Raw genomic sequence first — 288,358 nt, forward strand, 5'->3', positions numbered from 1 at the left:
TTTTGGATTCTCTTGAACATTAACTGTTTCAAAAGAGCGTGGCTGGGAAGAGTGGCTGGAGCAAGGGGAGATTTCCCATTAAGGACAGCAGGACCAGATGTCTTTTTGATGAGCTTCTCTTGGCTTCCTATTCTCTGACATTTCCTTTGCAGTTGTTGAGTCCAAACTGCTTCCAGAACAAATCACAGAGAGCATGGATGACTTGCTCTCCCTTGACAGACACAGTACCTAACTTCTAGCCCAAGTGCGAGACATGCTGAGTGGACAGTGTACTCAACAGCCTGGGCATTTGTCCATCCCAGAGCCATTCCCTCCTTATACTTATTTTCCATTGCAGATCCTTGTTTGTCTCTAGGGAAGCCCTCAGCTTTCCTTTTGCAGTGTTAAATACCAGTAAAAGAAGTAAAAAACACTGTTTTCCCCTCCAAACTCCATATGGGGATGCTCCCACCAGTTGGCTTTGCTGGGGATCAATACAATGCATTTCAGCACATAATGCTCACAGTGGAACATGTCTGTAACTTCCCAAAAGTTTCTGATACAGATTCTTGATACATAATTAGCCACTATCTTAGTTTTTGAGGGGATGAGATATCATGGCTTTCAAATATTAGAAACTTCAACTACATGTGTGGATTTTACTGGTAAACCGATGTGGAGCAGCCTCTCCCAAGTACACAAATAATGTGTGGACTCTCAAGCTGTCAGTGAAGGACTCACTTTGACAGGGCTGACCTTTTAGCATCGTTTGGCCCCACCAAAACTTACTTGGTTTTCTCAAAATATGGGAAAACACTAATTTCTACATCTTGCTACATTTTTGCTGGGGTTTTTCTTAAGCCTCCCCCATCATCACCACAGTTCGTGGTCTGATGTCAACTGTAGGCTCACAGAAGGCGGTTTATTCTGGCATTTTCCCCAAATGAGGTTTTCTTCAGTCCGTCTCCTTAGCCTGAGGCACTTTCACCCAGCCAAAGTCAACAAGCAGGGCACACTTTGGAGGTCAGCGCTGCTGAAGTGGAGAAGGAAGAAGCCTAGAACTTGCATTCCCTGCAGGAGAACACCAACATGCTGCATGTTGTTCCAGGGCTGATCAGGCACTATGGAGGAGTCCAATACCCAGACACCAGGTCAGCTGTTAACATTACTTCATGTCTGTCGCACTACCTGGCAAAGTGGAAGCAACCACCAGGTAGCAGATCTCACCTGTGCCAGTGCAATCTTACTTTTTTTTCTTTTTTTTCCTGTGAAAAGAGACTTTAATTGAGAATCAAGAAGCCAGCCCCAGAAAATACCAAAAGCACAGTTTCCCTTTTCCCACACAGACCAGTGGAATTGAATTTCTGCTGCCTTCCCGACTATCATTAAGCATTCTGTTTAAATAGGCTAGCTTCATGCCATCCATAATGAAGTTATAGTGCATTGCTCTGTTATGAAGGATGAAGCTGTTGTGTCCTACGGGGAGAAAAATCGCTGTAATCCAACTTTCCTTTTGAAAAGGCCTAATGTATCCACATGAGATCTTCTGGCAGAGACAACTGAGAGAATATAAATAGAAGCTTAAAAGAAGAAGGAGGGGAAGGGGAAAATAACTCCGACAGGGCTGAAGAGCTGAAATTCGCAAGTTTAATAGGAAGATGGATGACTGAAGAGCCTGTTCTGTGGCACAATTAGGACTTTATGCAGGCCTTTTTCAATTATTTGTAGCTGACAAAATATCGCACAAAGGCTGTTTCACACTGCAGGCCAGGTGCCCAGAAATGGATTTTTTGGAAGGGGGTGAGGGGATGACACTGAGAATGGCTCAGGGGCACAGGCCACAGGGGTGGCCACAGGCTGCCCCACAGGCGATGGTGCACATCACCCCATATACAAGTGGTAGGAGCAGTGTCCCACGATGTCCCACTTTTCCAGGCCCTCACTGCCCTTCCCCAAGGAGCACAGGGCTGCAGCCATCCTTGTAGGTCACAGCAGCGTGCAGTAGAAGATGACATGGTGAGGAGATGTGTAGGTTCTGCTACAGGATGAGGTTTCTGCTAATGGGCAATTCTCAGGTAAGGAAAGTACAGCAAGAGATTTTTTCTCAGTGCCTCTTTGCAGCTTGCCTTTCACTGCATTTCTCACTGGCTACCCACCAAACACTGTGGTTGTTACTGCACTGCTTCGTATCACAGCTCAACCAGCAAGGAAGGTTGCTTGAAATACCTGCACACATCAGCATGCAGCACCTCCAGCACTGAGCAGTGGTGATAAGCAGTAAGCAGACAACTGCAGACCATGTTCATGAGGTGGCATTTGTTGGCTCCAATGAAGTTGACAACTACTTCATTTTTTCTTCTTTTCAAAAACCTGGCCAGCAAGGAGATTCAATTATTTTTTTTTTCCCCCAGGGTGTGGTGATGTAGGAAAAACAGCAAAAGCCACAACGTAAAAATAAAATGCAGTTTTAGATGATTCTGAATATCTGGCTTCCCTCTTCCCCCAGTATCTGCACTCTTAAATGCATCACTGATAGGAGAATTATTCATGTAGTAACATCAATAAATCTTATTTAAAAGTCTTTTATAGTGCAATCCTCATTCATCTAGCTGGGACTTCTCTGTAAACGGTAATTAGGGTAAGAGCTAACTGAGATACCGCAGAGTTTGCTCCTGGCAGTCATTTAACATCAGCATGGCATCAAGGCTGTAAAGTAGGCATTTCTCAGCAGCAGTTCATTCATTGTAAAACCTGTTTTTATTATTGGCTTGTCTCCTGTTTCACAGCAATCCCTTCGGTTCATATAAAGACCTCAAAGCATCAGTGTCAATGAATTCCTTGAATGGAGTCAGCTGCATTTTATTTCTTCTGCAGTACATATCCTACATCCAGAAGAGCCAGCCAAGGTAAAGCACTGCTTCTGGCAGCTTGAGTGGCCTCATGCAGAAAATTGGTTCTACAACCAATGGTCCTCTCTAGAACCTGGTGCCACGGGGGCTGGGATATCCCAAATAATGGGATAATGAGTAATGGATCTATTCCCAAGTATGGTATGCCAACCTCCAACAGACAGCCTCCGAGTCAGTCTGCTCCTGCCAGACCTGATTTGCCCTTTGGTGTTTCCTCACTATTTTGCCCCAGGATGCAGTGTTCATTTGCATTCAGCCCCTCACAATTATGGGAAGCAGGATTTTCAGTAAGAAGAGTTCTACTCTGCAGAGACCACCTTGCCCGAGGTGTCTCAGCAGCACTGTCCAGTTTAGGCAAAGACAGTGTAACACCCATCAAGGCAACCATGCTGAGCAGAGGCCCTGCCTCATCTTCTGGCCTGAATGCTAATCCAGCATAGACTGTATGGGGCTCAGAGCTCAACCCTTTCTCCTTCCACCCCTGCACCCTTCTTAAGGTTGTCATAACCCAGCATGACAGGATGGAGACTCTACTTCAGCAAAGCCCCTTGCAGAGACAGTAATGCAAAGACAATGCACAACATTCAGAGCTTTCTACATTAACATATAGGATGTGAGCCTCAGCCTGCTGTCCCACAGACCCTGCTTCCATTGTCCCCACATTGACTGGAGCCTAACAAGGTAAATGGAAGAAGTAGGCAACAGCTTCTGGCCACACTTGCTGATGCACCGTTCACTCAAAAGCCCTGGCTGGGGTTAACCTGCCTTGCAGACTGGATTGAGTCTGGGCCTGCATCGTGGCTCTCTTTGGCAAAAACAGATTACAGAGATTATAAGGGAAACCTGAAGCCTAGAAAATGTCAGTGACTTGTCCAAGTTCAGAAAGCTACAAGCACTGAACTTATGTCTCCTGACTTGATGTCCAGTCACAAGATGGGGAGGCATATCAAAATGGAAAAAATAGACAAGGGAACTAAATCCCTTTGCACTGGAACATGGTCCTGGTCTCCAGCAGCAGCCAGAAAACAGGATAACCCATTAGAACCATGGTTCTCCAAACAGTGCCAGTTTGCCCTGGCTTACTCTTGTGATGATACAGCCATCTCCTCCAGAGGATTCAAGACAGTGTTACAGTGTTGTTTTTAGTCTGTTTAGCTTTGCTTCCCTTGCTCAGCCTGGGTCAGCAGGTGAAATGCTCTTGGCTTTGCAAATACATCCAAGTCTGGTAGAGTGAACCTCAAAGATCTTGGAAACGATGGTACCTTTCTTAATGACTGCTTAGTAGTAGAAAGTGTGACTGTGCCAATGGGCTGCAGAGCTCAGGGAGGGCCCTCACCTGCCCTCTGACACTGAGCTCAGGATAGGGCGCACACATTATCCCTGTGCTCTAACACTCTCATACCCCACCACCCACTTGTGCCTAACCCTATTCTTTGTGCCAGCACAACTGTTTTGTGAGGCGACTGTGTTTGTCAAAGCAGGGAACCGACTCCATTTAAAAAAAAAACCAAAAAAGCACAGAACAAAATAAAAAATAAATATTTTTCTAAGCAGGATCAGTTCCCTCATGTCATGGAAAGCGACCCACAAACAGTCCTGCTGACATATCTGATGGCAGGAAGGAGCTGCGAGGGCGTGGGAACACCTTGGGCTGGCTGAGCAGCCCAATCCTAAGCTTGTGAAACCACAGCCAGAGGAGGGGCTGCCCTGCACTGCCTCGCTCCTCCTTTCCCCCCCAGCCCACGGGCCTCCGTCACTACCATGGCTACATCCAGCCTGGGACGTACATTTCAATTTGCAGTGTGTATATAAAGGAGAACTGGAAACCATGGCTGTCTGAGACCCACCTGACCTTTGGACGTACAGTGAGCTTCCTGTTCCAGTGCTGCTGGCTCTTTAATCTCTAAGTCCTTAGAAAATAAAAGTAAGCTTATGTGAAAAAATGCTTTGTAATGGGAACAACTTTCCTCTCTCGCCCTCTGACTGAGCCATAGAAAACAGTAAATATCTTTCCCAAGAGTCCTTTCTTACAATAGAAAAATGGCAGGCGAGATTGAAGTTTCATTTCCCAGCCTCAAGACTCAGCAGCGGACAGCAAAAAAAGTACAGAAAAACAGCGAGGGAAAAAACCCAACTGCTCTTGTTCATTTTGAGATGGGGAGAGAGCTTCTGTGACAGCAGAGCAAGCCACACTCAGGAACTGGGTTTCTTTTTGTGCGTGAGGAAGTGGTCTTGGACTATACACTTGACAGCAAATTAGCACTGACATTTGACTTGTTTTGATCTGAGCTATTTACAGTGCTATTATCTGTGTGTTTTTGACATGCTGTGAAGATTCCCATTGCCAGATGCCTTGGGATGCTGTAGGATGCAGTGCATTCCTCAGCCATTACTCAGGGGTCATAAACCTCACATTATTTGTGGGGAGGAGGGGAGCAGGGAAAAATGGGTCTAACAAAATAAAAAAGAGAAAGAAAGGAAAAGAGAAACCTGGGGGCTGCTGGTGGGGACCTCCATGGTCTGGCTGGCCAGAGATGTCCTAGGGCTGGCACCAGATGGTAACTGCTCCTACAAGGAAGGAGCTGAGAGCTGGGAAGTGGATTTTTCATGAGTGAATTTGAAAAGGAGACTTGATTTTTTTTTTTCTGTCTCTGTGGTTGTGAGTGGACAGATCCTAGAAGTACAGGTTGCCCAGAGAAGCTGTGGATGCCCCATCCCTGGAAGTGCTCAAGGTCAGGCTGGCTGGGGCCCAGGGCAGCCTGATCTGGTGGGAGGTATTCCTCCCCATGGCATGGATGTTCTTCGCAGTCCCTTCCAATCCAAACCACCCAGTGATCCTCCTCCTCAACTGAGGGCTGCACTCAGATGATCAATGGCCTGGAGCACGATTCTTTCCCACTCAGTTTTTTAGGATTGATTCCCAATGGCTTCACTTCAAACAGTAACATCACCGCACACCCCATCCCCTTTAACAAACAAGCCCAAAGGCCAGTCCTAATGAAGCTCCAGCTCTGGTTGCTCCAGGTCCCATAACTGCAGGAGGCTCATGCTAATTCAGTGGGGATGTACAGCAGGTCATCTACCAGAGCTGTGTATGCGTGGCTCCTTTCCCAGGGCATATCTGTGTGCACTAATGAACAAAGTCCCTTAACATTTCCTTATTCTTAGGCCATGGGTGTGCCCAACCCTGCTGTTGCTGCCAGGGTCTGCTGGACACATGGCCATTCAGTGCACCCAGACATGTTTTATGGCCCCAGGTCTTGTAATGGCAACTCCCCCTGTCTTCTATACCCAGCACAAGGCTAGGCAGATGTAAACAGCAGTTAGGCAAACACCTAATTTAAAATGCTAATACATGGAAACATCATATCAGGGACTAAAATTCTAGCTGAACTCACAGAGGCAGAGAAAGGAAGCTATTCAGGCTGTGAAGATAACGCAACAGTATCACCTACCTGACCATGCTGCCACTTCTGCTCTTTGTAAACCACCAGCTGACCACACAGCATTAACACTCCTATGTGGTTTGCAGAATAGATATTTTAGTAATATAGTTACCAGAAGCTTTTGTCCATTCTAGAATGTTTGGTCAACTATTTACTGAAGCCATGCAATTTTGTTCATCTGCTTTGGTCTGGACATTTATGTCTCACCTGTATCCTTCCTGAGAGCACAACCTGTTTTCTAAGGAGACTATGATACAGCTCTGCAAGATGAAAGAAAAAAAAACACAAATAAATGAGACTACATGAACCCAGCAATTAAGAATAAAGCTTCAAACTTTATTCATTGACTTGAGTACAACAGTGATGCAGATTACAGTGGCACAGGAGTGCAGTATGTGCTGTTTGCAGTATGACAGTTGAAACAGTAATTGTACAGAACAGCAACCCAGCTCAACTGTTCATTATGCATACAAGCAGACTTACAAGACATCGACTCATTTTTACAGGGAGACTCACAGAGAGCTGTCTCACAGATGAGTGGGAAACACAGGGACACCTCCCTGGAACGCTGGTTTGTTTGACATGCAGAGGGAGGAGAAAAGAAAAAATTAAAAACAAAATCCTATCACCAAAATCTACTCTTTTAAAAATAAAATATACCTCTGAAAAAAATTAGTTTCAGTTTCCAAAGCTTAAAAAAAAGTCCCAGATGTAAGGCCCTCTTACAGGAAGAGTTATCAGCAATGACCTAGTCGCACTGCCTGGACAAGACAGACCCAATGGTGATACTCTGAGACTCTTCTGGTCTCGACAGATGAAAAGAGCCTGCCTGCTCCCAAATGTGCAGACATCAGTGAGAGAATCCACTGACCGCAGTGGGTTTGCACTGGGGGACCTGTCAGAGCGCCCACGGGAGCCAGGCACAGCCCGGTAAGGCACCGCTGGGATTTGCTTCTGCTTCTTCAAGACTTTCTACACTTCATTTCCTAATGCCTAGGAGCAAGGTCCTGTGGGCTTCAGCCTTACAAGTCCTGGGAGAAGCACTCATATTAACTACAGTCATTTCTGGCATACCAGGTTACGGCTTGCCTTCAGTCATTTCTTTTTACCTCTAAAGAAGGATCACGGTGCACGTGGAAGGAGCACCTCTTCACGTGGACAAGCATTTTTGAGGAAATCATTGGCAGAAATCTATTTCCCTGCTAGAAGCCCTTTGGGCAACAAATAATTTATTTTGCATACAGGCAAACAACATTAATGGCCAATTAGATTCCCACTTCCTGCACTGATGCTCACATTAAAATTAATAACACTTATTCCCTCTATGCAACTGCCAGCATCACATAGCTCCTGCCAGCAGAGTTGCCTCACTAAAATCTCAGCATCTTTGCATTGTAACAGATTTTTTGTTTTCTACTTTATCAAGCACAAAATAGTTGTGTGGGAGAAGTCAGAAGAAAAACTCACCAGCAAGAACGGTCCTGCGACCCACAGCGATAAGAGTGTTTCTACACTAAGAGAAAGGCTCTTCATTCCATAGCAGTGGTGTAAAATCATACCATGTGTTGGCAAGATCACTCCTTCCACATCTACACATTATGACTATGCTGGACTCCAGCAGATATGCTGGCAAAGAACTGGACCATGACCTGGGCCTAAGCAAATGTGAAAGGGGGTTGTGGGACCAAGCCTCAAGAGTCTGCTGGGAAATGACTGGTATTTCAGCACAGATCAGCAGATTTTTTCGCTTCCTGCATGTTTTATGCATTGTTATTATCACTGACTTGAGCAAAGATGCTCATAATCTACAGGTGCTCCAAACTTGACTTCTCCACAGTCTGAAATAGGCAATACAAACTGGCATGCATTTCTTCTAAGTCTGCTAAACACCACTCCAGCAAACTCTGGAGCAATCAAGCTTGGACCAGATGATCATACAGTCAGAGTTGTTTGAGTTGGAAGGGATCTTTAAAGGTCACCTGGTCCAACTTCTCTGCAATGAACCGGGGCATCTACAGCTCCATCAGGTGCTCAGTGCCTGGTCCAGCCTCACCTGAAATGTCTCCAGGGATGAGGATCCATCACCTCCCTGGGCAACCTGTTCCAGTGCTTCACCACCCTTACTGTAAAAAACTTCCTTAAACCCAATCTAAACCTCCCCTCTCTTACTTTGAAACTCTGGTCCTATTACAACAGACCCTGATAAAGATTCTGTCCCCTCCTTTAGGTACTGAAAGGCTGCTCCCAGGCCTCCCCAGAGATAGTTCCAGCTCTCTCAGCCTGTCCTTGCAGGGGAGGTGTTTGCCTTGGATCACTTTATGGCCCTCCTCTGGATGTGCTCCAACAGGTCCATGTCTCTGCTGTACTGAGGACCCCACATCTGGACACAGTGTTCCAGGTGACGTCTCACCAGTGCAGAGTGCAGGGGAAGGACCACCACCCTTGACCTGCTGCTTATCCTTGTGAATCCCTTCCTATTTGAGATATTCTATGATTCTATAGTTATTCTACCTGTCCTCCTCCAGAACTTCATACATCTCCATGCACTGATATTACCTGACATGGCAGTGACACTCCAGGAGCAGCAATGGCTTACAGAAAGGGATTTCATTTCAAAACATGTCTAGTTTCAGACTAATTGCAGCAAGGGAGAGCTTGGGCACTTCAGTGCTAGGCGCAGACAGACTTGGGGCCAGACAAGTTGGTAAGGCGAGTTGACATCTGTCTTGACAGGACTAATAGCATTACTGGAACCACAGAGCTCTCTTGCCTCCACATGCAGCTATTAAGAAACTTCCTGTTTTCCTAGTCTAACCTTTCACAGCACACTGCAGCTATGTGCACGATGCATCACAAACTATGTTTAATGAAAGGCTACTAACCAAACTGAGAACAAAAATAAGTTTCTGAGAGTTATGCCACTAAAATGTCTCCTAAATGACACCAGCGTGAAATGGTAACAAAAAGAAAATCACGAAGTTCTGTGAGTGAGCTTCACGAGAAATTACTCTTCCAGTTGTACAGAAAGTTTAGGATCCCAGTTTAGGATCCCAAAGAAACTTGGGATGGGACACTGTCAAAGTTGAGATGCTAAAATTCAGCTCCCTAAACAGAGGCCACAATAGATCACGTAATTTCATTGAGAAACAATGGACAGTTTAGTAATTTCTAAATCTGCTTTCTCAAGTGGGAAAGTGACCTTGCCTCCTGCACACTCCATACGTCACAGAACAAGGCATCTGTAAGTGACAGCCTTCATTTCAGACTTACGGCTGCCTATTTAACACAACTAGTTGGAAATTCCAGGTTAACTTCTTGCACAGCATCTCAACTGCATCTGTATATAATTCAGTTTTGCACACGTGTGGTTATTTTGTAATTCCATCCTGCACACCTATTTTTACAGGTCTTTGCTCATCATTCTTAAAGCAGAAGGGGAAAAAACAAGAGATAACCAGTTTTCGGTCCTCTCAGCAGAGACTGTTGACAGCACTGTTTGATAGGACTTCATCAGAAGCTCAGATGCTTTGCAGGAGACAGAAGTACTTGAGTGTGTACTTAAGGCATATTCTTACACACTTAAGTATTTACTGAATTATTTAAAGTCTAGTTACAAAGCTCTATGTTAGATTACAGTATTCAAATTTATCAGCCACAAGGGAACATTGAGAGGGGAATTACAAAGAATCATCTAACAGTGCAGAGCTGCCCAACAAACAATACACTACTGGATTGATACTAGGAAAATGATTCACTGATTACAAAGACAATTCTCCCCAGGGCTGCATTTCCTTTTTATTAGGTGGGAAGAGCAGATTAAAGTTGGGAAAGTGCTGCAGTGACAACTGCTAAGAGCCCACTGCAAAACACATGCTGGCTGGCTGCAGTGTATTCAGGGTGTGAGATCTTTGGGGTGCGTCTGCTTATAGGTGGCTGGGATGGTTAACAGGAACTAAGCATAGGCATGATACGAATGCTCAGAAAACCCTCATGGTCTCAATCAGAAGTAAAGCACTGACTATGCTCCACACCAGCAAGATATGAACCAGCACCAGCCCAAAAATCCACTTAGGAGATTAATTGTATCTGCAGCATCTAAGCTGGCTTCTCTTCATTCCTACCCATGCTGCAACTGCAACTTTAAATTCTCAGCTGATAAGGCAGACACAGATTATCTTGTCATTTTTCAAAGGCTGGAGGAATGGGTTCTTTTCTTTTTTTCTCTTTTGGTTTTTTTTTGAGGGGAGAGAGAAGACAACCTGCCTTAGTCATCTCTGAAATGACTGGGTAGGATATTCACATACACTGTTCAACAACCTAAAGCTGAGGGCTGGCAGCTCACATCTGTGACAGCAGTCTTCGTATCAGAAAGGTCTGTTGTCAAGGTGACCTGAGATACCTACAAAGCCCACTGTGTTTGGGTGGCAGCAGCGCAGCATCACCTATAGGATACGGATTGGTAAAGTTTAGAGAATTTTAATACTTTAAATGATCAAATCCAAGTGTTCTCAACATAAGGCCACAATTTGCAGGTAACATACACTGAATTTTGGAGACTAGTGCTCACAAAGCTTATGACTGTAAAATGGATGAGGTTTCAGCTATCACTCAAAAATGCATCTCTAACTGCCAGTGCTCCTCGCTCCCATTTGTTTCTCAGTGTTCCTCTAAAGCCATTTCAGATGCTGGTTCTGAAAAACGAAGTAAAAAATGTTGAACCAATCCTTGCTGTAATCTCAGTGAAGTCCAGATAGCCAAGCCACACTCAGCTGCGTGGTACAGTGTTCAGTGGGGACCTGTGTTCAGTGGGGACAATGCTGCCAGGTCTGCATGTGAGAACATTCTCAATCACACCCCTTGGACCCACCATTCACTTAGCTCCAGAGCATGGAGCACATGAACCACAGTGACCTGCTCCAGCAGGACCACCTATACCAGCAAAGATGGGGCAGGATTGGGCAGTCCTGCACATTTCATGGTGAAATGCCATTTGGTGACATACAGAACTCAACACAGTGGTAGTGAACCTCACAACTACGTGGGACTGTTTCCTCTTCCTGACTTCCAGATTTTAACTCTAATGTCTAATGTAACAGAAAATACAAAGGTTCTGATGTCTCCAGTGCCAAAAGTTTCTGCATTAAGAATGAAACCTTGATATTCTTTGACAGACACAGAACCTAAATGACTTCCTCCAATACTAGGAGATGGTCATTAGTGCAGTTTGCATTGGCAGTTAAGCATCAAGAAGAGAAAAAGCTGATGCTGCAGCCACAATGCATTCATTCAGTTACTTTGGTGCTCATGTCCTTCTCTGTATAGGACCTGCCCAGAAGCAGTTAAGATATATATATATATATATATAGGCAGTTATTTTTCAAGCTGCAATATAGTGGAAGAAGACTGAAAGCAATAAAAAGTTCAACGCAGCTCAGAAACCACCTTGCATGATTTCTCTGTCTTCATAAACCAAGTCAGGCACAAAGGGAAATAAAAATAACCAAGGCTGGAGCTTTGAAGCTTCAAGAGAGGAAAAAAAAAAAGATGCTGCACCTTCTTTCCCAAGCAGAAGTGAAAAACTACTTTAACTAAAAAGGGATGCTTGGCCCCATGCACTGTGCCATACTGACAACAGCAACTGCAATTTAATCAGATAGCCTCTATTGGCAGAGCATGGCACCTTGGTGGTACCTTTCAATTCATAAACATTCCTCCTAAAGAGGGATGATAATTTATGTTGACTTGCAGAGAACCACCTTCCCTGCTGATGTAAAATCCACTGCAGTCTAAGGAGCTGTACTTAGTAATTAATTACTAGAAAGGAGTCTGTCCAAAATCTCTGGGTGTGAACCAGGGCACACTTAAAAAAGCATTTTCTCACTCTATCATTCCCACCTTCAGCTACCCATCTGTTGGACTAAATTACAAGAAAACTGACTCTTCTCCATCATTCCCATTACTCAGGTGATCTTACATTATTTGACTGGTTAAGCTCCAGCCTTATTAATTCAAGCAGAAAGTGTGGAAGAGGGAAGACCGACAACAGACACAGCAATTCACTTCCTACATCCTAGCAAATATATACAAGTACAAGGAGTCTGCTTTCTGAGAATTCAACTGGTATGCATGTAGGTGAGCAAAGTGCCCACCTCTGCAGATAGTATCACACAAAGATGCAGTTTCAAAAGACTGCCGGTGAAGAAACAGTTGTGTGAAAGACTGGACGTGACCATATGGATGTGTTACAAAGGGCTTCTCCTTCACTATGGAGTATCTGTCTTTCTCTCCATATATACACATATATACACATACATACACAGATGAGTAGATATAAATACATGTGCGCACACACACAAACACACATACATATATATATATTATATATATATATATATATATATTTCTTTTCCAGTTCTTGGAGTGGTTACAACTACTTTAGTCTACAAGGCATCCTAAGGGCACTTCCTGGCTCTAGCAATAAAGTTCCATCTTGTTATGGAGAGAAGTAAAGGGAATATCACTGAGGGAGAAGAAAAGTTTCCTATCTTGTATATTTATCATGTAAAAGGCCGACACCTCTGAAAATTATCACTGTTGTTTCTGAGCCCAGATATTTTCTCCCTGTGTTGCAGGAGGGCAAAGGTTCATCTTGTTCAATTGCTGTGTGTAGAGGTGCCACTATGCGGTTTTCCCTTTTTGATGGGTAAGTGGATGCTTCCAAATAGTTTGGATTGCAGGATACAACATCCTACACGTCATTTTTAGTTGTTTGCTTAAAGGGAGATTAAAAGAGTTTTGCTTTTTTCTTCATGTCGTTGCGTCTCCAGAGAGGTAACTTGTCAAACTCCTGTATCGTCATGCCAAATATCTCTTGGAAAACTTCAGGTGCTAAGTGACGCTTTAAAAAAAGAAAAAAAAAAGAGGGGGGGAAGAAAAGGCAATGGTCAGTCAAAGCTGAAAAAGATGCAATGGGAGACAGGAGTGCCTTAAGGGATTTCATGTCACTCTAGATGCCACTGCAAGATCTAGCGATAGAAGCTTGATGAAATACCAAAACACGTATCCAAGTCGTAATGAACCTGGATTCTCAGTGCACCAATAACATTTTGCTGTTTGTAACCTCGTCTGAAAGGTTACAAAGGGGATCAGAAGAACTATTTCAGTTGATGAATGAGCAAGACAGAATAAACAAGTTGTCTGAAGTTACCCAACATGCAGTGATAGATAACAGAAAAGAAATAGCACTTGCATGCCCCTCTCCAGGCTTTAACTAGTCATCTCTGTTCACACAGAGAAGTGCAGGCTCTGGGTTTAGGTGAGCTTTGTTGAAGGGCTGCAGGTTGAACGTGCCACGTTGCAAACTTTAAGAAAGACATCTGGCCAGACTAACTGCCCAGCACATTTCTCTACCACAACTGAAACATGTCTTGTGTGAGTTATCTCTGTTATTCCTCTGCCCTAGAGTGCACTGGACAGATAAAGTCCCTCCTCCTGGTGTTAACATAATACCACCTTGAATTTCCATTAGCTAGATACATGATTGCTATCTAAAAATGTAAATCAGTGGGTACTCACCCGAGTTTTCATGCCTTCTTTCATGCATCTCCACAAGATTAATTAACTAGAAGTAACCTAAACATCCCCCAGCTAGAAATTTCATTGGGCTGCTTACGTGTAACCCACAGATTGGTGGACAACTTTTATTTGTTAGTAGAGATTTAAATCCTCATGTTTTTGCATAATGAGTCACTCTGACACTTACCAACGAATCAGAGAAAGTTAGACTTTGGATTCTCAAAGGTGGTTGGTACTGACACTTCACTGAGAAAGGATGCAGGCCCAGACAAAGCTTTGCCCCACTCTGACATGGGTCCTATGACTGTGAAACGCTTGACCAACTTCAGTCTTTTTTACCAATTTGCAAGTATGAAAATAATTGCTTGAAAAATAAGGGGGCTGTGAACAGCTCTGCCCAGGAGCAGGGGGACAGAGGCATTCCTGCTCAGAGATGTGTGACTCCTGGCCTAGCACCACTTGCTGAGAAGCTGCTGCTTCCTCCCCGTCTGATTCCTTCTTCACCATTTACTGCTGAGAAATCTTGTTAGTCTAACAAGGACCCACACGTTAGTGTTTGAGCTTTCAAGTGTCCAACAACAAACAACTTCAGCAGGAAAAAGCATTTAGGAACTTGCTTCTCTTACCTCCAGCCTGGTTCTGTCTACATCTTTTAGTATTTTATTTCGCCCTCTGTTGGTCACCATGAGTATTTCATATGGAAAAATCTGTTAACAATGTATAAAAAGGGGAAAAAAGAGAGGTATTTACATTTCAAAACAAAAAGAACACAACGTGTCTTATTTTCATAGCCACGCAAACATTCTTTTTCCTTTTCAACGAAAATTACAGCATTTCTTTTTTGAAAGATGCATGAAAGACAGGCCAATCTGGACAAAGCAAGAACTTGTTCAGTATCAAAGTCAAACTGCCTCACACATTTGAGGTTCTGCATACACTGATTTTTATAGTGCATATAACATATTAGCTGGCTTTGTTAAGACAGAGTTCTCTCTATTCAATATACTTTCTCATCTAGCAATGTACAAATTTTAGGGATTATTAAGATACGTAGATTTGGCACTCATTGGTCTGGCTGATGGTTGCCAAAACGGACAGCTCTAAGAAAACAAATTCAGAGGACTCTTAAAAATACATGAACATACATCTGACAGTCCATCTGAAGGAACAGTAACTCTGAAAAAGCAAGATATTCATTAGTGGGGGCTACTGCATTCAACAAAATTCATCAAAGGATTTTCTTTGCTTGTTTGGACAGTTAAAGAACATACATACGTGGACTAAAGAGATGTTTTTGTATTCATATTCATCTTACACATCTTCATCTGCTTCAGAAGAGTATCTGTCCCGTACATCTCCCATTACATTTCCCTTGATTTCCCTCTACATTTCAAATAACATCCAGAGCTTATACAAATCAGCTACTGCCAACAATTAATTCCTGGATGCATAAATGATTTACTTTTTCTTCTACTCGTACAGGTTCTGAGTTTGAAGTAAAGTGTTTAAAGTCAGTGGGTCTCAGATCAGTTTAATGCAACAGAAACAACGATGCTTAGAAAGGATTTCAGAAAACCATATGGATTAAAACCATTCCTGGCAAACAAAACTGTTTTAGCCAGATACTTGCCCACTGAATGAAATCACCAAAACTCTCCTGGACAAGTAGCTTATTTATAATAAAATTCTATTAATTATTTTAACAACAGAAGAAATTCCACCAAATCAGGTTCTGGGTAGTACTAAGCAATTAAGTTAATTCCATTGTAAACGATTACCCCAATGAAATGCAATAAATAAGATTCAGGCACCAATGAACACACCACGGAGTTTATTGTAAGTAATAATAATTTAAGTAATGTGTGCTTACATACCAGCTTTAAGATAGGATTCTTAGGAGACTCTGACATTGTCACAATGGTACAATTAAGTCTATACTTTGAATTACATTGTTTATGTTCAATAGTGGAAATGGCTACCATATACAGCATTAAAGGAAACTGAAATGCAACTCTTCAAAATACTTAAACAGGCAGAGTTTAAGTCAAGGTCTATGGTCATAAGTACATTTTATATTCAGGTATTCACAGTAAGGTATGTTTCAGTCTGGGGTGTTAGGATGCACAAATTCTGTCCCTTCTGGTGAACCGCTTGGTAAGATTTGGGCTTCCTGAAATTTACTAATTTTCACTTCCCAGGTGTTTCAGGCTGACACTGAGTTGGCTTTTTTCACTTCATAGAATCACAGAATGGCTTGGTTTAGAAGAGACCTTAAAGGTCACCTAGTAGCCACTTGATCAGGTTTAAATTACTGTTGGATCATTGACATGAACAGAACTGCCACTTAGCATAACCTCAGGGACTGGCATAACCTTTTTAAACATCAACAGAAAGCGACCTGTACTCTCATGAACATTCCCACAAATTTTATCATTAGTAGTATGACAGAATTTGTAACCCACCACAAAATTCCAAATAACAGGATGCATTAATGGCAGTGAGGGCTGTAAGAAATGCTATTGCACTGAAAAAAGAAATCATTTGGAATAAAAAGCATAATCTCAGAAGTCAGGGATGTTCTCAAGGTCTATACTTACATAGTATATAAAAACATTTGTTCACGTACACTGCACTAGGGTCTCAGCTCATAAAGCTAAGGTTATTGCCTTCTACAATTTGTCTGGGGGTCACCTGGAAGCACAAGCAGTAATCTGGTTTGCATATAAAGCTCCTCACTTAACTGCAGCAATGCTGATCCTTGCAACTCTGGGAAAGCCATGATTTCTCAGAAGGTTCACCAGCCACAGAGAAAGTTGCAAGATTTAGAGCACAGCACTGGCTGAAGCCTTTCTGTAGATTATGTTCATTTTTGACTCAGCCACCTCTAGACACAGCAGCAAAAGCATTTTTATTTATACCTTAACTCATATTCAGCTGATATTACCTCTTTTTCCCAACAAATCTCGTAACAAAGTTCTTATATAGGGAACTAAGCATTATAAAAGATTTCAGGCACCATTAGCCTCAAACCAGAGATCTGTGTTGAGCCTCAGCCATGTGTTGTGAACCATAATATCCTGTGTCACTTTTCAAACATAACAGATCCAAGACTTTGCAATCAAGTGTGGTCTGCTATTTTGGCTACTGAAAGCTTGACAGAGAACTAGCTATTTACTGAGCCCTTCAGTATCTTCATTGTGTCTCTGAGAAAGCCTGCTCCACCCAAAAGGAGCACACTGACTGCCTTCAGCCAGAGTATGAATACCCAGGATAGGCAAATTCCAGAACAAAGGGAAAGGTTTGGCACAAAGGGAGAAGGGATTGAGATGAGGTAAAGAAGAACAAGGGAACCAAGACATCTCCTGTATTTTATCTGCATTTCACAGTCAAATCTTCATTATCTTGAACGAAATTGAATAACATCTGCACTTGCCTTTGGCTCCAACATGTTAGGCATAGATACTCCTCTGTCCATTCTCATTCCAGGGACATGACCATCCGGAAGGGACTGCATCAGATACAGGTATACATCAGACACATAGGTTACACACACAGAGGGTAAAGGCACTCAAGAAGTGATGAAAACAAAGGTGAATTTGCACTGAGACTCCCTTCAAGCCTTATTGCTTACTCTGACCACACAGGACATTGCCATGGTTACTGGCAATCAATTCTCAGAAGCATGTTTTCCTGAGGCATCCTTCCACCCTCTCTACCACCACATTTTCTGACATTACTGGGGCTGGATGGACCTGGGGACCCTGAGAGAATGGCAGGCCCTTCCCAACCCCAATCATCAAGTAAGGCTCTTATCTGGAACAAATACAGAGAAGCATAAATTCAGATTTTGCTCAACAGTACACATAAGCAGCCTGTCTGCCCTTCATGTCACTTAGTGCATCAGCCAAGGTGTTGGGTTGGTTTGCTTTTTTTTGTGTGTGTGTGTGTGTGTGTGTGTGTGTGTGTGTGTGTGTGTGTGTACAGTGGAAAATATTGACTATGAACAAGAACAAGGATAGGGCTGTTGTCAAAAGGTACTGTTTTGACACAGGTTCAATTACATCTTGAATATAATACATGAAGAACTCCTCTCTTCTCCCATAATCTTATTTTCTTTCCATTCATCACAGTTTTGATATATCGTTAACAAATACATCCACATCATTAAAACCTTTCTTAAATTGTCACTTCATAATGTGATTGTGTTGAGGGGCCAGCCAGGCTCAAACTATTCTGGAAAAAATCACTTAGACAGGTTTTGGGATAAAAGGGTTAATTTTTGCAAGCATGTGTCTTAATAGCTCATCTGTGATGGTAGCACTGTAGAAAGATATTGATTAGTCATCTTGTCTGAAGAATAAATTCCAGGGCAAAAAGGCTCCTGGTATGGAAGAAAATTGCCTCCAGAAAATTATTTCAAAGCATCTCTGGGGCTGGTACTAGACAGGCTGGAGATAAATCCACCCTCAGCTGTCCAGAAAGAACTATTGCAGGCAACTCGTATTTGAACAGACAGTGGATTTTATCTCAGACTGGTCTGAGCCTTCTCAACCCAGTTCTGGGGAGGTACAAGGAAGGAGGAATCTGAGACTGTGCCTGTTTTTTATCAATTAAGAGTCTACATTGGTGATTATGCTTAAACATGCAGGTAAATCAAAGTTAATGTCTTAAGAAACCCTTCCCTGTAGCAGAAATTCAGACTTAAAAAGAAAGTGGATGCTTTTAAATCCGTTGTCAGTTGATTGATGAAAACCCGTACTCTACCTGGAAATCTGAAAAACAAAAGAGAAATCTCATCAGCTGCAGAGTGTTGAAGAGGAGATAGACACAGTCTGCCAGATAATCCTTGTGTTTTGTGATCCACTTCATCTACTCAAAATCCCACCTGATTCTATACAGTCAGCAAACCTCCCTACTTTAGGGCTTAGTTTGTGAAGAGCAAAGCACTCCCTACATTGCAGACCACTTCAAGTGTGCTTCTCACTCTGGAAAACTAAGTCACACTAGAAACATCAGAGGCAGAGAACCATAATAGTTGGCAAATAAATAGCCTACTAATATTCAACTTTTTAGAGCATGATTCACCTGACAACAGGTAGCTCTGTAGGATTCCTTCACAGTCTATAAAGAGACACAAGCAGAAGCTTATGATCTTTACCATAAAGTATCTAAGACAGAAGGGATCAGTCTCACTCAGAAGGCAAATCTGTCTCTCTCCCTCTCTCTCCCCCCACCACTAAGCTCAAACATTTTCAAAATATTAATTCAGAACATATTTCAATTACCTACAGACTATCACCTGCTTCCAATGTGAACAATGCTAAAGCGTGCTCTTGGCAAAAACAGGGATGATAGAAGATTTAGCAAAATAAACCCAAACTTTTAAACATGTACTTGCAGAGTTTGAGTTAACTATCAAGTTTGCCCAGAGAAGTTAAAACCACTTAACAAATACAAAGCAAATCCACAGTCTTAATATGAAGCAGCAGAAATGAGCACTCATCGCAATACATTCTCCATATACAATACATAAAAAAGTGGCATGTGAAAATCCTTACCTCTAACCCCACCACTCACGTCCCCATAACTGTTGTACTGACCAAAGTCTGTAGACACCGGCTGTAACAGGAAAAGAGGGACATGCACATAAATGCACAGTTCATGGCTTCACCAGTGGGTTGATAGAAGAGAAGTAACAAATTGTTTAAAGCTCTTCTTTCCTCAACCTCCATAAGCTCTCTTGCATTGCTTTCTTGTATTTTTAACACTAAGTTTGTGGGGAGGGAAACAAGGTTTTGCCTGACTTCAGATGGTCTTATGGAAAAGCTCAATAAAACTTAAAATCCAAAACAGTTAATAGGGAAATAAATACATAAATACCACAGATGATTAAAGTTACTTTCTGAATCTCAAAACATCCATCTCCTTACCCTGTGAAGTCCATTTTTTCCATAGCCAGGAAGAGAAGAGGTTTTGGAGGCTGAAGCGTGGGCTGTTGAAAAAGAAAGGGAAAAATTGTTTATTGAAACAATCTCATGGAAAAGCAAAAGTAAGAACATTTGAGAAATCAACTTGCAGAAAAAAATACAGATGAAGAACTAAGGGGAAGCTTAACCAACTGAGATACGCTGATTTCAAGAAGCTACCATCTCAGTTCCAAACTATCACAACTTTCCATATGCTCTGTAAGTTACATGCAACACAATCATGTCATAGTGCCAGGCTCAGAATCAAAGTGACCTCTACTAAGCTGAAAGTAATGAGAGCAAAATAACTTTCCAGCCTTCAGATAGATAAGAGTATTGCTATATATCTTACAATAATACCAAGAAGGGGATCAAAAGAATCCAAGAAGATTAGCACTGTTTGACTGGATAGGTTTCCTGTTAAGAGTCCTATTGTATTTCACTCTCCTGAAGTGGCACACCTGAGTTACATGTAACCACACCTTCTAAACCTTTAACAAATTTTTTTTCCACTCATCCTACCTTAACTATTATTACATTCATATGCTCAGCTTCTGCTGGTGCACAAGCCAATATACATGAATAGCACACACTGCTCTGTGTTCCTAATTTTTTTTGCTATAAGGGAGAAAAGGCTCTTTAAGTCATGTAATACTGCTACTGACAAAGGTTTTGGCCCTGACTTGGCCAGGACAAGGATCAGAACAGATAGTAATGGCTGAATTCAAACAAATCTTAGAACGTGGCAGCCTGATCTGATGTTATAGTCATCTTATACATAACACAACACTTCCTAGAACATGACAGGGTTCAACTCCATGAAATGGGAGTAAAACAAGGCATTAGCCCATCCTTTTCACGGAAGAACAACAGAATACCACTTATACATATCAATCTCCCAGTGGTGCCTCTGATGGAAAAACACTGAGTATGCATCCATGTGGCATTCATTACTCACAGTTCATTATTAGCTTCATTGCCTAGATGAATTACCTGGAGAATCGTAACGACTGGCAGAAAAGGCTGACCTCTCCTTTTCCATCTCTTCCTTCAGTATCAATTGTCCAAGACCAGAATTAAGCTACAGACAGCAATTAAAAATATATGAATAAAATAAAACTGGCAGAGGAATTATAAGTTGCTTATGTAAATAGAAGGGGCAATTTTTGGATGGTGTTTAGAAGCAGTATGAAGATAAGGTTATAATAACCTTCATGAGCTGCTCCTCCTGCAGTTGCCGACGTCTCTGTAGCTCCTCATCGTCTTCCTCTCTTCCACTTGACCTGCGTCTCATGTCTGCTCCTGCTCCCATAAAACCACAGTACAGACAGCTTTGTGTATCAGTTCTTTCTCAGTTTGATTTACTGAATAAACAAAGAAGTATTTTCTTGCAGATTCAAAAGACTTATTCAAAACTTGCCCTCCATAAAACTCATTCAGACAGCCTGTCCTATGGCTATCAGGCTTCTTATGAAATTAACAAGAAGCTGAACTGCCCATAGGTTTCCAATCGAGCAACAGTGTTTTTGGTGTCAGGCTTTTGCAAGACTTCAGTAAAACAGAACTCCTATTTTGACAGTGGTGCTCAGTTTAGCTCTGCAGCAAAATATCACACTCAAAAAAAAACAAAAAACAACAACAACAAAAAACCCAAGCTGAAAAATCTGAGGGTTGAAGATTTTTCAGTGCTTAATCCTATACAATGTCTTTATTTCTGAATAAAATATGACCATGAAGACATATCTATAGTTTCCAAGAAGTTTGGTTTAGTTTCTCAGGTGTAACTAAATCACCTGAGAGCCAATGTGCAAAGCAGTTTTACTCAAAACAAAACAAAACAAAAAAACAAAAACAAAAAAAAAAAAACAAACCAAAATTGTCATCCACTGCCAGGAATATGAGTTAAGAGCCAACATTTCCAGGAAAGCCTCCACCTCTGACACATGGCATAACAACGCTGTGGTTACAACAAGCACTGTCAGGAGAGTTTCAGGTATGCAGATGTTATCACTACACTGTCACACAATTGCCACTGCATACACAGCTCCTTTGACTGATCATTGAGCAATCCCATCCTGCCACCTTTCCCTGCACATCACAAAAATCCTGTTCCTTTCACATCCCTTCACAGAAACCTGAAGCAGGCAAGGTCTTCAGCATATCTGACATGACTTCATAAACCAACCAGGCTATATATCTTATTCTGTACTACATTTTACAAGGGGGGGAGGAGGGGGGCCAACAAAATAAACAGAAATAAAATAATATTAAATAAAAGTTTTAAAATGAACATGAGCATGACTTAAAATAAGATATTTGCTGAGCAAAAGAAAAATACAGTCTGTAGAAACAGTAACTTTGACAAAATGGGACTTTTTTAGTCCATTTTAGTCCATTATATGCAGTCCTTGGTTCTTGTCATGAAAACAGCCATGTGGTTGGAAGCAGTGACACTTTCTGTGAATATTTACTATTAGCTTAGGACTAAAAGATCACATAGACAGTAACTGAGAGAAGTCATGCATGTGTGATACAACATACTGTTTTTAAATCACAATACGGGAGTTTAGATAAATTTTCTATGGATTAGTATTTGTGTGATTACTTCCAACATCCTTTTTCAGAATCTCCTCTGCTCACTAGCAGTTATAAAGACAGAGAAGTGCAGAGTCTCACCAGAATAACTGCACTCTGGGGCAATCACTTGGAGCAGGCACAACACTCACAACCTCTTCTGGCAGCTACTTCACTGATCAGAACCTTTTAATCCACATCACTTGTAGAATTCTTTTTGCATACCTATGGCTGCAAGGGAGGGAGGACCTGGCCAGTGGTCCGTCTCAATCTTTGGTATCTCGTTGGGTGCTGGTGCATGAGCTGCTGGGAACTTGGAGGACTTGATGATATCCTCGGAGGACTTGCTCTGTGCTGCCAAAGCAGCTGCATCTAGATGGCAATCAGGGAACTTAGCCATGTAATAAGCTATATCAATATAAGAGGTTTCCATATTTTGGCAAGATTTACTGATTTACAAGAAGGACATTTTCAAATCCAAACATTTTCATGTTTTGCATTTCTAATTGCAATTGGAAACAAAGTAATGCTTTCCTCTTGCCTACAGATTAGAATCAAACCTTCTCATCCCACAGACCCACCCCCAAAATAACCCTAAATCAGCTTTGGGTTTTACTAAGGTTTCAGAGTGTTAAAATGATCAGACAAGAGTGAGAAAATTCAGTCTAACAGTATTTGATGGTATCTCTTAAAGACCACCAATGAAACCAGATTTATGCACTGGTTTGTCTTCTCTCTAGAGTAAGAAAGCAAGCAGATCAGAGGGACAGCATTATTTTTAACTCTACTGATGCTGATTATTTTCTATGCTTCTGTGAAAAGCTGCAGAACAAACAAATAAAGGAACCATATCTTTCCTGCTGCATGTACTTGATTATGAGCATGCAGTAGCAGTAAAAGGAGATGCCAATTTATTTATTAACTACTAAACTTCATTGAGATCAACTTCGCAGGGACAGCACTTCCAATGAAATGTACCTCATCAATAACATGTATCAGTAGTGGGACATTCATTTAAGATAGCAATCAAAGCCAAAGTCCCTTAAAAGGACATGTGAGGATGTGCATTATGGCTTTCACATCTTTACATTAAAAATAATAAAATCCTACAGGATTTAGTTTGCACTAAAAGCAGCCTTAACCATCTCCCCTCTGCAAACTGTTAGTCCAAATCACCTTTCTCTTATATGAAGCCATCATATAAGACAAAAGGATTCTGAATGTACTTCTTGCTTTTGTTTTACGCAGAAAGACATCTGTTAAAGCAATGAAGTACTTTGTTACTCATCCAACACATTCAGGGTACTTCAGGAGAATCAATATTAGAAATCACGGGGAATTTTGAGAATTTTATGATTGAGAAACTACATGTAATTATAGGTATGGAGGAAGCTGGTGAGGGTTTACAAAAGCATGACTTCAAAGAGGACTTACGTACTTACTTATTAGAATTGGTGATGTCAGTGGTTAAACATTCACGTGTTAATGGGAGATGAGAAGGACATTAAAACCATAAAAATAAACAAAAGTAACGTTAAGACTTCTAAAATAAGCATAAGATTTGAGAACTTAAAAAAGAACAAGGAAAGAAACCTGATGTAAAACTACAGAGGTGTTCTTAGCAATATTCACTCCTGTCTACAGAATGGACACCCTGGGCCTTCTTAACCATCTCAGCAAACTGTTCACCCAAGCTCTGTAGTACTGCTAATTTGCTGTTTCACTGGATAAAGAGTCTGCAAAGGGATGAAAGGTCTTTAAGTGGAAGTCACTTTTCTTTCACCACATTACATGCAATTTCCTAATTAAAGTTTTCTATTGACAGCTGAAGGAAATAGCAAACACTTAAAGGTTCCTTGCTCTGCAGGGTTACAGACCAGCAAAGCAGTTGGCTTCTGCCATCACTGTTATTCCAGACTTGCTAAAACAACATCTGCTCTGAAAAGATTAGAGCTGATTTGGATACTGTTGTACAAGTCAGAATCTAAACACTGGAACAGCAGATAAGCCACACTCACTACCTGATCTACTTCACAGGGCTTGAGAATCAAACCAGCCCTGTCAGTCACCTACATCATTTTCAATATAAAGATTTGCTAGAAGCCAGAGTACATTTGGAATTCCAGTCTGGCAGTAACATCCCCATCATTACTGTCGTTGACATCAGTAATTGTACTTTGTCTGCTTAAAATAAGCATAATCCACAAATTTCCTGACAAAGAATGGACTGCTGTTAATCCGTTTTTTCCATGATCAAAATCTGTATTCTGAAAACATAAACTGAAAGAAGTAAAATACAGGAAGGCATTACAACTCTAAAAAGGTAGCAAAATCCTAGTTAATGGCAATTTTTGCTGTTAATAGCAATGTGGCCAAGACTTAAGCCATAACATTCAAATAAAACAACATGCTTTAAAACATAACCACCCAGCAGGATGTGCAACAAGAACTCTTTAAAGCTTGGATTACTGATTTTTGATGCTTTCAAAGTAAACACTGAATGCTTTTCAGTAGTCTGTGTGTATTTTAGTTGACGCTCCAGTTTCGATACAAAAAAAGAAAGATAATTTACCATGTTGCTTGTAGATTGGTGGCTTTCTGTAAATGTTGACACCTTGGTCTGTGAAATGGAGAAACAGAAAAGTGTTAACAGGAGAACTACTTCAGTTATTGGTAAAGGTAACACCAACACTAAAACAGTAAACAGACCAAATTAAGGATGTAGCCCAAGAAAAAGCCAGTGTTACACAGAATCAGATTGCCTGAAGAAAAGAAAACATAAGAACGAGTGACAAGTAGAAGACACGTGGTATGAAGTCCGTTGGAGCTGATTCTGTAGCATGTGGATGCATTCAAATAATGAATAATTCATTTTAAATATTATCAGTGTGACAGACATTGGGAAATGCAAACAAGCAAGACATTTCAGGGGTGAAAAAACAAGCTATTTGGGGAAAAGTACCCCAAGTAACTTTTGTGGAAAATTGTGCTCCAGTCACAACAGCTCAATTTTCTTTCCAGCTGAATGGTTGGATTGAGGAGAATGCAGTGAGCCTACCATTCACTTCAAAAGCCAGAGAACAAAACAGCTGCTCCATACATAGTTTTGAACAGCCAACAGCACCTTGACTTCACAGAGTTGGTGTTAAGGGACATACTGTTCCTCCTCAAACACAAAGACTTAGATACATTTTCATGTAAGGATGACCACACTGCATACTATCAATGTAAGTCAGGAAAAAGTCACTTCTCAGAGCCCTAAAGTAAGAAATCTAAAGCATATTCAAAAGATAAAATATTTTTACAATAATGAACTAAGATGGGAGCTACATTGTTCTAAACTACCCACCCACCCCAAACCAGCTCTTCAAGTATTCCACGCAGCCACAAATGCAGAAGTTAATTCAAAATCAGTGCTACAGTGCAAAATTTAAGTCGGTCTTACTGCAAGACCACAGTGAGCTACTGGGAACTAAGACATTTGAGTCAAAACCCCATTTTGCTACTATATCATACTGCCTGAAAAAAATAAACTTTTCAGTCATATTAGCATGAAGGAAGAAGAAAATGTTTTAAAAGTACATTTTGTTTATCACAGATCTCATCGAAGTGATACAGGAGACAACTTTTGGCATTAAGGAAAACAATATGTGGGAAAAAAAAAAAAAAAAAGTAAAACTATTTTACAGAACCCTATTTCCTGGACTAAATGACAGGGAAATTCCTTGCACACAAATGCACTGAAGTATTTTGTGCTAGTGATCTTCTCACGGCTACTTGAACAGCAAATAGGCACAAAGGCTAAAGGGGAACCAGGCAGCAAGACTTTAGTGCACACGTGTACCAGACAGCCTTATGGGGTACGTGCACACAGCTCCTGGGCTGCACTGCTCTAGCTGAAGATGACAGCTCTCCCACCACACCGTGCACTGTGTACCCAGCTGGGCTCTCCACACAAGTGCACTTCAACTTACTTACATCCGAGCAGCCAGGTTAGCTTAGGCACTTCACACAGCCTACCTTGGCCAAGCCAGGTCACCCTGCCTAAAAGCGAACATCCACAGTTTGTCTGCCAGGTCTGAGGGCAGGAGGAAGAGCAGCAGCCTCTGGCAGTTTAAAGGGATACCAGACTGATGGGGAGCTGATGAATAACTGGACACAAGGCTTTCAGCTAGCACTGATGCAATCAGATGATGTGTGTCAGCAATCCTAGGGACAGGACACAAACCCTCATCCTATCAAATCACGAGAGAGGTACTCTCACTTCAGAAGAGAACCCCCTTTATAGAGAGGGTATCCTCATGCATGCTAACTATTGCAGGTCTGTGTGCTTCTGCAAGGACTCCAAGGCACTGCATGAAACAGGTGAAGAAACATCCTCGCTTGGTTAAAAAAAAAAACAACACCAACACAACAAAAACTAAAACCAGACCAAAACAAAAAAAAACAATACAAAAAGGAGGGAATATTAAAGTAGAACTGTTTGGTTCAAGACTGAAACTAGTCCTATCAGTGGTTACACGTGTAATGGCTCACTGGTCAACTCCTCTGCATGCTACTGTGAATCACAACCAATTCCTCCGAAGTTAGCAGAGTTATGCTCGTGCAACTGGGAGAAAAATTAAGCCCTCCGTAGCTTGTATTCAGCTCATGGGCCATTAGCAGACCCTGAAAAACATGGCATTCTGACAGCAAAATACCTGAGCAACACAAGTCAAAATCACTGTGAGCCCCCATTTCTGAAGGCACCACTCCTCCCACAAAGCTCAGGAGCAGGCAGACCCAAACCCTGCGTGCGCATCCCATGGCAGACAGCGTGAAACGATGGAGACAAGACAGAAGGTACAAAGGCTACATTCTACACTGTGACAGGACACCGAGACACACACAGTGCCAGCTCCTACCTGGAACATGGAAATGTTTAGGGGCCTGAGCGTAAGTTGGAGTGAGAGGGCGGCTGTCTGGCCGATAGGGGACAGGGGAGTTCCGACCGCTGGACGGCTCATTGCCTCCAATGAAAGAATGGAGAAAACAAAATGAGAAGAGGGAGAGCAATTAAAGAAAAATCAAATAAAAAAGCAAGCCCAATCAAACCCAAACAAAACTGGTGGAATCAAAACGTCGAGGGAGAAAAGGAAGTTTAAACAAAAAATACAAACACAAACAATAACAAAATCTGGTAGCCCTGGTGACCTTTTTTTCCCCCTCATTTTCCTGCAGAGACAAAGATCTGTGTTCAGGCTGGAGTTGAGGCTTTAGCAGCTCGCACTCATTCTGACGGCATGCAGGCAGGAGCTGTGTGCTGGCAGCTGGTGATTAGATGGGCAATGTGGGAAAGAAGAATGGAAGGTTACTCAGCAATGACTTATTACAGAGATCGACATTGGAGTTAAAAGTCACAGGCACAGAGCACAGTAGTTGATATGCGAACTCAAAACAAAACCAACTCCAAGCAGAGTGAAGCATACGCTGGCAGCTACTTGTTCCCTAACCAAAGCGCACAAAAGCTACAGATGGAAAATAGCTGTTAGGCCGCTTGGCCTGTATCAAAAGGCATACCTGCTCCTTACACATTCTTTCATTGGGTTAAGCCCTCTGATGGGAAGTTTATGATATGAAAAATCATGTGTAAAGCAATGCAACCCATCTGGTGGCTGCACTCAGATCACAGGTGCCACCCCACGTCTATCAGTGCCACTCTTGGCTCCAGTGACAAATACTTCATGACTGCTGACTTAGCAAATATGAATCTAATGTTTAAAAATGTAATTTCCATTTGTGTGATTGTTCTTACTAAAATTATTTCTTTGCCTTCTAACAATCCATGCCAATTCAATAGTCCTGAAGGCTCCCATGACTGTCAGGGTGAGAGGGTTCTGCATGGCAGAAACAGGCAGCTTGACTTAACAGCTGGATTTCCAAGCACATGACTGTGTGCACCGTAAAAGAATGCTGCTGCCTTTTATTTTGTGCCATTCTTTACCATAGTGCAAACCCACAAAAGCAAAACTTTCCCACTTGAGTGCTTCAGTTTGTATGGGTGCAGCTGACCACAAAGGCATAAGACGTGAGCAAAAAACCCCTTCATTTTTTCAGGTACACACCAGGGACTGAAAAACCCAGCAAAGCAAAATAGCTGACAGCTCCATGAGGACTGTAAAACACAACAGAAAAACCCCTGCAGGTCTGTTTCATTAGAGGACCAAAAATCTCAGACTCCACAAACTTCTTTTTTGTATATATTATAGGAGGGAAGGAAAACAGAAGTTTTCTTTAAACTGTTCCTCTTTTAGCTGAGTGGTCATCTGCCAATCTTAAAAGTTACCAGAAAGGGGGTGGAAAGAATGCTCTTAGCACACCTCGCTGAGAGAGATGTGCCAGCATACAAGACAATTCATCTGTACACGTGTGTTTTAAAAATGAATGTGTGTGCAGTTTAGGGGGCTTAGCTGCATAAAATTTGTTCTGAAGAATCCATCTGCAATGTTCTGTGTTTACCAGTCTGATGTTTTACCTCTGAATGACTTGTTGCATATGACAACCTCCAGACAAGATTTTCTTTCAGCCACGTGAGCGGACAGCAGCTTTCCTATTTCGGGGGCAGTGGTGATGAGCTCCTTGATAGATTGTAGTAAGTGCTAGATTTATCTGCTCTGAAAAGTAGCATGACTGATTACTTAAGGTAATACTGCCACACCTCAGTCTCTTGTCCTTTACTTGGCAATTCCAATATTGAGTTCTACTTGTCCCAGTCTCTGAAATACTACAATGGTGAAAGGCTCAGCTTGCCTAGTCTCATTTTACTTGTCTTCTGTTTCTATTTAGAAATCACGAGCTACTTTTTGGCAAAATAATTGTTCTATAGGGAATAAGACACTAGCACTGAGATGGTCACAAGATAAAGTTAATTCCAAAATGCCATTTTGCCTTTTTGTTTCCATCAGCAGTATGTTCAATGAAAGAGATGAATCAGAAAGAATTTATTGAACTGTGGACTGTGACAACAGAGGAGTCACAAACCATTTTATCTGCTGGGAAGTGGTAGTCAAGATGATTTGTATATAAATATTTTAAGAGTGTGGGAATGTTCCATTTACAGTTCTTCTATTACTAACACTAGAAGTACCGGAAAGAAACCCTTCTTATACCCCTCTCTTTATCTAAACCAGACACAGCTAAGTATGATCACACCCATAAATGTATGCTGGCTAATCTCATATGTGGTACATGGAAAATCTCTTTAGAGAGAGCTGGTAATGTACAAAGCATGCAATACAAGGCACACAATTAGTGTGGTATCATCCTGCACATGTTGCTTTACAGACATCTCTGTTGCCTTGTATTTCCTGGGGTGCCTGTGCAGCCTGTCTCTTTCTAATGATTGCTACTATATTGACAAATGACTCTTCTTTATAGTTTCTAGGATTGTAGTCTCATTAACCACAACTGCTGCAGGAGGGAATGGTGCATCTGTTTAGATTCTCATTAGATCATCTCTGAGGAGTCCACTCTCATAACAAGGCGTAAGTGCTTCAGAATCAGCAATAAAATCACTCAATTTATGAAAGCAGCTCGTGCCTAGGAACCTGCTTCTGCATATAACCAAGAATATAATTATTTCAGTTTGCTTGTTATTCACAAAAAATAATTACCAGTTAAACACAGCATTTTCTTCCGTGTCTTCTCAGAAATGAAGAAAATATCAAAATCTGAAATGTTTTATTTCTAAAAGATTTCTTTTTTTCTTTTTTCTTTTTTTTTCTTTCTTTTTTTTTTTTTACTAGAGCAAATCTGCACAAATGACATGGAACTACTGTAAGATTTAAGTGCAAACAAACAGCCATTTTTCAGAAAATAAATTATTTTCAACTTTGTTAAGAGGAATTGCATAGACGTCTATTTACAACAGCTTTAAGGTTTCAGCTACAATGGGCCTTAGGAACAGAAAACTGCAGGAACTTCATAGCAGTCTTAGTTGGAAAATGTTATGATTTGGTATGAAAATGGCACTGTTTGAGACAACATTGATTACTAGAAATATAACACAGTTTCAGCACTTGCTGAACTCTAGATAGTGCTGGAGAAGCTAGGAAAAGCTGAAACTTCTAAGCCCTCGACCTTGGCACTAACTTTAACCTGTGCAGCAGATCACAGAAGATGAATAAAAGGATTTTGAAGTGAACAAAAATGACTGGTCATGTTTTCAGTGTAATGGCACTGTTCTTTTGACTCTGAGCACATGGGGTGTCCTGTTAGGTTTGGTGCTGAGGAGAATAATTGCTTCCAAGTTCAAAGGAAACTGGTGTTCAACTGAAAATGATGCAGCACAGAAACGTGTCTATGATAATATGGAAAAAAAAATCAGTAGTACAATTTGTTAAGCAGGTTCCCCTAGCAATAAGATTTACAATTGCTTCCCTATACAGAGTACAACATAACGCAGATTCCTGCTGCCTTCTCAAGTGTTTGCCACTGGGCCTGCTGTGCATTTCACAAGCTAAGCTCACAGAATCAGGCCAAAAAAACCTGTGTGCAGCCAACACTCAGCCTTCCGTCCGTTTGCAATTTAACTGCTCTGCTTCTAAACAAAGAAAAAAACCCAAACTCAGCACACCTGAAGGCCAAAGACCTTTGCAGGTTTTCTCAAGCTGCCATTCATCAGCTTATCCAGATGCACAGCTTCTATTTCCCAAACAATTGGAAAGTTGAGGAACAGCCAACCTGTTGTCCAGGTGGATTTTTTTCCTGCATCCATAGACCACTGGAAATAGTTATCACACACACACACTATTTGACTTCAGAGACCTCTCTCAAGGCAGGAAACCTGTGAAAACCAAGGCCCAAATTCACTATGGAGGTCGGGAGATTCCTTATGGGAAGGTCTGTGAGCAGAGAAACACAGAAACAGCCCTCCAACTCAGAGCTGCTTCAACACAGAAATCTTTGCAATAGTCTTGAATGCCTCTGAAAAATTCTAAGCATGTAAGACGAAATCCTGGGTCTCAATGAGAGTTTTGTCTCTGATTTCAGTAGAGTCGGGGTTTCTTTCATTCATGGACTTGTTTTGATTCTTTCATAGCAAAGACAGTACTTTATTGAGAGAAGTCCAAATTCAATGGAGAATCCAAATGAGTTTAAATGAAGTCTGGGCTGATAAATATTACACTCCCTTCCAGCCTGCTCAACATGTATGTTAAATCAACAAACTCTCGCTAAGACCTTCTTGGGCACTTTCAGCCCCTTCACTCCTCAAAGTTCTTCAAATATGGCATTGCCTGCAGGCAATGAGCATTACACTGCCTTAAATATTATGCTATGTGTAAATGTACAAACTGGTCTAAATGTCTACTAAATTTTCTGGCCTGTAGGTACAAAATAATATAGGTGTAACGTGACAAATACACCTTTATGATCATCATGCTGTTTGAAATCATGCTGCTTTACTACAGCAGTTTTGGCATCATTCATAGCCTTCAAATCCCAAATAAATAAATAAATAAATAAATAATCCCACAAAGCAAACAACAACAAAAAAATTCCTAGAGCTTCATTAAATATTTCTTACAAACTTACACCAATTTTACTTTCTGCTCAAAGTACAAAGCGGCTTTGAGAAAGGCCGACTGTGTGCAGAGAAGATCGTATGACATTTCTTCATTAAATCATTGTAAACCTATCACATCTGATTAACTCTTGATAGGGCAACGGTTCTCATCTCAGATGCATTCACAAGGATCTATTATTCTGTCTATTAGACAGAAATGCCAAACTCAATGGTAAAATGAGGCAGTTCTTTAAGCTTCAAAAATTGACATCTACAATATCCAAGGCAAACCCCTCTGAGTAAGAGGGCAGAGTTGCATCAGGTGCAGTCAGTACCAGACCAATCTTTATTTTCTGCTACACAGATGTAAAAAAGGGGTACTTGGACATGTGGTTTATAAGGGTTGCAAATAAAGAACCACATGGGAAACCCAGATTAATCCCATCAGTGGATAGCCAAATAGCTGTTTGTGAACACAAAGCAGTGCATGTTCATGTGCAACTGGGCTCCCCTCAACACTAGATAAATTAAAAAAAAAAATAAAAAGATCTTCAACAAAATTTTCTAATCATGAGCACTTCATTGAACACTTAAGATGCTGGAAAAATTACGAAAGTCTTCAGGCCTTCTGACTTTTTATACCTTTTAGCATTTTTTAGCAACGGGAATACAAACACCTTTCAAGAGTTACTTATCTTCACCTTATACAAGTGAGACAAATGGCAATTGTTATCTAACTTCAGTGGGCCTTACTGTATCTTTGATACATATGTGAACATCCTGTTGCCACCAATCTCTACTCCACAAGTATGGAGATAGTGAACAAATCACTACCAAATCCCCATCTGACAGTGCTAATAAATTAACAGCCGTAACTCTTTCACTGTGAGATTGCAGTCATTTGATGGTCCTTCTCCAAAGCTTCTGCAGCACTCCTTATATCACCCATTCTGGAGGGAGTGTGTACCTACCAGTTCCCTTTAAATCCCATGCGAGTACCTAACATACACATTAACCTATGAACCAAACCAAAATGCCCCAGGTTACTTTCATAAAGTGCTTCTTTTTCTCAACCAACAATAAGAGATTACTCTCCCAATTGAGACATGTGAATTACAAGACATGACTACCTGCTGCTTGCCCCACAGGCAACACAACATCCTCATCTGTTGTGCACCGTCACAGTGATGTGAACCTCAGCTTTTGGGAGTTCTGCTTAGTTATCACACACGAATCCTGTACAGGTCTAAGACCTGAATGTAAAACTTTGAAACACAAAGAATTCTTACAGTGTTTGTGCCCATGGCATCACTCACCATGTCTATCTCCTAAGAGCCATACCCACTCCTTTGTCCACAGCACTTGTAATTCCAATTGGCCTTTTAAACCAACCAGCAAGAGATACAAGCCTAATCTCCATGTATGTATTTGAAATATGAACATAATAGGCATGGATTTTCAATAGTTCTGATTTATCTGTTCAAGAACAGATCTTTTTCAGTTCTCAACAGAAAAAGAATGAAAATGCCATCTGAAAGAATGTGGATATTATTTTGGATTGTCAGCAAAGAAATGTTGAAATTGCAAGGGTTATGGATTAACTGCATGCTGAAATGAGCTGTGTATCTATTTTTAAGGGTCCCAATTTTTAAAGTTCAAAGCGAGGTTTATTTTTCTGCAGTGAAATAAAAGGGAAGTTGAAAGTGTATATTAATGAAAATCATCTAAGAAAACGCAAACCTAAAATTAGTAATGGTGATCTGATTGTTTGAAGAGAGACAACATTGAGATCTATTAGCATTTCCTGAAGTGCATGGAATAACCTCCTTGCAACTATCTTTGATTAACTTCAATTTCTGATTATCTGCATTAATCAAAGGTGCCAGAATAGAATCCATGCTCAACATACTCAATTGCCTCTTTTTGAGCTTTTCCAAGTGATATAAGCTACGACTGTCTTCCCCAACAGGAGGAACAGCACAGCCAGAGCACTCCAATAGATGTAAAACCATATTCACAGAAAGCAAGAACTAAAAACTTATTGAGCTGGATGAGCTTTTCGAAGGGACAAAAAGAAAAAACAACTCCCATCCTGCAAGTCAAATATCATAAAAGAACAGATTAAAAAGTAAGAAGCGACCAAATCCTCAGATAGTGTAAATCCCTGCAGATCTACTGCCTTCAGCAGAGTTTGCTGATTCTCACTAGCTGAGGAGAGGCCTAAGATTTTATTTGTTGGGCACTTGTTACTGCCAACAAAACTGAGAATGATTGATTTCCTCATTGCTACTGATCTTTATGAAACACGATTTTTCTTCATATTTTTTGATCACCTTGATTTCATATAGGTAGTATCTGTAGTGCATTTTTAAACGCACGTTTTAAGAGTGTGGAAATAATAGTTAATTTGATATGCTTTCTGCATTAGACATCGCATATACCAATTAAAAAGAGGCTAAATTAGGATCTAAACTGACGGTGATAATGCTTCCCTCTGCATTTCTAATCAGGAATTTGCTTGAAGTCTCTTCAGCTAGGGCCCTTAGAAATGACATACATCCTTCATGAAAGGACATTATGTCTATTCTAACAATTCTAAGTGTAACGGCACATTTCGAGGCATGCTCAGCTCTACAGCCAATGATAACCTTACGGAGATGCACCTTACTAGCTCTGACAGAATGCTAATAAATCTCCAGCCTGGAGGGTACTCCCTGGAGAGGCCTGGCTCCTTACCTTTGACATGGGGGATGAAGTGGTGTCGGAAGGGGGAGTTGGGGCGGGAGTCATGGTGAGCGGAGCTGAGACTGCTAGTGCGCAGGTATGACAACCGCTGCACACCAGTAGAGAGCAGCTCTGCAGCAGCAGGGAATCGGGGGGCAGAACAAAATGAAAACAAAGAAAAACAATAAGAGAAAGGCAGGGAAGGAGGCTTCAAAGGAAGAAAAAAAAAAGGCATTACACAATTAGGGTTCTGAAAAGGAGGAAGGAGGAAAAAAAATAAAGGTTAAAAGACGTACCGGAGGGTTCATAAATCTTAGACAAAATTACAGCAAGTGGTTGAAAAGATGCTCAGATTTGAACTGCATTGCTGATTCAGCAAACTATTTACTAGCTTAATGAGCTTATGATCTATGCCTTGTTACCAGAAAGTAGCCTGCTACCATCATGCAAACATCACAAACATTGATGCTCAGTTAGCTGAGAAAGCAGCTGTCTTGCAAAGTGCCTAACCAAAAAAACACCAGTCAAAAGGCATGCAAGCTGCCTTCTATTGTTTTAAAACATTCCAAAAATGCTGCCAACGTCAGATATGACATCAGGGTATGAAAAGGCTGCAAACTTTTTCAAGACGTGAAGCATTCCAATTTTGAAGAATGTGATGCTGACAACGTCAACACAGTGCTTCACTTCTCTCTCAAGAGCAGCTGGAAGCCAGGAGTTCTCTGAGGCCACTGAGCTTATTCCGAGAGAAATTACTCTTGCAAATAACCAAAGGTACCATTAGGAGAAACATATACACACGTTATTATTCAACACAAATGACACTGTAGGAAAACTATAAATTAATATTAATAATTACCCCAAAGCGGGGCTGCAAAGATCAAAACAACCAATTCTACAGATGTTGTCTGTATCATAGGAGAAACAGAAGCAGGTGACCCACAGATGAGATCACCTGAGCAGAGATCAGCTTGAACAAAAATATTTTCAGAACATCCCCCAGACTGAAATTTTGAAGATTTTACATTTGGACCCTTCTGATTGAACAGATAGTGAAATTCAATCACAGTAAAGTCTGGAATGAGGCCTGGATTCTTAACTGTCTCTGATACGACAGAGATGGAAAAATCCCCTTGGAAGTGCCAGAATCAAGAGACAGAAGTTTGCAGCTTTTTCACGCTTTATAAACGTCTTTCAGTTTTAGCTGTAATGTCATTTTAAAACACAATCATGTTGTCAGCACATAGTATCAGACACAATTTGCTTCTGTCCCACCTCCCTTGAGTGCTTTAAATAAGGCATTCACTGACAGACACAATTAGCTGCTTTCAGCCCACCCCCACTAGGAAATGGCTGCTGCTCTCATGTTCCACAGTGGTGGCTCTATAATAAATCTTTAATTTTAAAAATGCAGCTCCTATTATGTATGGGCTTTTGGCAGGCCAAGTGTTCATCTGCAATCATCAAGGAAGATGGAACTGCATGACTGCATCACTTAACTTAAAAACAGGTCACAAAGATTTAATTTGTTAGCATTAAAAGTAAATTAGTCTTGAAAAGTACTCAGTTAATTGCATTTAGAGATACACTTTTATGCCGTTTGGGTGTGGATGAACACTTCAGTTTCATGTATTGCTTTCACATCCACAATCAGAAATCTGAATGCACTTGGAAACTGACCTGAATGTTTATTATATTATACACAGAACTTGCACATCACTGCTAAATCACTAAAAATGGTAGCATTTTCAAATGTGCTTTGCTATTGTCTACGATTTTAAATAAGAAATCTGTCGTGCACACTATGAGTCTATGTTTAGGAAAATGGTAAGTTATTTAGAATTAGGGTTAGGGTTAGAATTAGGGTTATTTGCTGTTCTGTCTGACATTTCATGGGTGCACCAAGCTTCAACTGAATAATTTTTTTTCAAAGGAAGAATCCTACATGAGAGGCTGCTGTCCAGTCAAGTCGTAACTTTTGTTTCCAAAATATGGTTGCTCTTCCCAAATTCCAGAATGAAGTTTGTGATTTGTTACTGTAAATAGTTGCTCGCTTTCACAAACTTACACACATTTGAAAAATAATCAGAAACAAAAGCAGAAGATCAGTACTTATGACATAAGACACTCATCAACCTAGGGCAGAACACACTTCACCAATCAAGAACAAAAAAAACAGGTAGAAAAGGAGATACTAAAATATGCAACAACTTTTCAATCAGCTGCTAAGAGAAACAAGTGCTTCTCTGTGCCACTAAGCGACACAATAAACACTGCTTTTACAAATACTTCTAATGCAGTTGCCCTTACCGGGTCTGTGGAAATGCTGGGGGGAGCGTGACATGGTGGGCGTGTAGCTATGGCGACTGTACACTGGAGAATTAATAGAGCCCTGACTAGTAGACCTGTGAATCATGCGATCCCGAACATCTTGATAACCCTGCAGAACAGAAGCAATTAAAACGGAATTCATTACAGAACATAAATGCACATTATACGTTTTTCTAAGCAGTGCTCAACTTTCATGGATCCGAAAACATCAACAGAAGATACTGAAAAAATATGTTCCTTAAACTTTCAACCCATTTCATTATTACTGTTATCTATCTGCTCCAAAGACTCTGATCCATTTTTACAGCCAGTGTCTGTGATCAGTCTTGAAAGGTTCCAACTCTACGTGTCACTCAGTGTAATTTCTATCACACTTTCTGTGATCCCAGGTTCCCCATGTTCTTATGGCTCCATAAGGGAAGTTGCATTCAGAGCATCCTTGTCCTGCAGCACATGGCACAAGATACGTGAGCTAGTCATCAACTAGATCAGCTGGAAACCAGCAAGAATTGAACAGCTGCAGCACAGAGCTATCCATGGCTTCACTTACCATTTGTCTCAACTAGCTACAACAAGGGGCTGAAGCATCCAAATTAGATCTGCCCCATGCCCTCCCCTCTGAAAACAAGACCCCTTCTTGTACAGTGAAGCCTAACTTTCTCAGTTTCCTGGAAGACAAACCCAAGCCAAACAAAATGAGAAAGCACACACAAAGCAAACCAAAGCAGGACAAAAGAGATGGGAGCAATTTGAATGCATGAAGAATTACAACAAATTTTAAAGCCTTTTTTTTTTTTTTAAACATGTAGCAATCACTGTGACTTTCATATTGCAAACAAGCAATACTTCCCCATCCCAAAATGATAACACTTATGCAGTGGTATCATCTACATCTACAGTATTCTGACACATGACTGTCCTGATATATAATATTCCTGTAATGCTTAAAATAGCTCCAAGGTCAAAACAAAACCAAAGCAAAGCAAACCAAACCATAGCTATGTTTTCTTCAAGGTAAAACTACAACTGTCTTAGCAGCAAACGTAGTTTGCAAAAATTATTTAAATTTTTAGAGCAGTGTTTTAGGTAATGCAAGTCATCCATCTGAGACCCTGTGGGTGTCACCAGAAGGATGTGTGTTTAAGAAGTGACCTCTGCTGGACAAATGGCTCTGTGTTACAGACAACAATTGGGGAGGGGCACCAGATTCATTTTTGTATAATCTGTCAGTGAGGACTTAATGTTCTCCTTTTAAGTGATCAAAAACCATTTCTATGTGCCCCCCCCCCCCCCCCCCCCCCCAAAAAAAAAAAAGACAGATCAGATCAGGCCAGGAGCAAAATCAATCAAAAGCAATCACTGACGTGAGTAATCCTAGTCATGGTAAGATGAGGTTTCACCACACTTACTTCTGCTGAAGGGGTAGGTGATAATGTCCGTGGAGACTGCAAAGACATAAGAAAGTAAGGTTACAGAATCATCACTGCATGTCTTGGGCTAGAAAATGGCAACCCAAACACTGCTGCAGGTAGAAGGATATTATACAGCAGTACAAAACGGCACTGTAGGCATTACTGAGGCCACCGTAATGCTGCAACTTGCTTTTTCCACATTGCTCAGGAACTGGTCCATAAATCACTGAAGCGCTTAAAGTCTCTGGGAGAATCTATAAGCGTGATTAATTCCGTCAGCTATCATGCCATGACATCTCTCAGCCATCTAATGATTGCGGTAATTAAAACATAGCTGTAGAGATCAAAATCAGAAAGGATTGTTAATTTAATAAGCATGCCTGTTACGAAGAACCCTTTAAAGTGGAAATCAAAAGTAAATAATTTTAACTCAAAGCTTTGCATGGCATCAGAAATACAGAACAACTTCCAAGATGAAGCACATTTTTCCTTCAGTACACACAGTCTGGCAAAAATCTGCTTTTTCCTCAAGGCTTTATTTTTCATCCCCAGTGCAAAGCAATACAAAGACGCCATCATTTCTTTGATATGATCTCTCTCTAAATTAGCTTTGTGCTCACCCATAGTTACGCATAGAGAACCAGCAGGAATTACAAGCATGTATACTGAAGGAATTATGCAAAAGCCAGAGGTCATAAACATGCACAATACTTACTAACAGCTTCTATTACAGATAGGGAAACCAAGGCAAGACATATCTTCAGAAACCAACTTAACCATGCATTGCTTGGTGGTACAAACAACTACAAAGGCTATGTGCAGTTACCAGCTATGTGTCATTTATCATAAGACAATTAGAAGCTGGAAGATCAGGATTGAAAATATTTATTTTTATGCATTACATTTCAATATTATTTAATTGCCATAATAAGCCTGGCAAGAGATTATGCTCTCAAGTAAGACCACAACTATTACAGAACAAGATTTTTAGCTAAAATATCCAGCTCCCACTAGATGGTGCTATGTGAAAACGTTTCTCATCACGGGCTTCCAGAAAAACAAGACTGGTAGTTAATTGAACATGAGAGACTATTGGTGAGAAACTTTCCAATGCATTTCCCTTTCATTGCAATGAAGAAGAAAATGTTTTGTCACTTTCTGTGTCTGAAGTACAGAGTTTTCTCGCAGCTCAGTCCCTGCATTTAAGGTTTGTCTGCACCACTGAGTTAATCTTTCTTACCTGGCTTTGCTGTTGGTTTTTTTTTTTTTTCAGTCGTGGTGAAAGGCATTTCTAGGGTATGATTTTAAGCTCAGGCTCACAGTTTCTTTAACCCCATCACATATACACACTTTCCAAACAGACTGCAGGCTAACTCACTCAAAGTCTGTAAATCCTAGCCATGTCTAACCACGTCACCTCCTTTGCTTTTTAAAGATGATGGTGACTGGTGTATGACATACCAAGATTAAAGCATCACTCATTTATGACAACACAGACACAGGGATCACTCCACCCTGATGGACTTCTGCTTTCATTAAGGAAAGGAAAGGGAGGACAAAGAGGTACAAAGAGGCGAGGTGAATTGCCCAAGGTCACAGCAGTCACTGGTAGCATGAGGCAGAGAGCCCAGCTCTCCTGAAAGGAAGATGAGAACCCTTTCGTTTCTGGAAATTTCTGTAGTCACCAGAAATTGATAAGATTTAATGCTGGTGATAACACAGCGTAAGAAAACACCAAAGGCTTTTGCTCTTCCCCAGAATAAGCATAATGGCAATTTCCAATATATGGCGTTATCAGCGAGCAGCATCCCCTCAAGGATTAACAAATAGTTCCTCTGGGTGAGATCAGTTCCTCCTCCGTGAGTAACAAGAGACTGGTTTGTAGCTGGTTCTGTGGAATGGCTGAGACCTGTTGGAACCGGGCAGAGATCACCAGTGCATCTCAGTGGATGTGAATCAGACGTCAGCTGGACCTATTGCCAATCTGAACTGCAGGGAGAAATTCTGTAATTTGATCTCTTAATCTCTTATTTCACTCATGAGCTGAACTCTCTCTTGAATTTCCTCATATTTATTTATAACTCTAAGTTAAAATATTAGCCCTATGAAGTATTAAAGAACAAAGTACAAAACCTGCTGTAAATCTGACCTACTGGTGGGTAGTATATGTTGCTGAGAGAACATAGTCAGTCACTTCAGACCACTGTCTGAATGATCTATTGTAGTTCCTTTTTCCTCAGCTTATCTTTGTGCTCAATTCACCAAGACTGTAAAATGAATCCACTTTTATGCCCACTTAGGTTTGCATTCTGGAAGTCAGATTTACAGCTACCTGGTACCACTTGATAAAACCTACTTCATGACCTGCACTGGAACCACCTGAACAGTAACTGCATCTACGGAAGTTCACCTGAGAAACAGGGAACCCTACAGCCTGAAAGCTGCCTTTAAATACAAGTTTAAGTAAATAAATTAGATGGCTGCTTCTCTTCTTGAATTCTTTACTAAATGTCAGCAGTTTAAAAAGTGAGGCACCTATTTCCACACTGCAACTCACCTGCTGTTTCCAGTTGGAAGAGCACTTAATCTCAATTTACTTCAGATTCTATCTTGTATGTGTAGCAGTGTGCTCCAGAAATATATTTCCATTCAATCTAAGAGAACGTGTCTTGCTGTTTTGAACCCTTTTACTGCCACAGAACATCGTGGTAATTCCTCATATTCTGTTGTGAGCACTTGTGCTCTACAGCAATGTGCCTGCTACATGGCACAGTGCTAGGCTGGCATTTGCCTCGTGTTCTGGACCCAAAGGCCAGAACACTCTTCCAAATTATGAAGACACACAGCCTGCAACCTGTTCCCCATTCCTCTGCCAGCAGCTGGTGTTAATGCAGACAAAAAGCAGACCTGTGTGTTTAACTATGCAGTTTCCCCACATAAGGCATCATCATGACTGTTCCCATTTAATCCAGATCAAACAGACAAAAAGCACTTTGAACAGCAGCAGCAACAATACTAAAGAGTGTTAATTAGGAATTATTTCAGAAGAGGATAGAAGCGTAGCAGGCTTTGAGTAAAGCTTATAGCAGAATGGGTTGCTTGTCAGTTCATTACCTCTCCAAGACTCTGTCTCTCCTGTCTGTCCTCGTAGGCGGAAGTGTAGAATGGCTCATAAGTAATTAGGTCTGGACGTTCAATGTCATAAATGGCCTTGACTTTGGGAATGGCTGCTAAATCCTTGTAATCAAGGATCTCATTGTCTACTTTTGCCTGAAGGTCAAAGACAGAACACAAATTAACTTACACAAATGCACTGGCAATTTCTATTTTACACAATTTATGATTCTGTGTATTTGTTATCACACTGTTGCTATGGAAAACCCTTTTTGGCACTCCAAACATAAAATGACTGCTTCTTGTTCTTCTCCAAGTGGGCCTCCTCTCCAAGAGCACACAGTGTTTTCTGAGTTTAGGAAAGAAAGAACACTGCATATACAGATGCAACACAAAAGTTCCCTATCAACTGCACTGAGCTGGAAACTTCAGCTCTATAAATGACTCATTTTGTGTCCTAAGGCAAGTCATTTCACCTCTGTTCTTATTTTTCCATCTGTAATATGTGTGATATTATCAACTAAATCTGCTGATCACAGAGATTATGAGAGGATTCCATGCAGGAGATACAGACAGAATGTCAACCTCTAACTTTGCACACAAGAGGAAATACAACTTGTTACAAGGAAATAACAAGACAAGCAGGACTGGTCAGGGCTATGCATCAAACTCCCTCCCAACTGAAATTAGTATATTGCATTCATCACTCAATCTGTATGCAAGATTCTAACTAAAGTGTATGTTAATTAATACTAGGATAATATATAATACTAACATAGACTCTTCTTTCATTAGAGCTGCAAAGAACTCTCAATTAGTTTAGAACTGAAAGTAGGAAATCAGTTCCAAAAAGACAGCTGCACCCTTCAGAAGAAGCAGGAAAGAGGTCTTACCTACCGTTTATGCAGCTGATATCTTTCCTCACTTAAAAAAAGACTTGCTGAAAAAAATCATCGTAAATCCTTACCTACACTATAGAAATTCATTTTATTTTTAAAGCCAAAAGGAGATATTCAAACTGCTTTTCACCTTCACTCTTCTACTAGCTACTTTAGTTACACATAGCAAGCTGTACAAGGCAATAAGGCTGATCTGTTTCCGCTCACCTTCCACTGTTCTGTTAGCACCTAGTATCTTTAAGTGCATTTACCTTCCCAAGCTCTCCTAACAACCACTCACGGTGATTCTTATGTGATGCCACAAATCAGACAAGCAAGGATTGAGATTGTTAGCAAATCCACTTTCTAAAAATAGCACAAAATCTGCTTAGTTTTGACTCACCAGATATAACAGAGTATCTTTAGCCAATTTAACCCTTAATATAGGCAGCTTTATGAATTTATAATTTTTTTTTTATGACAATCCGTTAATGAGCTGTTAATGTATGAATATTTTATTCCAGTGTAAATTACCACACGTTTTCACAGATCTGAATGTAGGCCAACATTCTGGCTGCCACACAGACTCCACTGTTCAGCAACAGGTGAGGTTTCCTAAGCTAAAGTTTATGCAGGTGATATTACCAGCACGGTATGCTCTGTGGTTTGACATCTGTAAGTGTGAACATTTTTATCACAGTAGCTGTTTTTTGGCTGCTGTTCAAATGCACTGATGAACTAACATTCAACCCAAGCTCAGAACTTGAGATTTATAATATTTGGTACTGTTGGTATTTTTTCTGCATTATTACATGTGTACCTGGTAAATCTGTATGCCTTATGTTTTCACCTGTACAATCTTAATATTATCTACAAATTCAGCAATTCAATATGAAATACAAGTAACACGGAAGAACATCTGCCCTGCAGTCTTCCTTTTCCAAACAAATCTTTGTCTTTGATCCCCCCAAAATGGACTCTAACTTGCTTTCTTGACATTCTCTTCCTTAGCTTCTACATCTCCCTTGGATCTTGTGCAGGTTGTCTGGAGCACGTTTTACATGCTGAGAAAGGTTACACAGACTTTCAAGAAACAGGGCTTTTAAATGGATGTGAGTTCTTAGAAGTGTAGGTTATACGTGTGCAAATATAGCAAAATTGGCAAGGCTGAGCAGTAGTTATTCACTCAATTACACTTGATTCCATATTCTTTAGAACAGAATTAATAGATGACTTTTTTTTTTACCCTACAGAATTCTCTACCAAGAAAAATGGGCACTGACAACACTGAAATGCTTGAAAAAGTAGTGTGAGCAGAAAATAATTATTGCTTCAGAATTTTGAAGCAAACATTCTGCTGATGCATTTCTAACTGTCATCTCTTAAATTACATAGGTTCAAAAGGTAGCAAGAAAAGAAAAAGATCTTTTCCAAACTTAATAATTCTAAGATTCTATGAAAGAAGTAATTTGATTACTGAAGGAACCTATATCTCAATTAACTACACATAAAACAGTTTATCAATAGCTTTGCACTGTCAGCACTGTTAGTCTAATAACAGTAGGATGCTTAATATCCTTTTTTGTTTTAAATCCTTCCCTTCCCCCCTTCTTTTCCTTTCATAGCCAAATCTAACTTCTAAAAATGTGGGATCAGCCAGGCTTCCTTCAGTGTGCCTGAGCCTTCACCCATGTTCTACAGCTGCTGATAGCAGACCTCTCAAGAACTGCGTACTGAAGCGCAAAGATAACACGTCTAACAAAGTCAACTGATCTGTCTTCTGTCCCTCTTCACATCATCCAGTGATTTCAGAAGATCTGCTAAATGTTTGCTTGGCCTGAAGAAGCTCTGCCCTGCTCTTGAAATTCTGTAGTAATAAGAATTACGTAGCAATGAGAATTTTAACAATTTAACCACTAGGATGAAGGCAATAGCATCAGCGTAAAATGATTTATTTCAGCATGGAGTATTTCATGTCCAAGCAAGGGCTCAGCAGCTTATTCATCAGAAGGAATACTTACATAGATAGTGTGGCCCGGTGAGCCAGGTATACTGGAACCTGGCCTGGAATAAATGCTTTCTGATGATGTTCTGGTAGGCTGAAAAACAAACAGCAACTTTTCAGAGCCATCTAAAGCAATTAACGTTTGGTAACTCTGGATACAAGTGGAGAAATCCACACATTGAAATTGACTGTATTTAGAAAAAAAACCACATCGACACAAGATCAAGCATTCTGGCAAATTCCACAGTCTCACAAGGCAAATGGACTCCCTTTTTCTGCAGGAGGAGGAGTGCTGTGAGAGGTGAAGGAGGTTTTCTAAATCATAGTGTGAAAGACTGACAGCAATAATGAACAAGTGTAAATGACACCTGCCAAAGTCACTGCAAGGAGCCATACGCCATACAGTTCAGGACGGTCATTTGATCAAAATGTTAATTCACAAACAGCAAGAGAGATCAGCAGCCAGTGGTTCAGCAGCCAAAATTACTGAGAAGAGCACAGCACACACGTTACTGCATTCCAGATGTTCAGTCACTGGATTTCCATCATGAATACAGAATTGAAATCAGCCTTTTTCAATAGAAGGACCTGAAATCCTTGGGGCAGTTCCCTTACATCTGCAGTACGACTCAGACGCAACCTAAGAGCTAAAATGTTGCTTGAAATGTCTTGACTCCCTGCATTGTAAACTCCTGATGTTTAACGACAACGTCCTGGAAACTGAAATTCAGAACAGTCACACCCCTACAGAGTGAGAGTTGTTGTATATTTAGTGGATTTTTCAGCATTTCTTCAGTATTAAACAGACACTGACTCCCTTGGGGAAATTTTACAAGAGCATCTTAGCACTGAGATATGGGAATCCTGAAAAATTTATGAATTTGAAAACCATTTAATTAAAATGGGGCAAGAACTCACACGTTCAGCGTGCAGCAGGCACACAAAGTTAACCAAACACGTCCCACTTCCACTTGTGGAGCAATAAACAATTCTTGCAAAGAATCAACTCCTCTCATAAAGCAGTGCATCAGTAGATGATTCTGATGACGCTACTGCAGTGGGATACAATGAAGATACTGAAAATTAAATCTTGCCAACTGTGACACTGAACTAAGGGACCTTTTGGTCATTGATTGAAGAGAAGGAAGGCTTAGCAGCTTGGCTTAGTGATTTTTCTTAGTAAATGTTGGGACTGAACACAGCGAGGCTACTGGAGCTTTCTCATCCCTCAGCATGCACTTCCTGATCAAATTCTCCAGTGCTGAGTCTTTCTACTTTTAATTACATCCCCAGGAAAACCACTGGACTCATCCTTATAAAAATGCTGAAGACTACATAAAATTGGATTTCTCTGACTTCATTTGTGGAAATGAAATCATCATAAGCAGGGATAGTCAAAGGAATTAAAGGGCTTTGAACACATTCCATCAAAAAACGTGAAGATCCAGATCAAACAGACAACAGATGTGGCCATGGAATGACATAGCCACCAATCCCCTCCGGAGCATGTCAGAGAACGCCTTCTCAGCTGGACCTCTGTATGTTTCTTTCCTTTTTCCTCTGTAGTTGCAAATTCCTAAATCCCAAAAGGGAGCACAGAAATTTCTCAGCTGCCCTTTGGCTCCTCCCATGATGCAATCAAAGAAAACCCAAACCAACAACAAACAATCCACTTGTTTTATGGAAATGTTACAAGACTGAAGTTGGCTGCTGTTGAGAAACACTTCAATCCCTTTTGCTCTGCCATCTCACACTGCTGAGCAGAGACACGTGTAACATGTTGCTGCAGTTGCTATGGAAAGCAATTGTTTTCATTGCAACACAAGGAACACAGCTACAGACATGAGGTTCTGTGAGGGGTGTCTGTCACCTTTCACTTTTGGCAGACGTACTTCAGGAGTTTTGTCTGATTAATTTTCCCTCTTGTAGGAAAACAAACACAGGAGCCAGCTCCAGCTTCTCAACTGGCAAACCCTCTGGGATGCACTTCTCTCCGGCTCTTTGTAATCACTTCAAAAAATAAGAATTTTTCAGTCCTTGCTCCAGCCCTGAGCCTCACTTCTTAATGCAACTGCTAAAAGCTTCTTCAGCAAAGAAAAATTCCCCTGTGCTTGTCACATCAATGACTGCACTGAACAGTCAGACACGGTATGAAGCCACACCCTGCTATTGTATTTCTTAGATGTTCTTTCCCAAAATAAGAGAGTGGTTGTCAGGTGGACTGGCAAGTCATAGCACCTGCCCTTCAGCTCCTCTCCATCACACCATCATCATGGCCATGAGCCAGACATGACACTCCTCAAAACCAGTTTTCCCTAACTTCCCGTGTACATTAATTTAACCTCCCATCTACTTGTTGCAGGGCAGGATCCCACCCTCCCAGACACCACCTGACCACATGAATCCAAGCAGGGTTTGCTCCCTCTATTGCCTCCTAGAACAAAATCTTGCTTGATTTTACAATATTATCCCAAAAGCAGCACATGAAAGAGGACTTCTACACCTGCCTCACTTGTTTATTTGAATAAGGCAGTCTGTTTCCACTGCAGATAGCTATTTCCTATTCTGCTGCTTCCCACATGGTCTGGGAGCCTTCACAGATCCGCACCTTCCCCTAAAGAAAATTGAGGAGGAGAGCTGATCAGAGCACATGTTAAAACTGGAACTGTGGAAACCTTCGTTCAACCTTTAGCCTCATTGGAGATACCACACGAGCATCTCATGCATGTATTACTGTAAGGTAACAGGTAAGGAAATGAGAGGAAACCTCCTTTAATAGGAATGCATTCCTTTAGATGTTTCAGTCCCACCCAACAGGCCTGGGACACCAGGTCTGCACATCCTACAACTTAAGTCATCTTATTTCTGCAAGCACACCTGGTGCCTTCTTTACATGACTGCTTTTTTGCTAGGGATTCAAATACAGCTTTGTGTAATGACATCTTTGATCACAGGAATTTGAAGAAAACTTTTATTAAGTGCTATAACTATTTTTTTTCTTGTACTTTGTAGCCTTTCTTCACATTTTTTGACCGTGTAAGTCATTTATTTTTAATTTCCTCCTCAACCCAAAAGCACGTAACACCAGTGTGTATAAGTTACATGGGATGTCTGTAGCACATATAGGAAGTATATGAATGTACATGAAAAAAAGCAATAGAAATTCAATCAATTGAAATTCAAATGTATCAACCAAGACCCCACTGCACAAAGGATCTAAAACGTCTGTAAGACTTCTCCGTATTCTTTGTTTTATCACAGACCTCTTATTTCAGTGGTTTTGTTCTTCATTTCATGCATTTGTCTTCGATGCAAAAGTTCTTTACCAACTTCATTTCCAGACTGTCAAAGGCAACCCCAACTCTCATGCTCCCAATGCTCATCCTATTAGGCTCACTGTGAATTTCAGCACTCAGTTACTGTTTCACCCATGCACACGCTCCAAATCGATTAACTCATTACTTCAACATTAGATTGCAAAGCTTGACACGTTCATCTGCGTTTATCTCAGTCTGTCATGTTATCATGCATGGCGCATCATCTAAACAAGTGAGTTTTTAAAATAAAAGCATCTACGCTGGAGCCATTCACATCATCCAGTTACCACTGCAATGTGGTGGCTGTGGCTTTTGAAAGTACAGATGTTCAGAATCATGCACTATTAAAACTTCCAAGTGCAGGCAAACAGATCAAATCTGATCCCGAGAACATCTGGCCAAACAGATGCACTGTTGTTTAACAAAGGCATCGTCAGCGTTGTCTACAGTACCTGCCTTAGTTTTTTGATAGAGTTCATTATGCAAGGCGGTGATAATAGCTGCAGAAGAACGAATACGATTTCACTTAACAGCATTGAACATTACAGTTTAAACAAATTCTCTAAATCCCAGAAGTTACTGTAAGGTATATCTGTAAACAAAAGAAGTTCAGCGTGTAACTTACTCTACTTGGCAGGCACAACTTTGCAACAGCAAGGAATCTGACAGTCCCAGTACAACACTAATGTGAGTATCTGCTTCATCAACTACATGGTTTTACAGGAGTAACTCAGCTTGTGGAACCAGAGCTCATTATAGGCTGGTTTGCCATGGATTTCAATAATGTTCAGTGGCAGCGTACAAGACCAAGAAAGTACTTCAGTGCTACAGCATTCATTGTGCCTGTCTGCCAGTGGAACTCCTGACAAGTGTGTTACCTTCAAATGCATGGAGCCTGTCATTATTTCCCTCCCTTAAAAATTTACAACATGTGTGCATAAAGACAAAAGTAAAGAACAGGTTTAGTTCAAACTCACACAGATGCATTTTAATCAATTACAACAAACTTTTTCTTTCCTTTCTAGACAAAAAAGCTGAAAAGGAAAAGGTATTTTCAGCACAGTCACTGAAGTCACACTGCTACCAAATACAGTCTTTCATAGAAAGTAAATTAAGTGAAAGGCAGAAAAAATGAAGTGAGAAATACATAACAGTGAATTCGGGGCCAAACTCCTCACAGAATTCACAAGATCTCACTCATTCTTGGTTTCCTTCCTCAAAAAATCTTAAATAATAAGATATTTTGATATCAAATAGTAAGATTTTTTGAGATAGGTAGCAAGTATGACTTTAAAAACACTGAAGTCATTTTTCATCTTAAGACATTTTTCCCCATAGTTAAGTTATTGAAATTTCCTGTGTTTCTGCTTACATTCAGCAAACAATTAACACCTGTAAATATGGGCCTCAGTCCATAAATAGCTGTTCATGGCAAAAAGCAGCAATTATTGCACATGAAGTGTGTATTTCATTTATATTCCACAAGGCTCTTTTGTTTTCTTTCTGGCATTGCCTTTGGCATCAAACTCCTAGTTAAATGCCTGCCTTCCCCTCATTTCAGCAGCACCTCCAGTACTCAAGTTTGGCAGCTCAGAACTTTTCTTGGGCTGGCAGTCCTAAGTGCATCAAATTGACACTAAAAGTGCGTAAAGTTCCATTTGAATAAGACACTGAGGATTGTTTTCTCCAGGTTACACACACCATCCAAAGAGCTATCAGCAAGGTTATCATATGATGAAGATCTGCAGTACACAGACACCTCTCCTGTCTTGCCAGAAGAGTAACGTGCCACCATGTTAGCAATAAGACACAGCACAAAATGGAACTCACTAGGCAGCCGGCTCACCTGAGGCTCAACATTTCTTCCTGCCTTCAGTGTTAAAGGTGGTCATAGATCTAAGAGATCATCATGTATTCTTGCTTCTGGATAAGGTTTTGTAATTTATTTCCCACTAACTGTTTGGTACCAACAGAATTCCTGAAGCATGCACCATCCTAATGATCCAACTATCTCAGACATGCTCTCCCTTACTGCATGCAAAAGGGTTTTGCATCAAGCAAAACAGGTAAAATTAAAATCTGAAGTTTTCATGTAGATTAATGTCCTTGGCCCATCTTAACAGCAACAGCAATGATAGCATCTTTACCCTGCAGAAGATCACATGAAGTCAAAACCTGCTTTGAATTACACTTCGTATAATCAGCATGTGCATCTAAACAGAATTAAATATTGAGTACATTTACACAAGAAGATATAATCTGACCCTAAGCTGCTTCAGTGCTACAGTCTACAGCACGAGAAAGTCTACCTTAATTAGAAATTAATACATAAGCACTGCTGCAAAGGAGAAGAAATGGAATTAGGTGGTGTTCTCAAGTGCAGAGACCCTCGTGGAAGTTTGAAAGTGGAAAGGTGGTTCAGAATCAAGAGGACAGGAAAGACCTCTTAACATCAAATTGGATGTTCTGCTGCCTACAGACAGGCAGATGCTATTGAGCAGTGTACATGACATGTTCAAATCCTGCATCTTGCAAATATTTTCTCAACTGAAGTTTTCATCTGTAGATGGTCAGCAAGTATAAAAACAAAATTGATGCAGCTGATAGCAATTCTTTTTCCTAAAAAGCACAAGCTATTGTTCATGTAGTAACAATGGTAACTGTTGTTACAACAATAACTATTGTTACTACTCTTAACCATCCCTTCAAATTCAGATGCTTTTTATCATGTTTCACATTTGCACTCTTATTTTTTGTTTCAGAAGAAAAAAGTCCGATAGCACAAATGAAGCACTTCATTAAACAAAATTTAAAACATGAGAATTAACAAACACTGCACTACATGATGCAAAATACAGTCAGTGCCCAGGGTGGCAAGTGATAGTAGGAAAGCTGTGTGGCAGAAATAGTGGCAAGCACAGCAAGTGACAATGATAAAGAATCTTCTCAGTAAAGAAGACCATTATCAACACTGAAAACACAACAGCAAACCTCTGCAGAGCGTGGTCTGCGCAGAACCAGACTCTTTGGATAAAAGAACTCAGATGAGGAATGCTGCCATGAAACAGAAAAAAGGAAAAAGAAGAGTGAAAAGGAAAGCAGTTCCCCAGCCCATTGGTTAAGCTCTTTTTCAGTCAAGTGACAACTTACAAATAACTACTTGCTAGATAACAATCTGTGTGCTATAGTATCCGTTACTTGCTGATCCCTGTAGAATCATGAACAAGCAGATAGTGGAACCTAAGCAATGCATTCTAGTTACGTACAAACAGCTTTACCCTTTACTTGTTTTTACTTAAAAAACCTCTACAGAAAACCCAGTGGGAGGAAAACCTTAATCAACCATCATTTTTCTGAACTCAGTCTGACCAGCTAAAATGCTGATTAGTTTATATCACAATTCAGTTACTGAGAGAAAACAGAACTGGCTGAAAGCTTATAAAATGACTTCCACAATAAAAGGGCATTTTGTTCTGCTTTGCTCCACAGGGAAAAGGAAATCCAGCAGAGCAAGGATGCCTTGTCAATGGCAGAACCACCCGAAAATAAAGGCCTGCCCCTGAAAGATGTAGTAGCTTGTATTTGAGAACTGAGAAATCTCATTCTGATACTCACATCAGGCCTAAAAATTATGCAGTCAAGAAACTCAAGGTGAATCAAGCCACAGGTCATAAACTGAAAAGTGACGTGCTTAAATAGCACAGTTTCCCAGTTTCATTTGTTTTCGTACCTACCTGTTTGCTATTGACCTTGTCTAAGTAAGCAGAAATACTTGGCAAAGTCATCTAAATGAACTCAAGTGGTCAAGGGAACGCAAATTGATTTTAAATCAATTAGCACCAAAATAGGTACAGACTCTGCAATGTAGAGTTGAAGCTAAAAATTCTCAGTCCCTCCAGCTGGCTTCAGCACTGTGAATTTCCAACTTTAAAGGCATGTTAAACATCTGCATGGAAGATCTCCAGGAATAAGGTGACCTTGGATAGCTGTGCAGTGACATCTCTTGTGTTCCCCCTTGATTGTTTTTTCACTTCATTTGTCTTAAGTTTTCTAGAAAAACTCTCTTAGGGAAAAATCTTGCAGGTGGATGAATTCAATTAAAATTACCTGAGAGAGAGGAAGACTCACATGCTTGAATGTCTGATGGGAAAAAGGAGAATATATTTGAAACCTTTGCACGTTTTGATGGGAAATGGAAATAAGCCAACTGAATTCTAAGGTCAGCTCAGAGAAGGTTAATAAGGGCAGCACTATAGTCAGGAGCTTTGACAAGGCTCTCGGGTCCATGCAAAAGAGAGTACTGTCCCCCAACCACTCACTGCTAAGGCCAAGTATTCTGACACTTCTGCTGGGCAAAAGCACTGTCTTACATTCTACGTGTTAAATGGAGAAGGAAATTCAAACTAGCATAAAAAGTACTATGGCAATTATTTAACATTAATAAGGAAAAAATCCCATTTTTTTGGAGCTCTCTATATGGCTTCTAATTACTAAGCATCGGCATAAACTGTCTGTCTGCTCCTTGGGAAGTGCAATAACTGTACATCTATTCTGAAAGTAATTCTGTTCTTAAATGATAAAGCTAAAGCTGATTTATGCTGTGATAAGATGGTCACTGAGAAAAGCAGCTGTCAACCATTACACTGGAAGTCAGAACAGGATAACGTGCAAATAGTGGATTGCAATAGTGATGTTTGGTCCTGCTAGATCACATGGTTGCCCACAGCCAGTTCTGCTCCTGTATTATGAGTGCAGTCCGTGCTAACATGAACTCTGCTCAAGAGAAATATATTAGTACATTACCTACATTCATAGTGAACTCACAGAAAAAGACCTGAATCAATTTTAAAGGACTAGGCTTCCTGTGAATGACCCATAGATAGAGCACAACTCAGGATAATTTGTCTATCTCCATGCCAGTACCTCTCATTTTCCTTGGCTGATAGACCTTCTAGCCATTTTCCTTCTATGAAGTCTCTAATATTGTAGTCTCTAATATTCAGAAAAATTAACAGTTCAAAGGCACAACTGAGATATCAAAGTGAGTAAACTGTCCAGAAGGCAAGTTAGTGAATATGGGCTTAAAATTGCCTGATGCATGACAAAAGTGGATGAGTGCAGTATTATTCCAATCAAGAATTTGATCCAGAAAGTTCTTGGTATGCTGATGTGATCCCAAGGATGCCAGCCCGTCCTGGCATTCCAATTAGGATCTCTTTAGTTTGTGGTTTATTTGAATAGCAAAGGAGCTAACTGCTGTAAATAACTGCAAAGAACAAGGGATAACTAATGAGAAGTTATACAGATGTGCAAAAGCACTAAGATGCATCACAGCTCTTGCCCTGTTCACATTTTACTCCACTGCACGATAACTCACATATGATGATCTGTCTTAGAGGCAATGTCATATCTGTGTATCAGTAAATTATATCATCTTTAGGGTAACACACTGAAACTGAAGATGATGAGTTTAAAAACCACACCATTATCTTTGAAGTGCTGCCAAAGTTATTCTGGCAGTGTGGTGACAGCTATGCTATAAAAACCATGAAAATAAAATCACACTTTGTACACAATGTTCAGTTGCTGGGTGCGCAAAATATGCAGTGTGTCATTGCCACAAATTCAGCTTACCCGTAGCTTATCTTCAGTCTTAGTGGATTGCTTACAGTCGGGATGCCACACAGTGGAACCTGGGGGACACAAAAAATGAAAAAAAAAAATAAAATCCTTATTTAGAGGAAAGCAGATGATTTCTGGTCACGAGAACTTAGTCTGAAACTTAGAACTTAGTCATGAAAAGAGAATCCCTTCACTGAATCAGACTGTGCATCTGTGTGATCTGTGTGAGCCTTTCAGATTCAGTCCTAGCTCATGAGAAATACAAGTGACAAAAAAAAATCCAAATCCTTGGTCCACCCACAGCAGTCTCTTGCTGGAACTGACAAAGCACATAGTACAGCTTCTTAATTAAAACTCAAACAGCTGTAAACAGCAAGAAAGGCAGGCAGCACCATCTGGAGGGACTGGAAGATGGAGGGTCCTTCTGGTAAGGATGGAGGCCAAGGGCTATGACAACCTGACCTGGATTCCCCTTATGAACTGCACCATGTGTAAAAATTACAAGTCCACTACTGCTGTTTAAGCCCTGTGATTTCCTTGCACAGTAGTTGTGCTCAGTTACTGTAAAACATTACTCACATCACTTCTTTCCTGCAACTACACAAAATGCAATGGGAAATGTTTATTAGGAGCAAAATAGAAAACTTACAGCACAGCAGTCAGGGCAGTATCTCACCTGCTGCATCAAGCTAATGAAGCCGGAACAACACATGACACAAACTATGTGAAGGTATCTCTCCCAAAATCAGTGCATGCAGCACTGGCATACATATTGCTTCTGTGCCCTGCTCTGTAAGGTCGGTAGCATGTGCTGCACTGGCATTTCCACATGGCATGTTCCAGTTTCACATCCTCCCAAAGAGGCAATGTTTCTACTGTCTGTGTTCTAAAACATGGGATTTTTCCTCACATAATAAAAATGTAAATATCTGGCTGTGCCCATGGGCTAGGAAGGGGCACTGCCAACTCTCTCCCAGCACTTTGGAACAGAGAGTAAATTATGGTTACTGCTGGCAAGCTGCTGGCAGAATTTTAGCCAATCTGAAACAGAGCAAAAGCTAATGCTGATTTTTAACACTTTAACTACTGCAGCTGTAGCCAAACTCAGCTTCAATCCAGCAGCCACAAAGCCTTGTGTGACCCTTGTCTGCCTGCAGGAGGGAACTTCACCTTTTCACTCAGTCCACAAAGAAACCAAACAAAGGGCAGCCCAGGTCTCCTGCTGGTGAATGTTATCTCAAGTACAGCCAGAGGACATCCCACCCTTGGAGTCAATGGGAGGGATGGATCAGGGGCGCTGGACACTTCACTCTAATAAGCCTTACATGACCCAGTGTAGAAGCGAAGAGCAGCAGGAATGTTCATTTCCCAGAAGCACACAAGAACATCATCATCAGAAGGCTGGAGAGAACGCTGTGATTCTGGATCAGAGTCTGAGAAGTTTGGCTTCAAGTTTGAGCCGAGGAAGAAGAAACTGTGCATTTGGCAGCAAGGAATGATCGGACAACAGGAGGAAACATACCGAGAGCTCCTCTGTCAACAAACAGCAGCTTCCGAGCCAGGACCCCACAGTGCCAACAAGATCAGGAGAGAAGCATGGGCTGTGCATTTGCAAGGGGGTTAAACACATCCAAGCACTCAGGAGGAAGCCAGTTCTATTACAAGGCTGATGAAGTGACAGCCAGGTTTAGGTGCAATTCTTAAATTCAGTTGTGTGACCCTGAGAAAAATGTTCCCTGTTCTTCTGTACCTCAGTTTCTTTTCTAATAAACCATTCCTATTGTCAAAACAAAAAACAAAACAAAACAAAAAAAAAACACCAACAACCTGCCAGTGTATTTTCAGGCAGCATTCAGCACAAATTAGCTCAATTTTAGGGACACCTCTGGACAAAGGGAACAAGAAATGCAAGAGAGATCTCATGCCATATTTCACAGTGGAACTTAGCCATTGTGAAATTCCTTTCACAAAAAATTTTTGAAATGTGAAATTCTAAAAGCCAAATCAGATAGAATGGGCTTAAGAAGTTTTTTTTTTTACAGTGCTGAACTCTGAGCCAACCACAGCTTGTGGATCTTAACCATCCAACAGGTCAGTGTATTTAAAAAGGTTTGGAACTGCGCAGATTCCCAAGCTGTACAGCTCCTCTTCTTCCTACTGGAAACAATTCAGCAAATTGTAGCTAATCTCATTCTTAACATATGTTTGTTTGCTCACTTGGCAAACATCAACCAACATGTTCATTTATTCAATTTACCTTGCACATACCACTGATTGAACATACAGTTCTCTAAAAAGCAGTAACTCGATTACACATTGACTAAAGCTGCTTTCCTCTTGCAGGTTTGGCTTTGCACATTTCTATTACAAGCAGTTACCACACTCCTCTATTACACACAGTAATACCAATATTGCATTTTCATGATCAGCAGAGAATGCAATTAGAAATGAGAAGGAAGCTTCATATTTACATATATGTAATCAATCGTGCACTTTTTGTTCTAGCTTCAGTGTTGTGGGGCTGTATTTTTATTACAGAGAAGTGCTTGGAAGGCTGTTATTCAGCACCCTAGGGAAAACAATTTGGACAGTCAGCATATCCATTTCAGCTGAGAGCTTTGCTTAGGAAAGACTTTTAGGTCACCTACACTTAGAAGTATGCTGAACCCAGCAAGGAAAGGTTTGGAAGGGCAGTCCCAGCAATAACACTTGGTCAGAAAACAGCTTTATACAATAAAGCAATGCAACCTGTACTGCTCCTCCTGATACAGAGTGAGCATGAAGAACATGAGCTCACAGCCACAGGAGAGGATGCAGCCAAGCAGAGAAGGATGGCAGGTCAAGGAACCAGGAATCTCTCCTCACATAACACCTAAGTAATGCTGGAACACAATCTAGCCTGGTTTAATTAGGAGCAACACCTTCTGTCTTATTGCAATCTGCAGAAATTTACACCACAGCATGACCAGTCATTGTGAATAGTTCACACCAGTTCATGCCTTGCTCTTACTAATGTAATTTCTGGATTAATCTGCTCACCATGTCCCCTGTCTGTACTTTAGCATTCTGTGATGTGAGGAAACTAAGATTAAAACTTGTCAGGTGTTGCAGTTGCTGTTTTCAAATTAATCTTTCAAATTTGCCATCAGAAAGCAGTACTTCCTACACAATCCTCTTTCAGCTTCTCCTTTCTTTTGCAAGCAAGCACTGCCATACAACCATATATCTAATTCTGCGCATAGCTGGAGTCAGATGACTCTTTACAAGGTCAGTGAGAGATGAGAAAGATGGACTGCAAGGGAGGACAAGCTATAAAATAACACAAGTCAGCTTCAAAGGAATTTCTTAACAATGTTATCTTATTTTGGAATTCCTCCAGAAGGAATCTCTCCAGTTTTTCAAGAGACACTTTCATCATTTCTTTCCTACTTTTTTACAGTTCTTTCAGGTATATCAAGCAAGTTTTCTAATGCAAACACAATATACAAATTCCTGATATGTAGTTGTCCTTTCGCTTTGATTTCTGGCCTGCATAGATTTACTTCTGCCAACGTTTCTTAATACTACAGCAAGTCAGAAAAAATAACCGTAGCTTAACTGTGTATGTGCTACCTTCTGGGAGAGTAGGTAGGCAGCAAGGCCACCATCATGGACACTTAATACAGTGAAAGAGTCTCAAGTGAAAAAGTATGAGAGCACTGCAATGAAGAAAAGGCCACAGTCCTCCATGCACACATTATACAGGATAGCTATAAACCAGTGAGGTCTAAGACAGAGAAATTACAAAGTCTGATTTTATGGTTTTGTTGTAGAGACATCCTTACCTTGCAGATACATTTCTTCTCCTTCTGTGAACATTTGGTTGCACCTGCTGCATCGTGCACAGCTGGGATGATAATGCTTGTCACCTGCCTAAACAAAAGGGGAATGAGGGATCAATACTTTGCACTGCTTTGTAAGCACTCAACCTGTTGGTGTACCACTGTCATTTTCCCTCTAGTTCACTCATTACAATATAATATTGTCTTGATGACTTGATGCCATGAGTAGCTAAGGGAAACTAACATCTTCCTTGCTGCTTCAATCCAGGGGTCTATTTGGAACAGTATCCTATCCTCAGCAGAAGGCAGCAGTGGCTGTGTGAGATAAAAGGACACAAGACTAGAACAGCCCTTTCTCTGCACACCTTCCCATTCAGGTATTTGCACTTTAAAGACATCCAGGTGAAAGGCTATGTCCCAGTCTATCTATTCTCCCTATTTTGCTCAACACGTTCTTGAATCTCCACTTAAAGGTCCAAAGCAATGAACAATACACCACAGTCAGACATCTGTGCAAACCCTCTGCCTCCCCATTCTGCAGACATCATGTATTTTCTCAATCACTCCATTGTTATGGATGAATTTAAGCCACAAATGACAGTTTCCAACCTGCCACTGCATTCCTTGGCTGTTTTCCCAATGCTGCTGATACGAGCATTAATGGGGCGAGAGCTTTCCAGAGCAACTTCTGGGACCATTAACTTAATTCACAAATGCCCGACTTCAGAAGATTCGTGGGTGCACACAGCTTGAGATGTCTGAACTGTTAATCCAAAGATGCTAACTATCCAGATCCCGTTACACAAATCCAATCCACTGAGTCATTCTGTCTCTTAAATTTTGATGCTCTAAAACTAGGCTGATCATATTACAGGCCTACAAGGACAGGAAAAATGAATGCACAGACATAATTTTGATTTCTTCTCCTTAGTAGAGCAAAGCAACCAATACAAACTAAGTAGGTGAAGTCCATACTAGGCTTTTTAAAAATGCTAATGAAAATGAAAATAAAACTAAAAAAAACCAACACCAACAACATCAGAATAGTGACACGTGCTGGATTCTACAAGGCTTTAAAGATTGCATCTGACTCTCTAACAATTTAACCTTGAATGCTTGTTAACAAAGTATTCCCTGTGGACTGAGATGTCACGTACACAAAACACCTGTATGCAGCATAAGGCTGTGAATATTAGATGAGGTTCAAAGGCAGTCTCCAATTCAGACAGTTCAGCACTCAGCAGGAGCCTATGTGCTTCTCTGCACTTTCTGCCTTGCACAATCAATATCATGTATACAGAGGAATAGGAATTTTATCAGTTTGGTAAAATAATCCCAACTTCTGAGCATTCCTGAAGTTCTTCAGCAAAATGAAGGTCAATGGATCTGTTTGTCAGAAGAAATTTCTAGGGTATTTCATTTAATGAATGCATCAAATTGGACATCCTGGGAACTGCTCCCTGTCAGTGAGATATAAAAAATTCCTAACAGGACTGAATCACTGTCGGAGAGCATCCTCTCCAAACAGGAAGGCAGTGACTTAAAAATTCAACTGTGGAAACATGGAAAAAAGTGGAAAAAATAAGAGAAATATTATCAGATAAAGCAGTAGTTAAGATCCAGGAAAAACATATTGGGAAAGCACCAGGGTGTGTGGGCAACCAAAACTGCCACGTATTCACATTTGTACAGCTTCAGCTTCTGTTCTTCCATCCTGGCCTCTGAGATGTGTGTTTTAGGACAGAAGGATGCATCACCCCCATGTTTTAATCAAGTGCTACACTGCATTGCCATAAGCAAAAGCTGTTAATCTTTGGATGATGTGTGGTTACTGTAGCAGTGCCTCAGGCTTCTGATCCATGTATTCCTTAATTTGCAGTTCATTCACAGCTTTGGCCAGTGATCTCTACTAGCATGATCAATTGACTGATCGGTCAATTACAAAGTTCTAGGGAAAACTTCTAAATCTATAGGGCATGAAGTATTCAGATATTTGGTCTTATCCAGCTCTCAGGCTATTAAATTCACATTCAGTAAAGTCAACGGTTGCCCCACACCCAAGAATCCCTTACAGTTACTTTACTGCACAGAATTTGTTAGCTGCACACCAGCTCATGCACCGTGCCCCACAAACAGCACAAGCACCTGCACACACAGCTCTCAGCACACAGCCACAGGACTTCAAAGTCAAGCGGTGGCTGGACCAGATGATCTTTGTGGTCTTCTCCAACCTCAGTGATATCCTGTGCACTTTTAGACACCACCTCTTGCCTAACTCTGTCCCTCTACTTTCCACAGGACTAACTTTTATTTTCTGGGGGCTTGCAGAGCTCTAGCCTGATTTAACAAATGTTCTCCTCCTTGGTAAATGTGAGAGGGTAAATGTGAGAGCATAAGATTTCCTATTACTCATGCCTTCACTTCTGCCCGCTTTTCAGAACAACAGTGAACAAGAGCCAGAAAGGACAATAACAAGAATCCCACCAGGAGACTCACATGCCAATGGGTCTGGTACAGGAAGAACTAATTACCAACAGACATTTTTATTGGCCAAAAGACACAATTAAGTGCATTTTTGTCGCATTACATTTGCACAGCTGCATTCACTCACTCTCCATTCAAAGATATCTCAGCAATCACCTGACAAGCAGCTATTAAACATGCAGAAAGCTTTTCTAATATCATTCAAACATAAAGTGTGCTTTAAAGATTTTTTTATAATAAAGAGGTATAACGGCTCTTTGATTGACAAATCTAATCAAAAATTTATTTCCACCGTGACTCGAGGAGGATGACCTGATTTCTGAGCTCTCTTAAGGCCCACGGAGCAGCACAAAGAATAACTCAGCCTCATCTCCAAACCCCTAAAGGAATGCCATGAATTCCTGTAGAACAGGAACTGCAGCAGTAGCTGACCATTTTTCAGTGAAGCTTTATTTTAATTACTCGCAGAGGTCACAGAACCCTTCACCCTGTTTGATGTTGGGGATAATATCAAATTCCATTGTTTCCTTCTCTGCAGGCTCCTGTGATCTCACAGGCGGGTGGAACAGCACAAACACTAGGAAGACCAACATTTGCTTTTAAAAACATCCTGGCCCAAGCTGTCCACTCACTTTTCCCAGGCTCTTATCTGGCCAGCAAGTCACAAATGTCTGTGCTGAGATACAAAAATAAAAGCGCAGCTCCTCTATTTCCAAAGGACCTCCCAATCTCTACGGATTTGCTCTTGTAGCAATGTCACAGCTGCCCACAGGCCCAGCCCCCAGCAGCCCCTGCCAGCCAGAGCAGAGCAGCGCACGAGGGGACGTGGGAAATGGAGCGTGAGGCCCTGACCCTAAATCTGAGTGACAACTTGCATGCAAGAGACATGGAAGACCCTCAGAGCCTTCCATTGATGGTTGTGCTCTCTCAAGCAAGCCAGAACTGCAGCTGTCTTGCTGCTATGAACGCTTGCACTGTTAATTCAGGCCTGCTTTCTGATTTTCATACAAAAATACTTTCCAGCATCCCAACAGTGACTGCCAGTGTCACGCTATTATATCCTTTAGCAGATAGACAGTGTTAAACTTTGCAACGTATGAGTGTTAATTTCATCAGCATACAGTGTTATTATACACATTAGTTATTAATAATAGCAATGCAATTATTAGTTGCTAAAAATTAGTTGCTTAAAATATGATTTTTCCTCAGAGCAAAAACACGAGTTACGATTCTGGCCAAATCACTTCAGGCTAGACAACTGGAATCAGTCCTAGCAGCCGAGTATCAACTGGGCTTACTTTACAGCAAGGTCCCAGCCATCATTTGTGACTGGGCTGTCAGCTCCCACCTTCATGTTGCATCCAGTGATGTGCAAAGGTGAAATATGCTTAACTACAGATTATATTCCTTATGGCAGCCATTCATCCTGTCCTTATGGAGCAAATACACATCTTGCTTACACACTACCACAGTAAGAACTTATATAGTCTATACAGAAACAGCAGGAAGTTGATACTGCAAAGAAAGGGATGACACAACTAAGAAAGGTACCCACAGAAGCGCAGAGTGACCTGTGAGAGTACTCTGGTCTGTACAGAGAAGCAAAGCAGTAGCAGATACAGGTAAATTACTGATGGCCAGAATTTCTGTCATCTCCATTAGGACCTCAGGTTACATTTATGCATGGAGAAATCTAACCCCATTGACTGACCATGCAGTTAATCAGAGACTATTTAGAGAAAATATACTGGCTGGTATTAAGATCTGTGTATATCCTGCAAAGAAGCAGAACTGTTGAATGCACGGTGCAGCATTCACTATGTATTGTTTTGTAGTGGATGGGCATGGGAATTGATGGCCTCCTAATTAGTCTTGGTCTTCTCACTACTTGGCAATGCCAAGTTTCTCATTTTTGATACTGTTTACTGGACAAGATTTTTTTAAATTATTGTTTGCTATGAGTCTACACTTATAAATTAAGAGACTCAAACAATTAGTACTAGAGAGTCTTAAAAGATAGATATACAGCTAGGCATTTGTCTGACAGATGGATGTGTTAGCAGGGGAGAGAGACCTTGGGGCTGACTTCCTCCTGCCCGCAGCATGAGGTACCTCTGCTGCTGGCCCAGACAAGAAGATGAACCCTTTCCTTGCAAATCTGCGGATGACTCAATGCTTGTTTTGCTATCTGAATCCAACAAGTATGCTTGAATAGCCTAATGTAATATGGAACGCCTGCAAATCAAGCAAACAGGACCCTGGGAGATTGAAAGCCATGCTGTGGGCAATAGGCACTGAGGGAGGCAGCTGGAGGACATCATTAGTAACAAACATCCCAGAAAACACTCTCAGGGTATCTGACACAGCCAGTTCTTCTGATCATTTGTTGTATACAAAGAATATAAAGGCAAAGCAGAAGAGAGGTTCTGCTTCTGATCACATACTGCACTGTCACTATTTTAATACTGCCAAGTGGGCACGTGGAGCTACAGAATAGGAACAATGTGAGCTGTGAACTAGAAGGACTCAGAACCCACCACTGCTCTGAGAAGCTTCAAGTGACTGGATCACAATGGAAAAGTAATTAAAAGCAGAGAAAAGAGATAATAGCAGGAAAGAGAATGAGCTTTTTGATCCCACTAAAAACAAGTCCACAACAGCTAAGGCATCATCAACAAGTTAAGGTTAGACAAATTTAACCTCTAAATAAGACAAAATTTCAACAGTAGAGGTAAATTTGAACAGCAAGAGGGTAAATCTGTGATTTTACAATCACCCTGCAGTCTTCATGACAAAGCAGAAGATTTTCAGAGGTGATAAGCTTTTATTCATTTTAGAGAAAAGCTCTGATTTTAAAAGGAGAAGGTCAAGCAAGATGCTTTTAGCAGTCTCTCTCACCTTAAAATCCATTCCAATGGCTTTATAAAGACAGAACCCATTACAGAGACTGCTCATAGGGAGCACAGGTTCAGACCAGACCAGCAGAATACTTACAGTCAGAGCTAAGGTCACACCAGAGAAATTTCTAATAGAGTTAAGTCAGTTTGCATTGAAAATTTACTTCTCCAGCTGCCTCAGCAAAGCAGCAACAATCCCAGACAGCAGAAGCTTTGCCACTAGAAGCCAGCTTCTGCTGATGTGGTTTGTGGCTCAGCAGCCAGTCCAAACTCAGGAGCAGAAGATGGGGCAAGGTGATCTGCATCAGGACCTGAGCTGCTGCTGGGGCTGCACCAGGGGCTCTGCAGAACGGGCCTGGCTGGGAGAACAGTCCTGTGCAGGGCTCAGCAAATCTCTTGCCAGTCTGCTCTGTGGACAAGTGCAAAGCACTTCCTGTTGATGGAGCTTGTGAGAGTGTGAGATGGAGCATGGATCAAAATTATCACTTGCAGCAGAACCAAACAAAGAACTTCATTCTCAGTCAGAGCCCTACATGACCATTGAGCAGCATACTACTACACCCAATATCTGCAGATGACTTTCCTGCTAATCTAATACAAAAACGTCTTTCCAGTTTTCTGTCAGTAGGTCGCAGGGGAGCCATACAAGCTCTGGCATGCAATTCAGCCAAGCCTTCTCTCTGCTCTGATGTCTGCATTCAGTTCAGAGGGAGTGTCCAAAAGAAAAAAAAAACAAACAGAGAAATGAAAGTTGGGAAGGCCAAAGGAGGGGGAAAAGAAATTAAGCATGAGGTCACACACAGTACATCAGTAGAAAATAACAAGAGAACATAAAACAAAGGTAGCCTCTAAGAAACTAAGTGGAAATAAAGCACTCAACATATGCTTGTTTGTACCTGGTAGATTCACTGATTATTCTAACAGGAAAATATACCAGGACTGAATGGAATAAGGAATTTTTTTATCTTTTGGGGACTATAGTTTGCTTTTGTAGCCAACTGATCCCAGGTGGCACTGCCAGTGGAGCACTGTGGCTCTGCAGTGCTATAAACAAGTATTAAAAAGTACTTTATCCTAGATTAACTGCAATGTTACCTGCTACATGTGCAAGCACATTTTTGAATCGTAGCTGGCATGAACAACACAGCAGTGTATGCTTGTCAGAGCCAAGATATGGGAATTTTACTCCCTACATTGTTTCCTTCACTCCCATATCAAACCAAGGTTACCAGTTCCTACAGGAAAACTATTCCAACAAAATAACCATGACATAGCATATTAATATGGTAAAGAACAGGACATAAAGTAAAAAGGGATGTCTAAATTGCTGCCATTCAAGTTTCATTTGAGTATAGCATCTCCAAAACTGCCCCTAAGCAGCAGTTCAAGCAGACATGTGAAGATATACTTCTCAGAAGCACCCTTGAAGTTCTTGCTGCCCCTGTTCTTACTCTCCTCACTGCTCAGAAAATAACAGTTTTCATCCAGGACATAACTACTTCACAGAAATAGATCCATCTGTACATGTAACAAATCTCTCTCTCCAAATCCTAAGTGTAAAAGTTAAACGCTTAACATTTTGACTCACACCCATGTGCAATTAAACCCTATTGATTTTATGCTCCAGGTGATCACCAAAGCACCTGTTCAGTAAAGACAGTCAGGTGCTGATTCTCCAGACTTCAAAGTCTTTATTTATTTATTACTTTTATGAAGGAATTATCCTGACACAGCAAACAGGAGAGAGAACTGATCCTCACAGAGGAGGCACAAAGCGCAATACCTGGTTGGAGCCAGTTACAAACGTGTGACAATCACAGACTTGCCCCAGCAGGCTCTTCCTTACCTCTCCAATTTCAAACCTGCTCCTGCTGCATTCTTCCCACCAATTACTTTTTACTGGGGACAGGTGTATGTCCTATCCTGCTCTTCTACAAGTCAGCAGCAAACTCTCCACCAATAGCAGAACTTAAAAATGAAACACTACAATCCTGTAAAAATCTTTCATTGTGATCTCAGTTAAGGAAAAATTAAACTGGTCAAAGTAACTTCAAAATAGGAAGGCTGTGGATGCCCCATCCCTGGAGGCATTCAGTGCCAGGCTGGATGTGGCTCTGGGCAGCCTGGTCTGGTGGTTGGCGACCCAGCACACACCAGGGGGATTGAAACCAGATGATCACTGTGGTCCTTTTCAACCCAGGCCATTCTATGTTTCTATGATTAATAAAGCAATATATGTTACACGTTCCCTACAACAGGGAAAAACTACCTGACTTAAGTACCTGTTGCATGCTGCTACGATGCAAGCAATAGTTACATTTCACAAAGGTAGCATTTGGTTGCAACAAACTTATACTCATATAAATTAATCTAATGAAATGTCTAAGGATTTTGATCAGCTTGCTTTCAGTAACATCTGGTGCACAGAACACCCTAGAGAATGTTCAACTAAAACAAAAAGGAAAAAGCTATTGTCCTAGGCAAAACTTATATCTTAGTCAGCAAAACTGTACTCAAGAAAGCAATAAATCATATTTTCATAAGCACCTGCAAGACTTCACAAGTCCCTTTGTGGCAATAGGGAAGTTTTAATTGGTAATTTCTTAATTTCTTTGAATTACTTGTTGCAACTTGCTCTTCTTATTCACTGCCTCATACACCCCCTTAACATCCCTCCCTTTTCTATTGATGTTTGAATTGACTAAAAGATCCTTTCAACACTGCTGCTGGGAAGTTAATGCCTTCTGATGGTAACACCACAGCAACTCAACTTCTGTCAAAGCTCCATCAACTTCAGATAATCTCTTCTGCTATCTTTCTATGCCAAGCCTTTTTCAAATACAGGTACCCCTCCTGCCAAGTTTTATCTTTCTAGTTTCAAAAAGCAAAGGCACCAAAATCCTGTTTGAAAGAGTTTTACATCAAGCAACTTTGGTTATACTTCTGGAAGTATATTAACTGCAGATTTCTGACTCTGTGCATGGTGTTGTGTTCTATGCAATTACATAAGCACATTTTTCATCAGGGAAATATAGGTTGAATTAAATCTATGCTGTTACTCAGCAGCACGGACAAGCTGCCTGAACTACATACTCAGATCCCTGAGCTATTATTAAACTTTTCACTTCCCTATCTCTGTGCAAACACACATCAAAAACAAAACAAGCATCACCAATATTTGACATTAACTGATAAAACATGTTTCTAAGCTCAAAGGCAGGGAAACTGGAAACAAACTAACTGCACTGCGATGCAGCAATTCTCCAGAAGCAATCAGAAGATCCAACATACTATATTAAGAAATATCTGAGATAAAGCAGCGTATTGTTCCTCCATGCATCTGCACTCAGCTGCATTCAGAAACAGCTCTGTGCTGTGCTCATCTATTCCTGGCAGTTTAAAAATACTTTAGCTACGCTTTCCATGTAAAACATGAAATTACACACAGCCTGTAAAAGCAATTCTGCTGGAGCACAGGAATACCAGTACAAACATTCCCTTCTGATAGCACTGACAAGCTATTCAGTCGCATCACAAAGCTGCCTCCCTTCCCCAGATACAAAACCTATTTCCTTCTAGTCCAGACCCAGATTCACAGGAAGACATTTACCTTTAGAGAACTGCTCAGTGTGACTCCATGTCTCCTCGCTGCAGGCAGCCTCCCCACAGCCCTGCCAGCAGGACCCCAGGCTCCACAGACAGCCCCCAGCCCCAGCAGCTGCGTGCTTTGAGAGCTTGGCCAGCCCACTGCGAGGGAAGGAAAAGGGGAAGGATCCCGGCCCAGGCAGGGGCAGGACCGTTTCTCATCGCTGGTGTGTCACTGCTTAATGCTGATAGAGCTCCCAGTGTTCTTCCCTCAGGGACAGGTGTCCATCGAGTGTGAAACCGGCGCTCTCTGGCTCTGGAAGTTATTAAATGGTACTTTCACAGCTTCTGAAGAATTTATGCAGCCCTCCTGGGTGTTAGTCTAGTTTTGTCAGAAGTATTTAGTTACGCTGAGACTGTGTTCAGGTTCAGGTTAATGCAGGAAGGTGCTGCTCTCCCTGCACATATGTCCCCCTGCGCTCTTAGAGAAACCTTCAGGCTCACGCTGTAATGTCTGATCAGTGTGCAGTGGGGACCGCAAGCCGACCTCTCTGACCTCTTATCAGGTATTTACCAGCATCTAAAGCCCTGTGTGCACTGTGCTGTGTGCTGTATGTACCTGCTGCCTATGGCAGCAAATGCAGAGCAAACAATGGCAGCACGTGCTGCTGCTTTCTCAGCACATACCTGGGGATGTATAATCAACACATTCATGTTTTCCCATTTCTTTAAAGAGCAGTAAAACTAAACACAAAGTAAATCACAGAACTAACAAGGCATGCACTGTGTGCCTCTGCTTCTTCTCATGCGCTGTGCAGCCTCCTGCTGCTGCATTTTTATGCTGTGGGAAGGTGATAACACTGACTGGGAGCCACAGTTGAGAGCAAATTCTCTCCCAAGACTACAAGGTGTGTGGTGATATGAAAGCAGAGTGCTAATACATTGTTCAGCAATTTTCCTCATAACCACTTCAACACACAACCAAAACTGAACTCTTTTGGACCCACCACACCAGCCTTTGCTCTACATTGCTTCCTTTATAAAAGCTCTTCAGCGTTTTAAATCACCCTGACCTGATTTATTAGAACAGATTGAATAACCGGAACCTGGCAAATGACACATTTTGTCATACTCCTGGATAACTGCTAAGAAAGCAGCCTTGTTCAACATTCAGTTCAACTGAAGAATTTATTTGCCTTTCATTTCACACTTCTAAAAGGAATTAAAACACATCTATTTTTGTTTTAAGAGATTCTCTGTGTGATTCCTCAAGAGGTGTAAGAATGCAGGACCAGACACAGGAATGTACTGCAGCACCGAACTACAACCTGTATGCCATGGATCTTTGCAAGACAAAAATGATGATTTCATGGGAGCTACTAAATCTAGCCATGAAATCAACACTTGAACAAACGTACAGGCTCACATTTTTTGCCTTTAAATACGGATCCAGTTTCCAGTTTCCATAGCAGCCTTTTCTCTCTCTTCTTTTTAAATTATTATTAATTTCTAATTAGCATCTCTGAATTACATGCAGTACAGATTAAACATCTTTAAATTCTGGCACATTAAAGCAACAACATTTAGAAGTACTAAGCTTCCTTCGTGGTAAATGCTACCTCTTTTTAATAAGGGGAAGTTCAGAATAAATACCTGTATTGAAATACATAAAACTTGGCTGTGCAGGGTGAAGTCAAAGGAGATTTCTGGTTCCCTGACATTTCTCTTTGCAGGGCCATCTGTTAAAATGGCATCATGCCACTGCTTAGAAGGTGGCATGCAAGTTTCAGCAGGGCTCAGGAAACAGCCCACCACAACAGGAACTCAAGCCATGCATTGCCAGGAAAAAATCACAAAATGGTTTTATATTTGCTAATGAATAACAAGCGAGTAGCATTAAAAAAAAACAAATGTGTAGAGTAGCCAGATGGTTGTGGGATTTGACAGTAGATATGGTAGTTGTATATATCTTGATCATGATCAAGATATATAAGGTGTATATATCTCGATCATGAGATCAAATACACAGCATTTACAGCAAAAAACAACAACAGTACTATAAAAAAAGAACACCCTCATAACAGAAAACTGGTGAAAATCTGCACACCTGATTCTCATTTTCAGGCTTTGCTTGATTTCATGTAAGTTATTCACCTGTTTTCACCTTGTCTTCTTTCTGCAGAACTAAAAGGAGCTTAGGAACTACTTAGGAGCTTCATAAAACACTTTAGGTAAGCCCAAATGATATGCATGAATATAGGCATGATCCACTGTACTCTGAAGCTTTCAATGGAAAGCTTCTCCGTGATTTAACATATTTTAAATCAAGCCCTGGAGGAATAATTACATTGTGTATGATAAACACATTAGACAAAAATGATTTAAGCTGGTGTCTTTAAAATAGCTAAATACACGCAGCAGTTCACCCATCTACACAGATATTTGTAGGATTAGGATCAGATGGGCATCTTTCAATAGGCAAGCCTTGAAGCTATAAAAACAATAGCATAGTGGAAGGTGTAACAATAATGAGGGCTGCCTGTTATGCCATTACTGTTTGACAATAAATGTGTTTCCCTGTACTTAAAAGGAAATCGGTAGTTTTTCCACAAATGAAGGTTTCTTTCTGCTGGAAAAACCAAGGAACAACACTGATCTCTGTTGCCTTGACAACGGGAGCCTGAAATTTTTCAAGTATTGAAGTATCTGTACTCCAAAGAAAGTTGCAGCACCGATTTCTCATTAGAGAAATTCTCATCACGTTCATTGTGGTGGCATGCAGACTCATCTATTATTTGCAGCTATCTGTCACAGGAAGTTACGTACAAAATAACATGACAAATATCTGATTTGACTTAAATGTACATCATAATTTTTACAGCTATTGAAATTGGTCACAAATAGTCAGAAAAAAAGGAATTTCTTGCATGATACATGGATACAAGCAAAAAAAAAAAAAAAAAAAAAAAAAGACAGTTTTTCTAGCAATGGATTTTAAAACTGAGCAAATAAATTATTTTTACAGAATGGCTGGAGAAACTCTCAAGGCCTGAACTCAAACCTGAGGCACTGGAACAGGCTGAGCAGAGAAGCTGTGGGTGCTGCACCCATGGAGGTGCTCAAGGCCAGGTGGGATGGGGCTCTGGGCCCTGATCTGGTGGGTGGCAACCGCCCATGGCAGCAGGCTGGAACGGAACGTGATTTAAGATCCCTTCCAGCCTAAGGAATTCTATGTTCTGTGAAACATCAGCTATTCCAACCCAGTTTGCTGTAGGTGCCCTCTGGGATGAGGTCTCTTTGGCTCACATCATCTTCATCAGTGGTTGTCTCCCTTACTGACTGCTCAGTGTAGAAGTTTGAAGGCGTGATTTTTCAGAGGTGCTAAGCAACAATGAGGGACAGAAGCAACCAGGAGCTGCAAGTCTGAAATGTCACACAGCATCTCAATTTTTCTTTAAAAATTTTTAACTCTTACTCAAGAAGCAGATAGCACCAGCCTCCACAAAGAAAGCTCAGTTTCATGTTTTCATGTTTGTTTTGTTTTCCTGCTTTTTTACAAACTTTCCATTTAGGAAAACCAGCATGCTGCTGATTGCTTCTGATCCACGAGAGGGAAGTGTCTGCATATGATGTGCCACATACCTACCTCCCTCCAATCTGCAAATCATCTCTTCAGATGAAGATCACCAAATAGTATATATTGCTCCTGACAGAACAAACATGTAATTGACAAGCAGCCCTGGCTGCTTCTGATCTCTCATCTTCTTTGTTACCAGAGGATTTATGTCATGCACTGACCCTATCCTCTAAACTACCTTTTCTGCTCAGTGGGACACATATGCTGACATGATTTTCTCACCGTAAGTTTCCACTTACTACACCTTTAGTCTAATTCAAAGGCTTTAGTACTGCCCCTCTGAAAATGTGATATTTGACAGTATAAAAGACTTCTAAGGAGGAGCCAAGAAACTAGTCCATAGTTCCACTAACATATTATTGAACATCAGTTGTATTCTCTGAGCATCTTTTCAAGTGCAGTCTAATGAAAAAAAGTGCTTAAACATCTCTCCCATACCTGCATTCCCAGATGATACCAGGAGACCTGTATTCACAGACTATCCATGCTGCTAACAGTTAAACCAATTTCCAGATGGCCTCCATGACTACAGAATACTAAATTTTTTGGTGAAAGTCTTTAAGAACTTGCTCCAGTCTACACCTGACACATAGCAGTCAGCTTCAAACATCATTTAAACATATCAGGAAACAGTTGTGTTATGGGAGTCAGTCAGCTTCTACAGGCTTTATTGTTTGGTCTTCCTTGTATATCGAGAACTACTGCTGCCCTCTACTGTATTATTGTGGGCTGTGCCTCAGATAATCACAACCTTTTGGTAAGACTATAACTTCTGCTTGAACCACAACTTAAGATGATTACATGATCAATATTTCCATATATTTGTAACATCAAAGGGTCTGTTTCTAATTCACGAAGATATTCTGATTCTGCAGAGGCTATATCAAATGGAAAATCCCTATTTTCTCTAATTTTGACCCTTACATGAGGTTAGATGCCTTTTCCATTACTCCTATTTCAGCAAAATGTTGTCTATTCTTCTTACAATAAACAGCCATCAGAAGAGAAAGAACTACCAACTTTGGCCCAAACAACTGCAACAAGGTTCTGTGTGGGACACAAAGTCTCTGTTAACCTGAACTTTAGTAGGTTACGATGGACAGCTGAGTCCTAGTTCAGTTAAACTAATCTTTTCCCACCTTCATCTGATTCAGCTCTGAAAGGATACAGCTCAAGATCCTTTCAGAAAGCTAGGTTTCATTCTCATTGATATTAAAAAGAGCAACAGGAATGCAACTTTTCTACATTCACATCCATACCACAAAGGCTCTAAACCTGGCTCTTTTTTTCAGAGCTCTCCACAGACTCAGAGAATCTTCCACTTTATTATTTTCATCTCCATGCTTCTAAGTAGACAGCACTGCTTTGAGCAACAGATTGGATAAGTTCCGAGTAATACAATAACAGCAGGAATAGCATCTGAAGTTATTTTAGAATTATTTTATGCTTCCCAGTCTCACAAATCTAATTACTTCTCTCCAGCAGTGCCTCCCACTCCAACTACACTGTCACCAATTCATAATACTAAACTGAAAAACTCATCAGTAGATGGGAATAGATAAGCAGATGGTAGTAGACCTCCAGATAAAAACCAGAGACATGGCCTTTCTACTCGAGGGAAAGCTCAGACTGTTCTCATTACTTATCTGTGTGAGTCTAAAGGAATTAAGTGCATGTTGCAAAGGAGGAAGACTGAGAGCATGGCTAACTGAAAAACTCTATTCCCTCTCAGTGGAAGCAGCGACAGCTGCACTGGGCACGCTCTCAAGTGTTTCATTTGGGGGCAGCTCTCAGTGTTTCATTTGGGGGCAGCCAGCCTGCTTAATATTCTAAACCTCCTAGAAAGTCAAGCTGTTACCACTGCACAACAAAACTGAAACTTTTTTGATGAGGGCTGATACAGCCTTACACTTCTAGTAGACAAAGACAATAACATGCAATACACCCTCAAGAGCAAATTACAGCTGCTTTTATTTCAGTAACTCTTCCACTATTTTTCGTTATTCCCTAATAAATAAATCCAGTTTCTTCTTCAAAAAAATACACCTGTAACTGAAGTTCTTCCTGCTTCTCACATTTCTTCAACTTACTTTATTATGTAAAGGGAATTGTGTTTATGTGCATGTGGGGTTAATTTTTACCCCAGGGAAGGAGGGCTGAGTATTAAACATCACTAAAGTAGCAACTAAGCTATACGAGCCCAGCTCCAGACGTAAGCCTGAAGGTCAGGTTCTTTCCACTGAATATGCTGTCCTGTGTGGAAAAGAGGCAGCAGTTTTGCTTCTCTCATCTCAATGATAACAGCACAAGGAAAGACCCCTGCATTTTTGTTCATTAAATATTTTTGTGATGACATGAAGGGATCTGTGCATAGTTCAAGGATTCCATCTCACAAGGACTAGTCACAGCCATGGGAGACAGTAGTGACAACGTAAGATATACAGCTCTAAAGTGATTTGGCCAGATGCAAAGAGAACACTGATGTCTCCAACTGAAAGTCAACAAAAGATATATAAAAATATTTCTGAAAGTGAGTACCTTTACTCTAAGATCAGCAGTAAAACTTTCCTAGGAGAAGTTTTTGCATTCTTTGCAGTTGTGTGAAGACATAATGGGATGTGGCCAAAATCTTGAACTCCAGTTTACAAAGCACTTACCTCTAGTACTTTCCCAGTAATGAATTGGTGACATGCTTCACACTTGACTCCAAAAAGAACCTGATAGTCCTTTTCACAATAAGGAGCACCATCTCTGAAAAAAGAAAAACCACAAAGTATAAACCACTTTTAATAAACAGGTTACAGCATGACTTAGTTTCTTGCCTTCTCTTCAATGGCATTCTTACAAATTGCAATAGCCAAATAGGAGAGATTTCCAAAGATGTATGTTGTAGCAAAAGAAAGAAGAAAAATTATATTCTCACCACTGATTTATAACTATCCCTTAAGTTTCCACCTCAGAAAGACAAAGCACAAACCACTGAAGTAAATTTCATCTTAACAACAGTCCTTCTAAATCACAGAATGGCCTAGGTTGAAAAGAACCACATTAATCACCTAGTTTCAATCCCCTCTGTCATGGGCAGAGTCGCCAACCCCTAGACCAGGCTGCTCAGAGCCACATCCAGTCTGGCCTTAAATGCCTCCAGGGATGGGGCATCCACAGCCTCTCTGGGCAACCTGTTCCAAACTAAAGTTATAGGTGGTACAATTCCAGAGACATCTGTGGAACTCTGCCTATGGGGATGAGTGGAAACCATTTAGCAAAGAAATCTGGTAGTATGCAAAGAGTAAGCAGCTGCTTATTTGTGTTGAGAAACAGTGCAGGTCAATCACATCATCATATTTACTCTCTTCCAAGCAAAAGAAAACAGTGGGCAGGTTCCTACCTTTTTCCTCAACATCAAAGTTGAAAAGTAAAATAGAACAAAGCTGTATCCAGCTAACACAGAAAACACATGTAGGAGTTCCCTCAACCCCTTATGGCAATGTGGAGATACACTCCCTTCCTTACTGGTGTTAAATACAGAGTATCACCACCTTCCAGCTGTTCCTTTCCAGTATACTTTCTCTTTCCAGCTTAGCTCCAATTGAGAGCAAAGATTTTGGTGCATATGAAAAGTTAATCAGAACTGGATTCTGAAGGGTGAACTTTGCTGGAACCTCTCTCCTCCAGCAACAAGAACTCATGCCAGGAGTGCAGGAGAGATGCAGAGGCTACTTACTTGCTGATGTATTCCCCAGTCAGGACCTTCCCACAGGCCTTGCACTTAAAGCACCCCAGGTGCCACTGCTTATCGAGAGCTAGCAATGCTTGTCCATTTTTTATGTCTCTTCCACAGCCAGCACAATCTGCAAATAAACAAACAATTGCATTTGTTGTCAGTTATCTGGTTCATTGATCTTCATTAACCACACAGCAATTGCTACTGTTGGGAAGCAAAGAGGAAAATTCCATGGCTACGCAAACATCTTCCTCTCCTCAGAGTCTCCCAGGTCTTGTAGTCTTTTTCAGTACAGACAGTCAGAACAGGACAGAAAGTCTCTCTTCTGTTTTTCATGCTGTGTTTCAATGACTGCCAGGCAAGCTCAGTACAAACCTCAGATTTTGCTAGGAAGCAGCTACATAAAGCACCACTTAGAAAAATACCTTCTAGAGGAATCAGTTTTTTTCAGATCCACACTGCTTCAGCGGTGCTGGGATGGGAGCCCTGCACTCCCCGTTGGGTGGCAGCAAAGCCCACATGTCCGTCCCGACAGTGAGTGGTGGTGGCACATCCCGGCCAGGGAACAGGCAGAGTGGTTTTTTTAGCAAGGGACTGAGGTGATGGTGACAGCAGTATGACCGCACTAAATGCTGTATGACAGGGCATATTGTGATCCACCAGCAGGTGTGGAAAACAGCAGCTCTCATAGTCTTTAATAGGCACGAGGACTCTCACTCAGGGACCTGGCAGTCATAGCTCAGTTTTCTCTGTGATTCAGGAAGACAACTTGAAGGCAGACAGCAAACCTGAAGCCCAGAGCCAGCAAATGCCCTCCATCCCTGAGGATGCCACTATCTCTCACGTCACATCACAAAGCTGCTTCAGCCCCGAGCTCCCATTCCTCTCCACTCAGATATAAGATACTCAGAGATCTCCTGGTCAGATCTGAAGAGACTGATGAGGGAAGCAGCACTGAATTGCAGGCACTGTGCTAGAACTTCTGTGTCTGGCTGCAGGGGATGGAGGGAAGGCCTGCAAGAGCAGTGAAGCAGAAAGGGAATGCCCATCAACTGAGACATGCTTGGCAGCCACAGAGGAGACAGCCTGGAACAAAGCTTTTCTTGTATTTTATTATCTCAAAATCAATGTCCCTTTCATGAATGTAACATTCTCTCCCCACGCCTGAAACACCAACAGATAGCCACAAGCCAAGACCAGTTCCAGCTGACTGAACAGGTACAGCCTGGACACCATCTCCTCGTGATTTTACAGCCCAGGTAACACCACACCTTGCAAAAGGGTGAGTCTAAGCTTATTATCACGACTGACAGGAAGAGGAACCACTCCTTTTGACACTGAGGGCCTCGCTTTTGTTTGCTGGATAATGAGCAATGAGAGCCCTAAGTGTATGATGGGCATTCCTGCAAACCAGGTTGCTATTTGTCCATTGTCTATCAGTATTCTTCATCTCCTCAAATCCTTGAAGAATAAGGGCTCAAGCACCATATCTTGTAACAAAGAGCAAATCAGGGACCAATGACATGACTTGAACTTGAAAAGCAATCAGAAGTGGTCTAATCCCAGGGCTTTGCTCTAGAGGACAAATGTTACAAATTGAAACCATGCAATGACAAGGACTGACAGCATAGAATGGATCCCTCTGCTCTTACATGCCAGCTCAAGGCTTCGTGCTACTACATATTGACAGCAAAGACTAGAACAGGTCAGCAAGAAAGGCTCTGAAGTTTATAGCACAAGGCTGAGAGGGAAGCCAAGTAAACATCTGTCTGCATGCCCTTGGTACACTAATCTTGCTATGGTTTGGGGAGGATACAACATTACTTCTTGGGGTTCCTTCCAGCTTGAAAACGTGCCATTTATCTATAAACTGTGTCAATAAATAAGAACTCCCCCTAATCTCAGTGGGTGCTGAATTGCAGCTTTAAACAGCCAGTTTCTCAGCTTCCTAGCACAACTGATTCTCCCTGCTGTGCCAGCTTCCACATTCCTGACCTACGCTCTTGCCAAACTGTGATACATTCCTGGTATAATAATCCCTCCAAAAATCTGCTGTATTTTCCATGTTTTTTTTCAGCTTTATCCAAAAAAGCTTTGCAAAGCTGAAATTTCACAGATATGGAACCAAGGAATAGATTTTCAAAGCTCTTTGTTTCACTATATTTCTGACGTGGTCAGAATAACGTGGTCAGAATATAAGAACTGCCCTACAGCAGGCCTACCCAGCCCATTATCAATCTTTACTGGTAGAAATAGCAGTAACATGGAGGACAGAGAGATCCATGAACTATGTCGGCCTGTTTATTTGCTTCTTGAAAGCCAGAGGTGGTGTTTCCCAACTGACAGCTCCTACATCCATGTGTGATACCAGGGGCTGACTGTATGTTTTTACTATTTAATAGCAATAATGACATTTACTCACTTTTGCGAAACACTTTAAGGAACCCAGAAAGAGTAAGTGAATATCATTATTTCCAGTTGCTGACATAACGAATGCCTAAAATCAAAGCAAGCAAACTGTGCAGTCTTATCAGGCTGAAATGACTTTTAAGTAAACCTGATTTTAATTCTCGCAGAACAGTATGTGGGTGAGAAGCTAGTAATTATTATCTCCCAAAATAGAGAGCAAATAAAGCAGGGTTGGGCAAAGAAAAGCCCATTTATTAATCCAAATTCTACAAATAAGAGCCATTTATGACCCTGGGCTTGCATGAAGCATATTAAAGCCTTTGGCTGAATGTCATCAGGCAGGGTCTCAGTATCACACTAGGCACAACCTGCATTAGCCTATAACCAGCTTATGTCTCAAACAAAAGGGCTGTGAGGTAAGACAACCGTGAGGTTCCACAACCATATGTCAGGCCAAACCTGTACACAAAAATCTGGAAACCCTCCCTCAAAATTTTGTTCAATGGTTTCCAGCATGGTTCTGTCTCTGGCTTCCCACCTGGGTTGAACAGACTGTGCCCCTGTAGCCCCAAGCTCTGCTCAGCTCTTTTTTAGTCATATAACCCACATTGTTCACTGCTGCCGTTCACTACACAGCTACCCATCCAGCTGGGCCAACTTAGTGCAGAGGAGAGGGGAAGTGCAAGGTACTGCTTAAAATGCATGAGTGAGTATTTAGGATATAAAGAAAAGCATACCACAAAAGCAATATGTGGAATTCTGTTTCAGCTGAAGGAATATTTAAGATCAGACAGTCCACAGCACTAATTCTCCTAAGAAAAGTGAAGTAACACATATGCTGATACGTGCAGTGGATGCCTGTGGCACCAACAGCTGCAAGTCCCTCCCTTGTAGCCTCCACAGGCAATGCCCTCTTGCTCAGATATTGTGCAGAAAAGATGAATTTACCCTCTCTCATATGAGCATTAGCTGACAGCATCATTTTTCAGCAAAGCAAAAACCTCCTGAACAGCTCTCTGCCAGATAGTGAACAACTTGTTGTGCCTTTCCTGTACTCTGACTAGGCCTGCTCAATCTGAGGAAATGCCCTCACATATTTAAGCTACTTCTGCTCTAGAATCAAATATGACACCCTTCTGAGCTGTTTTACGTGTCCAGATACAACAGCAAATGACAAGAAAGACAAAAGAGCTGTAGCTGAACGTGGAGTCAGCCATCCCAAAAGCAGGGAAAAGTGGGGGGACAGGACAAGGGAAAGCAGCATGACACTAATATTATGTACGATTAAGAACTCCACCCCGCAGCCACCTTAAGCAGCCTCATTAGAAGATGCAAGCCGGGGTGAGCTGCCATCCACAACACCTTGCTTGTGAAGATGCAATGAGAAAACGCATTTCCCTTTTTAGCATCTGCATCACCCCAGGCATGCAGGAGTGAAACATCCTGCACAGCAACCCATTCGTCACTGCCTAAATTAAGCGGTGGATTTTCTCCTCTGCCTCCCTCCCCTGCCCTCAGCCAATAGCAGAGAGCTCTGCTCTGCTGGATCGTGGCACAGGCAGTGGGCTCGAAGCCGACCGAGCTGCATTAACCCTAAGCATACTGCATAGCACCCTGACCACTCCCACTGACATTCCTTGAACATTTACTAGCAATTCTACCTTTATCACACATTCTCTACTCGCTCCATGTAACTTACAAGAGGGAAGTCATCCCTAAGTGCTCTTGTCCTAATGAACATCATCATGCAAAGATATGTGCAGGATGAGGTTACATGAGCATACCAGCTTTGTTCTGTGCAGGGTTATGCAGCCTTCCTTAATGATGTATAATTAAATCACCAGAAAGTCCTTTTCAATCCTGACGGTCATTGGTAGCACCTGTCTCACTGAAGTCTGAAACTGCCATAATCCCTGTGAGTTACAGGAGTAATACTCTTTGTTATTGTTCCCTCTCCTATAAAGTACAAACATACCAGCTGTATGAAGACAGCATCAGCAGGATTCTACCATTTATTTTTCTTTAAATAGAAACAACAAGATTTCATTGAGCTTGCACACAAACATGTGGTCAGACGTAGCTGGACCTACAAATCAAGCTACGATGTACAGTGACTTGGAAGTGAAAAGAGGGAAAGTCAAGAAATCACAGGAAGATCATCGATAAGTTTTTCTCAGTTATCTTTTAACCACAGATCAGGTAATGTTTTTTAAAATCCTTTTAAAAATAAACACTATTACTGATATCACACAGGCTTTCTTGCTCATCAACATATTTCTGTCAAAGCTAAAAATAAAAACTCACTCTGTCTACTTTGTTTACAGTATGTTAAACACTTATGAAGTTTAAATCATAATCATTTGATTGCTGGGCCACTGCTGAGCTCAGGAAATCAGAGAAAGCCACACAATATTGGGAATTTTACATCCAGGATTTAGATCCATGTACATTGTGCCATTTTGCAGTGAAATCTGCTGCCAGACCCCTCCTCTTTGCCAATGTAAGGATGGGCAATGTTTGTCAGGACAAAATGTGCTGCTGCTCTTTCGCTGAAGGCAAAACAAAACCATTCCAACAGCCTTGTACTCCTGAATAACCTAACAATAAGAGGCTGGGCTCATACAATGGAAGGAACTGAATTTCCCATGGGAAGCGGAATATAATTTTGACTGTTTATTATAAATGGCAAGTGGGGAAAAATGATATTTTCAAGCAAATACTTAAAGAAAATACAATGCCTTTATTTGATTAAATATGGAAAGAAATCACAACGGCATAGAATGGCATTATTTGCTTGCAACACAAGTCCTTGCTAACCATGAGCGACTAACTTGCCTGTTTAAGAAACTGTCTAACATAAGTGGAAATATAATCTAAAATCATTTACATGAAGAACACTGTGTGGTTATCTTGGATGCATCCTTACTGTAAAGAGCATTTTCATCGTATGTAATTTAAAGTGATTTGGAAGAATGAATGCTTGCCCTCAACTTCATTCTGCTAATATGACATTGTTACATTAATGGAGTCTTTATTCTTACCTACTTTACTGATGTAAGCATTTGTGTTAGCCTTCTACACCAGAAGTCTGTATTGCCCTTCTTTCCTCTTCTTGTTACACCTCCTTCCCAATGGAAGCCAACCCAATTGGCCTTTTACCCTTCTACTCTTCAAAACTATCCCTGCAAGCAGTGTACCACCAAGTTGGCCTTTCCCCATAACATCATTCTCAGCATCAGCCACTTCTTCAACCTAGTCTTTCTCACAGATCCCTGAACAGCAAACCAAAGTGATGGAAATAGGAAGAAAAGACAGCCATGCTACAAACTAGACAAAAGACGAGGTTGGCCCATAAAAGACTGGTAACAAGTTTTTCTTTCTTTCTTTCTTTTTTCTTTCTTTCTTTTTTTTTTTTTTAAAGCTTATCAGCCCCAGTGTCCCATTTGTAAAAACCACTCTGATGATAAACCCCAGACAGATGTAAATCTGGTGACTGAGACTGATCTTAATCTGTTACTTTCTTCACCACATACTCAGTATTCAGATGACTCCAGCTGAATTCAAATTCACAATTCCAACGCACAGTATGCCAAGTGAATTGCATGGTTTGCAAATGAACTTCACTGTTTTAAGCCCAGCCCATGGATAAAACATGCTGTGATTCTTTATTTGCAGACTATTTTGAGTAATATTCCATTGTTCCTCTTGGAAAACAAGTAACTCCAACAGAACAATCACCAATATGGAAACTTTTAGAAAGGTTTTTATGCCCTGGTAACCCATGGCAAACTAAGCTCTAAACAACAACAATCAGTGACCTCAGATTCCTGATTTACTACCTATGCTTTCTGAACGTGACAATTCCCAAATTAGTTTCATGCCTGGGGATTTCCTCCTATAGTTGTACTTTCCGACCTAGTAATGCATCCTCATGCAACAGCCATTTACTGAGCAATTCTTCCACTGCTCTTTGGAATTATCTTTTGAACAGCACTTCTCTGGTAAATGCTATTGGATTAAAATAGGGGGGATTTGATACCAATACTTTAATATCCAGGATTTTATTCAAAATCAAAATTTTACACTTTAAATTCAATCAAAATTAAGAACCCAAATAGAATTTGAAAAGACAGAGATGAAAACTGCTCTCATTTTCATATCTATGAACAAACTCAGGTGTGATGATGTCTGCCACTTCCCAGTTACACAGTTATCCAAAGTAAATAGTTTTAAAATTCACATACCCTTGACAAGTCAGAAGTTCAAAAATCAAAATGTATTTTAATGTATTTACATTCAATATGAATCTAACTTCCGTTGCTCCTGAAATAAAAAAATTCCACAATGCTATTTTTATGCCTTGCAACTGAAGGTCAATTTCCATTCAGATAGATCTGGACATAAACCATGAGTCATTACGTAAAATCAGATGTTAAAGGATTTGATTACCTTATACAGAGTTGTATTAGTTTAAGCAAATGTTTAAAGATATGGAGTGTCCTCATGCTTAGCAGTTAACTTTTTATTTAGGAAAATAATTAAATATATAAACTTTAAACAAGCTTCCAATCAATTATTTTAATCAAAGTTTCCTGGGTTCTTAGTTAAGCCATGATTAAAATCAGTGATTTAAATCACAGTGTTTGAAATCAATCCACAATTATGTCTGCAGTGTTTTGATTCAATGATAAATGAATTGAAGAGGAACAGAGTAACTCCTTGTCAAATCCCATATATCCTCAGCTGAATCCCCAGTTTCTTAACCAGGAATTTTTAACAAGGGGAAATGGCTTTAAACTGGAAGAGGTTAGATTTAGACTAGATATAAGGAAGAAACACTGTACTGTGAGGGTGGAGAAACACTGAGCAGGTTGCCCAACAAAGTTGTGGATGCCTCCTCCCTGGAGGCATTGAAGGCCAGGCTGGACGGGGCTGTGAGCAGCCTGGTCTAGAGGGAGGTGTCCCTGCCTATAGCAGGGGGTTGGAACTAGATGATCTTAAAGGTCCCTTCCAACTCAAACCATTCTATAATTCTGTGTCCTATAGCACATACACAAAATATTTGTCCCTCCAGAATCAAAATTTTATACAAGATTTTAAACTCCATTTGAACCCAGTTAAAGCACATTCAAACCCAACATTATTGACCCTTCTCTAAGTACCCCAGTGCACCCACTGAAGCATATGGCTGCTACAAACATGCATCCTTGAGGCAAAACTGGGCTCAGAGTCTTTCACTTAGGGCCATCTGTTCAGACAATACCTATACATATTATGCAGCTTTAACACAGTGTGAAGTTGTAGATGTTTCCAAAGAATGAGCTCAAAATCATGTGTTAGATGTTGCTTAATATCCTTTAACGCCAAAAATCATTGCAGATAGCTTGACTGCAAGTAGCCAAGTCTTCCCTTTCAGTTTGTGTGTCTTCCCTACAGACCCGAAGGACAAATATGTCCAGGGTATAAAAGGACATTAAGAGTCTTGAAGAGAAGGGCACAATGCAAATTTGCTTCTTCTCCATTCTGATGCACTGCTGTTTCTAAAACAAGCTCTTTTCTCCACTTCTAGGGCAGTGAGGCAAAAGATGATTCCCATTTATTCCTGACTGCCTTCTTCAACAGATAAAGCAGGCCAGCTCTGTTCTACTTCAGCTTTACCACAAGGCTTGCTGGAAGTTTCAGCTATTTATTGGGAGATTTACTGTATCTTGTTTGAAGAGATAAGGCTACTGAATAATTAACACCGATATCTTTTTCCCACAAGTTCATTAAGCGTTAAGCTTATTATTTATATCACAATAGAGCTAAGATCCCCAGTTGTGAGTCAGGATCTCTGTTAGACTCTGTATAGATAGATAGGCATGAAAGCATTTGGCCCAGAGAACTTACGTTCTTTGAATCAGAACATAATGTGCAAAACAGACAGGGACAAATATACAGAACAGCATTGTGAAAGCTCCACGTGGAAGCCGTCTGGTTGGGGAACAGCTGCACCAAATATTATTCATGCACACGCAAGACTGGCCATTTTGGAAACTCTGGTCCATGTTGTGTCTGTACTGTAATGCTCTTAACTCACAGCAGAGACTAGAAAAGAAAGAACCGAGCTGTCTTCCCTGTGCCTCTGTCCAGATGGTATCACTGCACATCTCAGCAAGTGTAGCACACAAGCATCTATTTCACTAAGAAAAGGAAGCTGTGATTTTAAGAGATGATGCATTTTTCATATGAAAACTTGCTGGGTGATTGTACTGCTTCAGTCTTTTTTTGGACAGCGAGTTTTTCCTATCCACCTGGAAATGCTACTTGAAATGCACATTTCTAATTGCATTTCTAATTTCATCACTAAAATGATCTGGCCTTACCAGCAACCAGACAAGGAGCCAACACAGAAACGGCTCAATCCCAGGCAGGAAATAATGTAATATTCTCATTAGTGATGTGCTTTTATTGTGGAAATTCTGAAGTGAAACGCCTAAGGGAAAAATCTGTGTTCAAGGAAAAAGGCAATCTCCTAAACTGTGCTTAAAGACACATTGCCTCCTCTGAATTTCAGAACTGATCCCAGCCAACTGCCAGCTCAGGTTGCGACAGCACAGGCTGCTGGCACCACTCACCCTGAGCACAAGGACAGCTCTGCTCTGAGCTGGACACTGCACTACACCTCTTGTGCATTCAAGGTGAAACTCAAGCCAGCATTGCACTTTCTGACAACCAATGTCCACCTAAACTAGGCATTTTTATTCTCAAACGCCTACATCAATTCACTCACCTGCTTAACTAGTGAGAATTCACTGATGAAAAGACTTCACAGAGAAGCATCAGAGATAACCTGGGGAGCCACTGGCACAGGCTGCCCAGAGAGGTTGTGGATGCCCCCTCTCGGAAGCATTGAAGCCCAGTCTGGAAGGGGCTGTGAGCAGTGGGAGGCGTCCCTGCCTATAGGAGGGGGTTGGAAACCAGATGATCTTAAAGGTCCTTTCCAACCCAAATCATTCTATGATTCTATGATGAGCTGGTAACACGGCCAACCTACTTGCCTCTGAGTAAATAAGTAATAATAATTACATGTTTCAATTTGGCTCTGTCTCTTCTCACTCTGACCATAAGAAATACATACATGTAAGCATGTGGCCATAATACAAAGGAAAGCAGAAGGAGCTTAACACAATACAAACCAATTATTATGATGTATAAATACTCAGATACTGTTTAAAACACAAATACTATCTAACCAGATACATTATTTACATTACTTCCTTACTAGGACCCAAAGAAAAATAACCTCTTGTCTTTGACAGAATCTTGAAAATCCTCAACTGTCCAAGCCATAACATCACACTTCTAGTCTTTCAAAATCAGTTTCAACATCCTCTCTTTTCTACCATTTGATTTTTAAATACCAGGCATTTGTCCCCTGCATCTGGCCTTAAATTTCCTGCCAACTTCAATGAAAACTCCACTGGATATATCTAGCAGTGTCTAAGGAATGTGGATGACTAATTTCTGATTTAGCATCTGTGCACCAAAAAAGACTGTCCTATAAAATGAGGATTAAAAAAGAAGTCACTGAAATGCTATAATTATTCCAGGTAACATATATGTGGAATGAAATACATATGTGGAATGAAATACATATTTTTATATATTATATATATAGATAGATAGATAGATAGATATAAAATATATATATATTATCATACATGCAAATATGTGTGTGTGTGTGTGTGTGTGTTTATGATAAAGAAGTACCACCAACCCAAGCAAAAAAAAAAAAGGAAAACTATTTATTCAATATTTTTCCTTCTGATTTTTATGGGTGGAACTATAAGACTGTAACAGTATTCACATTCATGATATTCAAGACGTTAAAGCCCTGTATTGAGAAGCATTTGATTTTCCTTGAAAGCACCCAAGAAAAGCTATCAACAAGCCTTTAATTTGCGTGAAGTAAGAGACGTGAGAAAACTGCATGCCAACATGAATGTAGGTATTCCAGTTTCCTTTTACATCACATAAACCAACCAAACTTGATATACATTCAGTTTGTTGGATTTCCTCACTTTCAATTTTCTTTGTTTTGAGGAAAGCTGCCTCCAGTAATCTACTTGAAAGCAATCAGGGAAAACTGACAGCGATATAGGACAGAAAATGGATGCTTGGTATGAATGAGATTCTCCTCTAAAAGGACTTATGAAAACAAAACAAAACATAACATCCATTCAAAGGGCATCAGAAAAGATTGAATGGTTTCACTCAGGAGTAGTGAAAGTGATTTGGAACACTTCAGACTAATTAAAATTTACTCTTCGGTGTCAGCAAGAAAGGTTTCTCAGTATCTGTGTCAACTTCTGGTGCTACAGTAGCAGCTGGTATATCACTGAGCACACTGCTAGGAGGACACTTCATTAGTACTTCTTTAGTTACAAACACATGCTGATCCAAATTTCATTTGCTTAGAGCAGGGGTCTCCAAAACAAAATGATGAGAACCTTGCACTGTATCTTCTAGGGCTTTCCACAGATTCCTAAATTCTTTCTAACCAATTAGACCCAAGCATTTTCATCTCCAAGCTGACAGCTAGAATGCAATAACTTATCAGACAGAAAGGCACAGGATCAAAAAATCAGATTTCATTTTCCATCTTTCTAAGTGTCTGATTACACTTTTTCAGTCAAATTAGAAAACCTGAGATGCACTTGACTCATCCACTGAGCACAAACATCACCCAATTATGCCTTTACATTGCACTCTGCAGTCCTAGGATTTCAAAGTCTTATGCTTAACTTGCATTCTCGCTCTTTTCTAGGTTGTTTGTTGGTTTTTTTGAGTGATTTCTTGAGAACTGTTCTTGAAAATGAATGGTTTCTGATCACAAATTCATTTCAGTATCAATCTGTCAAAGGCAAACCTGGTGATACTCCCTTAAAGAAATAATTTAAATAAACTCTTAGACTTCATTAAATTGTTGAAGTGATAAAGAGTAGAAGAAAATTAACTTCCTATAACATTGTTCTCTTTTTAATACTTACACCTGAGTAACTATACACGGGAAAACTGGAATCTATCAACTCTGAAACCTCTGATTTCATCAAGAAAATACTTTTCCAGTGCCTATAAAAGAAAATGAGCCCTTCAGAACATCCAATTTCTGGGTAAAAGTCATTTGTTCATACTGAAATGAGTAAATGCCTCCTCTGAGCTGTCAAACCAGACAATTCCTGAGAATCAAAAATAAAAAAAATGAAGAAGAAATAAAAAGATGATTATCAGAGGCAGCCCAGAGTTCTAAAAGGAGGACAAGAACATATATATGTGCATCAAAAACCTAAAAGACTGAATCAAGCTAGTTCCGATCAAATGCTGATGAGCCCAAAAATGCAAGAGGATTCAGAAAGAAGACGGCGTACTTACTGCTTGAGGCTGACAGTTCTTTAGGGCTGGAGGACATTGGCTGAGCACACAGCTGACAGAGACAGTCCCTTCCATTAAAGGTAACTCGATCACCTGGTGGAAATGGACGCCTGGGTTAAAGAGAAAAATGTATTTTAGCAGAGATTATGCCAGAATTTTTGTTCTGGTCCCTATGCTGCGAGCTTGCTGCCTTCTCCCTCTGCAAATAACATGTTACAGTAACTCAGGCCAAACAGTTTCTGCAATATGGCCTTGGCAAAGTCAGGCACTGGAAAAAATCCAATCCACACATGCAAGAAGAGCAGAGGTCAGACTTAACTTACTGAAACCACAATACAAGACATTAAACACATTTTATCTAAGGAGAAGATGACAGAGAAATCTGCTTAGACACAACAGCTACATTTACAGCAGTCTCAGCATGATGCTGTTGACAGCAAACAGTACAGCAGGGTATTCAGATGAAGCACTTGTCTTAGGACAGAGAACTCAAAAATAGATTAGCTTAATCTGTGCTCAGCAATGAAATACATATTGCTGTGGATGTAATGATTCACAAAAAATGAAGTGCTAGCTGCTTTCATTACCCTAGAGTTTTAAAATACTTATCTGTGTTATAGAAACACCCCCAACTGTTGCTTGTGCAGATGGTGTTAGGAGAAAGGTAAAGGCTGAATGGACTACAGAAGTTTGAGATTATCTGATGAACTCACGAGAGTTAAAAGTTTGTGCTGGGCAAAGTTGACATTGCTGCTCTTGTTTGGTGTATAAATGCACGAGCATTTCACTAAAATGAGAAGCTTCAGCAACTCCAAATACTTAATGAGGAGTTCTACCCTTCCAAATACAGACTGCCCTACACTACGCATCATTTCAACACTATGCTTAACACATGAACATCCGTATATCTCTACAAAATGAAACACATATGGCATTGTTCTAGTTTCCTTGTTTGTATTCCCTGTAGAACTAAAAACTGCTTTACTTCTGGGGGACAGGACCCAGTGCTTAGAAGGAACTGGGGGAAACAGAGCTGTCCCAAAGACAAGTGTTACTACGTGTTGTGCACATGAGCCCTCAGGTGTTTTCAATTGTTCAGCTGAACTTATAGTCCAAATAGCTTCTCCACTGTACTATCCAGGAGTTTGCTCTACCTCTTTTTTCATTTCTGAGCTGGACTCATCACCACAGCTAAACCCATGCCTGTACAGGCATGTAAGTCTAGTATTCTTTCACATGTGAGAATAAGCTTCTGAGAACAGGGAGCTACATGTAACAGAGAAGCTATCTCCTGCAGATAAATGAGTGGTATTTTGAAGACGCTCAGAGTTAGACTTGCAGCACTTCCAAACAAATGCTTCCTACAAAGATCTTGCAACTTCTGTCTCACGGCGATGCTTTTCTCCCTGATGTTGTACTGGGTTCAGGTCACACAGGCTGAAAGAGATGACTTACTTGCAAACTGTACAGGCAAAGCAGTTTGGATGGTAAGTTTTTCCCAGAGCTGTCACTACTTCTCCTTCAACAAACTCCCCACACCCGTTGCAGCGGGTACCGTACATGCGCTGGTAATCCAAGGTGCAAAGGTATTCCCCATTCTTAATGAAAAAGCCTCCTTGTGCCAAGTCACAGCCACACACTGGAAGAAAAAAAAAACAACACATTGGAAAAATATACCTCCAAAAGATGTCAGAAACAGTCTGTGCTGCCAGCAGATGAGATTACCCTGGTGGTCTTGCTTCTCTATATTGGATTCTTGCCTTCACCTTCATGACATGCTTTGACAACACAGGAGATGACTGGCATTTTCTGGCTACAAAGCACCTTGTAATCAAAAATTTATTTGGAGAAACCTACACAGTCACAACTTTCATGCATTCAGGCCTCACCAAGACCTCAGTTATCTTGTATCATCCTGTTAATCATGTCAGCAGAGCTGTATGGAAAAACGGAACTTGGGATTTGATTTCATGCTATTAAATACAAGATACGATACAGTACAAGATAGTAGCTCTCAACTACCTGGCTTTATATTTTCCAGTCACTAAGAACTAGTTCCGTTGGACTTCCTTTAAAATGTGGAGTTACAAGGGACAGACAGCACGTTAAAAGAAAAGAAATCTCACAACAAAAACTTGAGGTTCATCCTCCTACTAATTGCCTATAGCACTGTTTACCTTCCTGATCTATTTCTAACATTATCACTTCAGGTGGAAAGATCCTTCTCTGAGCTGGTGAGCCTTAGGACTTCAGCATGAAGCATGAAGACCCACCAGACCTAAAACAACTGCCAGTGACCCACTGCAGAAAGAAACATCCTCAAATCAACCCTACTGAATTACAGGGTACGCATGTATTGTAACTCAGGAAAGACACTGGAGGCAGCTGAAATACAATTACGTCATGTCAAGTTATTGGTAGATGCACATACATTCTTAGGGAAGAGAAACAAGGCCTGCCTTCAGAAATATGTTCTGCATGGCATTTACACCTGGTCATCACCAGTTCAGAGCTGTACTAGGAACAGGATGCTCTGCAGAATTTTTGTTTTTGCAGACCTTTATAATGCAGAGCTTGAGAACAGCAGACAGCATAAAACAGAGCAGAGAAGTCCCTCTAGCATAATTCTATGGCCAGACAGAAGAGATGGTCAGCTTAGCACAAACCTTACACCGCGACATGGAACTGCAGCTCTTATCCGAGCTCTCTCCAGCATTCCTGAACACATTTTCAATATGCATGGAGCCCTCTCATTTCGGCACATCTTCTACACACCACTGGACCTTGTGAGAGTTTCCCTCCAACAACTTGAAGCACTTGCAGGAATGCTTCCAGCAGGGGAAGAGGTTAAGCCCCTGAGAATAACATCAACCAAACCACTTCCCATGAAAGGTCTGCACTGCATCAACATCTCCATGCAGTTTTACTGTGGCAGAAACAAGCTGCAGCTGAATTTGTGTTCAGGGTCTTTGTTCAGGGTCAACACACTGCTCAGTTACTCCACCTAAATCTCTGCACGGTGCCACAGTGCAAACTGTGAATGACCCTATTTGTTTGGAGCTAGCTGGGAGAGCTCTTTATCGTACCACACAGACAGCCCCTCTAACTCATAGGTACCATTAGTGTTGGTAGATAAAACTCTACAGTTTATCACAATGTTTGAGAGAAAACACTGTAGTAATAACAATTCCAACAGCAACAATATAAAAGACCATAACTACACAGACGTAACAGGTGTGGTTGCTTAGCTGCACGGTTTACAGTGTTGTAGAAAAGAACATAAATTACATGGTCATTAAAAAAAAAAGTCACTTTGAGAGAAAAATTCCACGTAGTACCCGGGCTAATGGGAAATTCTCCCAGAGGCATTCACTGATTTGAGGCCACCAAAGCAAACCCGCACAATTCTTTCTTATAAGGGCTCCTGGAAGAGTATCAGGAAGGAGGTAAGGACACACAACCTACTTTTATGCACATTTTGTATCAGAATCAGGCATCCCTTTTCAGCCCAAATCACAAACAAGGTGATCCTACCTGCTCTCTGTTCTGGTCTGCAATACTGCAGCATGGTCATCAGAGCAGAACCAAACTTTCCACCTACTTTCCTGGCTCAAATACTTTATTTGCTATCAATCTGAAGTGCTAAAGCTTGTGTCAGATTACATTGTCAAGCAGGAGAACAAGATAGGGAGCATTACAAAGCGTTTCTTCCCCTATTGCATGTTCATATTGCTGTGAATTTATGCTAACAGACTTAAACTGGAAAAACAAGGGATTTACAGGTAAGACAACCAGTGCAGGGCAAACTTAGAAACTTTCAGCCTTGGAAGCTGCCCACAGGTCCTTAACAGAGGAGTATAATGGCTCTGATCTCAAGAGGCAAAATACAGCAGCTCACCTCAAAGAACTTACAAAATAAATGTGCCAACAGCACAGCGGGTTCTGCCCCATTCCCACGCACTTGCTCAAGGAAAATGTAGTTTGTGTGGCACAGCCTTGCTTTCACTTCAGGGCCTGGTGAGAGCGGAAGATATGTTTTCTTAAATAAAAGAGATTTTACTCTTCTATACAGTACCACACATTTCTCCCCGCAAGCGAGTGCTTTATTTTAATAAGCTTTCATGTGGCTGCTTCTTTTTGAAACAATGAATATTTTAGAGACGTTGTGTGGTTTAGATTAACTCCTCCATTCCCCAGGTAACACTTAGCTGCTCCACCATCAGTGCTTCAGAAAGTGTATCTGAAACGTTCAGGGTAATTTTTCAGTGTTTATTTACACCTAAGTACTGAGAGAAGGCTGAAGTGAAGAGAAAAAAAGAGATTAAAAATTTTGCCACATCTCTCTACTATGTATAATTTATGATGCAAGCAGCCAAATCATATGAGAATATACTGGATCTTGAATACACCAAATGTGAAAAGAGTATTAACCACGTGTATTTTAGACAAATTAATTTCCCAAGAACTACTGTTACCTTTGAGTGTTTAATCCACACTGCTCATGTTGGTCATTTACACACTACATTTTCTGGTACTTCATGGATTAGATAAATAACTCTACATTTGAGTATAGAACAGGGGCCATGTAAAGTGCTAGCCACGTATTGCTCTACTGGTAAAAATAATTGTACTGGTTATAGGATGAAGGACTGTCAAGGATCAATTTGACTTGGAGTCAAGAGTCAATCAATTTGAGTATTAAATTATTCAGCAGTGTCAACAAGATACCTGTTTTGCTCTAAAAAGATATCCGTAGTACTACACTGGCACTTTTGGCCAGCATGAGACAGAAAGCAATCCTTTCCAGAACAGCCAACTCTTATGAAGAGAAAGTGACATGGGAGAGGAAAGACTGAATTTCACAATTCTGCTTTAATGTGAGAGTCAAGGACTTAACTTGAAACCAACATCCTGCAGTAGCACCAAAAACACTGGACTGCTTGTTTCATGTGGGATTTTAAAAGTCTTCTCTTTGCATTTCTATGAAAAAGCATAAATATAAATCGCTAGCTGGCTTCTTAAAAAACCTACATACAGCAGCTCCCAGTATTTTTCCCAGTGGTTTCAGCCACTCCTATCACTTCTTTGTGTATTGCTTTGTCTGTGGAATCGAGTAACAGAAACTGCTGTTCACAATGGTCTAGAACATCAACTTATGCCTTACACTGCAAGTGGTTCCATAATAACCCTCTTCATAACACTTGAGAACACTCAGATCAAATATCATAAATTCTGATTATTAAGGGATAAGTAAATAAGCAGCAGTTACTGAGGGTTCTTGAAAAATGTAAATATGAAACTCAGAAAGAGGATCAGGGAAACAAGTTCCAATGCATCTCCTGCCACAAATACCAAGTATGTCACGTACAACATTCATTCTCTCCCTTGTTATAATGGGCTAATATCACATCAGCTAACTGCCTTGAAAATTAAAATTGCAAGATGTTCGGGGCAGGGATTGTAAGCTCTCTGTGTCAGTCTGTTGCCAAGCCCTAGAGATCTAATGAATGCTACTGTAACAATAATTAATAGAACACTAACGAAAAGTACACACTAAGATGCAAGTTAGAATTGAAGCAGTATCAGCACTGGCATCCTTCTGGTTTCACATTTCTGCATAGAACAGTGTTAATATTTCATGTGCAAACAAATTACATTTCACGGTGGCATTAAATCCACAAGCAGACAAAACTCAGTTATCAGTGTCTTTGGAGAATTACAGAGAACTATTGTTAAGGCTCTATTATAATGCTGCAAAAATGCTCTAAGATGGTTTTCAGGTACAGCTCCAGAAAAAAAAAGAAAACTTTTATTCTTCCCTTTTTTCTATTGACCTCCATTTTGTTTAAAATACTCTTTACAAGTTAACATGGCATTATTACATGACCATTAGACAGAAAATAATGCAATCTCCATTCCACATCCCTACTTCATCTTAGGCTAATCCTGATTTGGGGACCATCTAGACATTTTCCACTAGAGGTAAAGCCTAAGTACACCTAGGATAGGTTTGTTTTTCCAGGTCAGTGGATCCAGTTAAACCATGGAGAAACTGAGAATATCTACTTTAACGCCTAAAAGCTGTTAGCATTCAGACTGCTAGAACTTGTGCTTAGAATGCATGAATTGGAGTACTGCCATGGAGGGCTTAAAACTATGTGCTTCAGAAGGTGCTACATTTCATACAGGGCTATGGAATACCCACATGTCTACAGAAAAGTTTCTTCATACCCTCCTTCAGTTTGTGTTTTAGCTTCCAGCTTTAAGTCTACAAATAATGCAGCTTCAAGTTAAGGCACTCATCATGCACTGGATTTGCCTCAGAAGCTGCACACAGTAACTTTCTGGCTCTTTGCTGTGGTTCTCAGTTCTACCAGTGAGTCACCTTTTAGTCACCATAGCTTACTTTACCTGCCTAGACAATTGGTTTAGTAAGGAAGGATAATGAAAAGTAACTTTCAGTGCCACTTCTGTTCTAGCTTCCTCTGCCATTCCATCTTCAGTGCCATATAAAGGGCTGTGGCAGATATATCATTTGTAAAAAAAAAAACAAAAAAACAACACTACAAACTATGAATAAAAGGATTCATATACTAACAAGGATTAAACTTCATCCCTTTTGTTCAGCCATAATGTCAAATGATAAAAATGGGCAATAAGATTGTTTGGAAAGTCTTAAAAAGGCAGTAACAACTCTTTTTAAAAGGTGCTCCCACTATCACCATTTTCCTTATCAAGTCCCCTCTCAGTCCCTTATTCTTTCTGTTAGTCTCTCCGAATGAGTTAAAGTCTCTCATGTTGGGCAAGCTATGAATTCAGACACAAGTAGAGCTGCTTATTATCTGAACCACCAGCAGATTCATCATCTTTGGTGTCCCTACCACAGGAAGCACACACAAATCTGCACGAATTAAAGACAACTCTTGGCAACTCCACGTTACGATGAATTTTTGCAGACAATTTAGCACATGCGTTCCTATCACTAACCAGATTTAAGCTACGTGGACTGAACAAGGGTCACCCAGACTGTTAACATTTGTGGTCAGAAAAATGCTGTTCCAACAGGCTGCTTTCTAGAGATTGAATCAGGAAAGGTAACCACGACTGTATCCATGCCTGGTGCACAACTTATCATACAAACAAGGAAGGCATTTAAACAGCTTTTTTCTCTTTTTGCAAGTGTGCAGAATTAATGATTCTGATCACAAATCTACTCAAGATTAAAAATATTGGCTGAGCTAAGTGACAGTTAATGAGAAACATCACATTATTGCCCTTTGTTTTTTCCTATGCTGATGGAAAATACTTCAAAAGAACTCATTAATGAAACCAATAATGGTTAATAAGCCATGCTTGAGAAGGCAAAAAGCAAGAGGCATTCTGCAAGCATCTATCACATAAAGTTATTCTACCAGCCAAAAGTGGAGAAAAAACATTTCTTGAAGACCCTGCTTCACATGAAGAAAGGAATTCCATTTTACTTGTCCCGAAGCTCTCTTTGGAAACAGAGGCTCCTGGGGAGCAGTTCTATTCCTTGAAGTATCACAAGAATTAGGAAAAAAAAAACCAAAAACAATCCAGCATTTTTTTTTTTTAATAAATAACAGAAAACTTATCTTCAGCTGCTCCTGGAGGAAACCAGCCTTTGTTCTGGAGTCTGTATCAAAGGATTTGACATTCTGAACACTTGATTCTGCTTCTCTTGTGAACGGAATGCACTGGAACACACTTCTGATGCACACTATACAGAGAATACAGACCTACAAAGTTTTTCTCTCTTGAACTGTAGCAGAGCAACTATTTTGCACAGGATTGGAAATGTTGTCAGTGCTGCTGGGTGCTGCACATGCAAGACCAGGCATTTAAGACAAAGTATAGCTGCTTACAAGCAATACAATTGCCTGTGATCCTCAATGACCAGCATCATCCTTGAGTTGAGTCATTTCCAAGAGTTAACACGGATGATGAAAATGGGGACATTAGAATTTTTCAAAGCAAACAGAAGTAGGATTTGATCTTACTGAGTATTATGTAGGATTTCCATGGGGTTATTATCAGAGACAGTTGAAAAATGGGCCCTTTGCACAATAATTTCATGTTGACGTTAAGCAAAAATTGTTTAATAACTGAAGAAACAAAACCACACAGGAGACTGCGTGAGCACAGGCACTCAATCTGCGGAAATGAATGTGATTCATTACAAAAAGTCTAATGATCTGCTTTGCCATCATGCATTAAATAAGGTGTAAATTCAATTTCCTGTTGGGGATTTTTCTTTCTCCTATTTCTTGGCTTCACAGAATAACGAGGCTGTATTTATGCAAGTAAATATTCACATATTCTTTAATTCTTATGAAGTAATGAGTTGTTTGAAGATAGGAACTTGGCAATGTATCAGTTTGTCATTTACATCCAAACAAATACACAGGAAAGTCTGTTTCAGAGTTTTCTGGTATTTACTTTCGGTAGCGGCTTTTGCTTGGTTTGTGTTTGTTTTTTTTTATTGTTGTTGTTGTTTTTTTCCTATTTTTGTTAGTTTTCTTTGTTTTTGTCTAAGAGCTTAATAAATCCTGTATTGATGAAAGCAAGGCTCACGTTCATTAAAGTTCCAAGTTTCCCCTTTTCAAACAAAATAAGTGTTGGTCTGCCTTTGTCCCACCCCTCTAATCAGCACTTTTCTAGATGGCAAAGCCTTTGGTTGCATAAATCACTTAAGGAACGAACGCACGTCCGAATATGTATCAGCAGAACACCAGAAGAGAATAGTACATCTCAGTAGTCTGTCTGCAGTGGTAATGCCTCAGCACCATTCTCAGCCCTATTATGAAACTGCATGCAGCTTTTTGTAAAACCTGTAACAGAGATCATGATAACTTTCTGTAACGCTCCTGCTACTGAAGATTTTCTTTGCCATACGCTGATGACAGATACATTTATGATCCCAGCTATTTGGAACTGCGGCCTGTGCCCTCAGTTGTTCTGGAATCGCTTCTCGTTTCATCAGATTGTCTTTAGAAACAATCCTGGGAAGTGAGAAGAGCTTTACCTACATAAAGCAAATGAAGGTGATGTTAATATCTGCTTTGTTATCTAGTCATTAGCTTGGCTGGAAGAAGCAGCCAAAATACCTCCTAAGCAAAAGATGAAATACATTTATCCCTCCTCCCCTATTTGGTGTAGGACCAAATAAGCATCCCATAGCCTCCAGCCAGGCCTTGCTCCTGTTCCCTTCAAAAATCTTGACCCTAGGCTCTGAACAACCAGCCTGCACAACTACTTAGTGCCACATTGCGATGTGAATATCTCTCACTGGGATATCTGAGTAAAACATCCAAGCACTGCATGTAAGTATTCACTCAACAGGAACCACTAGCCATACCTATGTTTCAGATAAAGTCAGAGTTCTAATTTAACCAACTTCCTATTCAAAACAGTGTTATGCCCTAAGTCCGACTCGGTCAGTACACCTCGTTTTTCTCTTTAACACCGAGGATACAAACAACAATCCTGCACAGCAGGATCTTTCCTGTCTGAGCTGATGTGCGTGTATTTCAGTCTTTCTGGCAGTCTAACAGGCAATAACAGGCACCTAACCTCAGCAGCAAGTAAACAGCCACCATGTATAATGTAGCAGCGCGACAGCTTCCCAACTGAGGCATCAATATTTTGTGCACCAGGATGGAAACAATGGCAAGAATCATTCAACCATTTTAAACACCTTTCAGATTAAACTAAGCACAAGGTAGAGATCAAAGTCGTTTCTGGGTCTGCAGGAAATGAACCTTGAAGAAAATGCAGTCAGTGGGAAAATGTCAAAGTTTAGCCTTGGATTGCCTGGCTCTACCTACTTAGATGAGAGATTTCTCAAAAGATAAGCAAAACAAAAATGTAAAAATACAAAAGGAAGTCTACCTAACTACCTACTATACAACAAGCCAGGCAAACAAATTGCATGATCCATGTGGGTCTCTTACAACTTGAAATATTCCATGAAAGATACACTGACAACAAAGCCAAGTAGCTTTCCATATTCTCAGAAGGATGCTCTGCCCCACTCACCAAGCACCTGTAAAGCATCCTGCTAGCCTTCCATTTTCAAAGGGATCTGGTTGCTTATTAAAATCTGACATGGCATCTGTCAGCACTCATCAGTATCAGCCAAGCTGCGTAATTAACTTCATTTCTAGTCACATGTTTGGTCACTGAAAGGGACCTCAGGTCCAAGAAAACGCAGATCAGTGCTCCTCATTCTCTTACGTGGAACTTTACACTGTGAAAAGGATGCAGAATAGCAATTCAGTATCGTGGGTCAGATTCCTAAACATATGACCATCCAAAATCAGACATAGTAATATTTCTGTTCTACCTGTATTTGCTGCAGGAGCATTTCAAGCTCATATTTACCTGTCTTTTCTGTTCTAATGTTCAGAAATGCCCTTTGTCTAAAAGGTAGACACTCAGTTTTTAGAAAAAAAAAAAAAAACCACACAAAAAAACCCCAAAACAATCAAGAAGGCTTAATAACATTAAAGGCTGCTTTAATAACTAAGCTGAAGAATGGAGTTCCCAAATGGGCAAGCAGAACTGTAATGTACTGCAAGAGAATTCTGAGCCAGTGGAGGTTTTCTATAAAGAAAGCTTTTTGGTTCAGTGATTTGGAGCTTCAAGGCACCTTGTGCAATTTCCTGATATTCAGGAAGGAGTGCTTCCTATCGACCAGCTGCATTAGCCTGCCCATAGATCAGTACCATATTGATAAGTGCTTGTGGAAACGCAGATGTTTTTTCGCACAGTGCGCTGGAGATCCACTACAAGAGTAAAGAGTACCCTCGTATTTAAACTTGCCATGCACTGATGCTGACCTATTAATGGCACTAACAACCCAGCAGTCAGCCTGCAGCCTCCTCCTGCTGCCACACAAGGAATCTGACAACAGATCAAAGGTCAAAGAACCAATGATTTAGAACACATTCCAACTTGTTGATATACTGTCTGCTTACATGACCCTAGCTTCTTCCCAATCCTTCAAGGGAGGAACATCCAGTTCAAAGTCAAAGATTACAGAGCATCCCTATGTGCAAACTCAGAAACCCTCCTCCTTTCCCATTAATTTCTTTCAACTACAAATAATGTAGCCTTGCAAAATCATCACACAGACAAAACAGATGTGTCTAGAATTGAAACATCTCAAAGGACACCGAAAGTACACACTGATGTAGATTTTCCTAAATAATCTTGAAAGACATCTAACTACGAGGACAGATGGCACATTTGTTCTGTAACTAAGAAACTACTTCATGCTAATTTATAACAATGCTCTAAGAAAAGCTACAAGTTGCTTTGCATCGGAGACCTGGCTTTGGGGAATGCTTCATGAATGCCAAAACTCAGCTCTGTCTCATAATTAGCTGGTAATTGCTCTGATACTGTTATTGCGTGTAAAATATCCATGTAAAGTGAAATATTTCTTCTTGGCATGATCAAATTATTGACATTGATGTCACTTTGTGGGGTCCAGAAAACTTTAGGACACCATCCATATTCCCAAGTCACAACTGCTCATTTACAAAGGTGGTTGGGTTTTATTTGTTTGGATTCGACTACACGGCTGCTGTGTTCTCCAATTTATATGCAACATCAAGAACAGGGACACTGCCCACTATTTGAAACGTTCCTAACATTATATTGTTGTCAAGATAATGCAATGTATTTCTACATGCACCAAAATCAAGCACTGTAAACGTTTACCTTGTTATGAACAAAGCTTAAAGCTTGTTCTACTAAGCAGTTGGCTGTATTGAAACTAGAATTTCCCTCTAATCCAAAAGATGAATCACAGGTTTATTATTAAGTCTTAGGATACCAATTTTGCTAGCCTCAAAATTTCCACTCCTAGTACTTGCAATAGGGTAAAATGAACTGTAATTAACTGACAACGATAAAAAATATCATTCACATCACATTTTAAACTGAGATATTATAATCTCTGCTAGTGCACATCAGAATTCACAGCCCAATCCCAGGCACATTTACCTATGGAAGACAGCGGAGTAGATAGTCCCAAATTTCCCAGAGAAGTTATTCATGTGCCTCAAAGTCTACTACATTATAAGCCACTAATTCATTCTTCTCCCTCCAGCCTTTCCATCTAGGCCTCCTTCTTCTTCACCTGTTGCTTCCATTGCCAGGTAACCATTAACAATTTGGTTTAAGGGCAGTGTACTCCTGATTAATAGATAATAAAACCTTTTTTTTTTTTTAAACTACCGGAGATTAATGAATAATGAGACAAAACAGAATCCAACTAAATTTGCATTTCTAACACAGAACAGCAGTTCTTTATCAAGATGAGCGACTTTGTTATAAAACAGCAAAATACAATCTGCTCTGCATGGCACTCCTGGAACTGCACTCCTAAACATCTCTCACTCATCCCGTGCCCATCATTCTCTTGCTTGCTCTAGCTCCAAGTCAGCTGCTGGCTGCTTGAGATTCCTTGCCTATCAGAGGTCCCAGAGAGCTTGCTTTCTAGGGCACAAGTCACACCACTTTCAGCTCTGTTCTTTCAACAGCTCTTATCTGGACCCGCAAATAGAATCTAGCTGGGCAGATAGGACAAAACAGCAGTAGGCATCTGGTTTTCAGTGGCATGGAATAACAGCTAGCTGCATCTTATCTTGGGGGTGTGGAGACAGACTGATGGGTAGAGGTTTTCCTTGCTGTCTTCATCAGGAAGCAGTTTTACTCTGTTCTGAGACAGATGGACACAGCACCAAACCACAGGGCTTGATGACATTACATGACACATGATCACATCCTGAGCTGGCCGAGGCAGCATGGAGGTTTAAGCCCCCATTCCTACAGTGCTGCAACCACTGCTGGCATATGCATGCCAAGCGGTCACAGCAAACCCCTGACATAACCTAGGAAGTACAACTATGATCACATCAGAGGTGCTTAATACCATCGTGTAAATGAAGTTGTGAGCATTGACAGCAACGAGAAAAAAGGAATCCCATACACAGCAGACTAAAAATAAATGGTAGCACTGAAACCATGCCACTTTACAACCTGTGCAACAGCTTTATGAGAAAGTCCTCATCTTCACTATACTACCAGATTAAGTCTAGAGGTAAGAGGTTGAACATCTTCAGCAGGTGTAACAGCAGTCAGACACATACAAGTTCATTCAAGGCTATTGCACTGCAGATGTCTGACTTGAAATCTCAAGAACAAACAACTATACAGAAAGGAGAAGGATAAATAAACCAGTTGTAGAGGCAGACTGCTCTCAGTATCTGGTATTATTTTCTTCAGCTAACAACATAATGTTTAAACTGAGGGGGTCTAACTTAACCACCCGTAGAGAAGCAGTCACATCAAATTAAAAGCTCATTAAACTAAGGAGAAAATGCTTAGTTTAGCAGCCGTGTCCCACTTGTATGAACCATATGGACAGACAATATGCAATATGAGTAAATAACTACACTGTTTAAACAAAAAGTACATCCACTTACATATGAAAGGATGACAAAAAACAAGCTGTGAAACTCAGGTAAAAGCTTCAAAACAGGACTTGAAGCTAACTCCTTGACACAATCATTTTCTTACTCTAAATGGAAGACACATGAACACATGAAAAAGACAGCACTTACTTACTGCCAAGCCCAAATAATAAGGAATGGAATGAATGAGAAGTTGGTGGGAGACTTAGTGGTAGCTGGAGACCAAACAAGTGGAGGCTGTAAAAAGAATTGGAGGCCTAGTGGTAGAGGAAGACTAGTGGAGGCCAAAAGTGACTGGGAGACAGTGGGAAAGCAGAGAATAACAGATACTGGAAGAGCAGGAAAAAAAACCCCAACAACTCCAGGCATGGATCAAGGTTACTGTAAGATTCTAAGAAAAGTGGAGGCTAAGAGGGAGTGGGAGGTCAGGGAAAAATCACAGGTAAATATGAACTGGGTTTTGGAGACTCTGGATGAGAGGCAGGGGACAGAAATGTTGGAGGCTGAAAGGTAGCTGGATGCCAAAAGTGTGTGTGAAGAAAGGAAAGAAGTGGAGGTTGACAGGGAGTGGCAGGATGGAAAAAAGTAGATGGCGAGAGGAAGTGGGAGGCTGGAAAAAGAACAGTACATAATTACAGAAATACAAGTGTTCCAAGCAGGACATGCTATTTTGAGTCTTCTAGCAGCGATGAATTTATTCCTACTCCTCCAACGAATCAAACGTCCAAGATAACTTTTCTTCTAAATTGAACTGTAAATGTTTGCACACTGAATTTTTGTTACGTGCGGTGTTGACCATCTTGCTGCTGGTACATCCGTGATTCAGCCCATCCACCATTCATTCTTTACCTTCCCCACTAAACAATGTATTCTCATATTAAGAGGAATATCTGCTACTTTAGAGACTGCAGGAAGCTTTACCTCTCAAAACTGGTTTAAATTTCATATTCAGAAACTGACTCATTTCTAACAGATGAACATCCAGGTCTTACCTTTGCAGGTGAAGCATTTGATGTGGAAGTGCCTGGACTGAACACGGAGTACTTCACCTTTACATGGCTCTCCACACTTATGGCAGTGGATGACTGGCTTTTCAGTTGGGTGATGGGGCTCTTGAGGATGGGCCACTGTCAAACAAAAAACATAATTTAAACCTACAGAAAAAGCCTTTCTCCTATACATAAACATTTCATTCATTTTTCATCAAAACGCATATTTATCTGAACACATTTCACACTCACCAAAAAAATACAACCACTTCTGAAAATACAGCCTTTCCATTAAACAGTAGCCTAAGCCATTCACATCTACTACCTCTTTCCACTGAGGCCGCCATGGACATGGGAAGACAAGGAAAATTTCCCTTCACACTTCAGGCAAAGAGAAAGAAAGGAAAGTAACTTGAAGCCATGTTTTGTGAAAATAAATGAACAAGGTTGCCTGACTCTGCGTGCAAACATCTATACTACAGTTTTGCTACAGCACATACCTAGCAATGGGAAAGTACATAAAAGAGACCAACTTTGTTTCTGCTCCCAACAATTCTGGAAGCAACAACTCTCTGCATACAAATTAGACATATTATGAGTAGACAGAAATGACCAAGGCACATGCAATATAGTCAGGGAGACAAAATTCCAGGTACTGGTAAATTATCAGCTATCCTAGCTCTGAGCTCTGTCCTTTACAAATGCCTTGGTGAAGAAATGCTGCTATTAACTCTGCATTAATAATAAAAACCAATTTGTGTCAAAAGGAGTAACAGCATGAAGACATGAAGAACAGATAAATAGATAAGCAATCATTTCTGCTGCAAGCTCAGCCAAACTAACACGGTAGTTGCTATTTTCCTTTATTTTTTTTTTTCTTCACTCTAAAAGCCTTCAAAGAAAATTCCTCTGCACTCCTTTACTCAAATGCCAAGTTTTGAATACCTCCTCTGGTAGCCTACTTCAATTATTTCCCAGGGAAATAATCAGAATTCAGTTGGCAATGCCACCCAGTATATTAATTAGCAGTCCATCTAAATATGACCTCACTAAGCGCCTTGCCTTGAGTGAACCTCATCTAATAAGGCTGCAATACAATTCCATTTCTGGAATAGAAGATATTGTTCTTCCATACCAGACTAGGAACAATTAGCTTGTTTCCATGGAAATGCACAGTTTATGCAATAAGGAAAAGAAAGTCCAAATACCAAAATCCAAGAGAGATGTAATCAGAAGCAAAGGCTAGCAAAGTAAAAGACGAGGAAAATTCCACTTCTGACCCAGACAGCGTGAGATGGGCCTGATGCCAACTGAAGAAAAGGTATGAAAGCAGATTTTTGAAGTTGCTCAAACGAGGAACTGGATTGAGGATTTGGGCAAATGCCACCATGGTGCAGAGTGAACTCTATTTATTGTATTATCTATTTATTATATGAACCCTCACTGACTGAGGCGGAGGACAATGTAACATCCTGCATGCCAGCATGAAGATTTTCTGGTATTAATTTGAAAGATAAGCTTTTGCTCTTTATTGGTTATAAAAAAATATTTTTAAGACTGGTAAAATAATGCAACTTCACGTTCTGATTTACTGCCATTTAAACGAACACAAATACTGCTAGTTGCTATTTCCAGACTGACCTCTTTAGTGAAGCTAATTGTGTCGCTCGTCAGACTGGCCTCAAATTGGAACTGTAGGTCAAGATTTGAGTAACTGACTTGTTCCCTTGCAAGCTTCTTCCTCTGCAATATGCAATACACACAAGGCAAAGTTGACCCTTTATAGGCATCAGTGTGGGCAGAACAGAGAATTGAAGAAATGCTAATACCTTTAACAAGCAGTTGATTTGTTTCTGACTGAAGTCCAAAATGAGTATTAAAATTATGAACTGCTTTGGGTCCAAAACCCCTGAGCTAGAAATTAGAAGTGCTGATCAGCTTGAAATTCTTCAGCCCTAAAGTACAGTGGCAGACCCAGACCAGGTTACACTCTACTGTTCATAGGTCTTAAGTACCTTAGTGAATGCTTGCATATAAACTGATGAAAAGAAGTTTTATCTAAAAGAAAATTAGTATTTTATTTTTATTTATGCTAGCTAGGAGCAAACCTGCACGATCTGTTTTACACTGTGTGACCCTCTTAGGTTACTCTAAAATGGATTTATTTCCAATTTAAAAGAACATAAATTAATAATTTTGAGGGAGACAAGCTGGGCTGAGGCTTCCATTCTTGCTTACAAGACCAGCTTAAGTAAATAATTAATGAAGAATTAATGCTTTCTTCAGCTTTCTTTATTTGGGTTTCCAATAAGACAGACTGATGGCTACTAAACACCGCATTTAACATTTAGGCAAAAATAAAGCAGAACAAGAGAGAAAACAGGAAAAACACCCCCATTTTCCAATGAAGAAGACTGTAGTCACTTTCCCATCTCCACGTGACAAACTTAAAGCACTTTCTGAGCAAAATCAAGGAATTCATTCGCTGCATAAAGCTTAAATCTGCCGCGCCAGGTCTGCTTTATGCAGGACAGATCATTGCACTAAGTTCTAATAGCAATTACATGTTTTGCTGCCTCAGTCAAAAGAAGGTCCTCAGTACTGACACCAAGTCTTTCTGGAATGGAAATTACAGCTATTACCTGAAAGGTAACAGTTATTTAATTAAACAAAACGAGGAAAATAAATTCTGCAGCCTCCCTTATTGATGATTCTCTCCCTCAGCTTGACCTGAATGCAGAACGGCTGGGAAGCCAGACTTGAGCTAAGGGAAGCTTAGCTGCAGACCCTGCTGGCAAGACTCCACGTCTCTGCTGCAAACCACAGAATATTTTTACTTTTTATTGTAAGTCAGAAAGAAGCTTCTGGGAAACACCTTGCTATGATAATGTTGCAAAGCAGAGGCCACAGCAAAATAAACGTGATTCAATTCTACACTCAGCTGAAGTGAAAAAACCAGCAACCTCTAAATTTAAACCAAGACTTTACTGGCTACTCATGCTGCAATATTACTCAGCTATCTCACTGTTATCTTTATAGCAGGGGTTAAAAACCAATCCTCCACAAAAGTACCAGCAGCAGCTCCTATTCTGAGGTAAGGAGTTTCCAGAGGCCGTTTCAGTTCAGGCCCTTGAGCAGAGAAGGGTTGCTCCAGGGCTCACTGGTCACCAGGCCCAACCTGGTCACCCAACAGTCTGCTGAGACTTCAACTGAATTATAGGATCTGAAGTTTAGAATGTGAAGGCTTTCCAGTGGAAATTCCTTCAGTGTCTGATGTTGAAGAGGCAGCCCATTAAACCCAGCTGTGTGTGGTGGCTCTGCACACAGGCTGCTGGCTGAGGAAGAAGCTACTGCAGTCACTGGGCACAGTGATGGGGCAGGGATCTTCGGGAACTGCAGGATACCCAGGGAGGAGGCACTTCCATTGGGAGACAGGAGCAAGCTGCACGCCTGCGCATGTAGCAAACAGCCAAAGGCAAAATCCTCCATGGTAGCTTACTCACACCATTGCCATCCAAATCATATCTGAAGAATCATATTTTAAAAACCCCTCTTTTGGTTTGACTTGTACAGAATGCCAATTTGTCTCAAAGCTATTTTAACAAGCTACATGTAATCAGAGTAGCTATCTGTCTTTAAAGGCAGACATTAACATGCTGAACTAGTTAGCTAGGATGATAGACGAGGGTAGTTCAAAAGACAAACAGTTTAGAAAATGTTCTAAGATATCAAACTCTTAAATTTACACAAAAATAGCATGTGAACATTTCAGTACCAGGAACCAAATCTCAAAAAAGACGAAGCACACTATTTTTAAATAAGAAAACAGGTATTTAGTTACTTTCCTAAATATCTGTAAAGTAGGTATACCACATACATGGAGGTGGTGTCACCCATACATACACATGTACAAAGGCTAAGAAATAAGAAGCTTTAAGCTGCAGACTCATGAGGTCTATTTTATTGCCCTTAGTTCTACAACATGGTTAAATTGTTGCTATTCGCAGTACAAAAGATCAGAGGCTATGAGATATTCTCCATGCCAACTGTAGTATTACTGCCTTTCATCTGCAGGCCAACAAGCTTCACCTTCTCTATCCACGTGTTTGCCTTTGCTCACCGCCTTGAGTTTGTAACAGTGACCACGGAGCACATTCTGTAGCCTACACTGCAAAAATGAGACTTTACAAAACCATTCTGCTTACAGTTGTTACACGATGCATCCTATTTGGCAGCCAGTGTTTAAGAGAAATTATAAACATTTCAAAGAAGAATTAATGAACAGCTTGTTACTTATGGTCAGGAGTTGTTTTCAATCCTAACTGAAAAAGAAAGGTAGTTCTAAAACCATTTTCAGTAGTGAAAAGGCACTAATTTTACAATGAAGAATGCAGCAAGCTAGAATTTGCTTTGAAAAACGATGTTGAAACAAATGCTGACTAAGCTAATCCAGTCTTTGAATTAAAAACTACATTAATCAACCTTGATTGTTAGCAGAGGGGCTACTGGGTAGGTAGTTAAAGCAAAGGGCAGAAGCGTGAAGGTATTTTAGACTGCCATATTTCTACATGAGCACAAACTAATTTTTCATGTAAATCGAACCCAAATCAAATGTTCTGAGACCAGCTTTATATCTTCATTCCAGCATGAAGATCTCTACATTAGTTTATACAACTGATTTTTACTTCACAGAATGGCTTGGGTTGGAAGGGACCTCAACTTTCATCTACTTGCAAACCCTCACCATGGGCAGGGTTGCCTCCCACACTTTGGTTGCCCAGACCTCATCAAGTTGCCTTGAACACCTCTAGTGATGAGGCATCCACAGCTTCTCTTATTTCATAGTAATTAATTCACCTTTCAAATCTCCTTAATGAAGGGGTGGACATAACTGTTTCTCACATTCAACATCTGCAAGTCTAGATAACACAGCAATCATCTCAGCAAGGAAAGCGGTAAAAATCATTTTGTTTGATACTTGTCTTCCACATTTTGTACAGAAAAAGATCCAGTTACCAACTCAAAAACGTCTTTTTCCCCCCTCCTTCTTTCTAATATAGAGGAAATCAGAAATTAGGAGCTCCTACGAGTAATCTGAGCAGCCATCTAATTCATCTCACTTGATGTCTCTACCAAAATCTTACTGAAAACAATGAATTATAAGACGTGTCAGATGATTCACTGTGAGTCCTCAAGGCTGTGCAAAGAATACTGCTGAAGTTAGCAGAAAAAGCAAATGGCTTTTTCCAAAGAGCATGGAAATTCTTACTAATGAGTGCTGTTTATCTGTAGCGGAACTCAACAAATGGCCCTCTGGGCAACTTAACAGCAATCCATTCATGGATTTTAGGCAGCAGCAATGAACTCTAGTTTGAGTTCCTCTAAGCTTCCTTTTTAAGAATATCAGAAGTATTCCATATGGTAAAAAGAATTAAATTCCCTTCTGAAGTATAAAAATATTAAAATGCTGACTTTAAAAACCAAGTCTCCTGCTTTTTATCCCTAAGATTATCTAAGGACAGCCACTGACCTATTTAAGACACCGGCATCCCCGCGGTCTTCTGCTATCTGCATAGTGACAAACCATTACTGCAGTTTGATGTGTGGATGAACAGCGGAGAAAAGCCTGTGCAGAAATAGGGCTGTCACAAAGATGATCTTTCAAAACAGAATCTGTAGTAAGATGTCACTCAGTTACAATCAGCACTCTCAGAAAGGATTTCCTACAAGGCCCTTTGCAGACGCCTGTCCTTAGCCAGAGTTCCTCTAGCTGGCACTAGGCAGTAAACAACAAGCAGAGTCTCAAATTCAAAGATGCTTCCAGGTGTTTTTTTGGAAGAAGAAAAAAAAGTTAAGAGCATCAAACACATACAACTGCTTCTTTGAATACACAAGCCATTTACTGATTCTTGTTTGGCTTAACAGTAACAACAGTTAGTCCTCATTGCTCTGCAAGGCTGCATTTCTATTGGGATCACTTTGAAGAAGTGGTATCATTTTAGGACCCTGAGCTAACACCAAGTTTCACAGTATGCCACATAGATTACACCAACTTCTGTGACATCAAACTGGCACTAAGAGCACCAGGAATTAGAAAGCAAAGTATACAGCTGCCCTGGTGACACTGCTCACAGAACCATGCCTATTAGACTCCTGTACAGCAGAAATGCAACATTTCACTTCTGAGCAGTCAGCATTACTTTATTCAAACTTTATTCTAGCACTTGCTCCTTGCTTTGCAGCTCTAAGGAGACTCCTCAGCTTTCCTGCTTCTGTTTTCCAGTTAATATGTAATACAGTAACAAATATCACGTGCTGCTGAGCTATAGAAAGCATCTGTTACTTCTGGATGTATATGGGCAAATCAGAAAGTGCTATAAAAGACAGTATTACTTCTCTCATTGCGGTCTACACAGCAATACAGCTATTATACACCACAAAAACAGTTGCCATCAATAAAAGATGGGACTTTGCCACACAAATATCACACAGCCCTCCCCCCAGCGGAGCCCAACTTTGAGACAAGCCCGAAGCACTTACTTAGCTTTAAATCCCAGCGATTCAATTAGACTCAATGAGATACTCTGCTGAACAGAATAGGCTTAAGACAGTGCCTAAGAGTTCTCCTCAGCCAGATCCCCAGTGAGCCTGAAAGCTATCCTGGCTCAGTGAAGGCAAGGATTAATCATCCTTCTGGGGATACGGACTGTTCTCTAGGTGAAAAACCAAGTTTGTTATAAATAATCCTTTTTAAATTAGTTATGGATTGCCCCCAGAAACAATGAAATCCTTTTCCCTCGTTTCTCCCACCCAAAGGACACAGCACATTTTGATGAGCAGAACTCGGTCATTTCCCCTGCCATGCATTCATTTTTCACGAAGAGGGCTGTTTCTCTTAAAGCAGCAGGCTAAATTACAGTACTATCCTATCTTACAGGTTCCTTCCTGTGAAGCTTCTTGCTTCCCTTTGAGAAAAATACTTCTTGTCCCTAGTTTAACATATTCTAAAAGCATTCAATTCCCTACACCAAGCAACTGCCAGTGTCTTTAAAAGCCTTGCCTTTTAAATTCTCATCCCAGACATCCAATGATATGATCTGCAGTCTACACACTTGCACCAAGTGTAAGTAGCAGGGGATGGAGGCAGTGCTGCGTAGGAGGTTGCCAAGGATTGCCCTGCACTGGTCATGCTCACAGCCAGCTCAGTAATGGACAAAATGGACCTGATGTGCATCAAAACAATCAGAGGAGCACACAGCACCTTTGCAAAACTGTACTTAAAGAATGTTAAATGTCAAAAGGACAGATGCTCAGGGGGAGATGTCAGAGCAGGAGGGACGATAAGACACAGCATAAGGCACAACATGAGGACAGGAGACCAGAAAGCGGGAAGGAGAAAAGTCAAGGTATGATTCTCTGATCATGCTGGTTGGTTGTTTTTTTTTTTCTTTTTCATTTTACAGAGAAAGAATCAGTAATAAAAAACCTGTTAATTGGCATTAAATTGATTGCAACTCCCCAGCTCAAAACAGTTTTGTTGGCCTGTGATGCTCCCTGTGTCTGTTCTTAAAAAAGGAACAGCTTAATTGCCTCTATCACCATCTGAAGCTTGAACTCTGTGGTCTGGAATTTATTGCCTAAAGCCACTAAGCCTTCCCCTCCAGTGAGATCAATGGCAAATGGGCTCCCCACTTCTCCACATAAAATAAAATAGCTGCCAATGTACCTTCAGAGCACTGCTTGTACAAGCAACTGGGATGCAAGGAATGCATGGAATTTCACTGCTGGGAACACGGGAAGCCACCAGGCATGGTGGGACTGCACTTGCCTTTACTCTTGGGACTTGAATATTCATGCCCTGGTGTGAACTAAGTGCTACATTAAGGAAAAAAAAAAAAAAAAGCCCAAAACAAACAAAAACCCACAAAAACTTCAGCCAGCAGGCAGTGCCTGAACTGGTTGCTCTTAGGGTACTTTTGTTTCTCTCATGTCAGCGCTCAACACCAGAACTGCAATTTGAAACCTAAGATTATAAAGAAATTTAGAAAGCGGAGAACAAGCGATACGATACATTCGTCAATAAAAGCATAATTGTTCTACCGCTGTCTTGGGTTAAAAAGTAATAAAAGTAATAAATGTTTACAGGATATTTCACATACCATCGGATCTTTTTTGTGTCAAGCGGTAGCGGCCAAATCCCCAACCTAAGACTACCTTACACATCTATCACAGGGAAAAAGAAACTCTGCTCCAAAGACCTCTAATTCAAATAATCACAGCAGACAAGAGGAATGTTCTTATCCTCATTTTACAGATTAACTAACACAGGGAGAGATCAAATTACTTCCCCAAGGTCACCTTAGAAAGTCTCTAAGACAGAACTGCTCTGTAGTTTAGCACCTTAATGACAAGAACACTACACATATTTATAAAATGCCTTTTTCCGTGGCTCCTCCAAGCGAGCACACTGACTTCATCATAACAAAACCCCAAACACCTAGCACCTAAAGTAAACTGTCAAGCAGGAGAAAATGTAAAGCAAAGTAAACCAAAGAAAACAAAACTGCCCAATCCTCCCTGACAAAGTGTAAATGCATAATCTTGTCGGATGCTCCAAACGCAACAAGCATGGAGGCTTTCCCAGGTCACCTGGGGATAGAAGTTCTAAAATCGTGAGTTCAGATAGAGACTATTTTTCATCACCACCCACAACACAAAGACACCAGGACCCAGATCCCATTGTTAAACATTTTCTTCATTCGCACTGGAAATAAATGTTGAGACTGCAAATAAACAGAGAGATGGAAAGACTGATCCAGACAGAGAACACACTGAAATTAACAGAGGTAGCATTTAGCATGCTTTTCAAGTACAGTTCCCACTGAAAGCAGCCCAATTCATTTCAAGGGAAACAAGAAGAATAAAAGCTGCTCGGTGACTCGTGGTTTTGGAGATATGTGAGTGGAAGAGAGGGCAAGACTGGAGCTACTGCTAGCAGAAAAACAGCCCTCTTGGTCATAACCTTAAGGGTTATCAATAACATGCTTTATCAGTGGTATGAAATAAAAAAAGAAATAAGTCTCTCTGCAAGACTTAATTAGATCAGAAGCCATATTATACAGGAAATGTTAAAATTTTGGTGAACTTTCTGTGTTGTCCTCTGGGAAGCCCTACTATTTTACCTACTATTTTACTAACTGTATATCTACAGAGACATTTGTGAGAAGCTGCAAATGTGACCTAGCTTACTGCAGCCTGGTACCCAGCAGGTGCAGGCACCTACCCTTCAACAGGAACAGAACATCCTGAATAGAAATCACAGGCCTCCTGACTACTTCCACAACCCTAAAAGACGTCAGCCCTTCCTCTTTTCTCTCTGATCCATCCAAGCATGGAGAAGCTTGGCACAAATAGATGTTACTCCACTTCCATATGTTGGTTCATCTACGACCCAATCCAAGAGTTCATCAGATAAAGAACTGATTCCAGTACCCACAGACCAGGTGGTGAGGGCTAGGTCAGGAAATCAAGAATCAGGGCTAAATCCTCAGTTACTGTGATGGAACAGAGGTACAAATGAAGCTCTGGATAACACACCCAGCCACATGGCTGGCAGATGCAAAATTCAGTCATTAGCTGAAGCATTCAGAATGCTGATCATTCAATAAACAGCAGAAGACAGTTAACAACAAGATACAGATATGATAGTAAACTTCCCTTCTGTTGCAGGATAGAAAAAGAGAAAGTTGTCTTTGGCTGCAAGACAATGACAATAATTTTATCTAAATAACTAGATAATTAATAAGGGCTCATAATTGGACAGGAGTAAATAACAGTCAGAGGAATTAAAATGTGGCATCAGTCAAACATCCGTCATTTAGGAAGCGCCATTTGGTGTCAGCAGAAAACACCCTGGCCTCAGGATTTTTTTTGCTGCTATGCGAATTGACCAGGCAGACACTGAACTCATTCCACACTATGAGCATAATGAAGCATGCTAATTCACTAAAAACTGTTACTAACCACTTCGCACTTCAGTGAATTGGGATTCCATTTTTCTAGTTGAAACCAGCCCCTCCAGTGCCTCGATAACGTGTCGACCAACTGATAAAGGACTACACACATTTTTAGCTTGTTAAAAACAAGAATTTCTTCAGTGGCTGGAAGAGAGCCATGGTACCAAACTGCCCTGCATTTTGCAAGCATATCACTCCAGAGAATGATATCTGTAGCAGCTTAAAAGTACAAATGGTATTAACATCTCTCATTTTGCAGTAATGATGTATGAACTATCAGTAACTGTACCACAAAATTAAAAGCAATTAAAAGCAAAAAATAGACTGTTTTAGTCTACGACCTGTGCAAACAGAAGACAAATTTTTATACCCAACATCAATATTACTAGCTATTCAATTGGTGGGGAGGATGACGAGGATGATTGGTTGGGGGAAACAGGTCAATTTAAATACAAGACTTTGCTGTTGTCAGCTTTTTCCACTCAGTATTTTGCTTCCTTTTCTCTTTAAATGAAAATGACAGGCTTGTTTTAATTTCCTTACAGCTACATCACAACTTGCACCTGTGAATACTATTTACAGATTAATTCCAGGAGGAGTTGAACCAACTGCACACGGGCTGGATAGGGAGCAGAAATGTACTGACTGCTGAAACTGCTACACATACATCTACTGAGCGCTTCAAGAACATCAGCAGCCTAATTCCAAAACATATCTTAGAAGACAATCACCAATTATTATAAGCTGAATGCTAATACACTTTCCTGTAAAGATGAGAAGTGTAACTGATCTCAATGATATAAAATCTTGGAAAGTTACAGCTTCAAGTATTTGGAATGAAACTGCTTCTTAAACCATCCCTTAATGGCTTATAAACACTGGAAGCAGGTCAGCAGCTCACCACTGTAAAAATGATCCTGTCAACCTCCAGTAACGGATCTCAGATCTGCTAAGTAGCCCAATACTACTTACACTTCTCATCAACAAAAGCCTGAAAAATGCTTATGACTACAACTCTCCACCTGATACAACATGGTAGACTACCGAAGATTCTGTCCTACTCACATGTAAACCCAGTGAGGCTAAATTCCCTCAATTTACTTCATTTACAGCATGAAATTATAATGCACGTGTTCAGAGTTGAAAAACTACTCACTCTCATCCAACGTAACGACTTTTTGTTTCTTACTCAGTTTGAATTCATCACATGTGACCTTTCACAGAACCCTCAGAAAAGTAAACACAGTTCCTGCTCTTCATAAAACAGAGGGTAAGTGTGAATCTGTGACAATGCAATGCTCCCAAAGCACATCCAAGCCCACTGCTCAAATATAATTGTGGATCTATTTCACATTTTCACGATGCAATGAACAGTACAGACTGCTCTTACTGTGAGGAAATATTGCACAATGACACTTAAATTCTTCAGCCAGCTTCTGTAGCAGGCTTAATGTGTTACTTACGGGCAGAATTGAAACACGTGTAATTTACTGCTGCAAAATTCCAACATGATACAAAATTCCCATATAAATCACCTCTTCATTAAAAGGTTAGACACCACCATGTTGTGTCCAGGCTTGCTGAATGTGTTTATCTTAAAAATTAAGCTAACTGCTCTAACACAGGTAACAAACCATCAACAGCAAACTTAAGGAGTATCACACAGAAAATAAAGATACATACGCACTTAGAAGGGACCCAGCTGTGCAAACACCTTAGTTCAGGTGTGTTCTGGGTTCTACCCTTACAGAAACAGGTACAAAGACAATCAAAGCAACCCACTGCAGTTTTGGCACATCATCTACAGAAAGGAAAGCTGTCGGTGAAGACATGGATCATTTTAAATGCAAAGGTTTAAACCTCAGGTAATTGTGGCTGGCACATTAGTCCTTTTCAGTTCCAATCTGCCAATAAACAGAATTACCTTTTTCTTTCACCATGGCAAACAAATTTTCTTCGTCGTGGAAGCAGCAAGAATTAGCTGAAGTAATTTAAACAGAACCTCTTCTCCAGCAGCGTTTGGTTGAGGTGAATTTAAAATTAAAAAACAAAAAAACAGAAAAAAAGAAAGCGGGAGCTTATTCCAGATAATTGTCTTCCTCAGGTTTCCTACGAGAGCGGATGCAGTCCTATCGCTCGCCCCGTCTCTTCTTTGTGTGCCTCTTATCTTCTCCCACGGTGGTCTCTTCCTGCAGCTCCTACCCTGCATATGGACTCTGCCCCTTGTGCCGAGCCAGCCCGCTTCAGCTGCTGCTGCGTAACAAATGCTGGATTCCATGGCCGCGGCTCCCGGCGCTGACACCACCTTGCATTCCTCTACCCTCACAGGACTGAGCTGGCAATAATCTGCTCCCAAGCGACTGGCAAAAGGCTGACAGTCAGAAGATGTGGGAGAAAAGAGGGAGCTGCTCAAACACACGCAGAGCTGAAGTGCGTTCTGCGAGGGCTTTTTGATTTTTATTTGCTCAAGCCGAGCCAGGATGAGAAAGGGAAATACAAGATGAACACGGGCAAATGCTGAGGCAGGCTGCAGCACAGTGGATTTTCTCTGGTGAGAACTCTATCCACTCCTGGTTTTAATTTAAAACTGTTACCAAACAACAATTATGAGACCACAAGGCATGGTCATCAATAATCTCCTAATGTCCCCTGACCGTGGTACAGAACACAATAACACACACAGTATCCACAAACTGGGAGTGCTGACTCCACTTACTACATGAAATAAGAATTAAAATGAAATGAATATCGGAATTGCAAGATCAGTGAGCAACGGGGTTTAGTACCATAGCCAAGCTGGTGTGAGTCAAGTACCGTGCACTGTGAGTCACCAAACACCTGGGAGCTCCAACTCCTCTTCTGTGACTCCTTTGGGGATGACAGCCATAAGTACACATGGAATTGAGAAGAAAGAGCAGCATACCGAACCAGCAGCACTGGTGGGGTGAAGCTCACCCCCAGCATCTCACCACTGGTGACTCTGGACAACAAACCAACCCTCCAAGCCTTGGTTTTACAGGCACTAAACACTACCAGGGAAGGATTGGCCAGTAATAAGTTGAGGTTAAAAACCATACAAACAAACTCTTTACAATATCAGCAAGTCTCACTGTCTTATAGCACAATAGGGAATATTTCTGTTTTTTATTAAAAGGTAACAGGTCAGAGTTAGGTGAGAATTAAAGCTCTATTCTCACAAGCCCATTTTTATTCCCAGTTATGGACAAAAGCTTTGAAATACGATTACTCAGAATCCTGAATGCTCATGAAAAGCACTTAACATGTTTTATTTTTAATACATTTATCCTACCTGTATCAAGTAGCAATACTATTGTATTTATACACTGCTTTTTCCTCGTTTATAAATAACTTTATTCCTCACTGTAGCTGGCCACAAGTGATTTTGCCAACATAAACCTACCCCAGCATGCCTTCCCTTGGGCAGTATATTTTAATACCTGTTTTAGAGGTGGAGAAAATGACAAAGGAAAATGAACTGACTTGCCAAGGACAAAGGTGACCTCAGCAGAAGAGAGCTGGGTTGAATACAAAGCTATTCTGGGCTAGGAGATGGGCAGATTCATTGGCTTACAGCTTCAACTTGACCACAACTCAGGGCTCTATCTGGTCTAGGTTACATGGAGGAGGAACAAATTACACAGCACCCTAAAGCAAACCCTACGTACAGCCCCGAGTCTGAGGAACCTCTGTTTCTTGAGAAACCTCTACTTTTTAGAATTGGGTCTGACCTGGAACTCACACTTCCATGAGGGAATTCCTTCTCAGTGCCACTATACGTAGGGAAAGATAAATGGATATAAAGAAACTGGCTGTAGGCACCAGCCAGCCAGAGAACCAGATGGCTGACACATGCTGGAAAAACAGAGCATACATCCAGCATTAAAAATATTTTCAGTAAATAAATCCTAAGTGTTTTGTATAAAATGCCATAAGAACAACAGAAAGAAATGAATGAGTCTGCTTCACCCAAAAGATCCATCTTAATCAATGGTATTCTTTCATAATTAAATACATAAATTAGAGAGACTGACAGAGATTCATGTATGGAAAAAAGCAGTTATCCCCTAGCAAACCTCGGCTGGCTTTCTATTGTTAGCAGCCCAACATGTAAGCGAGGCGCAGCCCGGCAGTCTGACATCGCAGGTTCTGTGACTCAGAGCTGTTATTAATAGCAGAGCCCCAGCATAGGGTTGGGCTCAGCCCCACCACACAGAATTCACTGTGTCACATTTCTGACCCACACACACACAGTCAGGTTGTAACTCAGCCTGGCTGTGTTCTTCTTCAAGCGGTATTTTGTAAACAGTCAGGGAACTGCAGCTTGGAAAGGCCACATCTGACCTTCATTCATAAATATTTGAGCTGATGTGCAGAGCACAGACTATGCTCTATGTCCACAGATGTTAACTCCTTCCTGAGATCTTCTGACACCCTCCAAAGGGCTGCAATGATTACCATTCTTTTTTTTTGTTGTTCCAGCAGCTGCAGACAAAGAATATGACTGCTGGTATCTGGACTTTCTGTCCTCTGAGTTCATTAGTTCCATTTTTCACGTGTCACAGATTAGCACCGCTGTATCTCATCTTGCCCGTTGCTGAATAGAAGCTTTCATCACGTCATTCAGCCACGGAAAGTTGCAGTGTTTCACTGCAGCATACACAGCAATAAATCTCAAAGCACAGACTGCAACATGTTAGGCTGGGCAGTTTAGGAATCAAATGCCACTGACTCCAGCATAACAAGATATAGAGATCAGATGTTGGCATTCTCAATAACATCTTTTTAAAGTGGGATCATTTTTTCTTTTAATCTCATTGTTCTACACCTGACACAGACATTTACCTTGCTGCACAATTCAGGACCTACTCATAAATGCTAAACCAGAGAGGAAAGACAGACAGCAACTCCTGAAACACAGCCCTAGTGCTTACTGATACTTAGAGGCACATATTTTGAAGAAACAAAAACATCCTTTTTTCCCTTACAATACTTTTGGCACTCTATAACTTCAGTAGAGTTTCCCTGGAACAAAACCAGGCTGAAATATTCACAATGAGTACAGGATAGATACACAGCATACTTACATTACTGCTGTTTCATGATGAAAAGTAGCCTGCACGTTCACCAAAGGACATGGGGGTCATATTGAGATCACAAAATGAAAGAGTCAACCATTGTGTTTTGCTTTTTCCTGTATGGTGATAATGTTGAAAAAGTGCACGTTAAGATACTAAACAGTTCAGTCATGACTTCAGATCTGTTATTTGAAAGTTGCCTTTTGTATTTTTTATCTTGCTCTCATTCTTCATAGATGAGGCCATGGCTTGTGAGTATCAAAACACTGTTCTTATATAACTCCTTAAAAACTGGTATCTTTTGTTGATCCATCAGTAATGGAAACTGCCTGCTAGAAATCACAGAGGGAGAAATTGTAGTCTTAAATAACATCCAGGAAAATATCCTCTAATTAATGTCTTTTTCCTTCCAGCAAAAAGCCTGGCACAGCCCTGACAGCAAAGCCTGCTTGCACAGCTTCACCCCTGTATAGCCTCAGTCAGTTTAAGTCACCACTTCTCCAAAGTGTCAGTGATGCAGCTTTTGCAAAAACAACAATTTCTTTGGTTGTTATCCTGACTTTGCCCGCTCAGAAGAAAAATGAAGTTGTCAACATGAGATCTCTTGCAGTCCTGCAGTGGTCCCACTGTCCTGATGTGGAAGAACATAGTTTTCAGTTTCAACACCTGAATGCTATACAAAGTATTTCCTGACTTCTGTTCCCCAGTCCAGCAGTCTGTTCTTTTGATGTGTCTTCCTCAGCCACTTGGACAACTGACACATTTTCCAACCTTTAAAGCAGCACAAGCAGCGATGCTTGTGAAGGACTCCAGCGCAGAAGAAAGCAGACGACTGACTCAGGCGAAGCTGATGATTTCAGTGGAGGTTTTCAGACACAGAGCTGAGCAGAACTCAGCTTGCACATGAAAAAACTATTCCCATACATACATCCGAATAGCTGGGTGTTCATTCCCAGGTGTTTGGTAAGACTGCTCATCCACGCGTTGCTCTTTTGCCCCTCCAGGTTCAACCCTACCTCCTCCCCCCATAGCCCTGCTTAGAGCCTAGTAACAATAAGGCTAACCCTCAGACAATTAAAGCCCAATGGGCTGGGTCCTATCCCTAAGTTTTCCACTATTCTTTTCTTTGCCATCAACACCACAGTATTTTGAACTGAAAGCACTCTGTAATACTGGCATTTACAATCCTGTGCCATCATTCTTTCATAGTAATGAAAATAAACAAAAAGTTGCCAAATGCATCACCTGACCTGTCACAGCAGTGTATTTCATTCTGATCTGATATGACAATTTATTTCTTTTTAAGTGCAAACATTTAACACTCTTAAAAACTAGATTCCTCAGGAATCAGGTGCTTCGCAGGCTTTGATCTAGTAAGTATGCCAGGTTTCTTAAAACAAAATTTGATTTTCTGAGGTTCTTGCAAGCAAGACCTTCTCAGTAGGCTGCTATTATGCTAAACAGAATAGCCAAAAATATAGATAAACAGAAAACTGGTGTTTTATTTACTGCAAGACAAAATAAGGAAACAGTCATTCATCTTTAATCTGTAAACATTAAGAAGCCTCTAACGCACAAGCTTATGTAAACAGCACCTGGAACCTCCACATCATCTCTTTAAAAACAGATGAGGAAAGCTGGCTACGTTATACCTCTCTGCAGTGGCTCCAAAACCATACAAAGCTCACTGCTGGATACTTTCCTCACAGTAGGCATGTACAAACATTTACCTCTGAACACACATTTGTGTTACTGATATAACAACTGACTTCCACACTGCTTACGTTGCTGTTAATCCTTAGAAAGAAGATCATACTTCAGGAGCACCCATGTGAACTTTTGCTCCATGCAGACGCTTAACTGAGATACAGCAGGGGAGCACTGCCCACTGACAGCGCTTTACACTAAGTACATTTATTCAAAACTTACCATACAAAATCATCACTATTCACCTGCTGTAAAATGAATTAGGCTAATGAATTCACAATCAAACAAGTACTGCTGCAGACAGAAATACGCACATACTATCAGTAACCATCTGACAATTACTCTTAACACTGCATGAAGATAGGAATTCCTGAGAGGAAAGAATATATACAAGTGTCATGCTTTACTGTACGTGCCTAAGGTTAAGGAGATTTGATATTGATAATCCACTTCAGAATTGGATTAACTTTACAGAATAACCTCTACAGCCTGTCAGAGGAGTTCGGTGCTCAGTGCAATCAGCAGGACTGCGACAAGGATTCTCCAGCCTGAAGAACTTTCCATGAGAGCCCTGTGAAAGAACAGATCAAAGCAGCTTGCTGCCCATCACCTTATTTGCAGAGCGAAGCAGCAAGCTGTGTGTTCTGCAGTCTGGAGAGATGTGATGGAGCATCTCACTGAGAGTTACCCTCTGGTGTATGCCTCAACAGTGTAACACCCAATAAAGCAGGTGAGTGAAGTGCACAGTTCCTAAAGATGAGGCAAATTATGATATGGACACTAAATACACACCATCCCTATATTTACAGCAGAGCACAAGCCCAAGGCACAACTCTCAGATGAGAAGCAACAGCAGTTGTTATTTCCTCTACTCCCCATCCCAACATCACCCCTGCTTTCCCCACTGGCAGAAAGACAAGATCTTTAGCTTGAAGGCAGTTTGCACCTCAGATCTGCCTGCCCCACAGGTGAGGGGCTGAGCGCCCACCCGCTGCCAGCCCAAGCAGGAGCTGCCTGTGCTTCACTCTCAGTTCTGTGATAAAAACACTGAGATTATACAGCTGCACTGATAGCAGCAAGAGAGGAGGAATCCTGTAAACAGCAGCGGGGTCACAGGCCCACAGCACCTTCCTTCCAACCACAGCTGCCTGCACCCAGCAGCATAACAGTTACAAAGCAAGTGAGAACTTGGCTTAAATTCCCCTCAGTAATCTTCACACTTCTTTTACCTTTGGCTGTAGCCATATAGGAAGCAAAATCCCCCAATATTTTCATTATTTCTTCCTACTCAAAGCTAATTTAGCTAATTTTTCTTGCTAGCATCTAGTGAAGCAGGGATTGCAATTTCCATATTTTTTGAATAAAATGTAACTAATAATTCAGGCAGAGAGGAGCAACGGGACCTACAGAGGTGAAGTCTGTTGCTCTAACCTAACCCATGCTACATTAATGAAGATTAATGCTAAACCACTGATGTACTACTAAGCATATTAGCTCGGACTGATCTTCAGCACTGGCAATGAGCTGGCCCACAGCAAACAGAAACAGCAAGCCAGCAGTTAAGATGACATTAAATGTTTGAACACCTAAATTAAAAATGGCACAGTGATTAAATAGGAATAGAGATCCTGCAAACCAGCAGGGGACTAAGATTTGGTTCTAATTAACTGTTCTCTTTTTTTTTTGGTCCTCGCACAATCACAGAACCAAAGATTTTTAGGTCCTAATATTGGTAGTTGAAGCTGCTTTTCTTACTCCAGCACAAAATCAGCACTCAGCTATTTGCAGAAGCAAATTATCCCTAGCACAATAAATACTGAAACAACAAAATCACATGAACCTGTCCTGCTGTGCCTCTCGCTGTGAATCCTGGAGCAACACAAGTGAGAACATCTGCTTATGTGTAATGGTGAGCAGTGAAAAGCAACTTTGTTCTGCTAAAGCTGAACTAAGCAATTGCCTCTTCAACACCTGCAACCATTGCAGGACCCAAAGCACAACAGCACTGTCCCTGCAGCGGAGGGCAGAGAAGCAAGCAGCTTCCCTAATACAAGCAGGAGAGAGAATGCTTTCACCTGCGAGCACAGCTCATGCACAAGCCCTTGCCATGTAACACAAGGCTCTGTGCAGCCAGGAGGAAAGCTGGGTTTCCTACTTGGTGACAGCAATTGTTAGAGAGGCTCTGCAAGTGCAGGAGCCCAGGGGACAGCAGCTTAGCTGTGCTTGGCTGAGCCTTACCAGCCACATGTGACGCTTCGTGCTGAACTCTGGATGATCACCGGTAGCACAACGGGTTTGCAACCAATCTCCAGAGGTGCTGGAAAGCACCTGAGAGACAGAGGCTGCTCCCAGGGTGACAGTCTGACATCGATTACATGCTCAGGCCAGGAAACACACAGCACAATGCCTACTGTCTATTGTCATGCCTAATGCCTACTGTTATCTACTGTAACACCACAAAGTTGTCTCCAGAAGAATGAGATTTCAAGGAGGGAGAAACGTGGCCTCCTGCAAATCTGCATTTGGATCAAAACACTGGGATCACGTGCTTCTCAAAAACAACAATTAAAAAATAATGCAACCACAGAAATATGCACTCCATTAGGCTCTTAGCTGACAACCTGTGACCACAGAAACAGAAGGTCACATAGCCATGTGCTGGGTGGGCTCAAGCACCAACATTCTTCACAACATTCATAAAAACCTCCAAAAAGTTTCCAAAATATACTTTGGCAAATTGTTCCTTCACTTCTCTGCATCTACAGGAAGTCAGGTTATGCAGTTATGCAAACTGGATCTTCCCTGCTGCAAACACAGCTAATCTCATTCCGTGCTTCCAGTACAACGCAGAACGTCTCTATTTGACAACCTCTTACACACCTGATGGTTGAGTAAATCCGTCACTTATCTCCACCCTTCTGGATTAAGTCAATCTAAATCTATTAATATTTCCTTAAAAGTCTTCTCACCCAAACTTGCTATTCTCACTGCCTTCTACTGGTTTTCTTCATGTTTATCGGCATCTTTCCTGAAATGTGATATCCAAAACCTCAGGCAGTACCCAGCAGAAGTCTCTTCAGTAACAAAGAACCATCTCCCCTGCTGTACACATATCCTGCTAATGCATCCCAGAATAAGAATAGATTTTTTGCAGCAGTTTTGTAAAACTGATTTCTATTTTTATTGTGAGAAGTATCATTATTTTCCAAATGCTTTCCTGGAATACTGTTAGTTATTTTCCATCTCTTATCTGTGCAAGTCCAACATTCCAGATTTGTATCCGTTGAAGTTCAGCTGCACAATTTCAAATCACATCACTGATTTATCAGGACCATTCTGCATTCAGATATTGTTCTGCAGGAGAATGACATAATGCTTATAGCCCTGGATTAGCACAGACTTTTAAGGCATACTCCATATTCAAGTCAACTTTATAAAGACAATATTAGAGGGATTGAGGCCAGGAGAGATCGCTCACTTGAAGCAATCTACGCCAAAAGCCATCAAGGAGCAGAGCCACCTTATCTGAAGCACACAAGAAGCCTGCACAGCATGTGCCAGCATCTAAAGAAAGAGTGCCAGCTGCTATGATGCCAACAGAACGTGGGCTTTTCTCTCTCACATCACCACTTGCCACACTCAACACTGCCTAGCTCTGGACACTTTACAGACTCATACAGCACCATTAAAACCCTATGGCCACAGGTCATATCAAATACATACGCTGCAGGGAGCTCCTAGGAACACCACTAGCAGGTAGGATAAAGATTAAAATATTAATTCATTTTTCAATTTGCACCTTCCTTCTATCCCTCCAGATAAAAACAGGGACTGGTAACAAAGAGACTTCAGGGAGATCTTGGTACTAAGCATGGAAAATGGCCATGTGGCTCAAAACAACCCCTGTTTCTCTGGGGACCAACAGCATCGGTGTTGTATTCCAGTTTTCTCATATAACACCCCAAGAAAATCCTACTGATGCAAGCAAGATGACGTGTTGGATCTTAGAGTGGATTCATTCAAATGCTTATGCTGCAGCTAGTATTTTATAATTGGACCTTCTATATTAGGTCTGTACAGCCAAATCCTCTCAAGAACACCATACCTCCTTGTGATTCCTCACTTAACCATGTGGATTCCTGTCCCTGCAAAGATACACACATTACACACAGACGCCTTCCACGAGCCCCCATTTCTCACAAGGTCTCTGTGCGTTATAAATGTTCCTGCAATGGTCTAATCTGAACCCTGGCTCACCACTTTTCTGCTTTCACATACTCTGAACTGCCCCATCTCCTCATTCTCTCAACTTCCTTCTGTCTTCTTTTACACTCAACTGATCCAACACAAGCAGCCACTCTCACAAGCACTGCTATAAATTAAGACTGTTATATAAGCAGTTACTAAACTCATGCAGGAGGTCGGTTAGATAATATGACACGTATCTCCTTTCCCTCAGGTGTATGCCACTGCTGAATCAAACAGAATTCAGGCTGGAGGAAAAGACAAAGGCTGTACATGGAGTCAAGTACAATGACAGAAGACAGCGTCTCAGACAAGAAGCAATATCACACATTCCAAGTCAACTTTCTCTTTGAAATTCCCCAGTTATTTTGCAACCAGCTTTCAACTTTGCTCATCTCAAATTGCAGATGTTTTTCCATGGTCTTCGTATGGCAGTCCTGCTTCCAGAGACTCCCAGCCACATGCTTAAGTAGGTCTCCTAGGTTAACACAGGTCTGGCTGCAGAAAACAACCATGCTGGCAGTTCCCTCTGGGAAGCAGCCCCTCTCCATCTCTCCCGGATTCAGGAGCAAAGGCTGCTCAGCAAATTTTGCTGGCCAAATGAAACCCAGGACTCCCATTTTGCATTTACCTTACAGTGATTTGAAATCTCTTTCGACTCTTAACTACTCCTAACTGTCTACATCACGCCGCTGCTGAACTTACATGATGCTCTAGCCTTCCTCTTATGAAATCACCAGCGTCATGCTGAGTGACGAGCATATCACAGCATATCACAGGTTAAATCCCTGAGACTCCAAAGACTCAATTCCTGAATACTAAACAGCTCTGCACTTGTGAGAAGATTCCTGACCTTCCAAAACCCTAAGAAACGGGCCTTTCCTGGTGGTTATAATTCTACTTTTTAGGAGCAAGCAAAATACTGGTTGAGTCCCAAATGACTTGGATGGGGTGACTTCTAATCGCTGTTTGTAAAGCCAAATACAGACAGCAAGCTGTCTGTCAGGAACATATATAAGCTGCTAAATCTTCTGGTACTTGAAGCACCCTAATCCTCAAGCAGTCACATGGCCTAAGAAATGGCCTCAGGCATTTTCTATCTTAAAGTCACAATACAGCTTTTACATCCAGGACCTTTTCAGTAAGCATTTCACTACTTCTGTTTTAAGCAGCTGATTGACTCCACTTACACTGCAACTTAAGCAAAGCTGAGGCAACAGATACCTTGCAACTTCTCAGCTATTCCACACCACTGGAAACCAGAACCATAACATCCATCCTATTGAAGAGTAGCACTCAAAGTGCAGGATGATGGCAAACCGCTAACAGAACCTGCCTCACTATCCTTCCGAAAGCTGATAGATTTGTGAAGAATTGCACAACTGTATATTTCTAGTGAGATTTACATCCCATACAAAATAGAAGAAAATTGCAGAAAAGGTGGCTACAAACACAGAGCATCTCTTCAGAGTCCCATGTGGGCTGACAGTCACTGCTCAGTCAATTTTCTATGTTAAATTCACAAAGCTTTACAAAAACTCCTCAAGTGTCTGTAGAAGTTTTCTCCAGAATGCCAGTGTGAAACACTGGAGGTGGCAAGGCTAAATGACACCTGCTTTTTCAGGTTCACAGATATATGACATTTATATATATGTCATATTTATATTTTTAAATTTACAAGGAATACGATGAACAGAGAAAGACCTTTAAGCTTCTCTTCCAATTCAGAAATTAGGCAGCTTTGATTGAAACTACTTGGCAATAGGTTCAAAACAAAAAGGAATAGAGTTTCATAAAACCCTTAGGAAAGGTCTGGAACACACCACCAAATGTTGCTGTGCTTTCAAAAGGTGCACTTCTAGCTTGAGTACTTCAGCAGATCAATGCCTCCTTCTTCCTCAGACGGTCACATAGAGATGAACCTGTATCCATTTTTTTTTTACTACTCAGAGTCAACTTCTATAAATTAATAAATAAATAAATAAATTCTTATTCTCTTCTGTTGGTAACTACAAATATTTCTGCACACTTGCTGTCACAAAGCATCTTGCTGCTACACAAAAGAAAGAAGCTAGCTGTAAAGCAATTAAATCTGCATACTGAACAAAAATCATGCTCTGATGTCAATCTTCACTTACCCAGATCCTCAGGACCACCAAATAACTGCTCACACAAGTAGTAGTCATCTGGATTCAAGTAGGGCAGCTGCTTCAGTAAGCTCTGCTTCGGAATGAGATACAGGACCTCTGCAATATCCCCATCCTCAATAATTGACATCCTTTTGACTGAATTTCTGTATTTCACTTTTTCCAGCACCAATTCTTTACTTTTACTTGATCCACACAGCTTCCCAAAGCTGTTTAGGATGGGGAAAAACGGCATTTCTATCGGGAAGAAGTTACGGAAGCAACCTGTAGTGCACAATCAGCCTTCTACTGCAGCACACTGTCCTTATCAATCCTTCTCTTTTCCTCTTATCCAGCAAAGGGGATTAAGGAAGATATATTTTTAGTGATTATCTTCAAGAGATTATGACAGTATGCTTGATCAGGTGACTGCCATCTAAAACTATTGTAATCAGTTGCTACTCATCCCTGGGAATGCAAATTCTGAAGCAAAACCATAAAGAGTATTTGACAATCAGATTAATATTCAGGACAAGAAAAAGAATTTATCTGAGGTACGTAAGAGGATTAGTTGAAAAACAAACAAACCAAAAAACTCTCGCTCTGATAAAAACCTTATTAGGAAGGAATCATCATCATAAGCTACAAATGCACATCTGTGCCTTTAATCTACCATGCCCCCATTTTGATGCCAGGACTTCACGTGTGCTACGGACAAAAGGTTACAGTAAAGGTAGAGCATGCTTGTCTCTGATGGAATGTATAAAGGCTGGCTGACTTCACTTCATAAGCAGATTTCCTTGGAGAAATCCTGCCCGCAGCTTTCACTGACTATTACACACAAAAGCACTTAAGCTTCCCCCTAACTACTCACGACTGGCTCACCAGCTCTTTTCCCTTCCACTTTCCTGTATAGCTGACAGGAGAAGCTCTGCAGACACTATGCCAACTCTTCCTGCTTCACTTACAAGAAGTAATTATCTTAATCCAATTCTAGTGGCTTGCTAATCTAATCATCTAATGAATATTTCTCCCTGGGTAAAGGCAGAGTTAATCATCAACTGGGCACTGGAAAGTCACAGGAAATTCCTAAGTAAAAGACAAAAGGGAATGAAAAAGTAAACCACATTCATCATGTGGAATAGGGAGTTACAGGTGGCCCCCAGACAAGTCCTTGCTCAGGGCCATCCTCAGATTCCTAATTCTGCTGCATTCCTTGAGACAACCGTCAGCCCAGGCTGCCAATTCCCCTTAAGAAACAGAAGTTGGGTACAGCTGCAAAATGGCTTGGTACAGTAATTGCACTGCTGCCTGGAAGGCTTTTGCTACATCTGAAGGTGAAAAAAACTCTTCTTCCCAGACCCAGATAGAGTTTAAGCACTATGTACTGATGGGAACAGGCTTTGAAGAGAAGACTGCTTTGTTTACTGTTTTAAAAAGAACAGACCACTTCACAAACTCAGCCTTTCATCACCTACTATCACATCGTTTCTCCTTTCCCGTGAGGTGACTTGCTTTTCATTATATAAGTACCAAGACTCTTCTGTTATATCAAGAAACCCAAAATCACAGTTCCCTTTGGAACACAGCCATTCCCCTGGCCTACATAACCAATACCAGCTGCAGTAGGACAAAGCCAGTGCACATCAACACACTGCACTCATCTTAATGGAGTGACGCCAAAGTACATTGCTAAAGCATATTTGGGGAGGAGCTGGCTCAACAAATGCAGCAGATAGAGATCCATCTGACAGGACCGTCCATCAGAACAGATCTCTGCAAACACTGTGTTTTCAAGTATTTCCCCTAAGAAATGAAGTTGTTTGGCTGTTCTTCAGTCTGTCCCAGACTTCTCAACTTATGGACCTGTACACCATAGCTGTTCAGTGGCACAGGCCGATCTCCCAAAGTAACAAGAGCTTCTGCTACTTCAGCTGAAGGCAGATCACCACTTTGTGCTTAAAGCAGGGGGCTGACTCACAGGAGAGCGCATGCGTGTCTCAGTGTAGCAAAGGAGTGCTGGCAAAGATGTCGACGGGCTACAGACATCTGACAGAAGCAATGCCAATTACCCAACCTCACCAACACTTCAAGGAAGACTTTGCCCTAGGTAGGTAGGTGAAGCAAGAGCACTGCCTGATGCAACTCTGCTGGCACCTGAATCCTCAGAAGGCTGGCAGGTGAGCTCTGCAGTAACTTCATCAACTCCAGCAACAGTTATGACAGTTTGTTTACCTAAAATGCAGCAGAAAAGCCTGTTCTTCATGGACTGCACAGACCTGAGTGACTGCCAGCTCTGCTCTAGCCATGTTGATTGCATTTCAGCAATGCATACCTAGACAGTCGTGCCCACTAATGCAAAACGTACCAAACCAGTATGATCTGTTGTGTGGTGCTCAGCAGAAGAAACTGCACTCCTTTCCCACAGTCATACCCCATGAAAGGCATATGAAGCCTCCAGTGGTGCTTTTAACCACGCATGGAGATATGTTTCTGTATGTTTACCCTCCTGGATAACACTGAACCACAACCTGGCCTCTCTCCAGCATAAAAACTCACAGGGTTATGGGGGGACCATGGGTATACTTCAGTTTAGGCAAGCATGTCACCATAGAAACATTCAGCATAATAATTATTGGAAATAAGGTCACCTTTCTCAGAGGCTGCTCTACTGATCTCCCCTTCCTGGCTGACTATTGCTGTCAGTGTCTGAGACAACCTCATGCATGAGGATTTGGCTTCGGCCGGAATCAAAAAGACAGTGGCAAGCTTCTACCACTTACGTTAAGACCCGAAGATTAAATGGAAGAGATTGATTTCTAATGCCCTTGCTGAAGGGAAAGAGAAGCATAAGGACGCAACTTAGTCCTCATGTTTCTTGCAACACATTCTCAGGAGCCCCTGGGTGCCCAACCCAGAAGTAGCACTGAGGAAATTTCCTCAGCATCTGCCAAATATTAAAATACTATTTTAAAATGACTGCCATGCCTCCTCTGAACGCTCAGTGCTGGGGCTCACAGAGCACAGCTACATATGCCATTACTTTTCAGACTGACATTTCTCAAGGGACTGGATATGAGACAGAAATTAGGCAAATTAGTTACTGTAAATATTTGATCTCATTACTAGTTTTATAAATATTTTAATTATAAATGCTTCCTTCCATCTCTAGACCATTTCCTGTTCAACCCTGCCTCCCTTTGCCAAAACAACAGGCTGCCCTGTGGCAAAAATACACAACTAGGATTAGACCACTCTACTAATGCTACTAGAACAGAGGTAACAGCAAACTTTGACTGCAATCAATAAGTAAATTGCATAACAAATAGCAAGCACCTGCTATAGAATTCTGCTGAATAGCAGCAAAATTTGGAGACTGAGGGCTAAAATAGCTGAAGAGAAGATAGCCCTCCCATCCGAGCAACAATCAGAGTTAAACCAGTCATTTGACTCAGTAGAAGACAGAAATGTGCAGTCTTTAATAGTTTTTGTCATCACAATTAAACTTCCTGCTGATAGATTTCAGTGTGATTTCATTCTTGTACCAAAAAACAAACAAAAATAAACCAGTCAATCATCCCAGTTCAGCAAAACCTACCTCCAAAGGAAAAAAATACATAAATAATAAAAACAGAAAACAAGGAAAAATAAAAAGAAATTTTCCTTTTTTTTTTTCCTCGTGCCACTTCAGAGGATAACACACTACTTACAGAGGGAGAAAACAGCAAGAGATAAACAGAAGACCGACTCTTCACACAAAAAGGAAACCAAAGCTTCTACTTCTTGCAAAAAGACGCCATGCATGCAGCTTGTTTTTCCACCTTTGGCACAAACAATTTACCTGCTGAAAACTGCAGGGTGACAGACACTCAGCTACTCACTATAAACTTGACAGAAGAGTTCCTTGGCATAATGCACACCCCAAAATCCACATGCACATCTTATTCAGTTTACCTAAGTGTCCAAAACAGGCAGTCATCTTCTGTGCGTACTGACACAAGCCATTCTCACCGTAGGGTTTCTCCCCAAGCACCTGTTCACTCATTGCTTAAGAAGGAGCTGCCTTTCTCTGCAGAACCAACCAACTACTGCTTGCGTGGGACTGATAAGGCTACAGAGCTTTCTCTTCCAGTTTATCTCCATTAATAATTCAGACACCATATAGAATTTGCTGAGCTCTGAGAACCGGCAGTGCAAAGCTATTTTGTGGCTTCTGAAGTAATCATGTTTTTGTCCTTAAAAAGGTATCTCAGGTTATTAGATTTCAATAGTTTACGGCTATTATTTTCAAAATGCAATAAAATCCATGCTCTTCCTGCATAATGTGAAATATTATTGGGATTGTGTTCAGGTCAGTGAGATATTTAAAATACCCATCCAGCTCAAACACAAAAATAGAATGACCACCATTACTGAAAGGTGATAACACCCTCCAGCAGCAGACAAGTCCACTGTTGGCAGAGCACTTTCTGTCCCTCATAAGTTACCGTGCACCCCCCACGGTGCTGGGGATGAAAAGCAATAAAAGAGCACACACATAAATACCACTTCCTATCACTTCCTAGCACAGAGCATTTCAGAAGAAATGAGGCACCACAGCCACAAACAACAGCGTATTTCACCAGCTCCCTCGTTGGAGCACAAAGCCAATCGAACCACACTGCTATCTTCACCTGCCTAACATGAGCAGGCAATGAGAAACCCAACAAGCAAATAACTACGTACATTGGTAAAAAACACACTGAGAACTCACTTCTTTCCACTGGAAAGCGTGGGGAAGTGGTTATACCTCAACAATAAAACAAATGGTCAAAAGATGGGAATAAAACAAATGAGAACTGACCCAGCAGTCCTCTGGGCCTACTGCAGTGGTAGAGCTCATGTCCTTCTCCCTCTTTTGCAAGTGTATCTGGATGTCAATTTAGTAACAGATCAAAAGCCTAGTCATTCGTGTTTAATATTACTTCAACTATTGCCATAACAAAGCATAAATATTCCTAAGAAACAACTCAGAGGTGTTGCTATTTTTCATAGCTACCAGCTATGAAGGATCCATATATGAATTTTACATCCATAGGTCTATAGTTCATTAGTTTCAACCAACAGGCTACACATGACTTAGGTAAGATCATCTATGACAAAATTAACACCAAAAACACACAGAATAGCTCTACAGTGGCAATAATAGAATAGAGAGGCTAACTGAAAAGGGCTAAAGTGAGATCAAAGGTAAAGTGATTGTGTTAGTTGATCAACCCAACTGAGCACTAGCCTTCCATATAGCCCTCTAATCGAGCTGCTAAGTCAAGATTTCCTCTTTGCTGTTATTATAACTGACATTTAATTAATAAATAAGCCAGTTCTACCCAAAACACCTGTTTGTGCAGTACCTGTTGTGCACATAATGCAGTGCTGAAGAACAACTATGAAATCTGCGAATGTCTATACCAATGTCTATACCAAAGGATGGAAGCAAGTCTGAATACTGAAGATGAGGAAGCTGTGCTTTCATCATCTTTCACTACATCAAACTTTAAGTTTTTGAAAGTCCATCTAAAGATCTCCAAGGTGGTGCAAAGCAAACTGGATTACTATGCAGAAACAGCAATATCTGCACACACAAGCTATTCTGTTAATCTCAATCAGAAATAAGAAAGCAAATATTATTTATTGATTTATTTTTGGTATTCATTGCAAAATACTGCTTTGTGTTCTGTATCTTCTGTACAATACACAAGCAAGACAAAAAAAATAAAAAAGAAAACACAGTTCTATCTCGGGCTTAACTAAGACCACATGGTGACCATTTCCTTTCCCAACTGATGACATTTGCAAAATCTTTCAGCTGGATTAAAGCATTGTGCTCAGCTTCCTGTTATCAACCATGTATGATAGCTTTCATGGCACATGAGCCTTAAATAACAAAAGACAAGCTTTGCAGTGCATTGTAAAGCTGGACAGACAGTGTAACCGGCTCTTGAGAAAGCTTTTCCCTTTGCTGTACATTCCAAAACTGAATCTGACTCACTTCCCTAAGCCCCAGCGACCCCCAGGTTTATCCTTCAGTGAAGCAATGCATGTTAAGATAACGCATACAAAAATATAAAAACAATGCTCTTGAGATTAAATCTAATCAAGCTCTTTCTTGGACAAGCCCACCATGTGCAATTATCAGCACTGAAACAGTATACAAAAAAAAGAAAAATCAATCATCAAATGAAATATTTACATGACATTAGGGGCAAAATATTGACAGTTAGCAAAGCACTGTCTATTAGCTTTGAAAGCCTTAAAAATCCCAAATAAAAGGTACACATCCACGGGAAATGAAAGAATGGTTCAAATCAATTTCATAACCACTCAGTTTCTATATTGGACAAGCCACCTTCACTAAGAATACTGCAAGTAAATTATTTGTTTTAAGAAATCATCTGTGAAACTGATGTACTCTGTTTTACTCTGCAATTCTGAATTCAAATTCAACCTGGTGTAGGGAACCTGCTTTGGCAGGGGGGTTGGACTCGATGATCTCTGGAGGTCCCTTCCAACCCCTACAATTCTGTGATTCTGAGTAAAGAAAAAATAACTTTCCTGTAGTTCATAAACTCACCAACTGAAACCCTTTAAAAACGCACTCAAAGGATCAAAAAGGATTGAATAGCAGAAAGTTGTCAATCTTCTGCAGAAAACTTGCATCTACTGACTTTCATTATAAAAACTGTTTCTCCTAACAGGCTGAAATATGCAGCAGAGGCGTGCAACTAAACCCTCAACCTGCGATACAGAAACAGGCAGTGTCTGGAGGCAGAACGCTGAGAGTTCATATATTCAAAACTGGAACTGGTCTGACAAAGGAAGCAAAGAGGCATTTTCCTCTGAGGCTCCAAGTGCACACTGTCCTGTCCACCACTCAGAAATGAAGTGCTATTTCGGTCACACTGCACCTGCAATACTGGTTTATTTCTTTTGTTGTTGACTAAAGACAATAGGTAAGGTGTTACATTAAGGTAAGTATTGGCCCCTGAAATCTGTCTGTAGCATTTAATGCCATCACAGCTATCTTCTTCCTCAAACAGTTATTCAAATTATTAATAATCAGTTTGACTGATAGGAAGAAAGTCAGACTGACAAGTTAGATGCCAGCCTGGAACATGAGAAGCACGCAGGCCCTGCTCTCCCACAGCCCTCCTGCTCATCCTTATGCCCGACCCACAGCCTGCCACCACTGCTCCCTGCGTTGCTCCCTGTGTTGCTCCCTGTCCCTACAGGCACCTGCAGCAGTGGGTACGGTAAAGATTGCAGCATTCAGACAGTGGAAATTACACAAGTAGCACAGATAATAAAAATGTTAGGAAGTATCTGGACAGCATTAAAAAAGGAGGTCACACAAAGCATAGCTGAGTGCTCATAGCTGAGTGCTTTCCTTGAACTTAATTAGCTTCCAATTTAATTACTACATTTCTTAATGATTTTTCAATAGATTGCAGCCATTATTTAACACCAGAAGCGCTCATTTCCCTGGAGAATTCTCTTACCAGATAAGGCAAACATAATATTTCTGTACATTTTCTCTGATCTGAGAATTCCATTTTTAGTTAAGTCATTCTGCTCAAAACGAGCAAAGTCACTGGTACTGTGCTTGCTGGGACTGGAAGAGAGCAGACAATTGGATTAAGACAAAAGGCACAATTTAACCAAGGCTATTTGCCTTTCTTTATCAATTCAAATGTTTATTTCAACTAGTCATGGAAAAAAAAATCTCCATCTTTGACTGTTTTCAGACATAAAACATCAGCGTGTGCATTAATGTATCAGCCTATTGCATTTTTGTAAGATAAGGCGGCTCAGCATCTTATTTTCTGGCAGAACAATTAAAGACAATTTTATTGATCCATAACATCAAGAACACTGCAACGTACATTCTTACAGCAGAAGTTATCCTTTTTACATAGAGGTAGAAAAACAACAGCTGTAATTGCTGACAACTGACATCATTTTGCAGGCAGGATGTGGCCAGAGCCATATGAAATACAAATATTAAAACTGCGGCACCCCTAAGACTCTGTAAATTGAGCAAGTGACTCAGCAGCACTATTCAAGCACTCACGTACCTCCAGCCTTATAAATAATCCCCTGACTTTCCTGCGGCCATGCAGTATGCTTGAAGTTCAAGAGACGCTGCCTAAACCACTCTAGGGAATAATTAACAGAGAGGATCCAGGCAGAAGCTGGCATGCCTTCAGATTTTCAGTAGGAAGCTACTTGTTTTGTGTTGGGTTTTTTTCTGTTGGTTTTTTTTTTTTTTTAGACCTCAATAGTGTTTAGGTATTTTTATTCAGGCTGATTTCTGAGATGCAAATAAGTGCAGTGGGAAAAAAAAAAAAAAAATCAAAATATTTAATTATTTTCTGATTATTTGTGGTCATTGCTATGCAATGCTTCAGCCTGTAAAAAACCACTTAAAAGAAACAATGAAAATAAATTAAAGATTTGAAACTTCACTGTATTAGCTAAAGGTCCCAAGAGTTAGAAATGGTTCATTGACATAGCACAGCATTGTATTTTATATTCATTTTGCTTTTTCAGACAATAAGAAATCAATTGAGGGAAGGGATTGAAGACAAACATAACTCCTTTAACCAGACTCTTTCCTTTACCTTATTTGCACTTTGACATTTTTCTTCCAGCTGAGAAGAGAAACTCTGTAATGCTCTCTCCACAATGCAGATTTCATAGTAACTGACAGAGAAATAGGTTGGGAAGGAAAGAGATCAAAGCTGTAACCCTGGCCTTCTTTCAATCCTTGTATTTGTTTCCTGTATCTGTTTGAAGTGTGATGTGCCATAGGCATGACATCAAAGAAACCAGCACTCTTCACGTCATGTTCTAAAATAAACTGGGTATCATTATACTCTCTCTTCTTACTAGTCATGTGGTTACAGAAATATGCACTTATTCAAACATTGAACACAGAACCTGAATTAGGAAAAAAAAACAGAAAAAAATAGAAAAATAGAAGAAAAAAAAATCACCACAGAACTTCCTGAACATCTTTGCTGGAAATTTCCCATTCTCTCCAAGCCACAGACCTCCTACTGCAGGTACAGAGCCAGCACATCATCACAAACAGCTTTAAGCACGAGGGGATGCTCCTAAGGTAATGCCTCCTATGTTATGATGTTGGTCCATGACATCAGAGGCAGATGTTGATGGTATGGCAGCAGAGGTTGAACCTTCCCACCAATATCCTGTTACATTTCGTTGCCTTGTGACAGACGGCAGCAGAGGGGCAGCCTGGCAGAATGATGTCTGACACTGAAGTGTACATGAAGCAAAGGTGTGACACTCAGTTCCTCCATGTGGAAAAAATGGCACCCACTGACAGCCACTGATGCTTGCTCATGGATACCAAACAGCGGATGTGAGCACACTGAGGTGGTGGATGGTGCGTTTCAGCAGTGGTGACAGTGACAGTGGGTCACCTCCACTGGTGCAGATTTTAACGAGCATGGCACACAGGCTCTTGTTCATCACTGGTAGACATGCATAGATACTGGTAAACATGCATAGGTGACTGTGTTGACAAACAGTAAAATAGTGTTTGGTAGCTGAGAATTTGCTCTATCAAACAATGTGATTGTGCTTTCTGCAGCTGCTGTAGTTGCCATGCAAATAAATAGGAGGCATTACTTTCAGAGCAACATATGTATTTCTGTTGCTGCATGTAACTCCCAGGGTTTCCAACACCACAGCCCCATTTGGAGTGCAGCACAACTCTAAACAGACAACTTCTGCAGTCATACTGCCCTCCCCTAGCTCCAGCAAAGCACTGAATGGGATTCATTCCCTCTTCCTGCTACAAAGGTTAATTTAGTTAACTAACAGGAGCTGCTGCAAAGTTTTTGTCTGTGTCTATCAAAAATAAAACTAAGAATAGAGGTTCAATATAACAACGTGTGGCACTGCTCGGGGATGCCAGAAATGACATCAGATCAGTTCATCCGCTGCCAACACTCCTATTAAAAGCAGCTTTAAACATGCTGTGTTGACTAATCTTTGCTTTGTAATTAAATAAATCCTACAGCACCACTGAACCCTTCCTCTTATGGTCAGCACTATCTTCTGGTTAACAAATCAGCTGTGCACACACAAGTGATCAAGCCGTGTCGAAAATGCATAAACTGCCAGGTAAGCACAGTGAGGCCCCATCAGCTGCTGCCTTCTCACATGGGCTCACAGCAGCCACCAGGCCTGGGCACTTCTGAAAGTACGCAGGGAAAAGAGCTGGAATTTAGTTCAACTTATTCATGACATGAAATAATGTGTAACATAAAACATAACTATTTGTACTTGGCAAACTGAGGTTTTGGTTCTCCCGGGTATCTGACGGGCTCCCTTGGTCTACTTTCTTTATTTTTGTAATCAAGACAGTTAAGAGGAATCTTTGCTGAAATTACATTCGTAACCTGGCACCAGCAGAAAAAGCAACAGTCCCAGAAACATACTAAACTGTCAGGACATTAAAATGGAGAAATGCGCCCCTGACTTGAAGATAGATACAGCCTGTTTGATCTCTGCAATGCTGTTCAGCACAGCACAGCATTTCCCTGACACGTACAACACTGTGCAGCCATGCCTACCAACCTCTGGGAGAGCTATTCAAAGATAGGACTAAATCAAGAGCCTTGATCCCACAATGGAAGCGCAGGGCATTGGACATCTAGCAAGCTTAACATTTTGAAATAAAAGACAGGAAACAAAGTCTTACGATATTGAGAAAACTGTACTAGTAGTATTACAAACTACAGGAAAGGTGAATGAGTTAACTGGAACAGCTACAAAGAATCTAAAGACCACAATGCTGATTGTCTGATTAATATGTACCATATTATATTTGCAACAATGATTTAGAGCAGCATTTCTATAGCAGTAAGTTCTTGATCTTATCCTGCCACTGCTTGACTGTGTGCCATCTACTGAGGTTTGCTGTTTGCTTTTTTTGGCAGTTAAGGTCATATAAGTCTTAGGCCACTAAAAAAAAAACAACATAAAACAGTTGTTCCAGCAAGTTAACTCTCATCAAAAGGGTTTATCAAAAAACAAACAAACAAAACCAAACAAACAGAAAAAAAACCCAACCCTATAACTAAAACTCAATTTAAAGTCAAGATGCCCCTTGTCATCTTCGAGAGACAATCTACTGCTGCATTCTTGCTCATCACAGATTCTCTGTACTTCCTAGTGTGTACAGTACAGTAGACATGGCACCTAGTCAGTTACCCCACAAAGGGAGATCCAATCCTTCAGTTCATGTAGAGTGCAACCAGCTATTACTAGCACATATCAGAGTTTTCTGTTTGTTTTGGTGTGGGTTTTGTGCTTTTAGTTTTTGCAGACACTCCCTTAGTTTAGCACATAGCTTAGTTTATTTGTGTTGATATTAACAACATTACTACTGTGGTACTGGTTTAATAGACAGCTTTTTCACTGACATGCATAAGTGACAGAAGATCCCTTTCCCCTGTATAAACTTTTCAAATTCAGCTTCATCACTCCTGGTATTTACACTCTGCATCTTGCTCTGGTATGATATGGGAATAGTTCTGTAACTGAGAAAAGAAGAAAATAACAAGAACATCTACTAAAGAAAGTAAGCATGTCAGCCAACCTGTCAGGCTGCGCTAATGAAAACTGATTGATCAAACACTTCAAGCAGCACTGAGCAATATTTTCAGATGAATCAGTTAAAAGAGTGCTGACCAGCACAAGATTTTGCAGTAGAGAACCTTATGTTATAAACATATGTTGTGCATATTTTCCAACTGAAACTAGCTGGCAGCTTTCAGTTATTTCATTTTTGTCTATAATAAACTAGAAGATAATAACAAACTAGAAGATAACCTATTGTTTTGGAGTGGTTTTCTCTTATTGATTTCTCCCACACACACACTTAGCCTTCCCAAAGAATCCAAACCTTTTCAGTTAATCCCAGGATTAATCAAAATCTTAGATTCAATTAATTAATTAATTATCCAATATGAAGTAGTTAATAAATAAGTAAATAAATCAGTTCTCCAGCTGCTTATTGGATTATGATCAGAGCGATGTCAGGCCTTCCAACTCAAAATAGACACCTGGCAATGAACCAGTGGATCGCTGTTGTAGAATGTGAAAGCCAGCAAAAAAGAAAAAAGAAAAAAAAAAAAACACAAAAAAACCCCAACAACAATAAAGCAAAACAAAACAAGATGTCTTCAATTGAATGACAAACATGTATCTCAGAAAGCTTCTCTCTCTGTGTAAGATTTGCAGTAGGCTAGACTCTCAACTTCCTCCTACTGCTAGGGAACAGAAAGCACCAATACTTAAAGCAGCAGGGAGAAATCATCCATCCATCTTCCCTCCTGTGCATTGTCAGTGTGGTTGTCAGGGCTTTATCTGCTAGGACCTCAACAGGGAGAAGAGATTTCTGAATTTACACAAGACGTCCATGCTAGCCAAAGCAGGCAGAGATATGAGTAAGACTTGCCCCGTTCTCCATGGATCTGCTCAGGAAGTGGACAATGATACACTCAGCCTAACCTCACTAGAACCAATCCCCACTGGGCTTGGACAGATGCTCATTTCATCAGTATGCTCACGTAATGACATGGCACTTTTCCACATCACAGCAACACAGAAATAGCTAATTTTAAACAAACGCTATCAATTTGCACTTCTGTGGGGATTCATTCTTGTAATCAATCTGAAATAGAATTCAGAAATAAAATTGTGTAGAAATAATGAGGAAAAAGCAATTTTGCACACCTAATTCAGTAAACATTGAGAGACAAAAGAAATAGAACTGTTACATCTAACTCAACATTAGGTTAAGTGTTTGGCCTACAAAGACTAATTAGCAACGGAAAACATTTCCTTTTGTTGTTAGAAACAGTTGTTATAAACAGGTAGAGAGTTTGGACATCTTTTATTTTGTAATTTATTTTATTTTATTTTTTTTAAGTCTGCAGTTTTCAGAGCTCTGTGAGATGTTATTTTAAAGAAATGAGTATTGGATTAGACAACATAAAGAAAAAAATTAGACTTTTACTTCTTCCAGCTTTTATCTCTGAAGTCAATTGGGGTCCTGGGAGGTTTGTGAGTCTTTCCAAGCATAACAGAGCAAGCAACTACCCACACTCAAGTTACTAAGAAAGTTAAATATATCTTTTTATAACGATGCCTCTTCCATCACCTTTTTCTAAGACTGGTATGAAAACAGAGAAATGACTACGAAATGAATTAAGATTTGCAGCCTCTTGGATGCAGAGAATTCACTTTTTTATCTCTTGGTTGCAAATTACCACCAAAAGTGCATTCAATGTCCTTTTGGTGTTTAGAAGCAAAATACTTTATCTCCTTGCTCCCTGCAAGCTGCTGCATGCCAGCAGTCTGAGCTGCTCCATCCTACCTGCAGCACCTTTTAACAAGGAAACAGCTTACCAGCAACAGCTGCTCAACATCCTGCTGCCTGCCCTCTGCAAAAGCAAATAGGAGTGACAGACAGTTGCAGGAAAGCCAAAAAGTCTCATAGGTGTTCTTAGTAAGTCACGGATTGTACAGCAATGTTTCCTCAGGATAAATTCCAAAGCAAGCTGCCCTCAATAGCACAGATCAAGTTATCAGCTTTTCACTCAAAGCATTAATTAACAATACGTTGAACTTTTATGCCACCTTCCACTACAAAAGAGCATTAAAACCTCCTTATACAAAACCTACTTCACTGCAATAACCTGCTGTCATCACCTTTACCTAGAAGGAAGAAAAACTGCAAAACAGAAGCGAAGAGCTTCCCACAAGCACACACGTGGGGTCAGAGCTCACCAAGTCTGTTTCATTCCACCAGGTTCCACTCTTCACACTGAAAAATCCACTCCAGAGGAGAAGCACATGGACACATGCACACATTGTTCAGCCACGTAACAAAGTCCACCATTCATAAAATACACCAGACTGGGAGGCGTTTAACTGCTCAACCAGTAAAGAAAAAGAACAAAATTACCAAGAAACATGCAAATTTCAGTCCAACAGAACTGTTTTCCTACTAAAAGCCAACAACCAATGTGCTGTCAGTGCATGTAATTACATATGCAATTACATAAACCCATGTAATTTATCAGTAGAGATTTACATAGCAGAGCTATAGCCCAGAACAAACCTTTGCCATTTGCGGAGTTCTGATGAATTTCTAGTTCCATTTGTGTTCTCAAGCAGTAACGTTTCTGGAGCTCAGAAGCTACACCTTCCACCGTGCAGATATAAAGCCAGAGAAACAGCAGAGATCCTTCAGAGATGGCTCACTTTATGGCTTCACTCCTAATATTTCCTGGGTTGAGCAGCACTAAAGGGAGCGGCCCTAGCAAAATAGGTGTGTCCATGTTCCCAAACAGTTTAAAGGAAGAGTGAGTATTTTCCTCTAGATGTTCAATTCATCATCAAGACCACAGTATGTTGTCCTTCAAATAGTGGAATGTTTCAATGTATGAACCATCTCAAAGCAGCTGATGTTACGGACAGCTTGCTTTTTCATGCATGCAAAGGGATCCTAGATTGCCACAAAGGCAAACTGCAAGCAGCCTTAATTTTACCCTACGACTGTTTCGCTTCTATTTTACTCTGTGCCTCATCTTCACTCCACTGTTCTTCCTTTTTGAATATACTGCACCTAAATAGAACAGTCAGACGGGGATCAAAGAGACACTGTTTTAACACTTTCCATAAACACAGCAATCCTAGCCAAAGTCCCATGCATCTTCCCCAGGTTCCCACAATGTCCCACCCGGACATAGGTAATTAGGCTGACTGCAAGTGTAAACTTCCAGGCATTTCCTTCCATGCAGCTGCACAGAGTGTTCCATAAGCAGCAGAATTAATACATCTTTTTTTCCTGACAAATTTGTGTCCAAGATCGTCAACATCCATCAGGCCTGCCTTACCTGCATGTAACATCCTCCTCAGAACACCACTGCCAGAAATACTTTCAGTTCCTTTCCATTTGACAGCTGTCCAAGTTCCTCTGTGTGTCTTCTAGCTTGTCTATCAAAGCTTAAAGCTGTCTTTCTTAACTGCTTCCATACCTTCAGTTTCCACCTATACCACCTAACCATGCATTCTCTTTTTTCCTCTGCTAACACACTGGTTAGCATCTTTGAGTTTTATTCCCTGAAATGAAGTGAGGGGGAAGGACAGAGCAGCTGTAACCCATTGGAAGCAAGCAGGCAAACACAAGGTGCAGCAGCCGAAAACTTTCAACCCAAAGCCCCCTCCAGAATACACTTGTTGTACTCTGTACATTATTATGGGCTGAGAAATGGTGCTGAAAAAGAATCCCATCTTTTGCCCTAAGGTCTTACTTTAAATGACCAAAAAATAAATTGAAAAAAAAGGCAAAGCCCCCACATTTTTCTCTTCTAAGCATGTATGAAACGATGTCAGAAATATACAAAACGTTCTGGTTTCCTGGGTGAAAGCTACTACATCCAAATTTTGGCCAACCACTTTAAATTCTCTGCTTTGATCATTAAATCCTGAATTTCCTGAACTCCTGACTTCATTTTCTCCACGCTGAACTGTCATCTTCTCAACCAGAGTATTAAAACCACACACTCATACAGACGCACAGACAGATGTAAACACTGACATGGAATCTGGTCTCTGTCTTCCTTTATTCTCAGTCTGGCATCCTCTGGCCTTACACATTTATTTGCTGCCAAATTAAAAATAGTGCAGGACAAGGAGTACGCTGCATTTGGACTTCAGTGTGCCTGACAGAAAATGATTAGCTCACAGAAATACTGCTTTCTCTCCAGCCACCCTCACCTTTCTTTTTAATAATCAAAGCACTCCATATTTTAATTATCATTACTATCACTTTGATGTGGTAGGCAGACACAATTACTTTGTCTTTTCTACAGACAAAAGAGAAATGAAAGCACAGAAAGCGTTGACCTTCAGCACACACTTATGGCTACTCTGCTCCTAGACTCAACTTACTGCGTCCCTGTCTCCAGAACAGTTCTGTTCTCTATGAGTCTATGGGAAACAAGTTCTTCTGCCCTCTTCAAGAGGCAAATTCCTGGGCTACACCACTGCAGCTTACACAGCTAACCACAACTGTATCATTCTGGCTTCGGTAAAGAGATGAAAGAAGGAAGTTGAGAATGATTCAATATACATCTACATATTGTGCAAGTCATCATACTCATACTAGTTGTGTATTATTAGTAGCTATAGCATTAGATGCTATATTTGAGCCATTAAGTTTTCTGTATAGCTATGCACATACATACATATCTCCTCTGTAATATAAGTTGATTACGTGTCAATGTATGTTACATTTAGGGATAACTTAGTACCCATGTGTGAAGAGATTGGTTCTCACACACTGTGTTCTCTTATGCTGGAGGTCCAACCTCCAAAAACTCTGGAGCCTACTGCCATAAACACTCTCACCAAGTGACAAGACTCTGAACTACTGCAGTCTGTCACTCTCAGCAAAGAGGCAGTTTTTGTTTGCTATTAAAGCTCAGGAGAGACTTGCTGACTATTAGCTCTCCAGCAATTTCACTGGATTTAGCGTACTCCATCCTACACAGTTCTCAGGCTTGTTGTAATTCCTGCAAATTGACTGAGCATAATCAATCCCTGTGCTGCAAGGGCCATGCCAGAAGAACAGAAAGGCAACAATGTTCTCAGGGACTCCATCACACAGACCAACAATTTGAAAACTGCTATGTTGAAGAGCACACTTACGTGATTTAGATTTTCTTTTAGTGCCTTTTTCCCCACTCCAGACTTCATGTAACCCAAACAGAAACTCTCAGAATCACAAGCTACCTACTACTATCAGTAAACGTGTTAACCAAGAATGTTATGAGACATTTCAGACAGCCACAGATTCACGAGGCACCTGTTGTGTTTGGTGGGAGACACACAAGGCATCTTTACCACTCCTTCAAGTTTCCAAAGCAGTTCTTTCTAGACAGCACTGATTCTATTAGCTCAACCTGCTTCCTGGAACATTTTATCCCTATTGAGATATCATCTTAAATGATCTGCTCAGGACCACAAAACTCTACGCGCAATTTAGGAATTGAGTCAGCCTCAGGAATCCCAATCCCAGCCCTCTGTCTTGAGAAAATAATTTAAAAAAAGAAAAAAAGAAGTCAGATTTTAAAGAAGACCAATTAGCTCTTACTATAAGGAAATTAACTTACCTTGTTCCTTCATAGCTTTTCTCCTTATTTCTCCTCACTCCAAGACCAACATATACCAGAATATGCAGGAGATGACACAGGTTTGTCAGCAGAGCTGCTTTGTAAGGGCCAGCAAGAGAACCAACAGATCTCAGACGGAAATCACAAGCTCATTCTTCCTCGCTGCACCAGCAATTTCCCTCACCTTCCAGCCTGGTCTGGCCCTGCTGATCTCTAGTTACTCTCCTTCTCATTTACTGCTGCCTGTGGTGACTCTTCCAGAATGTTTCTCCATCCTGTGAAGTCAGTGCATCTCTGCCAATGACTCTGTCTCCCAGCAGAAATGAATTTACAATATCTTCCTCAGTGCTTGTGCATAGCAATTATTTACAAGTGTAACTGCTTGGAACAAGAGTTATGCCATGCATTCTGTGTTCCAGAGTAACTAAGCCTTATAGACATAAAACGTAGCCAGGCAAACCCTCCTTCCTTGTGCATTGCTAATGCATCCTAATTATAACATTTTACATGTGTTTATGTACCTTTCATCCCACTGTATCCTAGAGCATTTTGTAAGCTGTCACAAGGCTTTAAATGAGGCCTATATTAACACAGAACTACTAACAGGCAGACATCTCCAGAATCCAGCGCAGCAGCCTGTAGATACGTGCATTGTGAGAGGGGCTTGGACTAACAGCAGAAAACTGGATCTCTGTAGCTAAAGACCTTCCTCCTCCTTCAGACATCACTTGAAATTCTTGCACGTCCATTTCATTTGATGATCTCAGTGTTTTAAAAACATTAATTGATGTGCATGGCATTCAAATTTGGTAAGGCATAAACAAAGATATAAAACCTGCAATACTTCTTCTGGTGGTGAAAAGCAAGTGCTGAAGAAAAGAAACACATGAACCAGGGCCAATAACGAGCAACCTTTCATAATTCTCTCACACATGGCAGTAAAAACGTGGACTGCTTCCTGATTACTGCTTATCAGCTACCAAGGCATCTAGTTGCTCCAAATTCTTCTAGTTCCTTCTGAAATACCTCCCCCCTTTTTCATTGCCCTATGCTCTGAAGTACTGGGCTCCACCTTACACTCCAGTGCTGCAGGAATAAACACTTCCAAAATAGCTTTGTTCTGTTTTGTTTTTAAGCCTATCACCCGCTGATCTAATGAGTTCAAGACCAAAATTTGTTTATCTTCAGGGAAAATACAACAGAAGTAAATTAAATAATGTTTCTTTACATGCTTCCTCTGCACGAAGATTTCAGAAATGTTTATCTGTCAAACAGGTAAAAAAAAAACAACCAACCAAACAAACAAAACATAGCAGGAATCTTTTTCTAACAAGCCCTTACACCTGCTAGCCTACAAGTTGTTGATATTGATGTGTCTAATTTTAAGCACCTTATTTTATAAATTCCACCCATACAGATGCCAAATCACTTCCAAGGTTGCACGCTGAGCTACTAACAGCCCTGATGAAAGAGCCCAAGCATACTTGTCCTTAAAAAGATCAGAAGACAAAAAGAGGGAGTAAATAGTATGTTCCCCAATATATCCATGCAGGAAGGATGGAGGCTGAGTCAATTCTATTGGGATTTCACTGTACAGTTGCAAGAAATGCAGATATTTCAGTTGTGATAAATTGTGCATTAAATAGCTTCTAAGACTAAAACAGCAGTCTCCCACTGCACCTTATTTTAAGATTTACTCAACAAGTTTTGTATTTTCTTTAGCTAAACATTTGCAGAGCTACAATAAACTCTGTGCTCTCCCACCCTGAAATGCAGCTTGGGAACTCACTGATATGGACTGCTTTCCCCTGACTTGGCTCTTAGGCGCCGAGCAACAGATCACAAATTGATAGTTTGGAGATGAAACATTTCCCCCCACTGGTCAACTCCTACTGCTGAGCAAACACTCTTCTTTTTCCTCAGGTGCACAAAGATCTTTCAGCTACTAAAATTAATACTTAAATTTAACCTGTTTCTATGATTTACCCTCAACAGTTCAGCTCAATACGCTCATCTCAACTTGGCACTCAATTTTCCTCCCAAAGTTGTCAAGAGTACAGTTCATTAGCAGATCCCAATGTTTTTCTGGCTTATGAGCAAAAATCTCTTCCACTTCTCAATAAAAATTAGTTAGTAATTTCTCAATAAAAAAAAATTCAAGCTTACAAATTTCAACATTTTATATTGCCATGTAAAAAAAGATTTCTCATCAGTCACTCTTGCATTAAGCTATTCTGGACCCAGAATGAAAAAAACAATGGTTAAGCTCTGTCATTAAGACATTGTCCAAATGAGTGCTCAATTCAGTTGATATGCTTTACATTTCCAGAATTACCACAGCATTGTTCTGGGAGAAAACAAAAAGTGGAGCCATTTTTATTTCAGTAATGCTTACTGGCTCCTACTGAGGTTAAGGCACCACTCAGTGTAACTCTGTAAATACACAGCAACTTTCCTCTAACTTTACTTACAATTAACATCTGTACGTGTGGGATAACCACTGGACAGGAGGCAAAATTAAGGCATAAAAAGAAAGGAATTCATTAATCTAAATTTGCACGCTTCAGAGCAGAGAAAGCCTACGTATGGAAACACTCCAGGCAGGAACCCACAAAGCCATTTTTCAGCTTATTTTTTGTTTGTTTGATTGTTTAAGTACAGATACACCCATAGGAGTATTAAAAGTGACAACAAATGAACAATGTAGTACAACTAAAAAAATCAGTCGTTTCTCTTTTTGTGGTAACTGTTGCTTAGAGAAATCATCAGTATCTGAAGAACAAGGCTTGAAGATTTGCTAGAAGGCATGAATCCGAAGCAGTTAAAGCATGTGGAGTGTCATAGAAGTCTTTAAGTATTAAGCACAGTTGATAGGGAAAAGCACTGGAAGAATTCAGATGATACTGTATTGCTCTTCTTTCCCCTCAAGGCAATTTTTATCACAGCCTATTGGACTATATTAGAAATTCTTTCATTAAATTTTTATTACCACTGACAATAGTGTGCATGAGATGCGACTTTGGACCAGGAACGTTTTCTTTTTTTATCACAGTGATTAAAGCAACGTAATGCAGATACCTAAGAAAGAGGGTTTCTTTTAAATCTTAACTTCAACACCCATCAGGAGCATCATGGAAAATATCAGAGTGTGAACCAATATTCAAACTGAAGAATAATGTGGTGATGATGTTATTTTGTTATGGTAAGCAGAGAAAACTGAAAGTGCTAACATAACAGATATCAGGAGCATCAGCACTCTGTTCATTTAACACATCAGCCATAAAAGAGTTAAACTGTCAGGAAAATGCAGGATTAAACTTGATATACAGTGCCAGGTGAAAGGAGAGGGAGAGTTATTCTTCTTTTAACTCGCGTTCGCTTGCTATTGTACCTACAAATTTTACTTACAAGTAGGGCAATGACATTTGCTTCTTGTTACTTAAAATGTATCAGGGATGTCTCACAGAATCTGTAGTTCTACTTATTATCCCTATTTCAAAGGCCAGAATCACACTCTGTGCTACTTGCCAGACCTGACCAGTAGTACAATATTGCTATTCCTATTACTCAGTGCCTCATGCATTACGAACCACACATTGGGAGCACTGGGAGCTCACCTGAATGTAATTCCTTCCTACTTACAACCCAAATGTTCTGCTAGAATAAGTGGAATTCTGGTCAGGACTTGTATGTGGGACAAGAGAACAAAAATATAGAAATTCACGTTGGCCATCACACACCTGCCAGGTCATTTACCATCAGGAGAATGTAGTTCAAAGAGAACAGCCCTAACAAGCAAGAGCAATGAATGCACAGGAGGGTGGAGACAAGGATCACTGGTTATGTGAATCCTGAAACTTAATTATCTGAAATACTGTAGGGACAGATTCCATCTTATGGCTAGTGCTTTTACAGGCATCTCTCTGATACTCTTACTGTCTCATGTGACATAAAGTAAGGATGAAAAGACTTAAGCCTAAGAAAAAATACAGCTTTTGTCTACCGACTGCAGCCCTCAATGCCTGCGCTGGACTGCTGAAGGGCAAAAGCCTCTGCATTCAGCACCTCAGAGTCACAAAAGAGGTACAGAACAGATCAGGCTGGTAGGGAAGCCTGCAGATATCTTGTTCAACTTGCTGCCCAAGGCAGGGCTACTTCCAAAACCAGATCAGGTTGCTTAGGGCCTTGTTCTATCAGCTTCTGGAAGTCCCCAAACACGAAGACTGCACAGAGCCTCTTGGCAATCTCACCAAGGGCTCAAACACACTTACTGGGGAAAAGAAAATCATTCTACTCAGTTGGGATTTCTCTTGCAGTTTGTGACTGCTACCTTCCATTCTTGCACTGTGCACCAAAGGCAGTCAGGGAAGAGAACTATTATAGAAAACAAGGGCTCATTCATGTAGTGCATCCATTCAGCTAGCAACCATGCCTGCCCTTATCTTTTCTTCTTCAGTCCTAAGCAAGTCCTCAGACTTATCACGCTGGCCACGCACTCCATTAGCCCCCATTAGCACTCTGCCTAATTTGCCTGCATCCCTCCTCCATAGACTGGGAGGAACAGAGCAGGAAGGCAAGACTGGAAACTCTTCCAGTGTTGAGCACAGAGCAATCACTTCCCTTGATCTGCCAGCTGCACTCCTGCAAATCTTGTAACTCTTACTCTACACACAGCAAGCTTTTCAGGGCACAGTGCTGAGTATCACTCAACCTGTGCATCAGGACCGCAGCCATCTCTGCGAAGGTGCTATGTAGTCAGTCCTTTGTAGCCAGTTTGGTTTTTTCCACCCAGTGTGCAAGACTGCATTTGTCTTTGCTGAACACCTTAAGTTCTATGCTGGTCCATCCTTCCAGACTTCAAGTCCCTCTGAAAGTCAGCCCCACTCTGTCTCCGCCATACAAGACGTTCACACTCATGCATCCCAAGGCCAAACAAATGATCAACAGTTCAGTCACCACTTGAGAATTCCCCCTTTCCCCTGTGCTATTAACAGCAACCTTCTCTTCTGTCCATTTTTTTTCCTATTTTTCTTCTGTTACATTCACAGAAAAAAAACAAGTATTTTAACACTTCATTCTCCTGTTATTAATTAATCTACTCTCCTGCAAAGAACAGAAAGCAGCTAAGGTGTAGCCTGCTTGGCCTATTTAAAGAATGAGCTGTTATAATTAGCCAGCCACCCCAGATAAATCAGAAAACAATCCCATCTTTTAGCATCCAAGAAGTCACAGAACAGTTTTATGAACAAAAATGAATCCAAGAACGAGATTTATCTGGCATTTGAGCGAACGCTCAGCAGTTAATGCACAATGACACCCACACACTAATTCTGCTACTTTCTATCATAGGTTTCACATTCGCTCCGTAACAAATTAAGAGCTTAAAAAAAGCCAATCAACAATTTGGCCTTTTAGCAGGTTGTTTACATACACTAAAGAGAATCAGAAGCCTAGCTCAAGGTCAACTGCATTGCCAAAGAATGCAGTTCAAAACAAATTCCACCCAGAGTATGTGCCTCTGATCAGGGATTCAAAAAGCTGAATAACACATACTTCACAGACACCTACACTGGAAACACAAATCCCTTGCTCCACTCTCTTTCAGCATTTGTTCACTTCACATAGACACCTCTACACAGATTCCTGGAAGCTCAGTTTCCAGATAGCTTTATTATAGTGTCATTAATTTTTCCAGCTCAGAACTATTTTCAGCTGCACGCTGATTTCTATTTTGAATCTTAAACCCTAGCTCATTGCTAGGCTTAATTTCATTGTTTGCTTCAAGATTCATTTTGGACTGTTCTTTTGCAACACCAACGATATTATACTGGTGATCTCTGGGCTACATCTACAATCTTTCTTTTGTCATCAATCTAAAATAATACCAAAGCATGATAAAACCCATCAATTTAAAAAACCCTTAAATGCCACATTGATTCTCAGACTTGAAATTCAGAGTGACTGATTTTTTGTCAAAAGATTTCAGATTTGGTTCTTCTCATCTCCATGCCACTCATATCCTGTTTTGAGAGGTACCAGAGCGCCATAGCCAACTTCCTTCCAAAATTTCTGGTTGAGCTGAGCCTGATCTGCCAGTCATCTGTCTTACCAGGCCTAGACATACCCTTCATCATTACCACCAACTAATTTGCACAGCAGTCACTCCAGGATCTCTAAAATGACAGTCTCATTTTCCAAAGTCAGCTTCAGCAAATCTGAGTTTACAAAGCAGCTTCCAAACTCAATAAACATGCTGGGCCATCGTAGTCACTCCTAATGTTCTTCAATTATAACCACAAGGAAAAAAAAAAAAAGAAAAAAAGAAAAAAAAAATGAATCCTGGGAATAATTAGTGGCACCTATATCCTGACATGAATATATATATTACTCACACTGCCAGAAATTAAAAACACTGCTCCTCTATGCCAGTAGTGTTATTGGGAAAAACCACATTAAAGAACAGAAAAAAAACTTAAGAGCTTTTTTGTCCTGTGGAGATTGTTTTAAAAATACAGAACTGCTAGCATATAATGTGGAAAAGTCAGATGAAAAATCCTGGCTTCTCTAGAAGGCGCCTACTCAACTTTACTCTTTTCCAACAAAAAAAACACACATCAAAATCTAAAGGAATCCTCATAAATTTAAGTGCAAACTGCGAGTAAAGCTATCATAAGGCAATCTGACAGCAGATGAGTTTGAAATACCTTGCAAATATTTTAAGTGGCTCCAGCGTCTCAGAGAGGTGACAAACTGGTCTGTGAGCACTAAGTAATACAAATGTTTATTTCAAAGTTGTTGAAATACATGTCCCAGACCTGCATGCAGAGACAACTCGCATTTGCTGTTCAGGAAAGACAGATTTATTTTTGAGGAAAAACTACTTTTGATGTAGACGGTTCCAAAATCCTTAAACGAATTCCCACTTAAGCTTCTTTTCCCTATGTAACACCATGCACTGGAGCAGTAAGGCCTCAGCAAGCAAATACTCTCAGACTCAGAAGCAAGGCTGGACAAACAAGCTTATGCTGTTGCCAGTCCAAGTGACAGATTAAGCCTCGGTCACCCCACCAGAGGACTATGAAAAACAGCCCTATGCTCAGAGATGCCAGCACCTATTCTAGAACGGAGAACCAACACCTCCACACTTAAAACATGTGAGATAAAGTTTGGCTGTCCTCAGAATAGCACAAGAATCATCTACACAAGCTCTGGGAGAACGCTAGGCAGCAGAGAGGCAGTAAGCAGCCTGGACCACAGTAGCATGCAGCAGCTGCTGACTGTGTGCCAGCACACATCCTGGTACTGCAGGAACAAAAACAACTTAATTAGCAGACAGCCACAGTCTGCACTGCCTTCAGCTCCTGGACAATTTCCACACGTAACTCTCCACGTCTTTCACCCAGTATAGCTGCTTATTCACAAGCAAGGCTTTAAGTACCTGAGTATTTTATGACCTGGCAGTGCCTATCATGGTGGAGAACACTGAGCCTGTGGCAAGCACAATCCTCTAATCACAGTCATATAAGACTGGAGCTGAATGTGAGGAGAAGTCCAAACAAACATGCTGCTCTGAGCAGCAGAGGAAGGAGTTTGCCAGAAACTTCTCAGTTTTTCGGTACTGGCAGGGTGGCACAGCACCAGTGCAATGCTCCAGCTGTGAGTTAGAGAAGGAACATCACAGCCAGCTCAGAGCAGTTCTCACGCGCTCAGCCTTTCCTCCTTTTTCACAACCATTCAGAGTGTTAAAGGGGGATGCAGCTTTTTCAAAACAAGCTTGGCTGAGTCACCAATTAGAACAGCAGCAGCAACAGAATGTTACAGACTGGGGCTAACTGGCAGCATGTGGAAGCACTGGAAGCCTTCAAGGCACAGAGCCAGACAACTGGAGCTCATTGGCCAGGTGGTGCAACCATTCCTTGGGAAACCTGGCATCACCCAGCAGCTGAACCACTGAGTAATGCTGGCTTAAGTGCTGGAAAAACTGTCTGAAGACTTGCTCTCAGCTGTGGGTGAAAGTGCCACACATCTGAGGCAGGCTAAAGCAAATGTAAATTACTGCTCTGAGAGTAGGAGGTAGCTAAAATGTATCAGATTTAACTGGAGTCCCTGGTCCCTGATGCAGGCTTGAGGCAATGGTTTTGCACAGAGGATAGACTCAGACGATGGGGACGCGGCACCGTGGTGTAACACCGCACTGCCTGCGTCCCACCGGGATGCTGCAGCGTCACTACATAATGATTACCTGTTGTGGCACAGGCAGATCTATTTTTGAGTGCTTGCAGCCTTCAAACAGAGACTATAATGGGTTTTCTGCCAGCAGACATTTCAGAAAATTAATTCAAATTAACTTCTGAAATGGATTATATAAACGACTTTAAAGCCTTTTGTGGGCACCCTTGTTCATAACGAACAGTGACCTTAATCAGTTTCAGTTCGCTCATTACAAGAATAAATTAAGATCTATCAGAGCCCTTTCAACTCTCAATTCACTTCCTTATTTAGTTTGGATTAATTGTTCCTGTGTCTCTCCATCAGTGGCTGGAGAGCAAACAGAAACAAACATTCCTGCAACATCTTCTTACTGACGGTACTGTGATATACATAACATAAGGTGCTCTTCAACGAAGCTGCTTTTGTTCCTAATACCAAAGTAAGCATCGCTGTAAGGCTTACTGTTGTGGACAAATGGAAAATCCCTAGTAATATCTGAAACTGATGCACTACTGCTGCATTCTGGCTTCTACCAACACAACGCTTTGCTTGTTCCATTTATGTATTTCAGCTTCTTCCTAGGACTCCAACATCCATCCCAGTTTCTGGACCCTCCTAACTCCTCAGAAGGGTCTCAGGCCTGCTGTGGGAACAACAAGCAGTGGAAGAAGCTGTCACATCCACATTCCAGCTGATCTCCAATTTCATTATCTTGATACAGGTGGGACAGTCCAATACCATTTGCAGTTACAGCATTACAGAAAAGCAGAAAAACTGTAATATTTCCTATAAAGAGCTGGCTGAAATAGCCTCACGTACTCCAGAACAGCAACTCCAGCAATAGGTAGGTGCAGCCTTTCTCCCATCCTCAGTCTCCTCAAAAGTTAGGTTATGGCTGGAGGACAGTGAGGGACAATCAACAGACAGGGCCCCATGCCATCACATCAGAGAAGGCAGAATAGCAAATGATGCGTCTGACAAGCTTTGCTCCAAAGGCAGTCACAGCTGAATGCTGCGGATGATGCTGACTGTGATTTGAGCTGCACTTGACAGTCCTCAGCTTCTCCTCAAGTTCAGACCATAGCCAGAGATTACAAAAGAAGCTCAAAACAAATGAAGAAAGCAACTTGCGCTTTACAGAAGTCCTCTTCAGAGCTGGAAGTAAGCTCGAGGATCAGGCAGCAGTCATTGAACAGAGACTTTCCTTATGACTAGGGTTGGCTGCTGCCTCATCTGCGGACAAGAATAACCTGTTTTGACAGATTTATTGTTCTTGCCATTTCCCACTAAACTTTCATTAAAAGTTTTATGATCCATTTCCTACAACCAACACCCTTGCACCAGCTGACAATGCAAGGAAGTCAAGCAGACAGAGGGGAGGCAAAACAATCTAAGAAACTCACTCTGCTTGCTAAAGTGTCTTCCCAATATTTTCCAGAAAACACTGCAACAGTATTCACTTCTTTCTCAAATACCACATCTTCCCTACAAGCACAGTTTTTAAGTCACTTTCTATTCTCACACAGCATCACTGAAAGAACAGCATTAGTCAGACAACCTATTTGCCTATAGCTAATTGAGAGAGTAGCTTTCTTGTATGTGCCAAGCAGACACAGGACAACAGTTCATTTGTATTTATGCCCTCTGTATCTGCAAAGCAGCAAGCTCTGAAGAAGTTGAGTAGCATTCCACTGACCAAATTACTGTGGTACTGACTTCCTAGAGAAAACTTGCAGTGTTTACATGTTAACTGAAGGCTTCATCAGTTACTTTGAAATTGAGATGAATGAAAACCTTGGGACACCAGAAATGGAGTTGTCTCATCAGGGAAACTTGCAATGGCATAAACACAGAAGAATTTGTCCTTATGTTGCCATCTTTTTAAACTACCATGGGTTTGCAAGTATGCATGCATGCCTGAGTGTACGTGTATTTAAGCATGAGGAGCTGAGATTCTGTTTCTAGCATTTATTTGCTATGCATTGTTGTATAAGTGTCTGTATTATCAGCACATAGCTCTGAGGGGAAAGGAAGCAAGAGTGAAACAGAAGCGAGCATGAAAGAAAGGGTAAACAACAGCCTGTAGGAGCACCCAAGATGTGTGAGCTTAAGACTCACCTTTGTTGGAAGCCTTCTGAGGAATCATATCACTTCTTTCTCACAGGTTAAAATGAATGTGTACTCAAAAACAGAAGTTTTATTTATGTTAGGTCTGATACTAAGGCTGACAAAAAACCTCGAAATCCCACAGAGTTCTTCGACATCTTTCACTTGTAGTTTTCTGCAACATCTTATGTAACTTTCACACAGAATATGAAAGAGGAACAACTCAACTTGATGCTGCATTACAGAATATACATCAGAGCATTCGTACTGTGCTCCAAATCACACACGTAGCATCATTTGTCCCGAAGAATTCAAAGAACTTTACAACCTTCACTGGACTATGAAGTTGGCCGACACAAAGCCCTGACATGTAAAACTCCCATTGCAGCAAGTAGTCGGAGTTTCACATTTGGAGAATAAGATTTGCAAACTGATGCCAAGCACAGTGGCAAGAGAGCACAGCTTCAGGGTAAACCTATACCCCAAGAGCATAGCAGATTGTCTGAAGCCTGAGAACTTCCTGATATGATTGAAAGAATTTCTTTTAACTATGAACAAGTTTTTCTCCTTGCTATGCAACTGCTCACTGGTCTTTGTTTCACTACCCAGCTGCATTTTGCACAGAATGAAAAGCAGACAATCTTTACTCTCAGAAACAAGTAGATGGCCTTATTCCTATTCCATTCAAGATCAAATGCACCTCAAGATAAACCAGGGAGGAAATACAGCGACCTGTCACTTCACTGAACATTCTACCCGCACGCATTCAAGTACATATCATAATGAGGACACATTCAAGGAAGACAGCCTTGTGGGGGATGACTTTAATGACTAAATGGTAGTGAAAAAAACAGGAAACAAACTGGAGTGGGCATTAAATGTATAATCAAACTATAATGCTTAAGTAGAAGCTGTTTCTCACATAGCCTGCAACAATTTCATGATACACTGACACAAGATGTGAGAAGTACCATTACTGAGTAACCACAACATCTCTCATATCTTTAAAGAGAACTATTCAGTGATGCAATTAAAAATATGGCAAGCAGTCATACATGGAGTAGGGAAATGCAATAACTACCTCAGTAGAATTAATAACCGCCTCAGTAGAATTTGATCTGGGATTAATTTTTGTTTATGCTGAAATGGTTATTATGGTTACGCTGATATAGGTTTTGGGTATTTCAATGCAATCAGATTTTGCAGGTATCAAACAGCGCCATCCCAGTGAGCTCCCTGCAATACCGGCTCAGCCCAGATACAGGCTGCACATACATTCTCTGGGACTGCAGCCCCACAGAAGAGCAGGCCTCTGCCTCCTCTGCCCAAGCTCACTCAAGGATGAGTCAAGCCTGCCATGCTTTATATTGTAAAACCTGCAGAAGCAGCAGCATGGTAATGAGAGCCATGCTAACAGAGATCCACAGAGAACAGAAGAGATGCATCTTTCAAATTTTGAAAGTGAATGTACCCCCAAAATACCTTATGTGCACATCGTTGATAAGCCAAGCATTCATCACTCCCCTTACTCAGAACCATTCATGGGTGAGAGTTCAAAGCAAAAAGCCCAAAGTAACACATTCTACAGTGCAGTGAATTTTATGCCTTCCTTCCTCCATCCTCTGTCTGTTTATTATCCTATTGTATTTCCACTCTTGTCAATGGGCAGACAGACACTTATTAGAAGTACTGCTTCCAGACTGACTGGCTTTGGTACTTGAGTACTTTATGGTAACTTTCTGCTCTTGAAAACACTAAACAAGGAAGGAAAGAAGCAAGCCTGGGGAAACTACTTGTCATGATGAGGCCTCAAGAGAAAATGCTATTTTATTTCCTGTGTTGTGTCAGTAACCTGCTAGTAAGTTTCAAATTCTAAAAGCTACTCCAAGCATTGCTGACATCACCAATTTCATATGTACTTACACCTTCATGGGCAAAACAGGAAACTGCCAGGTATATTTGCATAAGAAAATATATGTGATGATGCTCTTGGTTCTGCCTCATTTAGCAAGTCTTCAAGCAATGCTGGTAAGCAGTCTTGTCCACAAGTACACTTCCATCTTTAGACATTTTTGATAGCATGCCAAATATAACACCATAACCATACTGGTAGGGCTGTAATACTGTTTAAAACAGGCAATACAAGATAAGGATGCCAAGAGAAATGGAAAGCAAAATTTGAAGGAATGTTCTTCTTGCAGAATTTCTTTTTTTGCTTAATTAAATCTAGTCTGCGTGCCGCCTCTCAAAAACCAAATTCTAATTAGTTGAAGTAGGTGCCCCAAAACAATGATGCCCCAGATGAGTAGATATCCTAAAGAAACGTAGCAGAGAGACCAGTGCATACTCCATTTCAAAATTCAAGGCAAAAAAACAAACCCACACATAAGGACAGAAATATTACTTGCACACATTCACTTAAACTCTTTAGTAACCCAGCTTTTCATTTGTAAAATGCTTCTTTCTTCTCTACTGCCTTAATACATTCATACAGTGCTGCCACTGCAGTATCCAACAAACACGGCACCCAAATTTGCTCAAAGCAGCTTTCAATATTAAAATTTAAATCCTGCAAAATACCTCAGAAGCTTCAGAGAAAATGCAGAGGCTCACACGTATTTCCTCAGCCCCGTGCTCTATTACTATACAGACACTTGATAGCAGCTCTCTGCTTCACTAGCAATGGATTAAATCAAAATTCTTTTAATTAAAAGCCCCCAATTATTTAAATTTTTGAAATAAGACAGAGAAGACAGAGTCATTCCCAATGACAAGTCAGCTGCTCTGAGATGAAGGAAAACGATGCTGACAGCCACCTAATCCTCCTCCCCATTGCAGGCATGCTGGGAACTCTGTGGGGCAACAGCAAGGGAATTCTAACGTCAGAAAGAAAGGTCTCATCAGTCTGGCATTAAACCTGTACATCTCCACCCATCAGGTGAATTTTCTAGGCATGATAAAATAACGTTAGGCGCTACAGACACAAAGCCACACAAGCAGTATCTGCCTAATTCAATCAGACAGTCAAGAGGCAGGGGAATATTCTAAGTCCTTCTGGTTCTCAGTGCCTTAGCTGACCTCATCCATTTGCTATTTAGCACGCCAGTTCTCTGATATGAGAGGTAAGTTTTTACCCTGGCTTCTTCTGTGGCTTTCCAAAATTTAACCATGTATTAGTATTGCTCCCTGCTTTTTCTGCTCGATTCTTATAGTGCATTCAGTGCAGCTTTCATAACAAAGAGACAATTAACTAGACCCCCAATTTTCACACCTGCCAGGCTTTTGAACTTACAAAATAGAAAACATTATGGCTGTAAAAAAATTACCAGGTGGAAGTTTACTGTCTTTAAAAGAGAAAATACTTTCTGCTCTAAGTTTCCTACAGCTGAAGAGCCCACACTGCAAGGGATGAGAAAAGTGTACACCTCTTTCATTTATGACTTCAATTAACCAGAAACAAAAAATATAGAACATAAGCAATGCAAGGGTTTTCTAATTAAAAAAAAAAATAAAAACAAATATTATACTGCTCCTTAGTAAATCTGTCACCTGCCACCTGGCTAGGCAGCTACTGTACAGCCTGCCTGTCACCAAATCCCTTCTTATAACTGGAAATAAAATGCTTTTCACTTGAACGCAGCAGCAGAGCTACAGAAGGTAATCTCCTCACTCTCATTTGAATGCAAAATAAAACACAAGGATTGAAAATACAGAATTGCAGTACACAATGAAATAGGAACAGGTAACATCATTGATTATCTAACGTACTTTAGGTAACAATTATCCAGAAATGCAGTTTGATATTGCAGCTACTTGTAGGGAGGTATACCTCCCATGGTTCCAGCTCTCATAAACCTTCAGCTCTGCCACAAAGTTAGAAACAAAGTGCAGTGAAAATCAATACAAACAGCAGATATAATGTTTGTACTTCCTCAGTCAAATCCTGAATCCTGGAGAGCACCACAAATTTACCTCATCATTTCAACAGTGCCCCAAATCTTGCAAATATTTTGCCAGCAGTGAAGTCATCTTTTTGACATTATCTGCCACTAAAAGCAGCTTTCTCTGGACTAGAAAGGTATGGCAATCAATCTAACATTACTTATTAATTTATGTAGGCCATATTTGAGTAGGAATATAAATAGATAACCAACCAGAGCGCTGCAGTGTTAGCGGAAGAAGAATGAAGAGAACACAGAAATAACTGTGCGTCAGAAACAGTCCCAAGACAAACAAAAACATTATTTCCTCTCCTATTAACTGACAATGAATAAAAGATGATGAAAAAATTGAGAATCTAGTCTGTATTTCTAAGTCCCTCAGATTCCTAAAAGCTACTTCCAAAATCAAAGGTACGTCTGCATTTCCAAGTCTACTATTAGTCACACCAGTTGTTCGACACAGGATGCAAACTGCTTACCATAAAGAAGTTCACTACTTACCATAAAGAACTTTGCATCCAATGGCAGCAGCTAAAAGGAACAGAAGAGTTTCACACAACATAATTTTGTCAAGATTTGTCCTCTAGAAAAACGCATAACTCACTGAAATACACTTGGTATTTTCTTTTCCTAAGCGCACCTTTACTTGATTTTTGATTGATTTTTACTTGATGGCAAGTGGAAGTTTAGAATCCCTACCTGGAAAACTCTTAAATGATATTCACTGTATGAAGGCAATGAGAGATGCTGATCTTCACTGAAGTGCCTGCTGTGCAGGCAGAACACAACACAAAGGCCAGTGCAATTCATTTTCTATAGTGTATTTTCTTTCCATACACAAGAAGACACCAAATATTTTAAAGACAAAACTCTAAGGTTAAGATTTTAAAGAATGAAAAACATGAATGGTTCCATTAGTTCTCCCTTGAAAGCAAATAAATGTCGTCTTTTATGCTTTCCCAATTAGTTCTGGAATTAGAAGCAATATAACACAGGAAAACACCTATCCTGGTCTTCCCACAACCCCCGTTTCAATCATGTAAGGAGGGCTTACAAACCAAGGAGATGCACGTTAAAGGTTTTGCGTAACTGAAAGGTATCTACCCTTCTGCTCTGAAAAGTAAGAGAGACAGAGGAAGAGACTGAGGAATTCACCAACTACCAACATGCATTTCAGACTGCCTGTAAGTGTCAGGAGGCATGCAAGCCTTCAGTTGATGTACTCAGCTCCTGGGCATCCTGTTTCCATGCAGTGCCATCAATCTAAGAGCTCCTGCACAAACAGGAATCACTGGGCAAATGCAGCTGCCTGCAGAGTGCCGCACAGCAGGGATTTCACAGCACGCAGCAACACGACTCAAGCACTGGATCACGATGCAAAGTATGCCACACATGTCCACCCCACATCTTTGTGCTGCAAACAGAAGCATCTTTTCCACAGGCAGAAGGTCAGTGCATTCTGCAGGTGGTAACAAGATTAACGCTGCTACTCCTTCAGAGCAGCCCAAAGGTAAGGTGATTAGCACGCTTGCCATCATGTGTTCTCACTGTATAACACAGCACCTTCTGCCAAGACTTGCACAAAATACAGTTTGTTTCACTGAGTTTTGGGGGATGACAATTGAAAGAACTGTAGTAAGCTTACAAGCGAACTAGATTCACATTCATGGGACACACATGTGAATATCACACTTTAAAAGATGTGTCATAAGATAGAATGTATGCAGACACTTGCAAAACATGTGCACATATTTGGTCTTCAGGGAATAATAACAAAAAAAAATCTGTAAGCTGTAATATTAAAACAGTAACATATTGCTTTTGTGAATTTAAAGTTCTTACAATGAAAAGCAAAACTTCAAACTGAATTTAAAAAAAAAAGAAAATCAGAGGATAGAAGGGATTTTTCAGACACACACACACACAGTGTACTGCACTGACCTTAATACTGAAGTGACAATTCTCTGGATTCTTAGAAGGACACAAGGAGTGTTTCTGCAAATAAGCATCCACCTCTGACTGCATTCTTGTGATGAAGACAGCTGCATAGTTTTCAGGGTCCCAAAGTGAAAGCTAATACAAGAACTACAGAAGGCAACAAAAGATGGAATGGCAATCTGCAGAAAAACACCAGCCTGAACAGTGGCATCTCTGGGGATTTATTTCACAAAAATAAACCTAACTGAGTCCTGGACAGTCCTAGAAGGAGAGGTGCCATAAGCAGAGCTTGTCACAGTACAGGCATCTAAAAACCAGGTGCTAGGGTGGTTCTTGACTGAAAACAATCCTTCACTAAGTGCAGCTACAGGACCTTCCTTCTCTTTCTTCAATCCTACAATGCTTTTAAGATGTATATATATAATCCCCTCACCTTCTGCCCAGATTTCAGAACCAGTAATTCTGTAATTCCAGTAAAACCAGGCATTTGGATAGATTACTTTCAATGGCTCAATTTCTTCATTTTATTAATCTATTTCAAAAAAGCCTGTTGTGACGAGTTTCAAAGCCTAACCACTCGTTCCCCTCCCCCTACAGGTTTCCAATTCATATCACTGATTGCCCCGATTTATTTGTTAAGAGAAAATAAACAGTCCTTATCTATCTTTTCTAAACCGTTTATGATTTTAATACAGAAAGAGGGTGAAGCAAGGAGCCCAAGACAATAATCCAAATTCTTCCTTCACTCTCTGTAAGCAGTCTAAGAAAAGCAAATGCTTGGAAGACTCTGAACAGGGATATTTAAGCCATGTTGAATACCTGAGAAGAAAAAAAACATACCTAGTCTTTACTTATTGGGCTTCTGCTGTACCTCCCAGGCAGTAGTAAACTATTTCTAGTAACAGCTGCCAAGAATTGTGAAGAGTATTTTTAGGATGTAACCAAGCACAGAATATTTTTATCCATGATTATATGTTGTCAAAGTCAGATGAGCATCAGTTAGGAGGTTTAGCCAGACTTTATCTCTCCTTATCATGCACTCACAAAGAACTTGAAAAAGCCATTTAAGAAAGGGTGTAACAGAGCAAACTGAGCACTCCTATCACTGCTTGGGCAGGGAACACCTTCAGTGGAGTTTCACCTTGTTATATTCTGCATTGACAGTGGTAACACTACAGTACATTAAGCTAAACAGTCCAATGGTCTCCTAAACTTCATACACTGTGACACTGATTTCAGGTGTACTGGGAAAACTCATTATTTCACAAGGTTACTTCAGCATTTCACCAATGCAGCACAAAACGAGAACCTGGCTGGTGTGATGAGAAATGGAGAATTCTGCAGCCTTGGGGAGGTGGCCATGTGTTTGGCTGCTTGTTTTTCCCCACTTACATGTTGATTTCTTCACTGTTTCCAAATATCAAACAGTCAAAGTGACGCTGCATCAACCTTCTGCTTGTACTGCCAGATTCCGTGAAGGATTTAAAACAATTTTTCAATTATTTTCTCTCCTCTTTGGGATTCTGAGAGAATCTCTCACGGACATGAAGAGGTAGGAGGTAACTATCTTTGTCAGAAAGACAAGCCGGCTTTGCACTGAGACGTAAGGGTATCTTTTCCACCTCCACATTAATTACTTCTGCTTTGAGCAGCATTATGTAACATATTGCTGTGAAACCGTCTTGCAGTTTAAGTTTTCCTACCCAAAACAAGGAGGGTCCTGCTCCCTTACTGCCACTGCAACTGCATGCTGGCAGGAAAACAGATCGCTTGGAGATTTCCAGACTGCACTGCTGAGAGGAATGAAAGAACAAGTTGCTGCTAAATGCCTGCAAGACAGGGATAAGGGATGCTGCTCATGCCAGTGTTTGGCCAAACTGAGGGATCCAAAAATATATTGCCTATTTCTCTCTCATAACACGGAACTGAGAGTATAGAACAGGAAGGAGCCCAGCAGGCCACCAGCTTATATTAACAACAGAAAAAGCACCATAAGTGATTCTATGACACTATTCTCTGCTACAGGGAGTAAAGACAGGATGCACACAGAGACACATAAAACCTGAGAATGGTTTACATTATTAATTAAAATTCTGAGAACTTTTCTGCTTGGAGACCAGATGCTTTCATTACTCCAAAGAATAGTAAAAGGAAAGAAGAAAATAAGGAAAAAGAAACCAGCTCACTACAGCAACAGAGATGCAGGTGCCTCAGCATGACATTATCTGGTATCTCAATCTATCTCTGTACATGAAAGCTCAGTTCAAGGGGTAAAGGAGAGAGATGTCCAGAGAATGGAGGGGAACAGAGGAATAATGAATAGCTGTGGTACACACAGTCAGGTGACACAAGCCTTGCTGTGGCATGGCTCACCCACTCACAGTACTGACCTGTGGCAGCATTCAGGAATCACAGACTGGCTAACTTGGAAGGGATCTCAGAAGGCAATCATCAACAAACCCTCTGCTCAAGCACAGACACCTGAAGAAGGCTGCCCACCACCATGTCCCGCTGCCTTCCAAAGGTCTCCAAGGAAGACCACTCCACAACCTGTCTGGGCAGCCTGTGGCACTGCTCGGTCACCTTGACAGTAAAGAAGTGCTCCGGGATCTTTAGGAGGAACCTCCTGCATTCCAGTTTGCACCCACTGCCTCCTGCCCTTGCACTACAGAAAAGAGCCTGGCATGAGAATAAAAGCAATTTTCATTCTCAGTGCCAGAGATTCGTGAAGCCAAAGGAAAAATAATTCACTGTTCTAGAAACATAACTTTTCACCTATTCCTTGTTTAATATATGTTCTCTACTTAGCAGGATCTACATCCTCCTCAAAAAAGGGAAACATGGAAACACTGCAGTGCAGCATGATGGATACCATCAATAAAGAGCATATGAGACTGAGAAAGCAGAGTTCCCTCACACACATCTGTACAGCTGCCTTGAGGATGGTTAATCGGGACAGAAGGATATGTTAGTGTTTCATTTGAGATTCACTGCCATTTCTTTAATCTTCCCTTTGAAAGCATGAGCAATTCCACAACTGAGAGAAGAGCTAAGGATACCAGACAGGAAAAGAACTACTCACTTCTGGCACTTCAGTGTTAACTAAGAAGAAACAGAGATGCTGTAGAAAATGACTGGTCACTGACCCTGCTGCTGAGGGAAACAAAAAGTGATTAAAGGAGTTGGGAGAGTCAGGGAGGAGTGTGGAAAAAGTATCTCAGATGTTGATTCTCTAAACTGAATCCAGACTGAGCTTGTAAGGTCTGGTGCAAAGATCTGCAGAACCTTAAATTTCTCATACCCACTCCACTGTGAAATAAAAGCAAATTCTTGCTGGAAAAAATGACTTGCCTGTTTCTTTTAAAGGCGAAGCCTGTAATTTCACAGTCATCATTGGGAAGGATGAAGGTGCTCCAGGAGGCCACGCGGTGTAATTACACCTCTGTGATATCTGAAGCCAAAACAAAAGACCAAAGCTTACCTGCTCCAGGGCTAGGCTACCTACAGGCCACTGCAGGAGCAACTACAAAAGACTCCAAAAGCCAAATTACAAGAGGTAAGTTCCTTTGGTCACAGGAATGCGTGAGAGTGGCTGTGAGTCGTTTCACCTTCCCCTCATTAAAATCATTATGTAGCTAGGAAAGCCAAACTTTGTCCCAGGAGTTCTGAGATGCCTAATGGACACCAAATCAGGAGCTATACATAAACTGCTGTGAAGGCATTCGTTGGCCCCAAGGGGTAAGCTGATTACACACCAGAACAGCATGAAAGTGAGGTGATTAACTTCTGTGGAAATACAGCCACAGGGCTGCAGCCATTTAGCTTCACAAGTCCAAATCTGGTTTAAAAAAAAAAAAAAGAAAAGAAAAAAAAAAAAAAGGTTAATAATATGATATACTTCTGATTGAATAGAAGAATATGTACAAACATATGCCTCACAGCTCTGGATATGAAACATAACAGCGATCCAGACAATTCTCAGGCTGGATTCCTGATTTAAATGAACAATTTCTTTGGTTAAAGTTTATCAAAACCACACCTGCACCTCAACACCTCTTTGGATGACAACTTCTAGGTGAAGGTATGCGTGGATACGTGGCAGCATTTTCTCCAATGCTACATCGAGAATGACGAGAGCAGCTGCAGAAGATGGGGCAATTACCGGTGAGTGCGGAACTGACCGCCAGGGCAGCGGTGCAGAGCAGCCCGAGCCGGCCCGGCTGCCGCTCCCACCTCCCGCCGCCAGGAGGCGCCGCATCACCGCCTCAGCCCTCCGCGCGCAGCCCGTTTTCCCCGCCCCAACGGCCCCGAAGCCGGGTTGTACCCTGACTGCCCGCAGAGCCGGCCATCCGTCCGCACTCAAGCAGCTTCTGCCTGAGCTGCTGGCAGATAAGTTATATTTTAAAACGTAACAGTCGCTATACTTGCACTCAGATGCAACCTAAATCTGGGGCAACGACATGAGGATCGTATACAGTCTCCATGCATCACTTCCAGCTTTCATTCTTTATGGCAAGTGTATTTGAGGCTGATGCTCTACACTTTGTGATTCTTACCCTTTGATAAAGATCAATTGGCACACTGCGGTTAAAATCATGTAAGGTGTGGCTTTATTCAACTTCTTCATCAGAATAAAGGGAAGACATTCATTTAAAATGCCTCTTTATATGGCAGGTTGCAATAGATAAAAATTAAAATGTATCAAAAGGATATTAAAATCTGTTCCTAGAACAGGGAAACACCAGCACACACCTCTGTGTAAAAGCACTCCCTGAAAAACAGCTCATCTCCCTTCACCTGGAACGAAGAATCCACGGCTCTGCCATGCAAAGTGAATTTTATCAACTTGATTCGGGGTCGGCCATTCAATTTCCAACACCTTACATGTACATACATACACAGCATAGCTAATCCATTTGATGAACCACCTTTATTCATGCTTCCCTGATGGACTCCGTGCAATGCACCTGCCAACCTACCTCCTTTACAACAACTTGTCACAGTGAAGATCATTAGAAATAGCTTTACGTAGCACTCTTTTTGGAGAAATAAATAAATAAGCAAGGGCTACAAACTCTGTGTGGGTTTCTGCTGTCCCTTAAGATTAGAAAGTCCTCAGAGATTGGTCACAACTTGTGGCACAGAGCCCATCCCTCCTGCCAGCCTTGCTGGGCTTCCCTGTGTTAATCTAATTCCAGCAATACAAAGCAACATTCAGAGCAGGGTTGACCTTACCCGTCAGTACACAGACATCTCCTCCATGCTGCATCATGAAAGTCTTCCCTACAATTAACATAAACTACATACAAAGAGTAACTTAGCACCTTGTCTTACATCTTTCAGGATGAATGCTACTTTTAATCCCTCAACAACCGTTCAGACCAAGTGCAGTAAATGCCACCTTGGTCATCTGTCAGTGGATTCCTGTCCATTCCCATATGTAAAAAAAGCAAACCAAGCTAAACGCTTACCTTAGACAGCTCACAGAACTAGTGTGAAAGGGAATCACTGTAGTTTAGAAAACAGGGGGAAAAAAAAAGTCTTTAACAGGCTTAAATCAACTAAAATTATGCTCCCAAAGAACTTTACTCTTCCTCAAAAATGCAATCTTTTGATGCTAACAAACAAGCAGCATTCTTCCCCCATTTTCCATAACAAGTTCATAAACATAGAAGGCAAACTCTTTCTAAGTGTATTTCTGATCATCCAAATCCAAATCTTTTCAAAAGTAATTTTGTTTCATGACTAAAAATATTTCTCCATTCTATAAGCAGCATTTCCAGACTTCTAATGCTGGGAAACACAAGAAACCATAAAGAAGCGTGCTGTAAAAGACAAAACCAAAAGTCCATTTTAAGATAGAAGGCTCAGGAGTAAAAGGAAAAGATTATACAGTCAATCCTCTCTACTACATGACTGCCAGCAGGGGATTAACAAAAAAAATTTAAAAAAAAAAAAAAAAATAGAGAAAGAAAAAATAAAAAACAAGCTTAGGGTTATAGACACAACCAGCAGCATCACTTCTGGGCCTGAGCGATGGCTACAAAAAGGCTCAGGCAAAGGAGCACTGCAGAGCACTCCAGCCGCAGGCTCCAGGCAGCCTGACCACCCCAAAGGAAGCAGCCTGCGCAGCAACTGCATGCTGTGCCTTCAGCCTCTCATCTGCTGCTTTGTGCTCCTCACGTATCACAGGCAAAACCCCTGTGGCCCCAGAAAGCGCAGCCAAGAGCAGGCAGGTTTACTTCAGTGCAAGTGGAGTTTCACTGCATGTGACCTAAATTAGATGCAAAAAACAACAACAACAACACGCAGTACTGAGGAAGCCACAGCCTTCACGTGTCTGATCTGATTAGCGTCAAGGAAGGGAGAGGGGTTTGGAAACTGGTATTTATTTGTTTTTAATATCTTGACTTTGATTATGTCCATCTTACAACGCTGACACTTACTGTTTCCAAGGAAAGGCACATCTAAAGCAAAGCAGCTGCAGAAAGATGAATCCTGATTTACCTCTGAGTTACAAGAGGCTCACAAAGCGCAGCTCCAGCTGTCCACAGCATCTTTTTGGAAGCTTGAGGCTAGTACAAACCTCCTACAAATCACAAACAAATCTGCTGTCTTTTCCCACAGCAGATAGCAGAGCACTACCACCAGGTACCTCAGCATCCTACGAGGCCATTTTTAATTCTAATTCATTGCCTCCAACACTGATCACCTGCAACATGATTAAGTACAGCTTGGGGAATACACTGAGCAAAGGGCATGGCCAGAGGTAACACCAGGAAGGTCTCTCCAGCCTCAGCCTTAGATGCATTCCTAAGGTCAGACAATGTAGAGCATCATTTTAGCCACAAGTTTATCCTTGAAATCATTGGACACAAACCAAATTCTGCAGTGCCCTACCAACAAAACACAGCTCTCCTCTCTCTGTAAAAATGCCATAGAAATTGGTTAATTAACAACCTAGAAATCATCTAATCACAGACTGTAGGACATCTTTAGCACTTTGAGCATGCCATCATATTTATCTTTGCTTTCTGTCATCACATACAAAGAACATGTTTTCACTGCAGTTATTTAACTGACTAGCTCTCAAATAATCACTTCTCACCTCCACTGACATTTCTGTAAATCATTTTTGCCTGAGAAAAAGCCAACCTGAGGAGCTGTGAGGTACATTACACAAAGCAGCTTGAGGCTTTTGTCTGCCTTAACAGCAAAATAATGGTGCTAGAAAAGTGTTCCTTCTGCTCCCCAGCAGATTCAGAATCAATTTTCACAAAGAAAAGAAGTGACCCAGTTCAGCAATGTAAATACGTTTTATCTCACATGTTTCAACACTTACCTGAGTTAACAGTGAGACGCTACAGCTTGCATGTCAGACAATAAACGGCATGGATATTTGTTATGATAAACAGAAACAGATAAAGAGAAAGCCAGATTAATGTGGGGAAACTGGCAGAGGTCACTTGAAAGGCAGAATTCCTACAGCTGAGGCTTTGCCCTGGAGTCCTATGATGAACATTCAGATGTTTGCATTGTTTCAAGCCAAGGGTCAGCAAGCAGCACTAAAGAAAGACTAATAGGCCTACAGTGAGATCAGCATCACCAGAATATCAATCTATCTCCAAAGCCATCCCAGAAATACTACATTTGCCTAAGAAAACCACTGTGATACCTTCAATTTATTCGTAATACAATCCATCTCCCTCACCTATATATCATAAAAGCTTATTAATGCTGAATCAATTTAAGCCATGAAGTGCTTTTTTAGGGCTGTACTAAGTAACAAAGAATTGCAATTGCAGATTTCAACATGTTGCATGTTTCCTTTTTGGAAAAAAGCACCACAATGCCTTCAAAAACACGAACATACAAAAACAGCACACTAGGGTTGGGATCCCACAGCCTTCCCCTCATAACAGCTGATAAGTGACTTTCCTTCCCAAAATCTTTCCACCTCTCTACAGCTGTTTATAACGAGAGCAAAGAAACATCTCTCCAATCCAGCCTGGATGAGTAATTAACTGATTCAACAGCAAAGCTGCAGCTGCGTTTGCCAAGTTATCATTCTCATGACCATAATTAACACAGAAGAACTTCCAGTGGGAATCAGGCTTGAATGACATCAGTGGTAACAATTAAAGCTCCCAAAGCTTTCACAGCCCTTCAGAGCGGACTTCTCAGCCCTCTGACCCATCTTTATTCTCTCAGTCCTGCTAAAGGCCTCTTGGAGACTGCTGAGGCTCAGGATGTTTTCACTGGACTCAGGGAAATAAACCAAGCACCTGCCTGGAACAATGTATTATCACAGTGGATTTGTAATGTTTTTGTTTTACCTGATGAAGACATTGCCTTTTTCACCCTCAATTAACGCATCAACCCAGCGTGCAAAATATCCCAATTCCTCCCACAGAGAACAGTTCCTAATGAAGCAACATGCTCCCTTCTTTTCTAAAAGAAATGAAAAAAGGGGCATTCTTGACCTTTTATTGCCCAGGTGTTTCTGGAGCAGCCCCCAGCCCCTGTATGGGTCAGCAACTGGGCAACTGGAAAGAAGCTCTTCCTCCTGCCAGCAAGCCCTAATGCTCTGGAAACAAAGCAACTTGTGGACTGGGGTGAAAAGACGTATGAAGGCAACAAAGTTATTATCATGAAGGAACAACTGCATTTTTTTTTCTCCCCTCTAGGATTCAGTGGCATGGGCAGACTCAGAGCAGCCCCTGCTCCAGCAGGTACCGTTAATCTCCTGATATACCTTAGACAGGGAAACACCTGTGAGAAGCCACATAAAAAGGCCTGAAACTGCTGTTCAAGTAGATGCTTTCAACGGAAACCAAAGAAGACCTTATAAGGCCTGGAAACACAGGTGCACTGATGGGAAATGAGCGATGAGCTTCTTGGCCATCCCCAGCATCACGCTCTCCAAGCAATGATGCCAGGAAGGCCCAGTCTTTTTTTTCTTTTTTTTTTTTCTTTTTCCTAAATTTTAAGCCCAAATTGTTTTTAACAAACCTCCCTTGGCAGAGAAGGCTCACCAGTGACAGACAGCTTGCAGCAGTCCTAGCTGCAGAGAAATACTTCTGGGATCCAGATTTCATATCCCAGGTCTGCTCTGGCATCAGCTTACTCTTTTTGGCTCTGCAGAGAGGACAAAGAGCCTGGACCCCTGGGCACAACTGTCCTTCACCCAGAACAGCCTGTCAGAGGTTCCACGCTGCCTTTGCATTTAATCTTGCAGCTGACATTTGAAACTTGAAGCTAAAAGGAATCCCGCAGATGGGATTTGAAGGTCATCCAAACACAACTTTAAATCTGCTCTATTTTGTTCCCTAATGTAGCCTTGACACAAGCCTCTGTTTGTAAGTTAACCTGCTCTTTTTCCCCTCCAAGTTCATGATCTGGTATATCCATTGATGACTGGGTGGGTACAAGCAGAAATACATTTAGTGAGATGTTCCTACCGATATTTTATTTTAAAACAGTACAGCTGGAAAACTTGATGTTCTCTTTTAACTTACCCTGTTCAACAGAAAACACTTCCCTCTTCTTCCCTATGATCACATCATAAAAGGTTGTGGTAAAAATCTGTTACACCTTTTCAAGGCAGTGTGTTAGAGAACTCCTTGACTACCAAGCAGGTGTAAAGGATCTTGTATAACTCAAAACTGCTAGTTTTTGTATCTATCTGGGCTTGAGCGTTTGCATACAAGGCTGACTACTACTCCAGGCAGATTAGCCCACATCTGCATGACACTTAAATCCTATTTAAGCCTATTCCAAATATCATTAACATTCTTCTAGCACAAATGAGACAGCACCACTGTGGATTAGGAAATGGGAGGCATGCTTACAATGCTGGACTAGATGACAGGGAAAGAACAACTAGTATTACTAGGTTATGCTATCACACATGCTTTCTAACCCTCTTGGATATAACAGCCTCATCTTATATATCCTATAGCATAAACTGCACCTGCCATCATAGATGGTGCTAACTGCCAGCACCTAGGGCATGAAATCCCACAGTTGGAGAGAAACTGCACTGAGAAAAGCCTGAATTAGCCTGTACTTAGCAGAGGAGAATGGCAAAACTGTGGCCAGGTCTAAATGACGCCAGCAGTAAAAACTGACATGAAGCTTCCAAATTGCAGAACACAGCACCTTGTTAAATGCACTAACAACAACTTGCCAAAAAGCCTCAGCTATTTTAAAATGCATTCCTTCTTAGTAAATCACATCTCTAGGCTCACTTAGGAAGTGAACAAAACTAATGGTTCTGAAATAAAACCCTAAAATCCAGTGATGCAGCCCACTTCACACCACAGACTCCAGTCTGAGTATGGACCAATGTGAGCATTGCCAGGCAAGGCCTTACAGCACCTCATTTGTCCCATGCACCCAGCTGCCAGTTCTGCTCACCAAGATGGCACGACATGCATCAAGCTCTGCACTCAAAGGAAAAAAAACTAACTTACAGGTGACAGATGATGGCCACAATGGTGAGAAGTCAAGCTCAAAGCATGTTCCGTGACTGCTGTTTCTAACTACTTCCAATCCACAGTTCACTGATTTTAAGGCATCTGCAATCCATTCCATCAGACTTTCAGCAATATACTTTATGACGGTGAATGTAACTTTCAGGAGATGCCTGCTAACTAACCCTAGCAGCAGTGTAAACGTGTTTTTCACTGTATGATTCTTTACTTGAGCTAAGCCATGCTTCATCCCCCATAATTTGCACATCTTACCATTTCTCCTATGCTAAATCTGAAAGTCCTGTAAGTAGACGTGAAGTGATTTTGCAGATCCTAATCATTTCTCAAGGCAGCTGCAAGGGAGGTTGTGCTGCAGCTCCTCACCTGGCTGCATGGCAGCTGCTTGGCTCAGCCCTGGACTCATCTGCAGCAAACAGGTACTTGTGTCAAGTCCAGAACTGCTCTTCTGGACATCAGAAAAGGCAGAAAACCAATGGAGGGCAATCCCTTTAAACACTAAAGAGCTTGATCACCAAATGAGAGAGCATCGATCTAGCAAAGTCACTCTTCTGCACGGTGCATTAAAATCATTAATCCTCAAAGCTTTGCAAAATGGACAAACACAGCTGTTTGTGAGCAGCTGTCTTCAGCAGGGAAACTAGAATTCAAGAGGAAATGAAGTCACAAACTGTAACCTAGAGTATCTGTTGACAAAATAAAGATAGCACTTGAAGTTACAGACTGAAGCTGGAGAAGTTACAGAAGAATAAAGCCATTATTCTTCTAAATGAGAGCAGGCATAGCCATCCTTAACTACTCTAAATATCTACATCAAGGAAGCCATGACAATCTCTGGCCCTAAAAACGCAATCACAAGGCTAACAGCTAAGTAGAGAGGAAGTGTCATTAAAGTAATATTGTGCTCCACATGGAGATGTGCTTAAAACAGAAGTGTTACCAAATGATTTCGGTTCATAACTCAAAGGGAAAAATAACAGAAGCAGGAGATGTGTAGGCCCATCACTGCCTTTGTACAAAAAACAGTTATAGGCTGTTAATGAGACCCAGAAGGAAGCTGGACATCACTATTACAGAAGAAGGAAATCCTCACCAATAATGTTTGTGAGATTGCTGTCAACATCATTTGCCCAGAAGGGTGATGACAGCATCCATCATTTTCAAGGAAGCAGAAGTACTGTTATAGAAGGGAGTGTGCCCACTGGATCCAATACCACTCGCTGTACTCGGTGCACAACTAAAGTCAGTACAAAAAAAAGCAGTAAATCACACAGAGAATTAATAAGGCTGTATTCATCCTCCTCATTCAGAGCCCTCCATTCTGGAAGAGCTGGGACAGAGCTACAGCAATGCAAGGTTTGGGGAGGTGTCTAGAAAATAAGATGCACCCTACATACAGTATAGAAGTACAGAATGTGCAAACAGTAGCTCTGGGCCATCAGCATGTGCTAAGTGCCCTACAGAGCACTACCAGAGAGAGCTGCTTATTAGCTGTTTCAACTCAGAAACAAAATACTGGAAATGATCTGACCATTCTCTGTTCATTTCATTCATTTACCCCAAGTATCCCAAGAACCTGGAGACCAAATTCCCTCAGAGCTGAGAAAATAAGGTGAACCTCTTGGTGACCTGCTATCAGCAAATAGGACTTTGCTCATTCCATGGTCTTATACTAGGGTTGAATCTAGTTCCTAGATCCTACATTGCTTCACTTAACATGTGTGACTAAAGCTCTGCTCAGCTCCAGATGGCCAAACGTCAAATAAATTAAAAAAACAACCACTGCCAAATCTCTGCTTAAAAAAAATAATTCACAAGAATCAAAGAGGGAATTTGAATTCAGCATCAGAAAACAGAATGCAACCTGCTGACTTGCCTTTGTAAGTCACTTTTTCAAGAAATCTACCTTGTGGAAGATAACGAAAAGATACAAAGGTGACAAAAACATGCAGTCACGCAATAAATCTATCAGCCTTGGTACTGAACAGCCTCCCAGCTCGCTTCATCCTGCTGACAGTACTCATGTCATCCAACACAGAAAGCCACCACGCTCTAGATTAGGAGTAAATCCCCCACATCCCAACTAGCACACAAGCCATTCCACAGTAATAAAGTAATAGACTATTAAACAGCAATGCTCAGAAATTGCAGTTTCCTTACAGAAGGCTGAAGCATAACAAGAAAGCAAATTTTGGGCTAAATAAAAGAAATAGGTACTTGCCTAGGGTTCAGCTAACCCAGAAATCCTAACTGGCAGCAGCTGATCGACCACACAAAAACTGAATAAAAGCACATATATGCACACACAGTTTGTAGAGTTCCTCGTGTTTCCAGCAGTTTGCCAGCGTGGCTGCTGGAATGGCAGAAGAAAAGCTACATACAAAGCAGAGCAGGGTTTAGCACAGAAGGAGAAAGGGAGAGGGAGAAAGAAACAGCAATATTTTGATTAACATACAGACCTGGGACTCAGTGGGATCAATTTCCAACTTTGCACAACTTCTCTTCCCTGCTCTAACCTACATCTGACATCTGTCATATCACTCCTGAAACAGCCAAAAGTAATTTTCACACCTTCCTTCTAGAACAGCATTATCTCACATGTCCTACATCAGATAAAGCAGATTGTAGAGGAAATACAGATTTTTACCTAGACTCTTGGAACTATTAGGGTGAACGATTCCCCAGTGCCTACCTTCAGCATCTCAAATCAGGGGAACACTTCTTATAAATCAACTGTGTACAATTAACATGCCTTTTTATATTCCAAAGTATAATTCTATCAGTGAAATTTCTAAATAAGAATATATTGCCAAGGCTCTCTGTGCTGCCACCATACGCTAATGAACATGCAAGAAAATGTTATTTTTTTTGAAGAAAGTCCCAAAAATAGGATTTCAGCTGAACACAGCTGAATAAATCCTTTGTCTCATAGCACAGAATCCCAGAGGTTATGAAACACTGATGTGAAAAGAACCTGAAAAGGTTTAGTGCTTCTTCTTTACACAAGGTGGGATGAACTGTCCCTAAAAACATTACCTTCCTTAACATCTTCCACTGCATCCTGCTGTCAGTTGGGACAGAACTGATTTTTCCTTTATCACGTCTGGTATGATGCTATGTTATGACTTTATGAGGGAAACAATGCTGATTACCCACCGATGTTTGAGTAATTAATTGCTGAGCAGTGCTGTACAGTGCCAAGGCTGTTTCTCAGCTTCCCATACTGCCCTGCCAGTAAGGGGGCTGGGGTGGCAACAAGCAGAGAGGGACAGAAACGGGACAGCTGACCTAAAGTGGCCAAAGGGACATTCCATACCGTATGACATCATGCGAAAACAACTTGAGAACGGTGGGGAGTTGGCGGAGGTGGGCAGCCGCTGCTTGGGGACTGGCCAGGCATTGTTTGGTGGCTGTGAGCAATTGCTTGTGCTTGTGTTGTGCACATGTGGACTGACATATAAAAGACTGTCATTAATATTATCCTTTTTTCCTCTTCCTTTTACTAATTAGTAAATAGCTTTTATCTCAACCCTACATTGTGGGTGTTTTTTTTTCCCCCATCCCATGAGGAGGGGAGTGGGACGTTAATGAACAACAGTGTGGTGCTGAGCTACCTACCTGCTGGGTTAAACCACAGCACGCTGCTTCAAATCATTCCCAAAAGGATCTGACCAATTCATTTCTCTGACTAGCACAAATCTGAAATTACTCTGCTGGCCTCTGCAGTTATTCCAGATTTACAGAACACAATAAAGCATACTGCTCATCTCCAAAGAGCTCTGCCACAAAGAAAGACTTGATGTCAATATGCTCGAACTGCAGTGCATAAAATAAGCACTTGTGGTTGCTAAACAGTTATTCAGGCAAGAAATAGATTAGAAATAAAAGGCAGGCTAATTACTTTTGAAAGACTTAGAGAAGGATGAATTGAATTCCTTCTGTTTCATCTTCTGACTTTGCAAGGCAATATGCCTAGGTGTAACCAGCAGCATTACCTGACATTTCCAACACATATGAAACAGGAAATAAGTGTTTTAGAAAGGCTTTTACCTTCAGTTTCCCGGTGGAAAATGAATTTTATTCTCAACACTCTCAAGTTGAAATGTTAATATTACAAGTAACATGCTGACAGAATCCATAAATACTATCAGTAACTAACCTTGGCCAGAATCAAAGCTTTCCAACAGGGTTATGCTGCAATACAGTAATCAAGCCCGGGGGGGCAGCAGTGACTCCTGTGACTTCAGTTTCTCTGTACCCCTGTAAACCCCAATTCCATTTACACAAAGTGTATTTTACAAACAGAAATCTGCTTTCTGTATTTATAAAAACAGTTTTGCCCAATTCTGGCTGCACCAGTGGGGCTCGTTAGATATGTCAGAAATCACAGAGACATCTTAGGCAGTCTCACGATCCACTCATTCCATGTGAGTTAACACAGGACCACTGTTGGCATTATGCCTGTCGGTTACTTCCCAGGAAGTCACTTCATCCATCTATTTGAAATTTCAACTTGCAGTGCAAAGCAAACATCAGTAGCAAGCAGATAACTATTTATGCAAAGAAAACAGCAGACTACTTTCAAGCAGCACCACAGCTGTGTCACACAGCAGGAGGGACCCGCAGCAGCGCTGGAGCCATTCAGCCCCACTGAAGATCTGCTCCCTGCTAGACGAGCACTGAAACATCACACCACATTCAGCTTTCTGTTTTCCTCCTCAGAAGGCATACATTTGCTCAGATATAGCCCCCACCCCCGTGCGGTATCACTACAGAAGCACAGCTTCACAGAGGCAGGAGGAAACCTGACTGCTGAAGAACAGGAGCTGGCAGAGCGCAGCATGCAGCGCTGTCTACAGAGCACTCAGCTTTTAGGCAGCAATGGATTTTTCCCAGATGATTACAAACCAGCACTTTCCCTCCACTCCCTCCCGAAAAACAACGGAAACGTTCTCATCAATTACACAGCAGCTGCTATGCTGTTTGGGGTGTCCAAAATTCAAGGAAATAAAACCAAGCTTTTTGACATCAGAGCATTAACTCCTTCCATTAGAGAGGCACCGGTAACTCTCCAAATCTTCTCTGTTCCCATCCTTTTTATTCTTTCTTAAATCCAAGCCTGGTTCTGGTCCATGCCAGCTCTGCTTCTACTAGCTGGGTCTCTCCTCACTCTGCTTTAGACATTCCTCTTGCTCCCCATTCCCAGCTGCCCTTCCCCTTTGCTCCCACTCTTCCAGTACCCTGTCCCTGACCCCACTGCCCTTGGGACTTCTCAACCCCTGAGAGAACAGCACAAGAAGCCAATGCAATGAGGGCACGTCAAGGCTCAGACTCTCTTCCTGAGAAAACTGAGTCATAATCTGCAAAAGCAAGATACACATCTCACTAGGCCTGTACTTATGGTGGAAGTGTTCAGTTAGAGAAACTGAACATCGTGTAAACCCGTTATATGTAACTCCAGACAATCAATCAGAAACAGGAATTGTGGGGACTGGAACACTGATTACCATCCTCCCCTCTCCCAAATGGCTGCAGGGAGCTTAGGGGGTTGAAGCTCCTCTGGTGGCTCTCTCTGTGGGCTCCAGAGCCTTTGGCATGTACCTGTGCCCAATCACACATGATCCACCTGTGGCACATTGCTGGGGTTCCCCCTTCCTGCAGCTCCTTACTTGCAGCTGCCTGCCCACAGAATTCATCTGCACCAGCCGTTCCCTTTGGCATCACAACCAACAACCTGTGCTAAAAATACTTCACGAGCAACATAAATAGCAAGATGGGAGAATTAGAAATCCCCCTTGAGGCGGAGTCTTTTTGCTTTTCATAAATACAGAGTGGCAACAATGTGCAGAGAATAAAGTGCATGTTATAGCACTGGTCTGCTGGGTCCCCTTGCCTTGCAGAAAGGAGAGCTTCCACTGCCTCCTAAAGCTGGCACCAGAAAACAAGAGGAGAATGCTTCTGTGGCAAAAAGTCACCAAATCCCCCACATCTAGTTTTCGAACATATTGAAGTATGAATAATAATATTCAGAATTTTACTGTAAATCTTATATCCTGTATGAAAACGATCAGTTAACCAGAGCCTCTTTCTCTGAAACGCTCTAGCAAATGTGCATTGTACATCTAAGTACACAAAATGTTTTTGCCATTCATCTCAAATATCAAAACATCTGGCAACAGAAAATGGAAAAAGTATTTACAGACATTTCTGGACAGAGATTACTTCAGGTCAAGTCAGAAAGAATCCCTAAGCTGCAACCATCACATTCTTTTATCAGTTACTCTGGATTTAGCCAGTGTTACTAAAAGAGAAATAAGACACAGGCTTTTTATAGCAGCTGTCAATTTAAAGATGATCAAAGTTTTATTATTCTTGCCTAAGATCAAAGTCCAGCATTGCAGGATTATCTCCAGCTCATAAAGTATAATAAACAGTTTTGGATAACCACATTATTATATAACAATATTGTCTTCCTGCAAGGAATTCCATTGTTTTCACACGTGCCACAGGTTGTTAATGGATCGCTTGATTACCATTTAATTGTTTTACTGGTTTATTATGACAACAGAAAATTGAAATTACGACAACAGCAGCAAAAGACCATAAAAACTTGAAATCCTATCCCGTGTGTCTGCATTCATATGAAGAGAATATTGGAAAGCACAGGCGAAACTAAGATTACAAAATAAAACTGAGAACAATTTCAGTGAAAGCCAATAGGTTTTACAGCTCTGCCTGTTCCAAACCCCTGAAGACATCCACAGGTTTCCTGCTGTGGGACACAGACACTCACCTGCAGCTCAACACAGCCTGCTCAAACCTGCACGCATCTTCAGGCTGGAACAAAGGAAATCCTCAGCAAAGAAATCAGTACACTTTTGTTATGATGACTTTCATTAATAATCATCAAATATTTCTTCATAGGAAATATTGCAAGTCCCTTTGACGCTAAACCTTATTTTAAATGTGAAATTGTTGGTGTTTAGATTTGTGCTTCACGCAGGCGTGCTTTCACTGACAAAAAGGTTTTTATTCGTTTTTCATTCTGAGGAAAACAGTGATTTCTGCCTTAATTACTGACCGTAGCCACAGCCACAGCCATGTTCCTGCACCTTCATGGAAACAGCAAAGCCATCTCTTTTACACCCTAATTCTATGAAGTTCATTCACCTTACAAGGTATTTATTGCGAGCAGCTCTTCCAAAAATGTAGATTAACAGAACCTTAAACCCAGGTCACCTCAGTAAGCCAGTACTTTTTATCTCCTGAATGTGTAGGTAGACACAGAGCTGAAACATCTTTTCCAGGGCTGTGTTATGCTATCTTATCTATGTTCCTTTACTGCTCACTCAGTTTCACTTCTTATCTAACCTGGTTGCCTCCCAGAATTTCTGGTGCCAAAAATAAACTGAAAGCTTTCATCACTAGTTAAAAGGAAACTGTAATATGAAAAGCAATTTTTCTGATTTCTCTGTTGATCAAAGCCGCTTCACACAAGCCTGATGCAGTAGAAACAATATCAGCTTTATAATAACAGTCATTAGAGCAGAATCCTTTCACTGATTGAAATCCCACAGTCCTTATTCACACAATACTTACACTGGAGGAAACAGCAGTTAAGATGAGAGCACATTAAAAATGACTGTTAAGGCCCCAGATATAGCAAAGAGTGACAAGAATTAAAAAAAGAAGTTGCAGAAACTGCTTCAGTTTGGCACTTTGGAATAAAGTATGACAACACATAACCTGCTTGTGCAGTTCCAGAGACAGAAGAAAGACGTCAACCAAAACTTGTTCTCATCTTCTCTGAAAGTCCATTGGGATAAGGCCACTCATTTCTCTGACATACTTCCAGAAGTATCACTTCTAAGCACTGTGCCAGTAAGTTACCAAGATACTGTTTATGTGTACAAAGGAGAAAAAGACACCAATCTGGAAAAAGACACAGAGTTGGTGAAGGACGAGCAGCATTTTCCAGAGTACTTCAAAAGGAACTGAGCGCTGCCTGAAGAGCTTCAGAGAGGCAGACTGCCACAGTGCCGACCAGCTCACCTGTGAGTAGGCACTGAAGCTGTACCATAGGCAGAAAAAAGCCCCCTGTGCACCCTTGGAGAACCAAGGGCTCATCTCTGAAGCCACAGAGCACTTGGGCTCATCATGCTTTTTTAAACATCAGTCTTGTTTACAATGACAATCACACTCCTTGTACTTTAAAATGCAGAGCTTGCATGGACACTGGGGCCCTGGGCAGCCTGGCCTAGTATTAAATGTGGAAGTTGGTGGCCCTGCCTATGGCAGGGGGGTTGGAGATTCACGATCCTTGAGGTCCCTTCCAACCCGGGCCATTCTGTGATTGTGAACACATTCATCTTTCTCAACAAATGTGAAGCACATAAAATCTTTCTCAGCCAAGAGGCAGAAGTTCCAAGGCTGTACGATCACACTATGGCCACCAGCACACCCGAGTTAGATGGGATTACCACGAGCTGCCCACAGCAGCACAGAATCAGCACAGCATGGAGCTCAAGCTCGGTAGGCAGCTCACGGTCACTAAAGCTCGACTGCCATCATGGATTTTAACTCAAAAGTGGGTACACGAGCAGCAGCAGAGCTCTACGGACGTGGCTACATGCTGGGATTTCCATGAAACAAACCAGCTCACTAAAGCACTGATTCTTGCTTACCAATGGGAACGAGAGAACGTGGGACTCCTCCTCTATACTGTACGTTACCGAGGCCTCCCTGGTCCCACCTTGGTTACACATTAAGGATTTCCTTACATTACACCTGGGACTGGTGAACATGCAGAATGTAAGGCTCAGCAATGTTTACAGGACTAAAACTGTTACTTGGGTTGGATTTTCTAAAACTGAAATCCTTTCTGAAAATATGCCCCAATAAGGCTAAGGATTGAAAAGATGAGACTGAAGTTTCAACTGAGACCACTTACTTGTAAATACACCATAGCCTGAATAGTATCTAATAATAACAAAAATACAGACATTGGAGGCCACTTAGCGGTCTTGGAACCTACAGAACAACATCTGCTTTACACTGCCTGTTTCTGCCTTTATACTGCAGAACGAGGAAATACCACACCAGGCACATGAACTACCCACGTGTGGTTTCATTTTCAATTACTTACAGATTACATTAAAAATAATTCAAGATACTTAGTTCAAATCTATTAAAAAAAAATAAATCCCCAAAAGATTGGTTTCAAAGACTGCAGAACACATGAGGTTCTGCTGTTTTTCATTGAAAGCAATTTTCTGGCTTCCCCATCCATAAGCCGATGTTCATTTTCCTTCTGTGCAATTCCTTTCAAAGCTGCACATCTAAAATAGATTCTGCCTCATTGTCCCAGTTTCCTTTTGTTGTTGCCATTAGTCCATGTAAATTTTTCTATGCATTCAGGATTAATTTCCATTAATCTCAAAAGTTAAACAGCACAGACTAATTTTTGTTGAGGGGGAAAAGGAGAAGTGGCAAAACTTAAAACAAATGCTGTTCTTTAAGTCAGATACCTCATAAAACCTCATAAAACCATTCTTCTTCCTTATTGAAACAGAAGCTCTACCAGTGCTAAAGTTTAGGCTGTGGACAGCGATTCTGGCATATACACAAATACAGCTTGCAGGGGTAATCCAGGAACTGATGCTGAGTTATTTAAACCATTAGATTGAGGTTCAAACCTTTAAATTAGTAACTAAAGAAAAAAATAATAATAATTAAGTTGTCATATGTGTTGGGGAAATAAACAGCAAGTACAGAGAGGATTAAACAACAGTACAAAATCAGGACAAAAGAAATTGAGAATGAATGCTGGGGACAGAAAAGCCATCAGCGCCAGCTCTGTGCTGTGCAAAGCACAGCTCCTCCAGGCAGGGCTCCACTGCTGCCTGGGTACTGCAGTGCTCAGCCCTGCCAAGAACACGCTCCTGCAGCCCAGGGAGCCTCACACCAAGGAAAACTCTGGAAATCACTAGGTCTGGCAGGGTGTGATGCCACAGCAACTAACTGCTGAACTCAGCTTTTAAAATAATGGGAATGCCCAGCCAGTTTTCACTGCCCCACTCTCCAGGTCTCTCAGACTGAAAGTACCACCTCTGACAACAAGCAGAAAAGCACAGCACCAGATTTCAAACAGGACGGAGCTGACATTGCACCTTTTGAAAGGCTGGTTCCCTTTGATATTACTGTGCTAATCACAGACCACAACAAATCACTGGGCTGCAGCAGACAGTAGCTCGTTTTTAACCCGGTCAGCAGAGACCTCAACCCAAAGCATCACTGCCAGCAGCCACAGCTACAGCTGTCTGAGGGGGATCAGAGGACTGAGGAAAGAAAAATTGAAGTTACTGGTGGATTATATAGGAGCTCAAGATTACTACGTAAATTTCTCACTGCAAAATCTGTTCACACCTCTGTGACAGATCCATCAAGTGATCCACACAGGGCATGAGGAAAGAAGTTATCTGAGCAAAATAATGAGGTGAAGTAGGTTGCCTTCTCATAGGAATGCACTGTCATCTCGGGTAGCCACAATGAGTATCGAATCATAGAGCAACAGAATATCCTGAGTTGGAAGGGACCCATGAAGATCATCATGTCCTATTCTGGATTCCCACAGGACCACCCAAAAATCAGATAATATGCCTGAGACTGCTTCCCAAATGCTTCTTGATGTCAGGCAGTTTGGTGCCGTGTCTGCTGCCCTGGGCAGCCCAGCACACTCTGGTGCAGACTGCATCCCTAACACCAACCTGCTCCTCCCCTGACACAGCTCCATGCCATTCCCTTGAGCCATGTTGCTGCCCCAGAGAGCAGAGCTCAGTGCTGCCCCTTGGCTGCCTGTGGGCTGCCGTGAGGCCTCCCCTCAGCATCCAGCTCTCTTATGCCAAGGGACCTCAGCCATTCCTCACACATCTTCCTCTCTAGACCTTCATCATCTTTGTAGCCCCAGAGTACTCTGAGAGCAGGACCAGAAAGCAGTAATTCCCCTTCTGACCCTGGCTTTGTGCAAAGGAAGACATCATTTCAGTTGTCTCACGTGTATAATGAGCACAAAGTATCCCTACACCAGTGGGTTGGTGATTTATTTGTGTTTGATCTATATTTGTTACAAAAATCAAATCTGAAAAGACAAAGATTGTAGTATAAAATAAACTCTTATGCTAAAAAAAAATCCTACTGCGTTGACTGTTGAGTAGACAAAAAGAAATGTAATTACCTTCTCTACAAATCCCACACCCACATATCAGAATGGCACAGCACAACCTGTTAATATCAGACAGCAATAATATTTATCTAACTGTGGCTTCTGTCAAAACTTACTGATTTTGCTATAGCACAAAGAAAGACGCTGCTGCTGATAAACCTCGTATTTTATGTGCTTCCAGTTGTTCCTGGAGTTGCCTACTGGAATAAATACAGTTCATTCTTTCAATGTTTAGACTAAAAAAAACTTAGCGAAGACCACCCAACAGTACTACTTCTGCTTGTTTGCTCTAGCATAAATGAGGATTAGGAAAGTTTAAAATAGCCATTTTTCCATTAACTCAGACCTTCATGATAACAAGCAGTTTTGACAGTTCTGAAGCAGTTTGAGATAACATGCATAAGTAGGTCACAGTTATACTTGGCTTTAGAAAAATGTCTTTCATCCAGCAAATTTACAGCTCTTTACAAACATGCCCTTAGGTAAGCAACAACCTACACGGCTTACTCCAACACCCGAATTCAGTCATGTATGAAACCTAATAGCAACTACTTAATAACAGTGAAAGTACAATATGAAGGCCTTTGCAAACTGCACAATTGAAAAGCATGACTGACGTCAGCTCCCCTGATCCCAACAGGCCACAGAGCAGGTCACGAGAGCGACCTGGGAAGGACTCCAACTTGACAGCAATGTGAAAAGGGATTTTCAAAGTTCATTTCAGCTCCCAGATCCATCATTAGATTTCCAAGTTGATTATTTGTTCAAGCTTTTGGGAGTATTCATCTATGCTACTTCACCTGGTATTGGTCAGACCATCAGCCAGAACCGTACTAGAAGCAAAGCTGCAAAGGAAGGTTGGAGGTCTTACATTTTTGTAACAGAGAGAGGTGAGGGACAGGTGAGAAGGACATCAACAACACAGTGTATGAAGACTAGCAGAAAATAAAGGATCAGTTCAGATCCAATTCACCCTAAAGCACGGGTGAGTGCTCACAGCAACCCCTCTGACAGTCAGCTCCCAGCAGGGAAGCATAAAACTTTAACTGAAGCTCCATTTCCAGCAATATTAAATTGGTTTGTATTATTATCTGTACTTTCTGTATTAAAACTACAATTTACCATGTGCTAAATAACAATATTAAATAAATAACAATAAGAAACTAGAGCAGAACAGTTAAAAGGGGTGGTCCCAAAGTGCAGAGGTTCTGCTGGGTTTCAGGAGTTTCTCCTGTCCTCTGTTGCAGTCAGTTCACTAGACCATGCTGCCTCCTGGAGCAAAAGAGTTGAATAAAGAAAGATTGAACACTGATGAGATTGATTTTAGTGTGCCTTGAGTATCTTCTGTGGTACAGCAATAAAAATGTCACAGGAAAACGTTTAACTCTTTTGCTATTCTTGTTATGCCTGTATAAACCAACAAGTAGACAACTTCAAATCTGAAGCATTCAGAATAATGATGATTATACAAAATATTAATAATCAGATTTGCTGAACATGCAGACCTACTGGTACAGGTTTTAATGAGACTCCGTATGCATGAGCTAATCTGCCATCAAGAAGAGTCCCAACTCAACATTCAAACAAAGCCCTGATCCCACACAGACGTATTTCCTACATAGCTCCATGCTCATGAGTACCCTTATTGAGACCCTATTATACCACATAAGTGTGTAAAAGTGAACTCAGACCTAAACCTTTAGCAGCAGTAGTGTTTAGAGCAGCTAACAATAAAGATGTTCTATGCTGCCTTATTCACAAAGAGCCTTTGGTCAGAACCAAGTAAGTCCACCGTTAACTCACACAGATTATGCTGCTTCTTCAGCTCAGTTCATTTGCTAAAATTGAAAAGCGGATATCAATATAAATTAAAATCTTAATCTCTTTTATGAATCTTACTGGCTGCCTCCCTAAAGTCCTGTGAAGTCTCTGTCCAATTAATTACTCTGAAAAGAATGAGATGGCATGGGAAAGGCTGTGAAAGAACCCCCCCCCCCCCCGCATCTCCAGGCAGCTCTCCAGCAGAAGCAGGCAGACATCAAGCACTTTGCGTGCTGTGCAGATGCAATAGGAAAAGGGCACAGTGAGAGGAAAAAACAGGAATACGGCCAGTGGGAATGTTCCCTGGTTTCTCAGTTTGGGAGAGCCTTCTGCATAGCAGCAATCACCAGGTACTTCCACTGCTTCCTCAGCTCCAGGCAGCCCTTTGAGGACAGCACACCTCACGCACATCATAAAGCCCTGCTGACAGCAGGATCTTCCCCACAAGTACTAATGCATCCTTAGCACAGCACTGATGCTCATATAATTAGCGCTCTTCTAGAAATGGACTCTTTGGAGACCAATGCAGTCCATTTCTTCTTAGAACAAGAAACCTACTGTGCCATAAAGAATTACAGCGACCTAACACCATTTATTATTTATACCCAAAATGGGTGTGATGCTGTAGGACGATGGTCCTTCCAGCCACAAAGTGCTGACAGCCTTGCAGCAGCCACACAGTGCCTTCCATGTGCAGGGAGCTCGTTTGGCCACCAAGAACGATCCAAGCAAATGGAAGAGAAGATCCATGTGAGCAGTGCTGAGTACATCAGGACGCAGAGAAATATGGGGCGGACAAGCAGGGCGTATCCCTGTATCCAGGAACTTGTTCGTTTGCAATATGTATTGTTCACAGTCTTTTTTCAATGCAGAGATAACTGAGGAGTGGTTTGAACTGTCATTTTTGTGATTTTTTTTTTTTCAGGAAAAAAACCACCAATGCTTACATATATATCTTTTTTGTTATGTTTAACTTTACACCTCCGGTTCTTTAATTGCCATAAACCATAATTAAACCTGAAAAGGAGCAGCCTCTGCTCAACCTCAAGTTTGGGACCACGGAGGCTCTGCAGCCGTTCCCACCGCACACACAGCCGAAACACACGCGCGGAAGCCACAAAGGCCACCCGAGCTGAGGCCGTTATTACAACGACACCCGATCCGCACACAACTTCACACCGTTCATCTCCAGGAGGACGCGGCAACAGCGGGGCGAGCCGCCACGCCCCAAGCCGGTGCCGTTCTACGGGTGACACGGGAGCCGCGCTGCCCAGCGCCCCGACAGCGCAGAACCGCCGCGCCCCGACCGCCCCACGTTCCCCGTCCTCCCCGCTCCCCGCACAGGTGCGGCGGGGCCCGGCCCTCAGCTCGCAGCCCTCCCTCCTCGCCCCGCTCCCCGAGGCCTCGGCGCGGCGGCAAGGTCAACCCCCCGCACCCACCTCTGGCGGACATGGTTCGGGCGGCCCGCACCGCCCTGCGCCCTCCGCGCCGCGGCGGTCTATGCGGGGGCGCCGAAGCGCTGGGCCGGGCGGGGCCGCCTCGCTCGCTCGTTCCCTCCCTGCCTGACCGCCGCGGTGCGGGGCGGCGCCGGGGGCGTCGCTTCGGCGCGGTGCGGGGCCGCGAGCGGCGGCAGCTGCGGCGGGGCGGGACCGCGCTGGGGGCACGGGAGCCCCGGCTTGCCGGGCGGGCGGGGCGCGCACCGGCTGCGGGAGCGACGGAGACGGAGCGCGGCCGGAGCTCCTCGCGCCGCTGTTTCTGAAAAGCCTGCCGCTGCCAGGAGGTACAAACGAGGCGATAGGAGCAGGGGCTCAGCTGGGAATTCGCCCACTGAACAGCACGGGAACTGCGTGTAAACGGGCTGTAAGTTAATAGTATCTATTTACACGCTTGCATGTAAATAAATAGGATGTATTTACACATCTGTCTGTAAATAGTACATAAACATACGAACGATAGCAAGCTTCTCTGCAACAGCCTTGTCATTACGATGCAGCAAAGAGCGCTCCTCTTCCTGCAGTACCTCAATACAGCCAACCTGCAGCCGGCAGCGCCCAGCGTGCACCTCCCCGGCACAGCATCGCCGTCAGCACCAGCGCTCCCAACCGCACTGGAAGGAAACCAACCTCCATGCCACCAGTTCATCGGGTGGTGGCGTGGGGTAAGCAAACAAACAAGCTGGTTCAACAGGAATTACAGGTGAGAAGGCCACATCGGTACACTGAAATTCAAGCATTAGAGCAGACACATCAATTTTGGAATGGCCAACTAGAAACCAAGAGAAAGCACCAAGTGTGGTGCTCAGTGAGGACCTACACTGCATGGCAGGAGACACTGAGCCGCTCTCCTCCTCCCTGCTGCACTGTGCACAATGCATCTTCATACCAGCAAGAAGCCCACACTATCTTTCTGTCAGAAAAAAAAAAAGCTACCAAAATCTTGTTATCCAAGAGGTGGCAAAGCTTGCATCTGTGCCCACAGAGCAGAGATGGATGCCAATAGCAGCCATACTGTACACTGCCCCACTGCACTTTCAAAGTGCTGCTCACTTTCCCCACCATGCCGACAGGCTGGCAGCACCTGTGTGTAAAAAAGCATGACAGCAGCTTGGGTATGTAATGGGTAACACCCATCCCTCCTCATCACGGGATGTATGCACAAAAAATGGATCACTACATCTGCCTCTCTGATACTGCCTTCGTGCTCATCTGCACCAGTGACTTTTAGTCACATGCAGATCTATCTGCCACGGATTACCCCAGTGTTTCCCACACCTTGGTTCAACCATACTCGTTCTGTCATTCTGTTCTCTTGCCCAATGTTTTCCGAATCCTTTCCAGCTCCTGTAGCATTATCTTTAGTCGATAACCTGACATCCATTCAAAAAAGGTTCCCTTTCATCTTCTTTTCTGAAATGAGTAATGTTTTCCACTTGCAAACACTCAGGTTTTCTTACTTGTACCAAAAGAGCCAAGGTTCTCCTCGTTCAATGTCACATGACAGCATTTTGTATTTTTAATGGAGTAATTTCCTATGCACTTCCTTCAGTGAGTCTCTGAGTAGCACTATCAGGGGTTCTCCAGTGGGATACTTAGTAGATGGTTTACAAGAAAAGCTCAGGAACATGCAGAAATTAGCTTTGTAATGAAGAATTTCCTTTCTTTATACTGCTAGGAAGGAGAAAGGGGAAAGGTATTTGTGACTTGGTTTTCTATAGAACACAAAGAATCCATTCCAGTTACTGTGTCAAGTTTCCAAAGCTGAGAAGTTAACAGACACGTTGATCAGGGAAATCAACATCAGATACAGAACCCATTTATTAAAATTAGCTTTTTAGTTTGGTTTCCTAAGGAACCGAGGATGAAATTTTATTTCTTTTCTGTCTGTCCTGCAAATCCCCTTCAAGCACTTCCAGATTTGGGTATTAAGAATTTCAATTAAAACTGATTAGAAAGTGGAATTCAGGAACAGTTCTACATCCATACAAGTTTTGTAGCAATTAGCACTTACAAAGAGAGACTAAAATTAAGAAAAGCTGCAGTGGGAACTCAGCAGTTACCAGTACTGGAGGCTATGTCTTCATTAGCTGCAAGTACCAGCCATGCAATCTGCATGTGTGCAGCTGAATCAGCTGTGACTGCTGTCTCCTGTTATGCCAGTATTAAGGGAAGGTGGGAGGGAGCTGAAGAGAAAGCAGAGGGTGGTACAAAGAGCAAGACAGACACCATTATTACCGTTTTACAGATGAAGACCTCAAATACTTAGATAAAAGATGCTGAGTCAAACAAGCTGGACAAGCCAATCGAGGTGCAGTCACCTCCCGTGCACTGCCATTTCCCCTGCTCACTCCAGCTCATGTGCTCCCACTCCCTCACTGCACCAGCACTGGTCTGCTCCTTAAGGAACCACCTTAGTTCATTAACCAGCTCACTTTCTTGTGCTAGTTAGTGTTCTGCCAGATAAGGATACAGAAGGATAAAAAAAAACCAACCACAAAAAGCACCTAAGGCTTAGATAAACACTAACTGGCAGATGGTGAGTGCAGAACTGCACAGCCAGCAAGGAAGGAGGAAGAACAGGACCATTAGAGAGGGAAGAGAGCTGATCCTTTTGAGCAGCAAGCTGGTGAGCTGTTCAGTTGCATGAGCCACCTCCTGCTTACTTTAGAAGTCCATTAAGAAGCAGTGATCGACACTGTTTTATTGCAGGCATTTACCTGAGGCTTCTGAATTAGTCAACCGAAAAGCAAGATTCTACTCCTACATTTTCCCACTGACTCTACAGGCAACTTCAGCTTCTAACTCAAGTTAGACAGTGACAAAAAAACCAAAAACCAACAATACTAACATTAATGCTTTTGAAATCTTTCTGAGCTTCAAGACGTGCAGCCAGGCACCTTGGGATTTTTTAGAGATGCCTAAACAGATTCTAGTACTTTACCAACCAATAGATGCTTTCAAATTCCCCATTGGTATTTTCAGATGCTTACATGCCCTTGAAGAGCTAAGTGTGTTGTCTAAGGTCACAGAGAAAATTATGTAAGAGTAAAGAACAGAATGTGCATCTTTCCAGAGAAGTACTCTAAATACTGGACTGTGTTCTCTGTGCAACATACCTTGCTGTCACTTAGCCTCTACATGGATTCTGTTCTTCGATCCATTAAGTAAACTGGGTCTAGACAAAAAAGCTAAATTACCTCTGGGAACTTAAGGCATTAGGGCCAAAATGGCAAATTCATTTCTAAGAATGAGGTTTGGAAAGATCAGCTATGAGTTGGCTATTATTTACTGCAGATGAACTTCAGTACCACCCCTATATGTGCATCCTTACTGGGAAGGTCCCACCAAAGCGCTGAGTCAGAAACTTATTTGGGTTTTATCAGGTTCTCACAGGATCACATATCAAGGATGCACTGTGAGTAACAGCTGTGACCTTGACACGTAAATCATTTTTTTTTCTTCTAATCTGGTATTCAGTGTATGTCTTGAGAAGATAAACTGCCTTTGTTGTCAACTATAAATAAGAGGTTTAAAATGCGTGTCAAGAAAAAGTGTTATCTCAGCGTGTGTCCTGCTTTGCCCTTTGCCCCAGATACTTTGCTGTGTCGAACATGATGAAATTATGCAATCAGAGTTGATTAAACGTGGAAGTGTTTTTACACAGACCATCTTTACATCAATGTAAATTGTGACCAATTGTCATGGCCAAAGTGCACAGTGTTCACGAATAACTGCAAGGATATCAAAGACTATTATGAAGAAACCAGAATTAAAATCTCTCAGCACTCTGATAGTTGGAAAAAGTTGTAGGAATAATCAGAAAAAATTCAGTGATTGATAGCTGTGATGTCAGTGAGCCACACTCTGAGAAGTGTATACGTTGTGCTGTGCACTGCCAGGCTTATGCAGTAGAAGTCTGGGCCCAAAGAATTTAATTATCTTCATCAGTGTTAAAGCATATTGGTGATTACTTGACATTTGTCCATGAGGGATGCTCAGGTTTCTTCCTGTACCCCTGGAATCCAGACATTGCTCACGCTCTCTTCATTCCAAAAATGCTATTTTCTTTGTATTTATTTTCTACTCTGATCACCATATCACAGGGCTCTCTGGCTGAGAAGTATAGAAGAGGACAGGACTCCCTTCAGCACATATCAAGATCATTTCTTAAGCAGCTGTTGGATGCAATTTGATTTGAGAGACACAAAGTACTGGCTCTTCTTCAGGAACTGAATGCCTTATCCCTTGTTATGCTACAGCCTCAATCCTGGCACCAATCATTTCTGCAGTTAAAGCACACACCTGCATCTGGATGTAGAGTTTCATAGAAACTCAGGACATGCCTGGGAAAGAACACAAAGGCAGTCAGCCAAAGGCACAAAAGGCACAACCTCATATTCACGTTAACAACGGCTTAAACAAATTTCAGAATCCTCCTGAAGAAATCTGGAATAAAATAAAAACAATTTTCTTCTGCTAGTATTGTCCAGTATATTCAGGTGCATGTATTCTGGATATTTTATTTCTCTTATCCATTGCCAATAAACAAATTTGTTTTACACGTGAGATACATCTCAGTCTAGCTGAGTTTTCAGCTGGGGGGGGGGGGGGGGGTTGCCCACTTTTTGTGGTTAGTGTTGACGCAGATTCTCCACAATATTCAGTTGTTTATTCCATGCCAAGCGACGCTGATGGACAGAGATGTGAGCAGATGAGTGAATTCTCCACTTGAACACTGGAGTAAAACACTGGATCATGCTGCCCTCTGCAGGCAGTGATCTAGCAGCGGGAGGAATTGTTCTGCAACAGCTCAAAGAAATGGAATTATGCTGAGATTTCTGTCTGAACACAGTATTTGTGTGCTGCACCAGCAGTACAGCGACTGGCTTTCTGTTGCCGGCTGTTACTGCTGGAGAGGCAGAAGGAAATGCAGGCTGCACATGTCTGATTGCGGCAGGTAAGTGCTCCGGGTATGAATTTCAGCTCAGTGTGACAGCACCTGGAAAATCCCAGGGGACCCAAATAACAACTCCCAAATACAGAGCCCAAGAAACTAAATGGATGGAGATACTTGCTTTGATACATGAGCTGCCAGGCAGGAACCGAGCACTTCAGCACTGCTCAAGGATCTAATCAGAAACAGGTTCCTTTATATCAGGCATATTACAGACGCACGTCTGCTTACTTCAGCATTTCACTACGTGAGGACGCAGTGTCAAACCAGTCCTAAAGAGCCTGAGGCAGAGGAATAGTGATGAGCAACCAAAACATTTCTGAGTGGCATTGGGTCTGCTATAGACTTCATTCTCTTTGTTTTCTGTGAGTGGTGCCTCCAGCTCAGTTCCCTCAAGGCCAAGTGCAGATGCTCATTCCTACAGGGCTAATAACTCAGAACAGATTACAAAGGATCAAGACGTACGTGCCATTTCTGGAAGCAGTTTGGCTCACAGTATAGATTTTGAGCATACAATTCTATCTGAAAGTGTTCAGGTGACTCCATCCATCTTCACCTACAAATAAAGTAAAGCAGTGGGGATGTACTGTGACGTACCAGTGGTGATGGTCATTCCAGTGAGTAACTCAGGAACTCTTGTAAGAACTCAGCTGGAGTTCCCGAGAAGGAACTACGTGTCTTTTAACTCAAGCCTCTCCCTAAATTCACTGTACTTGTTGCAAAGATGCAAAAATCATGTGGGATGGGATGGCTGCAGGGATAAGTCTGTCTGAGAACTCAGACTCGTTCAGTAGCTTCAAACAACATCATCTGAGAACCAAACTGGACAAGTGAACAGCTAAGATGATGGGCTGTCATGTGCAACAACCAATGCTTTTACAAGCCAAGTAAAACCAATTAAGCCCAGAACTAACATTACTTCTTCGTAATATTAATTCATTCTAAACGAGATATATAGGGTTGTTTATCTTCCTCCAAGAAGGATGTTAAAAGATTCTCTCTGATTCTTCCTGTTGTGCATTTAACACAAGCATGCAATGCAGATGAAACCAGGTCAGCCGTGCCCCCAGCTATTGGGAACAGCTTCCTACCAACACCCAAGACAAAAACACAGCCCTTTCTCTGCCTGTCACCAAATACTGGTGAGCACTGCGGGACTTTTGTCATGTAACTTCATATATGGAGAATTTTGTGACACGAATATTTTTTGTCTTTCTAGGTAACTGTGCTATCAGTAATAATTTAAAATTAATTATGAATCCACTACCAAGTATCTTACTTAACAAATATTTTAGTTGCTTCAAAATTAAAATATTTTACATTGCCAACATTTGATATCAAACTGCATAAATGATTTCAGTTCTACCTTGGGACAAATACATTGGAATGGATAATTCAGTCAAAGTGTACCCTTAATAACAGACTGATGTAAAAGAAGGATCTGTTGAAAGCTACTAAACTTGCACAGTAGCACAGTGCTTGAACTGTTTTGCATAGCTTATATTGACTATTGAGATCAGCATTTTGCATATGATTAAAGAGATTATCTTCATGACATTTCAGAGATTAACAGATTATAGCCCTAAATCCAAAGATATAAGTAACAATGAAATCTTATTATGCATTAGAAAACAAACGTAGTCAGAGCTGATTTAAAAACTACTAAGAAGTCTCTTAGCAGGGTCAAGACTAAGCACCTAAATTCTCCCCCAAAACACATATAGATTCTTCTTGCTTGACTTTCCTTCCTGCAAGTAGACAGAGAAATGACTGAGAGAGCCAGCATAGTGCAACTCCATTACTTTTCCAGTATTTTGGGGCAAATTCCAGTTTTATTGGAATATTTATTTTGGACTCATGCAGTCATTACATCTGCAATACAGCGCAAACCCAGAATTTTGCCCTTTATCTCTTTGTTCCAGCTTCCAGTTCCACAAGAACAAGTAAACTCATGGTCTTGTCAACCTGCATGTTTCAGTGAAATTAGCTAAGCCCCAACTCATCGATTTGAGAGTATTTTATCTGGTTTCAGTAATTTATTACGTGCTACTGCTAGCAGACACCACATGGCAAAACATCCATATGTAATCACTTATAGGGGAAAGGTCAGATTATCAGGTTGAAATGGAATAGAAGGTTTTGCAAGCAAAACATGGTGTGTCTGGAACACATACATGTCTCATTTAACAGACAAAACTCCTTGCGGTCTCCTTTACAGCCCTTCATGCATCACAGCTGTATTGCATAAACAGTGTAACTGAACCACAAACATATGAAATACTCCACTGGGCATGAATATTTGCCTGTCCTTTCCAATATTCTGTCTTTGACACCCACAACAAGTGATGACATAAAAAGACCTGCAAATGTGACTGGTAAATTAGTAAGACTAGGAAGTTTATAGCCCAGCAGAGGCCAAATGAATGTCTGTACAGAAAAAAAAAAACAGATGTGAAGGTGTGGAACAGAAATATAAGAGAAACTTTTTAAACTCAGTAAAAACAGTCTGGACTTTAATCACAGCGTATGCTGTTTGGTATCCAACACATAAAGCCCAGAATCAGAAGGGTACAGAGATAATTTAAATGTCTTTTTCCCCAAAAGGAGAGGTCATACAGAACCACACACATTTCATTCTTCATTTCATCAAAGTAGTCACTGAAAACATAGATGTCGCTCTGGTTATTACTGTAGCAATTGGACAGATCAATATGATGGGGAAGGTGTTACAACAAAGGTGTGATAACAAAAGGACTGGAAAAATAGATGCTATGAGACAAGGGAAGAAGATTGCTCATCCGTACCAGAAGATTCTAGGTTCACAGGGGAAAGCTTCACCAAGGAGAGATTAGCAGGAAGATATCCTTCCCCAGTGGCAGTCAGCTCTTAAATGAAATCTAAGATTCGTGTAGCCTGGCTTCACCCCTTCTGGTCACACAGCTGAATTGCCTTCACCTCTGCTCCCAGGGCTGACCATGTCCTTTCCCCAGATCTTCAATCAGTGGTTCAGGCCATGACTCAACAGTTCCCATACAATTATAAATGTAAATTCCTGTGCAGAGTACAAACAGGAATTCTACAAAGCTCTACCAGCATATTTTCACTTGGGGTAGAAAACTTTACCTTCCTCCAAGTCCTGGACCTCACTGAAGAAAAAGTCCAGACTGTAGAAAGTTCTTTTGTAATGCAGACAAATATACCCATTAGAGATTGGCCAGGTGCCATCAAACTAAATAGCACAGAGATTTCCAGATAGAAAGACTAGCACATTATCTCACTGCCTCAGTCCACTTAAATTGATTTAATCTTGACAGTTTCATTAATTTGCAAAAGAGAGAAAAGTTAGTTCCCAGAAGCTCCATCAATTAAAACAGCCTCACTTTCAAATTGTGTCTTTACTGACATTCAAATAAAACAGTACCACAATGTTTCTGCCACCTAAAAGCAAAAACGGCAGAGCCCTACTCCTGAGAATATCAAAATAAGTATTTGCACTTGTATTTATTTGAGTGGAAACAACATCAGGCATGAGAAGGTGAAGTTTTTGCATACAACATGGCATTGGTAACCTGTTCATTCATCCCCAGTTGAATCACCTCCAATGACAATTAGTATCCAAACAGAATGTAACCTCAGCTGTGCTCTTCTACACCGATATTGCTGAAGTAATTTTTCCATTAATTCTCCAATGATTTGCATTAGTACAGAAACATTGGTCTGCCAGTATTTGTCCAATATTCCCAGCAGTGAGAAATACTTATGTGTACTTCAGAAAATTTTTACTTTAAAGCCGCTCCCCCTTGTCCTACCACTACCAGACCATGTAGAAAGCCAATCTCCCTTTGCAAGGCTGCAATGAAGTCTCTCCAGAGCCTTCTCTTCTCCAACTTGAACAAGCCTAACTCCCTCAGCCTTTCTTCACAGGGAGGTAGTTTTGATTCATCTCCCTGTGCTTACTCCTAAGATATGACAAAGTTGGTGCTCATCAATCTCCAACAATTAATAAGACAGTTTTTCCCTGTTTGGAATTACAGGTACTAGCTACGTCACTTTCCCAACATTTCATTCTGTTCACACAATGCCAGATCAGTCTGGTTTGCCTCCTTCCATTTGCTCAGTGCCTAAACAACACCCCATAAATAGCAGGTGTTCCTAAAACCCAGAATCAAGGAATCATAAAGGCTGGAAAGAAACACTAAGATCAACAAGTCCAATCATCAACTCATCACCACGGTGCCCACTAAATGCCATCACTCAGTGCCACAACTCTACATTTCTTGAAAATCTCCAGATACGGTGACTGCCCCACCTTCCTACGCAGTCTCTGGCCTGTTTCAATGCCTCACCACTCTTCATGAGAAGAAATTTTTCCTAACATCCAACCAAGTGCCACCCAACATGGCACTGCCCACCTGCTGCCCCTGTAACCTCTGTCCAGCTCCCTTATCTCTGCATTTCCCACAGCATGAACCAATGGGGAGGGTGAGCTTTTTCTCTGAGGTATCTGGCTTGGAGGTGAAGTAAAGCCCACCTGGTCTTCTTCAAAGGGAGGAAGACGCATACTATCCATCTTCTGGGGAAATAAAGAGCAGTGCAACAGGTGAGATGCACTGCCATGAGCTCTCTCACATTACGTACATGGCAATTCCCCAGATCGCAGAGACCCAGGCCTCTGCCCAACCCATCCTGTCACCCTGAAGATAGCACTGCTGCACAGAGACATCAGCTTCAGACTCCGACCCACCCAAGGAACACTGAAACGCAGCTGGGACGGCTAGCCAGGCCGCTCCCTGTGGCGAGGGGCACAGACCAAGAAACATTTGCCACACACCAGGTGGACAGCGAGAGGAGAGCCCAACCCCGGCAGGCCCCGAGGCGGCCCAACCGCACGGCAATCCCAGCGGGGCAGCGGTAGCGCCGAGGCCGGCGGGCAGGGCAGAGCGGGGCGGAGCAGGGGCCGCGAGTCGGGGGTGGCGGCCCCTGCAGGCCGCGCCGGGGCGGGCACCAGGAGCCTCGGCAGCCGCAGCCCGGCGGCGTCAGCGCCACCGCGTCCGCCGCCGAGCGAGAGGCAGAGCCGGCGGCCCTCCGTCCGCCCTCCCGATCCCCGCGGCCGGGACCCCGCATGCGGCCCTCACCCTGGAGCGGCGGCGGCGGATCGAGGAGCTTTCGCGGTCCTCCCGGCAGCGGCTGCTGCAGTCGCGGGACAGGATGTTCTCCAAGTTCACCTCCATCCTGCAGCACGCCGTGGAGGCGGTAAGGCCGCCGGCGGGCCTCGCCACGCGACACCGGGGATCTGGGCCGGGCCTAGCCGCCGGCGGGCCGCGCTGCGCCGGAGCGAGGAGCGGGGAAACGGAGGCCGGCCTCGAGAGGGGGCAGCGGGCGGCCTGGCGCGGGACCGGGCTGCGGGCGACACGGAGCGCCCCGGGCTGAGTGCTGCGGCCCGGCGGCGCTGTGAGCTGCTGAGCGGGGGACGGAGTGCCGCCGGGGCGTTTCTGTGTAGGGAATCGAGAAGGAGGAGAATTCGGGGAACTTCTCCGGAGCTTTTTGTTGCGGCCTGCGAGCCTCAGCTAGCCGGCCGCGGGGCTTTTGTGTGATGTAGGCGCGTCCGCCAAGCACCTTCTCGTTACTGGTGTCTTGTTTTAATTACATGGGGATAGAGAACGCGAGCTGGGGCGGTCGGCGGTCGTGTGTGTTTAATTCCATTTCGTCGTGGCGACCAAAACATCTGTGCCATGGCTGCACGGAGGGGAGCAGAGCGGCGGGGCCTGTCGCTGCTGCTGCCGTGGCTGCAGGCCGCGTTGCTGCTGTTATCCGGAGCGCTACTCTGCTTCCTGCGCTCCGGTCCGGTTCTGCGGGCAGCTGGGGCCGGGCACTGTGCCCTATGGCTGCTGGCCGTGGGTTTGGGGTGAGCCGGGGCACCCAGGGAGCTGAGCGTGGAGGGAGGAGTTGTCGGCTGGGTGTTAAACCTGACAGTCAGACGCTGGTTGAGATGATGAAGAAAAGTTCCGGATGGCTGAAAAGAGAAAAGCCTACGTGGTAAATCACATCCCATGGCAGGTGCAACCTCTGTGTGTGTGAATGCGTTCCTCTGTGCTGCAAGTACTTGAGTTAGCTGTATGCGTGCCTGTAGTCCTGCAGCCTTGGGCAGGACTGTTCAGGTGTTAAAATTAAGCATGTGTCAATTAAGTGTGTATTAATAGGGTCTGCTTCCTAGTTTGCTCTGTTGCAGTTGCGACTGGGAATAAACGTAACGATGGAAGTATTTATTTGGAAACCTGGTACGGTCACAGGTGAATATCTTCAATAAAAAATGCCTTCCTTGGAAGATAAACAGAAACGTGCAACTGCCTAACTAAAGAAATCTGGTTAGGGTGAGCTGTGCCATGTTTTGTATAAGCACAGAAGTGGTGCAGGAGTGGAGGATCAAGCTTACCAATTCAAGTAACTCATAAGAGGTGTTCCTAGAAGAATTACTGATTCTGCACAAAAGGACAAGAACTGTATTTATATCAGATTTATATAATACTTGGAAAGATCAGTTACTTAAATGGGAAAAGACTTAATATGGAACAGACCCTTAAATTAGACAAAGACAGGAGCAGGTTGGTGAACACCACTTTGCAGGTGACCGCTGTGAATAAACATTCTACGTGGCCTTGCTCAAAGGTGTTGTCCCTTTGAGGGTTGCCTCATTCTGCTAACACCACTGTGACAGAGCTCCCAGTAGTAAATGCTGTGTGTTTCCAGGATTGTGACAAATATCTAGCACTGCATGAGGCATGAAAGGTGGAATCACAAAAGAAGGAGTGCTTTTTTAGTTCATCTAAGAAGTTTGTCCCAGTGATTCAAGCACAGAGCTGAGAAATAGAAACTTACAACACTCTTGGGTCTGACTGTGGCTCAACAGATGTGTTAACTAAAGATGTGCATTCTGAGAGGATTTGGGTGCTTACCTCCTGGAGAAAGTTCGGCTGCAGTTGAACAGTTTTCAGCTGAGTTGGTCATTTAAATATGCTTGAAGAAGCACCGAGGCTCAGCTTTCATCGATGGGAGTTCTTTGCATCAAAATTGTTCAGGTGTCCCTTCTCCCCATCATTTCTCTGTACAGCACTGACATAAAGCTCCTCTCCTGCCTCACCGTCCAGAGCCTGCATACTAACCACGTGTTTAAATAGCAGGAACTTCTATGTTATTAGGTAATATTTGTTATCTTATCCTCAATGTGCCATCTCTCCAAACTACGACAAGGCATTCCAAAGGTTGGCAGTGTAATATGCGTGGAGTATTTGCCTTTTGCTCATTGTGAGTGTACTGCTCTTTTATTGATTGTCTTCATGGCAGGACTGTGATGAGGCATAAGTGAGACCAGTTGCTTTTAAGGTGTTTTGCTTTTGTGCAGCATCTGGATGAGTAACCACCATTGTGGCACTGTCCTGACAGCAGCAGCTGTAGGTAGGGTTGGGTTTGTTGGTAAGAGAGGTGGAGGAGACTGCAGTCTTTGTTCTGCAGTGCAGAATATAAATGTTTTTACTATATGGGGTTAGTATTATTGAATCTCAGGCAGTTTCTGTATGTGTCCTCCTCAAGATGTTTTCCATTAATTTTATAGTACTGATACACTTTTATCCCCAGATTACTCTAGGAATGCTGTATTCTCTGGAAGATACAAACTGTAGTGTACAGTTACAAAGCTGCAAGTTAGGCTTCTTTTTTTCTCTTATCTCATGTTCTTCACTTGTGTTTCCAGAAAGCAAACACCTTGCCTATACAGCAGTCGTCTGCTATGATTTGGGCTCTCATGAGATGTTTCGTGCTAATAGTGAAGTTGAGAGGATATGTTGGAGCTGTGCACGTCGAGCAGAACCGTTATGATTTTGATTGTTTCAGATTTTGTAGTTTACAATCAAACAAGACAATTTTGGTGATTTTCTTGGTCATTTGCTACAGATTACTGCTCCAAAATTGTTAACTGCATAACTACTCAGACCAAGATTCATTTTTCTTGAGCCCACTTGATGTAATAAGCTCACATTGCTGCTTGCTTTAATATTGAGCTATTGTTAACATGCTGTAATGGCAAAATTGAATGCATGGCTTGCAAGCGTGTGCAGTCTTAATTTTATATTTGAAAGCAATGACCGTTACAAATTCTGTGCATTCATCAACTGAAGAAATAAAACAAACATTCAAGCATTGGCCTTTTTTCAGATTTTCCCACAGGGCAAACATTCAGAATGGTAAAGCAGGAAAATGGAAGAAAAACATCGAATGACTGCTGTGTTTTCTGTGTTTCAGTCGAGGAAGTGAGCATGCACTTCCCTTTGCTTCTCTTTGTCCCAGCTTCTGCTTTCACTTTCCCTCCCCTCTGACCAGCCAGCAGCTGTTGTTCTTTCATGCATTGTGTTCTTCTCTTTGCCAACTTGTCCAAAAGATACTGAGAGATGCCACCAACTTCACTTTTTTCTGTTGTTTTGTGTGTCTGTGTGTTGAATTGCACTTTTGACAAGTGTACCTGAAAACGACAGTCGTGGTTTTTAAATGCACAGAGAAGTTTCTGTGATATACTGAATATTTATAGATGTCTTTGTTCTTGACTTTATTGTGCTTCCTCCTGCGTTACCACTAATTCTGTATACTTTTGAAAGCTTAGTGGAATTGTATTTTGGACAGATTTTGTAACCAGAAGGCTGTAGCTCTGGTCAAAGCTCCCCAGTTCTGAGTACAGCACTTTCTCTGCAAGGATTGATCATGACTAACGTATTGTCACCAGAACGATAGGGCAGCATGTGCTAAGGTTAGCTGCACAATGAGAACGCTCATTCAGTCGCTCCCAGGAAGCTCGTCCGCTGGAGTCGGGCACCAGATGGAATAGCTAATGGGCATCTGCTCTCATGGGCTGCTTTTTGGGAGTGCTCAGTGAGTGCTGGCCTTTTAGATTACCAACAACACCCACGCTACAGCCTTTGAGATGTTTTTTTCCACAGAAGGGGATTTTTTAACTGGGATTAGGAATCAATAGCTAAAAATTGGTAAGAATGTGAGTAACTGCATTAATATGACTGCAACAAATAACTACTTTTAAAATAACTCCTAATTAAACAAATAGCAGTAATTAAAAGTCTTCACAGTGAATTTTGTTTAGCTTCAGTGTCTTACATGCAAGAACCTGTGCTTTAGAAAGAGATTATTAAGATTGGCAACTACAGCATATTCAGTCTCAGCTGGTAGCAAATAATTCATCGTGAACCTACAACTTCATTCTAGATTTACCTCACCAAGAAAGGTCAAAGCACATGAGCCAAATGTTTGGGGTGCTTGCATTTTTCCAGTGCTTCCAGTGCTGGGCTTTGTGTATGAGGTGAGATAGTAGTTTTTGCCTTTACCTTATCTTTGTATCTGAGTAACTAAGAAAAGAGATATTTTTTTTCTTTTTCATTTGTTTGGCAGTGTGTATATATACTCACTTCACTCTGAGTAATGCATAGCTCTGATAGAGTTACATTTCTCTTAAATATGCCCTGAAATAGCTGTGCTGTAAAAGGCATGTTTTTACTAGGTCCATCATCAGTAGGAAGAGCAATTTGGGAGTAGGAAGATTAAAATGCTTTAACCAAGCATGTATCAGAATGGAAACTCATTAGCAGAAAATAGGCACGTAGATGCAGTAGGGATCCCTCCAGCATCTGGTGCTGCACGTGCAGGCTGTGCTGTGGCTGGCTTGTGTGTGCACCTCAATCTGACACTGGTCTGTGACATCACCAAGTGCTTCAATTAAATAGGGCAGGACCTGTCCCTGAACTACCTCTTTTTTTCTTGAGTTCTGACCCTTGAGGTGTTTTTTGAGGGAGAGGATGTCTGAGATCTCTCTGTGGATAAATTATTGACAGTGCTGGGAAGTGAAAGCAGCCTCTTCCTGGCACTGCTCAGAGGCACTGAGTTCGTCTGGAAGCAGAAGAAGCTAGAAGAAGTGGAAAGGAAAATTGCATCAGACAAGGATAAATTTTTAATGTTCCTGTGTCTTACTTTGGAAATAGTATGGTCTGAAAAGCCTGTTATTTCTCCAAAGTGGTCTCTGCTCATCACCCTAAGTTGAGTTTTTGGCATAGTTTTATTACACGAAACGATCATTGTGTTGCTCAGCATAGAGCAGCAAGCATGACGTGTGAGGCCTGAGACAAAATGCCTTGTGCTCAGTTTCTTTTTAATATCATAGTAAACTTCATAATAAAGCAAACTGGTTTGAGCGCTGTGAGGTGTGCAGAGACAGCTGTGCTGCTCTCAGTGCCTGGCTGTGGAAATATGAAAGGCTTCATCAGTCCCCAGACTATCGGGGACTGGATAAGCAGTGTAAATTTGATTGCCTGCTACCGTGTGTGAGGGCACATTTCATCACGTGTTACAAGTGCAGATAGTTACCGAGCACCACTGCTTCTTGCATTTCGAAGTCCTGTGTGCAAAGGGTCAGGAAGCATTAGTATCCCACTTTTTTTTATCAAGACTTGGTGTGAGGTTCATATAGTCAGGTTTATGTCTTTAGCAGTATAAAGCGCCACTAAATTCAAGGCAAACACTGATGTAGAAAAGTTGAGATGCTTTTTCAAAGAGACTGAACCCACACCATGACTTTGCTCCTGTAGCACGTTCCTTTTCCTGCATGCCAGCTGTGCTCATAAATTCCTTCAGAAAAAAGGAGCTTCTTTTTTTTTTTTTCAAAAATGAAGTAGCACGTTTGTTAAGAGACAGAACAGTGCCTCAATTCCAAAGGGTGGCTTTGATGTGTAAAAAGGAAAAAGATCCAGAAGCTGGGGCTAATTGGAAGAAGCTAATCAGTATTTTTAAGAGACCGGAGGGAAGAAGGACAGCTTATAAGAAGGGAAGATGGCATCAAGAGAAGATTTTAAGAAAAAAACATGACTTTTACTGTAGAAAAAAATTCTGAGTTCTGAATAGCTCAAATCCACTTTTCTTGTGCTGCTTTGAATAGATTGTCTGGTTGTAGAGACATCACTGAGATGGTTAGTGGTGTTCACGTCTAGTCAGTAAGACATGGGTCTCCATTAGTCTGTAGTAGTTTGATTCCAAAATTCACTTGAATCTCTGCAGAAATGCATTTATTTAATTCCTAACCTATTTTTTCTTCTTCTTTTCCCCATAGCTTGCACCTTCCCTTCCATTACAAGAAGATTTTGTTTACCACTGGAAGGCAATCACTCATTACTACATAGAGACTTCAGGTGAGAGAAAAAATGCTCTGGTTTTACATCTTTGTGTGAAAACTAGAGTTCTCAATTTCAGTGTTGTTAAAAAGATTAAGAAAATGAGTCATGTATTTCATCAAAATATCAAGAATAATAATTATTAATTAGAGATATTGTGTACCTCTTTTTATCCCTAAAATTGTCAGCACAAACAGCTGTGGAAGAAAGGTCATTTCCTGACTGTTGCATGGGGAATTGTCCCTCTTCATATGTGACCCAATTTCTGCCTTCATGTATTCTGTTTAAATTAAACAGACAGCTACAGGCATGTAGTGCCTGCTTTTAACCTTTTTATTGTTTGACGTTGGGCATCTACAACCCCCTGAGCAGCCTGTGCCAGCACCTCACCACTCGCTCAGTGAAAAAACTTCCCTGACATCTGATGGTAATCTCTTCCCCCTTAGTTTACAACTATTTCTCCTTCTCCTGTCACTGTTTACTCATGTAAAAAGTTCTGCTCTTCTGCAAAATTGGTATTCTCATGGATTTATGGCTGTAGTTGTTTGTTCTTAACCTTTTCTTTGGTTTCCTTCAGCAGATATGCAACACATCCATTTTCAATTTTTAATTCTAGTTTAGTAGTTTAAAAGGTGAATGCTACCATGCTTTCCTCAAGCTTATTGATTCTGCATTTCTGTTAAAGTAGCTATGCAGTCTGTGTTTCTGTCTGGCACAGGTGATGTTGTTTATGCCAATACTTACTCCTGCAAACTGAAATTTGACCCCTGTTCTAAATACTCATCTATCAGAATGCCATGTGATCTTTCCCAAGGTGGAAATGAGAGTGGTAGAGGAGAACTGATACGATTATGTAGTACAGAATAAAAGCTGAACTATCCCACAGTCTTTCAAAAGACTTGTGAAAAATAAGTTTTCGGTCAGTGGATAGATTTCTGTGCTGTTCTGTGGAAGCAGAGTTATCCCTAAGAAACTGCAGCAAACAGTAGGATAATTAGAGGTTGTGGTAGAGACCAAAATCACTCTGATGTGGCAGTTTTCCCTTGTGTTCTTGTTGCCATTTGCATGCAACTGGCAGTTATTTTTAGATGATCACATAAAAAGTAGTAGCTATTTCCCTAGAGGGCTATTTGTTCAAGGAGAATTTAGCTGAAAAAAAAGCAAAATCTGTACACATATGGATGTGCTCTACTGCATGTTATTGCCATCTCCCACTGCCAGTGACATAAATCCAGTGTTTCATGACTTCACTACTTGATCAGTATCTTACCCTTTCCTTTGTAAAATGGAACAGAATGCTATCTTAATGCAGAAAGTGTAAGAACCAAACCTAAAATTTCATAAAGAATAAACAGCATAGATCATGGATGGCTTTGTTGTTGTTATTGCTGGAAAAGCCATTTTATTTATCTAGTTAGCAAAGGAACTAATCAGATGCTAGTTAATTTGATCTGTTTTTCAATTTCAGAATGCTGTGCAAAGAGGAAGTTCTTGAGACAGAATGGATGCTAACTGAAAGATTGAGAATTGTATCTCACTCTTATTAAGTTTGGTTTCTGGCTGCAAAAGTTTTCTTTACTGTGTGGTTAATGCTTGTTTTGAAATCTGACGTTTCACCTTTATCCCAATGCAAGGTTAAATACCTGCCTAATGTGTATTTCAGTTTACATTTTCAGATATGGGTCTGAAAGCTCATTTTAAGAAATGGTAAAAAAACAAACAAACAAACAAAAAGAACCAACAACCAACCAAACAAAAAACAACTTCATTTTTCAGGGCTCTGCAGTTTTTTGCTGTTTAGGTAAGATTTCTTAAAACTGAACATCCAGAACCTCCACTTTATTTTCAAAATTTGGTCCAGTAGGTGTTCATATATGTTTTAAATGTGTATATCTATCTTTTAGATTGTATATATGCATATATAAATTGCGTGATAGCTTCCTGCTGTCTGTTTTTGTGACTTTCATATAAAATATTCCTCAAATGAGTTATTTTTAAATCTTAAATTTGGGACTGGACTTAAGAAAAATAAGACCAATAGTTGTCATTTTTGATTGTATTTTTTCTTATTTAGATGACAAAGCACCTGTGACTGATACCAACATTCCTTCTCACCTGGAACAGATGCTGGATATTCTAGTTCAAGAAGAAAATGAGAGGGAATCGGGTGAAACAGGGCCGTGTATGGAGTATTTGCTACATCACAAGATTTTGGAGACACTTTACACGCTAGGAAAAGCTGATGTATGTACTACTCTGCAGAGCAGGTTATCTTTTGTATGGGCTGTGGCTGTGATAGGGAGTGAAAATCTGGAGTAGATGGTAGTGTGGGATGCTACAGGATGAAGTAAATAGCTCTTTGCTTACATTATCAATGTATCACAGATAATAAATAGTCTTTCACAAGTGTGATCAAAGTGAACCAACCAGCAAGCTGCTGACTAAGGCAGAACACAGATTTATTAATCAGGACTCTGATACTGAGTGAAACTAGAAGTAGGAAAACATTAGAAGTAGGACATCCACAAGACAGCGTTTTCCACCCCTCTGGTTAGTGTTGGGAGATTCTTGGGTGAAAAGTGCTACGTTAAGTAACATATTTTCCATAACATATGTTTCCATTTTGTGAATGTGAGTGGTTACTGCTCAGATGGACTCCATGTCAGAAACCACTGACTTAAGCTGATCCCGAGACAGCTTGTGCATCTGAATCTTTGACACGATTCCAGCCTATGGCAGTGTTGTCTGGTCATTGTCACATGTGCTGTGTGGCACGTGAAATTAACTTCATGGTCTTGGTGCATTTTTGCTGATGTCTTTCTTGGCACACTTAGGAGCTGAAATTCATGGGATTGGATGAATCATAGGGTGTATTAACTTAGCAGCCGTTGTACTGAACTGCAGATGCAGTTAGAAAAGCGTGGTGTGTCCTGAAGGAAGGATGAATAGAGCTCTCTGTGGTTTCATTTTCACTTCACCTTTTACACATCCTCAGGAGTTTTTAATCTACTTAATTTTATGTACATAGACAATATAAGTTACTAGCTGTCTGAACTTAGGATATTTCTTGCTTCTGTAGAAGCAAATCTCTACAATTAGTGTTATTGCACCTCCTGTCCTTTAGCCAAGCTATGATGCCTGATACCGATGTGGTGAAAATACAGAAGTGCTCAGAAATATGACTTCTTTAGCAGTTATAAACTTCACAACAAATCAAGAAGAAATCTGGATTTACGTGAAGCAAGTAATTTGTAGCATGTTGCTAAGAGTTAAGTAATTTTGCACTCATTTAGGTATGCCTTTACAAGCAATTCTTGTACAGCTTGTCTTTATGCTTTGCCACTTGTGGGTTGATACATCTGAAACACATTTTGGTGCTTGCAGGATGTTTCAAAGATCTGTTAGGAGAATAATACCCTTCCACAGCACTCACTTAGACTTACTGTGTTGCTGTTGATGTGCCCTGGTGGTTCAAAACTTGTCATTCTCTGTAACAAATTGCTTGACAACTAAGTGATAATTATGGTTTGATAACCTAGGGATAATTACCTTGGCAGGAGTAGCAGGTTAGGCTTCTTCTTGGCTGCTGCCACACACTCTGTTCACTAATTTCTATTAGCAGAACTGTTGTTAAGGGTGTGCGTAATGAACCAGGTCAGGGAAATTATGCAGATTAAAATCAATGTATAGAAAGAAGTAACAGCTTTTCTTATATTGTGTTAGGATGTGAGAGTTGGGAGGATTTAGCCAGAAGCAGAGGTATGTGCAGGGCCATGTGCCATCATTTCTGATGGAGATAGGAAAGTACTTTCATGTGACATTGTGTATGGGAGGCAGTAGAACATGGACATGGGTGTTCCATAGGCACTTATGATTTATATTCTGCTGAATCTCAGGGAAAGCAACAGCTTTTTCTTGTCCTGGAACATCTGTGCATTTATAAACGCATAATCTGTCTAGGGTTAATGGCTCATTGATTTAAAAAACCTTTGGTGGACACTTCAGATGTTTGTATTTTATTAGCGTGTATTCATATGTACTGACTCATTGAATTGCTGGGTTTTGTGGCACAATATCCTAAAAGAAATCTGACTATTAGGCAATTAATTCAGAGTTTATTTTCCTGGGGACTATTTTTGATGGGGATATTTCCTGGAAAGATTGTGGAAATCTGCACTACAGCGATTAATTGAAAGTATGAATAAATGATTCCTGTTTGATCTTAGCGGTTCCAAATGACAGTGAGAAACGTGTTTCTCTCCACACTTGTTACATTACTGTTAGTGTTCATCTGTTCTTGTTCCAGTGTCCTCCAGGAATGAAACAGCAAGTTTTGGCTTTTTATACAAAACTTCTTGGAAGAATACGGCAACCTCTTCTTCCCCACATCAATGTGCATAGGCCAGTGCAGGTACTGTTCAGATTTTTAAGTAAACTGTGTTTTTGCATGGCAAATTTCTCTTACTCTGTTTTAGCAAATGATATCTTTATGTTTTTTTTTATTCTCGAGTAAGTTAAACTACTGCTTAAGTATAGGATCAGTTTTAACATACTGCCAGTTAGATTCTTGAACTGCAGCTGTAGTACAAGTCATAAATAATAAAGAAATCTTCACAACAGTCTTAAATTCAGAGCAAACATTCAATTCAGTAATCACACACCATCATAGTGTGTGAATGGTAAAGAATCCCATCCACAACTCCTGAAGAAAGCTGTAACTTCCTTCCTGTCTTAATTGCTCATTTTTCTGTATGTGACAGAAATTGATCAGGCTGTGTGGTGAAGTTCTGGCAACACCAACAGAGAATGAAGAAATTCAGTTTCTTTGTATAGTATGTGCAAAACTGAAGCAGGATCCATACCTGGTCAACTTTTTCCTTGAGGTGAGTAAAACAAATCTGACTTTTTCCACATGTTTTTATGTAAGAGTGGGTCATGGACAAAATCTGTAGAGAACAGGAGGTAGTATGTTGGACTTCATAGCTTAGTTTTCGTTCAGTGTGTGATTGCTTTTTTTCTGTGGTATTAAAAATCTTTTCTTTCACTTCCAGAGACTCAATATGTCCCATAATTTTTACCTCAAATTTCATTCAGGATTCCCATGTAGCTGCTTGAGGTTCTTTCCCTTTGAGCCTTTAGAGGGCACTCTCCAAATTACAAAATCAAATTTTGTTAGTCCTGGGATTAATAGGGATTGTAATGTAGAGCATCATGAGGAGGCCTTGAGCTTCCTTGTTATTTTGTCATCAGCCCAGTGAAGGCTATGGTGCAGATTGCATGGGTCGCTGGAGCCTTGTGGACTGCTTAGTGTTCTGTGGGCTTGGGCTCTCATTTGATAGTGACACATATGGTCTAGCTGCAGTGCCAGCTCACAATCTACAATATGGCATTATATTCCATCTGTAAGAAAGCCAAATATCTTTACTCTCATCTTGGAACTTAACACATAGCATTGATGAAACCAGAGTGGGAGGACAAAGAATTTATAGAGACTCTCCATTCCCATTTAGAAAGAACATATAAAAGTTTAATTTATTAAAGTATATTTATAAGTTCTTCATTCTCCCACTTTGATGTTTGCTGGAAGGGCACAGTATCTATTAAGTGTGTGATACATAGCTGAAAAGATGTAGATTTGCTATACTTCAGGAATATTTTACAAGTTTTCCCCAACAATCTCTAGCAACAGAGGCTGATAAACAGCAAATATCTGTTCTGTCCCACTTATAAATCAATTAGTAGAATCCATCTTGAGTTTTTTACTTAATTAAGCTATCTCAATTGCCCTCGTATCCACAGTAGTAAAAATTGTATAAGGGCTGAAGATTCCATGTTTCAATATTAGAGGCATTTAGAAGAAAACTACTGTATACATTACATGCAGAATATGGTAGAAGTCTAAACCAGGATGGTTTTTGATGCGATATGTGTAAATGGTATGGTTTAATAGAAGAATTAAAACCCTCTGAATAACTTCTCTGCTCAAATAATTGCCCTGAAGTCAAATCCAGGGAATGGCAATCATAGAAACTACAAATATTTTGTCAGACATCAGTTGTTTGTTTTTTTTTTTAATACAGCAAGATTATAATCTTAAAAATCTTGGCATGGAAAACCAGGTGATTCCTAATTTCAAAGAGATTCCAGTTTCTCAAAACGCTGAGTATGAATTTCAGGCAAGCTGAGGGACGTTCCTTGTCACTCTTGCTTCCTTTACAGAATTATTCTAAACGTTGTAGCCAAAGGCAGATGTCTTTCCTCACTTTTCATAGTTTTTTCCAGATAAGCTTTTGGGTTGCAGAGTTGCCCTCTATTAGAAGAGGATGTTCTGGTTGTTCCTGTCTGTGCCTCTTAGAGGTGCTGTAGTGACTTGGTATCTGCTTCTGACCTTCAAATGCATGAAAGGGTAAAGTTACAGAACTCTGTGTGGCATTTAACTCTCAGATCTCTAACATTTAAGCTGAAAAGCAGATACATCTCTCCAAAACAGTCTGCCTGTATGTCAGTAAGTTTTACTTCCTTCTGTAATTTTTTCTGATGAGGCCCTGTAGTCATTCATGACCTTAAAGAAAAGGAGCATCCATAGGCCTAGACTTTTCCTTTTATGATTCCATATCAAATACCTCACTGTTAGAAAGCTGTTTATAATTTAATAAGATCTTTCACCTATCTTGCTTAACTGACAAGGCTATTTGGTGTAACAGTATCTCTTTAAAGATACTTTTAAATACACTTTAGATATTTCTTTGAAAGTTACTTTTATTGTGGAAATAAGAGGTGCATTCTTCATTTTAAAGCCTTAAAAATCCATGTGGTAATTTTTTATTTTTTTGCTTTAATGTCTTCCATTCTTTAAACTGTTTTCCCTGTTCTTATTTAAAGAGAACATACATAGGAATATTTGACTTCTTTATCTGAATCGTTATTATATGCTAAACATGTTAATCATGTTTTTTCCCTTTCCTCCTAAGTTGGCCCATCTCATCTCACCTTGCAACTGATTGTTCTGTACTATGGGAAACTTGCTTTTCTGTTTTCAAACTGTTCTAATATAATATCTATTAAAAAGCTGCACCTTCACTTTGTAAAATGAAAAATACTTTCTCTATTCACTTCTACTTTCATTACTATAAATTGCCAGGTTTATATTTTTTGCTATAAATTGAGTGGGCATTCATATTAGCTACATTATCACCTGGTTATTTCCACAGAGTTCTTTTTAAGTCTGAAGTTGAAGAGTCACACAGTATCACTCACCACAGGTATTGGAACTCAGTAGTTACGTATTAGGAAAACATAGAAGTCTATTTGTGTAGTGTCTGCTCTCTGCTGATACTGAGATCACTTGGAGGAGTACTTTATCTAGAAAACACTGAGTGTATGTTTTATGTAACCTTTTCTATTAGGTCATTCAGGATCCTGTTTTGCACCTTTGCAGGAGGCAGGTGAGCAGCTAAGCTGCAGAATTGCATGATTAGAAAACAGGAAGCTTAAACACATGCAAAAGCTCTGCTGATGTGTTGTTGGATGTACAGACTGCTTTGTATTATTTGCCAATGCAAAAGTAATGAGCTACAGACAAATTTCTGGGGGCATTTATACATTTTGTGTGTGTTAGGTCTCGCATCAGTGCCTGGAGTAATAGGTTGCTGTAAGATAAAGTAAATACTTGACAAAACAGTATCTAATCTTTGAAAGCCCTGAGTACTACTTGAGAAGTGCGAACAGTACCATATAATCCAGGATTTAAAATGCAGTTTCAGGCTCCAGCTCTGCTTGATGTGCAAGGATTGTAGTTCTCATCCAGGTATTCCCATGGATTGATAACTTATGTGGGAGATGTTAGAGGAGTTTAGAAGATGCAGTGATACACTAACGTGGCTCAGAGAAACCCATTCTGGGTGCTTTGCCGCCTGATGCTTTTCACATTGTTACAAAATCTGTTGAAGGAGTCATTTTTCTTCTGTAGTCAAAAATCATAGAATCACATCCTACTTTTTTTATAGCATGCAGTGTGCTGCTTTTACCACCGGGTTGCCTCTCCAGGGATGTGGTTATATGAGTCTGTCATACCGTTCAGTACAAATTCTGCATGCAGAACGCACATCAAGTGAACAAGCATTCACAGTAATGCTGTAGTTTGCTGCCTGTCCCTGCTGGTTTGTATGCACTAAACACCATTAACCCCAAATGGTTACTCTTTAAAATTGTTAATGCTTGAGATGTATTCGTAATAATTTTGGCTTTATCCTAGAGGAGAGAAACCCTTTGGATTAATAAACTCACTGCTGACTTGAAAAATTGTCCTGTGCTGAAGTCTTGTTTATAGTTCTGATAAAGCATTGTTCACTGTGCTTTTGACAGAGGAGCACTGAATTTTTGCCATGGTGTGAGTTTCTTCCTGGCCTCTCAAAGCACAAATTTAAATGCCTCTGTTAGTGCGGGAGATGAATTTATAGCATCATGCTAAGTAGAGATAGTTTACAGCATCTAGCAGGGTTCACTGTGATCTGTTACAGTAGCTGGTGCCCCCAGTGCTAGCTTACAGTATCTTCTGTCCATTTGATCTTTTAAACATTTTCTTCTATTTGGGAGTACTTTGCTGTTATAAAGTGTTTGGTGGGGTTTTTTTTCCCCATTCTCACTGAAGGTGTTATCTCAAGAAGTTCAGAGTGAGTTCCTCTCCAGGTGGAAATTCTGTAGTGTGTGCTAATGTCAAAAGATGCCCTCATAGAGTAAATGAAACAGTACAATGAAATGAAAAATAAAAATGTGATCAGATAAATGTCACTGAGTGGGCAAAGCAAGAAAACCTCAAAATGAAAGGCCTTAGCAGAAACTTAAGTGGACTGAAAAATGTTGTAGATTTAAAGACTACCTGCTGTTGCAAACCATTACGTTCTATGTGGTTACTGTATCCAGCCTTGCAAAGTACTACTTAAATGCTGATGTAAAAAAATTGTAGTAGGTTTGTGCTTTAGGGTGAACTGCAATTTCAGCTTTTTAATTCCCACAAAATGCTTTGCAGAGTAAGTTGAAAGCAATGGCTTCCAAAGAATCAACAAACCTAATCACAGAAGACATGCTGAAAGGCCAGGACTCGTTGGCACCAGACACGGGGCAGCCCATGCAGCCTGAAGAAACGCCTGGCACTGCTGGAGCGGAGCACATGGAAAAGGAAGATGAGCTTCCTCAGCAGGCAGATGATCTGTCTTTCAGTCTGGATGAACTAAATGTCACATCATCACCTGAGTCCTCCACTGTTTGTCCAAATCAAGACTATAATTTAGTGAATTCTCTACTTAATCTCACCAAAAGTCCGGTGAGTGATTTTATTTTGCGCGATGCGATAAAATGAAGTCGTTTGGATGTGGTGTGAAATTGGTAGAGGGAATGAAGTTGCATATGTGTACAGTCTGTACTTTAAATATAAAAAGTAATTCAAAGATTTTTGTGACTGGCTTTTGTAAATTGATTATTCCCTTTTACTAGAAATTCACGATAAATAAATGTTAATGACTGAAAAAGAAATAAAGAAATGTTTTCATTAACTGGGGGGGAATGGAGAGACTGTTGTTTGGGAGGTGTTTGCTTCTGGATTTCAAGTGATATTCATTCACTGCCTGATTAATTCTTCCATGCTTTTCTGCCAGGATGGCCGGATAGCTGTGAAGGCTTGTGAAGGGCTCATGCTTTTGGTGAGCTTGCCAGAACCTGCGGCTGCCAAGTGCCTGACTCAAAGCACTTGTTTATGTGAATTGCTGACAGACAGGCTGGCCAGCCTCTACAGAGCCCTGCCTCAGTCATTGGATCCCTTAGACATTGAAACAGTGGAGGCAATTAACTGGGGGTAAGAATTTTCTTTTTGTATTTAATACCTGAGGTGACTTTACACCCCTTCCTGATGCTCATTTACTGTAGCTAATTACGTAAAAGGTATAAATTGTTTACACCCCCATGCTAGTCTAAGGAGCAGAGTTTAGGTACTGTCTTTGGTACAGCAGGAACACCTTAGATGTGCAGTGTACTCATTATTTCTGCCATAGATTTGGCTGCCAGTCCATTGCAAAGATCCCTCAGGGGATAAAGTTTTCCACTGAATTACATTGGCAATTTATGGTGGTGTTTCTGGAGTCTCGGGTACAGATAATTTTCCTGTTCAGATGTCAAGTATTTAAGAAACATAGTCAAACTTTTCACTGTACATGGTGAGCCCTGTATGGTGCAGCAGAGGTCAGGAGGAGTAAATTTGATAGCATGTTCTTGTTGTAAACTCTTTATGGTGAAAAAGAAGATGGAAAGATTTACCACATAACAGCTTGAAGGAAAAGATACGTGCTGTTAGCCTAACTGCTTGTCATATTCTCAATACATTTTAGTGCTTGTCCCCACTCTGCCTTCAGTGTTAGGAATTACTCATGGTCTGTTAGTACACAGACAAAAAGTGGGTTTTTGCAAAGGAATGTTTTGGTTGAAATTCGAAGTTTGAAGAAAAAAAATGATAACTTTGAATAGTTGGATAAGTAATTATCAAACTGCTTAACCAAAGAACACGGTGAATTGGTTATGCCTTACAGCTTTTAAATGCAATACATACTTTTTTTTTTTCCTAAGGATACCACCTAGTTCAGGTATAGGCTGTGTCATTTTGGTAGTTTTGATTGAGGTCACTTACGGAATAGAGAAGAACAATTGCCTTCATTTTATGGACTCTGACTACAGGAGTTAGTGATGTTAGTGGGCTGTGTTCCCTGGGAGAGCAGACTGGGTGATCAGTAGTCCCTGCTGATTTAAGCAATCCTTAACCTTGGTATTTCCACTCAGACTTTTTTGCTGGACATACAGTGTATCCTTTAAAATGCCTTTCTATGTAATGGTAGCACTTCCAGATTGGTAGAGACAGACAAAACTATTTTATTGTTCATTTCATTGTTAGTACATTGTTAATGATGCTATTAAGTTCAATGACAATAGAGTCCAATGTTCTTTAAGTGCTTGTAGACTAAATAAATATTTTCCATACATGCTCTAGTTTGGATTCCTATAGCCACAAAGAAGATGCATCTGCTTTTCCAGGGAAAAGAGCGTTGATATCATTTCTTTCATGGTTTGACTACTGTGATCAACTCATCAAAGAAGCACAAAAGGTTTGAAATGTTTACAGATGATACAACTATATTCAGCAAATAAAGAGTTCCAGTTGTTTCTTAGCTTTTGAGTTTAAGAGGTGCCATCCTGTATTTTGTTTCAGATTGCTGCTGTTGCTATGGCAAAAGCTGTGCGGGAACGATTTTTCGTTGATGTTATGGAACCCCAGCTGATGCAAACGTGAGTAGCATCCTACAAAACACAACAGAGCAAAATCTAAGTCAAGCTGATTTCTTTTTATCAGCTGAAATCCAGTGCATATCTGACACTAAATTTATTGTTCAGCTCAGAAATTGGAATCCTCACATCAACTGCGTTATTGCATCGCATTGTTCGTCAAGTAACTTCAGATGTCCTACTGCAGGAATTAGTTTATTTTGTACTTGGAGAACACAGAGAGCCAGAAACTTTGCCAAACATCAACAGACATCCATTGCGACACAGGTTAATCGAACACTGTGATCATATTTCTGATGAGGTAAGAAGTGGTATTGATATAATAACGTGTGCTGGCCAGCTCTGTCCTGCACAGAGCTTGTAGAAATGCCATGAGGTTTTTGTATTTGTGTCAACCAGCTTTGGTGAGGAAGAGTTCTGGCTGCCACTCCTGTAAATTCCCTTCAGAAAGGCCGAGCTATTTCTTCTAGCTAGCACACTGCAACAGTTAATAATGATTATTAGCTTGTCTCCAATGCATATCTATTTGGGCTTGCTCATCTATGAGATTGCCCAAAATTGTTTTCTGTAATCGCATTTTAATTTATGTTTTGTTATATGTTGCATCATTGTTATTTTCTGTGTTGTGTCAGTTCTGTCATATTAACACATAAAGTATGATTAAAAACAAACTATTTTTTGTGTGAACTACCCGAGGTCAGAGAATAAACATGGTGCCAATTAAAAAATAATGGAATAACTTTGAGCAGTTTACACACAAAAGACCTTAATAAAAAAATTGATTTCAGTCAAATTATTCTTTAGGAACTGCTTCTTTATTTGTTTTTCCTCACTTGCACAGAGACAACTGTCCTCTGGTGTGGATCTGATTATAATACACAGAAAGCTAAGTTGCTCTTAGGATGTTTTTTATTTTATTACTTTGGCAGATTTTAGAAGAGTTTTTGTTTTATAGGAAAAAAAATACATGCACATATTGTTTGTCAGATGTATAAACAGGGATGGAGAGTCCACACACATACATTCAGCATGACGATTTCATAATGATTTCCTTTTTTTTTCCCTTTTTTTTGTAATTTTTATTGCTTTCACAGTATAAATAAGTAATTGTGATGTTCTGTATACAAACAGTGGAAGACAGACTGCAGTTTGGACAGTGATGAATCACTATGGAATTTTTGCTTTTTACATTGCAGATCAGCATAATGACTCTACGAATGTTTGAGCACCTTCTGCAAAAGCCTCATGAGCACATTCTCTATAACTTGGTTCTGAGAAATTTAGAAGAAAGAAATTACACAGAGTATAAGCCACTGTGTCAAGAAGATAAAGATGTGGTAGAGAATGGGCAGATTGCAGGAGCAATGTAAGTTTCTTTAAGATGTTTTTGCACAGTTGAATTGGATCCTTCTTTTTAAAACCAGGGGTTTTAGTAATTGAAGGAAAAGTGAGCACAGTGAGCACATTGTGTGTTCTGTGTTTTCAGCTGTAACTACAGTGAGCGTATGTGAGGTGATGCACAAATTGCTACCTCACCAACTGATGTGATTTGTTGGAAGGGTATCAGAAAAGCTGAAATTCTCAAAAGCTTCTTTTCTGCACTGGGCGCAGCAAGATTTTCATTTAGCAATTTACTTAGGCATCTACTTAGCTTAAGCTCATGCAAATTCATACTATATTCAGTAAGATTACTCCTAAAGTCAGTCAGTCATTTAGGTGTCCTGCTTACATTTATGTTCTTTAGCCATTTTTGGATGGAAAAAAAAATTGGGAGATGCTTTAAGTATTTTTTTTTAAATACTACAGCTAACTGTTGTGATTTATTTTTTTTTACCTAATGGAGGAGGGATAAGGACTAGTCACATCCAGCTATTCTGCCATCTTAATTTGGATTTTTCTGAGTCATCTAAAATAGCCTGATGATTTCCCAGAGTGTAAGCATCTCTTAAATGAAAAATATGTCTACAGAGTTTGAGATTTAATACACTGATTTTGTACCAGTAAAACAAAACAAATTTTGCTGGATATGTGTAAAGGTTGGCATTTCTGCACGTTAACATGATAAAAAGCTGTGCATATGGCAGCATTCTGGACAATCTTGTAGCTGTTCAGAGATGAAAAACAGAAAGCATGCCTTTTAGTCCAGAGAATTTCTTGCCTTCCATAACATTCTGCAAATGATTCTTTTTGTCTAATATAATCTCACAGAGACCTGGAGGAAGATCCGCTGTTTACTGATCTGTCTCCAGATAACACTGGGGCTCAAGAGTGGCTCAGTGTTTCTCCACCTGTCAGTCCAGAGCATCCAAAAAATGATGGGAAGACTGAAGTTCATAAAATTGTAAATAGGTAAGTTTGAAACAAACGCTGAAGGAAATCTCTGGATGTGTGGGTGTCTGCACACACTGTGCATACCAAATGTACTCTGTAATGGGTGTTGTTCTGTGCCAGCTGGTAAAATGACTCCACAGAAGAAAATTGTGGCACTTTATCAGAAAACTACTCCCAAAAGATTAGAGCTTTGCAACAAGTACAAATAATTCAGCATAAACTTGAAGAATAGATAAGCTTTACAGCTAATGGTCCAGCTGAATATCTGAATTCTGAATAAAAGCCTCATTAATGTAGTGCTTTCTGTTCTCAAAAAAAAAAAGAAGGGAAAAAAACCTCCCCCTTTCCAAAGTTCCTTAAGCACTTATATAAAAGGAAATGATTGCTGTGCTAGAGATAACCTTCTGTTCCCTGAAAACCAGGGGGCATCTCTGTCACCTGTAACATACCTTTGTGCATGCTAAACATACTGCAAATTGGATATCACAAAGAGGACAGGTTCTCTTCTAAGCATCTTAGTGATGGTAATTCTATTAGCAACTAATATTAGGACAAATGCAGTTTGCTCTGTTAATACACTTTAGCAAAGCAGCACTGGTATTTCAGTGCTGTCCTATCTGCGTATCCAGAAATAATCAAAGGTGTTTGCCAAAGGCAGCAAACAGCCCAAGGACAGGCAGCACACAGTGAAGTAGTTGCTGCTTGCCTTCTTTCCTCCAGTACTGCTATATATAGTTTCCAGTGGAAATGATTTGGAAGGAAGATGAAAACAATTTCCTGATTCCATCAGTGAATAGAAATGTTTCAGGATTTCCAGTGTCTTTCAGATTTGTTTTTTCAAATAAGATGAACACTGTATGAAAATTCAGCTATTACATATTTCTGCATAGAGATCTTCCAGGAATCTCCAGAAGTTCTTTAGTGTATGGAGAAAGCAGAGCTTTAGGAAAAAGGGTCCAAAAACTGAGTGTATTTCACTGTCTGGAAATTGTAATTGTTTTTTTTTTTAAAGGCTTTAATGACATCCCCTCTTTAATAAGATTCAGAATTTCCTGAAGTTACTTGGGCCAGATATTGGTGAATTAATAATGATTTATGGTAAATGTACCCTGATAAGGCTATGCAAATTTTCCTGTACATTTGTAGATACTTACTGCCACAACAAACTGTGGGAAATAGAACTGCCTGTGCAGTAGGCTAAGAAATTTGAACTGTAGTTCTCCTTCATTTATTCCCCAGTGAATTTTCCATATGCTCTGGTGATATGGAGATTGACCTTCAGCAAACACTTGGGCTAGTTAGGACTATTCCTTTTCATGCCCATTCTGTCTGCTCATTTTCAGAATGTGCTGGTGTTACATAGAAAAGTTCTGAAGTCTGTGTCTTTTTATAAATAGTTAGAATACTTAAATAGTTACTATATTCTCTGTGCATCACATAAAGTTGCAGTTGGATTAATTGGCCAGACAGTTCAGCATTGTGTACACTATTACAGATGATGAAAAGGTATTGATCTTGTGCACTGTGGATTATAGGTATTCATTAACATTCCTTTGTCTCTTCAGTTTTCTCTGTCTTGTACCCGATGAAGCTAAGTCCTCATACCACGTGGAGGGTACGGGTTATGATACTTACCTCAGAGATGCCCACAGACAGGTAAGTCTTCCTCATTCCTTGAGAATTTGAAATGCTGATGTGGGTATACAAAAGGTTCTATAAATAGTCCTACTACATGCATCTTTCAGTAATGGAGGATGGGAAAATTCCGTTCTTATTTTCTAATGAAATCTCAGCTTTAGAGATTTCTTTTGATTGTGAATCCACCTTGTATTACTCTAGTGGGAATAACGGATGGCATTAAATGCATTAATATTCATATAACAAATACACTGAGAGAAAATCTGAACTGCAGATAGGTTCTTAATTTGCTTTTGCATTTATCTGCATTCTCTTGGAGAATTGCCTGCCAAGCTGTTTGAAAGGACTAAAGGGAAATTAAAATGCTGCATAGGAATTATGCAATCTGGGACTTCAAAAATAAAGGCACATCATAGGGAATGCACAGCCTGAGGCGTTCAGGTTTCCAGTTGATAGTTCTGGTAGGAAGGGAAATCTTTATGATTTACTAATTTGAAATAAATACAGCTTTTGTTTTCACAAATGTAGTCTGAAGCGTCCTCGGTCAGAGGTCACTGTTTATTTTCTGCTTTCTTACTGAAGCCCCGTGACTCTTGTATAATAGAAAAAGTTGTGTGCAGGAAAGTAACTGAGGGCTGTATTTTGTAGGTTGTTTAAAAACTCCATGGTCTCTGAATTGTGATATCAGCAGTTTAGGATGAGAAGCTTGGATTTCTGTATTTATTGTATTGTTTTATCTGTAGTGTCTACTGAAAAGAAAGGGAATAGAAAATAGAGAACAAGGAAAGAAAGGTTGAGGTAGAATTCCCCTATGTTCTATTCTTAGATGCCAGAAAATACATATCATCCTTGTACTTCTTTTTTGCCTTGGGAAAAAGAGTATTCTGGGAGTTATTAGAGAAAAGAATTGGTTTCTGTCACTTCCTGACAGTGATATGGCTACTCTTAAAATATTTCTCCCCTAAGAATAGCACTGCCTATTGCTGTTACTACATCCGAATAGCCTTTCTGCTTCCCTACGTCTATTCCTGGAGGCCTGTGCAAGTATGTAAGCTGCACGCAGTGAAGTCTGTTTTGCCTCACTTTTGCTACTGTTTATTCCTGCTTTCCTTAATTTGGTTCATATTTGGTGCTCCTTTCAAGGTATAATTCCAAGAGAGTGAGACACCAGGCAGCTCCCAGCAAATCAGAGGCAGAAGCCGATAGGCAACTGGGAAAGACTGCTGTGGGTGGTAGGAAACAGAGAGAAGAGAAAGCCCTGCAGTACGTTGAGTTTGTATCACCTGCACATCCACGTGCCTTCCCTGTCCTGGGAACTGGCGAGCGGTCTGGGTTGGACGTTGAGATAAGCTGTGCATAATAATCAAACACAGATTATTAAGCTGTGCATAATAATCAAAATGTGTATTTGCAGCCTTATGTTGTTTGGTCTCAGATGATTTTGGGAAGCTCTAGCTTTTTGTTTCTGAAACTAACCTGGCAGCATGAATGTCAAGAAGCAAATGAAGTGCCTGTATAAAAACTGATAATGTTTGTTTTAGAATGAATATTCTTTTTGGATTTAGATTTCTCGAGTAACTACAGATTATGGTTTTAAGGCTTAGATACTGTTATAAGGAAATGAAACAATTTCCATAGAGGTTTTGAGTGTTTTCCTCACTGCTTTTTCCTAGTTCCGGGATTACTGTCTCATCTGCTTACGGTGGGAGTGGCCTGGATCTCCCAGGTCTTTGGAAAAGTGCAATTTAGAAGCGTCCTTTTTTGAAGGCCACTTCTTAAAAGTCCTCTTTGACAGAATGGGCAGGATTCTCGATCAGGTAAGAAAAAGCAGGTTATAAATTCCATTTTTGTTGCTTTCATCACTACTAAATGGCTTAGTCTCCATAAAGTCAAGTGGATTCCCATAATTCAGTGGTCTGTTACAACATGAAATTATATAAAATCCCATATCCATGTTGCAGGTAGATTGCAGGATGTTACAGAGATGTGTATTCTCTCCTGAAAACCAAAACAAAAGCTTCTTCTATATTAAGCATGGTATTATTGTCACTAGGCACCTTTTTGTGTACTAGATGTTTTCTTGACCAGTGTTATGATTGAAATGCCATTTAAATTGATGAGTAAGACAAGAATGTCCTAATGGTAATGGAAGAGGCTTAGACAGTATCTTAGAAACTCACAAGTATTAACATCTCTGGTTCAGTTTTCATTTTCTAGTGTATGCATTCAGAAAGCATGTACATTTTTTCAGCAAATAAAATGCTTTATATCTCCTTTCTGCCCTATTTGAATTTCAGTCATTGTGTAAGATGAGATGCTGTATCACTCGTAATGTTTTCCTATAGTTAGGAAAAACTGTTACCATTCCGTGGAAAATTTCTAGAAGGTATCCTTTTCCATCTGCACTTTACAGTTTTGGTTTTGTTCTTTTTTTCCTCTTTCGTTATATTGAAATAATAACTGAATAGCTGCCAAGGGCAAACAAATGAAATATGATCTGACAGGATCCTTGTCCTGAAAAAGACATGTCAGATCCAAATTAGTATAAAGGAGTTTAAAGAAAGTGAATTTTCCTGCTCTGTGTTTCTTTCTGCATCTAGCCAGCCTGCATGACCTCATCTTTCTGAGCAGAAGCAAAGTGAAGGCTCAGGGAGGTGAAAAGGAGGTCGCTTCATGTTTCTTTGCCTTACTGAATTCTGGACTTCAATTAGTCAAGTCAACGTTTTTATTTTCAATGAGGAAGATAACTTTCTTTGCTAGTGAAAACGATCCCTGAGGGTCTAGATTACCCTCCCTGTAACACCAGCTGGAGTAGATGCAGTAGTACCAATTTTTTGGAGGTTTGCACAATTCTGTTCAGTTTTGCACATGCAGCTATCTACAGAATGACTGTTAGTTGTGATAGTGGCAAATTTCCAGCTTACAGACAGGACAAGAGTCATTTAGACATACAAATAAATGCGCAGGCAAGACGGCAGGAAGCCAGCAGTTGTCTCTCTGTAGGTCAGAGTAGGTCAGCTCTGTGAATGTGTAGAGGAGAAGGATGTTTGAGAGTACCAACGTGTATCATTCACAAGTCAGAAAAGAAAGCCAAACACTTCTGGTGCTGTGTTGTGTTTTGATTCTAGTAGACTTGTACTGTGCTTTTTAGTATTTGAAATGGTTATAGATTGAAGTCGTGAAGAGATCTGGTCATCATCAGCTTTCAGGAACAAGAAGCCTTGTGGATATGAAAACCTTGCCTGCACAACGATCCATACATTATAAAAAGTAAATGAAGTGAATTGCATCCCTTAAGAAAAGCTATTGCATCTGTCAGATACATGCAACTGCAATAAAAATAGCATCTGGCATGGAAGCACAGCACCCATTTTGATAAACTGCCTGTCAGCATGACACAAATTTTGAGCTAGTCAAGCAAGGTGTTAGGATCTGCAGTGTCAAAAATGCTGGACTCCAGAAGAAGTAAAATGATCTGCCTGAATTAAACAGCAGGGATAAATTCTTCCTATATCGTACCAGAAGCTTGCCTTAAAAAGAAAAAAATAAAATAAGAAAAAAAAAAGGCCAAAAAAAAAAAAAAAAAGAAAGAAATTCCTTGGGGTTATTCATAGTGAAATGCATAAATCACATAGAGCACTGTGGAAAGTTAGTGTATCAGTAACATTTTGATCATATATATGTCCAGACAATGTAAAAAATGTGAAAGAGCCTTTAGTTAGGGATCATACAGTACTACTTACAGATTGTATTTGATGTCATTTTTTCTTCATCGTACTGCTTTAGGTAGTTCTTGTGTGTTTATCAGTTTTTATCAGCAGCCACCACAAGGCTTCACAGAGGAGGTCAGTATTATTAACCAAGTTTCCTGACAGAGGACAGCTGAGGCACCAAAGTGAAGTAATTTGTTTCAAGGCTGTTCAAATCTAGTACCTCATCTGCGAGGCACAGCCTGTTTCCTCCTGTTAATGGTAAACATTGAATTTCTATGGAACTGTTTCCTGAGAATTTTGAAAGAATTTCCTGAACTCCAAATCTTGCTGGTTTTTGCCTCTACGATTATAGAGAAGATGTTTAGGCTGTCTGACTGAGTCTGCTGACATATGGACAGAAATAAAAGCTCAGCTTTCCTTAATGCTCTCAATTAGTTTAAATCACAACAGCAATCTCTCTGAACAATGCAGCACGTGTTACTACTTTGTTTCCTTTTCTTTGTGTGAACACCAGATAAATCTCATGGCTTCAAAGCCTCCTAATGAATTGACTGACTCACAACTGAAAGACCTTCTCCAGCAGTTCAGTTTTACAGGCAGTGGAATGGATTTATGGAAGAAATTTGTGTCTGCATCTGCAGAGTAGCTTTTATCTTCCACAATAACTCAAAAGGTAGAAATTCCTGTTACGAAGAACATCCCTGGCCCAGGGTCCGAAAACTTCATTTGTTAAAAAGCTGTAGCTGGAATTTCGAGTATGGAAATGACTACCAATGACTGGGAGAAATAAATGTGTTCACTTCAAAAGATCTGTAAGACAGGTTGCCCAAGGAGGTTGTGGATGCCCCATCCCTGGAGGTATTCAGTGCCAGGCTGGATGTGGCTCTGGGCAGCCTGGTCTGCTGGTTGGTGACCCTGCACATAGCAGGGGGTTGAAACCAGATGATCATTGTGGTCCTTTTCAACCCAGACCATTCTATGATTCTGTGACAGCTCCCTTTGCAGTGCCACAGGAGGTAGTAGCAAGTTCAGGATTAAGGTACCAAATGTTAGTTAAGCGTCCACATCTAGTAAGGGGAAATTCTGTCAGAGCAGCCCCTGTAGTCTTGGGAGCTGTTAAACTGAAAAACCAGTAGGTGTCTTTCAGTGCAAAGTGAATCACCATCTCAGCTTATTTGACTGGCAGGTTGACTCAGTAGCCTTCAACTGTCTGTTGCCATTTTTGTGACACCCAAGATACTCCCTGAAATTTGCAGTTACAACACAGATCTTTCAGGATCCACCTCTGTGGAACTGTCAGAGAGATTGACTGGATACACCTGTGCTTCTGAGGTGGCATGAAATGTTTGTAAGCAGTTATATCAAGTGTCAAATCTCTGTTGAATAGGCTAATGGGAGTTCAGGCATGCAGTAAACATAAGTATATCTGTCTTAAACTGAACTCTTCCAAATCTTATTCTGGAACGGGTAAGAAACCTCCAGTTCTTCAGTGGGATCACAGAATCACAGAATTGTAGGGGTTGGAAGGGACCTCCAGAGATCATCGAGTCCAACCCCCCTGCCAAAGCAGGTTCCCTACAGTAGGTCGCACAGGGATGCTAACTTCAGAACGTAAAGGTGATAATTTGAGGTTGTGAACACACATCCTCTTTCAGATGTGATCATAACCATTGAGCATGTTAATGCCAATATATTTCTGGCAGCTAAATGATTGAATGAGGGCCCATAATCTATTTCGGGTAGAATCAAATAGATTAAGTTAAACCATCCAGGCATTTGTAAGGTTTTCAGATTGGCATAGGCCTGTAGCAGGGGAATTTCTGTCCAACTCTTGCCATCATTGTCTCTTCCAGCACTCAATGAGAGAAAATTTGACTAGTTTGGAAATCTTGGGCTGCATTAAATTGTAAGCTTATTTTCACTGCGATGAAAAAACCCAAGGCAAAAATAGAGTTCTTGGAACATGAGGAAGCTGTGGTGGAAGTACTTTCTTTTGTAGAAACAAGTTTCTTCCTAAGCTGGTGAAACACCTCCAACATAGCTCCTGCTTTTTTTAGTAGAAAGCCCTTCTGACTAATCGGCATTTTCCAGCATCTGACAGTGTTGCCTCTTCCATTTGATTAATGTGGAGAGAGGAGATGGAGAAAAAAGCTTAGAATTTCATGGTGCCTTCCCAGCCCAGCAATGTCTCATCTCCAGCAGCATGTTGCTACAAGATGAACAGGCCTCTGCCATGGTTCTTTCCAGGAAAAATGGAATGTTAGCTGTAAACGGGGATTTATCACTCTCAATTTCCTGAGCTTGTGTAGTTTGCAGTCGTCTAGAAGCAAGATGTTTAATCTGGTTCTTTGTTTAGCAGCTGAGATGAAGAGTGATTTTATAAGAAGAGGACTTATTATCCTACAAGAAACATTAAGTGTGCAAAAGCTTCATGTGGTTGGAGATGTTATGCAGTTAATATCTAATGCCTGACTATCATATCCCCTTCACTCCTGTTGTGGGACAGGGTTTGGGCCTGTCTTCTTCTAATCTAGCTTTTTATCTTTGTATATTTCTAGCTCTGTATGTAAGGTTCTAGTAGTTCAATAAGCACTTGCTGGGTGAGAAGAGCTAAGCATGAAAATAACGAAACACTGTTTTCCTCTTTTGTTTTGTTATTTTTTGCAGCCCTATGATGTAAATTTACAGGTTACTTCAGTGTTGTCCAAACTCTCCTTGTTTCCCCATCCTCATATACATGAATACCTTTTGGATCCTTACATAAACCTGGCCTCTGGCTGCAGGTCTCTTTTCTCCGTCATTGTCAGGGTGAGTAAACACACAGACAATGTTTACATACAGCTAAACAGCAGTGATATATTTAGTAACTTTGTAATGAATATTTAGAGCTGGATAGTTTAGGTTGGCAAATGGCTTCTTACTGAAAATAAATACTTACGCTCTTGCTTTGGAAATCAGAATTCCATATTTTCGGCCAAAAATATTGAAAAATCTATTTCTCAGCATTCATTCTGATTCTATGTGTCTTCAGATTTGTTTGTTTGCTTGGTTTCAGCGTAATGTAAAATATCCCTTTTGGCAAAGATGCTGCTTTAAATTGGACCAGGTGACATTGTTGTCACTTGCAGGCCGTATCAGGTGGTGCTGTAAGAACAAAATAGAGGTTTACGCTTGGATAGGAAAGAGATGGCTTTGATTCATGCACAAACAGAAGACAGTCGTGAACACCTGTGCCTGAGTGAATATCTGTGCTCATCTGTTTTTTCTGCTGAAGGCTGTTCTTGGCAGTCCAGTCTGTGACCCTTTTCTGGATTCCAGTCAGCCATGAAGTGCTAGATTTATTGGAAATCCCTTTCCTTTCCCTCTGATTTTGTCTCTTCCTGCCAGACCTTCATCCTACAAGAGCTGGCTGTGTGCCTGTCACACTGCAGTCGTCTCAGTCAGAGATTCCTCAGCTACCCCCCGCACCAGCTGTTATTAAGCTGGTCAAGAGCCTATTAATGATGCCTGCCAATACTAACAGTGGGCTTAGCTCCCCTTTTCCCAACAGCCCTCCCCATTTAAAATGTAGTCTTTATTCTCCCCTTGTTCTTTCCCTAAACTCATGAATTTACTGGTCAATTGCTTGCATCAATTACTTTACCAAGACAAATTAATCACTGACATAATTAAAATAAGTGAGTAATATAATTTATGGCAGTAGCAAGTAAGGCTTCAGAGTTTGTCCTGTTTTATCTCTACATTCTGCACCCACATCCTTGGCACTGCTACTGTCATCAGTGTCTATGACCACTCACCCTTTCTGACACAGATCAGCTATTCTGAGTATTACTTTGCGACTCTGTGATGATTCTGAAGTGGCTCCAATGTGCCAGGCACTGAAGATTGTCACAGAGAGGTGTTACTTTGTGTGTTGATGGTGTTGCACCTTGCAGGTGGTTGGAGACCTCATGGTTAGAATCCAGCGCATCCCAGATTTCACTCCCAAACTTCTGCTGGTCAGAAAACGCCTGCTGGGCTTGGAGCCTGAAGGGCCTGTGTGAGTAAACGCACTGTGTGTTCTCCAGGACCCACTGCTGGGTTTTGTGTATGCCAGTCCTGACTCTCTGCTCTTTTCCCCCCTCTCTCTCTCTCAGCATTGACCACATGACATTACTAGAGGGTGTGATTGTGCTGGAAGAATTCTGCAAAGAGCTGGCAGCGATTGCATTTGTGAAGTATCATGCCTCGTCTACGCCGTAAGCAGCCTTGATGAGTGGCCAGGCTGTAAGATCACCTAGTCTATTTCAGTCCAAAAGACTACTGACAACACCCAGATGAGAAGAGGTGGTGTCTCCTGGCAAAGTGCCTGTTGGCTTTTGGCAGAATTGGAAGTTAGATTACTTTCACCAGTTGTTGGCATTCACCGCATTACAAGGGAGATGGATTGAAACAGACCTAGGATATGATTAAAGGCATTTTGGGAGAAACCAACACACAGCATTTCTAGCCACTGTGTGAAGAGCTGCAAAAGCTGCATGAAGAACCACAGACATCAGACCTTGGTTATTTTTCTGTTATGATGACAGTGTTCAGGGAGTTTGGTCTATACATGCTGTGGGGCTCACGTGCACCAATTCGTTTTTTGTGACCATATTACTTCTAAACAGCAAATTAATTTTAAAACCTTCTTAAGTCCTGATTCTTTTTCTTCTCAAGTGGATATGTGAAAGGAAATCACACCTGCAGTTGTAATGTAATCAAAATGATAGTTGAAATTAAAAATGAAGATAAGTTCAAAGAATCCACTAATTCCTATACAGTGAGATATATTCATGAGGGTTTTCTTTTTTTTATGATGAATCTTAAAGACAACTCTCAGCTTGATTCTCCTGTGGATTACTACAGGGGATACGTTAGTATGAAACCCATACTAGTGAACTAACCCAGATTCAGAATCACATCCATAACAGATATCTGAATTACATGTTTATATCATATTTGTCTTTGTCTTTCCAAGTGATTGCTCTTCAGGTTATCTGTGTAACGAGATTTACTTTAGGTTTTTGCATGTGAACTCCATTTGCTTGGCTCTTGTCACCTTTACAGGAAAGTTAACTATAGGTCATTAGTTGTTGTTGCTGAAACAGTATTTTTAATTTCTTTTTAATTGCTGCTTAACTTGAATTGGTTTAACAATCTTTTGTGCCTTGAAAATTGGCAATATATATGTTCTGTAATTTTGGAAGTGTTTTTATTGCTTATCTAACCCTAGCAGTAATGCCCAGCAAAAGATTGACAAATACCAATTCAGTTAAAGTGTTGATACCTTTTGTAGGACCAAAATTTGTGCCTGTTTTGCGTAGTGCTGGGGTACAGAACTGTATCTCAGTGAATTTTTTTCAGTATGAGTGCTCTCAGCCCATTTGCATTGCTCAGACTTCAGGGAGCTTTGCTGCTGTTTCTCCAGTGCAATGGCAGCTGGCTCCTCAGGCAGAATTTGGGACTCACTGCTACATAGGCACCAGCAGAGATCTGAGAGGCTGAGCCTTACCCTGTCAGGCACACACACTGGTATGGGTGAGAGAGCTGTCCTGTTATCCATGCAGGTGTGCAGCACCTCTTTCTCCTCCTGTAACAGCATAGGCAGGCAAGGTAAGAGTTCAGCTCCTTGTGTTTACATTGTATTTCTTTCTTTGTCTTTCCTAGTATCCTATTTGCACAGTTAATGTCCATTTATGATTTGATTTCTTATATGCAAATACAGACTAATTCATCTGTATTCATATGACTCTACCAAGAATCAGATTCTGCTCTGAATCCATCCCTTTATATTTTTTTTTTAAATATACATATATATATAGAATGTCAATGCTGAGAGGCCATTTAAGTTAGGTTAATTAGAAGTGTTACAGTTAACGGGCTACATTTATTCTTGTCTCAGCAGTGAAGATGGTGCTGCCGTAAAAGCTTCCATACAGGTTCAGCTGGGGAGAAAGCCTGACTGGGGAACTGGGAAAATATTTTGGCAAATAAAAGCTGTGTTCAGTGGTCCCTGTAACTGGAAGGATTCTGGGTTTTTTTTGCCAGATAAATCCTGGAAAGAAAACAGAAGAACCAACCTGGCTTCTTTACCCCATTATTTCTCTCCTGAATTTAGCCATGAAGTGTTTTCAGGTCACATTAGCATCATAGGATAAAAAGACACTTTTCTCATTTTTTGTTGTTTAGAAACATGCCTTGAAAGTAGCAAATAATTTTAGTTATACAATAAACCTTGTTAATATAATGTACTTGACTTACACTATAGAACATATGCCTATGCAGTGATTTTTAATACAAACATTTGTTATAATTAAGATCCCAGTTCAGACAAGCAGTTAAACTACCTGAGTTAGGTGAAGCTTAATTTCAATAATTTTCCTAAATTACAGTTCCTTGCATGGATAAAGTCAAGCTGTTGGGCACAAATGCTGATGCTTCACTCAGTTTCAGTCCTTGTTGGTTTTTGCTTGTGCTAAATTACTTTTTCCTCCAAATTTCTGTTATTTATTTTTTTGTGTGTATGTTCCAGAATATTTCTGATGTCCTTATTTCAGTGCAAACTGGATGTGATGATACAGCTATGAATGAAACTTGCCAGGGCTTTCCAAGCCACGTGATAATTTGTAAAGCCATTCAGGAGTTGCCTGATCTTAAATGAAACCATTGGCATCAATGTTGTTTTCACTGATACCTGAATCTTCAGCAACAACAGCGATGTTCTTGTGAACCAGTGAGACTCAGTTGGTAAATTTGTAAGAAATGGATCCATCATAAGTGAAACAATCCTTATTGGTTTGTGAGTTGCCTACAAACCCTTAATTACCAGACATGGAGACAGTGGTGTTTATTTCTATAAAAGTGATTTCATCTTCCTTAAGAGGAGGATCTCATCTAAGTTTGTTTTGTGACACTTTTCATGCACTTTTTTAGTTAGTTGAGGTCCATCTTTTCACCTTTCCCATCTATGCATGTCATGGAGGTGCCCTTTTCGTTTCTCTCCGTGTTTGTATGTGGTTATTTATTACCCAGAGGTGGGCACCTGAGAAAATGCGTGGCCTGGAGTTGACAATGTAAGCAGACCCTCCAGATGTCAGTGGGAAATGCAAGTGCTTATCACCTTTGAAACTATGGCCATTATCAGTAGATTGAAATGCTTGAGAGGAAATACTAGAATAACTTTTGATTTCAAAAAGCAAATGCAAACTACTTTTTAACCCTGATGCACGTGTGTAAATATGCACATTTTTACTTTTTTTTTTTCCATTTATAGTATGTATTTGATTTAGACTCCGATAGAGAAAGTTTTGTAATACGCCATGTGCTAAGCTCCAGTAGAACAAGTTTGTCCTTAGTTGTTTTCCCATATGACTGTAATATTCCTGGTATTCAGATCCTGTCTGTGTAACGTTCTTACTATGTATTTGTCTGTGCAATATAAAAGCTGTGATTTGATACACAGCTTGAGTCTGGTTGTACATCACCTATGTATATATATACATAGATTATATATAATATGAGAACCAGAATCCCGAGCTTGCTTACACTACGATTAGTGTAAAGATTGTTGCACATGGTTTTACAGGGCACTGTAATCATGGAATGGCTTTGTGAATGCATGGTAATGTCTCCCATAACCTGCTGTGTGAATTCACAGGTGACATTGTTTTTGTACCTGGCTGTCTCAGTGTTTCGTGATGTGCTCGGTCTGAGGGTGACCTGATATTGTGCATCATACATGGGTTTTCAAACCGTGATCCTCAGCAGTTTCTGTGCCCTGTAAAATCGTGTAACCATATCAAATGTATGCTCTTTGTTTTGCCTCCTGCCTTGTTTACATTAAACAGAGGATATTCAGTAAAATTTTTCTATTAAACTTGGTGTAGGTCACTTACTGACAGTGTTGCCACGGTTTCACAGGTGTGGGATTTCCAGTGAGGAATGCTGGAGCAGCCACATTACCAGACATACAATGTTAAGTTTTACAAGAGAAGCTGCGAGAAAACCCACCTTTTTGTGCTAGAAAAAACACATGCAGGATTGAAGGGGATATTCTCAATAGAAGTCAATACATTAATTTCAGTGAAGCAGCTGCTTCTATTATTACAGAACCCACAATGAGCTTTCCTTAAATGACCTTGAGAAAATGTTGGATCTTTGTATCTTTGTTTTACATCCATGTCTTTGATCTTGAATTTTTTTTGTTTTGTTTTAATTTAATTTAATTTAATTTTGAGTTTGTCCATCACTGCAGCATCTGCTGGAATAAACCCTGTGCTGTGCGGGGCTGAATGAAGTAGCATGCTCTTTCCCATGAAGATTGGAAGCTGGGGGAAATGGCCAGCATGCAGTCATCCTGAGCACTGATGAATGGCTGCTCTTCCCAAGAGCCCTGATATCTTTCAAGACTGGAGCTGCTCAAGACCTTTGTTTTCTACTGCATTAGAGTGCAGAATGCCTCAGTCACAACATCGGTTCATTGAATTGGGTACAAATGTCACAGATGTGAGCAAGCATCTTTTCCTCCTTTGGGGCCTTTGAGGAAGGCTTTGTTACGTGTTTTTATGTATTTTAAAGTTGCATCTTCTTAGTATGATTTTTGGTGCCCCTCAAGTTCTCATCATCTTTTTTAAAATCTTACTGCTCTGTAAGATTCCCTTTGAGGGCTACACTTGGATGTTAAGCTGTTTCTCCTTCTCAATATTTAACAGCTGCAAGTGCTCTCGCATCTTTAACAAGGAGAGCAACAGCAAGATGGTACATTTGACAGCTTTTTTACAGCTCTCAGCATCTTTCCCCCGTCCTCTTGGGTCTCAGAGATTGTCATCTCCCACCCCAGATCATTTATTTGCTGTGCCTGCATGAGGTATTTAGAGATCTGGGGACATGTTTGTTCCGCAAGCAGGGAGGAATTTGTATGAGAAAACTGCACAGTTTATATCTTCCTATATTTTTCTCTGATATCCATGAAATCACTTCATTATTGAAGCATGTTTATGGCACTTGCATTCTAATGCAAGTTTTTCTAATGCTCCACATCTTATGGAAAAAATATCCCGTTGTGTGGTATCCTTTACATCAGTTCATTCATTTTACAGAATCTCAGTCAAAGCTCTCTGTGTATCTGTAAATTGCACAGGATCTACTGAATTTGTTAACCTTTAAATATTAACAGAACTGGTGCTGTCAAAGCCTGAGTGTGATCCAGTGGATTAAAGTGGATTAATGCTGGGAGAAGTGAATCTGTCACAAGCTGTGTGAGCCCTGTTGGCCTAAACCCACACGTCCCTGATGCATCCGTGAGACAGAACCTCAGCTGATCAAGGAGGAGCAAGGGAATTGAAGAGCAATTTAAGAATCAAGTGAAGCATATGGTGGATTAAAGCTTCAGGTGCTGTAAGCTTCTTGGAAACACCAGAAAAGCAAGAAAGTGTGAAAAGTTGGATTTTACAAGTTCAGATTTGTTGGTAGTTTTGCCTTTGGAGTCAGATTGATAAAGGTAAAAAGGTGCCTCCAAGAGTCTGGTGTGGCACTCAGCAGAAGGCCCATTGAATTTTGCTCTTGCATGTATTCTGAATGATGTTTTGTTAAATTCCTGCAAGGTGTTACAGTAGGCACTGCTGGTGCTGTGAAGTCCTCCACAAAGAGCCATAGATGGCAATAATAAGCTGCTTCAGAAATCTGTTGTGTTAGGGACAGCGAAAATGAGACATTCGCATTGTGTTTCCCAGTGCACAGTATTCAATTTCCCAGATTGGAGAGAGATTTCCATACTTTCCAACGTCTCTATTTGAGATAGAGACATTGCAAATGAAAATGTGTCTTTGTGCTGAGTAATGGCATGTAACAAGACCAGAGGAAGTTCTGGGGAAAATAAGAGAAGATGTTGAATCACAGCAAGGGATTTAGGAGAAGGACAACAGAAGTAACTGTGTTCTGCACAGAGAAATTGCTGCTTAGGGTTGGAGGAGCATTACTTGCCAATAAAAAGATTTGAAAGCCTTAAGCATTACAGCTGGAGGAAATACCAATCCTGATTTATCGGCGTGTAATTAATGAAGTAATGTCATCGAGGAAAAGTGATACTGGTGATCAATGAGCACTTCCTGACCATGAATGCTGCTGGAACAGCAGTGCAAGGAGCCGGTAACCCGGCACATTTTAAAAGCAGACTGGACAAAGCATTGAGTGCTGCAGCAGGAAACCAGCCTGCGCCAGTGGGGCGATGCAGTAAGCACACTTTTTTTACATCCTCAGGCTCCCAGCTAATTAACGGCTCCTAAATGACTTGTGTTTGTTCCTCTAGAAAGCAGTGAGGTGGACTGATCCACTTGAAAGTCTCCTGTAGACGAGGAATGTTGCTGCAATCTGAAAGAAGCAATTTTCAGCCTCCCAAAATGAGGCTCGCTCTTTGCAGGAGCTGCACCCCTTAGGAGCAGCGGGAGGCACAGCGTGATGAGCCAGGCCAGGCCCCATGCTGGGCACCTCCGAGAGAGGAAACAAATTACCTGTGCTCCGCATCGTCATTATCCCTCACTTGAGAAACCCACTTCTCCCTCCCTCATCTCCGCAGCCCCAGGAAGCACCTGTCAAGTCTGTATTTCTTAATTTGGGTTTATTTTCTCGGTCATGAATTTTTATTTCCTAAGGTTTTTGAAGGCTCCTGGTTTTACTATTAGCAGCAAATCCATTGGCACCGTGCATCTTTCCAGACAATTTTCCATTAAGCTCCTTATAAAGGAAGGAAACCTTTCTATTGTTTATCCTGCCTCCTGAGACTCGTGCTCTCCTGCCTTGTTAACTCCATCCTTTCTAACCCCTGCAACAGCTCCCCTTCCCCTTGGGCATCCTGCAGTCAGCAATCCGCTCAGCTCTGGTGGGTGACAGGACAGCACAGAGGAGAGCAGAGCTGCCCCAGGGGATTGGGAGCTGCACAGTGTGTGTGGGGGGGAAGGTCTGAGTGACACCTGAGCACAGTGACATCGGTGGGAACTTGGATAGAAATGACACCAAGTCTTCACACAGTGCTGGCCCTGCCCACGGGCACCTTCAGGGATGGGGCACCCATAGTTCTGGGCAGTGCTGCCAGGGCCTCACTGCCTCTGAGTAAAAATTCCCTCCTTACTTCTAATCTAAATCTCTTTCAGTTTAAAACCATTCCCTCTTGTCCTATTGCTTGCTATCCAACCATGAAACATAATAATTGTGGTAGTTTGGTATCAGCTTCACAGGCGTGAAGCATAAACCAGGGAGAAGGAAAACATGTTTTATTCTGATGGCTAAACCTGTTACCTGTTTCTTTGTTCAGATGATACTTACCTCACACGGATTCCCAAGGAGCAAAAGTCTGAATAATATGAGATCAAAATTCAGTCACCCAAGCCACTTGTCCTTGCTTACACAGGCAAGCATTTGTCTGCACTGTGCAAGATGCTCACCTAAGCCAATGGTAACTGAAGTTTTGCCCTTTCCAGCACGCAGACAGCACTGGTCTCAGTAAGCAAGGTTTATATTCATGGTTTGGAATTCTGCAGCTCCAGTGCCCTGACTCCTTGCTACAGTTTAGGAAAAAGTAGTGCCAATGTGGGATAAAATGTGCAACAAAATGGTGTGAGCTTTAGCATGCGTTTCATGCTGTGTAGATGATGTCTGCTTCTCTGGAGCCATGATCTCAGCTTGGATCATTAAATAAGGAGCTGGTTTAATATCAGCCAACAAATCACAATAAGCCTTGATGTTCGTAAGATGGGAGATGTGTGGGCAACCAGATTTATCAGACCTTGTGTTTATATTCTGAAAGATCAAAAGAGCACAACCTCTTTTTCTTCCTTTTATAATTAATTCCAGATGTCAATTTGGTCTACTAATGCGATTCTGATTGCCCAATTTCTAAAATAGGGTTGCCTTTTTGTTTCTAAATATCAACCGTCGAGAATAATGGAGAAATACGTGCCTTGATGTGATTAAATGGGATCTGTTCAATCAGACAGGCAGCACCGCAGCGCCCAACCCACGCTCTAAGCTTGTCTTTCACTTCTCAGCTGGAAGTGGAAGTGTAATTCTTCTGATAGTTTGGGACCATGGTGCAGCTGTCATTGATTCACCATCCTCCAACAGCTACAGTTCGATGTTAATACTTATCCAGTAAATTATCCTTTCATAGTTGATTTTATTTCAGACAGAAGCAAAGGTGTAGGAACTGCAAGTAATACGGTGCTCATCATTCCAGCCAACACATGCAGGAGTTGGTGCAATTTAAAGTAAATGTAGTTCCTTAGTGCTTGGGTTACTTTTTACCCCTCGATTGCTGGGTCTCATTCTGCCTTAGTTATTTTTGATCAGTCTGGTTACCATCCGCACACTGTGGTGGTGTTAAGCCACAATTTGGGTTGTGGTTTGGCGGGAGAAATCTGCCTGTAATTCCACATGACAGCAGCTGACTCACATCACTAATACAGGAAACTGTCATAGAGGAATTCCACGTGCCAGGAATGTCTGCTGCAGACTTCATTTGACTTTATTTTAAAGGTGATCTTTGCAGGTGCAATCTATCCTTTCAGTTCTTGTACTGAAACATTCGGCAGAGGAGAGCTTCACTTCTTGACGTGGTTTTCTGCAGAAAATCTTCACGTTTAGCAGTTGTATTGAACTGTTAGTGGAAGCCCTTCAGACACTGCTGCACTACTGCTCCCGAGGTGCAGGCAAGATAAGGAGCTGACCCAGATGCCATGTACAGATCTCTAAGCTGAAACTGGAATTCAAAGTTGCAGCATCATGAGCCAAGGTCAGTATAATTTTGTAGCTCAACTATTACAGCAGCAAAAGATTCCACCTGATTGCCCTATTTTTAGCTTCATATTAATTCAGCACCATTTATTCCAGCGGTTCCCTAAACCTGTATAAACACAGCTCAGGAGGCACCAATCTCTGAACTGTTCTTCCTTAATCTCAGTGAACTGAGACCTCCTGATGTTGGGCTGATCCTCAGACCCACAGCTGTGAGACTGGGCAGGATGGGGAGCAGATGGGAATCACAGCCACACATTAACACAGCCATGGCATTGCTGGTGCTGGTGACCAGCCAGCTTTGTGCTGAGGAAAAGACCACTAAGAAGACAAAGTCTGGCCCAAACCCATCCCCACCATGCCTGCCAACCATGTGTCTCAGTGCCACATCTCCATGATTCTTGAACACCTCCAGGGACAGTGACTCCCCCAGCTCCCTGGGCAGCCTGTGCCACTGCATCACCACTCATTCTGAGAAGAAATTTTTCCTAGTATCCAACCTGAAAGTCCCCTGATGCAACTTAAAGCCACTCCCTCTTTCCTACTGCTGTTAGCTGGGAGCAGAGGTTAACTCCTGCCTCGCCGTAACGTCCTTGCCAGGAGATGGAGAGGGCAATGAGGTCTCCCCTGAGCCTCCTCTTCTCCATCTCTTCTTAAGAGCAATTGTTCTTTGGAGCGGGTGGCCATGGCTAGCTGCTTTTCCTTTGCTTATTGTTGCAGTGGTACTGTTATAGCTCATCAGTGAGACTTTGTGATGTGGTGCAGAGAAATATGGGACAGGTGTGATGTGGTCAAGGACTTTTGGGCATTAGAGGAACTGGTTGGGTGAGGAGAGGTGGGGAGCAGGCTTGGCATGGTGGATCCCAGGGCTGTGGTCAGGTGGAGCTGGCTGAAAAGAGAACAGAAATAGCATGTAGCATACCAGCAAATACAGATGTAAAGCAGAGCTGCAGAATGATAAAGGAAAGCAAAGGTGTCAAAGCAAGTTAGCAAATGTATTAAAATGAACAGAAGAGGATCCTGGGGGGGGAGAAGAAACTGTCAACATGAGCTCCTTGCTCCCAGCAAAGGGCTGCAGGTGCTGGTGGGGACCTGTGCAGGCTCTCAGGGCTGACCACAGCCTCGGAGGGGCACAACATCAGGAAATGGGACAGAAGACAGCAGCGTGGGCAGCATTTTTAACCAGCTTTTATACCACTGAGTTTAACTACGATTTGTATAATTATTTTATAACTAGAACTTCCATAATGTGGTGCAATTATCAGTTCTATTATTATCGCCTAGACAGAATTCTCTCCGCAGTAATTAGATCTGGACTGAGCTACTCTTGGAGCAGACTGCAGAGTTACACTTGCAGGAAGTTCTGGGCTTTATAGGCAAGGTGTGCTTCCTTGTTGGGTCATAACAGTAAGCATTTCAGATCTCTGAAAAAAAGCAAGTAGCAGGAATAAATACAGCAGGAAAAGTCCATTCTCCCGGTGCCATCCGGACAAAGCAGGGACAAATACTGCTGTCTGCCAGTGACAAAACTCTCTTTTATCATTGTTCTTGAGCCTGACACCCACCATGCTAAGAAAGAGCTTCTTCTGGGGTTTTCCTGCCTAAGAATAGTGACATTTAAATCAGTCTGAAAGTGAGACTGGGAGATGCACAAGGCCGTGTGCAAATTCTCTCAATGTCTAGGTGGTGCCAATGCCCCTGTTTGGAGCCTTCATCCACATCACCTCCCTTAAGGAAAGAACAGGACACGTGAGTGCTGCTTCGTCCTGCACCACAAAGGCTCTGTTTCATTGCTTTGAATCCAGCCCTCTCTGCTCAATTCCAACCACACTCTGTGAGTGCCCCCAGCTTTAACCAGAATAAAAAATGACCGCCCTGACAGTCGCTATGAACAGATTGCAGAAATAGAAACAGAGCATTTCATTCGGATGCTCATCATTATTTAATCCAGCAACCAGTGGGCATTAAAATTTCATGTTGTCAGAACCTATTTTTCTTTGGGTGGCGTCCCAAATCATTCTGTCACCAGTTGGTTCAGTGACACCGTGCCCACACACAGTAACTCCCGGGGGCTCAGCACGCATGTGAAAACAGTGATCATCAGCAGGTACCTCTCTTAACCATTCATTTTTCTCCTGGTTTCCCGAATTGCTGTTCCAAAGCAGTTCCAGGGAGCTGATACTCATGTTTTAAACTATTGTGTTTCCTCCCATTTGTAAGCATCTCTGAGCCAGAAATCATTCAGCGGCTGCTGCCGCCGCATCCTTCAGGGACAAAATGTTCTAAAGAGCTAATGTTGCTCTTTCATTAAGAAACCTATTCAGAACCACAGAGAGCAATTTTGACAGTGCAACTGGTAGTTGCTCTAGGGTAGGAGCTTGACAGGAGACCTATTTTCAGCTAAATTAATGCATACTGTTTATTTAAAGAAACAGTCAACAGCCGATTTTGGTATGCCTAAGTACATCCCTGTGTGTCTCCTGCACTCTGCAACCCCAGGCTGCACATCTTATGCCTTGATGGGAACAAAATCTGCTGGTAGGTCTTAGTGGGGTCAGGTGTGAGGGGAGGCAGGAAGAGAGGGGTGTTCAGTGAGTCGGGGAAGGGCACGGAGGTTAGAAGCAACAGCACAGATGAGCAGCTTGCTAAGGCAAACGAGGGCGCAGAGCCTCATACTGCAGTTCTTCTGGTGGCAAAGCTGGCTTTAAAACGTTCCCATCCATTGCTGCTGGGCATTGTGATTTGCTTTTGCTGAAAGATAAACAAAAACAAGAGCATTTCATGGTGAGAACAGGGAGCACACTCCTCTTTGGCTTCCCTGTGAAGAATGGGAGAGGAGGATGGATGCACAGCCCCACGCTGTGCCGCCATGCGTGTGGTGTTACTGATGGCCCCTCTTAAAAAGGTGTACTGTCTCATTAATGTGAGATGGCACAAAAACAGAGCATTGTTATCAGTGCTTCTCATCTTTTATAAGTGCCACTGCGCAGGTAATTGCGGATGTTCAAAATTAGATCTCCCGGTAGTGCTACTGAACACATGCTTGTGGCTGAGCAGAGTGTTCTGTACGAGCTGGAGATCAAAGGCAGGCTGGGCTTGATTGGAAACCAATTATCTACTGCTGTGGGGACCTTTGAGAACTAACAGGATTTTTATTTCCTTTATCCTTTGATCCCCAAAATGAGCAATATAAGGATAAGGAGAAATAGAACAAAAGAACAGATGTACCAAGCAACACGTGGATGAGGAAAGGAGGCATTATCCCATAGACTGCTTGGATGTAGATATTAGAGAAATCCAGTTGCTGGGTTAGGAGATCCCAAGGAGCTACAAGCATCACCAACATATCTTTCAGCTCAGTATCTTTGTCGTGACTCATAACTCGACACAGAGCTGCAGCATGGATTTACTGCAGGTCACAGGATCACAGAATGGCTTGGGTTGGAAGGGACCTTACAGATCACCCAGTTCCAACCACTGCTGTGAGCTGGATGCCTCTGCTAGAACAGGTTGCCCATAGGAAGGAGTTTTCGGGTCTCACACACAGCAGGAATTACAGTGTTACTTTTGCAGTTGGTGCTACTTAAGGTGTAGCATGTTGCTGTACCTTTAATCTCCTTATTGCCTCATTTTTTAGCCTTTCTTCTCCTCTTTTCCTCACTCACCTTCATACTCCATGTGTGCTTCACAGCTCCAGCTCTCACTTGCCATTTTCAATGTTGCCCACAGACTGTAACCACGGGAAGCAGCTGCAGAGCCACTTGTGTAGCATCTCACCCACTTCTATGGCCCTGTTACTTTAATTTTAGGTTTGCTTTCTGGGGTCAGTCCTTGTTCTGAGGCAATTAACACTGAGCATCTGAAATCCGATCGGGATTTAAAGCACAGGGTGAGTGGTCGCCACCTGGTGAGAGGAGGAGGAGGGAGGGCAGGATGAATGAGTGGGACCTTTTCCTTTCTCATCCGGCGCGCATTAGCAGATCAATGACTGAAATGGATGAGGGTGCTGCCGGAGTGTCACGGCAGTGTAATGATGTAGCTGATATTAATGGCCAGATCTCCAGCCCGGAAATTATAGTGGAAGAAACAGAGAAAAATATATATATCTAAGGGCTCTGAGTTGGTGATTTGAGAATCGTCATTTAGAGCTTGCTTTCATATCTCAGAAAATGGCTACTGTGCACATTTTCAGAAGTTTGCCAGTTAGTTAAGGAAGGAATAAAGTCAATAAAGTGTGGGTGGTCATGATTCTCCTTCCATTCCCTCCCTAAGGTACGACACGAATGTTAGCGATGTGGCTCTCCTTTAAGTCAAAACCTATTTCATGCTGCTTGCGGTAGGAAATGTACCTTCAGCCCTCTGGCTGTCCGGATTGAGAGCAGACATGTGCAAAATATTATAGTTTATAAGGCCTGTGAACTCTGCATACTTCGAGATCAAATTCCTATTACAGTGAAATCATTGGCAAAACCATGGTTACCTCCAGGCAGCCTGGATCAGGCAGAGGGAAAAAGCGGAACTGACCAAAGTAACCCCAAATCCCACAGCAGAAGCATCTTTTCTTGCAAAATTGTTTAAACAGCCAAACTTGCTGATCTCAGCTGTGACCTCGGAAAGGCCTTACCCTTCCTCTAGCAGCATGATGGATCTCAAGACCTGACGGGTCTTTTCCACATCAGTGTGCTTTGGGCTGCCCCTTTCCTCCAGTAATGAGACAGGTCAGAGGGGAGAGCACGAAGCTGGATTCAGCTCCTGCCGCTCTGAAAATGAAGCAAGGGAGCATTATGTGCTTCTGATCCATGAGAAAATACATATACAGAGGGTTATAAGAAGGAAGTCTCTGTGGAGAGCGCTAACCAGCTTTCTGCCTCCTTCTCAGAGTGTTCCTACTGCAGTGTCTGCAAACAGGCAAAGTGAAAGCAACCAGCGTGGATGGAACAGCTGCATGCATTGCTCGGAACTAATAGCTGGCCCTGAAAATCCATTCCTACCCAAAACTGAGAGCAGTTATTCCTGCTGGGGTGAAGGCACTGCACTTTACATGTAGTGTGCTGCTGCCGGGGCACCTGCTGGTCTCCACTCGCAGCCCTTAATGCTGCCCACACCATTAATTCTGCACAGCTCCCTTAGCAGATGCTTCAGTGCCTGGCAAAAAGGGTTTTCACCAATTTCAGATTCCTAGCGTTCTGTTTTATGCTTTCTAAATAGCAGAGGCTGGCTGATAAGGAGCTCAGGGTGAGCCAGGAGGGCAGGCCAGGAGGTAAACAGCAGTGGATGATCAGGCATAAATACTCTGGAAAAACGGTCAGTATGAAAGGCTGGGCTGCAGCTCCTTGCCCTGAGGGGCAGGCTGCAAAATTCCTCCTCGCTCCCCTTTGTTTGCCTCCCCAACCCACAGATGTGGTCAGATCCAAGCGAGGAATAAATTCCAGGGTTGGGGGAAGTCAGAGAGCAAGGATTTACTCTGCACAAGTAAAGCAGAGCTGATACCTCTGGCTCCTTGCAGCTAATTAAAGCTGGCATGGGCAGATCATCATCAGGCAAAGGCTGTGGAACCTGTTCACTGCTGGGCAGTTGTGCAGCTTATCCATCCCACAAGAGGGGCAGTAAGAGTGGCAGTGGGCATGGAAGTATCTTTAAATCACCACAGCAGTGTGAGCTAGGGCATGTGTGTGCTCAGGAGCTCTTCTATGGATGGATTCCTGCCGTGGGATGCCCTGTAAATGAGAAGGTTGCAGGAGCCCAGCAATATGTATATTTTCAACATGAGAAAATGGATCAAAATGACAAGTTTTGGGTTTGTCTGAGTGCTTATGGGCTCTCCTTGCACCCTTGGGAACTCTGTACATCACAGCTCCGAAGCACAACGTGTTCCTGACAGGAGGCTCAGAGACTTTTGCTGGGGGAGTGTGAGGAAAGCTTTTAGGAAAGCTTGGAGGCAGCCAGTGTGAGACTTCAGAGGTGTGGAAACACCCAGCTGTCCAGCAGCAGCCAGGATGCCCAAACTGAAGCCCGGATACAAGCAGCTGCACTCACCCTGCCCTTCACTTCAGGGGCTTGGTTTCATTGATTGACCAGTGTCTCAAGCTCTGATATTGAGCTCTGCTCGCCGTGCTCTCAGGCTGTACGCTTCCTTTACCACCGTGTGGAGGAAAATGCTGATTAGGTTGCCTCGCTCATTGATGATTTTTTCTTCTGGCTCTGATTATGCAGAATGAAGCTGCTAAAGAGGACATTGGAAAGTCAATCAAACATTGTAAAAGATAAACTGAAGACCTGTTCTGTAAATCTTCCCTTATTTTTTTTTTTTTCCTGTCTCTCTGTAAACTCACCTGCCTGTAGTTACATTCAAGATATACAAACAAGATAATTTTAAACTCCTTTATGGGAGTTAATTCCATTACCTGGCGTATCTAGAGAAAATCCAGCCAGAATATGGATTTTTGTTGTCAGACCCACTGTTAGAGATGAATTATTCATCTTTGTTTGCACTTGCAATTTATGGATTTTTAATTAATAGTAAAGAAAATACCAAACAATGATTGTGCGTTCTTCTGGGGCCTTTTCCATGTAACAGAGGGACTGGAAAAATGAAGCAGAGCATATCCAACAAGATTCATCAAAATCTAACTAGGACAAATCATTCCTTCTGACACTGTGCAACTCTCAGTGTTGGTTTCGTTTTGGAAAATTGAAGTAAGTCTAATATGTAGAATTTGCAACTGCAAGGAAAGAAGCACAGAACCAACATGGTGGTCTCAGCTTCATTACCTCTAAAGGGGAGCTGTTAGATGTGACACAGCAGTAAGTTACCAGCACAAAAGATGAAATGCAGAAGTAAGTATTGCCATGGAAAAGAAAGAAAAAGAAGTAATGAAAAATTCCAAGTCCTTATATTGCAGTTCTCAGAACACTTAATTGCTCTGTAAATGTCTCTTAATTAAATGTATTCAGATGGACAGCATCATTTAACTGCAACTGCATCAGAACTGAATCACGACCTGCCGTATTAATTCCGGATACCACAGAGAAGCAACCAAGGAGGAGGTCTGGGTTTACATCCTGAGCAAGAATTTATGGTGCAGGTCCAACGCCGCCGAGTCAAAGGACAATGCCAATTTATTACAAGGTCGTGCAGACCTCTGCTGCGTTGATTCATGCTCGCTGCGCCCAGCCCCACAGGACGCAGGGAAAGGCCAGCTGTTCAGCCTGAATGTCATGAAGAAGGATGAAGCAAATATGGAGCCACCTTCAGATTTTAGCTTCCTAGAGAGATCTGAGGCCACATCGAATCGATATTTACCTTGGGTGCTAAGGGAAGGGAAAGGCACTTTGGTGGATGGACCAGCAGCGGAATGGGAATACTGACATGACTGCATAAAATGAGCTTACGGTATGTAGCAAATGAAGGTCTGTCAATCAGCCAAAATGTCAGCCTCTGCTTAACTAAACGAGCTTGTTTATCACCGTAATTATGTGGCCTTACAATGATAAGGTGCCACATATACATGTCTCACTCTGTGCCAGGAACTGTTCTGCAGAAATCCAGTAAATTTAATTACTAAAGGAGGAAAAAATTCCTCTGTTTCATGATCTATCCACCCCTGCAGTGATTACTCAGGGGAAATTCCCACTGAAGCCAAGCAGATGGTTCCTACCTTGTTGCACGCCCAGCTTATTTTCTTTTGAGCTGTGAAGTGGTTCACAGTGCCATTTTTCTCTGGAGCTGCCTTGCATTTGGCAGACTTCTGACTGTGTGAATTCCTTCTTATTGTGTATGTGAATGAATTATTGGTTGGTGCTATTTATTTTTTTTTTATTCCAAAGAAAAATCCCACTTCAGACTCACCCAGATGAGGACGTGAATCAGACAGGTATCCAGCTGAAACACGCCTTCACTATGATGATTCCCATTGACTTACTTGCAAGGGAGTCGATAGTCAGATTTAAAATGTCACCGAGCCACATTGTCTCTGGTGTACTTCCAGAAACGTTCATATTGACTTCTTAAAGACTTGTCTATAGAACCGTGTCATGTGTTTCAGCCTCTGAGCAATCTCTTGCTTTCTGTTTGCATGGATATGCAGGGCAGCTGGAGATCAATGATCTTTAAGCTCCTTCCCGACCTGCACCACTCTATGATTTGATGATATGTAAGTTTGCAGCAAACTCAAACACATGCTGGGCAGACGAGGGAGCTGCCTACTTTCTCCGTGCCTACTGGCAACCTACATTAGTGCTGGCAGCGGGATGGCACACAGCTGTGATGTTCTCCAAGGAAAGCTTTGTCCTTGTGCCAGAAGTGAGCTCCAGCCCTCCACACCTCTCAAGGGATTCACCCAGCACACAGCTGCGGTACCGGCTCATGCTCTCTGCTTTCTCCTCTCATCTCAGAAAAATCCAGGCCAGCAGGGGTCTCAAAAGAAACATCATGTGGGTTTTGGGAAACTGAGGAGCACTGACGATGTCTCTCAAGAAACTTTAAGTCAAATCTTTGTAAAACTAGATATGCCCAGATTAAAGGATAAACCTAAATTGGCAGGTGCCTGGTCAGGGAATGGCGCATACTTTATCTGATTTGAGACTATGTAGCTCCAAGGAGTTCTTTAAAGAGAGATAAATCATTAATCCCCGTAATCAGTTCAGAGCAGCCAGAAAATAAGATAAAGTTCCTGTGTCTTTGTGCCACGTGTACCTGCGGGCATCTTCTAACAGCTTTCTCTGCAGCTCCAATTCAGCTCTCTGCTTCAGTCAGAGACTCAGAGGGAAGCTGGGTTTGAAAGCAAAGAAAATAGCTGAAACCTCTCATGAGATGTAATTTAAAATGGATGTTGTTGGGGAGGAAAAAAAGGGAGTTATTTGCAAGCATTATGGCATATTTTTTCTCTGATGCCCATTAATGGGAACGCACAATACCTGGATGACTTAACCTGCAACCATTATTTATCGCAACCTACTTTTCCCCCGGAGTGAATGTCTGAATTCGAACCTTCCATTTACCACTAAGTGCACTTCTGGGAAGGGTAAAGAGAGCAGTGAAGGCCTGGATCCGCAGGCAAACAGCACATGGCAGTCAAACCCAGAGAGCAGAGGAGCGGGCAGCCAGGGGAGGCTCCAGCAGAAAGGAGAAGCCCTGCAGCCTGTTTGCTGCTCCCACAGCACGCTTCAGTCCTTTGCTTTTTCCCTATGGCATAAAGGCTCTGGGGAGAAAAATATTCCCCCAGGAACGGCTCCAGCTCAGCCATGTGTGCAATGATGTGCCACAGCATCTTGGATGCAGAATTACTGTGAAGATCAAAGCAAGTTTAATCAGCTCAGTGTTTCATGTCTGCAGCCCCTCCTGCCTGCTAGTGGCTGGTCAGGGTGTCTCCTTCATTTTGGACAGCAATGATGCAGGGAAAATCAATGCTGGCTGTGTGGCTAGCCCTCCCCCAGGCAAGGTTTCATCCTCATCCTTCAATAGGAGGACAGATGGAAATGTGAATTGGGAGTGGGAGACCTTGCCAACTTCACCCACTGAGACTGAGGCTTCTGAGGGAAGGTCGTCCTGTCTGTTCCCTGAACTGTAAACCATCTGAAAAGGGCCCAGAAACGCATAGGAACCTGACTCCTCCAGAGATTTGGGTTCTTCTGTGAGAGAGATCCACAGCTCTGCCCACCTGCAGGGCTGCTGACCCCAGGCTGGTTTGGGAGGCATGGGGGGGCTCTGCCTGCAAGCATCTGCTCTGCCTCTGCTGCTGTTCAGTGCTGGTCAGAGAATGCAGAGCTTTCTGGGGAGAACGAGTGTATTGCATTGCTGTCATCATGGTGAATAATTCAGCCAGAACTCTCACAGAATTCACAGTTTTCAGTATTAAAAGTGTTGGACTTTGAAAATAATCTGGATGAATTGTGAGCACAGAATGCTTCTGAATGGGAAAGCAGACCCTGATGCCCAGAGAAGCCGTGGGTGCCCCATCCCTGGTGGTGCTCAAGGCCAGGCTGGCTGGAGCCTTGGGCAGCTGAGTGGTGGGGCTGCCTGTGGCAGGGGGTTGGAACTGGAGGATCTTTGAGCTGACTCCCAATCCACACCACTCTATGATCCTAGGATTCTATGATCCTCGTTTAGTTGTTTGAACCATTAGGCTGTATTTAAAATAATGAGGAAAAAAAGATCTCCTGAGTACATAAAATTATTCAGTGTGATCAATCAGCAAAGGAAATCCTTACCCAGTGCTGTGGCAGGAGTGTGGTTTGTGGGGCTGCTGCAGGGTCAGTGAAGGGCGAGTGAGAGACTGCTGCTCCAGAGAGCTGCCTCTGCCAGGACCTGAATAAGCCTCATCACACTTTGTACTGAGCATTAAGAGGGGAAAAGACTCTCCTTGTTCTCTGCACAAGAGGTAAATTTCCAGCAGCTGAAGCTGCTTGTTATGGAACAGTTACAATAACTGTGCCACTACTGCTAAAAAATCACTTACTAACTTGATTACCAACTCACTGATTTCTTTCAGAGACCTCTCCTGCTGTCTGCTTCTAATGGGCAGGCTCCCACATTAACTTCCTGATTTGCTATCATTTGCAGCAGTTCTTTCCAACTCTTCCCCTTAAGCTCTTTTGGACCAGCGTGACAGTGAGCTCCTTGCAGCTCATTCAGTGCAGCTCTCCATTTGGCAGGGTTTCGGGCTGACGCCAGGACAGCCACGGCCATGGGATTAGTGTTTTTTTAAGGAGGTTTAGTTCCTGCCATCTGTTTGTTGGCTCAACTCTACAAAATTTAGATTGTGTTGCCTTCCCAAAGTTGTTTTTCCCCCCTTGGACTGCTGTCAGGATCTGCAATCTGTCTTGGTGAGCATTGCAGGCAGCAATGGAGTTACGATAAAATGCTTCCAACTCTTGAATGTGCGACATTATTTCTTAATAACAGATGATGATAATGAAACATTATCACACGTCATCTGAAAGGCAATGAATGCAAAAAAGCTCCAGAGGACCCTTACCGTGTTGTAGAAACAATACGATAGCAGTTTATGCACTATTTCCTTGTGCTGACCCTTCATGGAATGTTGTTTGGTCAAGCTGAGGTGTGGGAAGGAGTGACAAGTTTCCATGCTGTATGCTCACGTACCCTTCCCCATGATCCTGGTTTTGCCTTGTGCTGTTGGGCTGAGAGCTAACTGATGGCAATGCTTGGAGGTGAGCTGCAGGGCAGTGCCTTAGGGGATGACCAGAGGTGATGCTTGTACTGGTCTAAGTGATTACGTTCAGAAGTTGTGTGTGAACCACTTGCATGAGAACAGAAAATCTCCACCAGATCTGATCACAGAGTTGTTTTTAGCTGAGCAATTCTCATGATGTTTCTGCTTTCATGAAAGTTGGGATAGATGGGAACTGGGCTGTATTTTGCCATCTTTCTTCCAGATTAAAAATGGAACATTCCAAGTGATGAATCTGGAGGTATGACAGTTGTGAAGGTATGATTTCTGCTCAATACATAGATTATGAGCTTACCAGTATGATTTTAGATTCTGCTTGATGTCCAGATTAGACCTACTTTTAGATTACACCTTTAACCTTACACAGTTTCTTTAAACACTGTAAAATATACAACACTGGGTGTGTGCTTCTTGATGAAACCTGTGAGAAAGAGACATTGTTTTTTTTTGAAATGGGAATAACAACAAAGAGGGACAAATTAAACAATGCATGATTTAGAGAAGTTTAAGGTTATGACAGTTCTCTCTTACCTTCATCCAGTATAATGAATAATTTAGAGCCAAATTTAGGGTCACTCCAGCACTGAAGTATTGCAGTATCTAATTTCTGTTGTTGCTCTGAAGTGTAAGCAGCAAGCTTATTAAATATGAATGGGATAGTCAGACAAATTCTGCGTGAGTTTCTCATTAATGTTTCAGAAAGAAGCACCAAGACTCAATAGACTGGATTTAAAAGTAATGAATATACTCCAGAAACAAAGTAACTTGATGACCAGCCCACTGACACAAAGTCTTAAACCAAGTGGGCACTCCAGCAGGGCATCCTTACTGAAGCACTAAGTCATGCCAATCAGTTCGTGCACGTTCCATGTCACCTCTTGTAGATCATTGCTTACCAAAATACCACTGCTATGGGATTGTCCTTTTTGTGCCCCCTGTCAGTGCTATGTGTACAACGGCTGTGCTGCCCACCACAGCTTACTGTGACCTTACTGCTACAAGAGATGATTACTGTAAACTGTAGGGATGTCTTCTTAGTAGGACACAGAGTGTATCTTCAAGCCAAGTTAGCAATTAGGGCATGATTTTGAGCATCCTTTACCTCTCACTGACTTCTACAGATAGCACTCTTGGGATCATGCTCGTCAGCTGTGTAAGTGAATACTGCTTCAAAGTGAACTTCCCCCATCACAATTACAAAGAGCAAACTTTCTCTTTGTCTAGGCGACATCGTTACAGATCTGGCAGGAAAGTCAAAGGAAGAATCATAAAAACTGTTATGAAAACCTGGAAGAAATGTCAGAAAATTAGCAAGTATTTGACTCCATTTTCCTTTCTTACTAAAAAGGAATTTCTAATCACTAAATCACTAATTAAAGAGTTTAGCACATCATGTGACAGGCGAAAATAGCCTCATCTTAGGGCTGCTCATTGTCCATGCTCACAATGAGATGGAGTAATTGGGATAGAGCTGAATACTGATCCAGCTGTGTCCAAACATGTGTTTGATCATGGAGACACGGTAAATATGGAGAGTCATTTTAAAGATGGCATGCCAGAATACAAAAGCAGAATGTTTACCACCTTTAGTGTCTCTTTATTTTTGGCAAAGTATTTGTAGATTCGTCTTTCTTCTCTCTGCCATTTTAAGCCCGTCTTTATGAAAATAAAAAGCAGACATCAATTTGATCTTACAGGTGGCAATTAGCATCTTTACAGACTCCAAAGCCTAAGCAATTATAAGTTGAATAATTTATGGTAAATGGAACAATTCCTTTTATCACTATTATAACATGCATTAGAAATACACTTCACTGCCTGGAGCTGCTTGATTATTGATTCTGGAGTTCTCATTAGAGATGCAATTGGCAGCCCTCACCCATGGGCAATGGCTACTTTTGTTTGTTTGCACTTCTGAATTAATTGGGACTAATCCATGGTTACTTGTGCTTATTTAGGGTGATAATCTGCCAATAAAAGAGGACAGAGGGGGTGTGCAATTGTTCTCATGCCAGCAGGAAATCTTCTAGGCAAAACTTGCCAGAATGGCCACTGACCCCTCCTGCCATGGAGTACAGAAAACACATCTCTGGCTCTAGATTTGTTCTCAGGACAACAGATAGCAAAGCTAGAGCTTTGACCTTCTTATCATAGCCATTTTCTTGGTCTAATGAGGTACATAAGGTGTATGTAGACTCCTTGCAGTCTTCATTATGCTTTTCACAAGTATTTGCTGCCAGTAGCGTGTTGGGAACTTGAACCAACCCAGCTGCTTGTGCAGAGGAGGTGGCTGTGTCACTGCTGCAGCCCAAGCACACCGAATCTGAAACCCAAATCAGGAATGTCTTGGAACTTTTGGAGTGTTTTAGCTTTTATCCTCCTTAGATGAGGATTTCCTAGGCTTCAGCTTTCTTGTGCCAAGAAATTACACAATATTTATTTAACTATGATGTAAGTTTAATGCTAGAAGATGAAGCTGGCTTTCTTTCTGGAGATATAATCTGTTCCTTCAGTCAAATGAGGTGAGGAAAGGTGGGCATCTCACTGAGGTGTGGAAGCCCAGGTATTCTCTTTGCTGCACATCCATCACAAACTGCTCATCAGACTATGTAAGTGTGCTCACAGGGTGACAGTGGGTCACTAGAGGGCTGGTTGGTAACACTGGTAACACACTTACCTGAACATGGAAATTGTACAAAGGCAGGCAAGGAAACCAATATCAAATTGAGGTACTTGTGAATCTTGTGTTCCTTTTCTTTTCTGCCTCCCAGTGTCTTCCAATCAAGATTGAATTGAAAAAAGCCCAGATCAGATAAAAGTATACGCTATAGTTCAGCTCATCTTGCTGAATTGAGTGTAGCAGTGGCAGTTTCTCAGATTTAAGAGTGTCTGGGTCTTCTTAACCTCATGGTCAAAACTTACAGGGGGCAGTTTGGACTTGAATTGTCCATATAAACAATCCCTCATGTACTGCGTTGCTCCACATGCACATCTGGTGAGTTCTCTGTCATTCCTAATTAGGATGCAGCTTCTTGGAAAATTAGTTCTTCGACAGTAACTGCAAGAAGAAACTGTGCAAATTTAAACAAGAACTGAGAATCCTACTGAGACTTTTATTAGCAATGAAATTAAAGATCTGCAGAATGTATTTTTCTCCTTTCAGCATCACTGACTCTTCTGATTCCAGACTGTGCTCCATCCCATGTCATCACAGACACATCTGGACACGGATCAGAGGTTAGAAGTAACTTCCCAGTCTGTGACAGCTATGTCCTCACCTACGAATGCAATCAGCTCTTTAAGGTACAATTTAAATCATATCTGTGTCATATTTCTCCATAGTTCCACAGCATTTGTGACCTATCAGTGGTTACCCTTATTTAGCTGTCAGAGTCGCACTTCACATTAGAAGGAATAACTAAAAACATTTCAATTGTACTATATTGTCGAATCCAACTCAATTTGAGACTATAAACCTGCATTACATCAGCTAACCAAACCTTACACTTTATCTAAACTATTCTCAACTAAAAATAATTCTCAGAGAACACAGAATAAAGGTGGAAGGAAGATATTCCTGAAATTAAGCAAACTCCTGGGTGTAAAATCCAAAAACACAGACTACTGATCTTGTTCTGAACAAAACACACACCTGCATACTTGCAGCTTAGCACAAGGGGGGCAATAAGTAACAAAAAGTACCAAGCCTAGCCCCAGTATAGCACTTGCCATACTTTCCCTCACATGCAATAATTGACGTTCTTCTTTCAGAACTGCTGTGGATCAACAAGGTGCTGAAGGACCTACTTTTGTTCAGAATTCCACTCACACACAATCAAGTACGTGCTTCGTGCCACCCAGATAGGACTGAATAAACTTAACAGGTTGAAGGGTTATTTATCTGTGCCTTATTGCAACCAGATGGAACAGTTAGAGGAAAAGTATTCTGTGTACTTTAGGCTTTTATGGTTCCCAATACGGACAAAATTCCTCTGGCTGGTCCTGAGGAGGACTTATACTTTCAAACAGCTGCAACTCTGTTTTTGCAGGAAGAATACGAGCTGTGATTGACCTCCCTGCAATTATCTGCTGATTTGGATACAGAGAGTAAAGCTGAAGTCATAAAGTGACTTGTTGAACACAGATACTGAAATGGCCCTCTGCTGATGGTTCTACTTTAAAAACTGAAATCCAGCATTGTATTCTTCTGTATGGTGGTGTGTAAGCAACACTTTTAGATGTCAGAGGGAAGTTCTCTGGGTGTCAGGGGTTAGCTCATCACAGAGAGAGCAGTGAGGTGCTGGCACAGGCTGCCCAGAGAGGCTGTGGGTGCTCTGGAGGTGTTCAGACCCAGGCTGGATGGGGCCCTAGGTCCTGTGCCAGATCTGGAGATCAGTGGCCCTGCCTGCGGCAGGGGGGTTGGAATTGAATGATCTTGGGGTCCTTTCCAACCCAAGCCATTCTATGATTCTATGTTCACTTCAGAAAAAGTCAGTCTGAAAGCAGACAGGGAAGTAAGCATCTTTATGGAGAAGGAAGCGCTGCATCTCTCTTCTGCTCAAAGAAGTAAAAGATTCACCTCACTCAAACAGCACTTATCTGCAGTTTGCACACAGTACAGCTACTATCATCTCTTCTCTATAAAGCATAATTGCACCAGACTCTCGAGGTACTGATCCATGCAATTCCAGTGACCTGCAGGGAACTTTTGGCCCATCTCTATTAGCCCTACCAACATTCATGCATAAAGCAACAATATCCTTTCAGCCTTTTACTGAGCCTTTTTTATTAAGGTTGCTAATAAAATCAGTAACTCTAATCATGCTTTTGGTTGTTTTGGATCCTGGCTTGGCTAGAAATCGTTGGAGATAAACATCTCATTTCAAATAGGCTACTGAGCAGATGGTAATGACTTTTAATCACTAGCAACATGAGGCAAATCTGAAATGATGCCCTGGAGATGAACGGTTCGGTACATTGTTCCCACCATTTTGAATGCTGAATAACCTTGCCCCATGAAGCAAGCCACATGTGATTTATGCACTCACATCCTTCTAGCTAACTGAAATACTGACAGTCATTAATAGTCTCTCACATTTCTTCTTTTGGGCCCTTTTCCAATGCCCGGTAAAGTCAAAGCAAACCTCTTCTTTCTAAGCCTTCAAAGACCCCATCTGCTGTGGTAACAAAGTGTTGGGTTTTAATTGCTGCCGCAGAAGATTGGGAAACGTACAAGAACTTGCTGCTCAGTCCTAAAACTAAGAGGAAGAAATAGCTGAAACCCATTTAAACACCTGTTCTCAAAAGAAAAAAAGAAGAAGGAAAAGGCTTTTGGTAATTTGTGAGAACAGTACCGAGGTCAGACACTGACCTTCAGCTCATGCCCTGTGTCTGTGTCAGGGTAATTACAGCAGACAAACCATTTTGGACAATTCTCAGCTTAGCTCAGTCCTTAGCAGGTAAAGCACTGAGGTTTATCACAGGCCCTGTCAGCTGCCTCTTAATTGGAAAGCTGAGGTTTCGTTAGCATTAGGGACATCTTTATGCCACTGAGGAGCTCTCACTGTTGTGTAATGTCCCCGTGCTCCTCAGCAATGCTTTCAGAGCAGTCTGCCGACCTACAGATAGCACTGTGTGACAGGTCTGTATTTCAGTCCGTGGGCTGCAGTCTCCTTGCCTGGAAGCTTACTGCACCATTTCCTAACAGTAATGTTTAAATAGTTTTACTTGAGCTCTCACAGAGCAATCTGTGCTGAAGCACTTTTTAGCAGGGCATTTGTGAGACTATTTTTCAAGTGGTTTTCAGGAGGTTAGCCTGACTATGCTGTATCCACAAGAGAAATTCCATCACAGCTCACCACATGCATTCCACACTGCAGCGTCAATTTTAACTCCATGTCAATCAGTAGCAATTCTGCTGATCTTATGGAAAGTATTTTTTGTTGTTTGCTTTTTTGTTTACATTTTGTCTTATGAAGAAGGATGCTGACACCTTGCTTCCATGTCCTGCAGTGATGGCCATGTGTGTCACTCATCTGAGAATTCACCCTCACAGCTTAAGGTAGCAGCAAATATTGCCACAGCTAGATTACAGATATGTAAATGCGATCTAAGCAAATAAGGCGCATAATTAAAATCTTGCATGATAGTTCCAGAGCTCTTATGTAAATACCCGACTCTTTTAATAATGGAATGGTTTTGGTGGGCACCTCTAAGCCTGTCTGCCTGTTTGTCCTGGAGACAAACTTCCTTGGTAAGAAGAGCCCATTAGTAATACATGCCACAAGTGTGTCAGGGAGGCTGCTGGGCACTGCAAGTGCTGACAGCTGGAGCACTGGGTGTCCCTGGGGCTGCTGAGGACAGTGTGAGCAGGCACTGGGAGAGCCTCCAGAGCAGGCTGAACAAGTGTTTATGCACACGTGGGCCTTGGTTCTGCTCTGTGCAGAGACAACCATTGACTTCAGCAGGAATGTTTGCTTCTCAGGCTCTGGGAAGCACTGGGAACACACTTAGCTCTTAGCTAAACTTGTATTTATTTCCCCGTAACTGGGTCTTTTCATGGTTTCACCTGCAGGCTCCTACCAGTGAATAACTGAAATGAATGACTGAAGCATCCAGGCTCTCAGAACCTTGGCACCAGGCTCTTGGCTCTCACATACCTCACGTATAACTTGCTTTAATGCTCTGGGAAGCGTTGTCAGAGAAATGAATCTGCACGAGTCATGCCTGAAGAAGAAAGCCCTCATGCAGCACTGCTGTGAGAAGCAAGAGCCTGCCTTAGCGGTACCTCCTTGTAGGGCACATGTGAAGGCAGGAAGATTAATGGACTGAGCAAGTAGTCAGCAGAATATAATTCTGTTAAGTTGAGCAAGAAAGGTACAATGCTTAACACTGTGACGGCTGAGGGGGAGAGGCAGCAGCTCTCCAAACCCGTTTATCAGAAGGCCGTGTGTTTTTGTGGTCACGCCATAGGACAGCATGAGTTGCACACAGCCACAAAATATACCTTCTGTGCTTGAGATTTGCAGTTAAAAGTTGGGCCCTGATCCTGCACGTTCTCGCATGCTGTAAGCACAGGTAGGAAGCCCTGATACCAGCACCATTTCGTGGGGGTCAGATGGAGCATATTTTGATAAAGGGCCCTTTAGTCGGGCTTTGATTGGACTCAGCCGGCTGTGCGGCCCAGCCCCGCTGCGGAGGCTGCTCTGCAGGAACTTCGGGCGCTCTGGCCATTCACTACGTGTCAGCTTCCAGCAGCCGCTCGCTCGCAGCTCCCCGCCCGGCCCGCGCCGCCCCGCCCTTCCGCATGGCGGACTGCGTTTCCCAGAGGCCCCCGGGCGGCGGGGCGGAAGGCGCGCTGGGTTGCTGAGCATGGCCACCGGGGAGCTGGGGGGCAGGGCGGCTGAGAAGCTCTTCTCCCTCAGCGGGCTGTTTGCCGTCTACAAGCCCAAAGGGGCCACCTCGGCTGCCGTGCTCAACCTGCTGAAGGAGAGGCTGCTGGCAGGTAGGCGGGCGGTTGGGCTGGGGGATCTGCGCGCCCCTTCCTGGGTTCTGAGGTGGTCTTGTAACGCCTTCTTTCCATTTCTGTTTGCAGAAGCCGGAGTGCAAACAAAAGATAACAAAAGAAAAAAGCAAGCCTTGAAAATTGGACATGGTGGGACTTTGGACAGTGCAGCAACAGGAGTTCTGGGTAATGAGCAGTACAAATGCAGGCACAGGACGTGGGAGACACTTCTGTGCCTCCGTGTGGAGGTGGAGGGATGGTCTGGATACGTGCAGCACACACTGCGGCTTTGGGTTACTGGAGAAGAGTGTCCTGGGTTACATTTCCTTTTTGTGTACTTGTACATACGTATAATAAGTGCCTGAACAAGTTTTGTTGTTGTTGTTGTTGTTTTTTTTAACTTCCTGAGATAACCAACTTTGTTGGTCATTGCTCACATTCCTCACACTACATCCCACCATGTATCCCGCCACGTTTTCTAAATTGCCTTTGAAATTTATGTGTTATTTTTTGTTTGTTTTGTTTTTAGTTAAGCTGGGGATTTATAGCCGTTGTAATTTTCTAAAGTATTTGTTCCTTGATGTGTTTCTGGGATTTTGAGGGAACCTTTGAGGGTTATAATACTTGTCAAATAAAAAATGAGTAACAGCAATTCAGGTGCTGTTTACTTCTGTGCTAAGCCTCAAGAATTTTTTACTTGCTGTCTTCTCTTCCTCATTAAAGAACAGTCATCAATGAGGTGATTTTCAGAGACCCCTTCTGACCCCTGTGATTCTGTGTGAGGCTTTGCTTTCTAATCATAGAATCACAGAATGGCCTGGGTTGAAAAGGACCACAGTGATCATCTAGTTTCAAGCCCCCTGCTGTGTGCAGGTCGCCAACCACCAGACCAGGCTGCCCAGAGCCACATCCAGCCTGACCTTGAATGCCTCTAGGGATGGGGCATCCACAACCTCCTTGGGCAACCTGTTCCAGTGCTTCACCGCCCTCTCTGTGGAAAACTTCCTTCTAATATCTAACACCTAATCCTCCCCTGTCTCGCCAGAAAACCATTCCCCCTTGTCCTATCATCTATTTACTGAATTTCTTCATTCCATTAACGATTACGATGTATCAGTTGCTATTACTGAGAACTCAGCTGTAATTGTGAAAATTAGACTGGATTAATCCCGTATCATACACTGTCACCAATGGTTTCATTGATGAGTAATGCTAAAATCTACAGCTTGCTTTCACCACGGTTTTGTAGCTCAACTTGGTCTGAAGAAGTAACAGCGATACTTCTTTGGTATTGAAAATCAACAGGGGGAGCATTTACTATACACAAGTATATCCACTGAATTCTAATGAGATGAGATATCTATTGAGTTTTACTGTGATAGGAACAATACTTCCAGGAATGTTTGTGGAGCCTGTTGCTAGTGGAGGTCTATATGTGCTGATAATTGTTCTGTGTCACCTGTAAATGTTTTGAAACATACCCTTCTTGGGCTGGAAGAGAAGCACTAACTCTGTCTTCCTGTGCTGTGTGACCGCTCACCAGAGAATACTGTGTATCTGGCTGAAGTGGATGCTTCTGCTTTTCAGGGATGTCCCCAATGAGCATACTACTGCTCACTGTGGTAAGTCAACAGCATTGATCCAGAGGGAAAGAAAAATCTCTTGTCATCCTTAATTGCTTCTCCTAGTATTCTCTGATATCCATCAGTCTCCAAAGCCAGCTCGTGTGGTGTGACAAAAAGTACTTGGGCTTGATGTGCTTGGTAAAGACAGAAGTGTATCACCTTAATATGCTATAGATCGATCCAAAAAGGTATAGAATGTTTCATTCCACTGCCATACAAAGCACACAGAGAAAAATCAATGGTAGTTAGATTGGAAAAGACAAGACTAGAGAGGAGCAGGAAAGGCCGTGTGTTGAGATATCTTGGGGATTTGGTTAAAATGATTAGGAGAAAAGGAAGAACATGATAGAATCAAGTCATTCCTAAGATGTGTTCTGCTTTTGTGTGTGTGGTAGGAGGGGTCAGGAAGCTTTCTTTCTTCATGTATCTTAGCATAATGAAGTATTTATCTTCCGAAATGTGAAACAATGGGAAAGAATAAAAGGTTATACAAGTTGCATGTCTGCAACTTCACTCGTATGAATTGCTGATACAGAGTCTTGCTTGGTGTGTGGGGTGTACTGCAAATAACTGGGCAGTGGTTTTCATCAGAAGATGTGCTTTGGTATTTCTTTTTATATTTATGGCGGGTGTAGATGAGGAAGAATTTTGGAGGCAGAGATCAGTGATATGTATGGCATGAATGATGGGCAACTTATGGACCAGGTGGTAGACAGCCCTGTGCTGGTGGGGCCCTGTGTCCTAGGGAATTCTACACCATCTATAAAAAGGCAGTGGTCAATGAGCAACAGTAATACTTCTAAAACTGAAGTAGCTATTTTTTAATCCAAGTTATGAGTGATGTCAGTGTGTTGCAAGAAAAGTGCTTGGTTATAAAGTTTTATGTGTGCTTATCTTCATTTCTCAGCCTTGTTGTAGCTCTGCCTGGTGAATTTGACAGGAACAGGCTGAACTGAAGGTACAAGGAATTACAAAGGCGAAGGCATATGTGACTGTAAAAACCCCGAGGAATAAGAGGAGAATTATTGAGAATAGGAAGTCTTATGAATCTCAAGAGTTTTAAGATTGGAAACATTAGAGCACAAATGTGGTTTTGTTTTTCTTTTTTGTTTTAAGTAGTCATTATTGAGCTAGATGCTCTTGGCTTTTTGACTCAAGTTAGTACAAAGCTGATTTGTTTCAAATGCACTTAACTCCTGTAGTTTTATTAATATCAAGGACAGCTGTTGCATATTCCTTAGCTTGTGTGTGGAAATAATTTCCCCTATACAGTTCAGGAAAGGTGAAGGTGACCCTTTATTCTTTAATAGTAGAACAATTGTGGAATAATTCCTTAATTTCTCATTAGTGCTTTTTTTCTTTTCTTGATGTGACACAGTGGAGAATTTCTGCAATGAATTACAGTAGATAGCATGGCAGTGTTCTCAGGAACGTGTGTCATGGCAATGTATCTGACTCATCCCAGTTCTCCATCTTCCTTCTGTTGTTATTGTTTCTTTGGATTGCTGTATGTGGAGCAAATCAATAGAAAGGCTTATCCAAAGCAAGCACCTTGTCGTAAAAAAGCTCTGAAGTAAAATGTAAAATACTGCCTTTTCCCATCTGCTTGTCTTGTGAAAACCTGACTGAGAATTACTTTGCAGAATACTGATTTAGGATGGAAGAAACAATGGTTTGTGCGTATACAATAACACAGGGGCCTGACTAGGAAAGATTTCCGACAGCCTGGTTGGACCTTTTGATTAATTTACTTTGTTGCTGTGACTTCGATGAACTGTTTCATTATGCTGCCTTGGCTGTGTTACTCCTTGCCTCTATCAGCATTTGAAAGGCCCATTTTACTTGCAGTGCAGTCCAGACTCATTATTAGCGAGCCAAAGCTTTCATCAAATGAGAGACGGGGTTAATTGCACTATCTGTTTCTCTGGTGATTAAAAGATAAATAAATCTAGGAGTCAAATTAAAGCATTTTGAGAACTAGGTGAAGCTTATTTGTCTTCTGCGTTAGACTTCTTTATTTCTATAGTCTGATTTTTTTTTTAACATTAGAGCTTATCTCATAATGGTGTTGAAGAAGGGAATTGCAAAGCTGGTTTGGAAGTGTAATTTCTCTTTCTGTCTTTGCAGTGGTTGGTATTGGAAAGGGAACGAAATTGCTGAAAACTATATTGGCAGGTTCCAAGGTAAGGAATGCTAAATGACCTGTATTAGTGCTTGTTTGTTTAGTTTGATTTCTGTTTTTCTTTCAAGTAAGAGCTGCACCTACATACAAATATCTGAAATGTCCAATACAGTTATTGTAAATAAGTACAACTGTTCCTTTCTGTGTTTGCACTCATGTCTGGGACGGTCATTGAAAAACCTTTATTTGTCTTTGTTTTGCTGAAGAGTGTTAATAAGGGATTAATTCCTGTTTTGCAAGAAGATAGCTATAATATTTTGTTATTTTCAACAAAGAAAAAGATTGAAAAGCCATAATAAAAATGGCACTGTAAGAGATGCTTTTGGAGGGTAATTGTGTATGATGGTTCAGGTTTTGGTTGCCTCTCATATATGTAGATAGCAGAACTATGATTTAGCTTGCAGTAACAGATGTTTCTTTTCTTTCTTCTTAAATGCCAGGAGGCACCTTTTGGAATTATGTCTTGTTTGTGATAGTAGCTTTGGGTTCAGAGTCTGTGCACTTTAGACAGGCGAGCTACAAACACATGGACAGGCACATGTAAGAAGCTAAAGGTGACAAAAGCCTTCTGGCTGAATGAGATAAACCAGACTGGAGCCCTGGCAGATAGCAAACTTGTTGATTGCTGCTTTTGATTAGTTGTGCTGTATCTTTGGTGCCTGTGCTCCAGATTGTGGGTATTGCTTACTGAGCAGGTGCGTGTACTCCAGGAATAATCTGCAAATGTTGATTCCTTCTTTGCAAGTGAAATCTGTAGTTTTGACCATTATTTTCAAATGAGAATTTTAGGTATGGCTGACAGATAGAGAAATCAATTAAGCCTTCTTATCTTGTGCTTGGGGAAAGTCAATAGTACGTTCAGCATATTGATAGCCTTTCTAATGCATTTTATTTTCCTATTTTTTCCCATTCTCTTCTGGTATGAACATCTATAGGCGTCAAAGTGATAAATTGACGTAGAATTTCACTGATAATCTTCAGTTCAGCTCAACAGAAAAAATGTTGACCAAAGAGGATACAACTAGGTCAAAAAGCTGTAGAGACCGATCCAAAACTGAAATGGGTTTGCATTGATAGATAGGACCAGACTTCAGTCATTTCCAATTTGAAACATCAGTAAGCAGCTGGAACTGGATGTAGAAGTGAAAAGTGAGAAGATAGATGATAAATCCAATGTGTGTTCTGAAAATGTGTTCTGAATGCTTCAGACGTCACATTTCTTACAAAACGCGGGTTTCTATCTCTGAAAACCTACAGACATCTACCTTTCCTTGGCTACAGGCAGAACTGAGATTAAAATTAATTTGGGGTTAGAATAGATATTTGAATAGAAAAAAAAAATGAATGCAATTTTAAAATTTGCAATTTCAAGAAAAATAATAGCAATTCAGCTGAAGTCAGCTCTTGTGTTTCTCATGGCAATCTGAACAGTGCTTGCTTCCTAATTGCTTGCACTTGAGCGACCAGAATCCAAGCACATCCACGAAGGAGCATGCTACAGCACTGAATATTGTTTTCATAGCAGCTTCTTTTCCTGAACCAGCTGTTCTGGGAGGTTTCACCAATGCTTTTGTATCCTCCTGCCCTCTGCTGCAGCTGCAGAATTCTTCTGGCTTTGGCTTAGTTGATACTTCCACGTGTCACCCATCCGTGACCTTTTTCAGTAGACATCTGCCTAAAGCAGGCTGGTCTTAGTTCTGAAAGACTATGGCTCAGTTCTGGAAATAGGACAGCCCAGCTCTCCAGGTCTAGAAGTGAGTTCCCAGCCTTCCTTAGGAAATGACTTATCTTGTAATGCTATATTTTCCTACGCAAGTCTAACCTTCTGTCACTTGACATCTCCCTCTTAAGAACTTGAGAGAGACATTGAACTAATTCAGCTAAATTAAGTCTTCACAGGTGGATGTGTGAAAGTTCTTGATTTCAAAACACCTAAAGCTCCTAAAGAGCCTCTTAAGCTGATTTTCAGAGTGGAAACAGCTCTGGTGGATTAAGTAGTTTCTATTGTTTTAGCAGAAGAGCATATATACAAGCTCTTTTGTGACCCGGTAGCTCAAAAAGGCTTAGAGATGCTGCTACAGGACGATGGAAAAGGGAACACAGAGGAGAAATGAGCAGTGGAGACAGTCCATCAAGGTCCTCCTGCCAGATCCACTCTCACCTGGCTTTGGGTTGGTACAGGCTGTGTGCTTATGAGTGAAGATACATCCTTACAGCAGATCTACTATTCCCCTGCAACTGTTCATGTTCTGGTGTGGCAGAGGGTGTGAGGCTGTGCCAGATGGCGTGGCAGTCATAAGCTTTTGTTTGGAGCTTGTCTGCCTCAGCTTTCTTATTTTCCATTTATACTTCGGTAACTTTGGCACACGAAAACTCAGGAGGCTTGAGGAGGCTGATGGATCTGCTGCAGGCAGCTGCTTTTTGGTTTTGACCATGCTGTAATAAAGGCTGGTATCTTAGCAAGAGATCTGATGCAGGTAAATTAACAACTGTCTAAATAGATTTGAGTATTTTTTTTTTTTTCTAAACATCTTCTGCATATGCCATAAACTTACACTCTGATCTCATCTTTTTACCACTGTGCAAACTATAGGGTATGCTGAAGCTTTTCTTTTATCCTGCTTATTCTGATAAAGATTTGGCTGAACGTCTCTGGTTAGGATTTATTGTTTCATTATAGGAATATATCATATCTTGTAAAGAAATATTTCAGTCTATCATTGTTGGCAGCAGAGCTATGCTGAGTGGCCAAAACGTATGTTTCTGCAGTAAACTCCATATGGTGGCTCTGCCAGAGATTGGACTGTTTCTGTGTTTTTTTTTCCCCCTCAAACGTTGTGTGAAACTTTCCTGACTCTGTGTGGCAGCTACGAACGTTATCACTCTATTTGCAACTTATGCACATTATACAGGGAGTGTTACTCATCCACTGTAGATCAAGTTCTCAACTGGTGCTCTGTTGGTTTGACCTCCTTATGAATTAATTCAAAACAAATAAAAATGCGTAGCCAAAGGGAATACCTACTTAATGTTCCAGATCTCATTGAATTCTTACTCTTTATTCTGAATTAAAAATGTATGCAAGCTGGCTTAGTTTTTGTTTGTTTGCTTTATTCGTTTCAAGTGACTCAAGTGAGAGGGAAAAGATGAATCCTCTTGGAGAAACATAAATACTGAGCATTTAATACCAATTCCATAGAGAATTGCTCTTCCATCTCACGTTTTGGGATTGGACTTGCCAGAACTTTTCTCACTGCGTTGTTTTGGGTGTTTTTTTGTGTTTGCAAAATGAAGAGAGTAGAATGAGGAACTATTCCTCATTTCAGCAGGAAAATGAGTATAATGGGAGTGGACCAATTTCTATTACAGCAAATTGTTTCAGTCTTGTGGGTGACTGGTCTGTCTCAAACAAAATGTAGAAGTGACTTTTTGGGATGGACAAATGGAGTCAAGAATGCTAGCTAATAGCACAATTTCCCAAGTAGTACTTACGTTTTAAAACCTTTTATCTCCTTGAATGTGCTGGAATGTAGGTACAGAGAGAAGAAATAACTGGGGTCTCAGCAGAAGAGAAAAATAAAGGACAGGCAATAAGCAGTGTGATTCTTCTCTGTTCTAACGCTTCCTATTTGGAGATGTCTTCCAACACATACAGTATTTATTTTTAGGTGGGATAAAACAGGATAATTAAAATGTTTGGGCTTTAATACTATGTTTATTTTGTGTATTTTTCAGTGAGGTAGCATCTGGGCTCGCCCTAAGCATTTTATTTGCATCTTACAGGTGTGAATGAGGAAATGGCTTGGCCATCCACCTAACTGTGTTTGAAATCATTGCTTCTTAATGAGCAGAAGGCATATGTGCTTTGTTTTCATCTGAGGGTGCATGATAATGTCATGGTCCGAAACCCAAGAGCTCAGTGATGTGAAGGGGTTTTGGTGTTTGCACAAGTTTGGGCAGGGACTACTTAAAATAGAAAATGTGATGTCAAAAGTTCAAGGTATTACAGAATGGTACACTATCCTAAATAAATAAAAATTAAAAAACTCTGGATAGAGTAAAATGCAATCTGCAAATCATTGCAAGGACTAGAGAAAGAATATGAACAGAACAAGAATAAATCACTGATATGTGACCACCTAGATTTACTGTAATTGGAAAAAATTTAGCTTCTATGAATCCTGGGTGGGAAGTGAGTACTAGTTCATTGAACAGGTCTTCATACTTGTCATTTTCACTTCTATCCTATGAAATAGGGCTTATTTGTGTAGGAGTTGATTGCACATCACGTATGAGAATTTTGGAAGCATAGAATCATAGGATTGTTGGAGTTGGAAGGAACCTTTAAAGGCCACCCAGGCCAACTCCCCCTGCAAAGAATGGGGGCATCTACAGCTTGATCAGGTTGTTCAGAGAACTGTAAGTTGCTTCTTGCAGTGTAATTTGTGGCTTAGAATTTCTGTACTGCAGAATTGTTTCTCTAGAGGATTGAGACCAGGTGCTACAAAATACAGTGTCTATGAAAAAGGTTGCCTCATTTTCCTTCCTGTGAATGTCCTACTGTCCTAAAAGATTAGGCTTTAATTTGTATCCCTTAACTTCTCAAACATAAAGGCTGTTGGCTGTTTCCATTGAATTTATTTAAGTAGTTCACCACCATCTTTAGGTAATGAGTTCAATCAATTAATAATGCATTGAAAAGAACATCTACTAGTCGTTATAAGGAATAGAATTAATGAAGCCCTTTGTTGTGACTTCATTTGCTTATAGCTCATTAGACACCAAAGCCCCATGTGGACACTTTGGTATCCAGGAATACAGGGGGGCTCCCTCTGGGGCCTCTTTCTTATTTGAAGCTCTAATTTTTTCCCCTCTGTCTACCTATTTTCCTGAGATTTATAAGAACTTGGGATTCTTCTGCCAACATTTGTGTTTTCGCACACAAATGTGCAATGTGATGGTATAAGTGCTAAATCTTAGGCAACCCTGTTTTTCTTTTTAAAGAGGCTTTTTTTCCCCCGCTGCTTTAAAATGTATTTCTAAAGCAGTTTGTTCTCCAGTTCATGTTCATGAATTACGAGTGCAAGAAAATAGAGTTGACTTTCCTTTTGAAGGATCCTCTTGGTTGTGTGTGCTGTTATTTTAAATATAAAATTCTCTGCTGCCTCACCAGCAGAGCTCTTTGCCTCAGCTAGCTTTCTTTTGGAGCTGGTAAGATCAAAGCTGCTTATTCATACAGTGCATAGTGATGTTGTTCTGTTTTCTTTTTTTGTATTCTGATACTTTTAACATTCTCTCAGAAGGGCAAGGTTTGTGGGTAGTGGTAATGCTTTTTTTCATTAGATCTGTTGATATAGTAGAGACAGCTCGGCATTTGAACGTGCAAGCACTTTCTCAGGTCTGAAACAGAAGACATGGATTTTAAAATTAAATGTAATTTCAGCTCTGTTTGGAGAGGGAAGTGTATTTTAGACCACTTCTGAAAGCAAATGCATTAATGCTTGTGCCTGTGGTACACCAGCAGTTCTGGTTGGGCAGGCAGAGCTGGCAGGTAGGACCCCAAGGGTGTTCCGTGCAGATGGGCTATGTTTTATGACCTGCTTTAATAAAATGGAGTAAGAATTCTCCCTCATGGGCAGCAAGGTTCTTGTTCACAACCACATGAGCCAGGCTTCCAGTCACAAGGCCAGGGCATTGCTATTGCTTGCTGGATGGCTCTTCACATGGTTTTTGGGGGTGTTTTCCTTCCAAGCTGCACTGCTTCCGTATCCAGTGGTTTATATTTGTCATAAGGAATCCAAGTAATACTGATCAGATTGCTCTCCAGCACTTTCACGAGGAAATTTTTCATCAACACCTCGTTTTTTCACTTTATGGCATACACCCTTTTATTCTCACAGCTCCTTGTTTGTTATCCTACCACCCAAGTAAGGGTCTGACTGAATCTGTTTGTATTGAGATGGAAGAAGGAGCAAAAAAGAGTGCTATATGTAGCCTGCTCACTTAAGCAAAATGGATTGCAGTGACATAAAGCAGCAGTACTTTGCCTGTGTTCAAGCCCAAAGAAATTATTTCCTTACAAGGAGGGTAGGAGAAGAAAGAGAGATAAGGTTATCTCCTAGGGGAAGGAGAGCGCCTGGTGTATTATACATTGTGGAATGTGAGGGGGTTAGTGTGAGGTAACGTTACACTGTGCCATAAATCCGACATCTCTATTGAGCCCAACTTCTTTCTGAGCTCAGTGGAGTTATGAATTTTAGTTCCCAGACTTGTTTTGAAAGGTGTTTTATGGGTTTCCCTTGAGTAAGAGGACTGGCAGATCAGAGAAGGAATGATTGTTTTACGAGCAGCGTTAACCCACAGGCAGATGGATGCATTTCAGCCTTTGTAGACTGGGTGATTCATCCTGACATGTGGTGGTTGCTTAATTTCATCCATTTAGGTATTGTCTTCTGTGTGTTCAGTAATGTACATTGCATTCCTGAAATGCAGATAACAGGGCAGAGGAGTCTTGCCTTTTCTGTTACCTGATATTTCTTACAGTACTGTGCAAATACAGAAGGAGGTCTTAGTTGTAGAGATAATGACTTTCACCTAAAACTTGTCCTGTTTATGTCTGTAGCCTATTACAGCTGTATCCAAATGCTGCTGTGAGACTGTTTGCTTTTTGTTTAAACCACTACTGACACCTGAGAATCTTTGCTGAACAAGAGCTTGCTGTTATGTTGATGGACGAGGGACTTAACATGAGCCAGCAGTGCGCTCTGGCAGCTTGAAAGGCAAATGGGATCCTGGGCTCCATCAGGAGAGGGGTGGTCAGCAGGGACAGGGAGGTGATTGTCCCTCTCTACTCGGCCTCGGTGTGAGGCCCCACCTGGAGTACTGTGTCCAGGTATGGAGCCCTCAGTACAAGAAAGACATAGAGATTTTGGAAAGGGTCCAGAGGAGGGCGACTAAGATGATCAGGGGGCTGGAGCACCTCCCCTATGAGGACAGGCTGAGGGAGTTGGGCTTGTTCAGCCTGGAGAAGAGAAGGCTGCGGGGTGACCTCATTGCAGCCTATCAATACCTGAAGGGAACCTACACCCAGGAGGGGAGTAAACTCTTCAAAAGGGCTGACAACAGCAGGACTAGGGGAAATGGTTTTAAGTTGAAGGAGGGATGATTTAGGTTGGATGTTAGGGGGAAGTTCTTTACAAGGAGAGTGGTTAGGCCCTGGAACGGGCTGCCCAGGGAGGTTGTGGATGCCCCGTCCTTGGACGTGTTCAAGGCCAGGTTGGACGGGGTCCTGGGCAACCTGATCTAAATGTGTATGTTTGGTGGCCCTGCTAGGCAGGGGGGTTGGAACTACATGATCCTTGAGGTCCCTTCCAACCCGGGTGATTCTGTGATTCTGTTATAATTCCATGCCCTCTTCCCAGAAATGTCTGGATCACTAATGTACACTCAGCATGTTTTTCAGTCCTGTGTGTATTACTGTATGTTACTGATTGTCCCAAGATATTAACTGAAGATCAATGTTAGTTCATGGAAGCACAGTCTTCCTTCTTATTTTGGTACCAGGAAGATGCATAAAAAGAAGGCTAGGAGGCTGCATGAGTTATGTTGTTTTTGATGTGTTTTGAGAATGTGCAGAAGGCATTATCAAAACTTGAAGTGGTGTCTGTGCAAAACAAGATGCATGGAGCAATGCTAAGCCCACGCAGTGGGGGTTACAGAAATTGGGAAGGGCTGAAGCGGTACCTGGGGAAAGCATTCTTACCAAATACGCATTTGTAGCGTCTTCAATTATCTGTTATTTCAACCATGAGGTCTATTTTTCCTAACAAATAATAACAAGAAGCTGATATGAATACCTGCTCTTTCCTTACCTGCCCAGTATCCCCAAAACACAGTTGTAGAGAAGGAAGCTGTTAGATGGTAGAGACAGAAGCTTTCCTGCGGCACCATTAGTAAGCTGGCTTAACATGCTGTGCATTGCTCAAGTCTCTTTTATGTTAACCCCAGAGGCCCAAGCTATTAATAGCTCAGCACCATGCTCTATTAATATTCACACGTTTTAAAAACTGTTGGAAATATTGAGTAGACTGCACCTATTGTGCTGCAGGAACTCTTTCCACCAAAAATGCTGAGTGTTCTAAAAGCATGCTATAGTGTGATTTTTCTATTTTTTTTTACTTGCAAGGTCAGTGCTGCCCTTTCTATCTTGACCTTTCTATAACTGTGTGTGTCTGTGCTGCACATACAGGTCTTCCTTACATTCATTCATTAAATTAAAAAAAAAAAACAACCCTATAAAAAAACAAACCCAAGGCCGCAACATGGCAAGGCCTTTTCTCTTACTAAAAATCAAAGGTGAATGAAAATACATTAAAAGGTTTAAACAGCTGTTCTGCATTGTTGTCTGTAGTGCTCCCTTCAGGTGACTTAGAGATGCTCGTAGCTTTGCCTTTTAGAACTTGCAGCATCTTAACTTTAGCAGCATCTTTGGATTCCGGAGGCTTTCCTGCTTTCAATTTTATCTGTGAATTTTATGTGTGTGAAGTTTTAGCCCCTCTGGAGATACTGTCTTATTTCTGGGCAAAGAATTATGAATTTGCTTAAAACTGTTTCTCAGCTGGGAGCTGAAGGCTGTCTGGGTTTATTTTGTATGCTCTGCAGTGTAGGTGCTAGACGGCAGAATGAGGAAATGAGTAAAGAACAGGTACTGAAGCTGAAAAGAGAATTTAAGAGCCAGCCTGAGATATTTTGGTGTGATCGGTTCCTCCAGACAGCAAGTGTCAGGAAGGTTTGAATAAATAGACTGTGGTTTCTGTGCAGCCACTACTGCATGTGAGCCTACAATTCTTGGATAGAAAAGATAGAGCCTGTGTTGTGTCCGTGAATGACACATGGCCATGATGTTGCCTAGGGGGACCAGTGTTACTGAGGGAGAACAAGCATTTCTGTTGCTGTTGAGATTGTTTGGGGTTTGGTTGTTTTTTCTCCCACTACTTTCTTCCCTTCCTTTTAACACCAGAACTTAAACTTGCTGGCCTCTTCAGTTACCACTTTGTCTTCTCTCAATTCCAGGTAAAGCATCTCCTCTGGGCTCCCCTCCTACTGGTGGATCTGCTCCTTCACTTTGAAAATCCCATCACCCCGTGCGCTTGAACTCTTTAAATAAGCTGACATAAGAGGTCAGAAAATCCTGTTAGTCCAGGAGTAAAGATCAGATAGTTCTTCAGCAATGACAGTACAATTACAGCTTCTGGCAGTAAATAAAATTTAGTGCCGGCTTAGCACAAAGTCAGCTTTTTTTTTAGGAGGAAAATGGATGGTGGAATAGTTGTTATGTTTGTGGATATGAAGAGGACATGTTTAGTGTTCAGTAATTTTGAACTTGCTTTGTCTTAAAATATTGAACTCCTCCCTAATCCCGCAGCCTTAATTTTGCGTCTGTGCAACCTGCTTTTAAGAGATTAGGGCTCTTTGTTTTTAATATATTGAAATCTACTTAGTGAGAGTGCTTTGTTTTGGAAAATAACTGAAACTATGGCAACCCTCTTTTCTTTCAGCGTTTATCTTATGTACTTTCTGTTGTGGTGAGCGTTAGCATACTGGAAACCATTGGTAGCTTCAAATGTTATACGAAGAGCAAATACAAATTATGCTACTATTAAATTCAGAGCACAGTAGTTGTGCTTTAGAAATTATGCCACACAAACTGGATGTCTGATTAAAACTGAGAGTTGAAAGCCTCTTTGCTATCTGGATAGCCCAAGCGAACAAAAATATCACTGCTTGCACCAGGCCTGTAGGTTGGATGGAGCAGACACTGAATCACTACTTGCAATCAGTGCTTGCCTGGTCTCATGGTCTCATTCATGTTCCCTGGAGCACTTGGGTTTACTGTTGTTGTTGTGTTGCTTTTTTGTTGTTGTTGTTGTTCCTTCAATGACAGCCACACACAGACATCACTTTGCATAAATTGCCTTTCTGTTTCTAGCAGCTCTAGCTGCTCTTTCTTGGCTTCCAGTCTCTTGCACGTGGGCCGAAGCCTTTATTTATTTTCCTTTTACACTTCTGTGTTCAGTTGTTGCTGTGATTAGAAAATGGGTCATCCTTGGATGAACTCTTTTGAACTGCCTTTTGCAGGAGTTTGCCTTGCTGGGAAGTTCCTGCGTTGGGAGCCATCTTAAAATCTTCTTGACAGCTACTGGTGACCTTATTTCGTAACCCTGTTTCTGCCTTGTTCCTCCAAAGCATTGCTGTTTAAGAAAAGCTTTTAAACTTGTTTTAGTTTAAGATTTCAACTGTCTGGCTTCTTTCCCAACATTTAAAAAAAAAAAAAAAGCTCTTTGATATATTAACAATTAAAATGGAGAAGTTCCGTTCCACGTCTGTCTGGCATTCGTGCCGATAAGTGGGGCAGACGTGCCTGGCACTCAGCCCAGGGCCTTCAGGGCTGTGTGGCTGCAGAAACCCTTGAACAGGAGAGTGCTCTTCCTCCTCTTGTTCCTCTCTCGGTTAAATGTGCATACTGGTAAAGCCCCGTCCTTTTTCTCGCTGTGTTCATACTTTCCTTCCCCATTCTACTATCAGGATTTGTCTTAAATTGGATTTGGAATCAAAAAGCCAAATGATAGCTCTTCTGTTAGCAAGATGTTATTGTATTTATTGATTGTGAGAATTCTGATAGCGACTGGTTGTGGCTGAAACGAAACTTCTCTGTATGTGATCTTTCAGGTTTAGTAGAGGATTTGTCATTTCTTTCTTCAAGGTTCCTGTCACCCTGTTTTCTCAGGCACTGGCTTCTGGCCATGTCCTTCTGCTCACAGGTGTGGCAGCAGCCATGTGGCTTCCAAAGCACCATCCTCATCTTTCTCATCTTAGGGTTGCATGCACCATGTATTTGTATATGTATCCCCCAGTCTGCTGGACACTCCTCATGCTACATCATCGAGGGCAGTGTTTGCCATTTCGTAGCATCTTAAGGTTGTCTCTCACTAATGTGAATAAAGAGTTCCTTATACTTGAAGGCTTCTGATCACTTTGCCCCTTGTTTCAGCTGCCATAACATCAAGAAAAATGGTTTACAGACAGCAGAGATCTGTAGCCTAATGCATGATGCTGTATGAAGGTCTTACCTCCTCAGGGCTGTATTGTTCTAACAGTTGGGAGGCTTTGGGGACAGCTGAGCACACCATTAGAAGTTGAAATTAATGCATGATGCTACAGTGCATACAGGATATGAGTGGGAACGCTTCATCTTAGCTTTTAATGTGCCATGCTTGCGTACTGTAGCTTCCTATAGGGGAAGCTGAGGTGCTGGTTTTGATCTTCAAACGATTTCAGTCTTGATCTCTTGAGATAAGCAAGGGGAAGAAACATAAGGGCTATCCATTGGCAGTGAGCTCTGGTGGCTGCAGAGGCTGGGTTGTTTCCTGTAGCAGTCTGGATCTGTGAGGCTTTTCCACTAATTGCAAGATCTACTACCTTGGGTTTTTTGTTTCAGGTTGAGTGGGCTGAAGTCAGTGTGGTTGTGAGCCGTTGCCAGCTGTGTTCCTGTGGGGATTTATAACTTGAGAGTACAGGAGGAATTTCACTGGATATGTTTTATAAATCTGGAAGAAATAAATGACTGTCAACACAAGTGAGGAAAGGTCACCAAACGCTTACTGGGTGGCTCAATCCATTGGGCAGCTGTGGGGCTGTGCAAGTTAGAGGCTAAGGAGAATGAATGCTGAGCTTAGATACAAAATAAGAGGAATGATGGATTAAATGTGGACTCTCATCTTACCTTCTACAATGTCTGGGTCCTGGATACTAACAAAGGGGAAGTAAACCCTATTAAGTGGTCAGTAAGAATTATGATGTATAATTGTAGATGTCCAAGGACACTCCAGAGACTTGATATGCAAACCATCTCTAATTCTTAATTTCCTGACCTGTTCTACCCTTCCTAGTGGATTATTGTATTTTTGACTTGAGTGTTTTGTGACTCTTTGAAGGCTGCTCTAAGAAATGACAATCTGTAACTAATTTTAAGGTTTCTTTTTATTTTTTTTGGATGGCATTTAAGGATGGCTTTCTGTCTTTTTTTTGCAGAAACCAAAGGGCAAGTCAAGTGTTGAGCTTTGGATTGTATGGTTCATACTGTTTGTGTTCTCATATAGACATACTGCCCGCTACTGGGAGGTCAAGTGAAGCTTATTATTAAAACAGACAGCCTGACCTAAAACAGAATTGGGAAGAAAAAGTGCATTCAAAATGAAGTAGTATCAGTACTTCCATTTGGAGATGTTTAATCAGAAGAGGTATGAAGTTTTCACATTTCAAGTTTCCCCGAACTGCTCAGATCATTCATTGTGCTATAATTGTTAAGATCCTCTCACATTTTTTATTAACCTCTAGAAATAACTGCTGAATGGTGTCTCTTTCTAACTGTGCTATTAAAGTTAAGAACTAGATCATTAAACGTCTCAGAGTGCAAGCAGTTTTATGGTCCTAAAAGCAGATGATGTACTGTTAAGTTGTTTATTGTGGAGTGGCCTTCGAGCCTTCATCCACTTTTTCTTTTCCATACTTTCCAGAAGTAAACATGACAAGTTGCAGGTAGATATCTGAATGCCTGAGTTTGCAATTTTCTGGTGATTTGGGCATCTTAGTGTTTAGAAAAAAGTGTACTTTGCTTACCATGTTAAGGCTACAGCTATTTTTATGGTGAAGTTTGCAGTCCACTGCCTCTCGTCTATTTCTGCTGCTTCCATTTACTGGCAGTTGCTTAAAGAAATACATTCAAGTGGCAGGTTGTCACACAGAACAAAATCAAGACGTGTCTTAGTAGTCCCATTCTGTAGGTGTGTAGGAATATGAATCACTGTTACTACTTGAACTTGTTGGTTCTTTGCAAGGATATGTAAAAGAGTGAATTGCATCCAATTGTGGTATGTTAGTGCTTCTACCTGTCTGGATGTGTTCCAGTAGAATTTGGTCAGCCAGGTTCTGAAAGGTGTCTTTTTTGTGACTTAGTTCAAATTGTTACTAGCTCAGCTGTGGTAAGTTATTAGAAGCCTTCCTGGGAGTTAGGCTGGTGGAACACCTTGATTTGTTTATTTATTTATTTTCCCCTGGACCATGGAAATGCTTGATACAGGGCGAGTGAGTCTTTGTGGCTCAGCTGCCCTGTGAAAGCCATGGGGCAGCTGGCTCTTCTGCCAGCTTCTTCAGGTTCTGCCTGGCGGTACTTGTGGGGAAAATGTGGCAATGAGGACTGGAGCTGCTGGCGTGGGAGCAGGTTTGAATGCTTGCAAGTTACAAATGCACATTCAAGATAAAGATTTAGGCTTAAGTAAAATCCCTGAAATTGAAATATTGTGTGAAGTGATGACAAACAGATGCCTGTGAGTGGCCTCAGTCGCCGTGTGCTAGGCACGATGTCCTTACCGTGTTCAGGTGTTCACAGCTCCTCTAGCTTTAGGCTATTGCGTATCACTACATCTTCAGCTGAGCTGTTGTAATGCTGTGACTTGGAACCTTGGAAGTGGTGTTTTGCTTTTAGTAGAAAAGTTCTCTGTGTACCATAGAAACAAACAAGATTGTGAAAGAACAGAAGAATTGTGCGTGAAAGGTACTCTTCTTGGCTTGCTTAAATAGTGACATAGGATACCTTACAGAGACTTTGGATTTTAGCATGCTGTAACTTTCTTTATGATGTATTTATAGGAAGAAATCAGATCACTTGCTTCTTCCTTGGCTTTCTAAAACTGAAGTCATAGGCCTACGTAATGCAGCATTTAATTTCTTTTGAGTTCCCTCTTATCTTTACTTTTGGTTACCCAAAGATATAATTCTTCCTGGCCTCATCTGAAGTATTTACTGTTTTGCAGGCATTTAAAAAAAAAAAAAAAAAAGAAAAAAAGAAAAAAAAAAACCAAACCACCAAAGAAGAAGTTGAAAATCTGATTGTTTTTTTTTTTTCTTTCCCAGAAGTACACTGCCATTGGACTACTGGGCAGAGCTACTGATACATTAGATGCTACAGGAAAAGTAACTGAAGAAAAGCCTTATGGTAATGACAAACAAATTGATATGCTTGATGTTATTTGAAGGCATAAGCGGACTATGTCATAGAGGAGTGGAAGAGATGTTTGGGGCTCTGTGAATTAAATTTAAATGTGAAATGAAACTAGAATTATTTCATCTTCAACTTCAGTGCTCATCTAATTTAGTCCAGCTTCATGCAATTATGTCCAGTGTGTGTTCATTTCTGTTGAGGGGAAAGAAAACAGTACAGGCAGTAGATTAAGAGGGAGAAAATAGAATTGAGCAGGACTGTATCATTTTAAATCTTGAGAAGGCTGACAAATGGCATGCTGTGTCCAGTAAAACTTTCCTCATTCAGTGTGTAGTCTCGTGAGTCCTCTTTTAGTAACGCCCTTCACAGCCAGTGGATGAATAAAGTACCCACATCTTCCCTCCAGGATGGCTGTTTAACTACAGACTTTGTGACATAAAGTGAGGATGGCAGGATGGCATAAGCTTCCCTCTACATATGTTTACCTACCAAATCTTGCTCTTGCTTGCAGTCTGTGTCCTAGCAACTTTAATATATGAGATTTTCTGACCCACAGAGCAAGGGTTTAAGGGTTGAGGAATAGAATACATAAGGAATACATAAACATGATGAAAAAGGTGGCTTGTATTCCATTCCTCAACCCCAATATCCTTTCTTCTGTTGTCCTTCTTTTTACACAAGGCATACAAGCATGATTTTGTTGTCCAACTTAAACCCCATGAATCAATCCAAATTGCATTATTTGCTAGGCAGTGCTATTTAGAGATGTTGAATCATTTGCTTTTGTCTCAGGGCTGAATTTCTTTCTGAGCTTCTAAAGAACTGAATGCCAGCTTGGTATTGAGAATTTCTAATTGCCAACATTTGGTGATGACTGGTAAATGTTTCCCTGGTATTTTCTAACTCTCAGAGTGGGATGCTGTAGCTCTGCTGCAATGAGTATTCATTGTAGAACACTCGCAAAGAAACTGTGGATTAACTTTTCAAGTAGATGAAGCCCCCATTGTCAATTAAAAAAGATAAAATGCTATCAATCCCACAGAGAAGCTCAAAATGCGCTTTCATAAGAAGTGTTGGCACTGGCTGGGCAATTCAGTACTGGATGTGGGACATGGCTTCCTTTTGCAGGATGGAATGCTTATGAAATTGGTCTGTTGCATTCCTTATTCAAATCAGATTCCAATTCTTCCTAAAGAAGGGTTAAAGAACATGCATACTCCTTTTTCTCTGTGCTACCTATGTATTTTATCTTTCCTTCCTTCCTTACCTTCAAATAAAGCAGGTATTTCTCCAGTGCTTTCTCAAAGCAGCTTGGCTTTCTGGGTGACTCACTCACCCCTGATCTTAATTGCTACTCCAGGAGCATACACAAAAGACATTTGAGGCAATTTTCAGCATTTCTGGACATCTAGATGGATCCTGGGAGATGCTGAGCATCTGCTAGGGAATGCAGACTCTGCAGTGCCAACAGAATGCAGGGCTGGGACCTGGAGCAGGAGAGGGCAGTAAAACAGCCTGCAGGATGTGTCTACCTCCTCTGGAATGACTCCACTAGACCCAAAGAATAAAGTGCCTGAAGAAAGTTGCCTCCCATGATAAAGTGTCAGATTGTAGTCCTCAAGGTGATTCTAGGCAGCGCTTTGGATAGCTAACTGTTGTGTGCTAAGTTGATCACAGTGAAGAATGTGTAGGAGAGAACTGCTTGGGCTTAATCTCTCCTGTACTTCTGATAGTTTTTGTTTGCTTTTTTAGCAGAGAGAGAACTTGTATTATCACATGAGATTTATTTAAGGCTTCATGCTGCTCCCAGGCTCAGTTCCTGACTTTGGAAGCAGCAAAGGGTTCAGTGTTTCTCTGATACTTCCCGAGGAACTCTAGCGTTTGTAGCCTTTCTGTAACTACAAACAGGAATGTTCATTCTGAAACTTGCTTCCTCCCAGCTGCTCACAGACTATATCCAAATTTGGGGAACAGAACTCCTCAGGGTTTTCTCCATGTTTCTGCTGATTATGCTACCCAAACTTTAAAATGCTGTCTTTTCAGCATTTTGTTTGTTTGCAATTTGTTGCTGCCAGATTGAACTGAGGCCAGCTGCTGTAGTTTCCTTGGATGGTTGTGGCTAATTCTTCTGGCCTTGTGTTCTTCTTCAGTAGGGTTTGTTAGCAAGCACAGGGCGAGATTGCCCTGTAGTGGGGGCTTCTTGAGGCTGTGTCACCTCTTGTTTTGGTAACTTCTACAGCTTTCTATATGTTTACAACAGGAAAATATTTCTGCAGTCATCAGCACTCAAAAGCACTGTTCTTGAAAATTTTCAGTTTAGGAGCCAAAGCATTCTGGATGTTTTTAGGATATTGGAGGAGTTTTGGGTGCTGGCAGAATCAAAGGGGATGTTCCAGTGGAAGAAACAGTTGGTGCAGACACATGTAGCCCCACTGTTGGTGTAAGAGATTTGGGAAGAAATTTAGAAAATAGGGATGAATTAAGTGTGTTTTAAATAGTGCTCACACAGAGCATCTGTAGTTGTTTTGCTTGAAGCTAGGGCTGTCATTACTCTTGGGGATGGGGTGCAGTTGTCCTGTGGGGCAAACTTAGTCCTGAATCAGGGCAACAGTCCCTTAACCTCCTCTGGAAGGGCAGATTGCTGCTACTTCAATCCAGCTTCAATCAAATCTTGTGTTCTGGGATGTGGCAGATAAGGATATTTGGCATTTGCAATCAGGGTAGTGGGGAGGCTGAGCTTATTCTTGGTAGCAGGAATGATTGGGATCTGTGCCAGGTGAGTACTGGAGAAACCTCTCTCCACCCCTTGCTCTCAGAGAGTGAAGAAGGGAAGTCACACAGGAGAGAAACCTTAGGAACTGTGGAAACTATTCATTCTTTATGGATGTGCTTATATTCCATGCTTAACAGAGGGCTGAGTCACAATGTTGCTCTGAACTTGCTGCAGAGAGGAGCTGTTAACCTGCTAAACTCAAGCCTGAGGCTGGGGAAGGGAGAGCTGGGGGCACAGGGCCGGAAGGGAGGTATTTCTGCTGAGCAGGAGTGAATTCCCTCCTTCCTGTATGGTGGATTCAAGGAGAGTGGGAGCTGGAAGGCAGTAAAGGAATTGGTTTGCAGTGTATTTCTGTGCCCTGCTTAGCCATGAGTCCAGACTGATGCCTGGGACAAACGCACAGTTTATACCAGTTTAGACACAGTGCAACTGTTTGTTTGGATCTGGATTAATGGGGTATTCATTGGTGTCAGATTGCTGGGTAAAAACTATACCAGCTTGCTGTAGGGAAGAGCAAGAATCCAGCACAGCCCTTAGCACAAAGGCAAGGCATGCTGGAGTAGAAAAAATAAAACGTTTTCAGAGTTGAATTCTGACCACCTTGAGCCGTGATGTATTACGGAAAACAAACGTGACTTATTCTATATCTCAACAAACTCATCTGTAAATATTTAGTTTGCACAGCTTTGTAAGTGGCTTTATACATCATTCCTCACGTGGGGATTTCTTTTTCCTTAGACATTAAAATCTAAAGTCTAGCCTAAAACAGTGTGGAGTTTGCAAGAAGGCTGACAGGATGACAGGCATCAAGTTGAGTCAAGCTAACTTTTCTCTGTGTCTTTGTTGTGATACATTGCTAAACTTCAGTAATGCAATCAGACTGAAGTGATGGTGTAAGAGGCCCTTCAGAAGAAGATCCAGACTTAATGTGCAAGCAATTCTGTCATTTCTGCTCCACGTTCTGTTGTGTGTTGCTCTCTCTTAGCATCCCTGGCTGACCTGTGTGCCTTGCAGACTTGCTGTTCAAAACACTTCTGGAGACGGTGATGCTGCTTAGGGACAGCAGGTGCTCCCAAGGCTGCAAAATGTGCATTGTGGAAAGGAGGTTTTTGCCATCTTCAAAAGTTTGTGGGAAAGAAACCTCTTCCTTCTCATTTTTAGCGTGAAGGGCATCAGTTTTGTAAGGGCTGCAAGTGCAGCTCTCCTCCAGAGCAAGTTAATTTCATTTATATGCTAGGGTGCTGTTGGCTTAGGGTGATACTAATAAAATATAACTTACGAGGCAGAGGACAAAATATTTACTGAAGTGCATTTTTATTACAGATCTCATGTCCAAAAGCAATGTACAAAAGTAGAAATACTTTCTAAACAAATTAGGGGTTGATGTCATCTCTACTGAATAGCGTTTCAGAGGACCGATGCAACCAGCTCCTTTACTTCAATTGTAGCCTTCTCATAAAGGTGGGGCAGGTGTGTATGTGTACCACTGAGAGAGCAAATTTCTAAAAGTCCTTGCTTTCTCTTACAGGATATCTTCAGTGCAGCTGCCTTAATTATATGTAACAATACCTTTGTGAGCATCTATGAGTTAGATGTTTGATAGAGGAATTTAATGTATTGTTCCAGATGAAATCTTTTGCTTTGCTGGGAAAAAAAAAAGTGCAATGCTTTTGTTCTCCAGTAACCTGTTGTATTTTTTCCTTGTGCTTAGGCACTCTTAAAGAGAAGTTGCCAAGGCCAGATGAGCATTTTATTCTTCTCAGACCCTTAGCAAGGGTTAGAATAGCACAAGATTTGTAATTTTTGTGTAGTTCCCAAGAAAAATTAATTGTTAGTCCTGATAGAGAGAAATTGCATAGCAGAACTATGTATGTAGGGATTTCTGCCCTTCTGAATGTGTCCAGACTGTCTTAATCAGCCTGGACTGTTTGTTCCATCTTGTCGTGCTAATTCACACTCCTACCTACATTCTGTTTATTTTTCTTTGGCATTGTTCATCCAATCTAAATTCAGACAAGGGGTACCACTTTTTATCTGTTTGTACAACATGATTGGTGCCATTAGTGCAATGTGAATAACCATTCTTAACACTTTTTTTTTCTTTTGACAGACCAAGTAACAAAAAGTGATCTTGAGAATGTGCTGCAGAAGTTCACAGGGGACATAATGCAGGTTCCTCCACTGTAAGTTCCACAACATTCTGAACTCTCAGCTGTTGGGACTTGCCAACAGGACTTGGTTATGGCAGAAGTAGAGATGTTCTGGTAAGAAGGTAGAGACATTGTGGACTTACAAGTTTAACATTTGCAACTGTGGGTCATGCTGCTTTGAACATCCAGCTCAAATGACAACCTGGAGTCTGTTTTGTTGATTAAAGTAGAGTAGCAGTCTTAAGCAGGTCTTACAGGACTAGGGGGGATTCTGTCCTGTCTTCCATTTAGAAGAGAAAGCCTCAAGAATTTAATTTCAGCTACAGAGTAGGGAGAGGCTTACTAACATCAGCTTGGAAGTTCTTTAAATGTCTTCAAATTACTTTTCTGAATACTTAGAGTAGGAATAAATTGTTAGTGATTTAAACTTCCTTAGCTTTACAGTTTTCGTCTAGTCAGGTGAGCCATGGTAACTGGCAGTATGCAAGTGCTTAGCTTGTGACAGATGGCTTTCATGGTGATTTAAACTAATGTGCTTTCCTCTGCATTTGCATTGGCTTGGTTACTGTGGCTCCACTGTGAGCCTTGTAAGGTCAGTAATTCAGTAGGTGTTCTGTTTGTGTGACCTTTTCAAATTACCTTCCAGTAATTTGAGCAAGATCATTTTTGATTGTTGTTATAGCTGTCTTTCTGTCAGGGCCAAAGTGGGAGCTTTAGATAAAATTTAACATTATGAGTGAAATTAGTGGATTAAGCTTTTGTCCTAAACACCCTGAAACAAGGCTATATAACCTGACAGATGCTGTTCAGGGAAGACCCTGGTCTGAGTAAAGTTGAAAGGCAGAATTACAGGTGTTGCCTGAGCAATACCCAGTGCTCACCCTAACACAGCACTGAAGCAGCGTGTCCTGTAGACTTCTGAGTGACGAAATGCTAGAGGCAGCTGCAAGCATTGTACTTCTTAGAGCAACTCTTTGCTTTCATAAACTGCAAGCTGAGTGATGAAACACTCAAATCTAAGCAACAAGAGGTAATTTGAGGGCTATCTCTTGTTTTCCAGGGTACATAACCACTGGTGAATGAGATTATTTTGTGTCCAAGAGATTTCAGAAGTACTTGCTAGGTTTTATGTTTTTGTGTAGAAAGGATTAGAAGAGTGAGTGTATGCTGTTGTGGTACAATATTAACAGGAGGGGAAGCTTGTTCTTTTATAACCGGGTGACGTGTTTTTCGTGCTCCATTTGATCAGCTATTCTGCTTTGAAGAAGGGTGGAGAAAGGCTATCAACTCTAATGAAGAGAGGAGAAGCAGTAGAAGCAAAGCCTGCTCGGCCAGTAAGAGTGTACAGCCTCTCTCTCCAACAGTTCCAGCCGCCACTGTTCACACTGGGTAAAGGCCAAAGATTATTACATAGGGTGATGCTACCAGCTTGTTTGTTAGTGCTTATTTATGCTCAGAATGGCAGTAAGATATTGAAATGGGTTTCGTTTCCCTCATCTACTTATTTTGGTGTGAGCCTGTGTGCAAAGACTTTCCCTTTGCAGTAAAAGCACCATATTTTGGTTTTAAGTTAAGCTGATTATTTGTAATCTTTCTGTGAGGGAAAATTCTGAGAGGCTGGTCAGCAAATTATTTGCATCTGTCCATGATTTTGCAACCTCCAGCTCACTCCTCCTTTCTCAGGTCTGCTTACTTCATCTGATCCATTCTTTTGCCTTGATGCCCAGAGCAATTGATGGTCCAGTATCAGCTATTGTCAGGGCTTTTTCTAGTTTGCATTGGTGGGATCTTACCCTTTCTTCTGTCATACATTAAGAAGCACATTAATAAATCAAAGATCCTGTTGTATATGTTTTATGCTACTCTGAGGTCTGGATAATCGTTTGCATTGAGGTACTACCTGGTTGACCCGCAATTGGACCAGATTGTATATGGTGAGCTGATTTGAGTGACAGATCTCAGTGCTGTGTTACTTCAGGCCTTACTTTCTGTTTGGGTGACCAGATGCTGATCACTAGCAGCAGGGGAAGTTAAAGGGGAATTTTGAAATGTCAGCAGCTTTCATTGGAGCTGCCCAAGTGCAGTATCTTAAAAGCATTGATAGCTATTTTAGGTTATTCCTGAAATAACTTGGTTTCATTATTAGAAATATGAAATGACCTTCTGAAACCTTAGAAATGAATAGAACTGAAGCATTTTTAACATACCATAGCAAGTACTTAATTTCTAGCAAGTTAGTTCAGTTGCCATTGTAGTTGCCTTCCCTCCTGTCTGGCTTAGCAATCTCACCCGCACATATGTTACAGGATGAATAATTGATGTTGCATCCTATAAATATTTTATCATTGGGTTGTTTGCTCAGTGCATTTTTACATTTGTTTGGGAGCACGGTCTCTATGTGAAGCGGATTTCACATTCTGCTGGCAATTTACCATGTCACCATTAATGTTCCAGATGTCGAATGTGGCGGCGGCTTTTATGTCAGGAGCCTGGTCAGTGACATTGGCAAAGGTGGGTATGAGGAGATAAAGAAAGTGGTGGCTTTCAGAAGTAACATGTCTGCTTATAGAAAACTCTTGCCTTTTTTTTTTTTGGTGTCCAGCCACCAAACTTAGGTACAGTTTTGCAGCTTTGTGTTGCTATCACTTGCTTTTAAGTACTAGAGTATGTTCATTAGGAGCATGAAGGAATGAAGCCTAAATAGTTGCTCAAGAGCTCTGGGGGCTGTGGGGATAAAAATGGAGTGAGGAATAGCACTGAGAAAGAAAATGCAAGGCAAGGTGGGAATTTTTTTTCCCCTCTCCTCCATATGTTAAAGCTAACTCAGATTAAGGGTGAGAAGAAGCAGAAGAAAGATTCTGCCTTTTTAAACATTATTCATCACATTTTGAAAACAGATTGCACAGAACATTACCATGCACATAATAAGCCCTGTCTGCTGGAAAGTCTTCTTCACTTGTGATTATTTCTCCAGTGTTTTCTTTTTCCTTCCCTTGTACTGCGAATGATGTTGCTTTCCCACAGGATTATTTGTCTTGCATCCTATATTTATCAAGCTGTGTGATGGAGAACAGATAGTCTATTTCAGTATTTTTTTTATTAAGTGATACATTTGCAGACCAAAAAAAACAAGTGATGTGAGAGTATCCTGTGAATTTCAATGTTATTGCTTGTGCTTAGGCAAGTCAAAGATTCTCCTGCTATAGCCTCCTGTGTACAGTGGATTGAGTTTAGTCACTTAAAAAACACACCAAGATAAAAATCTCTTCCCAGCTGGCTCTTTTTCAAACTATGAAATGCAGGAAAAATCCTTCTGCCCTCTGACAGGGTGGACAGGAATATTTTAGTACACCTTTATACTGAGGAGTCAGCTCCAGTTGCTCTTATCTTTGGTTACTCCTCTTTATGTAATTATGTCCTATGTGTATTTAACCCATCAGAAGATCTGTTTAAATTTCAAATGTTTCCATATCTTAGTTTATATTATGTTGGAGAGCATCACAGGGATAAGAATCCCAGAATTCTTCTTGAAGGCAAAAATGCTAAGGCCTCTAAGTACAAGGAAGATCAGCACTCTGCCTTTATTTTATGTCATTATTTTTCTTTCTGATTTAAATCTGGAAAACTTCCTGACAACTTTCTGTCAGATTTTGAACTCTTACTGCACTGAAGGTCTGCTGAAATCAAAGGAATTCCTTGCCTCAGACTTTACGGAGATGTAAATGAGTGATGGATGTTCATTTCAAAGTAAGCAGAGCAATGCAGGCTACATATAGCAAAATAAGTGAGTTAAATTTGACCGTGCATTTCTTGTAAATTCTTGTTTCTCCTGTACTGTAGAACTTTCAACCTGTGCCAGCATACAGGAGCTGACCCGAACCAAACATGGACCCTTTACGCTGGAGGAGCACGCGCTTCATGAAGACAGATGGACAATTGATGAAATTGCACGATCCTTAGAGCATTGCATGTCTCTTTTCCCAGGAGAGCAATCTCATAAAAAATTTAAGACAGAGCTTCCTGGAGAAACTGCTGTGAGCCGTGAAGATAAGTGATAAGTTGGGTCAACGGAAAAGACTGAATGATTGAGACGTTTTTAGATTGGATTGGGATTGTCTTGCCTTTTGTGTAAATTTACAGGTCTGTGTTGGGAGGGTGACAAAATGCAGTCCAAGACAAATGGTTCTTTTGTTTTCTGGGGCTATAGAAGATGCACTGAAAGCATCCAGTGCCTGCTGCTCCATGATCTGTTTATTTCTCTCATTACATACTGTAAATTGTTCTGCCACTGACATCAAGTCTGCATAAACTTTTAAAGAACTGATAGGCTGCCCTACAGCTGTTGTTACTAATTTTTCAATAAAAAATTACAAACCTTAGGATTTACTGAATGTGTTCCAGAGAAAAATCCTTTTTTTCCTTGACAGATGCTTCCAAACACTGAAGTGCCATAGTGACAGGACTTTCATAGCTGCAAGGCTATATGAATACAGAGTGGCAATTTTTTTTCTTGAAATCCATTTTGGAAAATGCCCACTTTACTGTAGTTTTTGCTATGCAGATTGTTCTTTCAGTCAAATGTTATCCAGAATGCATTAAACCTAAATGCTTGTGTTTCAGGTGAGGTCTGAAAAGGCATTGTAAGTGAATAGTTTATAAATTCAAAGGGTCTGTAAAGGTAATTGTTATGTAACTAGTGCTCTGGAAGGTGCATTCATCATTACAGGTGTACATATCCTATTCTGGTGTGACATCCTAATGATATCTGTTGATCATCTGTCATTTCAAGCTTTGCCTTTTGTAGAGCTTTGGGAGTTGAATTCTGCAGTGGAACTCAAAGCCGTGTGGGCAGCAGCAGGGTCCAACATGGAGAGTCTTTGCTGAAACCATTTTAGTTTGCTGGGGCACTGAGTGCCTGTTCCACAGTTTGCATATTCAACAGAATTTGACTGCACTGATAATTTCTCAGCGCTGCTTCTCTAGAGGTTTGCAGAATGACTAAGAGTCAGGGCTGCTGGTGCTGAAAAGCACATGGATTCTTTCTGACTGTGTACCAGACTGTCCAAACAGGACTTTCATATTTGTCCCCATTCAGCAATCTATTAGCACATCTACTTTCCTCTTGTTAAAACTATTCCTATTGTTCATTGTGACGTGTGAGTATCTGAATTGCCAAACGAGGAGTGGAGTGGCTGCAGTTCCAAGCTGTTTGCTGGCCAGCTGGTCCGCTGAGGCTTTGCAAAACTCCTAAACTATCAATGTCAGTTTTTGGTTCTGGAATACAGCTAGTTGGTTCTTACTGTAGTGACTGAATGATGGGAAGGCAACACAGGTTAGATCTTGTGGGTGTATCTTTCACAGATGTGAAACTTTGATTTAATGACTCTGTTACTCACCTCGCTGCTTTCTGTGGTAAGTTGTCTCAAAAGCTAATTACCTCCTTTGTATGAAAGAAATGACATTTTAGTCCCAGTTGTAAAATACAGTGTGTGTATTTTCTATCTCTGCACCTTACATAGTGCAGCTTTCTCTTTGTACTGCTATTATGTGAAATGAAGTTCAAACTTTGCTTTCAACTTGAGAAAAGAAGTAAATATCCTGAAGTTTTTATTGCAAGATAGCTTTCGAGACAACTGTAGTTTTTATTTGCTTGCTATAAAATAAGGAACTCAAGTCTCTGCAAGATTAATGAAGCCCTCTTTTGATTGTTTTTGGAGGAGGATAGAGCTTATCTTCTGTTGCTCAGTAAACAGTTTTCTTCTTTTATGTATTCTTATGAAGAACTTAAGGGAAGCTTTGCAAATGCTGCACACACATCACAATATTAGAGCACCAAAGCAGCACCATGCTTAATGTAGAATGCAGGTGAAGTAACTGTTATTAAAAAAAAAAAATCTGTGTATAAGAAATGGAGGAAGAGTTGTACTAAGACAGCAGGATGATTCTGGGTGTTTCTTCTAGGGATTCTTTTTGGTACTTTGGGTAGAAACAGAGAAGAAAAATTGTTTTCAAGAAACAAATGCTTAGAGCTTTGTATCGAATTAATAAACAGTTTGTTTCCAGGTGAATTCTGTTATACTATGGAAGCTATTTCACTTACAGCTTGACTAGAGGTTATGCTTGGTTGGCCAGATAGCATGCAGTGTGACATCAGGTGTAAGATAGCTGTCTTTGGCATAAAACAATGAGCAAGTAATGTAGTAACGGCTTATTTTGTGACCACAGGTGAGTATCACGCCTGTTCTGGCCCTAAACAGTTGAGATTCTTCCTATTATCTTTCCTGGGTGCTCAACCTCACAAGTGTGCTCTTTCCTGAGTAACTCTATCCTTTAGTGACTTTCGAGTGATTAGGCCCAATGAATAGCAGCCAGGAGGCCACTGAAAATTAAACAAATAGCTTTTTTTTTTTTAAGATGTGTTTTAATGAGTGTATAACCCCATATCTTGAAACTTTCCAGATCTGAAAGTGTTGTGTTCCCATGGGAACCTAGGGAAATATTCTCCCATTTTAACTCCTTATAAAGATGCACGTCCCTGAGATATCAGCCTTAGGAACTGCGATCCATGGGAAGACTTGAGCTTTCCCAGAAGGAAGTCATGGATCTTGTTTACTGACGATCCTGATGTCTGAATATTAAGGGCTATTTCAAGTAAGAGGAAAAGTGCAGATACAGGTTTTTCTGAGACCAGTAGGAAAGTTGGTTTAGTACCAAATGCCCAGCTGAGAGTACTTTATGTACAAAGGTTAGTTAGGAATCATATGCTGTTCTGGCCATAAAATATCCATGTCTCTGTGATTTACTACTGAAGTACTTCAGTGATGCAGACTTGAGGATTTGTGTCATTTTAATGAGCATTGTTCATGGAGAAAATCCTGTTTCAAAAAAAAAATATATATATATATATATATATCCACATTTTGACATAAATGTTTTCCCTCTTGAGTTTGGATTCGTGATCTTTAATCCATGGCATTATGATCCTTTAGTCTGGTCTTGTCTCTGCTGCCAGTGCTGGTGCTGCTTCAATGATACTGACAATGGCTTTGTCATTTATCTCCTCCTAATGTCCCTGCTGGGCTGGGTCTCTTTCTTCCTGCTTTAAATGCTAGTTTTTCTGCGTGCTTCATATTATTTTTCTGCTGCCAGCCTGCTGAGCACTTTTAAAATGTTTTTAAGTAAAATCGATAAGATCTTTCTTTTTACATGTATTCATCAAGCCAGAGCCATTAGTGAAATATTCTAGGAGCGCCTTCATCAATAACTAACATTTAGCATCTTGCCCTGCAGAACTGTTTTTGATTTATATGTTTATTAGAAGAAAATAAAGTCAAACAACTTTGAATGGCTCACCAGATTTTGAAATACCTTAGAATTTTTTGTTTTTATTTTTGGTGTAATAAATGGTCAAGTTGCTATTGTGATCGTAAATGGCTCTAAGAACTTAATGGCTGGGATCATTCTTGGGTTGCTTGGCAGAGTCAAGGAATTGGCTGGCAACAGTACTTCTTTTATTAAAAAGCACTAGGGGAAAAAAAACGAAGGTGCATGTCTGTGTGGGAGTGTGACACCACGGGAGGGATGCTGTGTGGGCTCTGAATGGATTCAGCCAATCTGTGGGCAAAATTGCTGTCCCTATTAACCATCAGACATTGTTTTTAATTTCTTTGTGGACCTAGTTAAGGAAATCGCCAATGCTTAAGAGCACATCAGACAAGCAGGGTTATGGCCTGAATGCTTATGCCCTCATTCAGAGCAGTGAGATTGCCCATCTTTTCTTACTGTCTCTGAGATCAGCCACAGGTGTCCAGCAGGCACAGCAAGATGGTGGTAATTGGCAGCGAGTGGTTTCAGTGCTTGGGACGATAAATGCTTTCTGAAAACAGAGCTGCATTGCATGAAGGAAGCCTTACTTTTTCCAGTCCTCTTTTTGAGGATGTACTGGGGACACTGCAATGTCTCAGATAATCTGTTCACATAGGATGCCAGAGGAAAGCCTGGAAGAAGTGGGGTCAAAGCAAATCAGCATCCTCTCCCTAACTTTTCCACATCGCTTTGCTTTCTGTGTTGTGAGCTGTAAAACAGTGCAGTGATGCTAGAAAAGGGCACGTGTGGCTTGTTCCAGAAGACATTAGTAACTGAGAGTGGGAGTAGAAATGAGGCAATAGAATTGGTAGCACAAACACACACGTCTCTGCAGCTTACAAAATAGCCTTCTTACCAGATTTGTTTGTCTTAGGTTACAGCTCTGTGCCTGGTTTTCCTATTTGCATCCCATTAATTCATCTGCTGCTTGTAACATTCACCTTAAAACACTCTTATTCTCTCTTGAGTTCTTTTCCAGGTACAAGAGTGCAGTGGGAAAGAGTGGAGCAAAGATGCTTAGGGGAGAGAAGGGACAAGAAAAACTGGTAAGAAAGTAGAGCTGAAAATGAAGAGGTGTTTTTGACCCATTCCTGACACTGCTCTTTTCCTAAGAAAGACGTAGTCCTGGATGCTTCAGTGCTTGTTCTCAGGGACATAGGATTATTTTTGATCTTTCAGAATTAAGCACTTCAAAGTCAGATCTGCAGCTGAGTGTATGCATTAAAAACAAAATGCATCATTTCACAGATGTCAGACGACTTTTAGTGGCTTCAGAGCATAATTTTATAGTTCACACGGGGGGGGTCTAGAAGAGGAATGACAAGAGGTGAACGCATATTTCAGTTGTTACATTTTGAAGTAGATGAACTCATTTTAGGCAATCATGAAAGAAGATATATTAACTATTATAAAGCAAGAAAGGTAAGGAGAGGATGCCATTTTTACTAGCCTTTCTTTAAGCACATAAAGCAATTAGCTTAAATACATCATTTCAAAGCTTAAGAAGCTTTTAAGTAGAAATGCATAATACAGGTTGTTACTGTATACTGATGTGAGAGAAAGCATTTATTTTCATTTCAGCAGTTGAAAAGATAGATTTCTATGATGCCCTTCAAAAGGCAGCAACATTTCACTGTTTTTGTTTTGCTTATGTTGAATTGCAGTAAACCTCAGCACGGCTTATTCTTTGGTGAGCAGTATGTCAGCACTGAGTCCCTGTCTGCAGCTGGCTTTCTTTGGGGTCAACAAAACCATTTCAAGTTCTGCAGGTACAGAATATGCATTTGCAGTGTAAATGGAACATTGTGTACAAACACTAAATATGCTTTTAAAAGAACAGGATTAATGCTCTGTAATCTTTGCTATGCAGATTGCTCTTTGAGCAAACTGCTACACAGAATGCATGAAGGCTAGCTGCTGCTGAGCTTGCTTTGTGTACAGTTCCTTCTTAGCTTTATACTCTCACTTGTCAGAGGGCACTGGCAGACCGTTGGTTTCTTGTCAGGGTGATTCATTTCACCCAGCTGCTCACCCGCAGAGTGGCTGCTGCCTTTAACCATGGCGTTTGCCTGCTATGATGTCCTTAGCACAGTGTCTGCCCCTCTGCCTGCAGAAAGGAGTGCATATTTTCTCCTCTGTCCCACCTGTGGGCCTTCTCATGGACTATTACAGTGATGTGCAGTGCTGGTGTGGTGTTTGTGCAGGTAGGCGAGATGAGTAAAGATGCTCGTGTGTCTGCTGGTGGTGCTCAGCCACCTCTGGCAGAGGCAGAGCAGGCAGCGGTGTGGCAGTGCTCTGTACTGCAGAGGGTCAGCAGAGTGTATAAGGGAGGTAGGTAACTTAAAGCACGTGGTCTTTCTCTTGGCTTCAATGAGAGGACTCCTGCCTCGCTTCAGTAAGTTACGTACATTATTACTCACTGAATTATGTATTTAATTTTCACCTTTTCACCTTTTTTTTTTTTTGGTGAAATACAAACAAGTGGGTTGAAAAACAGTATTTCTTTTTGCAGGGGGAAAAGGAGAATAAAAATTAATGATGTGGCATGTTACTTAGAGTTCTGCATCTGATGAATATGTAACAGTTCTATTTTCTACTTAAAAATTGTCAGAATAGAATTAGTGTTACATCTTATGTGTTTATCTAGGAAATGCTTTTGTTTCTCTAGAGACTGCTATTAAAAGCTGTGCAGAATGAATAAACCTGTTTGTTGAGTGTGTTAGTGATTTGTTTCTAGGGCCGGGAATGTGTAACTTTTGCTGAATTGTATGGAGTTGCCTTGCACCAGTTTTGTTGGTTCTCTGCTATGCTGAGGATATTGTTTACTACTGGAAGGAATAGCATGTTCATACAGCTATAGCTGGTGTTCAGCTGCTCCATTTTATCAGTGGAAACAGCAGAACTCATCCCCACTCTCTCTTTTATTGGTATCTGGTCAAGTGTAGTTGAATATTTTGGGAAGCTCAGTTAGTACAGCACTTGGTTATTTCCTGGTAACCTGTGAGTGATTGCAAATCTGTGGATAAAGCACTACAGGTAACCAGAACTCCCACTCCTGTGTGTGCTGCAGAAGTCAGGAGGGATCCCCACAGATTCCATTCTGTGTAGCACGGGAGTGATGCTGAGGATGGGATGATTTAAGGAATAGGTGGAAAAAAATCTTCAGCCTTCATGCTGGTGCCTTTAATTCTTCAGTAAGGAAAATGTTTCAGCAGCGTTCATTTTGAAGTAAGGTCAATCCAGTAACTTTTTAATTATACATAAACCACGCAGCATACTCCTTCCATGCCAAGGAGAGCCCTTCCATGAGTTAGCCTGATTTCTTTGGGTCAGAATCTGATTCAAATATGCTGTGATACTGTTTCAGTGGAAGCTGATCTGTTGACCTTTGATAACTTGGGGAGGAGTTCCTGAGCCTAGGAGATGCTCATGGTGTATGGGGCAGGCTTGATTCCTGCCTCTACAGTGTGTGCTCTGTGCTCCCAGCATCAGCCCTGGTGATTTGAATGGGAAGTGGGAAGCTCAACCATAGCACAGCTGCTTTAATTCTTCTGATGATTATGAAAAGCCTTGCAGAAGTGAATAGCAAAGAATGATTTGAAAGAGGAAAAAAATGTTTGGAAGCCTTTACTTTAAGAAATAAACCTGTCAGCAATCATGCAGGGTCAGTGGGGAGCTTCTCCAAAGCGTGGGTTCATGCACATGGAGAGAGGATGATCCTCAATGTGCTGTTGGCTCCATGTGGGGTGAGTGCTGGCAGAGGGCTGCAACCAGCTGGAGCTGCCAGAGCTGCCCTGCAGCTGGCTTAGTGTGAGGGATCCAAATTAACTCTGTGGGAAGGATGCATCTGATCAGAGGGCACCAGATGTGCTAGATGCAGGGGTACTCAGTTTAAAAAAAAAAAAAAAAGAAAAAAAAAAAAAAAAGGCATGTGGAAAAGGGGAAACTTATTTTTTGCTTTAAAAATTCGTTGTCTTAGACATTATCTGGCTTTGGTTGGTCAAACATGCATGTTTGTGCAATCTATTGCAGGCTGACATCAGAATGAAAAGAGAAACTCAACTCATGGGTCTGAACTGTGGTGCTTAATTGAAGAACTGTCAGTGCCATAAGCAGCAGCATATAAAGGCTCCTTCTGAGTTTTAATTAATACTCAGCTGCTCATCTTCTTTCACTTCATCTGCCCAGGCACATATCACAAAGGGCAAGCCCTGGAAATGAAGATACAATTATTCTTTAATTTGAAAAGCAAACTGTAGAGTTGGTAGCATTGACTCCTGCTCACAGTGCTGTCAAACCTTGCTTTAACTCAATTATTGAGGCATTTGGTTCATTTAGAATAGATTCGAGCATGTGAATGTGAAGCAGCATCAATGTGAAACATTGGTGTTCCTTCGCAGACGATGTAAGTATCCACAGCAGTCAATAATATTTATCTCTCTATGTATTTTCCAGCTTAAATTAAAGCAAAAAAAAAGAAACCAAAAACCAACCAACCAAAAAAAAAAAACAAACACCAAACACACTGGTGTATCAGGAGTGAAAATAAACTCCAGACTGATGTTTGTGGATGTGAACTCCAACAGAAATGGAGCTCGACAGAGCACTGTGTAGGGCTGAGATGAATAGCAAGCTCCATGGCTTCTGGCTGTTGTCACCCAGAAGAAATGTTACTGGCAGCATAATTTAGGATTCTCATAGGCTGATTGGAAGTGTTTGCTTTTGTCACAGAGGAGAAAAAGAGGCTTTTTTTTTTTCTTTTTTTTTTTTTTTTTTCTTATAAGTAGTTTTAAAACATTTCTGACTGTAGGTCATAGTTTGACATTATGTGCTTTAAATAACAAAATGCCTTCAACCGGAGTGTGAAAAAGCCAAATTTGATCAGGACAGCATTTTCAGAGCAGTGTTCCACTCACCCATTAACTAAGTGTGAAGTATATTTGCTGGTCTGCTCTCGTTCTTAAATCAACTTGGACTGGTTCTGCTGAAAATGGTCAGTGTGATGTACGAGTTTTTCTGTTGGTCTACCATTATTCCAGATTTACATGAGAACTTGGAACCCCAAAAGCATTCACTAAGCTCACTTTAAATGAAATTGAACTTTGACATTATTCATTTAAGGCTGTCTCCCATTTGCTTGTATGTAGTGGTAGAGAAGGAATGCAGGAAAGCTGTCCCATTGGCTGGCAGGTGAGAATTAGTTCAAAAGGAAGGCCGGTGCCTCCAGGAATGTCTTTCTAGCAGCAGTCTGATCTCTGCAGGTTACTCTTTGGAGTTATTTTAAATCAGTCTCTCCGTAGGCTGTGCTGGTTGGAAGTACCTGTTACCTGCAATCCTGTTTAACTTACAACTTTAAAGCATAATTGAGGGCATTATTTCAAAGCACAGTGCTTTCTGAAGCTCCGTTTCTTAGAAGGGGTTTTGCACTTCAACAAGAACTCTTCTGATGCTGTGAACCCTGGCCTCTGTCCTGGTTTTGTGAAGGTAAAGCTGAGCTGGGAAGGCTCTGGCATTCTTTACCATGTTTAGATGAAATATACTTCAGTATTTCATCAAAACGCAGATGAAACCTAACTCAGTGTTTTATTATTTTCTTTGATGAAGGAACTTGCAAAGAAATTATTCCGTAAGCAATTCCTTCTTGCCTGCCCTGCTGAAGGAGTTCAGGCACAAAGGCTTTTCTCTTACAGCATGGCATGTTTGCATTGCGCCTCCTGGGGATGTTGACATAACTTGCAAATGCTGAAGAGAAGACTGTGCCCCAACAAGGTGGTGAAATGCCAATGGATTTGCATAGGATCCTAGAATGGCTGAGGCTGGAAGGGTCCCCAAAGATCACCCAGTCCCAGCCCTGCCATGGGTTGGGTGCCTCCCACCAGATCAGTGCCAAGAGCCCCAGCCAACCTGAACACCCCCAGGAATGGCTCAACCACAGCTCCGTGGGCAGCACTGCCAGCACCTCACTGCCTCTGTGTAAAGAATGTCTTTCTAACATCTAACTTAAATCTCCCCTCTCTCAGTTTATAGCCATTCCCCCTTCTCCCGTCACTATTAGACCATGTAGAAAGTCAGTATTTAAGAGAGAGGTCTCCTGCAGTGTTATGGTTGTACCTGTGTAGGAGCAGCTGTGCTAAGCCTCCCATGCTCCATGAGGTTCCATCATGTGAAACTCAATCACAAGACCAGATTCTCTGGTAGAGATATTTTGTTTAATTTTTTTACGACAATACTGGAATGGACCAAGGCTGAGGGGTTTTTTTTGTGTCTCTTTGTAGATGCTCAGGCAGTGGAGATGCTGACCAGTCAATTGTATCTGACAGTGCTGTTGGAAATTAGTCTCTTTTCTGTCTTTTCCTCTGCATACTGCCCTAGTTTCCTCCCAGCAGCCGCACAGCATGGCACCAGCAGTACAATTCAGATCTGAATTTATGAATGTCTGCTACAGTGTGAGTTGTGCCCCTATGCACTGCTTGTTCTCATGCATCTTAAAGCAGTAGGAAAATAACAAAGCTGATGGAAAGAAGGCACAGGAACGTAATAATGGTGGAAAGCACATTTTCCTCATTTAGTCATCTAAGAAAAAATGTGTTAATAGATTCTGAAAGAGTGCTGGAAAGTTGATGCTGCAGTGTGCAGTGCACACACTGATGTGTGGCTGGGGAGCTTGGAGGGGAGTGTTTGTGAAGGCAATGCTGCCTCGCAGTCAGAACATCAGCAGTCCTGTGCTCTGCTTGGAACTGTAGTTGAAACTGCCGATAACCTTGGAGGTAGATGCAATGAAGGGCTTCAAATCATTAAGGAGAAAAAGCCGTTTGAATACTTTCAAAAATCCCAACCACTGACCATCACGATCCTTTTATGAATTGTTCCATGTGCTGATTACAGCCGACGTGTTCAGGGTGCAGCCATCACTCACCTGCAGCACGTTCCCCCACCACCTCTCCTGCAGCAGTGCTATTTCCCTGACTCAGCGCTTAAAAGGTGCTTTGAGGAGCACTGCTTTATAGCTCTCTCCTTCTCTCTGCTTTACTAATTCCATGCACAGTTGTTTTCTTTCCTTTGTCATTGCTTGGCATTATGTTTTCTTTCTTTTTGTTGCTGTAAGAGCCCTAGCAGCTGGATTCCCACTTACCTGTGTCTGTTTTTGTATTGCCTGCCTTCCTTTTCCCCTTAATGAGCGCTGCACTCTGTAGTTTTTCCTGTGTAATATAGGTAACTGACAGATGTTCTTCAGTCTTTTCTTAAACTTTGCTATCCTTAGCTATGCTGTTGTTATTTACTGCTGCTATTCCCCTTATGGTGGCCTGCAAAGAAAAAAACAGGGCTTTGGCTGCATAGCATTGTACCTGGAGAGCAAGAATGGGACCTTTGTGAGGAAGCTGGAATGTGACTGATTGGGGGGGGGGGAGGAGAGGCATTGGGGTGATAGAGCTGTGCTGGTTGGTGTGCTTGGGAAATGTCCTGACACCAGATCACACCTTTAATACTGTGTGCTGGTACATAGCCCTCTGGTCCTTGGGGAATTGGAGTAAAAATGATAATAGGCACTGGAGAGGAAAACGTATTCTTGGAGATGTCTTGCAGTGTGCACTAATATAGCTGGGAAAGTAAGAAAAGACAAAGCAACATTTACTCTTCATAGTGTTTTTTTTTTTATTTCTTGGTTCTTGGTGTCAATTCTTCCCTTTCTGTCTTACCATGCTGGTAAGAGCATCGGGATCCCAAAGTGCTCAGTGCTGAATTAAGCTCAGCCCCTGCTCCAGAGCTCCCACTGTCATGGCAATACTGGGGGCATCAGCATGGGGTGGTGAGCCTTTGGGGTAGGAGTGGGCAAAGCCCCCAGCAGTGAGGCCATTCAGAAGGACTGCAGGATTGAGATGGACGTGTGAGGGCTGGTTCCTAAAGTAGTTATTGCATTTGACATTTGCTGCATGTACTTGTGCCATTGCTGGTTGTAAGAACAAACAAGGAGGAGGCAACCAACTAGCACCCGTGAGTGCCCACCAGAAAGTTGGTGATGGGTGCAGCAAAGATGGGAGGAACTGGTGGGGAAGGGTTTGTGAGTGGGAGATGCTGAACTCTTTTAGTTGAAGAGGATTGCTGGATGTCTGTGATGTATTATTGGGCTCTTATTTTGCTTGAATGAAGCAGATAGATTTGCTTATCTAGGTTAGGCCTGAGTCATCAACAGAAATGGCTGAGCTATTTGTGCTTTTTGAAAACAAGATTGCCCAGAAATAAAGCACTGACACACAGGAGACCACAAATGGCATCTCATGGTGACCCTGTTTTCACTTTTTCTCCCTTCCAGACATGGAGAGGGAGATGAGCATCCTCTCAAAAGCATACTGAAGGAGCAATTACTGATTTTTAACAACTGGAAATACTATCACTTCCCCCCACCTCCTTCTTGTTTTCTTCATTTCTTTACATTCATTTCTTTTCAGTGCTTCCTTGCCAGCTCACTATTATTCCAGGCATTGCTGTTGACTTCATGCTGCAGCTCCCCAGAGCTTCTCACTCATTGCCTTGTGCCTCCACTGCTCTCTCTCCAGCACCTCCCTCTTCCCAGGCTCTATTCCACTTCTTTGGATCACTATCTGAGAGGTTTGTCTGTATCTTTTCCCTACTTGCAGGCTGGGAGAGGTGGAGGCAGCTTTCTTTATGAGAAGGAACTATCTGTGGGCAGGCATCTTACCTCTAACAAGCCCAGGGAGCTGAATTTTCGTGTGTGATGTCCCTTATCTCCGCTGGTAGGAGGCAGTTTGCCATTTCAGGGTGACACAGGGAGCCGTAGTCTTAAATTTTGAGTTATGGATGTCAGCAGTGGTTACCAGGGAAACTTCTAAAATTACCCTGGTGATGTCTCCTCTCAGATACTACATCAGATCGCCAGCAAAAGAGAGCACAGCACTGAGAGAGCAGGCACAGGCTGAGGAAGCATCGTTGTGCAAAGCTCCTGTAGGCTGTACTTACAAGTAAGATAAAAATCCCTAAAACTTAAGGGTGATGCAGGGTCAGCAGTTCTGCAATCCTGAATCCGCAAAGGAGTATGAGGGAAACACAAAACGTTGATTCAGTAAAATTTCTGTAAGACAGTAACTTTAACAGATCTGTGTTTGTTAACCTCTTTTTTAGGTTTTATGGTTCTGTTTTTAAATAACATCCAGAGAGCAGTTGCTTCCAATAGCTGGCTGACAAAACCTGTAACTCATGGCTAAGAACCTACATGTGTGGAGATGCTGTGCTTCCCCACCCCCTAAGCATCCAAAGAGGGTAAAAGGATAGAAATGCACTCATGCATATTTAAATGCATGCTAATCAGAAACCTGTAGAACTACGAGTTCCTGTTGCATTAGAACATGTTCTCCAGCTATAATGCTGTGCTGCCTTCTCTTCCTTAGTATGAGCCACAGAGTACTGGAGATTGGGATAATTGGATCCCTGCATGTTTTCCCTGTCTTTGTTCTTGTTTTTTGGCAATTGCTATTCATTGCTGTCACACAATGCTCAGAAGTAATTCATTGAGCTGGATGGCCAGGCTTGTGGCTGGCAAAAATCTGCCCTTCCTGGAGCTGCTGGGTGGGCTTGGTTGACCTGTCCTGACTCTGTGCCTACCAGCCTGCCAGGAGCCATGCAAACAGTGTTTCCTAAATGCTACATGGCCAATTTATGCATATCTTGTTACTGTCTTCACTCATACAGGGCTCTGCTTTGAAGTACAAGCTTTTCTCAAGGGAAAGATGTATGGAAGTTGCTTCCAAAGTAATGCCTCCTATTTATTACCATGGAACTACAACAGCTACAAAGAGTATGATCACACTACTTGGTACAGTAAATTCTCAGCTATAAAACACTGCTTTTCAGCATAGCACCACAGTCAGCTTTGTGTTGTCACCAGCACAAATGTGATGAAAAGCCTGCATGTCACACTCATCAAAATCTGCTTGTCTATTCAAAATGTTGTTTGGCTTTCACATCACTGCTGAAA

General features: G+C 41.4%; 3 protein-coding genes across 12 annotated transcripts; 2 read left to right on the forward strand and 1 right to left on the reverse strand.

The window, feature by feature from the left end:
- Window positions 1–6,966: 6,966 nt before the first annotated feature.
- On the reverse strand, window positions 6,967–181,622 carry ABLIM1 (actin binding LIM protein 1). Of its 8 annotated transcripts, XM_048947030.1 has the most exons (25): window positions 137,249–137,379; window positions 99,865–99,999; window positions 86,823–87,006; window positions 85,368–85,477; window positions 73,545–73,671; window positions 72,478–72,571; window positions 57,221–57,308; window positions 53,409–53,467; window positions 50,766–50,828; window positions 48,227–48,274; window positions 44,474–44,551; window positions 41,575–41,730; window positions 38,458–38,493; window positions 37,028–37,157; window positions 27,354–27,458; window positions 25,022–25,069; window positions 22,675–22,821; window positions 21,086–21,177; window positions 20,869–20,956; window positions 19,840–19,901; window positions 19,468–19,528; window positions 18,674–18,681; window positions 17,343–17,417; window positions 14,536–14,616; window positions 6,967–13,232 (listed from the first exon to the last, which is right to left on the reverse strand). In XM_048947030.1, exons 1-25 carry the CDS (start codon window positions 137,286–137,288, stop codon window positions 13,119–13,121), a joined length of 2,229 nt encoding a protein of 742 aa, XP_048802987.1. In that variant the 5' UTR covers window positions 137,289–137,379; the 3' UTR covers window positions 6,967–13,118. The 8 variants fall into 8 exon arrangements, with proteins under 8 accessions (XP_048802987.1, XP_048802983.1, XP_048802980.1 ...); XM_048947026.1 differs by lacking the exons at window positions 6,967–13,232; window positions 14,536–14,616; window positions 137,249–137,379 and adding exons at window positions 34,730–34,849; window positions 181,477–181,622 and having other exon boundaries at window positions 15,724–18,681; XM_048947023.1 differs by lacking the exons at window positions 6,967–13,232; window positions 14,536–14,616 and adding an exon at window positions 34,730–34,849 and having other exon boundaries at window positions 15,724–18,681; window positions 137,249–137,381.
- Window positions 181,623–191,491: 9,869 nt separating this feature from the next.
- FHIP2A (FHF complex subunit HOOK interacting protein 2A) lies at window positions 191,492–224,625 on the forward strand. 2 transcript variants are annotated; one of them, XM_048945706.1, is made up of 18 exons: window positions 191,492–191,740; window positions 197,643–197,721; window positions 199,778–199,947; window positions 202,010–202,114; window positions 202,464–202,586; window positions 205,110–205,148; window positions 206,732–207,025; window positions 207,357–207,553; window positions 208,736–208,850; window positions 208,955–209,031; window positions 209,137–209,329; window positions 210,225–210,394; window positions 211,237–211,377; window positions 212,925–213,015; window positions 214,671–214,814; window positions 219,378–219,518; window positions 220,646–220,749; window positions 220,847–224,625. In XM_048945706.1, the coding sequence occupies exons 1-18, from the start codon at window positions 191,696–191,698 to the stop codon at window positions 220,950–220,952; spliced, it is 2,334 nt and encodes a 777-aa protein (XP_048801663.1). In that variant the 5' UTR covers window positions 191,492–191,695; the 3' UTR covers window positions 220,953–224,625. The 2 variants fall into 2 exon arrangements, with proteins under 2 accessions (XP_048801663.1, XP_048801664.1); XM_048945707.1 differs by lacking the exon at window positions 205,110–205,148.
- Window positions 224,626–247,869: 23,244 nt separating this feature from the next.
- On the forward strand, window positions 247,870–281,097 carry TRUB1 (TruB pseudouridine synthase family member 1). 2 transcript variants are annotated; one of them, XM_048945750.1, is made up of 9 exons: window positions 248,097–248,213; window positions 248,304–248,399; window positions 249,757–249,835; window positions 251,966–252,021; window positions 265,992–266,073; window positions 270,963–271,035; window positions 272,252–272,391; window positions 273,457–273,513; window positions 274,843–281,097. In XM_048945750.1, the coding sequence occupies exons 2-9, from the start codon at window positions 248,361–248,363 to the stop codon at window positions 275,055–275,057; spliced, it is 741 nt and encodes a 246-aa protein (XP_048801707.1). In that variant the 5' UTR covers window positions 248,097–248,213; window positions 248,304–248,360; the 3' UTR covers window positions 275,058–281,097. The 2 variants fall into 2 exon arrangements, with proteins under 2 accessions (XP_048801706.1, XP_048801707.1); XM_048945749.1 differs by lacking the exon at window positions 249,757–249,835 and having other exon boundaries at window positions 247,870–248,213; window positions 274,843–281,095.
- Window positions 281,098–288,358: the final 7,261 nt, after the last annotated feature.

Source organism: Lagopus muta, chromosome 5, assembly GCF_023343835.1.
Source record: "Lagopus muta isolate bLagMut1 chromosome 5, bLagMut1 primary, whole genome shotgun sequence".
In the NCBI taxonomy this organism is placed as follows: domain Eukaryota; kingdom Metazoa; phylum Chordata; class Aves; order Galliformes; family Phasianidae; genus Lagopus; species Lagopus muta.

Excerpts from the sequence above, each read along its gene's own strand:
- ABLIM1 (XM_048947030.1), bottom strand. The coding sequence starts at position 137,288 with ATGGAACTAGAAATTCATCAGAACTCCGCAAATGGCAAAG. Across the intron at positions 38,494-41,574 it reads AGAGACAGAGTCTTGGAGAG|TCTCCACGGACATTATCACC; the intron begins GTAATGAACTGA and ends ATGTCTTTGCAG. Across the intron at positions 21,178-22,674 it reads TCCCTCCCTTGCAGCCATAG|GAGCAGACATGAGACGCAGG; the intron begins GTATGCAAAAAG and ends TTATGGGAGCAG.
- TRUB1 (XM_048945749.1), top strand. The coding sequence starts at position 248,081 with ATGGCCACCGGGGAGCTGGGGGGCAGGGCGGCTGAGAAGCTCTTCTCC. Across the intron at positions 248,214-248,303 it reads GAAGGAGAGGCTGCTGGCAG|AAGCCGGAGTGCAAACAAAA; the intron begins GTAGGCGGGCGG and ends TTCTGTTTGCAG. Across the intron at positions 252,022-265,991 it reads CTATATTGGCAGGTTCCAAG|AAGTACACTGCCATTGGACT; the intron begins GTAAGGAATGCT and ends TTTCTTTCCCAG.
- FHIP2A (XM_048945706.1), top strand. The coding sequence starts at position 191,696 with ATGTTCTCCAAGTTCACCTCCATCCTGCAGCACGCCGTGGAGGCG. Across the intron at positions 202,115-202,463 it reads ATGTGCATAGGCCAGTGCAG|AAATTGATCAGGCTGTGTGG; the intron begins GTACTGTTCAGA and ends TGTATGTGACAG. Across the intron at positions 213,016-214,670 it reads TCAGAGATGCCCACAGACAG|TTCCGGGATTACTGTCTCAT; the intron begins GTAAGTCTTCCT and ends GCTTTTTCCTAG.